The 288,358-nt window shown below is 40.0% G+C and overlaps 5 protein-coding genes across 8 annotated transcripts; 4 read left to right on the forward strand and 1 right to left on the reverse strand.

The window, feature by feature from the left end:
• The first annotated feature begins 4,978 nt into the window (after positions 1–4,978).
• Positions 4,979–117,722, forward strand: lamc3 (laminin, gamma 3). Its single transcript, XM_056241383.1, has 27 exons — positions 4,979–5,314; positions 61,222–61,352; positions 62,085–62,251; positions 65,977–66,165; positions 67,435–67,552; positions 68,607–68,705; positions 69,110–69,246; positions 69,960–70,076; positions 86,137–86,335; positions 87,399–87,502; positions 91,632–91,865; positions 104,379–104,567; positions 104,767–105,018; positions 105,547–105,700; positions 105,868–106,010; positions 108,047–108,225; positions 108,629–108,821; positions 109,615–109,856; positions 109,968–110,044; positions 110,257–110,391; positions 110,502–110,754; positions 113,324–113,467; positions 113,704–113,806; positions 114,595–114,797; positions 116,249–116,392; positions 116,651–116,750; positions 117,372–117,722. The coding sequence occupies exons 1-27, from the start codon at positions 4,979–4,981 to the stop codon at positions 117,620–117,622; spliced, it is 4,593 nt and encodes a 1,530-aa protein (XP_056097358.1). The 3' UTR covers positions 117,623–117,722.
• A 1,919-nt stretch (positions 117,723–119,641) lies between these two features.
• On the forward strand, positions 119,642–158,036 carry aif1l (allograft inflammatory factor 1-like). Its single transcript, XM_056241388.1, has 6 exons — positions 119,642–119,786; positions 119,980–120,041; positions 132,065–132,131; positions 147,308–147,349; positions 148,687–148,849; positions 157,830–158,036. The coding sequence occupies exons 1-6, from the start codon at positions 119,762–119,764 to the stop codon at positions 157,915–157,917; spliced, it is 447 nt and encodes a 148-aa protein (XP_056097363.1). The 5' UTR covers positions 119,642–119,761; the 3' UTR covers positions 157,918–158,036.
• A 6,160-nt stretch (positions 158,037–164,196) lies between these two features.
• On the forward strand, positions 164,197–175,617 carry gfm2 (GTP dependent ribosome recycling factor mitochondrial 2). Of its 2 annotated transcripts, XM_056241384.1 has the most exons (20): positions 164,331–164,509; positions 164,794–164,875; positions 164,972–165,017; positions 165,351–165,448; positions 167,161–167,286; positions 167,824–167,912; positions 168,097–168,185; positions 168,339–168,399; positions 168,478–168,663; positions 169,092–169,172; positions 169,298–169,446; positions 169,542–169,682; positions 170,050–170,149; positions 170,468–170,657; positions 170,748–170,824; positions 172,481–172,619; positions 173,994–174,176; positions 174,827–174,942; positions 175,020–175,202; positions 175,396–175,617. In XM_056241384.1, the coding sequence occupies exons 1-20, from the start codon at positions 164,474–164,476 to the stop codon at positions 175,522–175,524; spliced, it is 2,301 nt and encodes a 766-aa protein (XP_056097359.1). In that variant the 5' UTR covers positions 164,331–164,473; the 3' UTR covers positions 175,525–175,617. The 2 variants fall into 2 exon arrangements, with proteins under 2 accessions (XP_056097360.1, XP_056097359.1); XM_056241385.1 differs by lacking the exons at positions 172,481–172,619; positions 173,994–174,176; positions 174,827–174,942; positions 175,020–175,202; positions 175,396–175,617 and having other exon boundaries at positions 164,197–164,509; positions 170,731–170,790.
• A 139-nt stretch (positions 175,618–175,756) lies between these two features.
• On the reverse strand, positions 175,757–188,378 carry hexb (hexosaminidase B (beta polypeptide)). Of its 2 annotated transcripts, none has more exons than XM_056241386.1 (14): positions 188,067–188,378; positions 187,776–187,924; positions 187,157–187,222; positions 186,472–186,518; positions 184,767–184,877; positions 184,223–184,324; positions 182,755–182,887; positions 182,476–182,656; positions 182,276–182,362; positions 181,989–182,061; positions 177,706–177,883; positions 176,768–176,858; positions 176,434–176,538; positions 175,757–176,061 (listed from the first exon to the last, which is right to left on the reverse strand). In XM_056241386.1, exons 1-14 carry the CDS (start codon positions 188,306–188,308, stop codon positions 175,998–176,000), a joined length of 1,629 nt encoding a protein of 542 aa, XP_056097361.1. In that variant the 5' UTR covers positions 188,309–188,378; the 3' UTR covers positions 175,757–175,997. The 2 variants fall into 2 exon arrangements, with proteins under 2 accessions (XP_056097361.1, XP_056097362.1); XM_056241387.1 differs by lacking the exon at positions 177,706–177,883 and adding an exon at positions 181,405–181,579 and having other exon boundaries at positions 188,067–188,376.
• Positions 188,379–200,763: 12,385 nt separating this feature from the next.
• Positions 200,764–211,745, forward strand: enc1 (ectodermal-neural cortex 1). 2 transcript variants are annotated; one of them, XM_056241396.1, is made up of 4 exons: positions 200,764–201,101; positions 202,311–202,610; positions 203,177–204,701; positions 210,474–211,742. In XM_056241396.1, the coding sequence occupies exons 2-3, from the start codon at positions 202,317–202,319 to the stop codon at positions 204,656–204,658; spliced, it is 1,776 nt and encodes a 591-aa protein (XP_056097371.1). In that variant the 5' UTR covers positions 200,764–201,101; positions 202,311–202,316; the 3' UTR covers positions 204,659–204,701; positions 210,474–211,742. The 2 variants fall into 2 exon arrangements, with proteins under 2 accessions (XP_056097371.1, XP_056097372.1); XM_056241397.1 differs by lacking the exon at positions 200,764–201,101 and having other exon boundaries at positions 210,474–211,745.
• The last annotated feature ends 76,613 nt before the right edge of the window (positions 211,746–288,358 follow it).

A 288,358-nucleotide genomic window follows, 5' to 3' on the forward strand; every position in this document is an offset into this window, starting at 1 on the left:
CAGAAATCGAGACTCATTAGACCAGGCAACATTTTTCCAGTCTTCAACTGTCCAATTTTGGTGGGCTCTTGCAAATTGTAGCCTCTTTTTCCTATTTGTAGTGGAGATGAGTGGTACCCGGTGGGGTCTTCTGCTGTTGTAGCCCATCTGCCTCAATGTGCGTGTTGTGGCTTCACAAATGCTTTGCTGCATACCTCGGTTGTAACGAGTGGTTATTTCAGTCAAAGTTGCTCTTCTATCAGCTTGAATCAGTCGGCCGATTCTCCTCTGACCTCTGGCATCAACAAGGCATTTTCGCCCACAGGACTGCCGCATACTGGATGTTTTTCCCTTTTCACACCATTCTTTGTAAACCCTAGAAATGGTTGTGCGTGAAAATCCCAGTAACTGAGCAGATTGTGAAATACTCAGACTGGCCCGTCTGGCACCAACAACCATGCCACGCTCAAAATAGCTTAAATCACCTTTCTTTCCCATTCTGACATTCAGTTTGGAGTTCAGGAGATTGTCTTGACCAGGACCACACCCCTAAATGCATTGAAGCAACTGCCATGTGATTGGTTGATTAGTTAATTGCATTAATGAGAAATTGAACAGGTGTTCCTAATTGATTTGATTTGATTTGATTATATTTTATTTCATTCATGGATATTTCCATTAACTTACTTCATCATTCTCATTTATGTAACTTATAAAACCATGATGAAAAGGAGGCAGGATGAAGAATATCTTATATTTCCTGCCCCCTCCACAAAAGGATGAAAATAAAAAATAAACTCAACATATCAAAAAGACTCAACATATCAAGTCCCCGTCAATACATGATAATAACTAATGAAACAAACCAGTCCTAATAATCCTTTAGGTGAGTGTATATATATATAATGTAAATAAATTAATTCTCAATCATTCTTTCAAGAAGAGAAAACAGCCTGTCCATCCTCTTCCTACTCTCCTCGCCTCTGCAGTCCCATGTCTTCTCTAATCAAGTCCAAAAACTCGTCCTCTCTGTCTCGCCTTCTTTGGTGCTGATGCTGGTGCTGGTGCTGGTGCTGATGCTCCTGCTGGTGCTGATGCTGGTGCTGATGCTGGCTCGTCCTCTTCTTGGTCGCACACTGCTGAACTCGGCCCTGGTGTCTCCTCAGGGATGGAGGCAATGAGGACAGGGCGGTTGGTGGAGTGCCTCTGTCCCAACACCTCATCCATGAGGACAAACCAGGGCCAAGTTTCAGCAGTGGGTTTCCCACTCACACACCCTCACCTGTCCCAGGACACTTGCAGTCATAAGGCAGAGCAAATAAAGCATGCCTGTTAACAACAACAACAACGAGACAATACATTTAAACAAAGATCTGTCAAACTTTCTTACTTTATATATATTTTGTCCTGCATGGGAGTCACCTTTTTTCTTTTTTTTTTTTTTTTTTAACAGGGACAATACACTAAGCATTGTTACGCATAGACAACCGATGCTGTGTACACAGGGCATATAGCATAAAGCTAGTTTGCGGCCCGCGTCCCTGGTTAGGCTTTTACATAAAATCAAAACATCCAAAAAACAAAACAAAAAAACAAACAAACAATCATCACAAGAAACAAAACAAATACAAATACACACATGTATACATGTCAAGTCAAGTCACCTTTATTTATATAGCGCTTTTTACAATACAGATTGTATCAAAGCGCTTCACAGTGATAACATGAAAACAATATAACAAAGTTTGTTTCTAAAAGAAATTGCGTCAACGTCCACCTTAAGTAAGGCAGATCAATAATATTATTGAATATTAAATGTCCCCAACTAAGCAAGCCAAAAGCCAAGGCAACAGTGGCAAGGAACCAAAACTCCATCAGGTGACAGAATGGAGAAAAAAACCTTGGGAGAAACCAGGCTCAGTCGGGGGGCCAGTTCTCCTCTGGCCAACGAAGGAACAGTGCATGATTCGGGCAGCATTACAAGTCAGACAAACATGTGTGCACATGTTGTACCCAAACAAATCAACAATGACATATTGACATACCTAAACACATCAACTTCATAAAAATAACGTAACTAATCTAAAAAAAATAAAAATAACCTCAATGTTCACATCGCTGTATAGATTTCAGCCATTGTTTCAGCTTTGTACAGAAAACCGTAAGTTCTGGTTGCAACTTTAGATTCACCGGCATGGTGAATCTAAAGTTCACCTTCCCCAGCAGGTCCATTTTCTCCAGAATTATCCTAAAACAAAACAAAAGGGAACCACTTATGAAAAATATTAAGCCAGGAGTGCAATCTTAACATTAGTGCAACCTTAACATTACAAAATATAACACATCAGGATATGAATACAAAATACTTGAGAGAAATCATATTTCTGGATACTCAAATTTGGTTAAAACCTTGAACCCTGCATGACAGCACTACAAAAACACATAAAAGTGAAACCCCATTGCCATTTATATATTTTTTTATAATAGGCTACACAAGTGAGACAGACAAGTGCAAATATTACAAATAGGTCGTTGTCTTACGTTGGTCATTTTCAGACCGCAATTGAATAAATTGAGCTGTCTGCTCCTTGTTCCCTGAAACAATTATTAAACTAATATTAGCACAAGTTTTGCCTCAAACCACATGACAAATGAAGCCACGCAATGGTGACGAATGAGTTAAGATGAATAAGAAAGAAAAACTTGTGGCTTTTAACTCTGGTTTCTCTAGCTATTTGAGTAAATGAAAATATAATACTTACATTTAAATGTGAACTTGCCGTCCACCACCGAACTCTCGGCCGCCCTTTTTTTAAAATAAAAATACTGTCGTCACCAGCGCAATGACTTATGGGGTAGGATAGGCCGCTTAGGATCCATTTATGTATCCTCTTTCACGGGGAAACGAAGGGTGCATTTGGCGTCGCTTTTGAATCAGGGTAGCCTTCGTCGTGCCGCGGTGAGGCAACCGGCCTTCGAATACGGGCTTCGGAGGATGCAGAACTGAATTGGGACAGCCTTCATCGCGCCGCGGTGACGCAATAGGCCTTCAAATGCGACCTTCGGAGGGTGCAGCCTTTGAATTGGGACGTCCTTCGTCGCACCGCTGTGACGCAATCGGCCTTCAAATACGGCCTTCGGCGGATGCAGCCTTCACATTGGGACACAGCTACTATCTTGGCACATACTATTTGTTGGGGCCATTGGAAGGTGCGCTGATGGAAGGTCAACAAACTTTTTGACCGTGCCGTGTTGAGCGTTGGATTGTGCAAGACTGTGCTCATGCCCAACAGTATGTTTTGAATCAGATATTTTGGTTTAGTGTTTATTTTCGTTTTATTTGTTGTTTGCAATGCCAAATGGACAATAAATGGATTTGCCTTATCCGAAATTATTCTGAACGTATGGACAATAAATTTATTTTATTCAAGATAAAAGCATGCATCAGAAACAGACTAATGAAACCATCTGCATCCCTACACTATTTTTCGACTACTATAGTGGGGAAGTATGCTATTTTGGATGGATGTCTTTATGAGTGAATCCTTTAATCATTCAATCAACTGATTTGTTCAAAAATACTGATTCAGACACCACTGTGCTCAAAGATGCACAAATGTTGAGACTGCATTGACTTTATCTGGACACATTTTCACTGGCGGGGCAAAAAAAGGAGAAAATAACTGGTAGTATTGTGCCTGAAACATAAGTTACTTAATATTAAATTCATGTTTATTGAATTGTTGTGGACAATATCACACTGCAATCAAGTTGTTCGTCTGTATCAGTACGGTCATGTGATTATTGCTTATATAGACCTCATACAGGCATTTGCCAGCTGTGGGAATTATTAGTGGATGACGACTCAGTGATCTTTTGGCAGCAACACTGGTAATATATTAGTTTTACAGAGATGGTAGCAAACCTCAAAACACCGCAGAACAACAATAATCTGACTAGATTTAAAAATGTTTAAATAGGCTCTATGCACGAACGCTGCTGACGTATTTCCGGTAGAATCTCAGCCAATGTCTTTACCTCCGCATAGCGCGTTCTATAGCGAAGTGTACTAGCGGCCAAACTTTAATAAAATTCATTTTCTTAGAAACGACACAACAATTTTAGAAACTGATTCGCTAGTCGGATTTCGCATGATATGAGAGATTACTCAAGTTGTCGATCTAGCTCGAAATATGTAATTTAATGCCCTTCTCTTTTTTACTCTTATGTGTGACAGCTAACTGCCTCACAATATTGTTAACATCATTCACGTTAACCGCTGGAAGTTCTTGTAAACAGCGAGTGTAATTTGCCATTATCTCCACCTAATGCAAAAACGGCTTGCGACGCAGCACCGGATGTAACTGGGCGGGCTGAGACAAAACACGGAAGCGATCGTGCATAGAGGCTATTAAATAGCTATGTGTTAATATTATCAGTCAGTTATCTCTTCCAGTGCACTGGCTGCAGGAACAGTCCCTCTGGAGCAGCCCAGGGTTAAAGAACTCTCCAGTTCATTTGGACAATTAGATTTGAGTAGCAATTAAACTGACAAAGTACCACCAAGTATGCCATTTTCTCAAGGCACAAACTCCACGTGTTCTCTACAGACACAAGAAAGCTGCCTTCCACTCTAAATTGGATAAAGTGTCCTCATCCTTTTTTCCTTTTTCATCCTTGATTTTCTTTTGGCTTGATCTAACACCTGCGCATTCTTGATTTGGCTCGATGTAGATTAAGGACGTACAAGTGGTAAACTTCAAATATCACCTAAAGAGCTATTTCTACCTTATTATTTTCAAATACATTTTGTTGCATTAAATAACTATTTGAATATGGATAAAACCAGTTAATTTAGATGTTAAAAAAAAATTCAGTGTAGATGCAAATCTTACATTAACTCAGTTTACAGGTCACTTTAATTATGTCCTGGGCTTTAATTATCAGGCTACATTAACTAAGGAAGGTACTGCATTTTGTGGGATCTGTCCAGATTAACATGACATTAATGTTGTTGTTGTTTTTCCAAGGCAAGGCCTTTGAGATAACATATGTCCGTTTGAAGTTCTACACCAGCCGACCAGAGAGCTTCGCCATCTACAAGCGTACGGAGGAGAATGGACCATGGCAGCCATACCAATATTACAGTGCTTCTTGTCGCAAGACGTACGAGAGGCACAATAAGGGCTTCATACGTCCAGGCGAGAAGGAAAGGACGGCACTCTGCACGGATGAGTTTAGTGACATCTCTCCACTTACCGGCGGAAATGTTGCCTTCTCCACATTGGAAGGACGACCCAGTGCCTACAACTTCGACCAGAGTGCTGTGTTACAGGTATGTCATGTTATTTTACAATATGAGAGTTTGGCAGTCATGTAATGCAATAGTATGATTTTATATTCAGCCCATCTGGATACATATTTAGAATGCCAAATATAAACATGAATAATTTCTAATGTAATCCCAAGGGATTTACAGTGTATATGCGTAAATATTTACCTTCATGGCTTGTTGACAATAACTTGCTGTTTTAGTTAGCAGCTCATCTCCTCGGCCTATAGATATGTAGATGGTTGTGCTTTATTGTTCCAGAGGAAAGCTTTGAGGGAAATATACCTCACTGTCAAGCTTCTCTAACTTTCAGACTTTCAGAGCAGAATCTCGCAGCTACACATGAGTGTGCTCAGCATGCCTTGCTACTAAATACAGCCTGCAACCTTTTCCAAAGATTTCTAGGGAGCTTCTTTCACACAGAGATGCTGTCACAGCCATCAGATGAAGTTCAGAAAATCAAAGGTGACAGGCAGCTGCCAGAGCTCACCTAACTGTATACAGTAGATTAATACACACATACAGTATATGGGTGTTTCTGACTGCAAATATGGACATTTTGGTCCTGTAGACCTTTAGAAAATAAACACTTGATTCACACTCTCACTAGTTTATTTGCTTACTAACAACTTCCAATTGTGTATATACATACATGACAGAAAAATGATTTTATTTGTATCAGTCATGAACATTTCCACTGCAGTGTCACTTCCAAAACAGATGTTTTGTGATTAATGACAATTTAAAACATTTTGGAATAGAATGACCGACTCATTTATCATGCTAAGCGTAATTTTATGGCTATAATTTTATGTGTCTGACTCCTACATACACACAATAAAATAATATTTTCACAATGTTTGCATATTTTGACATTATGATCACACAAAGTATTTTTAATAAAAATTGTTTTCACACATTATATATTTAAATGGTTTATTTTTCACCCTTTGTAATGGATTTTCATAGTCTAGTTAAAACAATAAAATGGCTACATAAAGGCATTTGAAAATCATGATGAGGAAGGAATGCTTAAAATGCCAGACAGTTTGAATGTGACCTTCACAAAAAAAAATTTTAATTAAAAAACAAAAACTGTCTGGAACATCAAAGTGTGCAAAGTTGAAGAATGTCCATATATTAAAATAGGTACAGCCTAAATCAAACCAGATTTGACAGGGTATTAGATGAGTACCTGCAAAAGGAGGATGCAGAATCTGAGCTCACTGCCTCCACATCTATGTTTGTAACAAGATGGAAGGAAAAGTGTTATAACAGAAAGGTCATACTTTACCTATTCAAACTGATGTGCAAATGCCTCTCAGGTTTGTGAGGCAAGTGGATTTTGAATGCAGCTTCCCAAAAAAGTAACTTTAATAATTAAAATGCATGATTGTTGTAGGTACGATTAAAATATACACTCTCAGGTAAAAAGTACAAATGCTGTCACTGGGAAGGTACCCTTTAAAAAGGTTCTAATATGTACCATTTAGGTACTAGTATGTACACATTTGGTACCAATATGCACCTTTGAGGTACTTATGCACTCTTTTGGCACAAAGGTGTACCACAAAGGTGTGGCTTTTGAAAGGGTACTGCCCCAAAGACAACTTTTGTAAAAAAAAATTCTGAGAGTGTAGAGGTTACTAGAGAGCAGGAAAGAATAAAGAGGGCAAGTGTGATTTTGACAGAGTGCTTTAAGTGTGGCACGTATTTTTTGCTTTTCACAGTACCGGGAGTGATTCTAGTGTACCGGCAGTACTTTTTATTAACTGCCAGTACTTTCTTTTGTTCTTACTGGAGAGATAAACTGAAACTGCTAATTCACTTGCAATCTTGCACACCAGATCACTCTTTCATGCACAGTTGTATGTATTTAGACATACAGAGCAATAGTCCAGTGTTATTACATTTCTAGACAGTCATCATTTTTCCATCCCCCATCTTCGTTTCAGACCAGCAAGTTTTTAGGGCTGGTGTTACATTGAATGCTGTGACGGTAGGAGTTAGGGTTGGGATTAAGTTTAGGATGACAACAGCACCTACAAAGGTGATATGACTACAACAGGAGCTTTTACAGTAGTTGCTCCTAAATTGTGGAACAGTCTTCCACTCTGTATTCCACTCTATAGCAGGCTCCATCTATAGAGGTTTTTAGGTCTCAGTTGAAAACTTATCTATTTAACCTTGCTTTTAATTGTCTCTGTGTGCGTAGGTCGATAGTGCTATTGGCTATTTGTGTGTAGGCATGTTAATTGATATTTGGTATTTTTATTATTTTACTCTTTATCTTTTTATTAATTACTTTTTATACACTCTTCTTCTAAAACAAATGTGCTATATAAATAAATATAAGCTGATGTTAAGAGAACGGTCACAGAAATCAATGTGTCAACGGCTAAAATCCAGTCACAAAATGTTTGATTCCCTGTTTGCACCTGTATTTAGCGCTGATCCAATCTCAAATAAATAAATGCTAATGAGGTAAATGGGGTCCTTGACATGCAGTAGTTGAACAGGCATAAAGAAATTTGGACCTACTGAGGTTTGTTGTGGAGGTGTGAAAAGGCCAATTTTAGGTAAAAGCTTTTTCACTTTTAGTCTTTTCATCATCCTTCTTTTCTCTCACTATTTCAAAGAAAAACAGCTATCTGTTTACAAAGATGAAAGCCACTAGAGGACAACCAGAGAGGGAGCAACAGAAAAGAAGGGATGTCATTTTATTTAAGAGCAGAGATAACAGTTTGGCTTTTTGTGATTGAGGCTTGTAGCTGAAAGTGTGAAATAGAATCTCCCTATCACACAGGTGGGAGATGAATTGAATTTTTAAAATGAGGATGTAAGGGGACTCTAGTGGCCCCACAAAAAAAAAGAGAAGGAACTGAAAGAGAGTGCTTTGAGTTGATGTAGTCCAGCTGTTGGGCTGAGAGGTATATAGTAAGCAGCACATGTGTACACACACACTATGGACCTGGAGCCTCAAGGCTAAACAATAACCACTTTATTTAGTGAAACTTGATTTTGTTCGACCTGTTTATAATGACTAATATCTCAGAATGCATTTCTCACACATACATCTGCATTACTCCTCAGTCCTCATAATTGGCTCGCTGCAAGCGGAAATCCTCTGTAGACAGCAGTAGAACTAAGATTCTCCAATTACCCAAATGTCACCTTGTTGCTGGCCTGGTTATTTTAATTAATATACTTGATTTCCTGTGATTGACATGAAAGCATGCAGATAGCAAGAAAGATGAGAATAAATGAGATGAGATCTGAAAATAACAGCATAAGTATTGCTGGTTTCATTAAAACAGGCAGAGAATATTTATTGCACATTCAACATTAAAGCAGTACTATATAGGAAATGTTTTACAAAAATAAAAAATGAAAGCATTGAGCATATACTCAGAGTAAATCACGTATTTAAACAAACACAGTGACAAATGATTTTAACCCTGTTCGTACAAAAAACAACAACGATAATAATAACTGTATTAGCATCCACACTATAACAGATTATTTCATTATGGTCCGCAATTCATGTATGCTCTGTGAATGTAATTGCAGCACATATGTTGAAGTCGGGTGGATTTGGATTGGCCACACTTCAGGAAGTTGAATTTTACAATTCAGAGAAATTCACCAGGCAGTGCTTTCTGGGAAATGTGTTCTTCCAGTCTTGCCCATAAATGTGTGAAATATAAATATGTATAGTGCAAAATTCTGTAGGTGACATTTCTAACAGATACAGTATGACTATGCTTGTAAGGCCTATATTCATTCTATAAGACCCTTAGTTAAAAATTAGTTATTGCATGGATGTCCTTTCTACTTCCTTAATTTCAAATTTGAATTACAACTCGTCACACTATTACGAATTTTAGTTAAATTCAAAACATATAACCATATATAAATTTCAATATATATAAATTGCATATAATCATGGTTGATAAATTACAAATACTAGTATTCTGACATGATTGTGACATGATTTATGCTAATTTGAGATACTGAATGGGGGTTTTGCATACATGATAACTTAACGTTTTACTGTTTCTTTCTCTGCCCCACACAAACACACACTTGAACTCCTGCCTTCATTTATCTCCCTTTGCACTCATTACATGAATCACTAATTCTTTCGCTCTGTAATTAGAGGGTGGAAGTAGTGATTTAGACATTCTGTGAAACAGAGGGGAAGTCAAGTGTCTTTCGTTTTCTTGCCTCGCCTCTTTTCTAATGTCTGGACCCCTGAACTTTCCACTGCCACCAGGTTTTTTTTTACAGTGCTTTATTTATGGTAGCTGCATTCTGACCCGATGTGATCAGATGCGTCTGGGGGAATAATTTCCACCCTGTGTCCACAAGGAACTGCTAACTTGGAGTTTAATTTTTTTTTTGTCTTTTCATGTTTCCTTCAAAAAAAGCTATCAGTCTGGTTAGACTTCCAATATTATGGCTATTCTGAGTGTGGGCCAGTAAGAAAGCTAATTAAGATATTTTGGAAAAATGAGAACGCAACAGGAAATGACAAAAACCGTCTGACAAAAATTGTATCAAAACTCTTGCTCTCTAGTTTTTAATTGATTTTGTTAAACTTTCTTAGCAGGGTATGAATAGTATTTCTTTTGAATGTTGGTATGTTTTTAGTTGTATGCATATGCATGTGAATTTAGTGATACTTGATTTTGTTCGACCTGTTTATAATGACTAATATCTCAGAATGCATTTCTCACACATACATCTGCATTGCTCCTCATAATTGGCTCCCTACAAGCAGAAATCCTCTGTAGACAGCAGTAGAACTAAGATTATCCAATTACCCAAATGTCACCTTGTTGCTGGCCTGGTTATTTTAATTAATATACTTGATTCCCTGTGATTGACATGAAAGCATGCAGATAGCAAGAAAGATGGGAATAAATTAGATGAGAACTGAAAATAACATAAGTATGTTGAATTGCTGGTTTCATTAAAACAGGCAGAGAATATTTATTGCACATTCAACATTAAAGCAGTACTATATAGGAAACGTTTTACAAAAATAAGAAATGAAAGCATTGAGCATATACTCAGAGTAAATCACGTATTTAAACAAACACAGTGACAAATGATTTTAACCCTGTTCGTACAAAAAACAACGACGATAATAATAACTGTATTAGCGTCCACACTATAGCAGATTATTTCATTATAGTCCGCAATTCATGTATGCTCTGTGAATGTAATTGCAGCACATATGTTGAAGTCGGGTGGATTTGGATTGGCCACACTTCAGGAAGTTGAATTTTACAATTCAGAGAAATTCACCAGGCAGTGCTTTCTGGGAAATGTGTTCTTCCAGTCTTGCCCATAAATGTGTGAAATATAAATATGTATAGTGCAAAATTCTGTAGGTGACATTTCTAACAGATAAAGTATGACTATGCTTGTAAGGCCTATATTCATTCTATAAGACCCTTATAGTTAAAAATTAGTTATTGCATGGATGTCCTTTCTACTTCCTTAATTTCAAATTTGAATTACAACTCGTCACACTATTACGAATTTTAGTTAAATTCAAAACATATAACATATATAAATTTCAATATATATAAATTGCATATAATCATGGTTGATAAATTACAAATACTAGTAATGTGACATGATTGTGACATGATTTATGCTAATTTGAGATACTGAATGGGGGTTTTGCATACATGATAACTTAATGTTTTACTGTTTCTTTCTCTGCCCCACACAAACACACACACACTTGAACTCCTGCCTCCATTTATCTCCCTTTGCACTCATTACATGAATCACTAATTCTTTCGCTCTGTAATTAGAGGGTGGAAGTAGTGATTTAGACATTCTGTGAAACAGAGGGGAAGTCAAGTGTCTTTCGTTTTCTTGCCTCGCCTCTTTTCTAATGTCTGGACCCCTGAACTTTCCACTGCCACCAGGTTTCTTTTACAGTCCTGCTTTATTTATGGTAGCTGCATTCTGACCCGATGTGATCAGATGCGTCTGGGGGAATAATTTCCACCCCGTGTCCACAAGGAACTGCTTACTTGGAGTTTACATTTTTTTGTGTCTTTTCATGTTTCCTTCAAAAAAAAGCTATCAGTCTGGTTAGACTTCCAATATTCCAATAATATTATCAAAACTTTTGCTCTCTAGTTTTTAATTGATTTTGTTAAACTTTCTTAGCAGGGTATGAATAGCATTTCTTTTGAATGTTGGTATGTTTTTAGTTGTATGCATATGCATGTGACTGTCCTGCAGGCAGCAACGATAAATCAAAACTCATTTTAGCAGTTACATTTATTAAGGTAATTTGACATTTGTAATTCTTCTGGGAACTGACACTTATGTGCAATCACTTGTTGGAAAGCATCTGAGCAGGAAGTAAATGTATATATGTTGGATTCAGATTCAGCTATTATTTTATGTTACCACCCAAGCTTTCATAACTTGTCTGAAGGTTTTGAGGCAGTGTAGTTCTGCATTTTTGTGACGGTTACCATGAATGATGGCACATCACGCTTCCAATTTCCCCTCTCCATCACTTCTTTGATGATTGATCGTTTTTAGCTTTAAAAACCTCTGTTAGTTCCCTTTCGAGGGAACTCGCACTGCGTCGTGAATCGACACATTGGGGAACGCCTTCAGCGGGATGCATCTGAAGCCTGTATGGAACTAGTTCAATCTTGATTGGTGTTGCGTCATGACGTCACCCGAGACGTCGCATGTGACGGTGATGCGGAAGCTATAAAAGGACGCTGGATCATAACAGCGTCAGCTTCTGTTCTTCAGCAAGCGTTCTGTGTGACTGTGTCTTATTTGGTGTTGTATTGTACGTTTATCCCTTATGTATATTTAATAGCAAGCAAAGAGTAACAATACAGGCAGTGTGCGTCCCCTTGCCTGCGCTTTTTGAGCGAGGGTGATACACACTCACTTTGTGTTGTTTGTCTGGGAGTGGAGCATGCACAGGCAGAGCTCGAGGGTGCTGTCTGTGCTAACTGTGATCTAATGCCCCTGAGAACGCTCCGCTCCTGCCTGAGCCTGTTCAATCAATCAGGCCAGGCACGTGCTCCCCGTGGATCAGGTCCCGCGTCTGTCGAGGCAGCGCTGCGCTTGCATTCATGGGGATCGCAGAGGGAGTTGGCTAATGATGTTGAGACGGCCTCGGACCTTTCTCAACATTCAGCGGCCAGCTCCCTTGGTCCCGCTCACGGACCAGAAGCCCGCCTTGCGGCTTCTTCCGCCCGTGAAGAGGACCCGATGCTCGAACTATCAGGAGTTTGATATTTTGAGTATAGAGGCCACCCCATTTGCCACCCCATTCTCCTGCCTTTGAGGAGTTGCTGGAGGTTGTGACCAGGGCAGTGGCTAAGTTAAATATCGATTGGCCACCATAAAAGCAGGAAGCGACTAAAAAAAGTAAACTTGATGAGCGCTTCCTGCAAGCCCGGTCACAGCCTTCGGCCGGAGCCTCACATTTTTCACTGATCTCCACACCGAGGTGTCGAGATCGTGGGATAAGCCCTTCTCTTCATGATTATCGTGCCCAAATATTCATATTTATTCTTCTATAATGGGGTCGAAAGAGAAGACATTTGTGGCTGAATCTGTCAGGCATTGGGGACAAGGACAGGGTCTTCCTCCTCGATGCCCTGATTTCGTCTTCTGGCCTCTCGTGTCGTCTCTCATGCTCCCCCACAAAAGGCCTGGAGCTAGAGGCAACACCCTCAGCCGAAGTCCTCCAAACCGAAGGCAGATCTGAGGACTGTCATTGAGACGAGGAAGGCTTCGGCGAAGAGGTTCTGACACGTTGCGCAGGCCTCTGAGGGATAGTTTGCTTTGAAGCAGGGGAACCCTTCTTAGGTGACCCAAAGCACACGAGTAGCTGGTCCGACTGCCTCCAGGGCTCTACTGCCTCCAGGGCATAATGAATGAAGCTTAGCTTGCTCATCCGACACATGCGGTGGAGGATGGAACGGCTGAAGAATTATAGACCGTGCCACATTTGTCGGCACCTTAGGCACATAGCCGGGTCTAGGGTGGAGAATGGCCCTTACTCTGCCAGGAGCGAACTCGAGGCAAGAGGGAGCAACAGATAGCACCTGCAGGTCCCCGACTTTTTTTTTTAGGGATGTAATAGCGAGCAGGAAAGGCTACCTTTAAGGATACAAATTTCTCAGACACCTCATCCAAGAGTTCGAAGGGTGCCAGGGATAACCCCCCAAGAACCACTGCCAGGTCCCACGTGGGGAACCTGAACTGGATGACAGCCCATCCTCCTAGCTCCACGAAGGAAACGTACTATAAGTGGCTTAAAGGCGTGTCGAAGGCAGCTACAGGTGCCACATAGACCTTAAAGGGTCACTTCACCCATTTCCGCATTAATCTTTATTGAAAGTGGGTCATATATGTAGTCGAAATGTAAAAGAAATTTTGAATTTGGTGCCCTCTTGACCGAGAAAAGACAGAAAATAACTTTTGGGCGCATTTATATGTAAGACATCAACTCCCACAATGCACCACATTGCACAGCTCCGCAAGCCACTCCCACTAATCCAGAACAGCGCAAACATCAGAGAAAAGAAATCACTCTTCCGTTCCGTCTACAAGGCTAGCTGCAAAAAGAGTTTGAAATTTATTTCACACAAAATGTCTAGTTAGTTGGCTGTGGCGAGCAGGACGAGGGCGAGGGACGTAAGAGGACGGCGCGAGGCCGGTGGCGTGAGTGATAATGAATGACACCTGTGAGACGCAGCGGTCTCATATCTCTCACGGAGGAGCGGAGGCATAAAAGGAACAGGCCTGATTTTATGTTATGTTTTGTTTGTTTCTGTTGTGTGTGGCCAGCTGGCTTATACTTTTGTTTTGTATTTGTTTATTTTACTATTAAAATGTTTAAATGTTCGCCGGTTTCCGCCTCCTTCCCACAACAACGAACCCGTTACATTGGCAAACTCATTAGCGAATTACTCCTCGTTTGTATTTCTTTCTATATGGTGAATTATTGCATGATACCTGGATGTTCCAGTCAGAACATATGCGGTGCGAAACTAGGATGGTTCACATCACAACACAAACGTCCGTGTGCTCGTCTAATTCAGAGATTTCGTCCAGGAGAAATTGCCATCGTTGAAATTCTCTGCAGCAGACGGACTCTATCTGTGTCCGTAGCGCACAGCGAGAGCACAGGCACCAGCAGCCGCCCAGCTCGAGCCAGTCCGGGCTCCTCGTCCACGACAGGCAGGTCTTCTGACTCGGGTGCAGAAGCCGCAGCAGCCGCCTCCTGTTCCTCCATCAGCCTCAGCTGCTCTTCACTATACTGCGGCTCGTAAAAATAGCCACGAACATCGGATTCGAGCAGCAGAATTTCAAAATCCTCTTCTTCCATATCATGTTTAGTTTCTTCCGTCATTGTCATACTTCCTATCTCCACAGCGCTTGTTAGCTTAGCTTATAAACAAGATGGCTGATATTGATTTCAGTATCTACAAGGTAAGTCCCACCCACTGATCTGTGATAGCTCTGTTTAGCGCATTAGGTCCAACCCCCTATGGGAGCAGAGCAATCGAGGTAAATGCGTACAGACGTAGCCTCGACCACGTCTGCACCATGGCATCCAGTCCCAGAGGAGCTGGATGAGTGAGGGAGAACCAGAGCAGACAGTGAGGGTTCTCGTGAGAGGCGAACAGATCCACTTCCGCGTGACCAAACTCCCTCCATATCAACTCCACCGTCTCGGGCTGGAGTCTCCATTCCCCGGGCCTCAGCCCCTGCCTTGACAGGATGTCTTTCCCCACATTCTTGTCCCCAGGAATAAACATTGCTCTGACTGAGAGAAGTTTGCCCTGGGACCACAGAAGAACCTGATGTGCCAATCTGCATAGAGGGCGCGATCTCAGGCCCCCCTGTCGATTTATATATGATACCACCGATGTATGGTCCTCTGAGGTCCGGAAAGAAATGTCTGAGGGCCAGAAATACTGCCAGCATCTCTAGGCAATTGATGTGCCATGAAAGATTATGGTCCTTTGTAAAGTATCCGGCGTCATTCTTGGGGAATATTCAATATTTAATAATTACAAATTAATAACTATTGATACGGGTTTGGCCCAGATAACAATACATGTTAAAAATCACCCGGCAAAGGGGTTTACGTTGCCAATCTGTTATGAACGACTGAATACAATGGATGTATAATCAATTATTCATACAGATCGGCAAGATAGATCAATTTTATTTATCAATAATCAAATCATAACGAATTATAATTCAATATTCATATACAAATTGTCTAGAATATATAGATTCTCAGGATACTCCTCAACGGAATTAATTAGTATCGGATAATCTGTTTGTCCAGCAAACTGATCATGGATTTTCATCAATTTCCACAGAGAAATTACCTTTAAGAGACTCGCAGGAAGAGACGATCTTTACGGCCGTAAAAGATAGCTTTCTTGTTTTGCCACAATACTATTTAAAGTATTCTACAATTTTAAAGCTTGTAGCTGATCGAAACATTTAAGTGATTTGAAGTATGAGCAAATGACAGAGTCAATCAATGAATATATGTATTTAATAAATGCGATTACGTATACGGTTACTAACGTTACAAGGAATAAATGTATTTACAAACACAATAAAACATCAACGAAGGAGAATGCATACAGAAAGAGAGAGAGAGAGAGAGAGAGAAAGAGCTGATCGCGAAAGATCATGTGAGATAGACAGAGAGGGAGGGAGAGAGAGAGAAGATCTGGAAAGATCATGAGTTTGGCAAAATTCATCACAGACACAGAACCTTTGAGACAACAAGAATCAACAGATCTTGAACCTTGAAAGCATGGTAAAACGGGTACTTGCACCGGTAAAGCTCTTTTGTGTGGCTGATGTGAAGAAGGCGTGTGTCTCTCTCGGTCATGTGAACGTCGAGCGCTCACTGGTATGTCCAGCGCGGCGTGTTTGAATGTCCTTTGAGGTGAAGCTTGCCAGCTGAGGTCGGGCTGTGTTCATTTTCCTCGCGAGAAGACATGAACAGAGAGGAGGAAGGAGAGTAGTAAAAGTTTGTATATATATATATGTGTGTGTATGTTTGTGTGTGTGTGCGAGGTTGCGTCTTTGAGAGGTCCTGCCATCTGGCATCCCCTCATCCGCGGAAAGGAAGATGCTGGAGCGATAAGACCCTTTTGAAGCTCGGACCCCTGGATAGAGAATGTGTGTGGGGTGTTTGTGAGTGTGTGCGAGGAGTCCAGCTAGTCGTGTTGCCTGCAGTGGGGGAGAGCGTGGAATGTGTGAGCCTCTTTATGGCACTTGCTTCCAGTCGCGTTGAAGCACTTTAAACACGATTCTCTGGCGCCCTACTAGTGAATTACAAGGCAAAGGTTAGGGGTTAGAAGGTTTCCACGTGTTGGGCCGCATGAGTCATGCTCGCCCAGCCTAAATACCCTACACCTTCCAAAGACCCCTGGTGTAGCGGCCTTCAATGACCGCACCCCAGCCTGTGAGGTATGCATCCGTGGTCAATTTTTTTTCTCTGACACGGTGCCCCCAACACAGGACCTAGGGACAGGTACCACGGTTTCTTCCACATGACCAAAGAACTAAGGCATCTGTGCGTTACTTTGATCGTGCTGCAAAATGGGTTCCCTGTCAGGGAAAACCCTCTGGTCCTGAGCCACCACTGCAGTGCCCTCATATACAGCAGGCCAAAAGGAATCACGTTGGACGCTGCTGCCAGGAGACCCAGAACCCTTTGAAAGTGTTTGACAGTGATGGCCTGGCCTAGCTTGATACTCATTACTGTGGTCAAGATGGTGTTTATACGAGCAGGAGACAACTGTACCCGCATCGTGACTGAGTCCCATACTACCCCCAGGAAAATAGTTCTCTGTAGAGGAATTAATTAACTCTTCTTGACATTGAGTCTCAATCCCAAGCACCTTAGATGATTCAGAACAACATCTCGATGTTGAACCACCATCTCCTCTGACTGTGCCAGAATGAGCCAGTCGTCGATGTAGTTGAGGATGCGAATGCCTTGAAGTCTCAATGGAGCAAGAGCAGCATCCATGCATTTTGTGAAGGTGCGAGGTGACAGTGCTAGGCCGAATGGAAGGACTCTGTATTGATACGCTTTTCCCCCAAAAGTGAACCTTAGAAACTTCCTGTGTTGAGGAAGGATTGATATGTGGAAGTAAGCATCTTTTAGATCTATCGTGACAAACCAGTCCTCTGACTTTATCTGAATCACGATAATAGGTATAGTTACGATTTTTAACCCTGTATCTCCTCAGAGACCGGTTCAGTACCCTGAGATCTATTATAGGACATAACCCCCCATCCTTCTTGGGAACTATGAAGTACCGGCTGTAGAACCCGGCTTCCCTCTCTTGAGGAGGAACCTGCTCTATGGCTTCCTTTACTAAGAGGGACTGAACTTCCTGTTCCATGACCTGACCTTGCTGGGGGCTGACCAGCGTGTGTATAACCCCGCTGAACTTTGGTGGACGATACTCGAACTGAATTCTGTACCCCTTTTCCACTGTGCGCAGGACCAACTGAGATATATTTCGAAGACCTTTCCAGGTGTCTAGATAATCTACTAGGGGGGACCAGTCTCTCGAGACTGACCTCTGGTGTTTTATTTGGGATTTCGGTGACCTGAAGAAGTTGACTGGCAGGAGCTAACCGATTTAATTTTTCTGCAGGCCTCGTGAGAGGAAGCGAACTCGGCAGGGCGCAATATTTTGAGACGGACACTGCGATATGCGTTCGCTGGAAACCGATGCGTCCCGAAACGCACTTAGCGGCGGGAAGCAAACATCAATTTTCTGAGGGCTCCGTGAACGAGCGAGCTGTAGGTGCTCAATCGCAGGGGGGAACAGATGGTTAGTAGAAACTATTTATTCAGCTTACGAGGCGCGCAGCTTGCCTTCGCCTCTTCTGATAAGAGCCCACTCAACCAGATGATTGGCTTCCTCTAAAGCTCTGCTAGCAGGAGTTTCCCTTCAAGAGGTCTGTGATTCCGCAGGCTGGGCCTCCCCACACACCTTCATAAAACAGTACAGTCTGGATCTGCCCTCTACACCGGGTTCACAAGTTCTCTCGTCTTGTGTGCCAGATTGCTTCACACCAGGGCGTATATCTCTCAGTGTGGCGCAGTGGGCATTTCGTTCCCCAATGTGTCGATTCTCGATGCAGCGGGAGTTCCCTCGAAAGGGAACGTCTCGGGTTATGCCGTCCCTCGGCCACACTTCTCGCACTCCTAAGAACGACTTGCTTCGACCAATCAGAAGCTGACGCTGTTATGATCCGGCGTCCTTTTATAGCTTCCGCATCACCGTCACATGTGACGTCAATCAAGATTGGACTAGTTCCATACAGGCTTCAGACGCATCACGCTGAAGGCGTTCCCCAATGTGTCGATTCTCAACGCAGCGTCAGGGAACGAGGGTTACAGTCGTAACCCGAGACGATTTTTTTAATAACTGAGCTTTTCCTAATGGCCCAGTTGCCCATAGATTTCTGCTCAGTGAGGCGTACATCGACATGATTATTATATAGCAAACCCCTGATCAATACCTAAACCAGTTAGCATGGAGGTGGTGACAAATCTTGGTGACAAAATAGAATCTTTTATTTTTTGTTTGCTTTTCTATATCCACTTGGAGCACTCTAAACTTTTTTTCTCATTCTCTTTCTTTGTATTTCTCCATCTTCGCACGCCTCCTTATTTGAACAAGAAAATAAGTGCGCGTTCACTTCTTATCTGAATCAATGAAGTCAAACCCTTTCATTACAACACACACACACACATCTCTAGCTCTCCCTCTTATTTCTCTCACTGACATATTGTTAAATTAAGATGTGAAAGGGGGAAAATTACTCATTGGACTGTCCATTTACAACTCAGTTTTTTTTTTTTTCTTTAGTTGAAGTATAGCCTGAATTTCCATGAGATGAGCTGAAATCTGTGGATGTTATGAAGATGAGCTGACCTTTGTAAATGTGGCAGAAATAACTTTTGAAGCTAGACAGATACCATTTTTAAAACCCTTCAACTCACCTCCTCAGACTTTAGTAAAAAGTTGATTTTGTAAATATTGGTATTATTCAATTGCTATTTTTTAATAGCCTGGCTAACGTCAGACCCAAGTCTCATTGAGACTTGGGTCTGGGAACCACGTTCATTTTCTCGTATTTGAAGTGTGGTTTACGAATGCCCAGAGCCGTTTATTGGGTGCTAAGAATGTCTATCAAATGCGCCTGTACGTTAGCCTGGTTAAAACCAGACCATTCTCAGTTGTAACTGAGTTATGGTCAGGCAAAGCTTCATAGACAAATCATTTCCACAGGGGCGTAGATCAAATGCCTCTGGGCGAAATTAGATAGACCTAAAACCAATCAGAGCGATGAAGGAGATGACGAACAACTTAGTTTGAATAAACAAGCAGACACTGATTAGGTACTTGCTCTACGTGTATTCAAAATGAACAGCAAGACAACTAGAAGTGAATGTGCTTTCCATTAAATAAATCACACACAGTAAACAAAACCTTAACAAAAAAAACTTTGCAATGAACTTTGTAATTTAGACGCGCAAACTGGGTGCCGGTGCGGTGAGACGTACATGCTCGGGCAGATTCGGCTTGAAGTTGGTCATCCTCGGACGCGGCGCCGCGCACGCTGTTACAAAAAAAGCCGTGCACACAGCCAAACGAAATGGGGTCTTGCGCACCGAACGCGTCATTTTTGCCGCGCGCACCTTCGCGTTCATGCGGACGCGTCGAGTATAAACAAGGCTTTACTCTGATCGGTAAAGGGGCACAGACCTCTCCCGAATCATCTCCAGCAGTAGCAGCCTCCGAAGCACCACTAACTCCGCCTCCGTTTCCCTTTGTAAATGTACAAAATCTGCTTCACCGTCGCTGTGCTGTTGTCATCGTGTAAAGCCCGCCCCAACATTTCTGATTGGTGCCACGATTTCGACGGATTAGAAATGGGCTTGAATGAGCTCTTTGCCAGACTAACTTGCAGAGCAAATCTAAATTTGCCGGAAGTTGTCTGGGTTTTCCCAGGCTACCTGTTCGTAGCTCATAGCCAATCGTTTCAATTATACCAGATGACGTATGTAGAGCAACAGAAATTAGACGAGGAAGAAGACGATGGGTCAGAGATTTATGTGTACACGATGGCGTGTATCTAACGGCCGTTTCACACTGCATGCGTGAGCGGCGCGTATTTTTTTCGCCGTGCATGTTAATCAATGAATGCATTCACACCGGGAGTAGGAGCAGCGCTTGAGCATCGAGCAGGAGCGTCGCGTGAGCAGCAGTGAAGCGGGGGTTTCGGCGTCGAATCTGTTTTTGCTCAATTAAAGTGAAAGCACCATTTTGATGGACAAAAATAAATATGATTTCACACAAAAAGTGCCCGAAATGCACAGAATAAGCATGTCTAGTGAGTTCTCTTACGAGAGGTTCTCTCGTATTGAGTAAGTTTAGCTTACGCTACGGTAAAGATTCATCTTCTCGAGATATTGAAGCCAAAAAATTATCCTTAATTTTGTATTCATTGTCAACGGAGTGCAGCAGTTAGCAGACCTAGAGCAGGCAGTCTTGCGTGCTCATTGGCTGCCCTGCGGGCATCTGCTGCAGCCTACCAGTGAGCCCCGCGTGACGTCACGCCCAATGAAGGGCGCCCGCGCCTTCATAGCGTCATAGCCCGCCAGAATGGGCGTGGCTTAGCGTATAAAAGAAGGGGCTGTAGGCTGAATTCCCTGATTTTCGTCTCTTCAACAAGCTCTTCGCATCGCTGGATCTGAGAGAAGCCACCGCCGCCGTCGAACAGCGAACAGCCAGCTTAGGACAGCGCTGAGGAAGCCGGCCGTTTTCGCCACCTTCAGCCATCCGTGCGAGCTACGCTATCCGGCGACCTATCCTTTTTACCTTGCAAAACCTATTCCTAAAAGAGCGCGAGTGCTATCTGACCTCTCTGTTACACGCTCAATAAAACAGGTTATGAATGTAAGTCTCGTGCCCGCTGGAGAGCGTTTACGCTTACTAACACACACCTCCCCCCGGGCGCCGCCCGCGCGTTTAAATGTTATCACAAAACGCAGGGCATTGATAAGACGCTCCCCATCCGTTATGATCGGGGCGTCAAATACACTTGTAAGTCTCGTGCCCGCGCACACGCGCTCACGCTTACAGAAAGCTTTTCCGCCCAAAGCGCTGCTCGCGCGTCAAAAGTGAGGATAAAATGCTCCCCATCCCTTATGATTGGGACACCTCACATAAATCAGACGGTCTCGGCTTTCAGCGAGCAGCCATTGCCCAGAACCGATAGCGTGCGCCGCGACAAGCCCGCAAATGGCAGCGATCTGAACCCGGAGGCCATTCGTCCCCTAGCGGCTTACATAGCTTCGTGGAAACTATCCCAGGGATTTCAGAATGGGTTCTGAGCACAATAAAGCAGGGCTATACACTTCAATTAATTCGCCGTCCCCCGCGCTTTCGAGCCCGGACCGCGACGATAGTGAATGCGGAAGTAGCACAACTACTTCACGCAGAAATAGCAAAACTGCTGTGCAAAGGGGCTATAGAAAAAGTACCGCCTTCTCTGAGCGAGTCAGGCTTTTACAGCCGATATTTTTCTCGTACCCAAGAAGGACGGAGCTTTCAGACCTATCCTAGATCTGAGACATTTGAACAAGGCGCTTGCAAAAAAAACGTTCAATATGCTTACGACCAGAAAAATCCTCGCGCACGTTCGCCCGAGGGACTGGTTTATTTCTCTAGATCTGAAGGATGCCTATTTTCAGATTCAGATATTACCACGTCACAGGCAATTTTTGAGATTCGCCTTCAACGGTCAGGTATATCAATACACCGTCCTGCCGTTCGGCCTGTCTCTAGCACCCCGTACATTTACGAAGTGCATGGACGCGGCGCTCGCCCCCCTGAGAACTCAGGGGCAGCGAATAATGAACTATCTGGACGATTGGCTGATATTGGCACAGTCAGAGACGGAACTGTTATCTCACAGAACAATGCTTCTCAGTCACCTGGAAAGCTTGGGTCTCACGGTCAACTGGACCAAGAGCTCATTAATGCCCAGTCAGTCAATTCCCTTTTTAGGAATAGAACTGAATTCTGTGGCCATGACGGCTCGTTTGTCGACACAGCGCGCGCGCGCCGTGTTCACTGTCTATCCGCGTCTTTCCAGAAGGGCAGCTTTCTCCCTTTGAAAACGTTTCAAAGGATGCTGGGCTGTATGGCCTCAGCGGCAGCGGTGCTCCAGCTGGGCCTACTGCGCATGCGCCCGCTCCAACGCTGGTTGAATGCTCGCGTGTCTCGCCGATCCTGGGTTTCTGGCGGCCAGAAAATCAGAGTGACTCAGACCTGCATAGCGGCTCTGCAGCCCTGGTTAGTAGCCGACCGGTACCAGCAGGGAGTGATGATGGGAACCATCTCTTATCGGAAAGTCATTTCGACAGATGCGTCCAACTCGGGTTGGGGCGCGCTGTTCGAAGGCAGACCGGCCTTTGGCCAGTGGTCAGACCAAGAGAAGTGTTTCACATAAACTGTCTGGAAATGATAGCAGTCGAGAACGCGCTGACGCGCTTCCTCCCGTTCATACAGGACCAACATGTTCTCGTCCGCTCGGACAACATGTCTGTGGTTTCCTATGTAAACCGTCAGGGCGGTGTCAGATCCAGAAACCTCTGCAATCTGACGGAACGCATCCTTATTTGGTCCCAGATGCACCTGCGCTCGCTGAGGGCGGCGCATGTGCCTGGCCATTTGAACGACGGCCCAGACAAACTGTCCAGGGACAACATTCCCCCAGGGGAATGGTCCCTGCACCCCCAAACAGTCCAGAAACTGTGGCGCCTATTCGGCAGAGCGGAAGTCGACCTATTTGCGTCAAAAGACAACGCTCTTTGCCCGATGTTCTTTTCGAAGAACGCGCTGGCCCAGGTCTGGCCCAGCCTCCCACTGTATGCTTTCCCTCCAGTCTCCCTGTTACCACAGGTGATCAAGGGAATCAGGGAAACGCGCCACTCGGTGCTCCTCATAGCTCCGCACTGGGAGAATCAGAATTGGTTCCCGGAACTAGCACGGCTGTCACATGCAGCTCCGTGGCCTATTCCGGTGAGGGCAGATCTCCTCTCTCAGGCTCGCGGCTCGATCTGGCATCCCCATCCAGAGCGCTGGTCTCTGCACGCATGGTTGATCAACGGGTACTCGTTGCCCTGCCAGAAAGAGTGATGAACACGATCACGCAGTCTAGAGCTCCTTCCACGAGAAGGCTCTATGCGTCTAAATGGTCGGTGTTCTCCAAGTGGTGCACCGACAGAGTTCTGGACCCGCGGACGTGCGAGGTTGCGCATCTGCTTACTTTCCTACAAGAGCTGATGGATTAAGGGAGGTCCCCATCCACGCTCAAAGTTTATGTGGCGGCCGTGGCGGCGTTCGCAGAATCGACGCGCGGCCAGTCACTGGGAAGACATGAGCTGGTCATCCGCTTAAGCTAGAAGGATGAATCCACCGCGCCCCCCGTCGGTTCCTATGTGGGATCTTTCCTTGGTCTTCGAGGCCCTGAAAGCCTTCCCATTTGAGCCACTAGACTCCGTGGAGTTAAAATACCTATCACTAAAAACCGCGCTGTCATCAGTCAAACGTGTGGGGGACCTGCACGCGCTGTCAATCAGCGCGACGTGTCTTGAGTTCGGGCCGAATGACTCTAAAGTAATCCTCAAACCTAGACATGGCTATGTTTCAAAAGTGATGGGCACTCCTTTTCAGAGCGCAAGTCATTTCACTGTCGGCTCTGCCAGCGTCAGACAGTGAGACAGACGTGAATCTCCTTTGCCCGGTCAGGGCGCTGAGGTTTTACACTACGCGCTCCGCCTCTTTCAGGCGCACGGAGCAGCTGTTTGTTTCGTTTGGTGGGCGCGCCAAAGGTCTCGCTGCCTCGAAACAGACTCTGTCCAGATGGATAGTGGACGCTATAGCGGCCGCTTACGCGTCAAAAGGTCTGCAATGCCCTCTGGGCATCAGGGCTCATTCCACTAGAGGCATGGCCTCATCGTGGGCGTGGTCCAGCGGGATTTCTATCCACGACATATGTGTAGCGGCCGGCTGGAGCTCCCCGTCTACCTTTGTCAGGTTCTATAACCTAGAAGTTCCCGCCCTGCAGGCTAAACTTCTGTCAGTCTAAGCGAGTTGTGCGTTCTGCCCAGATATATCATGCTCAGACCACTCTCACGTGACTCAGCTCTCCTGGTTGAGCTGCACTAGTAGGGATGTGCTATATGCTTATACAGACCAGTGCTCTGCTCTGTATTCCCTATGTGTGCTTATGTACGAGTGATGGCCCGCGTGGCTGGCCACCTTATTTTTCCACTTCTTGGATTCCCCGAGAAACCTCGGCGACTCATGAGTGGTTGCTTGGCGCGCACGGCGTTGACAAAAAGTTCCCGTAGCGTAAGCTAAACTTACACAATACGAGAGAACCTCTCGTAAGAGAACGTACTCGGTTACTAGCGTAACCTCGGTTCTCTCTAGAGAGGGAACGAGTATTGCGTAACCGCCTGTGCTCGCGCCACGAGCGACTTCGCTTCAGTCGACGAAAACCAGGGAATTCAGCCTACAGCCCCTTCTTTTATACGCTAAGCCACGCCCATTCTGGCGGGCTATGACGCTATGAAGGCGCGGGCGCCTTTCATTGGGCGTGACGTCACGCGGTGCTCACTGGGAGGCTGCCGCAGATGCCCGCAGGGCAGCCAATGAGCACGCAAGACTGCCTGCTCTAGGTCTGCTAGCTGCTGCACTGCGTTGACAATGAATACAAAATTAAGGATAATTTTTTGGCTTCAATATCTTGAGAAGATGGATCTTTCCCGTAGCGTAAGCTAAACTTACGCAATACTCGTTCCCTCTCTAGAGAGAACCGAGGTTACGCTAGTAACCGAGTACGTTTTAACAAGAACTTGAGTAGGCAAATAAAAGAAAATAAAGACTCAAACATATTTATAGAAGATTTAGGCTACCCGCTAAAAACTTGTTTTTAATTATTCAGTTTGGGTGAAAGTTACGGTGGCCGAGAGAGCTCAACACGCTGCAACTGAAGAAAACACATGCAAATAGAAAAAAAAAACGCGTGCAAATAAAAAAAACACCCGCAAATTAAGAAAATATCTTCATCAGTTTCACAACACACGTGTGCTCCAAATACTCACAACACCACCAAATACAGAAACACGCTGAAAATAACACAGACCACAACGGAAATGTTTCCTGGGGAACCAAATAAGTGACGAACCCGGCTGGGACGTGCTGGCATAGATATCCATAAATCTATGAGTGCTGTTGCTTACAGCTTAAAATTATACTTTATTTATTTATTTATTTGTGCAAAACATACAGAGATTACATTTTTTTATGACATACAACTTGTATACAATGTACAAAATGTATTAACAATATGTTCAATGTCATCATAATACAAATGAGAAAAGAACAATGAGCTGGAAACTAAAATAAATAAATAAAAAAGATAAAGAAGAAAAACATGAAGGAAAGATATTTATCTATACATCAGTTACACTGTACAAATTGTTTCATGTTATTACATTTTCATAAAGAAAAGTTTCGTAAGAAATGTTAGGTACTGTAGGGTCCAAAATTTTATAACACACAGATATATGACGCATATTTTAAAAGCTTTTTTGTAAACTAAAAATAAAAATGTATTTGCATCCGTTATGTTAACAGCATTATATTTCTGTCGTAAGACCAGCTGATGGACACCGTGCTGCGATGTCATGGGAACATCCCAGGTGAAAATAATGAGGAAATGACTTTCGTTGCTCCTTCATCAAGTGCGCTCCACACGGCTGCCTAACAGCACACTAGAGCCCTGCTCACTCCACAGTCCCACTTTAAGGGCTCTGCAATCTGCCCTTCGAAGGGAGTGGCATAGGGGAGCTCACGAGCAATAAGCACGTCCCAGCCGGGTTTGTCACTTATTTGGTTCCCCTGGAAACATTTCCGTTGTGGTCTGTGTTATTTGCAGCGTGTTTGTATTTGGTTGTGTTGTGAACTTTTGCAGCGCGTTTCTGTATTTGGAGCACACATGTGTTGTGAAACTGATGAAGATGTTTTTTTTTATTTGCAGGTGTTTTTTTCTATTTGCACGCGTGTTTTTCTATATGCATGTGTTTTTTTTTCTATTTGCATGCGTTTTTTTCTATTTGCATGTGTTTGCTTCAGTTGCAGCGCGTTGAGCTGTCTCGGCCACCGTAGAAAGTTGTGTATTATATAAAAAAAATAACTAAAGTAAACTAGCCAGAAAATATTATATATAAACGTTCTTTTAGTTTATGTAACACACAGACAGCTACATAGGCTAGCACAACCCAAATCAAACCCGAGTGTGTGGTTTATTTGTGTTTTGTTTTTTATCCGCGGAGTTGCAGTCTTGTAAACATATCGAAAGTATGACTGAAACTAATAGATTGGAGCCATTTTCTGGGTTGTTTTGTTGTTTAACATTTATATGCGAATATTGTACACCTCCCCATTACAAACTTTCAAGACTATCAATGTTATAAATGACCAACTTCTAAAAACAAATGTATAGTTGTCTTTGTAAAGAATTGCTCGCTTATGTAGCTTTGGAGCCGCTGCTGTGACACTGTATCAACGCTTCCAGTGTGAATACTCTCGCGCGTCTGGAGCTGCAGTGACGATGTAGTTACGCTGACGCGCTGCTCAAGTGCCGCTCACGCTTGCGGTGTGAAGCGGCCGTAAGGCTGCATCGAAAGGTAACTTCGCGTCTGCTGCCATGTTGGATCCATAGGCATGAACAAACTGCTTCGGTGTGTCGCATAGACGTCATCATCGTCTTGCTGCTCCCTCCCCGTTCTGTGATTGGTTCCCTAGATGAGGCGAAAATTTGGTCCATGGTATCCAGACTACCTAGCAGCGTGAATAAAATCGCGCTGCGGCAAGGCAGTATGGGGAAACCCAGGCTTATTTTTTAATTGGTGTTTTAATTGTGATACAGGGATTTCTAGGGTTAAAAATAAAATTAATATATTAATGTGATAACTGTAAAAAGATATGAGATCAACTGCAAATTGTTGACAATGTGTTCACACTTGGCAGCTGGGGCATATCCAACATTTCAGAAATGAGTGGGACAGAAACGTCAAGTTTATTAACATTTTTTTTTTTCTGAACTTTGTCTAATTGACAGGTTTAAATTTTCTTATCTCTTCCTTTTAATTGGCTATATCACATAGTTATTCCTTCTTTACAGACTGTTTTGGACTATCTGCGAGAAAGCGTCCTCCAGCTTCAAGTATGAATGATACATACATTACATGAGAGTGTTTAGCGCTCCTTAGTGCTTCCATCGCCTCATTTTGGATAAGAATGAAACGTCAGGTCATGCATTGAATATCTTGTCTCATTGAATTTAAATCCAGATTTATTCACAATGGCCCATGAAAACCTCTCTGGGAACACACTTCCCGAAAAAAAGTGCAGGAGACGAATTTACATTTTATTAAAATTCCCCCGCATCCCCTGCGTATTCAACACTCGTGCTTGGCAGATTTCGATTTAATTGAACTCTGGTGCAATTGCTTTGTTAGTGTGGTTCATTTGAATAAGTGTGAACACTGCCATCCAAACCTTGGTGCGCACCAAACAAGCTGACCAAAACCCCTGAAAAGGTTGGTCTCCGTCCACTTCCAAACAAACTTGCAGTTCTACTGAGATATGAACGCAACATGGAAAGACATCTAAACAAACCAAAAACAAGACGTAAGCCTAATGTCACAAGATGCCACCTTTTAAAAGGACAGAATGCTCAATCATACCTGTTTTTCCTTGTCATAGTCATTATGTTGTACATTACTGCTGTTTTGATTCCATTGCACATTTTCTTAACTCTTTGTGAGTTCTCAGCTGGGAAAAATATCATCATATGTATGCACATACGAGCGCATTAAGCCCAGCCCAGCACACAGCACTATTTTGGATGTTTAAGTTTCTGTTGAAAAATATACATCATAAAAGCCTAAATGTATCAATTTCTTTTTTGGTCCGGACCAAAAGAACCGAACTGCAAAGTGTGAACACATCCTAAATTACTGAATCGATTGACAGCACTTGTTTCATCAGTGGCCTGAGTCTATAAAGGTATTGATTTTTTATTTACTTTACCAGAGGCTGATATTGTCAAACGTTTTCTATTGATCCTAAACCTATAGGCCAAGCAGGCATATTAAATAACTACCACTAGCTATATGCTCATTTCTTGTGCTAAGTAGTTGTGTAATTGATAAATGAACATGTTATCAGTATTAACATACTAATATTGTAAGATTAATTACATTTTTAAAAAGAGGCACACCCTGACACATGGTTGACTCATTCTGTCTCCTCTGCAAAACCATATTTCATAAGCTTTGATGCCAGCAGACAGCATCCTGTCTTTAATATAGCATTTAATCCTAGTGTGTCTCCTACTGTGATTTGTGTTGATAGAACTTTTCCACTCTTAAACCTCTCAGAAGAAAAAAATGAGAGAAAAGGAAGGAAGTTTGAACTTCAAATCAGATGACAGAGACAAGAGGCCCCCTGGGTTGTATTTCAATTCTGAGAATAATTTGAGAGAAGAAAAAAACTCAAAGAGGGAAAAATAGCACTCAAATCAACTGCAGTATGCTCTATGCAGTCATGTCTGCTATACTAAACCTTTTTTTTATGAAGGTTGTATAAAATCTTTAAAGTTCAGTGTTCTGTGATCTTATTTGTTTTAAATTTTTAATTTGGGACAATTTGATGACTAGCACTTGTTTTTAAGTAATGGTTTGTTTTGTTTGTTTATTTGTTTATTTATTTATTTTATAAACTACTATTCAGAAGATTTAAAAAAAAAATAGTACTTTTATTTAAAAGGATGCGTTAAATTGATCACTCAATTCAATGTCAAGACTTTTACATTGTTACAAAAATTTTAAATAAATGCTTTCTATTTTTTCAAAGAATACAAAAAAAATGTATCATGGTTTCCAAAGAATATTAGGCAGCACAACTGCTTTCAACATTGATAATAAAAAGAAATGTTTCTTGAGCAGCAAATCAGCATATTAGAATGATTTCTGAAGGATCATGTGACACTGAAGGCAGTAGTAATGCTGCAAATTCAGTTTTGCCATCACAGGTATAAATTACATTTTAAAATATATTAAAATAGACAACACTTTAAAAATATATATACATTTACCATATTAAATGTAATACATTTGTATACCAAATAAATACAGCATTGGTGACCAACAACATTTCTACAATGTAAATTACACTGACCCATACCAAAAAACACCAATTTAAAAAATTTTGAAGCAGTTATGTTTATTTTTGAAAACGTATGTTTCTAGATAATACAGATTGGGGTGTTGTCACATATATGATCAGTTTAGTTCAGTTTAGTTCAGTTTAGTAGTTTAGTTCAGTTTAGTTCATTTAAAAAATTTTGAAGCAGTTATGTTTATTTTTGAAAACGTATGTTTCTAGATAATACAGATTGGGGTGTTGTCACATATATGATCAGTTTAGTTCAGTTTCTGTCTTGTCTGTATTAGTTCTCGTAGTCACTGTGGTTTCTAATTAGTTAAGTCTTGTCAGCTGCTCCTGTTTAGTTACCTCATTTGCCTTGTGTACTTAATACTCCCCGTTATGTTCAGTCCCTCGTCGGTTATTGTTTGTGTGTGTGTATCACACGCTGTTACTGTATATCACTTGTCTGTGGATTAAACCTCGTCTTTGTTGATCTGCCTTCGTCTTTCTTCATCGTGTGACAGGTGTGAGTGTGTGCAGTTTACGTTGTAGAACAAAAAGTCTAAGTATTGTCAAGTTATGTTTACCACATGCTTTATTTTTCTTATAAATTGAAAAACCCTATAAAACCGCATAGGGAAATCTCAAAGGAACCAGTGGAGAATTAGACTTCCGGGTGTCATCCCTGCACTGCACCGCTTTCTGCACTTATTCAGACATTGTTTAACGGTTTAACATCAGACTTCTCCCCCTTATGTATGCAGGCTTTTCCTTTTTCATCATTATTAAACAATTTGGCTGGTTACAAGGTGAAAACACCTTGTAACCGGATACTTGATGGTTTTCTGCAAAGTAATGGATTACTTCAAAGGGGGATATTTGTATGTTCTTTTTAGTCTGAAAGGCATTATTATATATTTTTCCCCACATCAACAAAATCCATGCTGAAGATGAAAGTTGTCTTGCGAATTCAAATTTAATTTGTTCAGTCATCCATTAAATTGGCATGCTCTCTCTCTCTCTCTCTCTCTCTCTCTCTCTCTCTCTCTCTCTCTCTCTCTCTCTCTCTCTCTCTCTCTCTCTCTCTCTCTCTCTCTCTCTCTCTCTCTCTCTCTCTCTCTCTCTCTGGTTGAGAAAATGGAACACCAGCTTTGAATGATAATGAGAGATAGAGCACATAAAACGAGTAGCACAGTGAACTTAAGCAATCAAATTAAAAAATGTTATTCAGTTTGAAATGAGGGGCAAGCCTCTTCCTGATGCATTCTAATCATGAAGACCCTCCTGGCTACAACCCATATAAGAGGGGAGGAGACTTTAGATGGCAGGAGGATGGAGAGAGCATCTAGGGTGATGCAAAACCACAAGATGCAAAAACAGAAAATGCAATTGAGAGTTGAATGGCCAGGGGTGGGGGTGAAAAAATTTAAGAAATGCTGTACAAAAAGTAGAAAGTGTGACTATAAACTCATCAAAGAGGAAAAATAAATTAAAACAGACAAGAGATTGAGAACAGAGACACTATTTCTCAATTTTCACTTAACCCTCTACCGGACGCATTATGATAGACCTATAGAAAAAAATATTTGACTCTTTTTATTTTCTTAGAATGGCTTAATTTGAAGTGCTGTAAAAAGAAAATTAGATTATTTTTTTTATTTTTTATTTTTTTTTAAGGTCCTTTATGATATGTTGCCATTGGCAACAACATACAACAGTGGAATTAAAAAAAAAATTTAAATTAGATTTGTTTCCATAATAGCCTACAAATGCATTGGCAGTATGACAAGCCGTTTTAACTTTTATTAATTTCCAGGATACTAATTCTTAATATCAACAATTATATTTTTACTAGTTAAAATGAGTTATTGATATCAGGAATTAGATTTCTACTATAACAATGGCAATTTTTGATATCAATAATTTAATTTTCACTAGTGACAATGTTAATTTCTGATATCATGAATGTGATTATTACTAGTAAGAATTTTAGACATTTTAGATATCTAAAATAATATTGATATCAGATTTTCAGATATCAAAAATGATTTTTTTTACTGGTAGCAATTCAATTGTTGATATCAAGAATAGACATTTCAACTAGTGACATTTGAATTATTGATATCAGGAATTCACATATTTACTAACAAAGAAATGATTGATATCAAAATTATATTTCTACTAGTAAGAAATCAATTCTTGATGTAAACAATTGATTTTGAATGGCAGCCTATGGTGACATTTTACTAGAGAAAATACAATTATAGATATCAAGAATTCATATCCTGGAAATTAATAAAAGTTCAAACAGCGTTCCATATTGGCAGTCCTTAACCTATGACTAATCAACATTATATCACTAGCATTAATGTTGTTATTGCTACTGCTTAACAGATTGCAGCTGACCTGTCTAGCTAGCTAAACTTTTGCAATAATGTCATTCCACTATTGCACAGTGTTGCCACATGGCAACACAGACATTTGATCGATTTACCAAAAACTGATTTCATAAAAACTTTCTTTTTTTTTTGGTGAATATGTCATCATAACTTAACTGAGGTGATGTTTTGATTTTTTTTTTGTGTATGTGATATGGGATGGTCCTTGTTTATTACTGACGTTTTAGATTGCCTTCAGCAACTACCTGTTATGACAGGTAGTGACCTAGAGGTGTCATTGTACTAGCCGAGGTCAGAGAGTGCCGAAGAAGAGATATACCGGATGTTGCAGTTGTTGTTGTTCAAGCTAACATGTGAATAAACCGGACACAGAGAGAACTCACGTGTTGTTGTCTTCTAAGTATTATTAAATGTCTGTAAAGGATATCAACAGACATTACATGGTGTCAGAATAGCCTGTGTGTCGGTAAAGAAGACATGGCGAAGTTTAGCCCGCCGAGCGAGTTTAAGTTTGAGAGCCCAACCGAATGGCCGGAATGGAAACAGCGATTTCGCCGCTATCGGTTGGCCACGAAGCTGAGCAAAGATGACGGCGAGATTCAAGTAAGTTCGCTGATCTATGCAATGGGCAGTGAAGCTGAAAAGATATTCAGTTCATTTGAGTTTGAAGAGGAAGATGATAAGAAGGAATTTGAAGTGGTCATGAAAAAGTTTGACGACTACTTTATTCCAAGACGCAACATCATACACGAGCGTGCATGTTTCTATCAACGGAGCCAGCAATCCGGGGAAACGGCGGAGATGTACATCAGGACATTATATGAGTGATGAGTCCTAAAATAAAGCTTGAGCCTCCTGTCACACGTTTCGTTAGCCCAGGGGGCGATCTCAATTGCATAGGCATGTTCCAGAGTATCACCAGCTGTAAGGGGAGAAAGTACTCTCTGAAGGTGTATGTGACTGAAGGAAAACTGGGCCGGGAGGAAGCAGTGGAAATGGGTCTAGTAAAGAGGATGAATGAGGTCAGTGGTGTGTTTGGATCAAACGGGTTATTGAAAACTGAGCCAGTCAGAATAGCCCTGCGTGATGATGCCCAGCCATATGCAGTGCCGACAGCCAGGCGGATACCCCTGCCACTGGTACCGCTGGTAAAAAAAGAACTGCAGCGCATGGAGGAGGAGGGCATAATCGAAAAAGTAACACAGCCAACAGAATGGTGCGCCGCGATGGTGCCGGTACTCAAACCCAACAAAAGGGAAGTCCGCCTCTGTGCAGACCTCAGGAAACTGAACAAAGCGGTGAAACGGGAGAAGTATGTCCTGCCGACGGTGGAGGAAATAATGCCAAAGCTCGCCGGATCAAGTGTTCACATCGCTGGACGCAGCAAGTGGATTTTATCAGATTCCCCTGCATGAGGAGAGCAGGATGCTCACCACTTTCATCACTCCGTTTGCGAGATATGCCTTCCGCCGTCTTCCTTTCGGAATAACAAGTGCTCCTGAAATTTTCCAGAGGAAAATGGCGGAGACTCTGGCCGGCTTAGAAGGGACAGAGATCTTTATGGATGACATTTTAATTCACGCAGAGACAGAGGAGCAACATGACCGACGCCTGGCTGAGGTGTTGAGGGTCATCGAAGCAGCAGGGCTCAAGTTGAACCAGGCAAAGTGCAAGTTCAAACAGAGACAGGTTCGCTTCCTGGGTCATCTAATCGACGAGGCAGGCGTCAGGGCCGACCCAAACAAAGTCACAGGAATAGGGAACTTTCCACAGCCACAAAACGCGACAGAACTCAAAAGATTCTTAGGGATGGTTAATTATTTAGCCAAGTTCATTCCAGAGTTATCAACAGTGGCTCACCCACTGTACGAGTTATTGAAAGGAGACAAAGAGTGGATGTGGGGACCTGCACAGTGCGAGGCGTTCAGGAACTTAAAGACTGCACTAGCCACAGCTCCAGTACTTACCTTCTACGATGCCAACAAGCCCACCATAGTGTCAGCAGATGCCAGCAGCTACGGGCTGGGTGGCGTTCTACTCCAGCAGCACGGGGATCACTGGAAGCCCGTGGCCTACTGCTCCAGACGATTAAGTGAACGCGGAGAAAAGATACGCACAGATCGAGAAGGAGTGCCTGGCAAGTGTATGGTCCTATGAACGGTTTGACAAATACCTATATGGACTGGACGGTTTTAGACTGGTTACTGATCACAAACCATTGGTGCCTCTCATGAACAGTAAAGACTTAGACTGTGTCCCAATTAGGTGCCAGAGGCTATTAATGAGACTCATGCGTTTCAATGCCACTGCGGAGCATGCACCTGGCAAAACATTAGCTGTAGCGGATGCGCTCTCTAGGAGCCCAGAGCAATGTTTTGGGGATGGGGTCTGTCATGAGGAGGTGGCGGCTCACATCGAGGCTGTCATGAGTCAGGTCCCGGCCACACCACATCGGATGGCGGAGCTTAGACACCACACTGAATATGATAGACAGCACCAGACAGTCATAGGCTTCATCAGGAATGGGTGGCCTGATTATGTTGGAAAGGTACCTGAGGTAGTCAAGGACTTCTACCAAATGAGAGGAGAACTATCTGAAATAGATGGCTTGGTCATCAGAGGCAACCGCATTGTCATTCCCACAGAAAAGAGGAAGGCCATCTTAGAGAGAATCCATGACGGACATCAAGGCCTGGTAAAGTGCAGAGAAAGAGCTTACCAATCCGTATGGTGGCCTGGAATGTCTGGTGAGATTGAAAAAACAGTACAGCAGTGTGCATTTTGTAGAGAGAACAGAAACACACAGAAGAAGGAGCCATTAATGCCCAGCGAGCTCCCATCTAGGCCATGGCAGAAAGTTGGTATAGATCTGTGTGAGTTTAAGAAGCAAAACTACTTAATAGTATCGGATTATTACTCTAGATATCTGAAGATTTTGAATCTGCCTACAACTACTACCAGCCAGGTTGTAGCTAAGCTGAAAGCCACATTCGCACGTTTCGGCATCCCGGAAGTGATGGTGAGTGACAATGGGCCCCAGCTATCTTCAGCAGAGATGAGGGAGTTTAGTGAGAAATATGATTTTGCTCATGTTACTTCCAGCCCACACTACCCTCAAAGTAATGGACAGGCAGAGAGGGCAGTTCAGGTAGCGAAGTCTATACTGAGACAGGAGGACCCCCTCCTTGCCCTGATGGCGTACAGAGCCACACCCACCTCTTCGACAGGAGTCAGTCCAGCAGAACTGCTGATCGGCAGGAAAATCAGGACCACCTTGCCCACCCTGCAGGACAATCTGAAACCAAACTGGCCAAATGAAGATGTGATCAGACAGGCTGACGCTGCAGCCAAGCAAAGGCAAGCCTATTACTATAACCGCAGGAATGGAGTAAGGGTCCTACCCCCACTGAGCCTGGGGGACCCGGTGCTAACAAAGTTGGATGGACAGAAACAGTGGACAATGCCTGCTGTCGTTCACAGCTCCAGCTCTACTCCAAGGTCCTATATCGTGGAGACAGCACAGGGAGAGCGCTATAGGAGGAACCGACGCCACCTGCAGTCCACACCCAAACCGATCACACCTGTCAGTGAAAGCCCGGACCAGATTGCTCCTGAAGTCAGGAACACTGAGGGCACACACGGTACTGAGACACAAAACACTCCCACACCCACACAAGGGACTGTAACCATCACTCGCTCTGGCAGAGTGAGCAAAGCCCCAGACAAACTGGACTGGTGATTATGGACTCTTGATTGTATAGATCTGAAAAATGGGGGGGGGTGAAAGGTTATTTGAAAAAAAAGGTTAATTTACTGCTGTTTTGTGTTTCAGAAAATGTTGTTTGCAAAAGTATGAACATGTGGAAGGGTTATTTTTATTAGCCACCATTGGGGTTAGAAGTTAACAAGACAGTTGAGTTTACAACAAGAAAGATTGTTAAGAGAGAGAAGTGTTGTTGCTAACAGTATAATACCAGTTCATGTTAACCAAGAAGGGCAATATCTTTGAGGGGGAGATGTAATGACAGGTAGTGACCTAGAGGTGTCATTGTTCTAGCCGAGGTCAGAGAGTGCCGAAGAAGAGATATACCGGATGTTGCAGTTGTTGTTGTTCAAGCTAACATGTGAATAAACCGGACACAGAGAGAACTCACGTGTTGTTGTCTTCTAAGTATTATTAAATGCCTGTAAAGGATATCAACAGACATTACACTACCAACAAGAGAGGACAGTCTGTCAAAAATCGCGCCACAGAAAAAAATTGCATGTCATGTGACTTAACCAAAGCACATCATTGGCTAAACTAATGTCTTCTCATTCCAACAAAAAACACGAGAATGTTTTCTTAAAGAAACATTGGCAATGAAATGAACACAAAGAGTATGTTGCCACACCATGCGGTAGAGCTTTGTCCTTAGTTAGCAGTTTTTTTTATTATTATTATTTTTTCCATCACAATCTGCATTACTTTAAATGTCACTGCCATAGATAACTGGATCATTTGTGTTAGAATAGTAACCCTTTGAGCTCTTTTAATGGAAATTTGAATGCGTGTTCTAAGTTATTTATTTTTTAATCTGTCTCTAAGTTTTTCAAATGAACTTTATTTGTAGGCATATTCTGGTGCCATATTTACAGTTATTAGCAACCCTTTTGATGGTTGCCTCATGGCATTTCATGTGCTTTTAATACTAACCCAGGGGACTTTCTTTCATGGCACAGGGTTTGAGCCTGTAAGCTGAGATGTGAAGTGGCAAAATGATTAATCATGACAAATATGCAGTGAGATGACAAAACAGTTACAATTCTGACTGAGGCACATAAACCGGTTAACCCTTGTGTTATGTTGCGGGTCAATTTGACCCGTTTCGATTTTCAAGTTGTTGGAAATACTGGTTAACCTTTGTTTTTTTTCTTGATATTTTGTGACTTTTTCTCATTTATCATGATGAACATGCATGCAAAGTTTCAACATGCTGATGTGTTTTGACATATACAAACAAAATTACTGTTACGTTCGTGATGTTCGCGGGTCAATTTGACCCTCATAGACAGCCATTCAAAAGCAACTGTACAGACACAAAATAAAAACATTTATTTTCTGTATGTCAGGGCACTTCAACTCCAGTTATAACGTGCAATTGCATCTAAAAGTGCTCTAACCCTAACCAAACACACTTGAAAAAGCTAAAATTACAGTGTGTTCAGAATTATTTGCAAATTACAGATGAAAATCTTTGTCAGACACAGATAGTAAAATAAGCTCTCATTTCAATATTCAAAATATCTATATACCTAGCTTTTAACCAAAACTTTTGTGTAGGATTTTCAAAGGTAGCTTCACAGAGCCAAAAAATAAATAAAAAACATTTATTTGATGTATGTTTTTGTTATGTTTGGTTTCTCACTTCCCAGTGAGTGAATAATGAAACTAGGAAAATAGGTCTTAGGAAACTAGGGAAAGTTAACTTAGGAAAATGAAAAATTTTCATTATACAGGAATTTTTTTTTGTTCAGTTACGATGTTCAAAGCATAAAATGTAAAAAAAAAAAAAGTAAAAAAAAAAATATATGCAAAAAAAATCAGTATACTGTTTATTTTCCAATTTTGTCAAAACAAAACTGTTTAAAAAAACGTTTAAAAAACATTTTCATTAATCATATTTTCAGATATAATGTTTTTGTAATGTTTGACAAATGTTGATATTAAAAGTTTACAGTTTGTATCTAAATCTTTGTTGTTTTTCATAGTGTGATTTTTGAGGAATTGCATTAAATTCAATTAGGGTCAATTTGACCCGGTCCATAAGGGGTGTACACAGAAATCGAACAGAACACAAGGGTTAAAGAAAGCTATGCATCTCTTTGCGTTTCTGTTGGCTCATACAAGCCCACCTTAAAGGCAGGGTAGGTAGAAATCCCCAAAAATACTTTTTTCCAAATTTGTGGAGCAGAGAGGAGCGCAGTGCATGTAGTGACATCATGTCAGAATCACAAGTAATAAAATAACTAACTTTATCAGTATGAATATAAACAATTAACATGGCTGTTAGTTCACACTATCAAGCTCGCATATCGATACTGGTAAAGTTTAAAATATTTTACTAGCTCGTAACCGAATCAAACTCAATATAAGGCAAAGCTATAAATAGCTTCATTGATACACGTTCGCCGTTACTATCAGTTACACTGTGATGAAGGTGAATTTGTAAGATTCATAACATATACAGGTGTTTTGCATGTAAGAGTTTCCACGATGAAAGCACTGTTGGCTCTGATGTATTGTTTACAGATAAACTGAGTAACATACACTCAAACACCTTCTCACAACTGCATTGCAGACACAAGATAATATAACACACACACACAACATATATTGTATAACACATACAGATACAACATAAAGACATAGGTAAACATATGTAGAGCATATAACAACAAACCAAACGTGAAAAAAACGGAGCAGGTAGAGTTCACGGTGAACATAGGAACAAAGTTTTGGCAGAGGGTAAAGCTAGGTATAAAAATAGATCCCCTAAACTTTTTAACCTAAAGTTAGATTTGGCGAAATTAAACAAAACAGCTTTCAACTGCAGATAGGCCTATTGATTATTTATCGTCTCAACCCTGGCTCACTAACAGTAACGTTATAACAGTCGACACCAAAGTTACACTTGTTACACATGCCATCATGGAGTCACTTTTCAGCCCCTTGAGATCCCTCAGTTGTCGCCACCGCTGGAAAGCCACGCCGATATTGACTCTCGTATGATTTCTTGATTTATCCAAAGACTTTTTGTTCATAGCCTTTTCAAATACTGTCTTTTTTTAAGTTGTTTGACTTTGCTGCCTGTATATGCAGGTACTGAGAATTTTGACTGTTCTTTCTCTGCCATAATTGTTATTACTAGCTTCCGTGCCTGTTCAAACGGGTGCGCGCATTTGGGCTGCTCCTGTATCAGCAGAGGTGGTATCCATGGTAGCGAGGGAGAGTGACAGTCGCCCCAGCCAATAAAAAGTAAACAGTCTCTGAACTTCGTGTAGAAATTCCTTCCGTTTCTCAATATACAGCTTGTCATTCTTCTCACTGGTTGTTGTGCAAACAATCATAAGACACAAGTTATACACTGGGTTGTACACTACTAATTCACAAATTAACTCAGAAAATCTCTGTCACGCTCACTCGTTTGCTTCACTTTCTCAGACTGATCTCATGAAATGGCGTATGTATGACACGCCAATTCGTATTTCCATTTTTGGCGTGCTATCAACACACATAATCGCTTTTCAGCGTGTTTATCAACGCCGTTGACTTAACGTTACATTACTTATATATAAATATGACCTACCCCAATCCCGTCCCTAAACCTACCCGTCACTGGGGTTAATACTATTTATGAGTCTTCCCCTACCATCCTAGGAAAAAAAATATTGCTCCACAGATGTAGATATGAATTTTGCTTCGTTTCGCTCGGACATTTAACGGCGTACACATACACGGGGAATCACTCGGACGTTTAACGGCGTAGACATACACGCAAAAGATGACGGTTCGTTTCGGCGTGGACATACACGCGGATAGCTCAAAATGCGTATAGATAACACGCCACTTGACTTGAAAGTGCCGTGTATGTTTACGCAAAGTCATGATGTCATGTTGACTTTCTCGTACTTTTTCTTTTTTCTCCAACTCGTAGCGCTGACTCCACCCACCCGCTCTTAACCCCATAAATGCTGGTTTAGACAGTTTTTTAGAAATACATTATCTCTTACCTAAAACAATAAACATATAACAATTTTAAAACTGCTTTTAACATTTTTATTATAACTTTTCTTTTTGAATGTATTTCAACCTTTTTAATCACACTACTTATTTGCTCTAATTATTAGATGATAGACCTACTACAAACATCACTTATAACCTTATGCATTTTTAACCCAGGTTACACCCTCCCCCCTCTAAAAGTTTTTGATGTCCTCATCAAACATAATGAACTCTACCCTTTTTTTTCCAAATGTACTAGAGGAAAAGGTGCATGACTGGTTTAAATTAACTCTTGCCAAGCTTAATGATAACACCTCTATGCACAATAGTGAGAGGCTGATCTTTTGCCCTACCAGGTTCATCGTAAGTTAACTTGATAACTGGTTTCACTATTCTTTTTGGATGGTTTTCAGGTTTGCTAATCACTTTTGTTTTAGTGACTGTCTCTGGATGCTCATCGTGGCTAGGGTTATCAGTCTCTGGATCACTTTCTTCTTCAGTAACTGAATATTGATCTCCATCCTCTTCTCTCATACCGTGATGTTTCTCTTCCGAACTGTTTCCCTCTGACAAACTATCCTCAGCAGGATTTCCATCTGACTGTTGGGAAGAATCACTATCATCTTGTATGAGATTTGACTGTCCAGCAATATCTCTTTCTTTTGTCAGGAGTTCCTTCAGATAAGTGCTGTAGGGTTTTCCAGGTCCATAATACTCCACATCTGAAGAGGAATCTGTAAACTGCAACTCTTGAAAAGCTTCCTGCACTTCAGGTAAGACTTTCTTTGACCTCTTTTGTGTCTCAGCTTTTGTTCTTGATCTTGTCTTGACAGGTGACTTGTCCTCAGTCTCCACTGTCGGCATTCTCACTAGCTGTCCAATCGGCAAAAGATGATCACGATGGAGAGTTTTGACTCCTCCTCCGTCCTCCGGCTTCACTTTGTATACTGGAAGATTGGGCATTTTTCCCAGTACTACGTAAGGGATAGGACTCCAACGACTCTCCAACTTAGGTTTCCCTTTCAATCCCAAGTTCCTTAGCAACACTCTGTTGCCAATATCCAGTGTCTGGAATCCCACTCTTTTATCATAGGACCTCTTGTTCCTCTGATGTATCTTGTAGGCCGCTTCAGAGGCAAGCTTATAAGCTCTTTGCAAGTCTTCTTTTAGCTTGGCTACATAGCGGGAATGGGCACCATCAGCTTTGCCATCAGGAGAGGTTCCAAAGCACAAGTCTATTGGAAGCCTTGCTTCTCTGCCAAACATTAAAAAATAGGGTGAGTACCCCGTAGCATCACATTTGGTACTGTTGTAGGCGTGAACCAAGTAGCCAATATGTTTGCTCCATTGCCGTTTCCTCTCACAGCCCAGGGTTCCCAGCATGGAAAGAAGAGTTCGGTTAAATCTCTCAGGCTGCGGATCTCCCTGCGGGTGGTAGGGAGTGGTCCGTGATTTCCGAATCCCCATCATCTTCAAGAGCTCTTTGATTAGCTGACTCTTAAAGTCTCTTCCCTGATCTGAGTGAATTCTAGCCGGCAAACCATAATGCAGGAAATACTTATCCACCAGGATCTTTGCCACCGTCTGCGCTTTCTGATTTCGGGATGGGAAAGCCTGAGCATAACTGGTGAAATGATCCGTGACCACTAACACATTGCTGATACCTGCAGAATTGGGCTCCATGGACAGAAAATCGATGCATACCAGATCCATCGGTCCATTGCTTGAAATGTGATGTAAAGGCGCCACCCTATGACAGGGGGTCTTCCGAGTGACACATTCTCCACAGTTCTTTATGTACTGCTCAACATCACATGCCAGTTTCGGCCAAGAGAACCTGCTCCTCAACAAGTCTGTAGTTCTTTTTTTTAATACCAAGGTGTCCGAGATCATCATGGGTGGCCTTCAGCACCACTTCTCTGAACTCGCTTGGCAAGACAAGTTGAGTGAGTTTTTCTCCGGAAAGCCGCTTGCTTAAGCGATGGAGTAGCCCATCTTTCATCATCAGTTTCCCCATCTCTTTTTTGAGACGAAAACGCTCTGAACAGGATCCATTCTCTTCCGGCCATTTGCCATGTTTAACAGCTTGAATGGCAGATCGGATGGCTGCATCACCCTCCTGAGCTTCAATCAGCTCCTCTTTTGACATCTGCCCCAATGATTTCAACTCCAGGTGAGTTGGGAATGCATATATATCAGGCACACAATCAGGCGAAGCTCCCAACTGATATACATACCTCGGTGGACTGCCCGCCGAACCAGGGATGCAGATTCGTTTGCAGATGGATCTCACACCAGACTGTGGTATGGTCTCCCATTCCTCTGAACTCTCATCAGGCATATTCCTTGAGAGCAGGTCAGCATCTATGTTGTGTCTGCCTGGTCGGTACTTGACAACAAAGTCATAGGTGGATAAGGGAGAGAGCCATCTGTGCCCCACAGCACTGAGCTTGGCGGTCGATAACACGTACGTAAGCGGGTTATTGTCCGTACGTACCGTAAATCTGACCCCATACAAATAATCATGGAATTTATCCACAACTGCCCACTTAAGGGCCAGAAACTCCAGCTGGTGAACGGGGTAATTCCTTTCAGATGTCTTTAACTTCCTGCTGGCAAAGGCGAGTGGTCTCAGACCCTCACTTTGTTCCTGATATAAGACGGCACCCAGCCCTCTCAAGCTGGCATCCACATGCAGGACGTATGGCTTGTTGGGATCCGCAAAGGCCAACACAGGCGCATGAGTAAGGCAGTGGATAATCTTGTGGAAAGCCTCGGTGCAGGACTGGTCCCATCTCTCACCAAAAGGCTCTGACTCTTTGATGTAGGTCTTTGTGTTGTCTTTCTCAGGCCTCTTGCCCCGTTGGGTTGGAGCACAGCCTTTTGTGAGCTCAGACAATGGCCTGACTATGGCTGCATAATTGGCGATGAAACGGCGATAATATCCGCAGAATCCCAAGAAGGATTGGAGAGCCTTCAGGTGCGTAGGCTGTGGCCAACTTGTAACTGCCTCTATCTTGGCTGGCTCAGGTGATACTCCATTGGCTGACACAATATGTCCAAGGTATTTTACCTTTGGGAGACAGAATTGGCATTTGTCGAATGAAATTTTCAATCCAACCTCTGCCAGACGATCAAGGACTTTAAGAAGTCTCTCTTCGTGCTCTTCTAAAGTTCGGCCAAATACAATCAAGTCATCGAGGTAGACAAGGACTTCGAGCAGATTCATGTCAGCCACAGCCTTCTCCATTAATCTTTGGAAAGTGGCTGGGGCTCCAGTTATCCCCTGCGGCATCCTCTCGAACTGGAAGAACCCCAGTGGGCAGATGAATGCCGTCTTTTCCTTATCTTCCTCGGCCATGGCGATTTGGTAATAACCGCTCCGCAGATCAAGAACGGAGAACCACTTGCTTCCTGTCATTGAATCCAACACATCATCAATACAAGGTGTTGTGTACTGATCTGGTATTGTTCGGCTGTTTAACAATCGGTAGTCGATACACATTCTCACAGCTCCATTCTTCTTGCGCACAATCACGATTGGGGATGCATAGGGACTACGAGACTCCTTGATGATCCCTGCACGCAACAGTTCTTGGAGGTGCTTTCTCACATCTTCCAGGTCAGCTGGAGCCAGGCGACGAGAGCGCTCCCTGAACGGCCGTGCATCTGACATCCGGATTGTGTGCTCTATTCCCTTTGCCAATCCAACATCCCATTCTTGTAAAGAGAACACCTGCGACCTTGTGGATAGCTTTTGACGGAGTCTCTCTTTCCACTCCTCCGAGACAGGTGAGTCTCCGAAGTTGATCAGGTTCACATCGAACTCAGTGTCAACGGTCTTGGATGGAGAGAGAGGAGTGACTGCATCTGTCGGATACATATGCCCGATAACTGTTCCCACTGGTATGACTGTCTCTGTCAAGGACTCATTTTGGACCAAGATTCTGAAATGGTTTGATGTTCACCTCGTCGCTGGGCACCACCGTGGGCTGCAATAGCACCCCCGCTGGGAGTGGAGCTACAGGTGACGAGTCCACCATCAGGATTTATTTGTCAACTTGGAGCTTGTACTCGACTTTGCAGACTGCCGTACAGTCACCACCAGGGGGCAGAGTCAGTGGGCCAGGGCCTTTCCATAACACACAGCCAATATCACCCTCTTCCTCCAGGGCAGTGCCCGTCCCATAAGCTGTTAGCTCGTTGTCACTGTAACAGGCTTGTATCCCTAGTGTCTGGGTGATGTCGATGCCATTGTCCTTACACTGCTGTACAAGACGTCGGATGTGGCTGGCATTGGTCCCCACAATAATAGGAGTCTGGTCTGCAGTTCGAGGCTGGCGGCAGATAAGAGCGAGAACTGTCACCGTCTGGTCGGCACCTGCAACCTTTGCTGGATATTCAATGTCGACCACTACATACCCACGGTATGGATAACTGATCTCAGATTCACTTAGTCCCCACAGGGCTAAACCAGACACAGGGCGTATTGGGACATCAGACAGGTAAGTTTGATATCAAGACTCAAAGATAATGGTGACCTGAGAGCCACTATCAAGCAAGGCATCACAGCAATGTCCATTTACTTTTACCGGTACTATGCTGGGTGGACCAATCAAGCCTTCAGGGATGTCAGCCGGCTCTGATGAGGTAACAGCACTTTTCTTGACACCGCAGTTAACTTCATTGGTGGTGGCATCCCCATACTGCTGTCTGTCTTTTGTCACCTTCAAAGCATGAATTAGCTTTCTGATAACCTTGGCTTGATTCTCAGGGTTTCGGCACTTTGTGGCAAAATGTCCGCTCTCACCACACCTATAGCAGAAATTCTCTTCTGACCTTTACGGTGCTCCCTTGGGGGAGTTGGGGACCGGTTCAGAAGCCTCCATGGTTGACACAGCAACTGCAGCATCTTGCTCAGGCATCTTGTTGCTAGTTTTCTGTTTTAGTCGTTTCAGTTGTTTTTTCAAGGCAGCCAGCTCGGCATCTTGCCGGTTCTCAGAGCCAGGCAGTGCACTAAGGGTTTTAACCTCCATGTAATCATCTTTGACATGAGTGGATTTGGTCACTACTGATGCAACCATTGACTTTAGCTCTTTTATTTCAGCCTTTAAGTTCTGGATCTCAGCTTGCCTTGCATCAACTTCTGTATTAGCACGCACTTGATGTACTGAGGCACTGAGCTTCTTTCTAGAAGTTTCGTACTCTTCCTCAGCACGAATCTCAGTCAACAGCTGTAGAAAGTTTGGGTGTGCAGCATTCCTTTCTCTCAAGCGCAGCTGGATCAGCATCAGGTCTGAGGCGATAGCACCCCTCAGCAGTTGCTCCAGTCGGGCTTGATCCTTGCCGCTAGCAGGGAGCCCACCTCTTTGAATCACCTTAGCTTTGAGACCTCTCTAGACGTCGAAGGAAATCTGATAGTTTCTCTCCTTTTTGCTGTTGCATCAATCGGAAAGCAAAGTAGAGATCATCACCGGACTCAGCACTTCCAAAAGCACTTTCAAGGGCTTCCAAGCACTCTTTTGGGCTGGCGTCAGGATTAGCGTGCCGCACTGCTTTCACAATTTCTAGTGCGGGCCCCTTTAAACTTCCAATAATTCTGCGTCTTTTTTCTCTATCAGAGCATTCAGTCTCCTCCACCATAAGCAATGCTTGCTCTAGCCAATGATCAAATGGTTCCTCACCTGGCGGCGTTGGTAGGGCTCCCGAGAACATGCGTAGTCGACCATAACTCCCACCATCAGCTGGTTTGGTTGTCTTTTCCAACAAATCTCCGACAGCGCGAAGGATGGATTCAGTGGAGCTAGTGGGCGGGGGTGTACTGGGGAATAATGATTTGAGGTCCTCCATGGTTTTTCCTTCAGCCTGCAGCAACCCTTTTAATTTACTATTAAACTCTTCAGCAGCTGCCTGTGCCCCTCCTAGGATGATAACAGGCCACGCGTCTCCACCATCAATAGGCACAACTTCAGTAGGAACACTCTCCTCTTGCACAGTCTCTCTACTCTCACACAAAACCATCCGTCGGTTTAGTCTTGCACTGAAGTTTCTCCCACGGACACGCACCCGTCCTAAAGACTTAATAGTTTTTAGTGTTCCTTCCACTTCACTGATCTCTACATCTTCTGGGACGATGGTCATAAGTGCATGCGTCTAATCCAAACCCTCACCACGGCACCAGCGTTTTAACTCTGACACTAGTTCAGTTTTTTCCATGTTAATACTGTTTGTAAATTAGCTTAGTAAGTTTAGTTAGTCACTTTACCTTTTGACTATGTTTTTTTTTTTTTTTTTTTACTGAAAAATCCAAGACTATCCCAGCGGTGCATCCATTTTATGTAGCGCTCCCCTCAGTATGTATTGATGAGGGTAGGGCTTTTGGGTTCTTTTAATGTATTTATCAAATGTATGTTAACCCTGATTAACTCAGTTTTAGATGTTATCTTGGATCTCTCTTTTAAAATACTCACCTGAACTATTTTCAAACCTATCTATGAATTTACCCTTTTGAAATTATAGTTTTTAATAAAGATTTTTAACCACAAGGGTCTGTATATATCTCTATCAGAATACAAAGATAACCTCTTTGCAGATAAGTATTAAAATAACACACCACAAGGTTTTAGAAAAATATATCTCAATTATTTACTCAAAGAAATTATTATATCCAACAAAATAAGAAATGAAATAAAATGTGATTGTCCTTTTTTAAACCTTCAACACAAAATGTCCCTAAATGAAAATATAGTCAATACTATATCTTATATAAATTCACAGACACAAGTTAAACTCTAATAACCTGCAAATGCATTAATTCAGAAAAACTCAAATTACCACATCAAAGTCACTTAAACCAATATATTTTGTGGGCCCACACACACCTTAATGCAATCTAAAGCCGCACTGTAAAAAAAATCTGTAGAAATTACAGTATTACTGGCAGCGGCTTGCCAGTAACTTACTGTAGTTTTAAATTGATGTTATTTACTGGCAACAGTTTGTTCAAAGTTAAATGAACATTAAACATTAACAAGTCTTTATCTTTACAGAATAAAACTAAAATAACAGCCTCATGCAAAGCATTCTGGGAAACAAAATCTGAAGGAAAAAAAAAAAAGGAAAAGGTTGATGAAGATTTCTGGTTCCCAGAATGCTTTGCATTAGATTGTTATTTTATAATTGTATTCTGTAAAGACAAAGACTTGTTAATGTTTAATGTTGATTTAACTTTGAACAAACTGTTGCCAGTAAATATACATCAATTTAAATCTACAGTAAGTTACTGGCAAACAGCTGCATAACTACAGCAATTTTTTTTACAGTGCGGCAACCAAAATGATTATAGACTAAAATACCGTAGCAGGCCTGATGCGGTGCTTGTGTCCGTTGTGGCCCAAAACTCAATGGCCGCTTCACTCGTCAGCGAGCAAACAAAATAAAAGATACCTTGAGTTAATGTTTCTGTCCCGCCTTTACCCCAGTAATCACCCGAGCAGGCTAAGCATCCAATCAGCATTTCAACACGAACTCAGTCCGTTGGTTTCTCTTTTCTCCTCCACGTCTCCAGCAAACTCAAGAGAGAAATCCAAGTTGCTCCAAACTCCGTCTGAGTATCTTCCCTGTCTTCAGGTCGAACACACAGCAGATAAACCCCTCGAAATGTTCAACGGTGGGACTCAAACTTTAACTAGAAAATGTCCTTCACTTGTAATGAACGGACTCCAACCTATACTTTAGCATTAGCAGTAGCACAAAAGTAAACAGTCTCTGAACTTCGTGTAGAAATTCCTTCCGTTTCTCAATATACAGCTTACTCTTCTCACTGGTTGTTGTGCAAACAATCATAAGACACAAGTTATACACTGGGTTGTACACTACTAATTCACAAATTAACTCAGAAAATCTCTGTCACGCTCACTCGTTTGCTTCACTTTCTCGTACTTTTTCTTTTTTCTCCAACTGTAGCGCTGACTCCACCCACCCACTCTTAACCCCATAAATGCTGGTTTAGACAGTTTTCAGAAATACATTGGCCCTCATTTATCAAAAGTGCGTACACCCAATTTCCAGCGTACACCTGGCGTACACCCAAAACGTACTCGGTTACTAACGTAACCTCGGTTCTCTCTAGAGAGGGAACGAGTACTGCGTAATAGCTTTACGCCGGGGGAAAAACTCTTTTCCGCGAGATATTGAAGCCAAAAATTATCCTTTAATTTTTTATTAATGCAAAACGCTTTGCAGCAGCAAGCAAACATAGGCGAAACAGCTCGCGCGCCTATTGGTTGCTCTGCAGCAAATGCAGCAGCCTATCGAGAGAGACTCTGCGTGACGTAATGACCAATGGGGGCAATTCGCGCCCATATCGTCACGTCCCGCCAGAAGGGGCGTGGTCTCGCCCTATAAATATGCTCGTTAGGCTGATACAAGCTGGTTTTTATCGCTGAAGCGAACCAGAGCGTATTCCACGCACGGCAAGATACGCAGTACTCGTTCCCTCTCTAGAGAGAACCGAGGTTACGTTAGTAACCGAGTACGTTCTCTTACGAGAGTATCTCTCGTACTGCGTAATAGCTTTACGCTAGGGGAACACAATGCAACACGCCGTGCGTAAAGGGATCCAACACCAAAGTCCCAGGGGCCGAAGCCCAGGGCTCATGTAGTGCATAATCACCATAAACTCACATAGAGTAAAGGAAGAGAGGCTGGAAGCGTCATTCCCTATACAAAAGCACCCAGCGGGGCTATTATATGACCATCAAACGCGCAGCCAGGGTGAAAGCATTCAGCCTGATCTGGGCGGCCATACGTGAGTCAACACTCATGGGGCTGCAGTAAACTCAGCATCTGGGCCGCAGAGCGGGGCAGATAGCACTGAATTTAGACCGCCAAAAGCTTAGCTTGTAAGGCGGGTACCTCCAGGTTATAGTATTTTATAAATGTAGACGGCGAGGCCCAGCCCGCGGCCGTACAGATATCTTGCAGGGAAACCCCGCTAGACCATGCCCACGAAGAGGCCACGCCTCTCGTGGAATGCGCCCTGACACCCAAGGGGCACTGTAAGCCCTTCGCAGAGTAAGCGAGCGCGATGGCATCCACTATCCATCTGGATAGGCTCTGTTTTGAGGCGGCGAGTCCCTTGGAACGCCCGCCGAACAAAACAAAAAGCTGCTCCGTCTGTCTGAAAACAGACGAGCGTGCCACATAAGCTCTCAATGCCCTGACGGGGCAGAGGAGACTTGCATCCTCCTCCTCACTGAGAACCGGAAGGGCAGACAGGGAAATGACCTGGGCCCTGAACGGCGTGTTGAGGGATTTCGGGACATACCCGTGTTTCGGTTTGAGAATGACCTTTGAGTCATTAGGCCCAAACTCCATACACGACGCGCTTACTGAAAGCGCCTGTAGGTCCCCTATGCGCTTCACTGAAGCGAGAGCCATGAGAAACACTGTCTTGAACGACAGGTGTTTCATGTCCACCAGCTGGATTGGCTCGAACGGGGCGCCTTTCATGGCCTCCAAGACCGTGGAAAGGTCCCACGTCGGGACTGAAGGGGGCCTTGGAGGGTTCAGCCTCCGAGCTCCCCTAAGGAAACGCACGACTAAGTCGTTTTTCCCAAGCGACTGGCCAGACACCGGTTTTGCAAACGTTGCTATGGCCGCCACATATACTTTGAGCGTGGATGGGGTCCTGCCCTTATCCAGTAGCTCTTGAAGGAAGGAAAGCACTTCCGCAACCCCGCACTCCACAGGTGAAAGGCTCTGGGCCTGACAGCATGTAGAGAAAACAGACCATTTCGAGGAGTAGAGCCGCCTGGTAGACGGAGCTCTAGCCTGCGCGATCGTGTTTAACACTCCCTCTGGGAGGCTAGCGGGTACCCGTTGATGGCCCATGCGTGCAGGGACCATAACTCCGGGCGAGGGTGCCAGATTGAGCCCTCCGCCTGAGAGAGGAGGTCTCTCCTCAATGGTACAGGCCATGGGGCAGTGCTGGTCAGCTGCATCAGGGCAGGGAACCACGTCTGGTTCGTCCAGAGCGGGGCTACAAGCAGCACTGGGCATCCGTTTTCCCTGATTCGTTCCAACACCTGAGGCAGGAGCGAGACAGGAGGAAAAGCATACAGGGGGCAGCGGGGCCAAACATGAGCCAGCGCGTCCTTGCTTTTCGAGAAAAACTCCGGGCAATGAGCGTTTTCTTGGGACGCGAATAGGTCCACCTGAGCTCTGCCGAACGTTTTCCACAGCAGCTGGACCGTCTGCGGGTGCAGCGACCATTCCCCTGCTGGAACGTTGTTCCTGGACAGTCTGTCTGGTCCCACGTTCAGGTGACCAGGCACGTGCGCCGCTCTCAGTGAGAGCAGGTTGTGCTGAGCCCAAACCAGGAGGCGTTCCGTCAACCTGTGAAGGTTTCGTGACCTGACGCCGCCCTGGCGATTTATGTATGCCACCACCGACATGTTGTCCGACCGGACTAAGACGTGGTGGCCTGTTATCTGGGGACAAAAACGCCGTAGCGCTTTGTCGACTGCTATCATCTCCAAGCAGTTTATGTGAAGGAGCTTTTCCCGTTCTGACCACAGGCCAGCTAGCGGTCTGCCCTCGAGCAGCGCTCCCCACCCCGAGGTGGAGGCGTCCGTAGACACCACCTTCACGCTCGAAGCGGTCCCCAGACTTACACCTGACTGATACCAGGCGGTTTCTCTCCAAGGTTTCAGAGCTGAAACGCACTGAAGGTCGACCCTGAGGCGAAACAGACCCGCTGTCCATGCCCTGGGTGGAACCCGCGTCTTCAGCCACATCTGCAGTGGGCGCATGCGGAGCAGGCCCAACTGGAGTACAGAGGCTGCTGAGGCCATCAGCCCCAGCATTTTCTGAAACCTTTTGAGCGGGACTATCGCGCCGTGGCGGAAGGATTTCACGCCGCGCTGAATATTTAGCACGCGCTCTGGTGACAGGCGTGCTGTCATGGACAGCGAGTCCAACACGGTTCCCAGAAAGGAAATTTTCTGACTGGGAGACAGTGAGCTCTTCGCCCAATTGACTGTGAGGCCCAGCTTCTCGAGGTGCTCGAGCAATGCGGCCCTGTGTTCTATGAGCTCCGATCGTGATCGAGCTAGAATCAGCCAATCGTCCAAGTAGTTCAGAACTCGCATGCCCTGAAGTCTCAGGGGCGCGAGCGCCGCGTCCATGCACTTCGTAAATGTACGAGGCGCTAGGGACAGGCCGAACGGCAGGACTGTGTATTGATATGCCTGGCCCTCGAAGGCGAATCTCAAAAATCGCCTGTGATGGGACGCTATTTGTATTTGGAAATAGGCGTCTTTCAGATCTATCGACATAAACCAGTCCCCGAAGCGCACCTGCGCGAGGATTTTCCTGGTCGTAAGCATTCTGAACTGGCGCTTCACAAGCACTCTGTTCAGCTGCCGCAGATCTAAAATGGGTCTGAGACCCCCATCCTTTTTCGGTACCAGAAAATATCTGCTGTATAGGCCCCCTTCGCTCTGAGCCTGAGATAAAGGTTCTATAGCCCCTTTGCTCAGTAGTTTCGCTATTTCGGCACGAAGTAGATGAGATACTTCGTTTTTCACCGTGGTTTCGACGCGCGCCGTATAACGGCGCGGGCGTCGAGCGAATTGTAGCGAATAGCCTCTCTTTATAGTGTTCAGCACCCATTCTGAAACCCCGGGAAGCTTTGACCACGCATCTGCGTGAATAGCTAGAGGCAGAATGAAATCCGGGCTCTGGCCGCGACAAAACGGCAGCTCGAGAGCCTGGGCATACTGGGAACACAACACCGTGTTTACAGCGTTCGAGGCGGGGGGCGCGCTGATCACAGCGGGCGACCTGGCCGCGCTCAGCTTTTTTATGGCAGATTGTGCAGAAAAAGCGAGCGGGGGAGATCCCGTGGGAATCGGCGTGTCTGTGAGAAAATGTGGGCGCGGGGCTGCGGGCACATTTAATACACTGAAAACACTGTCGTTCATGGCCGACTGAATGTGTGTTGGTTTCGTTTTTACAGAAACCATGGGACACGCAGCATGTAGTGTGAGCGGGCATGATGACATGGGCACTTGCACTACATTGTTTGCACAATCGACCGGAGTCGATTTTATTTGTGCTAGCCCTGCACCGTGGCGGGCTGTGTTTGTGTGTGGGAATGGGCACTGGGTGGGCATTCTTACAACACTCATAACACCTTCGGCCGTGGCCGGAACACCAGAAAATGCACTCTTTATTGGATTTATCTGGGTAGCCGTAACAACGGCTTTTGTGCGCAGGCAAACGGGCTGTGACACCGGCTGACTCTCTGCGAAATACACTGGGACAGTCGCGATGTTTGGAACTGACCGAGCGAGAAGTTTTGGTGAAAAACCGGCCGCAGCGGGATCTGAACACCGTCGTTTTCCTAGAATGGCTAGGAAGATTTTGAGGCCTCGGGCTTGATCTCAATCCTCGGCCGGGGCCCGCGCTGAGGGGGGCGGCGTCCAGCAGAGCGAGAGCGCGGTCTTTGGTCTCGGGCGTGGCGGCGCTGTGAAGCGGCGGCGGCGGGCGGTGCAGGCTGCGGCTGAGAGCTGCGAGCAGGCGGCGGTTTAGAGCGACCTGCAGCGGAGCTCGAGCGCTTCGGGAGGAAGTGCTTCATGGCCTGCGAAGTCTTTTGCACCTCCATGAATCTATCCGCAAAGTCTGTGACGGCAGATCCGAAAAGGCCCGCTTGAGAAATGGGCGCGTCGAGGAACACAGAGCGCTCGGCTTCCGTCATCTTGGACAGCGTCAACCACAAATGTCTCTCAGCCACGGTGAGAGAGGCCATGTTTCGTCCTATGGCCTGTGCAGCGGCTTTAGTAGCGCGAAGAGCGAGGTCTGTAGCGCTTCTCAGGTCCGCGACGCAGATCGCTCCGGGTCCTTCCTCGTCCAGTTTAAGGAGAAGGTCGGCCTGGAAAATCTGCAGGATGGCCATAGTGTGCAGCGCTGAAACTGCTTGCCCGGCGGCGGTGTAAGCGCGACCGTGCATGGATGACGTCACCCGGCAGGCTTTAGATGGAAGCGTCGTGTGCGCGCGCCGTCCAGCGGAGGGCGGGCAGAGATGAGACGCTACAGCTGGTTCCACAGGAGGAACAGAAAGGTATCCTCTTTCCTTCGCGCCATCCACAGAGGAGAAAGCAGCAGAAGCAGAGGTACGAAGCCTGGCGGAGAAGGGGGCGTTCCACGATTTCGTAACTTCGTCGTGAAGTTCCGGGAGGAAGGGCGCGGGCCGCGATTTCGACGGAGCCTCGTCACTTCCGAGAAAGCGTCCGTCCATTCTGTTGCGCGGCGGCTGCGCGGGCGCCTCCCAATCGAGGCCGATGCTTTCAACGGCCTGAGAGAGCAGACGCATCAGCTCAGTCTCAATGCCGGCTCTCTTACCAGTGGTCTGGCGGGAAACGCTAGCGGAGGGGAGATCCACGGAGCTCGCCCAATCCTCACTATCGGACGCCAGAAGAGAACACGCCTCGGAGGGTTCGTCAGGCTCGTGGATGGACGCGGCGGCAGGCGGCGGCAGGCGGCGGCCGTTGTCCGTCAGTGAGCGACTCGAGCGAAGCCGGCGAAGCAGGCGGGCGAACCGGCGAGCTTTGGCGGGCTGGAGATAGCTCGGGAGCGCGCTGGGCGCGGCGCTTTTTACGGCGCGGCGTCACGGCGGGCTGTGGTGAAGGCTCGGAGAATGATGCCAGGCGCGTCCTCAGAGTCACCATGGGCAAAAGCTCGCAATGAGGGCATCCGCCGTCAGCGAGCGCGAGAGCCGCGTGATCCTCACCCAGACAGGAAACACAGATGACGTGTCGATCTCCATCGCTGAGCGGGGCGCGGCACGAGCCACAGGAAGGCATCTTTAAAAAGACGCTGCTCTTTTTGTGAGAGAAGTGTAAGTCGCGTCAAGTAAGCGAACAAACACTTCTCAACCGAGAAATACACACAGAGTATTGAAAGGATATATAACGCCGGAAAGCGCAGCAGGTACGGCAGATGAAGGCGGCGAGGCCAGCGACTCCAGAGCTCGTCCCGCTGAAAGGCTTGCTTCGACGGCGCGGCTTCTCACTCCGGATCCAGCGATGCGTGTGCTTCGCTGAAGAGGTAAAAATCAGCTTGTATCAGCCTAACGAGCATATTTATAGGGCGAGACCACGCCCCTTCTGGCGGGACGTGACGATATGGGCGCGAATTGCCCCCATTGGTCATTACGTCACGCAGAGTCTCTCTCGATAGGCTGCTGCATTTGCTGCAGAGCAACCAATAGGCGCGCGAGCTGTTTCGCCTATGTTTGCTTGCTGCTGCAAAGCGTTTTGCATTAATAAAAAATTAAAGGATAATTTTTGGCTTCAATATCTCGCGGAAAAGAGTTTTTCCCCCGGCGTAAAGCTATTACGCAGTACGAGAGATACTCTCGTAAGAGAACCACGATGACTTTCGCTCAAATCCTACGCCAGCTCAGGAGGTGGTGTACGCACGTTTTGAGTTAGTGCGGAAATGCGCAGAAAAAACATTCCTAACACCACAAAATGCACTGACAAACTAAAAAATATGATATATTATTATGACCAACAACAACAACATAGTAATTATAAACTTCAGTGTTTATTTTTGTGCAACATGGACTTCAATGTTTAATTTGTGTGACTTTACCAAAGCATTTGATTTGTAGCCATATGTATTCCTTCAGTTGCGAGCCTGTGCGCTTAACCCTGACGTTTCAAGGTTAGGCCCGGCAGGTGCGCACGGACTGGGTTCGGTAATGAAAGGCTTTCAATGACCAAAAAATAATTCAGACTGACAAAATAATAAAAAATACATTCTTCTTCTTTTAAATAATAATAATAATACAAATAATACGTTTTTCTATATAACAATAAGCGTCATTAATAATAAAAATCATAATAAGAAGAAGAATATTACAAATTGTCATGCAATTATTAATGTGAATGAATGGTACTCCACATCACATCATCATCATCACTATTGTACACCCCAATACATGTGACGTGATTCGAAATTGAATGCTAATTGTTTCAAAAGACGTGCTGTAAAATAATGCATTGTCATTTCGGCTCAGGGTCGGCGCCACGAGGGGGCCCCAGGGGGCCTGGCCCGGCCACCTCGGTCACTGTGCCCCCTCACCTCTGGTCAGCACATCACCCTGCCTCGGAAAGCGATTTCAGCCGCTGAGACTCAGCAACAGGCACACTACCACTGTGCCCTCTTATGACATATAATTAACTTAACTACACATTTATATATAGAGGCCTATATAGAAAAAACTATTTTGTAAATTAATTTGGTTTTACCTTGATTAAATCAGCTTTGCAACTTTGCATTTGCGACAGGCGATTAACTAAATTACGTCACTAGCAGCTGAAGAAAATACGCAACGAATGAAAAGACCTCGTTCTGAGAAAGTTTAACGCTTCCTCTCGTCGACTGCAGCTTTTCTAAAGGGATGTGTTTTTGCTTTTTTGTCTTTGTTACTAATATGATTGATTATATAGCCAGTCAGGGGTGGCGCCAGAGAATTTTTAACGCAGTTGCTGAGGGGGTGCTAGATCATTGACAAGGGGAGCTGCGCAATTATATATTATATATTTATACTATTAATAAATGAGCAAAACTTGGCCACTCAATATTTAATATTCAATTATTTTAATTTTCACAATTAAAGTTTTCATTTTACTAAATTGAACAAGCACAACATTCAGCATTCAATCAAATATTCTTAAAGATTTATTATTAATAATGTTATTTCAACATAATATCTCCTTATTTCGACATAATATGTGTGCATGCATAAAGCAAGATGGTTGTAAATCCGGTGACAGGTGATTTTTATTAATAAAATATTTTTTTTCTGTGTCAGCTGCAAGATGAGGTTGACGATGAACGCGCCTATTCACTCCGTGAACGCGCCTATTCACATATTGGATTACATAACCAGGGAGTAACCTAGGCTATTTCTTTTCGTTTTGAATTGTTTCGTTTAAAGACACTTCAAGCTTTATATATTTCTCATCTGTGAGGCATATGCTGAGTTTTGGTTAATTTATGATGAGATGCGCTCCAGTTCACGTGCAATGCAAGTGATCGCGCAGGCGCCTCCATGTCATGATTATATTGTCTGCTATATTTGCTATCCAGGCAATTGGTTGATGAAAAATGTATTAAAATTAAGATACAATTTATACAAAACGAAATTCACTTTAAAGAAAGGCTCTCTACAAAACAAAATGTACCCTTACATTGAGTGGGTCAAAATCATTTCTGACCCACTCAATGTCTCCCGATATATACATCCTATCTTACTCATGCTGTTAACTTTTCATAATCAACAAAAATGGAAAAATATTCCATAAAATAAAATATAATAAAATATATATAAATAATATTGTAACAAATATAAAACTAAATGCGCTTATTTAATGGCTACAACACGTATAGTAGGCCTATTTGTACGAATTCCTGCACATTAATTTAATTCTGAATTTTGCACTCGTAAGTTGAAAGGCATTCTTTTGTGTATAGTAACACATATCTGCAACATTTATCAAGTTCACGGATATTGTGCATGCATTTATTAATCATTATGATACTAAAATCATAATAAAGTGCTGTACTATGTGCAAAAAAATCAGATCATAAGCCAAGAATATTGACGCAACGCGTTTAATTAGCCTACACATAAAGCATTTTCCTCCCAGGAAAACCATTATAAGAACGCTTGGTTTAATGCAGATTAGAATGTCCCAGCAGTTGTTATGTCGAAATAACGAGATACGATGTCGAAATAACAGATAGGCCTATTATGCCGAAATAATATTATGTTGAGTGGCTCTGTATCGTCGCGTCGGGTATGGTGGCATGATGGGGTTGTTGTTTTTTAATTAAAAGTGTGTGTATTGTTATTATTATTATTTTTGAGGGTGGGAGAGGTAGGAACACATCGAAGTGTTGTGACACATCGAACACATCCCAGTGACACATCGAAGCCCCCTCGTTCCGTATGTCCTGGCGCCGACCCTGTTTCGGCTCCACGTCGGAGAAGTTTCTCTTCTGTGCCGTCTTCCGTGTGTACATGGCGTAAAATGAGGGCGTGGGGGAAGCGGAGACTTGAATATATAGGGGCGTGTTATTCTAATGACGATCGATTTCAGCCGCGGGATTTATCAAGGGCAGGTATTGCGTACACCTGGATTTCAAAGGTACGCACAGCTTCATAAATCAGGTGGTGAGAGGAGTGTAAGCATAATCTTACGCCAACATATACGCCCGTTTCTACGCAAGAATGATAAATGATGGCCATTATCTCTTACCTAAAACAATAAACATAGGCCTATAACAATTTTAAAACTGCTTTTAAAATTTTTATTATAACTTTTCTTTTTGAATGTATTTCAACCTTTTTAATCACACTACTTATTTGCTCTAATTATTAGATGATAGACCTACTACAAACATCACTTATAACCTTATGCATTTTTAACCCGGGTTACACCTAAAATAGCTTGAATGCAACTACCATTGCTTAATTTAGCGGATCCATGAATATGCTAATTAGCCCCGCCTCCACTCACGCCAGCTCACAGATTCATTCGGCCAACACACAAGTATCACTCTTTACAACGTCGGTAATATGATTAGCCTTTTGCTGGACTGTGTTATCAAACAGCTAAAAAAGTGTTGCTAGCCTACACAAACTATGTCCCATTCGCCTTCTAACTATCATCAGAAACGATTTGAACAAATCAGAACGTCAGTGGAGAAAGGCATATAGTTCATCATATCATCGTAATATACATACACCCGCTATATTGGTAAATTTACCTGATTTTTCATATCAACAAAAATATGTACCGGGATAACCTGGCGTCTCTCGAATCTCGAGTTCGGGTAACGTTAGGTCAGAAACACCAGGGATTTTAAACCGCTTTTAAACCAATTTTTTTTTTTTTCACTGCAGTTTTAAGGAGAAAATACTCCACAATTCGGTGTTGTTGTTGACTTATGAATGTGCACGTGGTTTGTCTTAAAGCACATTGAGTAAGGAATAATTTGCATCGTGATTCGTGACCGCATTACCACCTCGGGTGTGCATCATTTTTCTAATAATTCAACGGCCTGGAGTCAATTATTCCACTTATACTACAGTTACCACACCTCGAAACATTGTTCAGAAGATGTATTTCAAGACGTTTGTCAAGTTTTTGTCATTGTATGCTCTTGTATGCAGGACTAATTTCTTACGCATCTAATCCTATGCCTCCTTTGCTAATTCAAAAACGTAATTTTAGAGTTAGTAACGGAGGTTTGAGCCACTGATAGCAGACTTTATTTATTAAAATTAAACTGCAGGTTTCCATTGATTGTGAAGTTAGACATCGAAAATTGAGCATGGGGCTGCATGTTTTTTCTTGAATTGTATCCTCTTTTAGACTTAGACTTAGACTTAGACTTCCTTTATTGTCATTGTACAAAAAACACACAGTGAAATTTGACAACGAAATGTCGATTACTTGGCTGCCAGTATAACAAAGCTAAATTGTTAATTTTCCGTTATTACAGTCACCTACGCGAAGTGATATGGAACTGTAATGCGGTCAAGACCTGCCTGGAACTATACTTTAGCCGTGCGTTTCCCTGAAAATAATTGCACACCTTAGAACGTTCGTCAACCAATTAGATTCAAGCATTCAACGGCCCTGCAGTATAAAAACATTTAACTAGGCCTACTAAGTCAACATGAACTAAAGATGAACAATAGGCTACTTCTAGCACTTATCTTAATTTTAATTTCACTACTAATACATTATTAAAATAAAATGAGAATAGGATTGAGCAATACGTCTACAGCATTTATTAATGTCAGTTAATGTTAATTAACATTTACTAGTACATATTTAAAAACAACAAATGTATTTGTTAACATTAATGCACTGTGAACTAATGTGAACAAACAATAAACAGCTGGATTTTTATTAGCTAACATTAACAAAGATGAATAAATACTGTAAAAAAAATATGGGTCATTGTTATTTCATGTTAGTTAATACAATGTTAACAAGTGAAACCTTATTGTAAATTGTTACCATTCAATTTTGAATTATTTATTACTTCAGTTTTAATACTTTGATTATGGTTTTAAGTATTGAATGAGTTTATACAGTATGTATATTTGGTAACACTTTACAGTGTCCTTGTTACGTGTTACATGTAGTATGCCCTAACCAAAACCAAACCATAATCCTAACACTATAGTAAGTATGTAGTTAAGTATTATTACTTAGTACTTAAATGTATAATTACACTGCAACAGAGACACCTTAAAATAGTCTAACCATGTATATTAAATTTTATTATATTATATATTTTTTAAAATTTTTATGCATTATATATTTAAATATCTTGTACATCTTGGAGTTTGTGTGTGATAGGATTGCCACCACTGTAAGGGATAAATGCAGTGGTGCCAGTAATTTGCTAAAAGAAGACATCTTAGAAGGCAGCATAATTAAGTTGCCTACTTTTTGGCACAGCTTTCACATTGGCAGCGATCCACGATGACTTAAAATACTGCCTACAGAGGTAACTCATTAGATTGTAGAACACAGCGTGTATCTCTCTCTCTATAGCTTCCTCTCACTCTGTAGTATTGGAGCTGTTATTGTTTATGATTCATTGCACATTGTTTCACCCCCAAAATAAGACCTTTTCTACATGATGCACAAGTACTGCGAAAACAAACACAAGAGAGGCACAGGAGAGAGAGAGAGTTGAAAAAGTAAAGTAGGCATTAAAAAACTGTGCAGAGCTAAGGATGGGAGAGAGAAAAGAGAGACACTCTGAGGGGAAGATAAAAATATTGTGCACAGAGAAGTGGAAGCAGAAGAACAGAGCGACATGTATAATAAACACAGAAGCAGAGTCAGATGAGCATCGTTAGAAAGACAAAGAGGCATGGAGGGGTTATTTGTTTCTTTCTTTTGTTTACTCAACTGCTCTGAATAGGAATGGACTTTACCATCCCTCCGAGAGGCAGGGACGTGCTGGCCTGCTCCGCTCCTTTTTTATCTTGTTCCCCCAGAATGAAAGATGTGTGCTCTCACCTACACGCGCCAGGCTGTCACACTGGGCTCAAAACCCATTAACACGGACAGAACAGGGGTCAACAGGCCAGCCACTGATAAGGATGACCAAACTCTATTGCTTTCACACTAACACACACATGATCATACCAAAACACACACTTGACCAGACACACAGCTGCACACATACACAATAAAAATGAGGAAGGCTCTATTTCTTTCTACCATCTCATTCTTTATGCTTTGGCCTGTATCACATACACATGAATACACAGAGGTGCTAGGTTTGTTTTCCTTGAAGTTCACTTCAACACAAGAATTATGACAAATGTTATGGTATCTAATTGTGCTCTTTCCATGACCTCAGAACAACCTCTCACCTTAACTACATCTGTTTTTGAACTTACTTCTAAACTGTTAATAAAGTGCATTCTGAAATGATTAATGTGTGTATGCATATATTCTAGACATGTACATTCTGCATGTCGGTATTGTCATGCGACTTACTGTTCTCCGCCATTTACGACTCCTGCCCCTTTGACCTTTTGGGAAAGTAAATTAAAATTAAAAATTTGAGAATAAAAGGGTAGTAAAAGTTACTTATCTTAAGATATTAAATATGTTTAACGTAAAATAATTTGTAACACCTTTACAGAATTAAAGCTAAAATATGATTTATGGTTTTAATCTAAAGATTATTCTAAAGATTCTGAGCTCAATCATAATTATTTAGTTTTATACAACCCATTTTATGCAACTTATTTTAAGCAATAAGTTGTCAACCTAATATGAAGTATTCTTCAAATAATATTTTAATTTATTTTAATACATTGATAACATAAAAGCCAATTATTTAATTTTAGAAACAACAATTTTATATCACATTTAATTCATGCAACGTATAATTAGGTATTTATACTTGAAAATACTCTAACTTTCAAAAGTTTGAGGTGGGTTTTTGAAAGTGTATTATGCTCAAAAAGTATCTTATGCTCACAAAAATACTGTAAAAACAGTAATGTGAAATATTATTACAGAGTGATGTAATACCAAGAGGAACTGTGCTTCAGTAAGAGAGAGAGAGAGAGTTTTGCCAGCCATTTGATCTGTGTTCTACATCTTAAGTGTTTTAGTTGTATAAACAGGATGTGGAAGAGACAGTGTTTGTGTATTTGTGTGTTTGTTTGCCATCTGTATATAGTTTGTGCATGTCGGCTTTTGTTTTTTCATAACATGCATTTTCTATTTCATTTTACTTTCCTCTCTGTAGGACTGGGTGACGGCTACAGATATTCTCATCTCTCTGGACAGATTGAACACTTTTGGAGACGAGTTCTTCAAAGATCCCAAAGTGCTTCGCTCATATTTTTATGCCATATCTGATTTCTCCGTAGGGGGCAGGTGAATAAACACAACTATGTAATGTTGCATGTGTTTTAGCTGTCACCGATGTTTCATTGGCAGATACTGACCAATAGAAAAGAGAAAGGGAGCAAATGACAGAAAATGCAAGTGAGTGATGTAATACCAATAGGAACTGTGCTTGAGAGAGAGAGAGAGAGAGAGATTTCCCAGCCATTTGATCTGTGTTCTACATCTTAAGTGTTTTAGTTGTATAAACAGGATGTGGAAGAGACAGTGTCTGTGTATTTGTGTGTTTGTTCGCCATCTGTATATAGTTTGTGCATGTCGGCTTTTGTTTTTTCATCATCAGCTCATATTGTATATCAAAGTGTCTATGCCTTTTCTCTGATTATTTTTTTTTCCATCATAATAAAGTGCACAAATGTTAAGTTATCAGTGCAAGTTGGTGAAAATACACAACACTTGCTAAGCTGTAATTTCTGCCAAATAAATGGCAAACGCTGTGGTCAGAATGTGTTTCTACTTAGTATTTTTGACATATTGATCAACTCTGCCAATATTCTCTGTTAAGGTAGCATATCAAATTTTGCTTTGTGTTTTGATGTAATTTGGTTTTAAATTCAACCATCTGGCTCATTTGTAAATCTTGTCTCTGAATGCCACATCCTGAGCTTATTTTTTTTGGCAAAGTGAATTTTTTTATGAGTGTCCACAGAAAACAATGAGCCTTGAAAGAATGTTAATAATGCGCTCTCAACTGTCTTGCAGATGCAAGTGTAACGGTCATGCCAGTGACTGCATGACCAATGAGGAGGGTGGTTTGGTGTGTGCTTGTGAGCACAACACTGCAGGGGTCGACTGTCAGCACTGTGCTCCCTTCTACCAGGACCGGCCATGGGCACGGGCCACAGCTGATTCAGCCAACCAGTGTGTGAGTGAGTACGGCCTGATTCTTTGTCTATTTGGAGTAGATCCATCACAAACCTGAAAATCCTACACTCAGATGTGATGTATAATGTGTAATATACAGACTCTTATTTTGATATTCCGTTCAGTTTTGGTTACTGATTATCTCCTTGTTTGTTTCTATGGTTACGTATGATTACTGTCAGTCATTTGGTTCGTCTTGTATTTAAATTCCCTGTTTTGTTCAGTCCCTTATCAATTTTTCTCCTGCGTTTATGATTAAAGTATTTTTTTTAATATGTTCCTATTTATATATATATATATATATATATATATATATATATATATATATATATATATATTATATCGAAACATTTATTAGGTCTACACATTGTTTAATGTGTAGACCTAATAAGTTAATCCTATTAAAAAATAAAAGTTAATCCTGCAAGTTTTATCACCTGGTTAATTAATTTAGTGACACTGAGATTTTAATCAAGAAAAGTGCTTATGGCCCTAAGTAAATTTTACATTACAATTTTAACAATGTTTTTCATTTGACTAATTAATAATAAATGGTTTTCATCCATTTTCTCAGTTTCAAACTAACATGTAAATTTAAATCAATCAAGAAACTGAAGTTTTAGCTGAGGGCCCATCTGTGCGTTGTCTTTAAAGTAGCCTATCTGATAAATGTAGCATCTATTTAAGTGTCCACATCTGCATAATTTGTTTTTAACTGTTTTAAAGTTCATTAAACATGAAATTCAGTTAGAGATAGAGTTTTACCTTCTCAAATCAACTTTCAAATGCACATTTCCTTTTACAGTACAGTACTTATGTGTATTACAGTGTACTTACCTAGAAAGTACTGGCTAATATAAGGTAAGTATATGGGTTAGGGGTTGGTTTAGGGGTAGGTTCAGGGTTAGTACCTAGTTATTACCCAGTAATTGTAATTACTATAATAAGTACATAGTATGTACATGGGTAACAGGACTGTAAAAGGAAGCGTTACCAGTTAATTTGTTGCGTCTTGAACATTGGTTGTGATTGAATTTGCTTACTTTATTCAGTGTGTGTTGTTATTGCTGTTAGGGCATGAAAAACAAGATTTGAACTTTTTTTACACATATTTTACAAAGATATTTTCAGATGTCCAATTGAGTGCAGTATTAAACATAATACAGTAATCGCACAGTAATACTGAATACAATTATATAAAATCATTTGAAAACTATAAAATATATACCAACAAAAAAAAACAGCTTCAATCATTGCAAACGCAATTGAGTTTTGTCCTGTTTGACCAGCAGACAGAGAAGAACCTGGTTTGAAGAAAACAAAAAACCCACATACAAAGCTCATTCCTCTGTTAAAAAGCTTGCATACCTCTGTTGAATGTGCGCCACCTTCAAGTCATCAGATGGCATTGCGTGAGAAACTGTTATACTGTGTTAAAAATAGCCACATGGGCTCAGAAGTACTTTGGAAAACCATTGTCACAACATAGTCTGCCGCTCGAATCTCTGTTACACAGGGGAAAAAAGGACAGTTGAGCAGCTGTCTTGTGTATTGCGAGATTAGGCGAAAATTCCACCTGCAAAACTGCAACTATTACTATCCTCAATTCCCAAACAGTTAAAAAGTGTAATTAAAAGCAAAGGTGATGTGACAGAGTGGTAAACATGCCTCTGTCCCAACTTTTCTGGAGTGTGTTGCAGCCATCAAAATACAAATTTGTTTATATTTACAAAATACAATTAAGTTGGACAGTGAAAACATTGGAAAACCTTTCTTTGTGCTTTTGTCCATTGAATAAATTTAAAGAGAGTTAACAAATCACAGATTCTTGATTTTATTGCATTTTACAAAATGTCCTTTTCTGGAAATGGGGTTGTGGATGCTCACATCATTCAGTAATTCAATCAAACAACGCATCGGTTAGCCTTTTAGCACAGTAACTAAGAAAGTTTCACTTGTGTAATGTGTTGTATGTTTGTGTGCTGTCATGCGTCTCTGGTAAATACTTTGGGGGGATGCTGTAATTGGCAATTCTGACAAACCCATAAGCCGAAAAATGCCATGTTAATTATTTTCATTAAGCTCCACGTTCCTTTAATTAACATTCAGTGGTCAACAGATGGGTTTCTGTTGGTAATTGTTGTCCCTTCCCATCAAAGTGGATTTAATGAATAAACAAGTTTTTGGTTTCAAAAGCAGCACTATCTGTTGGTGAGGAGGTGGAATCAACTGCAGATGCATTCCATGCATGGTTGCTTTGCAAAGTTCTTCATCACAGACTGTGCCAAGTTTAGCATTTGCATGGCAGACTCGCAGAGCTGCCACCATATGCCTCTCTCGTAATGCTTCAAACAGACACGTTAATTGACTAAGGACGTCTTTTTTACCCTCTAGTCTGAAAGTGGAAAGAAACCATGAGATAAAAGATAGACCTAGCTTCCAGCAAAAAAATGCTTGTTTGTTCTTAGCCATTTTTGACGGTTTGTTACCACAGCTTTCTTTATATCTGCAATATAAATGGTTTGTTAAATTTCAATATTCTTCTTTGCATGGCTGCATCCATAAAAAAAAAAAAAAGAGTAATTAGGGCAACCTAGAAATATTTATTCATCACATCCACACATATCTTAAACAAGCATACTTACTAAAATATTTATAAACGTGTAATCGGGATCCACTGGAGGCAAGTTCGAATAGAACCCAAGTGCAGTTTATTTAGACATAAGATAAAACATAAAACAAAAACATGGCATAAAAACTCAGAACAAAAGCATAGACGTGGACATGACGCTTACCATCAGTGGTACAGTGAAACAATACAAGACAAAGACACATGGCAAACATGAGGGCTTAAATACACACAAGACTAATAACTAGACAAGGGACACCTGTGAACAATAAAACAATGAACCAATGACAACATGACACAGACAAGGGAACACATGGCAGGATCACATGACTTACAAGGGATCACATGACAGACAAGGAAACATGACATGAACAAACCCAAAACAAAGAAAGACAAGACCAAAACGTGACATGTTGCAATTACATGGAACCCACCACTTTTTAACTAACCAGAAAATATAATTTTTTCTTAGGTTTGTTCCTAGTTCTTTTGTTGAACTAAGAAAGTATTTTAATGTCAAAAAATAAAACTGTACATTTTCTTTAATAAACATTTCTCCCTATCTGTTGTACGTCTCTTCTACCGTATAATGGTGTGTAATCCTTTCTTCAGTGGCAGCTCAAGAAACTGTGTCCCATTAGAGAGTGATAATGTGATGGTTATTGCAGAGTCAATAGACTGACGGAACTGTAATAAAACGAGTAATGTCCCACAATGCCCCCTTAGGTGGCGGGTGCATAAAAAGCTGACTTGTGCGTTCTGGTTGGGTGATGTGTTGAGGAGAAGAAGGGGCCTGTGGCAAGGGAGCTTATTAGGGTGTGTGTGTGTGTGTGTGTGTGTGTGTGTGTGTGTGTGTGTGTGTGTGTGTGTGTGTGTGTGTGTGTGTGTGTGTGTGTGTGTGTGTGTGTGTGTGTGTGTGTGTGTGTGTGTGTGTGTGTGTGTGTGTGTGTGTGTGTGTGTTCTAAGGCCTAATGAAACTGAACAAGCTGGTTTAAATGAATGTCCACTGCTATTTCTAATCAGTTTGATCTTTTTTTTAATCTTTTGTTTTGTTTTGTTTCATTCATATCTTTTCCTCCACTTGTTTCTGTTACTTCTCAGAGTGTAACTGCAGTGGTCTTGCTGATGAATGCATGTTTGATGCTGAGCAGTACCGCAGCACAGGAAGTGGGGGGCGCTGTGTTGGCTGCAGGGAAAACACAGCTGGCCCTCACTGTGAGCGATGCAGAGAGAACTTCTTTAGATCATTACCGCAACAGCCCTGCCAAGACTGCAACTGTAATGCAATGGGTGAGTTACACACACACACACTCAGCAAAGCAATTGTGCATTAGTCACACTCATGCACACATTCACTAGTATCTTATATTAACCCATGTAATCGGACTTAAATGCTCTCTATATCATACTCTCATCATGCAAATGCACATACATACAGTATACATACAAATGCACACATACAAATATAGCCTACAGCTCTGAAGTAACTAGAGTGGAAAAAATAAGTCACACAAACACCCAGTGGCCTCTGTCCATCACGGCCTCCTAATCATCCCCATATATATATATATACACTGATTGGCTTCATCACTCTGTCTCCTCTCCACCAGTAAGCTGGTGTGTGGTGGGCGTTCTGGCGCAATATGGCTGCCGTCGCATCATCCAAGTGGATGCTGCACATTGGTGGTGGTTGAGGAGATTCCCCCTTCCATGTGAAGCGCTTTTGAGTGCCTAGAAAAGCGCTATATATAAATGTAATGAATTATTATTATTGCTATTATTAATAGTTATGTTTCCATCCAAAGTTGCGCAAAATTATTCTGATGGCATACTTTGGCTCAGGCATTTCAGAATGATCTAACCAACATTTGAGGTGCTGTGCAATGAAACTGGTCTGCTTGTTAGTCCAGTTATCCAGTCACATCCACAGTTGAGGCAAAGTCACGTGAGTTTTTTGTTGCGCATGGAGGGACTTATTTGGTAAATGTGTTTCCATCATAGTTTAACTTCTTATCGGATAAAAAATGTATCCGCCTCAATTGAGCGCATCCGTTTTGTATACATATTTTTAGAATTTATGCGCATCTTGGCATTTCAATCCAGCTTTTTTTATGCGATATCCCAAAATGCACATAAAAAAGGTGGATCTTGGAAACAGCTAATGTGCAAGACTACAGGTGATAAATATGGGGGGAAATGTTTTATTTATTTAAACAACTTCAGATATGATTTTAAATATGAATTTACATTTAGATATTGCAATATTAATGATTTTAAATTCCCAGAATGCAAGGGGGAAAAAATTTGCACTTTTAAAACTATTTGTCACTGTTTAATTACATGTTAATCGTGTTCGTCTTGTATCTGAAATATCTTATTTTGCTTCAGGTGGCAAAATGTGTGTATAAAATATGTTAAAATTCGCATTTATTAACTTTATTGGAAGAATTTGTAGACGAGGAAATTATTTTTAAATGCAACTGAAACTATCCATGTACTCATTAAAAGACCCAAAGGCTAATGTCTGTCAAAACCTGTCTTCTCTCTGTCTCTCTCCAGGCTCTGTGAGTTTGCAGTGTGATGCAGAGGGAGTGTGTGTGTGTCGGCCAGGTGTGGCTGGTGTAAAGTGTGACATTTGCAAGTCCGGCTTCCATTCTCTCGGCCCTGATGGATGCAGGTATTGGTAATGAGAGCGAGAGTATCTCTACCAAGAATTAGTCAAATGAGGAAAAACATTTGATTCTTGGATGCAGAATTCTGCAAACATGTCTCACTAGTACATGGGAAGCCCTCAAATAAGTAATGCAGTGCATAATTCGGCCAATATACATTAATTATAAAGGTACTACAAACAAACCAGAAGGTCCATTTACATCACACTAATCTTTGGAACAGAACAATACTGTAAAATTAATTTTATTTAATTCAAATTACACCACAAATGAAACATAATTATATCACATTTTCAAAAACCTTTTTAGCGATAAAACACTACACCTTTGCAGACTATTTGTGTATCAAAAATGGAGAACAACCTTGACAAGATGTATAACCAGAAGACGCAGTAAAACATGGCTTCCACAAGAGGAAAGACTGTGTCTGAATAATAATCTTAATAAAATTGTACTATAATACCATATTAACATAGATTAAAAGAAAGAAAGAAAGAAAGAAAGAAAGAAAGAAAGAAAGAAAGAAAGAAAGAAAGAAAGAAAGAAAGAAAGAAAGAAAGAAAGAAAGAAAGAAAGAAAGAAAGAAAGAAAGAAAGAAAGAAAGAAAGATTATATCCACCTGAGGAGATTTGCACATTGCATATGCGCACTCAATGATGCAAATAATGGTGTAATGCAAAAGAAAACACAGGAGAAAGGCAAACGTCAAACAAAAATTGTATACCCCACTGCACTTTCATGTGGCCCATTTGGGTCAGTGTGTTTTTGGGTAAAAATTAGTTGGTTCATTGGAGCGAAAAGTGAAAGAAAAGAGACAAAGAGAGGAGAGAGGTTACTTGTGAAGTAGGAGAATTATGGGTAATGGCAAGTCAGGTAAAACTGTGGTTTTAGGCCATGTAACAGATCATGGAGAGATATATATATATTAAAAAAAAATGTACACCCGACAGAGCAACTCTGACCTGAGGCCGTCAGGCAACTGAGCCGCACACTACAGGCACATCAGTGGTGGATCATTCATCTGTTTATATCTGTGTTTGTGCATTTGTGTTCAAACAGGTTGTGCAAGTGTGATGACAGGGGCAGTGAAGGAGTGTGTTCAGCTGAAGATGGGCACTGCTATTGCAAGAATAATGTTGAGGGCCAGTCCTGCAACAGGTGACCTTCTATTCCTCACACTGGCACACCATCTCTCTCTCTCTGTCTTAAAATTACATGTCTTTTCTCTTTATTTCTCATCTGCAACCTTTTGCATGCATTTCACCATTGGTATATGCGCAATTAGAGCAAGAGTCATTAATATTATTATATTTAGCACAGAGCAGATCAGTGACAGAAATCAATTTGTGGCCTCCTAGTATGTCCACATCATACACGCATACCTCCAGTTACCATAAATCAGTGGAGAAATGCTCATATCCTCTCCTCTCTGCGCATAAATCAATAAATAAGCACCACATTTTCCAAATCTTTACATAAATTATTTTTATAAATTTGAGGAAAACTGAATTATCTCTAACAGTACTTTATATCTGCTTGATGTGTATTTGTGTGTATTATAGGTGTAAACCAGGCTCCTTCAACCTCCAGCTGGATAACCCAGATGGCTGTAAGAAATGTTTTTGCTTTGGACACTCCCTCGCCTGTTCATCCTCCAATCAGTACATGGCTATGAATATTACTTCAGACTTCCTAGAAGGTAATTTATCAATTACACTTTTTTTTTTACATGATTTTCATACTGAATATCAGTGTTCACAATTCTGGCTTCCCACTGCAATCACACACATTTCACTTTTCAAGCAATCAAGCACTATTTGTAAAATATATTTTAAAAATAATAAAAATAACTACAAATACCTTTTATGTGATTTTTATGTAACTAACATGTTTTAAATGTCCTTAAGTGAATATATAGTAGGGTCCAAGCATAGACCACGCTGAAAATGTATTTAAAATCCCATTTCAACAAAGGTTTGGAATTTTCAACATTTTAAATCAAATATACAACTGTGATGTCAGATTGATTACAACCATTTCAGATTTCACACATATTTCATATCATTCAAATTGAGTTATCAAATTTGTGACATTAATCATGCGACTTTGCACAGTCGATCAGATGGTCTTGCTTCCATTGAAACACAAGACACTCTTTGGATCATCTAAAATCATTTAGGAGAACATGACCATCAGACTTTACATAAACATTTGGAGTTCATGCAGCTCAAGTGCTGCTGCCATTAAAGCAAATGAGAGACAAATCAACTTACACATTCTGAAATGTATATACATTTTTACAATTTGTAAAAATTGCTGATCGTTCAACATTTTTGTATTAAATAAAAGAATGGGAAATGGAAGCATTTTCACCAGGAATCTCAGACGTTGTTGTGTGTGCTCTGTGTTCAGATCCAGATGGCTGGAAGGGTGTGTTCTCAGAAGGGCACGAACAATCCCTCATCTGGAAGGAGGGGGAAGTCTATCTATTGCCCTACAGAGAGGAGAATGGCTTTTACAAAGCACCTGGTAGGACAGCAACTAGGCTATACACTTCACCTTAGAACAAGTGTTGGTTGGAATTGGCCTGCCTTGAAACTACATAGGCTAATTCAAGTCCCCCTGTTGTGAAAATCAAGATTTTAATCTTGTTTATATGTCTGTGTGGTGTTTTTAATATGCTTTAAGAAAAACCATGTGCAAATTTATTGCGGAGTATTTTCTCTTTAAAACTGTTGTGATCTATAGACAATCTTAAAAATGCAGTTTGAAATCGCTGGTGTTTCTTACGTCACAAACTACCTTGTAGGTACTACCTGAGGTGGGAACATGGTTTGTGTAACATTAGCAATACATTATTAGCTGTTTGATAACATATTCAAGCAAAAGGCTAATCATATTTATTACCTTTATGTGTCCGACGATACCATTGTGCAGCATTTACCTCAGTAAGTTCATAGACTGGATATCTGAGCTGGCGTGAGTGGAGGTGGGGCTAATTAGCATATCCATGGATCCACATACACTAAATGAAGCAAGGGTGTAGAGTTACATTCAAGCTATTTTAAGGCATGATGAATCTGTCACGGTGGTTTAGTTGTTATATAGTTATGCTACCAATTAGATAAATTTTAGGACAGTTAATATCCTAATATCCTATCCAAAATCTACAAGTTAGACCAACACAATTGATTTATATGATTTACATTGTTTAAGTATGTTCTCTTCTGAGCAACTGTACAAAGCAGAAATGTAGCTTAGTTTGACTTTGTATGGTAGTGTCATATAATATAAGCTTTCTTTACAAACAAATGATAAACAGTGGGCTAGAATTAGCATGCTTGGCCATAAATAGTATTTCATAGAGTATCCTCTGAAAATAAACCAGCTGTACAGGCCAGTCCAGAGGCTAGATTTAGTCCAGTTCCCCTGTGTAGTTGACAGGCTGAGGGCTTTTACTCTTGTCTACACAGCAATTTACTGCCACGGGAGACACTTAGCCAGACCAACTTGGCCGCTCACTCTGGGAAAAATCCTGTTAACATCACGTCTTCGTGTCTCACACATTTTCTCATTGGCTGCATGTAGACAAATATACACCAACACAATGTCTTGGGACTGAATACCCTTAAAATACATGAATGTGTCTTTTTTTTTTTTGTGATGCATTGTGATTTAATAGTAAGGATCTTATGTATTCATAATGCCCTAATGTGCGTGTTCAGTCTCATCCTTCTTTGTTTTCCTACCATTGACTGGCTGCAGAGATGCAGCAGTGCCCTTTTTGCTGCTCTTTGGAGCACTTGGTGCCGTTTCTCTTATCGCTGCAGCGCAGGGCTTGTTTGTGCCGTTCTGGCCGCTCGGCTGAAATGCGCCGAGATCTATTGCTCCCGCGAAGCTTTTAACGATCTTATTTGATTTCCTTCCCTCCCTGTTTCCCCGTTCGCTCGCGTCTCCTCATCCACGTGCATTTAGAGTACACCCACCCTGACAACTCCAATAGCACCCAAGGACTTTTTAGATTATCCTTTTTATAAACTTCGTTCTCTGATTTGCGCTGTGCGCTTTATTTTGATCTTTAATGCTTTTCACACATCACCAGGAAATTGCTATGTGAAGGAGGAATGTTTCCCTGATTAAGTCTGTATTGACTATTGAAAGGAGTTAAATAGATACTAAGAGTGTGTGTGTGTTTGTGTGCGAATAATTCTTCACTTGAATAGCTCATCTAGCTGGGCGCAGCTTTGGGCTTTTGACACCACTGAAGCTGCCATGTCAACAGAGGGGTGACAAGATACCATAGCCAAGCAGCCAAGCCAAGAGTTTAGCTGGCTGACTGAGCCAGACTGTGTGTGTGTTTGTTGTGTGATCTCCCCAGAGGTACATCTGCTCCATGGTGAGAGGACAGAGTGGAACATTTATCATAGCTTTGAGGAGAAAACAACATGTCACATACACACACACACACACACACATACACACCTCCCAAAAGCTGGTTGCAAGCTGTCTCAGAGTCACAAACACAGATGGAGAGAAACGGAGGTCGCCGAGAGATTAGAGTTTTAGATGGATGGGGGTTGGAGGGAGATCTAAACGTCCCCGTCCTCAGAGAGTCGCATCCAGGTACCACATTGTGTCCATGAGCAACTTGGCCAGTGCACCCTGACAGCCAACCATATGCCTGGAATAAATCTCTCCGGCAATCATGGCTCCTGGCGAGACGTATCAGATGTGATCAACTGAGACAAGTGGCACAAATTATGCTCAATCCTTTAATCACTGAGATTGATGTTTAAAGCTGAGGTTTAATCGTAATGTCTCTCCCAACTTCTCCTCCCGTATGTAAGATTGTGCTGATTGTAAAGCGCAGAAATGTCAATAGAACTGCAGCAATAAGGCCAATTACATTCATGAACAGACACCACTATTAAAATGCCTGATATATGCCGCATTGATGATGCTACAGGGTTTTTTAGTACAGTGGGTGGTGTGGATGACACCGGGAAAAAGTGCAAGCACACCTCACTGTGGTTGCAATGAGAAGCTCAGAGGTAAATGCTGAATAAATTCCTGATATATAATCCTGTCCCCCCTTTACTGACTGATCTGCCTCGCTTCTGTTTAACAGAACAGGATCTTTGTCGTTGCTTTAAGTTCACCTAAAAATGAAAATTCTGTCATTGTTTACTCATCGTTTCAAACCTGTATGACTTTCTTTCTTCAATCTGTGGAACAAAAAAAAAGAAGATATTTTGAAGAATGCTGGTAACCAAACAATTTTGGTGACTTCCATTTTATGGCCCAAAAAAAACAACAACATGAGGGTGAGTTAATAATGACAGAATTTATATTTTTGGGAGAACTGTCCATTTAATAAAGCTTTCGGAAAGACAAATCAAGACTTAGTATTTACAGATGTTAATACAGAAACCTATTTATCAGTTTATTTCTCCTCTCAGTCACAATCCTATCCTAGCATTAGACCGCACTAAAATATAAATAAATAAACTGACATAAATGTACATATACAAATACAATTGGACATGACTTAAGCCCTTAAAGTAGCCATAAAATCAAAATTTTTGGCTTTTAGTATGAATATGTTAGTCTTGCTGTTATCCATAAGTTAGCGTGCTCCAAAACAATGGCAAAATTCGTATTTAGAAGATATAAGAATTCAAAACTTACAGTCTCTCACTTCTGCACTTCAGCTTCTCATCAGATTCTCTAGAATCGAAAGCGTCCCGCCCCCTAGATTATAAATAGATGCTGAAGCTGCGGCTGCAGTCTGAAACTGCGCCTTTACTGAGCTCAAAGGCTCTGGCCGAGCTGTGATATAAACTAAACGCTATTGGCTATTTTTAAAAAGGGGAGGAGCTGTTTGATATGTCCCGCCCTGTCTTCCTGTTTCAGTGGAAATTACGTCAACACATTTAATAATGCTGTGTGTTTCAATACACTTCAGTAGGCCTTTTATGTTTCCCCCTTTGGAACATAAAAGAGGTTATTTTGATAAATGTGAAGCTGAGGAAATTTAATTGTGGCTCAGTGGGTTTAATTGAGTCAGGGAAAAGTTAAAGGCTGGATTGATTGTTAAGTTTGATGGTGGCTCAATAAATGTCACCAGGCTTTTCCGTCGTGGTGACAATTCATTTGTTTGACGATTCAGAGGGTTAACACCTCCATTTGATCAAATCTGATCTTGAAGAGATAGGAGTTAAACAGCAAGTGCTGGAAGCTACAAGGGATACTGTATTATTTTGCACCGCTTGACTATATTTTCTCATTTACAGCTTCAATTTTTCCACCAGATACAGATTGTCAAGTGTCTCTGGAGAGTCTGTGTCGGGTGTTGGAAGAAAAACACCCGCTGTAGATATTTTATTTTATTTTTTCGCCTCAGCATCAATTTGTGAATAAGCTCTCATAGGGAAGGTTTCAGCATGCTGTCAGACCTGAAAACAACAGGAATCCAACAGTTACAGAACATTTTAGCCTCCTTTTGTTGAAGTTGACTCATACTTGTCTCTGCATGTGGAACGGCAGGTGGGCAGAGAAGAAAACACACTCCCGCTAAGTATCTAACAAGCTTTCAGGTTGTCGGGCTTAGAATGTTTTACAGCTCTTTGTTTCAGGTGAAGCATGTGGCGCTGTGCATGTATTTCATGGCTCAGTTCTATGGTGAAGAGATGATGGGAACAAGAAACTTATAGGGGTGCCAGCCAGGTAATGGTCCAATCAGAGATTTTAACCCACAGAGTGGTCAATGCTTTAGATAACAGGAAAAACTGTAATTTTGCTATGATTTGTTTGTGGACTTGCCACAGTATACCAAGAATTTGAGCCACCACACATTCCATTACAGCTACAAAACTAGATAAATGGTTTGAATGCCTGCATTTGAAATGCTGTAACCTCTAATATTTGCTACAACTTTACACATATTAAATCACATATGTTTTGTATAGATCATGACCTAATGTTTAGGTTATCAAATGAGCTCGTAGATGGGTAACTAATGAGAAAGGGGCAATTCAAATGAATGCATTTTTGAGTTTAAAAAATGATGGGAAGTGGAATGAAAAAAAAACTTGAGTTTGAACTTGCGAGATACTGCAAAAGATACAATTGGGAAGCGCAGTGGTCAAGCACGTCTGTCTAGCTCATGTTTACATTGAAAAACCTTGGAGAAGTAGTGCTGTGGAATGCAAAAATGAGTTCTGTGTGAGGTGCCCTTAATTTAGAAGTATTGAGAGACAAAGAAAAGGAAGGGTTGACATCATTGAACCACTATAGAAAGCAGAGCATCTAATCACCGCCAGCAGGTGTAGGCATTTCTCTCAAATCCCCAATACAATAAAACAATTTTACTGTAACCACTGGCTATTCTATGTCTGGACACATTTTGTTACAGTCTGTCTTTCCCTTAGCTCACCCTCTCCATCCTATTCTATCACACTTTTCACAGGTATTACTTTCACATTATGTCCTCAGTGTAACTCATCTCTGGAAAATGTTCTGAAGCCAGCATTACCTTCTGTGGGGAGTTAAATCTATCTAACCCCCTACATATACAGTGGCCCCAAGGATGAATTATGGTCCTGTGAGGCCCCGGGGCACCAGCTACTTGAGGCGCCCCATCAAAAACAAATAATTACACCCACACCTTGTAAGGAATAGGTGTGCAAACTTTGTTTAAAAGGGTGTACGTATGATAACTTACAAACTACAAGAATTTATTTGCCCATTGTCGCATAAGAGTTAAATAGAATAAAACACGAAGTTATGGTATGTTTTAAGGACGGATTTCAATTCTGCGGTTGAGACTTGGAATTTTGCCTCTTTGTAACTTTATATATCAGAATTTCTTTTCATAATTGCAGTTTTACTACTTCCCCCCGCCCTTACTACCTTCCCCCTTTATTAGGTACACCTGTCCAACTGCTCGTTAACACTTAATTTCTAAGCAGCCAATCACATGGCGGCAACTCAGTGCATTTAGGCATGTAGACATGGTCAAGACAATCTCCTGCAGTTCAAACCGAGCATCAGTATGGGGAAGAAAGTTGATTTGAGTGACTTTGAACGTGGCATGATTGTTGGTGCCAGAAGGGCTGGTCTGAGTATTTCAGAAACTGCTAATCTACTGGGATTTTCACGCACAACCATCTCTAGGGTTTACAGAGAATGGTCCGAAAAAGAAAAAACATCCAGTGAGCGGCAGTTCTGTGGGCGGAAATGCCTTGTTGATGCCAGAGGTCAGAGGAGAATGGCCAGACTGGTTCGAGCTGATAGAAGGGCAACAGTGACTGAAATAACCACTCGTTACAACCGAGGTATGCAGCAAAGCATTTGTGAAGCCACAACACGCACAACCTTGAGGCGGATGGGCTAAAACAGCAGAAGACTCCACCGGGTACCACTCATCTCCACTACAAATAGGAAAAAGAGGCTACAATTTGCAAGAGCTCACCAAAATTGAACAGTTGAAGACTGGAAAAATGTTGCCTGGTCTGATGAGTCTCGATTTCTGTTGAGACATTCAGATGTTAGAGTCAGAATTTGGCGTAAACAGAATGAGAACATGGAACCATCATGCCTTGTTACCACTGTGCAGGCTGGTGGTGGTGGTGTAATGGTGTGGGGGATGTTTTCCTGGCACACTTTAGGCCCCTTAGTGCCAATTGGGCATCGTTTAAATGCCACGGCCTACCTGAGCATTGTTTCTGACCATGTCCATCCCTTTATGGCCACCATGTACCCATCCTCTGATGGCTACTTCCACCATGTCACAAAGCTCTAATCATTTCAAATTGGTTTCTTGAACATGACAATGAGTTCACTGTACTAAAATGGCCTCCACAGTCACCAGATCTCAACCCAATAGAGCATCTTTGGGATGTGGTGGAACGGGAGATTCGCATCATGGATGTGCAGCCGACAAATCTGCGGCAACTGTGTGATGCCATCATGTCAATATGGACCAAACTCCCTGAGGAATGCTTCCAGCACCTTGTTGAATCTATGCCACGAAGAATTGAGGCAGTTCTGAAGGCAAAAGGGGGTCCAACCCGTTACTAGCATGGGGTACCTAATAAAGTGGCCGGTGAGTGTATATGGGCCATTCTACAGAATTGGTTCAAAGTTAGAGTTGTAAACGTCTTGAAAAAAAGGTGTCTTTTTCCACAAATTTTGTATGTATGCAAATTGCATAATATCCAAGGTACACATTTCTAGTAATTGTGCAGTTAATTATCATATTGTATTTTCAGAAAGTTTTGGAATATTTTTCCTCTCCCCAAATTTGTCACTACCGAAACACAATAATAAATAATTTAATAAGAAGGCTTATAGCCAGAGTTGGGAAAGTTCACTTTCTACATAACTCGTTCAAAGTTCAGTTCACAAATTTTAAAATGAACTAGTTCAGTTCATAGTTCATACTTCAAAATTTTGAAGTAAGTTCACAGTTCCAAAAAATGAACTAGTTCAAAGTTCTTTTTTTCCATATATTGCTACGAGCTATTTTTTTTTTTTTATTATTATTGCCACAGACAGCAATTATTTTATCGGCGGGCAAAGTTTGCACAGAAATGTAAGATTTTTCTCATCCTCACCGACCTTGTCATAAAACTCGTCTAAATGATCATACGACGCCTCCTCGATGCTTTGTCGAGCTCATGCTGCATTTTGTTTTGATGACGCATGCGGCGGTGCGACACTGCTGTCTGGTGTTGCCAGATTGGGTGTTTTTTCGCTACATATTAAAGGGCATATTGCAGGTTAGAGGACCCAACGAGTCAATGTATAGAAAAATAATGTAGGAACTAGATTTTCTTTGAAATATTCGGTAACACTTTACTTGAAGGGGTGTGCATAAGACTAACATGACACCTTCATAATCATGACATGACACATGTTATGAATATGAAGGAAGTTTTATGCATGTTTGTGACAACTGTCATTAAGTGTCATTCGTTCAATTATGGCATTTTTAATGCAAATATGACATTGTTTGAGATGTCTTTGTTATGACACCTTGACATAAACCAATACTTCATAACCTGTCAGTGTCTTTATCATGACAACTTGACATTACTAAGACAACACAATCTGTCATAAACATGACATAGCAGATTAATTATCAAACTTAAGAAACCACTTAGCTTTATTGTTTAACATTACATTAAACTGTCAGGTGGTTGGTTTTGACATTGGCTGTCGTGAGGCCATTATAACTGTTTAATGACAAATTCAATTTGTACCACTGTAGTTGAGGTCACGAAAAATATTCATGACACAGTTATAATGGACTGATGACAGCCAATGTCAAAACCAACCACATGACAGTTTAACTTAATTTAATGTCAAGTTGTCATGACAAAGACACTGACAGGTTATGATGTTATGGTTTATATGTCAAGATGTCATAACAAAGACATCTTAAACAATGTCATATTTGCATTCAAAATGTCATTATTGAGCGAAAGACACTTAATGACAGTTGTCATAAACATGCATAAACCCTACTTCATATTCATGGTATATGTCATGTCATGGTCATGAAGGTGTCATGTCAGTCTTATGTACACCCCTTCAAGTAAAGTGTTACCAAACATTCTTATAAATACGCTACAGAAGCTTCTGGAGTCGTTTTTGTGAGAAAATTTTACTTCCGCGTCTGAAAATGGACGTGGCGGGCGTGACGTAACGGGCGGGAGACTCCATCATATCGCCGGGATGATAATCCTCCGATCTGAAGTGAAAGCTACACACGACTGCGTTTCTCGAAGCCGATGCGGAAGAGAAATCCCGTCTCTTCACCTGCACAAACCGCACCAGGCACGAAAGATATACAGCACCGTCCTTTTTCTTGTTATGGAAACCTGTGGACTCGATGTCCTGACAGGCCGGAGTTTTTGCAACCTCCACAAACACAATAATTTACCATGACGATGATAAATTGAAATACAAAAACTACCTAAAACACACTGACTCTCGGCCGCTCTGACTGAATACCAGCCTACTGCACTGAGCCGAGGCTGAGGCTCCCTGGCGTGACGTAAAATGACGCGATGTTGAAAAAAAAGCCGTTTTTACGAGCAGTCCAAGAAACGCTCACTTTATCTACTAAATTAGTGCCCTTATGTCGTTTTAAAACATTTTAAATCCTGCATTAACTTTTCATATGGTATTTTCATACAAGGTTATATGTAAATTTAGATTTTTTTTTTACCTGCAATATGCTCTTTAAGGCCTGTTTACGGTGTGTTTTAGCCGGGTTTTCGTCTGAAGGCTCTATAGAAATCTGGCACCCTATTGAACGAAGTTAAACTGAGCGAGCGTGCGTTCACAGACACCAGAATGAACGAGTTCACAGTATCGTTCATCAGGCAGTAATACAGTATGTTCAGTTCACTTTCGCTCAAATTATGAACCCGTTCAGGCACAACACTGCTTATAGCAAATTTACCTTGTAGACAAATTAGCTCTATGAAATATTAATAATCAATCATAACTTGTTATAATTGATTATGAATATTTGGATCAGTTAATCGGGTTAACTTGATGTAGCTACATTAACATTACAACCAATTACTCGGTTCATCCCGTGAACACTCAATATTGGTTATTAATTGATTAATAGAAATGTACATTTCCGGGGTATGGGAAATGTCTTTCTTACTAAGTACTACTAAGAGCAAGTAGTCAAGATCTATGATTAGTGACTCCAGATATGAGCTTGAGACACGGACAGCTTTACGTGTGATATGAACAAGACTTTATTAACTAGACTAAAGATTTAAACTACTCTAACATACACATACATACATGCATACAGTTAACCAAGGGAAAGAGAGCTGAAGCAGAATACAGGAAAGCAAGAAGTTATAGCATTGTTTCAAGTTCAGCAGATCAACAGCCTGAGCAAACCATCAGTTTAGTTCTAACACGCCCTTCTTAAAAAGGGGTAAGGATACTTAATGTATTAAATAATGAGACTAAGTTTGATACTTGCATGTTTCGCCCATTTGAATTAAACTGTCCTGATGCAATTTGTTGAGGCTCCAGTTGATCTTTGCTGATGTGGTCTTGATGAGAGAGAACCAGTGGGAGTCAGAGGATCTATGGTGGATGGAAAGACAAGGCCGCAGCCTGGCGCAAGCTTGGGGGTCCTTGGGGAACTTAAGTTCAGCATCATCTCCACATTAGGACTTCTCAGGAAGGACCAAGAGAGTAAGAGAGCTAAAAGGACAAGAGAGCTAATCTTGTGATCAGTGATTTTTAAAGCGTGAAGATGTCACACCCTCTGGAGGTGCGTGAGCCAATACGAAGCGGTCCCTTTGGAGATAGTTTTTACGACCCATTGTGTTCTAGCAGGGCATTTGAATGTGTAATTTCATTGGGTGTTTAAAGCTGCAGTCGGCAAGTCTGTCAGATTGAGTGGACGTAGGCAAAATTTTGAATGTTTACAACTCTCATGCCCCTCCCCCACTATCAACGGATACCCTCCCACCGAGTTCGTGCTCGTCAGTGCGTGTGCACCAGGTTATCTGTGAACGTGCCCGTCTCATCAGCATCCATCAACACCATGGAGTATTTGGAGGTATGCTGCCCTGGCTAATCTACCGATAGATTGCAATTGCTAACGTCATTTATACTCTAAATGAGCTTACTTGATTTGTTAGTGTTTTGAAACCGAGATACATCCGCCATCACTCTTCGTTACTGCGCGAACTTCAGGCGTGTGCATGTGATTGTAACATGCGTGAGGGCTGGCGTGTGCCCGATCTGTGATTGACAGTCAGATCTCACACCCCCCTGCGCTGATTGGACCCGATGATCCGGGAGCTGTGGATTTTTGCAAAACAAATAACACGCTCCAGGTGGAGTTAGAAGCTCTGGTTTTTTTTCTAAAACCACTTTATTTATGTTGTTCTGTCGGATTATAGTGTCGATTTCACTGAATGTGATCAAAAAAAATTTGCCGACGGCAGCTTTAAGAAAAGAATCTTCAAGATTCTTATAATACTAATGCGTCATAAAGTTAGCAAAATATAATGTAAATTAACAAATGGGGGACGAAGATGGGAGTTTATAGAGACCAAACATGCCACACATGATTTTGGTTAACCATAGTCTGAAACATTAACCCATTAGAGTTTACAAGAAAACATACGCCAACATAAACAACATAAAGGAAAATCATGAGATGGGAAAATTAGATACATGTTTATGCATTTCTCAAGTCACAACTCTCTGGAAATTCCTTTGGGGTCGTAAAACTTGTTATCAGTCTTAATGTGTCCTGCAACAGGACACCAGGTTCTGCCAGTGGGTAGGCTTCATTTGTGATGTTAGTTTTGGGGAAAGTTCAACAGACCTTTGTTGGGAGAGTGAGTTTGCTGGATAATTCATTAAATATAATGAATAATTTGTGTGTGTCTGATTGGTCCAGACGCTACAACCTATTAATATTTTGTTTACATCTACCTTGTAAATATATTTTTTGCTATTTTTAAAAAAAGTTTTCACAGGTAAATCAATAACAATTACAATTTTAACAATATTTCAAGTGTAATTTATAAGATTTGTTGTATTTTGAACCCAATCTTTCTTTGTAAAAGGCATTAAGTTAATCATATGGATTTCAAAGTTAAGGATTCATTAGTTTGAATATACATTGAACCAAACACTATAATAACATCTTCAGTTGATAATTCAGTATACTTTATTTTAGACAAAACAGTGACAGTAATGTTTTGGTAGCGACCACATCACATTACAGAATTTTAACTCGCATACTAAAACATGCTAAGATACTAATGATTTGCATAACTGTACAAAAATGTTGTTTATTTCCCCCAAATAAATGATTATTTGTTCCCTTTTGTCACTACCAAAACAATGATGGCATGTTTCGGTCATGACTGTTTCGGTAGTGACAATTTAAGATACTTTTGAGCCTAGTTCAAAGATAACCATCACATGGTTAACTAGCACAGTTCTGGATAGTTGTACACACACAAAAACTAAATTTTATCGAATAACACTCAAAACAACATGATGTCACAACCGAAACTTCACTACATGTTTCGGTAGTGACTGTTTCGGTAGTGACAATTTAAGATACTTTTGAGCCTAGTTCAAAGATGATAACCAGCACATGGTTACCTAGCATTGTTCTGAACAGTTCTACACACATACAAACAAAATGTTATGGAATTACACCCAACAAAGTTTGCTTAATTGCAGAAAAAAGGTGTTTGGTAGTGACCTCCCTTAAAGTTACACACAGATTTTCAGACTTTTGAATATTTCCCTCAAAATGATGGTACCTATCTATAATGAAAGAGAGGCTATGAAAGAGAGGCACACAATAATATTTCTGATCAAAAATGTAGGGGTGTGGTTAAAATCAGTCTCAGCCTATGGACTAAAACACACACTGTTTTGGTAGTGACATGAAAATGCGGGACACATTTTTTTACATAAAGTTTCATGATTTAAAAATAAAATATAAAATAAATGTTTTTTTTTTACTTTACTTTTTAAAAGAAATCAAAAAGATATTTTTAAAAACAACAATGGAAAAAATGTAAAAAAAAATATTTCAATATTTTTGAAATTTAGGGGTGAGGGTTCGGGATAGCCACCTCCCAATTGAAAGTACCCAATAAATGATGATCTTATATAAATTAAGCTTACTTATATTTTAAATATTATTGTAGGATTCAATAGATAATAGAAGGATCTTAGTAAACATCTAAAATTTGAATACTTAAATGCTTTTTAAATGTGTTTTTTGGTTGCTGGTGTCACGATTTCAATGTGTTTTAGTTCTGTCTTGAGATCTTGTTTCCCCCGTCTTTTGTGACTTTTGGTTCAGTCCTGTTAGTTTTCCCGCCATGTCTGATTAGAAATTCCCTGCACCTGTTTTCTGTTAATCATCCCATTAGTCCCTGTTCATTTAAGCCCTGTGTTTTCCCTCAGTGTTTGTTGGTCGTCGTCCGTGTATGGTTGTATGTTTTGAAGTCCTGGAGTTCCTTTCCCTTTGTTTTTGTCTGTTCATGGAAGTTAAGTTTGTAAATAAATACCTATATCGCAAGTTCCGTGTCCTCGTCTTCAGCAGCCTGCTACAACCTGACAGAACGACCAACCCTTACAAAAAGGAAACAGATACCTGACGGTATGGATCCAGCAGTTCTGTTTCTCCTGAACCTGCGCCAAGGAGACCTCACCATAGAGGATTATGTAAGAGAGTTTTGTGAACGCTCTCAGCTGGTGGACTTCAATGATGTGGCTCTAAAGGACTTTTTTAGGATAGGGTTAAATGAACCTATCCGGTCTTGTTTGCCAGGTGGGAAGATTCACTTTTCCCTGGCTCAATACCTAGACCATGCCCTTTGGTTGAGCGGCTCAACTTTGACCGTGGGAGACATCGAGCCTGAGCTTCCCTGCGTAGTTAAGTTTAATTACGAGGTTGATGACTTCACCGATCTTCCTCCTCTCATCGGTCCAGAAGTGCCAGAGTTTCCTTCACCGCTGGTTCCGTCCAGCCCAGCCAAGCCCTCACCGCTGGTTCCGTCCAGCCCAGCCAAGCCCGCACCGCTGGTTCCGTCCAGCCCAGCCAAGCCCTCACCGCTGGTTCCGTCCAGCCCAGTCAAGCCCGCACCGCTGGTTCCGTCCAGTCCAGTCAAGCCCTCACCGCTGGTTCCGTCCAGCCCAGCCAAGCCTGCACCGCTGGTTCCGTCCAGCCAATCCGAGCCTGCCCGCCAGAGCCTGAGCCCGTCGCCTGCCCGCCAGAGCCTGAGCCCGTCGCCTGCCCGCCAGAGCCTGAGCCCGCTGATCCTGCGCCAGAGCCCGCTGATCCTGCGCCAGAGCCCGCTGATCCTGCGCCAGAGCCCGCTGATCCTGCGCCAGAGCCCGCTGATCCTGCGCCAGAGCCCGCTGATCCTGCGCCAGAGCCCGCTGATCCTGCGCCAGTCCTGTCTAGCCCAGAGTTTCCTTTGCCACTGGTCCTGCTTAGTTCAAAGTCCTCGTCACTGCTGGTCCTGCCCAGCCCAAGACTCTCGTTGCTGCCGGTTCCCCCCTGTCCTGTCAAGTTTCCCATTAAAATTTTGGGGGGGCGCCCACCCGAAGGGACTTCACCGCCCTGGCCGCCTGAAGGGCCTTCACCACCGTGGCCGCCTGAAGGGCCTTCACCACCGTGGCCGCCTGAAGGGCCTTCACCACCGTGGCCGCCTGAAGGGCCTTCACCACCGTGGCCGCCTGAAGGGTCTTCACCACCGTGGCCGCCTGAAGGGTCTTCACCACCGTGGCCGTCCGAAGGGTCGTCACCGCCCTGGACGTCCGAGGGTCCGACAGCTCCGCCCTGGACGCCCGAGGGTCCGACAGCTCCGCCCTGGACGCCCGAGGGTCCGACAGCACCGCCCTGGACGTCCGAGGGTTCAACAGGTCAGCCCTGGACGCCCGAGGGTCCGACAGCTCCGCCCTGGACGCCCGAGGGTCCGACAGCTCAGCCCTGGACGCCCGAGGGTCCGACAGCTCCGCCCTGGACGCCCAAGGGTTCGTCTGCTCAGCCCTGGCCACGCCCACGTCCTGCTCCGCCCTGGCCACGCCCACGTCCAGCTCCGCCGTGGCCACGCCCACGTCCAGCTCCGCCGTGGCCACGCCCACATCCAGCTCCGCCATGGCCACGTCCACAGCCGGTTCCACCCCGGTTCCCCAAGCTACCAGCTCCGCCCTGGAGGCTTCCTGTCCCTGCATCACCATGCCCTCGTCAGCCTCCAGGGCGCCCACCCTCCCACCCCTTTGGATGTTGTACGGCGCGAGGTCGCGCCTTCGGAGAGGGGGGGGTACTGTCACGATTTCAATGTGTTTTAGTTCTGTCTTGAGATCTTGTTTCCCCCGTCTTTTGTGACTTTTGGTTCAGTCCTGTTAGTTTTCCCGCCATGTCTGATTAGAAATTCCCTGCACCTGTTTTCTGTTAATCATCCCATTAGTCCCTGTTCATTTAAGCCCTGTGTTTTCCCTCAGTGTTTGTTGGTCGTCGTCCGTGTATGGTTGTATGTTTTGAAGTCCTGGAGTTCCTTTCCCTTTGTTTTTGTCTGTTCATGGAAGTTAAGTTTGTAAATAAATACCTATATCGCAAGTTCCGTGTCCTCGTCTTCAGCAGCCTGCTACAACCTGACAGCTGGACAGTAGTTTGCACCAATTCTGTAGAATGACCCACATCTAACACGGATGGATCTCTAACTGTCGCGATAATTTAAAACTCTCCTGATATTAGAGTAACAATTACAGAAGAATAAAATAAAGCATATTGTTACCTTTTGTAGCTTGGAAGGGTGCAGTTTGAGCAGATGTTTTATACCATCATCACTGTCCCCGTCACCGCTCATTTTCAACATCTTCAAAATCAGTATTCTGATCTTCTTCATCAGATCCACCATCAAGTGACAGTGACACTAATATTTAATTGTGTTCAGTACTTGCTCTGCAGTAAATCACTGAGCCATTTCAAGTTTTGCTGATGATACTTCCCATTCTTTTTGTTTTCTGCCTGCAGTAACTATGAGTGAAACTTCACTTCATTGTGTTTTAGTCATTGCCACCTTGTTGAATTGGACTTATTCAGTCATCAAAGATTAAATTATTGTTGTGCAGAAAAAAATATACCTACACTGTTACACACCTCGAGCCGTTAGTGACCCTATACAACTTTTACAAAAAAAATGAATGGGAAAACAGGCATTATTTTATTAAATTATTGTTTATATTTATAATGAATTGCTTGAAGAATACTAAGAAGGTTGATGTCTAACTTTAAAAAATGATTAAGGAGGAGGGTAGTGAATGACGTCACAGGTCACTATAGACCCGAGGTATGCATTTAAGGATTCGAATGTGCCAGCTACTTAACATCCAGTCTGGCTTTTTTTAGAATACAGATTTATTCAATGGAGATGACTATGAGTTTCAAAAGTTTAGGGATTTAGGCCTAACAGTAGGTTAATAAAAGCAGAAATTTTGTCATTTCTCTCTCTCTCTCTCTCTCTCTCTCTGCGTGTTTGTTTATATACAGTATATATATATATATATATATAGCACAGCATGGGGTTCTTTGAAGTCTTGTTAAAGCTCTTTAATGAGGCAGGAGGATATGAGTGGCAATTAAGATCGTCCTCTTACACTCTCTTGCATATAGAGATGTACAGACACCATGAGATCAGTGAGATCCAACCTTCTTTTTTTCTCTAAACCAGAAGAACAATCCACTTCCTTATGTGAACAGAATTTTTTTTCCACCTATTATATTTTTACAGTTGTCATCCGTCACGGTGTTTATCTTTGGTAATCGGGTTGTTTCAGCTCAGTAGCTGGTGTAATGTGCTGGTAATCTGTAGGTTGTGAGTTTGTGTTCCAGAAAATTCTGTGCTGCCCTTGAGCAAACCACTTAACACAATTCACAGCCCAGCTGTTGCTACCAGATAACTTACACTCATGTTTGCTTAATCACACAATGGTCATATACAAATTGGAATATGCATTGGCATTTTTAAAATGTTTTATCTTTATATTGCAGATAAATATCTGGGGAACATGTTGTTAAGTTACGGACGGACCCTTAGCGTGACATTTACAGCTGAGCTGGAGGAACTCTTGCCCAGAAGTGTGACCGTGTTGCTGGGGGGCTCTGGAATATTGGTTTCTACTGATTTGTACTCTAAACAGGATCCTTATTCCCCACTGGAGAAGACACCCATCAACACCTTCACTCTCAGGTGTGTGTGTGTGTGTGTGTGTGTGTGTGTGTGTGTGTGTGTGTGTGTGTGTGTGTGTGTGTGTGTGTGTGTGTGTGTGTGTGTGTGTGTGTGTGTGTGTGTGTGTGTGTGTGTGTGTGTGTGTGTGTGTGTGTGTGTGTGTGTGTCTGTGTGTGTCCGTGTGTGTGTGTGTGTCCGTGTGTGTCCGTGTGTGTGTGTGTGTCCGTGTGTGTGTGTCCGTGTGTGTGTGTGTCCGTGTGTGTGTGTGTGTGTGTTATTCCCCACTATTCACTTACACGTGGCCAGATTATTAGTATTCAAGCTGCAATGTTTTCAAGTTTTAGCTGTAATTTTAGGCACAAAATGAAGAAACAATGTATTTATCATTGATTTATCACAGGACTGCACTACATGTTTAGATATATAATATATAGAAATATGTATGTGGTTGTTCTAATGGAAGTGTAAGCACCTTCACTGCTAAATGCTAGATATTACAGCAATAGTACATCCTTTTCCACCGTTTCCATTTAGTGCTGACAACTTGTGAATTGGTCACCAACTAAAAGCATCTTAATACCAGGTGGAAACAGGGCTATGCTATAGGGATTGCTAAAAATAGGTGTTCTTTTGTGTTTTCGGAGGAATTTCAGTTTCCATGGCAGACTGAAACATTTGTCCATTGAGACCACATGGCTTATTATCAAGTCTTTTTTTTTAAATTCTAATTGTGTGAATAACATGAATAAAAAATACAAAAAAATTGTGGTTTTACTTGGAAGGCTAACCTGAAGGTTTTTTGTTCATGGCAGCTTTTTCCTTTGCATTTATTGTTTTGACAAGTACTGTCCTACCAGAGTGACAAGAAAATGGATAAAAATGTTCCCATGATTCATTCATTCATACAGAGACATTCCTAATTGCATTGACTTAAATTGACTAGACCTGGTGTGCCTTAATGAAGAGCCTCGGTTTTTACGTAAAATAAAGTCTAAGGGACAATGTTTTCTCTAGATAAACACTAGTTATCGTAGCAGACACAGTCACGTTTCTAACTATTATGTTTCTGCTTTCTGGTTTCCAGGTTAACAGAGAAGGACGTAATTCCATCTATAGCCTCATTTGAGTTTCTCCGAATGCTTTACAATCTAACTGCTCTACACATCAGCAATGCAGGGGGCCAGAACTGTAAGTCATTGTTTATATATGTGTGCACATTTATGCAAATATATAAGGAAAAGACTGGCACTGAAATGCAATCAATTGCAGACTAAAAGAAATTGATTTAAAACAGCGAAAGGAAGTATTATATTGGTAGTATGGACTGTACTGTATTCACAGCGATTGAGAGGAGCCTTTAACTTTGGCCATGCCCCTGCCAATTCTTTCCTGGCCTGTGATTATTTAGTGATGGCATTCATTGTGACATGATTTCTGTGCTGTTTAGATTGAATTGAAAAAAGGGCTTCATTGAGAGATGTGCAGTGATGTGCTTAATCAACGTGCCAAGTAGAAAGCATCACATAGTGGAATACACAGTATAGCTGAGTGAATTATAGGTGTGAATGTTCTTCATTGTGGCATGAATTCATCGTTTTATTTTTCAAAATGTCAATCACCATATATTGTTTTGAACAGATCAAAAGATCGACATAGAAAAAATAATGTAATGATGGGTTTGCTTTTCATTCTGGAAAATTTACAACGGTAGCTAATGAAAAGCAATGTCATGAGTGTATTGCATTTAACATTGCTCCTGTGTAATGATTGTGATAGTGATTTATTAAATATAATTCTAAATGAATGAATAAATGAAATAATTTATATATAAAATAATTCTAAATATCAATATAGTGCCTACATTTTTAACTTCTATAGATTTAATAAATAAATATCACATACAAAATTAAAACAGACACAATAAAACTCCCATTTACATAAGTTAAACATTTTGAAGTCCAATTTTTAGACTGGAGCAGAACAGAAAGCAGCAGACATCTTCCCTCAGCAAAAAGTAAGGAGCTGTAAAAAAAAAGAAGAGAAAATTACTATAAGAGGAACCTAAACTGCATAATATACCTGCCAAGCTGCACTTACAAATACATTAAGAATGAATGCTGCAATATTTGAGTCTGAGACAAACAGTTTGATTTTGTATGATTCTACGGAGGAACACTGTGAATATATTTTCTCTCACTCATACTCTCTGTCTCTCTCTCGTCTGTTTTCTTCATCAAAAGAAGTAAATTACAGCTTACCAAAGAGCATAATTATTCCTCTACCACGTCCTGCACTGGCAGGTCTTCTTATTGATTCTTAGAAACTGGTGTGCTGAAATAAGTGCAGGTGTTTGAACTGCTCTCCCTTTCTTCTACAATGTGCACATGATAATCAGTTTGTCTGTATATGAACACGCAAGTACAACTGCCGGTATCTCTCAAAAAAACATTGTTCTTCCTGGCCATGTCCTGATATGAAAGTTAAGATGATGGGACTCTGAGACCCTGGAGAAGGAGAGAGTTCAGGTAAGAGAATCTTGATCTGTGTACAGCCTCCCTCTATCACTATTTATTAGGCGGCATTGGATCCCTGAGAGAAACAAAGACCCACTCACCTTCACCATATTCCACCTCTCCCCACTCAGCCCTTATTGATTAATTCATTCCTTGTTCATTTATTCATACAGTGATCAAAGATTCTATCTGCTTGCACCCAGTGGTCCTGATGTCAGTCTGTGTGTAAGCAAAGGTGAGAGAGAGGCAGAGGGGAGCTTTAGCAGGCAGGCTATGCAAGCTACATCGTGAGGGCAATTACAAGTGGACGGGACACCGTGATTTCACATTCAGTGTAGCTTCATTGTGCAATGCTCTTCCCAAATCCATCAGAACGGCTAAAACCTTCTTTACCTTCAGAGGGGAAAAAAACACAACTCTTCCACGAGCACTTTACTGATAATGGTTGATGCACTATTCTTATTACTAAAAAAACTCAATACATCTCAATACATTTCTCAATACATTTTACTGTTATGGCACTTCTTTGTGCCCCAAGGATTGGAAGCATGATTATTTCATTTCCTTTTATTTTATTTATTTATTTACACTATAACCATTTGAGGTAAGATTTGTTTATATTTTTTGAAAGACTTCAAAATTACAGCAAAACATATGTCAGGGTTATGTTTGTTTCTAGTTTGGTTACCCTGTTCTGTTCATGTCTGAGTTTGTTTTCTTGTAATCAGTTAATTAGTTGCATGTATATACTGTAAGCCCTCAGTTTCTGTCTATTCTTTGTCATGCTTTAGTTAACCTTACGGGTATGTGGTATGTTTCTCCTTGTTGATTCTCCAGTTTATTGTTTGGATATCTCCTTCGTCGTGCGCTTTAATACAGCCACAGCTTGTGACAGTTATATTGTTCATTTAACCCTTTGATGCACAACATGGGTCTAAATAGACCCGACTGAGTTTTCATTTTCTATATCTTTGCAAGAAATTAATTTCATCATTCAGTATTCCAGGTATTCCTCAATTAACTTGTTTTAGATCATTACAAATCCTTATTTAAATTTTTCCTTTCTTACTTTTCGAATAAAAATCGTTTTTGTTTCACTACCCTTCTAATGCGCAACATGGGTCTAAAAAGACCCGTATTCATGTTTCTTTGCTGAATATTTGAAATAAATATATTTTATCATTTATTAATCCAGGTATTCATTAAATATCTTGTTTTTGATTTCCACAAATCATTATTTTTATTTTCCCTTTCTTACTTTATAAACAAACACGGTTTTTGTATTTCTACATCAATTTTACACACATGGGTCAAAAATGACCCATATAGGAACCTTTGATATTTATAAATAGTATAAATATATTTACTGCAGAAAACTATTCACCTGCCACACATTTCAAAATTCAACACGGCTGCTTTTGTATATTTCATGCATGTAAGTTTTATTTAATACATTTTTTGTCACAGAAAATATTTGATATTTTGTGAAAGACATCTAGATATAGCCTAAAATTTGAACGTTTAGGCTAAGGTTACCTTGACCTTAAAATCCATTACTAGTGCAAAAGAGAAACATGTCCAATACTATTAGCTAGCTTGCGGTCGACATATTTTATTTTATCTAATGTTAGCTAGGTCAACAAAATAAAAGTTGCGATAGAAAGTTATATATACAAGTATTATATTGGTGCTGTTGGGCAGAAACCTTACCTGGGCAGTACCTCCATATTAATTTTTATTTGTGGTCATAAATCAATGCTATCGGTCACATAAGCTGTCGTGTGGTGGCGTTCTGGTGCACTATGGCTGCTGTCGCATCATCCGGGTGGATGCTGCACATTGGTGGCGGGGAGATCCCCCCTACAGTTGCACTACACTACAGTTCAATTTCAGTGTTATCGGTTATATGTGTGTTATGCGTGACAAAGTGGCCAATAAACATATTTCAAGTGTTACAGTAAATGTGTTGATCTAAACAACTGTGACAATGGTTATTTTAACAAAAAGTTTTCTTTATTCTTTTGTTTTATCACGTTTGCATAGATGGGTCATTTTAGACCCATGTGTGTAAACTTGATGTATTTACACAAAACCTAGGAAATATTAAAATATGAATTTGTGATAATTGAAAACAAGATATTTTGAATATTCATAAATCATGAAATTTATAGATCATGAAATAGAAAATGCTCAAATAAAGTGATTTCAAAAGGTGAAACAAAAAAATGCCGAGCCATGCATGAAATAACATAGGAAATGAATACGGGTCTTTTTAGACCCATGTTGTGCATTAGAGGGGGTATCCATAGCTTGCGCATCAAAGGGTTAATATTAATAATGAAATATTTATATTAATAATTAAATATATTATTAAAAATATATATATATTACAATGTAATTTATTCTTGTGATGGAAAAGTTGAATTTTCAGCATCATTACTCCAGTCTTCAGTGTCACATGATCCTTCAGAAATCATTCTGATATGATCTGATTTGGTGCTCAAGAAACAGTTTTATTATTAAAAATGTTGAAAACCATGATACATTACTTCATGGATCTTTGATGAATAGAAAGTTTAAAAAAAAAAAACATTTATTTCAATTTGTTGTTGTTGTTGTTGTTGTTACAATGTAAAGAAAAAATACTGTCACTTTTGATCAATTTAATTCCTTGCTGAATAAATGACTCAATTTCTTTACAAAAATATTTCTGACCCCAAATTTTTTAATGGTAGTGTGTGTATTTATTTGTTAGTAGGTTGTACAAATATTGTAGGTAATGTATATGCTTTTCTTGTTTTCAGACACCTCTCAACTCTCCAGGGTAACCCTTGAATCTGCAGACCAGACAACCTACCAGCCTGATGTGGTTCCACATGCTCCATGGGTGGAGGTGTGTACTTGTCCCACAGGATTCACAGGGCTGTTCTGTGAACTCTGTGCTCCTGGATTCACCAGGGAGACTCCTAATGGTGGACCCTTCTCCCCATGTATACCTTGCAACTGCAATCAACATGGGACCTGCCATCCTGAGACAGGTTGGGAGTGTGTTTGTTTATTAGCATGCAGTCTGTACACAGCTTCCATGCATGATGTCTTCAAATGATACATACCGTTTCCCCATCATAACAATGTTCCTTGAATCCAAGTCAGTTGTGGCAGCCAGCTTGGTATCGCCTCTGAGCAGATATTTTCTATGTAGATACCAGTAGCTCACTTTACGACTTAAAATAGTCTAGAAAATCTGAAAATATTTTGTTGCAGAATGCTGAACACATTTACAATTTATTATTGATTCAATTTATACAAAAGTATGGGTAACACTATAATTTAGGGTCCAATTCTCACTATTAACTAGTCGGTTATTAGCTAGGATATTAGCTGTTTATTAGTACTTATGAAGCACATATTAATGAATTATTCTGCATGAGCATGACCATATTCTACACCCCTTAATCCTACCTAATTCCTACCCAATAGCTAAACTTAACTATCACCTAACTAACTATTAAAAAGCAGTAATTAGGATTTTTCTTTTTAAAGAAACTGGCACTTATTCATCCAGGATACTAATTTCCTATGATTTATCATGCAAGTGTCAGATGTGGCTTTTTCTTGTAGCTCTTCCTAAAGGCCAGCAGCATCTTCTTTTGACTGTGGCAGATAAAGCTGGTGTTAGTGTGTGCTGTTCAATGAAGCTTCAAGCACCAGGGGTCTCTTTCTCAAACTACAAACTCTCATGTACACTTCTGTCACTGTGCTGGTTAGATCGTGTTTGCTTTGTTCTTGTGTACGGAATAGCCTTCATCTCTCATAAAAACAATATAATGACGTGAGAAAAATGTGTTTGTGTTGGGCCATTTATAAACCGAAATTTAATTTGAAAATATACAGTGACTTACAAGAAATGAATGTGTAATTACTACTTTAACAAGTAAAAAAGACATGGTTCTGCTGTTTCCACAGTTCATTAAGCAGAACAACCATTTTAAAATGTGCTAATAATAAGAGAAGACTCTTGAATACCAAATCAGCACATTAGAAGGATTTTAAGGATTATATAACACATGCATCTATATCATATATAACGTATATAACAAGTATCTTTTACTCACCAAGGCTGCTTTTAACTGATCAAAAGTACAGTAATATTTTAATATATTTAAAACTGCAATTTATTGCTGGGATGGCAAGCAGCCATTACTCCATTACATAACATTTCTTATTATCATCAATGTTGAAAAAATGTGCTGCCTAATGTTTTAAAATATTTTTTATTCGAAAATTCAAAAGGAAAGCATTTATTTGAAATAGAAATCTTTTTTAACATTATAAATGCTTTTACTGTCACTTTTAAACAATTGAATGCATCCTTGCTAAATAAAAGTATTAATTTCTTTCTTTCTGTCAAACAAACAAACAAACAAAAACTTACTGACCCAAAACTTTTGAACTGAAGTGACTATAATTTTTAAATATCTAAAAATAGAAAACATTTATTTTAAACAGTAATAATTTTAAACTGTAAACATGTTTTTGATTGTATTTTGATTAATTAAATGCTACATTTGATGAACAGAAGGACGCATTTCAAAAACAATGTCTTAAGTGTTTCAAATTTCAAACTTTTGAATGGTTGTGTAATAGACGTACAAGTACAGCTCATATCTCTTCTAGATAAAAAAAGAGGTAATCCATCTATCAAAAAAATATGATTTGATCTTTTATCTTAAAGATAGAACTTCTATTCCTACAGCCACCATATAGACCGCTACAATTTCTCCCATTCATTTAAGTGGTCTGCTTATACTGTCTCTGACTATAGGCTTCCAAACAAATTTTTATACCTCCAGCACAATCACTCAAATGTTCCTCTTACAATCCTCTTCTTGTTCCTGTCATTTTCTGTATTGCTTCCCCTTGTTCCTCTCTCACTTTTTCATTCCTCCTCTTGTTCTTTCCGTGACCCTATTAGCAGAATGGCAGGCTGTCTTTCTGTACGGGGTAGATAGAGTTCACGCTCGCTACTCTTTCCTCTATTAGACCTGCGAGCCAGCCACCGACTAATTAATTGTAATGTCGATTGCACAACAAAGAGTGTTTATTTGTGTCTGTCTCCTTTCAGCGACGACTCCTGGCATGGATTTGAACGTTTGTCCTCCCATCTTTCTTTCTCTCTCTCTCTTTGTCTGTCTCTCTTTCACACTGATGAGTAATTTCACTCTCTTAATATGCGGCAAATTAAACCTCCATCGTTCTTATTATGAGCGTAATGTGTGATTAGTTTGGTACAAGTCTTTAACATTACAAATTAATGTCAGACATGACTTTATCTACCACTTGAGGTAGGCAAAAGGTTGAAGCAGAGTGAGAGTATGCGAGAAAAAGGGAGGGAATGGAAGGAAGAAGGAACTAGGGAATCAAAGCAATAGGAGATCAAGGGGGGCAAAAGATCGAACGAAAGTATGCACAGGAAATCTCCAACTCCCAGGAGAAAAGGAGGAGCCCACTCCTTTTATTTATTTATGAACCTGTTTAACTTCAAAGCAGATTTTGCCCAAGTCACAGCGGGTGCTGTTCATTGCCATTTAGCTGCTTAAATATTTTCCAGGTTCGTAAATAGAACTAGGCCCGCATGGGGTCCCCGCTGAAAAGCAGCACGCTTATCATTATTAGCATATGCATACGTCACTCTTCACTTTTCTCTGCACCAAAAACTCAGTGTGTTTTAATCTAATTTCCTATTAGTAAGCCTAATTTTGTTTTGTTAGTCCTTTGAGCATTGATTTGATTTCATTCCCGCTTCAGAAATGGTTAGTTCGCTGACAGGCCACGCCCCTTTGATTTATTATTTCCAAGTGAGAGGGTGTTTCTCACGGTAATTGTAATTGGCTGTTAATTGGTTATTAGTCTTGTCACTTAGCACATGTGTTGTTTGTTTGGTCAGAGATAAGAGAGGAGGGAAGCTCGCCTCTTCGGGCTGAAACCAGTGGTGCTTTGTAATTGTGATATATTTAAAGTCTACCCGTTTGTGTCATTTCTATTTTCCTGCGAGCAATACAACAGATTGTAAAATGTTAATATTTGTGGTGGAAAAATGGAACTGTGGCACAGTGTTGTGCTGCAAGGCTAATGAAGTCAAGCATATGTCCTTCGGATGCACATATATTTTGCGTGCGTGTGTTTTCTGGTCTCTTTCTTGAGTGCTTTTCCTGACCGTGTTAATTTAAGGGATCCCATCCATAAAATTAGGCGGAGAGGGCTTGTATTTGTCTTGGGAAAATGAGGGAAAGAACAGAGAGAGCAGCAGAAAAAGAGTAGGTTTCTGAGAACGGGGTTTTCATATAAATGTATATTAACTGTCTGGAACAGTCACAGAGTGTAATAGCATTCATATCTCACCCTAGTCCATTGTGTCTTTTTAATTTTCTTTCTCTCTGCATCCTTTGCGAAGTAGATGTGCATTTGTTTTAGATCAGTAAATATAGCAAAAACAATTAATTACTTTATACTGCATAAAACACCATATAAAAATAACATCCATCTATTTTTCCTAGCAAAGGATGTTTGTCTGAAAATGTACTTAATTAAAACCAGCAAACAAAGAAGAAAAACCACACAGAGTCCCACACGCTTGTACAAAGAGAGTTGAATGGTCACCTCAGACTTAGATATATTCTTAGATCCACATGTTATACGATGTGCAGTGTTCAAATGTGTTTTAAAATGTGTTTTATAATGGTTAGTCATACATTTAAAGGTGCTGTAACTTTTCTTCTAAAATGAATCCTTTTTTTATTGCCTGTGTGTGAAGGGGTTGTAATCAAACATTACAATGATCCACTTGTCGGGTTTTGCTATTACCTCTGAAGGCCAGTATTCCTATTTCTATTTGAAGTCTCCAGGTCGGATTTTCTGCGAAATCCATCGGATGTGACGTGCATGCGCGCTCCCGAGCCTCTCTCCTTTTTATATACAGTCTATGCGACGGCACTGCGGCTGACGACATGGAGTCTGATAACACCCAAAAACGACCTGCCTCCAGCACAACACAAACTCCACATAAACATAAAAAACAAAACAAAAATGTATCTGCTGAAGCTCGTCAGGCCAAACGTGAATCGGATCGACTTGGGACGAAAACACGGATCAACATCGGCAGAGCGTTTGAATTATGGAGAGACCTCCGCTATTTTTATTGTGATAAATTACAAGTTTTCAGATATGCTGAAATAATGGTAAACTGTAATGAAATAGCAAGGTAAACTACAACATACAAGGCTTGGGCGGTATCCAAATTTTGATACCGTCAAACCTCCTCCCTATTTTACCGCGGTATACGGTATTACCGCGTGATAATTCAAAATTATGACATAAGGCTCAGAAGGCATCACCAAACTGTTGGTTTGAGCAGGGATGAGTCACAATTTTCGAATATTTGATTTTATTATAGAATATGGAATAGGTTGTGGGATTATTGTCTAAAAAAAATCCCCATGTTTTCCGTTCTGATGCGGTGGTGACACGTTCAACCAGAGGGTGGCGATGCCAATAATGCATCTAAAAGCTGTCAATCAACTCTCAGACAACAGGAGAAGATGCACATTGTCTCACACCAGAGCATGCGAGCGGAGTGGTAATATTTCCTCCAGAGCAGAGAGCGCATTTCTGAAGATCCCGCGCCGCGTGCTCAGTCCACTCAGCGTCGCGCGCTCAGAACGCCCGCAGTGACATGCTGGTTAGAAAACATGTGAAGTAGGGCTGCCCGTGCACGACTAAAGGTTTTTTTTTCTAGTTGACTAGTAGTAGTTGATTTAAGCCATTAGTCTAATCACATATTTATATTGATTAAATTACTTAAATATATATAGGAGAGAATGCTAAACCATAATGAGCGTTTTCGTAATATATTGCCTATTCTGCATCTCAAAGCACGCATAAAGCTTGCCACAAAGAACCGGCAAAAGTAATTATAATGCATGAAACATTTGAATTGTTTATTAATGAAAAACTTTCTATGTCAGTGGCTGCACAGATAAAGTTTACGATGCAGACTCTCATCTTCGCAGTAGTGAACGCGCATAGAGAGAAATGCACACTTCATATGAATTAGCCTACACAGAGAGCAGCCCATTTCTTTTAGTTTTTAATTGTTTTGTTTAAAAGTAGACATTTCAAGCTTACTATATATATACACTTCTCAGATATTTAAGGCATCTATCTTATACGCTGAGTTTCGTTTTTTTAGGAGACGCGCTCCAGTTCACGCGCCGGTGCCTCCGTGTCCGGCTTATATTGTCTAATATATATGCTTTTATTTATTACTCCAGGCAATTCGTTGATGAAACATTGATTAAAATTAAGATACAATTTATACAAAACGAAATTCACTTTAAAGAAAGGCTTTCTACAAAACGAAAGCCTCTCACGGAGACTTCAGATGCCCCAACACCTGCGATGAGACGACTCGACGCCGGCGAAATGTTATGCCCTAAATTAATACATGATGATTAACTAACTATATTCTTCTATGTACATTTCTGAAATGCACTTTCTGTAAAGCTGCTTTAAAACAATATGTATTGTGAAAAGCGCTATACAAATAAATTTGAATTGAATTGAAAACAAAATGTAATAAGTGGTCAAAAATCATGTCTGACCCATTCCAAATGTTTTCCGATATTGGGCATCTTATCATCCTATCTTATTCATCTCATGCAGTTTCCTTTTCATATAATCAACATAGATGAAATAAAAAAATAACAACATTATATTATTAAACATAAATATGAAAAGAAATACGTTTTTTTTTTTACTTATAGCCTATTTAAGTGTCACACCGCTCCGCTGTATAGCTGTGTAGCCTACATGCATGTGTGTGTGCATATGGTGGAGGGGTGCGATTTTCGAATAATAATCAAATAATACCAGGCGATCTTCAAATATTATTTTTGCTTGAAATGCCCATCCCTGCCAAACTGCAGAAGTCGTGTTCTTCTTCGAGACCAGGTCACTCGGTGCGCAACTTGCCATCTTTCCCCCTCTCTCCCCCACTCTTTCTCCTCCACACTGTCACGTGATGACAACCACACATAAGCATTTTTAGCCATTAAATAAATTATATTTAATATTTAATCCTTGTCTCCTATATAAGTGCATTGGATTTTTTTTATGACGGTATGACGATATTGAAACTGATACCGTTGCTATTTTTAGATCCCGCGGTATACGATATTACCGTATTACCGCCCAAGCCTATACATAAGACATGAAATTAATACAAAAGACTGTTCCAGGATAACAAAAAGTAGGTGCTTTAGGATGTGACTTTTATTTTATGGACTAGATCTACTGTCTAACGTCACTCATCCCACTACTATCATATTGTTTATAATACACATTTCCAGACACGTTCAGTACAGTAATGTTACTTCCTACGATCTTACTGTTACACTGAAATTGTTCAGTCTTCACTAACCGTTTTCGTTATCATATTATACATTCACCTATGTTGACATTGCTGATTGTGAAAGATACACGAATAGTTAGTGAAATGCCTTATGCTAGATAACACCACATGTCGGCTAAATGCAGTCAATGTAACGTTATCATGGTACGAGCATGGAGCATTAGTTCAACGTCAAGCTGATAAAAGTAGCCTATTATTGTAACGTTGCAGTGGGAGTTTACATGAGTTTCCAGCATGTTGTGTGATGCTTTCTCCGGTGTGTTGAAAGTCTCAGTGTGTCCGTGTACCATGAGTGCTCGCTCTTGTGTTCGAGCACGCGCAAGAGCACGAGCGCTCTTGTAAAAATTGGTTGCAATCTGAAACATCACCGATAGGCCGCTAAAAAATACATATAGCACCTTTAAATGGCTGTTTTTTTTAAATGTTCTATTCTGAATTTTTCTCTCTCTGTCCCTACTGTCATTGATCCTATAGTGAAGCATACCTTATAAAAGGAGGTGAAAAAAAGATAATGAAAGGTCAAGGGAAAATAACTGGAAGATATTATGTAGTGAGAAAAGACAACTGTGTTTGTCATAGAAAATGTGCAGTCTATTTTTCAAAATAGTGAGCACACATCTTCAAGTGAAAGATTGAAGGAATAGTTTTCATTTTTTTTAATAGAAAGTTCAGAAGAACCACATTTGCTTGAAATATAATCTTTTGTAACCTTATAAATGTCTTTAATGACTTTTCAATCAATTTAATGTTTCCTTTCTGAATAAAACAATTAATTAAAAATAATTTAAAACAAAAAAAAATTACTGACCCCAAATTTTTGAATGGTGTCTATAAGATTGCTTAAGACAAAACAGTAAATGGTAAAACAAAGCATACATGAAGACATACAAAACTCTTAAATAAATGTTTTTTCTTAATTAAGCAACAAAAAAAGTATCTGGCTAACCATCTGGAGCCTCCTAAATGAAAATGCTACAGTCTTATTAGCTCTATAAAGTATGTAGACCAAACTGTAATAAATATTCTAAAGAGCTCGACCGCGTTATGACTGATGTAGTCCGACAGGTACCGGGGGTCTAGAGCGCCCTTTTCCCAAAGGACAGCCGCAGGGATGGGTCCTTTTCATGCCTCTGTTTTTGGAAAGAGAGGGACGCCTTTATTGTTACTCTCATTCTTTCACCCCTCTCAAAGAGTCAGGAAGGGCCCATGTGGAGGTTCTGACATTTAGCCTCCCTGAAGAAGTGAATAATTCAGAAAGAAGAAAGGTACAAATGTCAGGTGCTGGGAATAAACTTGCCTGAAGAAATGCAAGATTTCAAATAAAGACATTGATATGATAATCCCAGCAGACCTCTGGCCATGATATCATCCTGTTTTGCATAGCAGCACAGATGAGTCTGTGCACATTTAGGATTCTGATTTGAATATAAAATGAACCTGGCCTCTTTTGTGACCATTAATTGAACATAATGTAACATCAACTTGATTAATCTTGATTGATAAGCCAATAAATATGGACTCTCTGTGAGAGAATGTTAAACTGATATCACTGATATATCACTATCAGTCGTGAAGCAGTTTAAGACTTTTGGTTCAAAATGCAAATGAATGCAATTTCCAAGCCAGAAGCTTTTGATCTGTGCACAGGGAAGTGGTTGTTTCTCTCTCTCTCTCTCTCTCTCTCTCTCTCTCTCTCTCTCTCTCTCTCTCTCTCTCTCTCTCTCTCTCTCTCTCTCTCTCTCTCTCTCTCTCTCTCTCTCTCTCTCTCTCTCTCTCTCTCTCTCTCTCTCTCTCTCTCTCTCTCTCTCTCTGTGTGTGTGTGTGTGTGTGTCCTGGTAAACCCTACATTATGGGGACAAACTGTCCCCACAAAGATGCCAATTTCCGAAGTCCTTGTGGGGACATTTTTTGGTCTGCCAGTCAATAGCTGCCACATCTGTCTCATATTACCATAAGGGCAACTTTAACATCCGCCGAGGCCGACAGACAGATGGTAGCAAGCATTTCTTTTACACTCAAACAGAATTAAATGTAACCTCTCTCACCTTCCCGTTCTCCCTCCTGTCTCTCTCTTTATACCTTTGTGACCAGGTGTAACTGGCTCTTTGTGCTGAAAAACATCATGTGATTAATCATTTCAGCTGTATTGCACACATTCTCATCACAGTTGCAATGCTGACAGGAATGTCATGTCATCATCAAGCGCTCAGTTATGATTTGAATGAATCTGGTCCAAAATTTTCCATCAACCTGTTGCCTTTGGATTGCAACATGACTGAGGTGACAACACAACTGAAATGTGAATTTGGTCACACACACACAAAAAAAAATCTTTAATGTTGTCTCAGTTAATGAGTTTGAATATATTGTTTGAAAATCTTACATTTAGTTCACTCAAAAAGAAAGATCATTTCTCATCCTCACATTCTTTCTTCCATAAGACCATAAAAAACACACAATATTTTCCATGCAATTAAAATAAATGGAGAAATAAATAAATAGGAAAAAAAGGATGCTAAATCACCATAAAAGTATCATAAATATGGTCCATGTTGTGTACTGTAATCCAAGTCTTCTGACTTCATAAAAAGACCAAATTTTTCTTGTTTTGGTGCTTTTTGTCCCAGACATAGCAGTGTACAAAAAAAATTGCTCTGCATTGTGTTGTGTTGTTGCTGTGTGTCCTCTGTTTTGTTGTGTAAGAGAGTGGTATTGATCTTTGTGATAGTTCAAGTTTGTCTTGGTGAAGTGATATATGGAGCGGTGGTTCTTTTAGTAAGACCGAGTTCATTTTGTTTCCTCCTGGTCAGACCGACACAGACACATATGCTTACGCACACACACTGTGTTCCCAGACCTCCCAAAGACTGAAAATAAAATGCCTTCTAAATCTAATTCAGCAGAACAAATAAACAGAGGAAGAGGAACATGGCCGAACCCAGCTGCTTATAAAATCAGACAAAAAAACAAAAACCCAGACACCCCTACCGTCTTTCTTTAAAGACTCCAGACTTCCTTATGAACTAAGGTGCTTTTCATTGAAGTTATCACACACTGGTTCCCGTTATTGATCTCTCAGTCCATCTATCTGTTCTTCTCTGCCTCTTGCTCTTTTCTCTTTTTTTCTCTGTCTCTGATTTGGATCTATTAACGGCAGTCAAAATCTCTTATATCACAATGATGGTACACTGGCTTATAAGGCAGTATGTGTTCCAAGATGTGCGTGTGTGTGTGTGTGTGTGTGTGTGTGTGTGTGTGTGTGTGTGTGTGTGTGTGTGTGTGTGTGTGTGTGTGTGTGTGTGTGTGTGTGTGTGTGTGTGTGTGTGTGTGTGTGTGTGTGTGTGTGTGTATAGACTTAAATGTGTGTATATGTGTGTGTGTGTGTGTGTGTGTACATACAGTGTGTACAATTCATATACTTTATTCACAAATATAGCACATTAGCATTATTCTTTTTTATATTGGTCAAAAATATGTTTTCCTTTTACATTTTATTACTGTTATTACAACACACATTGGTCACAGTGTGTGATGTTGTTGAGGTCTCTTCTGAAGCTTTAAAGGAGACAAATGTGAGAGTGTTGGAGTTTTTTGTCTCAAGAGACAGTGTGAGAAGCAGGAGACTCGAGCAGAAGTCTCCATTTGATGTTAAAGTATATTCCTGTCTAGGAGAAATATTTGAGATGTTAAATAGATCTAATTTTTGATTTTTCTTCCTTCTGAGTAGTCTCAATCTCATTCATCCACACAAACACAACATGCATTGCCATTGAAGATACATTTAAACTAGTAACCCTTGACAGCATGCATGAGTTCAAGTCCCAGCTAAAGGTCCTTTCCTGCTCCTGTTCCCTTCTTGCCTTTCCCAATGTCCCCTGCATACTATCCTGTCCATTAAAAGTGAAAAACCCCAAATCTAATCACAAAAAAAGAGAGAGGGAAAGAAAAAGAGAGAAAGAAAGAGAAAGAAAGAAAGAGCAATCTCTAAGCAATAAAACATTTTTATAATGGCGTCTTGAAAGAGATTACAGCATAGAGATCTCCCATGTTTCTCATAGCCCTTTCTCATTTTGGACTCTTTTCTCCCAGAACTTTCTCAGGTCTCATTACTGTTATTTCTCTCAAGGCATTTTAGAAGAAACATCTACGACACTGTTGATATTAAAATGAGAGATATATGAGAATCACAACTGTCTCATGAGCTTAGAAAGAGCAACTTCTGGGCAATAAAATATTCCTATAATGGAGTTTTGAAAGAGATTGCAGCAAGGCAATAAAGAGATCTTCTGTTTCAGATAATTTCTCAGGTCTCTTTTGTCTACTTTTATTTCTCCTAAGGAATTTTAGGAGAAATATCTGAAACACTGTTGATACTAAATAGAGATATATAGAGATATAGAAGAATCACAACTAAGTCTCCTGAGATTAGAAAAAGCAACTGAGCAATACATTTTCCCTCTGGGTTATTTCTATCTTCTCTCGTTGCTCTAAGACACCCAACTATCTCTCTCAGTGAAACCTTATTAAATCTATTAGTGTTAACCTGGCAAAATCTCTCAGTGGCATTTAGTGATTTTGAGGGACAGCAGGAGTCTGAAGTCTTTGTCCTTAAATGATAATGATGTGATTACCCGATTGATAGGTGTAAATTAGCCATCACACAGAGAGCCAGCCCAGTATCTCCACACGACCTCACTGACAGACAGACCGAGTTGTTTTTCACCATCAATTTACACTGCTCAGAATAGTGTGCTTTTATTCAACCATCTGCATGTCTAAATCATTTATTAGCACGTTTCTGAAGGTATCTTTTGCATAGAACTTCTTTAACGCTAACTTTTTATCATTGATTTCTTTCTGTTTTTGTCGTGATTTGTCTCTGAACTGTCTCAATACAATAGAGAACTCCAGCGTTAGGGCTGATATTCAGTTCAGTCGTTTTAGAGGTTTTCCCTGGAATGCATGTTAAGAGTGTTAGAGTCTGTTATTTATGGTGTTATTTTCTTTGATCTTTCTGGGTTTTAGTCCTTCAGGAAGCTGCTTTACTATTCATCTCATGTCCTCTACATATTTCATACACAAAAAGGTCAAGAATGAGGTTCTTTTAACATGAATATACTACATATAAAAGTCGAATAATCTGATAGATAGAAGAACATGTATCTGGAGATTTTGTTTGAACTTTGTTTTTCTTATTGGTAAAAAGAATAAATAATCATAAATGATTTGAATTGAGTTCTTACTACTGAATCATAAATAATCATAAGCTTTTGAAGGCAGATACGTTTGGACAGTCTTATAGCTTCAGTAATGTGGTTTTAGAGCAAATACACTCAAGCTGCATAGTTACAGACTGGTCACATCACTCTCTTTCTCTCTCACACACTCACACACTTTATATGTAATGGTATATTGCCATCTGCTGTTTTAGATGGGTAGTGCACTGTTTTTTCTTAACAGTGGAGGGGTGTGTATAAATAAAATAAATAAAAGATTTAATATAATTTTTAAATATTTATCGTATTTTTTATGATAAAATTATACAAAAAGTATTTATAATTGTATATATTGTTTGTAAAAAAAAAATATATATATATATATATATATATTTATAATACTATTATTTTCTAAGGTGTAGAATTTATTTATTTTTTATGTTTTATATTTATTAATTTGTATTACTTATATCATGTGTATTCTTCTTTATTAAGCATGTGTGTTTAGTAAATCTCCACTTGTGTGTCTCTGTGAAAACTGTCAGGGCATGTGGACAGAATCCAAATGGAGCCGAGTGTTTTGCCCAATGGCATATTTTGGCTTGTTTTTGTGCTGACACTGGCAGCGTTGAACTGCTTGTCTGAGCTGATAAATTGATACGTGATGCTCACACCCTGGTGTTTCTGCGGTGAGCCAGAAAGCCGTTTGAGTTTGTTTGCTTTTGTAGAAACTTATTGTATTCATGCAGTTTCAGTGTGTTCGTGTGCAAGGCTCAGTGAATCTGATGATTGAATATATGCGCTTCTCATCAAAAGAGGACCATATTTTTGTTGTATAAGCTATCTTTGTGTGTATTTTATTGCAGGTGTGTGTGACTGCACAGACTTCACCACCGGCCGTTATTGTGAGCGTTGTGAAGATGGTTACTATGGCAATGCACTGACTGACAGCTCAGGCGACTGCTTACCTTGTCCTTGTCCAGATCGCACCACCTGCGCCCAGGTGACAGAGACGGGGGACGTGGTTTGTACCAACTGTCCGACAGGCCAAAGGGGTCAGTTGCAGTCAGTTTATGTGCTATTTGCATAATTCATCACAAATACTCAGTTCAGCATTAATAAGTAAATACATTCGTTGTTGAAGTACATTATGCACTCACTGTAAATAAATGTACATTTAGTCATTTAGCAGATGCTTCTATCCAAAGCACAAACACAAAGAGCAACAATAAATGGATTTTAATGGATTCCCAGGTGTACGGTGTGAATTGTGTGAAGATGGTTACTATGGAAACCCTCTGGGCTGGGGTGGCACAGTGCAACTGTGTGTGATGTGCGAGTGTAATGGGAACGTGGATCCCAATGCTGTGGGCGTGTGCGATCACATGACTGGACGCTGTCTGAAATGCCTTGGACATACGACTGGGGACCATTGTGAAAAATGCAGATCAGGTTACTACGGCAACGCTTTGGCCAAGGACCTCAATCCAGAGCGAAAGTGCAAACGTGAGTGTCATCTAAAACATGAATGTGGCACACAATGAAGACATTTGATTGTTGATTTCGGGTGTGTATAGTCACTACAGGAAGTATTAATGTGTATCAAGAGCTTTTGCCTACTTTGTCCCATAAGGACAGTGTAATCTGAAATGACCTACAATGTGAAAATCAGCCAATGGCTTAATAAATATACTGCATAGTGCCTTAATGCAAATGTAAAAAAGTAAACTCAAAGGAGTAGGAGACAGAAAGTACCATTAGCTCTGTATAAAAACTATAGAACTCAGTGGTGCTTTGAGACTTCAAAACTGATATTAAATTGTTTTTGAGATGTTCAGCAACATCAAGCATTTTATCCTTCAAAAACTTTGTTGCATGCCTCATTAGAATGAAGACATTAAAAAAACATTTTGTGCATGATCTATACAACATTCATCATTATGTGGGTGAGAATTTTTGTAACTCATAAAACAAATTGGTGGCATAACTTTTTGTGTATCTTGCATCGTAAGGTTGTAAACTTCTGTTTCTCAGCTTGTGCCTGTAACATGGCTGGGACATCAGGTTCCCTGAATGACTGCCATCCGGACACAGGAAATTGTGTTTGCCTGAGTCATGTGACCGGAAGAGACTGTGGACAGTGCGAATCTGGCTACTTCAACCTGCAGCCAGGCTTGGGCTGTGAGATGTAAGTTTTGGGATATGTCTGTCTGGCTGTCTGCCTGTCTGTCTGCATGTCTATCAACCTTTCTGTCTGCATGTCTATCAGCCTGTCTGCATGTATGTCTGTCTGCCTGTTTATCGGCCTATAGACTAAATTGCATAAATTCTGCATTCTCTTTTTCTTTTCTATAGGTGCAACTGCAATCCCATTGGCTCCTCCTCTTCAGCATGTCATCCAGTCACAGGACAGTGCATGTGTCGAACAGGTGTATTGGGGGTGTCATGTGACACTTGTCGAATGGGATTCTTCGGTTTCTCCTCTAGAGGCTGCAGAGGTAAGTGTCACTGAACACACAATTGTCAAGTCAGATTTTCCCTTTTAAAATACTTTATTTCAAATTGAATTATTTATTTTACTTTTGTATATTTTTTAATTGTTAACATGATAAAATATGTAATGATAAACTGTGTAATAATCAATTTATTGTAGTCAACTGTCAATGTTACCTTGCAAACCAATTGTAACAATGATGTCCACTGAAGGCAAGTTTGTAGTGAACCCAAGTGCAGTTTATTTACAAAACGTGATCAAACATAAAACAAAGGCATGACATGAACTCCATGAAAACCATAAACATGGACATGATGCTTACCACAGTGGTTACAGGGAAATAATACTTGAAAAAGTCACAAGGCATACATGAGGGCTTAAATTCACACAAGACTAATGACAAGACAAGGGACACCTGTGTATGGAGGACCAAACCTATAAAAATTAAAAATGATTAAATAAATAAATACGCGAAGCAATGTAAAAAAATAAATAAAAAAAATGACTATTTATACTTTTATTTCCCTATTTATGTATAATTATATATTTTCCCACATTTATTTATTTTTTTATTTATGGATTTATTTATTTCCACTTTTATTTATTTTCACTTTTATTTATGTATATATGCATTTACGTCTACATTTATTTATTTATAAATGTATTTATTCATTTATTTATTTATACATTTATTGCTCTGTATGCTAATGAGGGGGGCGTGTTTTACCTCAGACATCGCAATCGAGCTCAGAGTGGCAGTGCTGAAGCTTTGAGGCCACAGTGACACCTTGTGGTGTGACCAAACACTACGCAAGAGGTTTGTGGACGTGACTTTACAGATGTCACAGGAAATAAATGACTTAGAGATGGGCAATATGGCCAAAATCTTATATCACGGTTTATGTCCATTAACTTTACTTAGCTATTTAGGCCTACCATACATAGGTCTACTATAGTAGTGCCTAATTAACTGAAATTGATCAGTTAAACTTAAGAACTTATAGGCTACATGATGATATAGCCTACTATTTAATAAGGTTTTAAAAAATGCCCCATGAAATCAATTTATAGCGGAAATGTCACCTCTTTATGGAAAGGTTTGTTGCTGTCAACATTGTTTTTGGAAGATACATTAAAAATGCAGTTAGCTTCTGTAAACGGATCTACAATGCATGGCATAAAATGTGGTTAATAGTGGATAATTTGACGCGCTTCCGTGTAAAAGTGTCTGTTATCAGCGGATTCTGTTCATGTGTGCCCAGACATTTTAGAAATCCCGACCAGCTGATGTTTTACGGCCATGTTTGGAATAAAGAGTAGACCTATGTATGGTAGGCCTAAATAGCTAAGTAAAGTTAATGGACATAAACCGTGATATAAGATTTTGGCCATATTGATATCTCTAAGTCATTTATTTCCTGTGACACCTGCAAAGTCACGTCCATAAACCTCTTGCGTAGTGTTTGGTCACACCACAAGGTGTCACTGTGGCCTCAAAGCTTCAGCACTGCCACTCAGAGCTCAGAACTCGATTACTATGTCTGAGGTAAAGCACGCCCCCCTCATTAGCATACAGAGCAATAAATGAATAAATAAATGTATAAATAAATAAATGAATAAATACATTTAGATGTAAATGCATATATACATAAATAAAATTGAAAATAAATAAAAGTGGAAATAAATAAATGCATAAATAAATAAATGTGGGAAAATATATAATAAAAGTAATATATTTTTATAGGTTTGGTCCTCCATACCTGTGAACAATGAAACAATGAACCAATGACAACACATAACACATGACTAGAACAGGGGATAACATGACAGACATGAAACAAAACCAAAACGTATTTTACTGTGAATTCAGCTCAGTAAAATTACAACTATAACACTTTGTTTTGATTAATTCTAGAAGTATTTAAACCAAAAAAAATGTTAAATGATTTTAAAAAATGTATAAAAATGAATGTATATCTAATATTCCATACATTTATCTAATAATATCATAATAACATAATATAAATCTCCTATCTATAGCATGTAATTGTGACCCCATGGGCTCAACCTCAATGCAGTGCCATGACAACGGTACGTGTTCTTGTCGCCATGGGTTTGTCGGTTATAAGTGTGACAAGTGTGAACTGAACTACTACCAGAACCGCCTGACCCACCAATGTGAGGAGTGCCCTGTGTGCTACAGTCTCATCAGAGACCAGGTGGGTGAGAGAGATGATGAAGCATGAGAAATGATCTGTTTATGTAATGGTTGCCTAGCAGATTAAAAGTTCACAATTACTTGTTCTCACCCTCTCATTAAGTTCCTTGGCTCAGATACTGTAGGCTCCCATGACCTACATCTTCCTGGTTGTTCATAATGAGCATGAATGGGTGGCAATGCAAGGATGATTTTAGCTCTGCCCTTTAAATGATTGTGGAAAGCTCAGTGGGGTTTAATAACAAGGTGTGATAATCAAACCTACATACTGCTGTAATTGAGTGGGGGTTTTTTTATTTTTTTTTTATGTATATGACTACTTTTAAACATTGTCTCTAAATTCTCGTTTTGACAAGTTTTGGTAATGTATTATTATTATTTGTTTTACATTGTTATGTGTACAGGCCAGTAAACTGAAAGCCAGACTGCTGGATTTGGAGACGCTGCTCAGTGGTTATGACTGCAATAGATACAGTCGGCAGTATCGTGGGCGCCAGCAGCACAGGCACCAACATAATGGCCTGGACAATCATATACAGAAGGACCAGGTTGAAGACTATCTGCCCAATGCCTTGGAGGACCTCCTTGCTATTCAAGGTGAAAAAAAAAAACCTTTAGACAAAAGTCCTTAAATGGATATTTCACCCAAAAATGAAAAGTCTGTCATCATTTACTCACCCTCAAGTTGTTCCCAACCTGAATAAATGTTTTCTTCTTCTGCTGAACACAAAAGAAGATATTTAGAAGAATATGGGTAACCAAACAGTTGATGAATGATGGGCACCATTACTATGGAAGTCAATGGGGTTCATCAACTGTTTGGTTACCCATATTCTTCAAAATATCTTCTTTTGTGTTCAGCAGAAGAAAGAATTTTTGGGTGAAATATCTTTTTAGCCTCTTTTGTCCTGAGAATTTATCAACATTCAAAATGGCATTAAATGGTAAAATACCGTTATTCTGTTTTTCTGAGGGTTGAACTAATCTAATATTATACTATAACATGCAGTACTGTTTAAAAGGGGTCAGTACGATTTTTAGAAAAGAAATTAAAACCCTTTAAATTGTAACAGCATTTCACAGTTTTAATGTTTTTACTGTATTTCTGATCAAATAGCATAAGAGACTTCTTTGAAAATCTTACGACACCAAACTTTTGAACAGTGTAATGTAAATCTAAAACAAATTTGTCCACTATGGTTTGGACAGTTACAATTTATCATAGTTTATTAAAGACAAATGTGGAACGTATCAACAAAGTGAGATTTTATTGTTGGATGCACATGCAAATTTGTGCCTTGTTTCAGCTTTGTTGCTTCTGCCAGTGACAGTTGTTTTGTTGTGAACTCACTGCTGATGCAACACTGATGTTTCTTCTTCTTTGATGCAGAGGCTCGTGAGGCCTTCATTAAGCAGTTCTCACAGCTGGAAACATCTGCCCAGACCTTACAGCTGCAGCTGCGTAGCATTGCAACAGCGCTAAACTGCAATTTGACACACAGTGGAAGAGAATCAGAGAAAGGAAAGACTATAAAGGGTGAAAATGAGTGTCAAGAGCTTGTTGACACTTTATCCACTGCTCTGAATATGCAGGACCAGCTTCAGAAGATGACTCTTGACCTTAACAGCATGGTGAGTCTGCACGGATCAATTAAATGAGTGTCTAATCCATCTGACCAGAGAACATGTCTTAATGGAGGCTTTTTATGCCTCTGTGATTCTCTTCAAACATCTTATTCTCAGGTCATCCCTTCTGTAATCCCTAAAGAACCAAACAAATGGAATGCCATAGTGAACGAATCTGAGGTGCTAATAACAAGGTTTGCAGAAATATTGACTACAAATCTATCTTAAAGTAGATTCAAGTTTTAAATGTGACTTCTGCAAACATGGTTTATACACTGATGTTATGGAAAAAAAAATTCAACTTAAATTACATTAAAGTGACTTTAAAAAATGTATAACAAAAAAAGTTGCTGTCATAACTTATTGATCATATACATTTTTACAGTGAAATGTTTCCTTTTAAAAGTCACACAGACATGGCAGCTTATATAGAGCAGACAGCAGGAGATGCCTTTAAAATGGCTAACAGAACCTATTCACAGCTGATAATTCTACTAGAAGACAACTCCACAGAGTCTCATGTACAGGATCTCACAGAGAAGTGAGTTACATTATGTTTGTGTCTGTATGCATCAAACTCATTTTGCAGTTCTTTGGGTATTGGCCCTTAATAACTCATTTTAAATGTCACTCTCTATTTTTGTCTGAAAGGCTAGAGGAGATGCAGCAGTTGAAGGAGAATCTGACCCTTGGGGTTAATGAGACTTTAGTGACTCACCTGTCACTTCAGAGGCACAACTCTGAGATAGCCGCCATTTTAGAGAACATCACTGCTTCACTATCAGAACTACGCACAACAGAAGGCGATTTCAGCCTCACAGTGGAGGAGTTCATTATAACATCTTTCTCACAGATGTTTAATCAAACAAATGTCACAGCAACCCAGGATCCAGGACTTACAGAGGTTTGTCCATGTAGTCTCAATGGAGATTGTGGAACTGCTATTGATGCCTTAATACACTGAGGCCGGGTTTCACAGACTGGGCTTAGATTAAGCCAGGATTAGGCTTTAGTTCGATGGCTTTAATAAACATGGCTTAGAAAAAAAAACATTACTGGTGTGCATCTTGAGGCAAAACAGTGGCACTGACATATTTTAAGTTATGTCAGTGCAAATTGCTTTCAGTTAAAACAGCTCAAACATGCGTTTTAGTCTGGGACTAGGCTTAAAGGGTTAGTTTACCCAAAAATGAAAATTCTGTCAGTAATTACTTTCGTTCATCTTCGGAACACAAATTAAGATATTTTTGATGAAATCTGAGAGCTGGCTCACTCCTTCATAGGCTGCTAGGTAATTGCACCTGCCGGCCCAGAGAAGTTAGTAAAAACATCGTTAAAATAGTCCAAGTGACTACAGTGGCTCAACCTTAAGTTTATTTTGTGCCCAAAAAAATTAATAAAAAAAATAACGACTCTATTCAACTATTAATTTTCTGCTGTGTGAGCCTCTGACGTGAGTTCACGAGAGCGCCACGACGCATGCGCAAGAACTGAGAAGATGACGCAGATGGGTCTCGATGTAGTGTTTAAAATGGTTCTAAAATGGATTTCCTGGATGTCCGAATCGTGAGAAACCAACGAGAAAACGTAAAAGTGTCTTACCAATGCCGCAAAGTGAATGGCTTACTTTTCACACTTTCCCATCAATTGATCATGAGCATCATCTTCTCAGTTCTCGTGCATGCGTCGTGACGCTCTATCTTAAAGGCACACTATGCAAGAATTGTACCTTAATATAACAGCTTCAAAGTCATTTCGGTGGTAAACAAACTCATAGTGGGGCGAATCATCCTAGTAATAAAGCTTGGCGGGGTCGCCGCTGGAAAAACCAGCAATGCAAGTTTGAGAGGAGCGCCCCCGACAAATCTCGCGAGAATCACGACTTGCTTTACGGCAACGACGTCACACACATCAACAACCACATATGAAGCACGAAGACACTTGCGCGCATTTCAGACGTGATACTTGACGATGGAAAAAGCAAAGAAAACGCGGTCGGAAGAGACTTGGAAAAGGAAAAGAGAATCTGACCGCGGGAGGAACCGGAAAAGAGTCCCTGATTCGCCCTCGCTATGTGTGTGCGTGTTGTGTTAGTGAGCGCGAGGGCGGGCGCGGCTGATGAGCTGAACAGCGCCAGCTGTTTTGAATGAGGATGTCCGATATATTGTTACCTCGTCCTGTCTTTGTCAGTTGGTTGTTGAGGCTACCAAGGTTCTACTCGCCGTGTTCTCCTGCATTCCACTCCTGTGGTTTCCTGAGATTTTCCCGGAGGAATTTCAACCTGTTCCTGCATCTGTGTCTGCCCACTGCGTCCCTGCGTTGCCGAGCCTGACTCTTCTTCTGTCTGCTTCCATTTTGACCCACACGGATATCTACTATTGTGCTCAATAAATTACTGTTTACTCGCAACTGAATCCTTTGACTATTTCCTTGTGACAGTTCCACTCGGTCGGGCTTTCACTAGTTGGCGCGAGCTAAAAAGCAGCACTGGATTCAACCGCGATGCTGACCTGGCGATCTTGTTGATGGATTAAGTAGCCTAAATCTCTTATTTCTAAACTTGATTGCGTTCTATGTTGTTGCGCTTGCTTGTAGTATGCCATTTTTTTACGATGCTGTTCATTCATCCATTGTTGATAATTAGACCAGTCCAAAAATGTCCACATATGTCTAGATAGCTATTTACGACAGTGTAAGTGTTCCACAGCGACTATAGGGGTCACTGTTTGACTAAAACACAATTTCTGCATAATGTGCCTTTAATTAATATCTTAATTTGTGTTCCGAAGATGAATGAAAGTCTTACGGGGCTGGAACAACATGAGGGTGAGTAATTACTGACAGAATTTTCATTTTTGGGTGAACTAACCTTTTAAGTCTGTGAAACCGGGGGTAATTGTTGGTCAACATGCATGCATTTTTATTAAAGGGATAGTTCACCCAGACTGAAAATTCTGTCATCATTTACTCACCCTCAAGTTGTTCCAAACTACTGAACTATCCCTTTAAATAATTAAAATCTCAAACATCTAGAGTTGGTTTATGGAAAACATAAATTAGTGAACAACAGGACACCACTAGTGCTTTATAATCATTTGAGTCTTCGGAAGCATTCATAAACATTATTTTATGGTCTAATTTTATGGTGTTTTGTAAGGAAAATAAGTGCTCTTTGCATAATCTAAGACACATATTTATGTGGACTGTCTCCTTGTGTCTTTTAATGCTAACAAGCAGTGGTTTTATTCAGAAAGTTCCCTAACGGATGTTTTTAAACAGGTTTCATAAGGAAAAAGTATTGGATTTAAAAAATATATCATAAGATGTCTGTCCATGTTTTGTATCTTTTGTGGTTTTGTATCTTTTGTTGTAAAACACTTTGATTTTGCCATGAAACTAGCTAATGATGCTGATATGACTAAACATTGCAATAATAAAAAAAGGTTTTGAATTCAAATTCATCTGGATTTCAGAGCCAGGACCTGATGAACAGGACAACCGAGTTGGACGCTTCTGTTCAGTCAAAAGAGCATATGATAAATATGACTATAGAGGAAATTCAGCCCCAGGTGGACAGTGCTGAAAAACACCTGAAAACTGTTCAAGAGCTCAAAGAGGTAAAGCTTCACTGCACTATCAAAGAAGAATAAAAAATGTCCTAGTAATTAGAGGTCTAGCAGTTCTTTCATCCTGTGAATTTTAGCACCTCCTGCCAGTCAGTCTGGTGGGAAATGTTAAAGCATGAGAGAAAAAACAACAGGGGTGTGTTCTCAGCTCAAAGCAAATTCAAATGTGACAATTTCCTGCCAAAAGACAGTGTAATGAGATGCATCTTTTGTCTTTTTATCTGAAGCTGACGGCTGTGGCTGAGGGATTTAAGGTGTCAGCCGTCTCCTCTGTGGTGACAGGGAAAGAGGTTGAGGCGGAGTTCCTGTCTCTACAGAAGGTTCTGGAAGGTAACCATTTCTGCTTTATACTTCTTTTATATTTCTATTTTTATGACTCCATTTTTTCTAATTATGACACTAGACAAATTAGATAAATTAAGCATTTATAATGAACAAATTAAAGAAATTTAGAAGTATAAAGACTAATATGGTAGAGTTGAGGACTGAGAAATACACCAGAAAGGTGTACAGTAACACTATAGTTCAAAAGTTTAGGGTCAGTAAGTTTTTTTTTTTTTGAAAGACATTAACTTGAAAGCATGAAATTGACAGGAAAGTGACAGGAAAAGTATTTTAATGTTATAAATAATTTATATTTCGAATAAATGCTGTTCTTTTTAACTTTCTATTCATCAAAGAATCCTAAAAAAAAAAAAAGCTATCATGGTTGGTGCAAAAATATTAAAGCAGCAAACTGTTTTCAACATTGAAAATAATAAGAAATGTTTATTGAGCACCAAATCAGCATTAGAATGATTTCTGAAGGATCATGTGACTGAAGACTGGAGTAATGATGCTGAAAATTCAGCTTTGCCATCACAGGAATAAATTACATTTTAAAATATATTAAAATAGAAAATAGTTATTTTAAATTGTAATAATATTTCACAATATTACTATTTTACTGATCAAAACATTTGATCAAATAAATGCAGCCTTGGTAAAAAAAAAAGGAGACTTGAGACTTCTTTTTTACATAAAAAAAATCTTACCAAACTATATAATGTATAATGGAAGAAAGATCATGTGAAAATGATAAAATGTACTATACATTGTAATAATGTTCTCTGCTGTAGACATGGAACAAGACTGGCCTCGGCTGCCTACACTCAGCAAAGGGTATCTGAAGAGAGAGAAGTTGCTGAAAGAGAAGACCCTGGTGGATGTGAAAAAAAAAGTCAAGCAGACGGAGAAAATGATCAAACCTGCAGTGGAAAACGCTACGGCTGCGAGCAGCACAGCTAAACAAGCAGAGGAGTCTGCAGATGCAGTGGCTAAAGTAGGCTATGCTGAAGCACTTAAAGGGGTCATGATGGTTCTAAAAAGAACATTATTTTGTGTATTTGGTTTATTGCAATGTGTTTACGTGGTTTTAGGTTCAAAAAAGTAATTATTTTACACATACTGTACATTATTGTTGCTCCTCTATGCCCCGCCTTTCTGAAACGCATCGATTTTTACAAAGCTCATCGTTCTGAAAAGTGCGGTGTTCTCTGATTGGCCAGCGATCCAGTGCATTGTGATTGGTCCAAAAACCTTAAGCGTGTGACGGAAATGTCACGCCCCTTACCATATGGAACATCAGCTCCTAAAGCAATAATGACGGGTGATAATGTCGTACTACCTTATCAATTCAAGCCTGAATCTGAACCGGATAATGCAGATGACCAAGCTAAATCGTTCAACTTAGCCAGCGCAACTGGACCAGATCGTATCAGATTGGTAAGGTTGTATTTCATTGGGGGACATAACTACTGATTATAATGACTTATACTGTCTTTTTACGCATCGCGCTACAGGTGTGAGAACACGATGTAAAGATAAAACTATGTCTGCATTTGTGATCGTAGAAACGACAACCAAGCGCTACTCTATACTGCTCAAAACTCGCGTTTGAATAGTCAGTAGCAAGTTCTTAAAATATAAAAACATACTTACAGGCTGTGTCTGTGAGTCAGAAGCGCCAGAATGTACTGCAGAGATGGAATTGCCCCACTTTCTAGAATCAGCCTGTGTGCACAGCCGGCCTTGTACTCTCCCAGGTTCTGGAAACAGTCCTCCGAAAAATGCGCAGCACACAGTCAAAAATGTTAGTTGTACTGTTCTGGAACAGTGTTGTAAATAAAGCCTAAGCAACATTTTCTAATTGTGTCCTCTTTTGGAAGGCCAAACAAAGTAGTTTGGCTTTCGCAACGAAAAACACAGCATCTCCACAACATGGCGGCGCCGGCGGCAACAATACAGGGATAATAAAAGTTACGCCTTCTTTCTTTGTGTATACATTTGGGCGGTGTTATGAAACTCTGCCCCCACACACTGACGTAGATTTGTGGGGACGTGTTTGAACGAAGCGTTTTAGGAAGGCGTGGCTGAGCCTTAACTTTTATAAAGAATCTTTTTAGGTTTGAGACTTTGAGCTTTGTAACTCTGCAGATCTTATACTTGCACTAACAGCTACATAACACACTAAAGAAAAAGGAAAAACAAGAAAGCGCATCATATGGCCCCTTTAAACTCATTTAGTCATGTTTAGCTAAAGTTTCTTAAACTGTCCAAATGACAAGTAATATTAGTTGGTAACATTTTTATGCTATAGTTCATTCTGTTCTTTAATCAAATCAAGTCCCTAAACCCCAATATGTGTATAGACACTGCATTGCCTCGAGGAGCCTAGACTGAAACAGGAACTGATGGGAACTAAAAGACTTGTTATGCTTTTATTCATGACAGGATGCCAAAGCGTCTCTCACACAGGGGAAACGGGCAAAACATGCATCTGGACAGTTGCGTTCAGCTGTGGACATCAGCGTGGAGCAGTTGACTGAGCTGGAAAGCCAAGCTGTGCAAAAACAGGAAACCATGGAGGCAGAGGAGGTAAACAATTTGGCATTAACTTGATAGTGGAATTGCCGATGTTTGACCAGTAGGCTAGAACCTCAATGTCATTATTATTAGAACGCAGACTTCTGCAGGACATCCAGTACCGCCACTCTGTTTAGGGGGCTTGAGACACTACAGAAAAAACTGTATCATAAAATTATTAAACATGATGCTGATCAGCAATGTCCTGATTAGGTGACCGAGGAGGTTGTTTTTGCATTGCCATGATGTTGATGTGCCGTTTCTCCTCAGGACATGCTTTCTTCACGGAGTGTGATAGACAAAATGGAGACAGCCAAGAAACAGCTAGAGTCCTTTACAAACACGCTAACTCTGCTCCTTAAACAACTGGGTAAATTCACAATCCTATTTTATTTAATGTTTTATCCTTGCAACCCTACATAGGACAAGCTGTTTGGAGGATGAACGGATTGATTTATTTTTATTTTATTATTATTATTTTTTATTATATTTTTATTTGTTTTGTTTTTGTTTTGTTCCGTTTGTTTTATACCCGCAACCCTAAATAGGCAAAGCTGTTTGGAGGATGGGTTTTGTTTTGTTCTGCTTTTTGTTTTGTACTGTATGTATTATTTTGTTTAGTTTTTTGCTTTGTTCCGCTTTGTTTTGTTTTATTTTATCCCTGCAATCCTACATAGGTAAAGCTGTTTGGAGGATAAATTTAGTGTGTTTTGTTTTTTTGTTTTGTTCTGCTTTTTGTGTTGTTTTATTTTTTGATTTGTTCTGCTTTGTTTTATTTTATTTTCAATGTGCTTTTTATTTATATATTTTGTTTTTGCTTTGTTTTATTTTATTTTTAGTGTGCTTTTTATTTGAATATTTTGTTTTGCTTTGCTTTGTTTTATATTCATTTTTTGTTTCTTTGTTTTTTTCTCAAAAAGATGAAAAAACATTATTCTTCCAATAAATTAATAATCTCAAAATCATACTCTTCTCCCATTAATGTTGGCAGAAGCTAATGTGGTGCTGGAGAACTATGATCGTATCCTGAATGAGACAGCATCCCGTCTTAATGTTCTCCAGGCTGCTGTGGAGAGTCCGTCTCTCACCGGAAAGATCCAGATGCTTCGCACCGCTGCACACGATCAAGAGAAACAGCTGCAAAATCTTGAACAGAACCTGCAGGACATACGAGAAGAAAGAGACAGTCTGACAGACATCGCCCAGAACTTGCCCAAAACATGCCCACAAAAAGGGCACTGAGCTGGTGGGAGGAAGAAGTCTATCAGTTCTCTAGTCTTTGTTAGTCACCTCAGAAAATCTGAATCAAGGAAAGCTATAGAAAAAAAGGGAACAAACCTCTGAAATCCCCCTCTGTATTCTTTCAGCTGTGTCTGTTATAAAAGCAAACCTGAACATATAAATGACACATTAAAATGTAAATTGATTATAAACATGCATTTATTGTGAAGGCAGAGTGACTTTATTTACTTATTTACTAGTTGTAAGAAGTAACAAATGCAGGCGAATGCATTTATACACTAGCACTTTGAATTGAAATCACCAGTAGTTAAACATAATGTCAACACAGCGTGATCATTATTGTGATTCTATATAGAATAACATTGAAATTAGGCTTGAATATTGATGTTTTGCTGACTTTATTATATATTATGCAACTTTCCCATTCATTTACCTAAAACTAATGGGCATTCCTGTAAATATCTGGTCCTTTTTTGGCCACTTGGGGGTGCCATCTACACAAATTAATCTGGTTGTTTTAATTTACACTGCTTCATAGGAGTTTGAAAACTGAAAATTTGGTTTTAAAGTCAGTAAATCAAGATCAAATAAACATATTGTCATGCTGCTTTCAATAGTGTGATCATACATTGAACATCAGTGTGTTTACTTGTGAGCATGTTGACATGAAACATTACTTATTTAATGTCTAACATGGCATATTAAATATTTATTTTTGTTCTTATTATCCATCTGTTCATAAATTCTCGTTACAAAAGGAATTGGCTATGAATAGCTATAACTTTCCATTATTTGGAATTATCAACATGGATGTCTGTGTGGCTATTGTTTGCTTCTTTTCAGTTTTGATGTATTTTGGCTTATTGCATTATGCTTGCTTCCTGTGAAGACTGAGCTTTTCATCTGTTAAATGACCCATTCACTGAGCTAATACCATTTAACTGTTCTTAACCCCATTAAACCAAAGACTACAGACACTTAGCATATCCTCCATTTTAATACAAAGGAAACACATTATGTCAAAAACAGAAAACCTAACTGATCAGTTCACACTTTAAGTCTATAACACGCATTCATATTGCATCACAAAATTAAACCTGCGTTCATAACAACTGTCTTATGTACAGATACTTATCAGTGATCAGTTACAGAGCTACATGTTTAACGTTGATACACTGACTCCATAAAGATACTATGTTTTAACACAAAATAAGATACTTAAAGCTGTAAAAGGGATAGTTCACCCACAAATGAAAATGTTGTCATTACTTACTGACCCTCAAGTTGTTCCAAACCATTAGTTTCTTTTTCTGTTGAACACAAAAATGTAAAGAATGTTGGGTAACCAGACAGTTGACGACTCCCATTGACTTCCATAGAAGAAGAAACCGTATGGAAGTCAATGGGTGCCGTCAACTGTCTGGTTTCCCAACATTCTTTAAAATATCTTCTTTTGAGGGTTGAAACATGATGAGTGAGTAAATGATGACAGAACTTTCATTTTTGGGTGCACTATCCCTTTAGGAATAGCTGTCGAATCAAATGCTGTAGGTATCTCTATATAGGTAGGCACATTATTGGAAGCAACAGTATTAAAATATCTGTCTCTGATGAAACCCACCATAGTCGAGTAAATGTATTTATCAAATGCACAACGATAAATCATGTAACAGTAATTGCACGAAATGAAATGTTTCTGACTGCAGGTCAGAGCAAAGACAAAATCACAGATATAAACAGAGTTAAAACGTAAACGCTAAGATGGGAAAGATAGCAGAAAAGAAATAAAATACTATAAATATGTATTTTAATCAGAGCGTGAAATTAAAAAAAAAGTGCAATATTTGCAGCAGTGCAAAAACAATATAATACGATATGTGCAAAATTGACTATATATATATAAAAAAAAAAATATTTAGAATTACGGCGCTTCCCTTCGGCCTGCATTACCTGTCTTCACCACACGATGGCGTTTGTGGCTGCATTCCTGGCGCTGGCGGGCAGTGAGCGCATCATAGGGAGACCTGCGCGCCTGCGACTCTAACCAGCGTGAGATTCCTCTCTCTCCTCATAACCGACACGAGTGTTCATCCATCGCCGGTCTCTCCTCCTTCATTACTTCCTCCCGACCGTACCAGCATGCCTTCCAACCAGGATTTACAAGGTATAATAGGTGTCGCTAATCTGTTTTTGGTAAACTGATGCTTTATTTACGCGCGAAGCATGTTTTTGTTCTGTGCGCGTGTGTGTGCGTCGTTAGCGGCCGACTGTCCTTATCTCATGCCTGCAAGTGCACCAGACAACCTGGATAAAACATCCAGACGGGTGTATAACGGTCGCTATGTCTCCTTTTTCAGGCGGGAAAACCTTCGGGTTGCTCAAAGCACAACAGAGGGAGAAGCTGGAAGAAATCAATAAGGTAAATAAGCTAACGTTGATAGGTTATTTTTGTCTCAATCTGGAAGCGAGTTTATTTCATTGGCATTGAACCGCCTCCATTCAAGCTTGTGTTCCCAAACGCTTTGTCTGTAAACATCAGTGAGGTTTTTAATGTGACTTCTCTTCTTCACCGTGGTCACTGTTAAATGTTATTTTGGACAGCAGCGGAATTGTTAAGCTCGGTTTTACAGCAACATGACCTAATTTAGTTAGACAGCTCGACCACATTAAGCCGCAGATCATTTCACAATCCAGAGCAAGGCTGTGTCTCAACCTATTGAGCTGCCTACGAAGTCAGGATTTTCTCCATATTTCTGCTGCATGCACGAGACTGTGAAAATGATCAAAATCGCTGTCTCGGTAAGCACCAAGGCTAACGTTAATTAGGATTTGAGAGAGTCATCCACAACTGGCTTAAAGGGTTAGTTCACCCAAAAATGAAAATGATCCCATTATTAATTCACCCTCAAGCCATTCTAGGTGTATATGACTTTCTTCTTTCAGCCAAACACAATCAGAGTTATAATAAAACATATACTGGCTCTTCCAAGCTTTCTAATGGGAGTAAATGATACCTTGTCTTTTGAAGCCCAAAAAAGTGCACCCATCCATCATAAAAGTAATCCATTTGGCTTCAGTGGGTTAATAAAGGCCTTCTGAAGCGATGCATGTTTTATTAGAAAAATGTCCATATTTATAACTTTATAAACTAGAATCTCTAGCTTCTGTAATCTGGACACAAGACTAGTAGTTCCAGTGGAAGAGTGACCTCTCACCCGACGCATGACGTATTGCCGAACATGGAAACAGAGGATAGAGCAAAACAAAACACCAGCCCCAAATTAGAAGTCTAAAACGAGAATTTTTAAAGAGAAATGTTGAAGGAGCTTGAGTTTGTTGGCCAGCCATATTTGTTTGAAGCGCAAGAGGCATCTACGCTCACCTAAGCTTATGCTACTCCTACATCCTATTCCTATGTCATATGTCGGATATTGACTCTCATGAACGCGAGGATTGACGTTACCGGGAACTGATTACAGTTTAAAAGTTGTAATTATGGGAATTTTTCGTACAAAATCGCACCACTTCGCTTTAGAAGGCCTTTATTAACCCCCTGGAGTCGTATGAATTACTTTTATGATGGTTGGATGCGCTTTTTTGGGGGCTTCAATAAACATATATATATATATATATATATGTATAACTCCGATTCTGTTAGGCTGAAAGAAGAAAGTCATATACACCTAGGATGGCTTGACGGTGAGAAAATTATGGGATAATTTTCCTTTTTGGATGAACTAAACCATTAAATGCTCAAGATTTCCCCTAGTTTGGCTGTCAGCCATTTATGTCAAACAGATAACCCAGTCCAAAACTCACGCCATTGGTTGAGCCAGTGCTGGCCGGGGCCAGGATGTTCAAACAATCGCTACAGTAAGTTTATAGTTTTTTAGGGGAATCAACATACAAATATGTACTCTAAGCATATTAAACTGAAAGTATTTTAAAGTCGCCATGAAATCCTAATTGACAATTCTTTTTTTAATGGAATATTGAATTATCTATTAGAAATGATTTATCCATGAACATCATTATTTTTTTAAAGAAAAAAAAAGAAAATTATTTTTTAATAAAAATAGTGATAGGGCGGGAAGACCTGTCAATCACATCACAACGGAGCAATAGCAAACCCCATTGATCAAGTCCTGCCCTACATTTTCACTTGGAAAATTTTGCCATTTCACTTGGATATATGTATTCTTCCCACAATAGGGAAGAAAAGACTACTGCAACTTCCATTTCATGCCAACTTTAACTTTGTAAAAAAAAAATACATGTACTTACTTATCATTTAAATATTAAGAGGTGAACTGGTCTTGGGCGTTTCAAACAATCCCAGACCTTTACGAAAATCCCAAGAAGCTTATTTTCTTGACCCGTGTTATTTTAAAGCTAATATTTAAAATCACCCCTCTTTGAAGTGATAAGAGGCAGCGTGTCCCCCTGCAGCCGGCTGTCTCTGTGCTCTCAGACGGGAAACAGGTGTCTCTGATCCAGAATGAATAGACCCATTATGTAGGAGAGGGATGGAGGAGTGGGCAGCAGTGGCATTTGAGCTGCAGTCTTAGCGGTCTCTCTCTCTCTCTCTCTCTCTCTCTCTCTCTCTCTCTCTCTCTCTCTCTCTCTCTCTCTCTCTCTCTCTCTCTCTCTCTCTCTCTCTCTCTCTCTCTCTCTCTCTCTCTCTCTCTCTCTCTCTCTCTCTCTCTCTCTCTCTCTCTCTCTCTCTCTCTCTCGTGGACTGCGCGGCTGGTGGGAGTGACAGCTTGTTTGGTCACATGGACATTTAGAAATGATGAGAAAATTAGGTCATGGTCTGGCCTACATCTGGAGCACTTACCTGCACATAGTGTAGAGGGGAATCTCTGGAAACGGGTCAAGAGCATGTTACATTTCACATTAAATGATAAATTATATTTAAAATGCATTTGAAGCCAATTTAGCTCCATTAATGTGTAACTCAACTCCTGGTCAGAGCCTAACTCCACCCACTGGCAATATTTGAAAAATAATTTGAAAAAGTGGTATACTTCTTAGTGCGGATTAGAACCCAGAACCTCTGACACGCTTGGCAAAAGTTCTACCACTGGACAATTATAGTACGCATAGAATAGTCGGATTGATGTATTTATTCACGTGGAAATCCTTCATACAAAATTGTACATACATCTGATTTATGATTTAGCATTGTATTAGCATCTCTTATCAATTCGAGCTGCTGGCTCAAACTGCGGTCTTAACTCCCGAAGCCGACGATGTTAGCGAAGGGCGTGGTGAGCTTGTGCCAGGGGCGTGGGTAGTGAGCCGTTGGCAGAGCCATTATACGTCAATGTCACGCGGGGAAACAACTTCCAATAAGAAAACTGCAGTAGCCACCGTTCAACTCAAAGAGGGCAGCACTCAGACGTTTTTACACCATATATTGTAGAATTGAAACACTTTATACCCAAATGTCAAAACATTTACTCGAATCAATGAACAGCACTAATAAAGCCCCAGTCTTACAGATCATTAACTAAAAAAAGTTGTTTTAGGGTTTAGTTACCCTTTAATTATTTTTTTTAAAATTGTGACATTGTTTTCATGACATTTCAGCATGAAATGGAAATTCACAATCTATTTTCTAAATGCGTTTTTTGATCTTACCGTCCGTAACTGTTAATGATTCATCCATACATGTTTCTTTTTATGTTTTGTTTTTTTGTGGCAGTAAGTCTTTATCAAAATGTCATTACTCGATCTTCTGGTGAAACAACAGTCTTCTCTGTGATGTATGCTAGACTTTTCCAATCATTTGGTCTGCATTAACCCCTCCCTTTTCTTACAATCACCCTCCAGCTCACTTTCAGATCTGCCTCCGTCTTTTTGACAATCTTTTCTCCTCTATTATGTCAATACTTTCACTACTTCTGTTACATTGTGACTTTAAACACATTTCCCATTCAATTATCCTAAATATTATTCTTAATACCGTAATGGGTTATTCTCATTATTTTAGTACAGTAATGAAAATCATCCTGTCAGGACTATCTTTTTTTTAAATTAAATTAATAAATTATGGTACAGTATATTATGTGCTTAATATTAAATAAAATGTTTGCTTTTATTTATACAACAATGAAAATTATCTCTTTGCTTATGGTAATAATAAATTGAGGGATATGTGCTTAATTGTTATGAAAATAATAACGCTAAAATAAGATTCAATTTCTTTCTGTGAAAAAATATAGGCTAATTTCTGTTGATATGTTCTTGACAGAAAGAATACTTATATTTATGTCTGGTATAACCACAAAACATTGGAAAATGAATCTGATGTGTAATTTTTGCATGTTTTGTTTGCCTCAGTCAGAGGTGTTTAGGGCTGTCACGATAACCGCAATATTTTAATATCGTCTGCGATACTGACTAGACAACCACAGAGTACGGCAAGCAACCGCGATGTTCACGTTTTTTCTTTCTTTCATGAGGCTATGCCCTTGTTTTACACTTCATGCATGTGTATTAAATGTTAATAAGTTAATAATGATAAGAGTGAAGGTTTTTTTTTTTTTCTCCTGACAATTTTTTACTTAAGAGTTTGTTTATGTTTACCATTGTGATTTATACAGAGTCTCCATAGATTTGCACTAAACAAGCCTAAACAGACAGAGAGATAGATGGCGTGCAATTACCTGTCTGTCCTTCTTCAGGACAAGCTCCCATGAATGGCGATTATGGCATCAGCACTGGTCAATGCTTGAATCTATGAAGTGAAGCATCAGCTTCAGTGCAACGCATTGCTTGCCGATTGAGTCTTGTAAAGTGGTGCTCAAATATAATTTCAACACCTAGTTTCATTTATGAATGAATGGTTTTAATAACCCATTCAAAGTCAGTCCCTTGCAGTCACCTAGTGGCGTAACCTGCACTGACTGACAGCCTGTCTAGAGCGCACTGAGACTAGCAGTGCTGCTGATACAGGTAAAATATCACCAATCTTAGGAAGCCTCACATCCAGTCAGATTCAAGGATCGTAGCTAATTGTTATACCAATATTCCAACGAGTCTATTGTCAGGTTTATGTTCTGTTACACCATGTCCTAACCAGACGTGTGATAAAAGCTATCTTTTCCATGTGAATCAAATCAACGCAATGATTCTATTTTAGAAATGGTTTCTATTTTTCTGCGACATCGCAGCTGGAACAACAACACAAAGTATGATAATGATAATCTCAGGTACTGTTTATGTGCTTTTATTTAATGTTAAAAGCATTTAATGTGAGTTTGAATATCATTTTTATCATCTTTTTATAGCCGTACTGAAAGCAACAATTGACCATTCACCTCAGATCTTCAAAATAAATAAAAGAAAACCAGAAAGTTCAAACTGTCAACTCAGTGTATTTTATGACAAATATTGTATCAGTAACTCAGTATGTATTTTTAATAATGTTAAAGTGGTGTAGTATTTATGAATTTGATCATTATCCATTTCGTTGCGAGTGCCGGGAGCTTGCCGAGAGAGCTCGCCCACGCGTTCTTTTGATAGGGTGTGACTTTTGATTGACTTTATCCCTTCTCATAATCGCGTCGCACCTAGTGTGGACAGACAAATTGTTTGTCGCTGGAATCTTATTGCATCGCGTCTGGTTAAGACACAGTGTTATGTGGACCCTTATTTTGACATTGTTCTTTCTTTAGTTCCTGTTTCCCACTCCGTTTAGTTTCAGTTCCATTAGTTACTGATGATGTTCTCATTTGTTTCTTTAGTTACTTGTTAGTTTCACCTGTGTCTAGTATAGTCTCCTTTGTTGCACCCCTGCCCTGTATTTTTAGCCCTGTTTCTCAGTTCTTCTTGTCAGTTCTCGTTATGCATGGTGTGGTTTGCGTTATTTTCTTGCCTGTTCATTCGGAGTGTTTGGATTATTAATAAAGCCTGTTTTGTTTTTGAATCACCTTCGTCTTTGTGCTTGCTGACCACAACGTAACCCTTATTTATATGGGGGGGGAAAATGGCTATAATATCAAATATTGCAATATTGAGCCACACAAAATCACCGCAAGGGAAATTCCTTCACTAAAACAGCCCTTGATGCTTACTAATCTGAGGTCTCAGTGATGAAATGCTGCAGACCACTGAAAAGCAAACAGTGCAGGGCCTGAATTTCGTTTTGGAAAATGGGGGGGAAATCCCCCCTTAGATGATTCTCATGGGGGGGATTTTTTTTTTTGAGGGGGGGGGGGGGGGGGGGGGGAAGCTTTTTTTTTTTTTGACATTTTTTCCAAACAAAATTATTACATTTATCTTGCCTAAATGTTTGCGCTCATTGCATTTTTACAATGGAATAATATTGTTGTTAAGAACAAGGAAGCTTGATTTAAATTGTTTAATTAAATTGAAAAAAGTAGCACACATAAATACAATAGAATAAAGATACAAATAAAGAGAAAAGTTTTTGAATAGGTCTAACACTAGTATTCATATACAGAAACTGAATAAAGTAATCAAATGGAAAATAACACTGGGTAGTATTTTAGTCCTGAATAAATTAAATACATAGGCTATTAATCCTGATTCCTTTAACTTAAAGCTATCTTTTGTTGTTTTGACAACAAAATTAATGACACACATATGGCTGCCGTCACTTTAAGAGCTAGTGCACGGACCCTGTGTTCATTATACTGGCATGCGTTTTATGCTTATTAAAGACAAAAGCGACTATGTTTAGAGTATACTCACGAAGACCGAAATTGACAATTTTGCGTGTTAAAGCAATATAATCCGCCAAAAATAACTTTTGTTACTGGCCAGGTGTTTTTGAGGCGGATTTTCTATGAATGTGCGCTTAGAAAATCATCTCAGAGAGCGTGCGTGAATGTTTAAACTGGTAAGACTTAAAAAGACGTGCAAATGGTAAACTTCAGTCACGATGCACTGCTGGCCCGATTGTGCAAGTGAATATTCCGTCATGTCCCGACTCCTAAACGCGAGTGTGTATTATCGCCGCAGCGCTTGATGGACACATTTTGAGAGAAGAGATAGAAGACGCGGCACCGCTGAACACTCACGCTGTTTGTGAAATTGCATCTGGCAGAGAGTTGTTAAAAGAATGATTTGATTTTATAATCTGTGTGGATTACGATTGCGGGAATTTCCCGCATTATAAATGGGAGACCTGCGGGAATGATTAGAATTATGCACAATACCCGCAATCCCGCGCCGAAATTCGAGCCCTGCAGTGTGTGAATCAAATGAAACAAACTCAGTTTCGAGTTTTGGTGTGAAGGAATATTGATGAGTAGTCGTGACTGAGGTAGAAGGCTCTTCATCTCTCAGTGTGACTCAGAGGGCTGATTCTCACAGCATAGTTTTCATCGTGCTGATGAGTAATAATTAAATGTTCTAGGTTGCTTGATGCTCCTTGGGAACATATAGATCCACACACATGCTGTTTGCTTTTAAAGCCTTCACTTAGTCAGCAGCATCTCCCACGGAGGCCGCCGGGTACTACAACGGTGAACATCCAGGGTGTCGACATTGAGATGGTGGAGACTTACAAATACCTGGGTGTGTTCACCTTAACAAGAAACTTGACTGGTCCACAAACACAGACGTCCTGTACAAGAAGGGCCAAAGCCGTCTCCACCTGCTGAGGAGGCTGAGTTCCTTCGGTGTGTGCAGGTCTCTGTTAAAAACTTTTTATGACTCTGTGGTGGCGTCTGCAATTTTTTATGCAGTAGCCTGCTGGGGAGCTGGGACCACAGAAAGGGATTGGAAAAGACTCATCAAACTGGTGATGAAGGCTAGCTCTGTTCTGGTCTGTCCTCTGGACACCATAGAGGAGGTGGGCGAGAGAAGGATGCTAGCCAGGCTGGCATCTATTATGGGCAACACCACTCACCCCCTACATGAGACTGTGAGCTCCCTGAGCAGCTCCTTTAGTAGTAGACTGCTGCACCCTCAGTGCAAGAAGGAGCGCTTCCGTAGGTCCTTCATCCCAGTAGCAGTTAGACTCTTTAATGCAACATCACAAAGCAGCATTGCTAGTTGATGCTGAACTTGAGTAGCACTGGACAATATTTTGCACTACATTTTTTATCCATTTATTAACTTTGTGTCACTTCCAACTGTGCAATATTACCTCTATTTATTCGCATATTTATTTGTATATTTGTGTTTATAGATTGTCTGTTTACAAAAGGTTGGTTATTGTGTAAATACAGTTGGTTTATTATTATTATTATCATTATTATTAATATTGTAATTTTTCTCTATTCTATTCTTATATTTTGTATCTTATTGGAGCTGCTGTAACAATGGAATTTCCCCAGTGTGGGATTAATAAAGTTAATCAAATCAAAATCAATTCAAATCAAACCACCCATAATCAATATCCACTCACACACGCACCCACACACACTGTGTGATCGCCCTTATACTCATACACACATTCTCTTTAATGCTTCACTAATAGTGAAGTCCCATATCACGCATGTGGATCTTTGATTTATGGGCCTCAGTCAGAATCTTGTCATGTCATAGTTCATAAACAGAGATGTTAGAATAAATCGACCAGTGTTGTGTTAGTCTTTTAGTTCTGCTTTGTCCAGATTTCTGATAACAGGAGGTCTTTGAAAGTCCTTTTTGTTTTGTTTTTGCTGCTTACACTAGCTAGCTGCCTGTGTTTATTAAAGAACACAACACCTCCTGGACATCCTGTAGAATTCATCCAATTAGATGACAACTTCGGAAATCCTGAAGTGTTTCCAGTTAAGTGTGCCATATGCATCAGACATTTAGTCAGCGGTCGTGCCGTCTGAGGCTGAGACTACCTAATGAGTGACTTAAAGGTTCCCATACCTTTCCGCCAATTTTTTTTTTTTTTTTTTAACTAAGGATTTTTAAATGTATCATAACAGAACAAGCTGGTTAAATATTTTAAAGCCATTGCCCACATAAATTTATTCAGATTAACTTTTTCAGACAATTCTCTATTTTGTGGGATGCCTTTCCGTTTGTTAGTTTTGCATGGTGTGATATTTCTAACATAATCAAAACAAAGTTCATTTAGGGAGTTCGAAACAGCTTGCCAAAGCCATCATTCCAGAAAGGTTCACTCCAGCTTGTAAACACCTTCGAACTACCACTACTCCATGGCAATTATGTAATAGGTAATAATTTGGCCAAAATGGAAAGCGAATTAGTGTCAGAGGATACACATGCATAATGGCCTGGAAACCAAGCCGTTGTGACACCAAACCCCCTCATGGGGAAAAAAAACCTCAAACTGTGACAATGAGTGCTTACCAGAATCAAAAAATTCTGCATTTTCAAAAGTATGTGAAGTTTGCAGCTCCATTGTTGCAGTAAGCTTGAACAACGTTCTTGACTAAATAATTTATTAAATGCACGCCAATCTGTTATTGAAAGGACATTGACTTTATAAAATAAAAAAGAATAGCAGACATTTAGGCCAAAGTGGAGAAGATAAAAATCTTTGTCATTTTCTTTGTTATAAAAAAATAAGAACAAAGATACACATTGCATATACACAACATAATATGCAAATTAAATAAACAGTGCTTTATTTTTTTCAGCCACAGTAGGTGTATTTAACTAGCATTCAAGAAAGAAATGTAAAAATAACTACATGGACTTTCACTGTATAAATTATACATTGATTCTCATTAAAGCTACTATTAAAGTTCTCAGTCAAGAGCAGCGAGTTTGGATACTGTTTTGGATAGCCACATTCTTCAAAATATCATCTTTTGCATTCACAAGAAAGAAATTAATACAGGTTTGGAACAACTTTAGAGTGAGTAAATAATGACAGAATTTTCATTTTTGGGTGAACTATCCCTTTAAGGACAAGCGGCAGCATATTTACTATGAGGCTACTAACACTTTAAGACCGGCACGCATTGAATATTCATGCATAAGTCACGCACCCGATTTTCTCTCAAATGTTTGCTTTCACTTTAGACTTAACCAACTGTGTTTATGTAAACCTTGTGTGTATTTGACAGTATTAACCCAATAAACTCGAAAGATAACTAAGTCCAGTAACCAGGTGCTGTTTGACAGGATTTTTAGTGTATGTGCTCAGAAAAGCGTATGTTAGAACAGCGCATCAGCACGCAAATGAAATGTTTAACCGGCAAGGCTTTTAAGCACATGGAAATAATGAACTTTTGTGAATTGCAGTGTAACTCTAACTCTGCGTTAACATATGTACGTCGCATTGTACAGTACGTTGAGACGGAGACGCCAGAACTGCAACTGATAGAATGCTGTAGCACGATACTACGATATTTCTTCAAAAGCAGATCGTGGGGACATTTTAATCGTCCACGATCAAAAATCGTGATATCGCACACCACTACATCCATGCAATAAATGCACGTTCTTAAATAAGCAAGGTTTTCTAGCGAATTTCAACTGGTCATTTTAGTGGCAGCCAAACGACACTTTAAAATCAGTCAGAGTAGAAATGTATGTTAATATTTCCCCGTAATTCGCACCTTGATAGCATGCAAATATTTCTGCCAGTTTTGACTCATGGGATTGTCAGCCTCTGCTTTTCCGCTACACACTGTAGCTTGAGTGTATAGAGCTGGTAAGTCCCGCCCCTTCCGCTTACCCCGCTGGACCTCTAGGTTGAAAAATCGTCAATGCAAGTGAATGAGAGAAAATAATTATTTTCTAATCCCGTTTGAATTTTGCAATGAATGTGAACATATGTTGTCTGTGAATTTTTTATATAATGTTTCGTGTAAAGAATGCTACAATTTAGCGGTTAGAATTTTCATACGGTAGACTTTGTGTGAGAGCACTTTGTGGACTACAACTCTTCGCTGCTTTCGACGCGTTTGATATACGTCACCACCACTAGCACACGGATCCCGCTAAACATGCCTTTGTTTGAATGGTGACATTTGGGTACAAAACACACAGGCATCTCGATCTAATTCCTTAGATTATCGCACCGTGATTTGTGGAGGGAAAATGTGTTATGCGGTGACGTCACATATGCGACGTGTAGTCTTTCTCGTTATGTCTATTCCACAACTGCTAGCCAAAGAATCATACAATATACTGTCAAACTCGTTACATGAGAAATTATATAAAAAATTCACAGACAACATATGTTCACATTCATGGCACAATTCAAACGGGATCAGAAAATAATTATTTTCTCTCATTCACTTGCATTGACGCTTTTTCAACCTAGAGGTCCACTTGGAGTTTTACGGATGGGCGGGACTTACCAGCTCTATAACACCCCTCGCCATTACTTTAAGCTAAGAAAAGAAAATTAGCCTTCTGCCATGTTCTGGTGTTATTTTTTTTTGATTGGTTGGATATTCTTCAGCCCTTTATCAAACTTCTTAAAGGGGTCATGAACTGGCTTTTTAAATTGTTTTATATTGTTGTCTGAGGTCAACTTATGACGTTCGCTTGTTTTTTACATTCAAAAACATCAAAATGAATAAGTAATAGGCTATTTTCTACCCTAGTTTTGAGCCTAGCTCAAAAACGCTCGGTTTTTATGGGCGTCTCGCATTAAAGACTTGGAAGTAAACGCCCTCTGCTGTGAGTGGATAACAGTTTTGCATATTATAATGAGTTTCGTGTAATGCGCGAATCGGTGGGCGGGGCTAAACTGGCCGTGTTGAAGTAGGCGTTGATCTTCTTCTGTGGGGGTGGTGTTTTATCCTCTTTGTCGTCATAGTTCCCCACTTTGAAAAACGAGTCATTTGCCGAGCCTGGTGTCAATAAAAGCTTTTATTGGACTAACAAGGACGTTTTCAGTTCTGAAACTTACAGGATATTCTTATAATTTGATGACCTCTTAAATGTCAAAAGCTCAAGGAAAATTTGATTTCTCAGTTCATCACCCCTTTAACACACAGCCCACCTTAGATTGTTTTTAATCAATGCACAAATCAGTAAAAAAAAAACACAATCTGTGCCTAAATTCTGATTGGGTGGGCAAGGCAGACATTTGGGTGGGCTCAGCCCACCCCTGCCCATGCCTAGATCCAGCCCTGTTTCTAGAACTTAAATCATTCCCAGTTCCTGTTGTGTGAACACGCCAAAAAGTGGGTGCTTCTGCTATTAGTTATAAGAACTGTGAGAAGGTTCCTCTGGTGTGAAAGCCCCTTATGAAATGATCAGTTGTTTTCAATGTAGCCACATACTCATATGGGTCTTTATACATGTCGATATACAGCTGTCTTTGGTTTAGGTAGGGAATCATTATATTTGGGTGTCCATCAAAAAGTTTTAAAGGCACTGTTCTAGAGAATAAAACTACATTGTGGAGAATCGGCACTCTGCTCACACTCTGGTCTTCTGCCATGAGGAAGAACAACCATAATCATTTGATAATCATTCATCCACCCCGTCTTTTCCAGTTAGAGATCATGCTCACATTTTCACTCTCTCTATTTGCAGGAGTTTATGGAAGATCAGAAGTACCGGGATGAGGAGGATTTACCAGAGAAGTTGGATTCTTTTAAAAGTAAGAGTTGCAAACTAAAGGATAGTTGAAATATTTTAAAAACACATTTTCTCCAATGTTTATATGTGCACGTTTAATTGTTTGTGGCATGAATGCTAAGAGAGCTTGAGTGGGTGTTTAATCATGTGTGATTGACTTGCTTTCTTCATATGGTCTAGCAGGAATGTGCTGGTCTTGGCCCCTTGTTGTTTTAGCGCTAAGGGTTTTGGACATGTGCTTCTTGTGGGAGAGAAAATGACGGTTTGTGTGTGTGTGGGAAAGGACAACTGGAATGTAAACGAACAGTCCTCTGAGTCTTTTGGTCAAAGCTTAAATGTGGTTTTGCTTTTCTCTGTGCAAATCCCTCATGGGAACTTCAGCCACCTGAATCCTGAAGTCATCTTCCTGCTCTTTGTAATGTTAACCCTTCTCAAAAGATGACCCATTAAGGTTTGAAGTAAATATTTACTTTACTATTTACTTTTTTCCAGGTAGTGTTGTTCCAAGTAAGAAATGTTTTTCTTTGTAATAATTAATAATAACTGGCTCTGTTTTGTTTTTTAAAGGGATGGGATGCTTGGAAAAAATTGTGTGTTTATATATATACTAGGGCTGTCAGTTAAACGCGTTATTAACGGCGTTAACGCAAACCCATTTTAACGGCGTTAATTTTTTTATCGCGCGATTAACGGTCTTTTTGGCCTAGCAAACTTTGTAGTTTTTTTTTCACATGCTTTTGCAACAGGACGGCATGCGGGCCGCTGCGCTATGAAACCCTTTCATTTCAATGGCTTGCGGCGCGCGAGGACGTTTTGAAAGCGCAAGCGGATCTAGCTAGACCGGAAACAAAACAACAGGCACGCCGCACACACTTGTTTGGGCTTGCGAGCCGGATGCGCGAGCGCGAATCTCTCTGCTCGCGCGCGGAATATAATGTGCCGAGCACGAATCTCTCTGCTCGAGTCGCGCGCGCTCTCAGATACACGCTGCTCTTGTAAGAATTTTCTCTGGGCTCACTCAGAGAATATGCCTGCACTTAAAACGTGTTCAGTGCAATCGCGAATCTCTCCTCTTCCCCAGCTAACAATTTTAGGTTATAAGAATGTTTTCATAACGTTCCCATTAAGTTATAAAAACGTTATTTCTGAATGTTATAGGAACGTTCAAAACGTCCAGTTTTGAGTGGATGACGAGCGTGAGACGCCGAAATGGATGCCAATAAGATTCTGAATGGAAAGTTTACTTTTAAAAAGTTGCCAAATGGTTCCATTGACAAGACCAAAGTGATCTGTGTGTTTTGTCGTTGTGAACTGAGCTATCATCATCGCAGCACGTCCAGTCTGAATACCACTTGATGATGGCCAGCACACACACACACACACACACACAGCTGATGCGAATTCTCCGCCCCCTCGTCAATATCAGGACCTCGTCAGTATTTATTTCACCCTTTTATTGATGGACAGTGTTATATTGTGTGAGAGATTATTTGCTCCAAGTGATAATGTTTTAGTGTGAAATTGAACAGTATATGCCAATATTGTTTTCAATAAAAAACATTTGCACAAAGCAAGCCGAACCACTTTTCCATGTTGATAAGAGCATTAAAATGAGAAAAAAATAATGGGACAAAAAGAAATCAAGAGACATTTAGAATAGATAAAAATGTGCGATTAAATGCGATTAATCGCGAGTTAACTATGACATTAATGCGATTAATCGCGATTAAATATTTTAATCGTTTGACAGCACTAATATATACACATTAGAACTCTAAAGCGAGTGTTGAACGAAAACTCACAAAGTTTTCTGAGTGGTTTTGAATGGATTCTGACTAACTTAAACATCTCTGATTGGCCATTGTGTTCACACACGGGTCAACAGATATGTCTGTGATTGGCTACAATGATTAACGCTTCAAAAATACATTGTAAATTGAAACCTTTGACGCGCTTCACAGATCTCTTCCACAGATACACAGGTAGTGTTTGAAAGCAGCCAGCTATCAGCGGGTACCATATCAACCCTCTACAATGCGAGTAAATTTCCCTCTGGGCAACTAAAGAATGTATATTATTAGCCATTGGCTAATAAATTCTTAGATTTTACTCGCGTGTGTGTGTGTGTGTGTGTGTGTTAGATGCCAATGATAAGTTTAGCATAGATATATTTTCACTCGCTGAACACTGACTGAGCGCTTGAGAGTTTCGCTCTCCGTCAAGCGATCTGTACTAGTATTTCAAATTCAGTTCAGCGTACCTGTATTTGACGTTCCGTAAACTCTAGTGTGAAGGTGCACAACTCACCGTCGCGTTTCTCACACACACGCAAAGAGAGAGTCTTGCATACCATTCAAAATCGACGTGCTACATGTAAACGATATTCTTGTTTGTATTTTTCTGTCAAAATAAAGGAGTTCATCTGGAATTATTCAGCTTTTAAGAACAAGCAGAAGACATGCCGGTTTCTCCGGTAGTGGGCGGAACTAATGCGCACACGGCAATCTCATTGGATGGCACTCATCCCTGTTTTAATTTCAGCAAATCAGAGTGAACGCTGACAACTAAATTAACATTCATGAACCCAGCAGCTCATGTGTTGTATATTGTCAATACTGATAGTAATAAGATAGTCCTACTAATAATTCGGTAACACTTTACAATAACAGTACATGAATAATCATGAACTAATACCTGGATTAATAATTACCGGTACTTTACTATGAACTAATGATGAGTTAAGACATGTACTAATGAAGAACTAACCTTAACTACGACATGAGTCATATGAATTCCTGCATGAATATACCATCTTAACTACACGTTAGTAAATGCTTGTTAATTAATGTATTCATTAACATATTCAGCTCTTCTAAATCAGATATCATTTGGTGCTTTTCGGTGGTTTGTAAAGAAGTGGAAGAGCAGAGGTGCTGTGCCCGAAGGAACTGAACGGTAGGAGGAAAATGGACACATTTTGTGGCCCAAGACTAACATCCGACTGCATTATGATATAAAGACAGTAAACCAATCCATAAAACAACCACAGAAATAACCATCATCTGTGCTAACACTGATTTTAATTTAGAAAATTGCATCTGTTAAAGAATATGTTAGTGTAGGTATTTTACTCTTGATGGCAGCAGTGGAATCACTTAAAACAGAATGAGATTAAATTGTTTTAATGATGAATGCATCAATGAGTAAGGTTAAAGGTACAATATGTAGGAATTGTGTAATAAAATATCCAAAAATCACTTGCACAGTGTGATATATTTCCTGCAGTTGTGTACTTACAATATCCCAAAAGTCTCCAAAGATTTTTTATTTCAGAGAAATTCCAATTTTAAAAAGTGGCCGTCCTGGAAAAAAAAATGTCGCCTGTCAATGACGCAATATCCTCGCTTTCCTCGGTTTCCGCTCGTACTGCCATAGCCATGACGTAACCATGGCGACATCCGTGGACAACTGCGTAGAGCGTAACGTTTAGCTGCACGCTGTTGTTGTTTCGTTCAAACATTATGGACCATGGCAAGCAGACTTTGGGACAAAAAAGGAGAACTAAAATGAGGATCAATATCAGCGTGGCGTTTTTGAGATGCCGAGAGCTCCATGTCCGCGACTAATTTGGAGCAACACCGCTCTTGCATATACTTTATTAGACAGGTGAGCAAATGTACATAAAACAAAAGGATGTACCGTATTTTCCGCACTATAAGGCGCACTTAAAAGCCTTTAATTTTCTCAAAAAACGACAGTGCGCCTTATTATCCGGAGCGCCTTATATATGGATGGTGAACACACGTTCACCAAGACGCGGAGACAGCGCCGGGCGACTTACGCCACTATCTGCCAATGGATCGTGGATGCCTGGGCTGATATATCAGTCTCAACTGTGATCCGAGCTTTCACGAATGCAGGAATAATCTCTTTATTCAGCCGGCTCACACACCCATATTTACTTCCTGTTTTCGGCCGAAGTCCACAGTAGTTGATTGTCGAGTTCGCGCGCACGATCAAACCTCCTCCGTGTGTTCAACATCTGATTCGAATGAACTATCCATTTGAGCTGATATTCTCAGAACACCACACAGCACCGTCATCGGCTGACAGCTAACAGTCTGAGTCTCCACTGTTGCTTAGTTACCAATGATCGCGCGTGCGCACTCGACAATCGCCTACTGTGGACTTCGACCGAAAACAGGAAGAAAATACGGGTATGTGCAGTCAGATTCACCGTGTTCACTCACATGGCTGTGCACTTGTAATAACACATTAAGGTTGTTTAGAGGCTAAAAGCAGATTTAAAACTTGTCCCGTTTAAGTCAACAGGGTGCAAATTAAAAAGAGGATAACACGGTGTAGGCAACACCGGTTTTTGTCGTTGTTATCTGTACTGACAGCACTCCAAATTTACAAAAAATGAGCTCAATGTTAAAATTGACCGGAGTTTTCCTTTAACGTTTGAACAACGTTACCATGGGAGTGAACGGAGTTGTCAGAACGCTTAATAAAGTTTGACTTTATCTGACTGTTTTGTTGACATTTGTTGACATCTAGTGGATGCATAACGCAAACCCAGTCAAACGTTTGACTGCAGTATCTTATGCGCCTTATAATCCGGTGCGCCCTATATATGAAAAATGTTCTAAAATAGGTCATTCATTGAAGGTGCGCCTTATAATCCGGTGCGCCGTATAGTGCGGAAAATACGGTATCTGTGTTTCCTTGCAACACTGTCAATAATATCATTTATAAACAATGCGAGATGCATACGCCTATATGACGTGACAGATCAATCATTATGCATATGTTGATTCACCTCAAAAACTATCAAGTGATCGTTATGCTGATGAAAATTCACAGTTATATTGCTCTTTGTACTTTGGTAATGCTTTTTATCACTTGTGTTTTGACCGAGATTATGGCAGTGCAATTAAATACAATCGGATATGTGTTGTTAAAGTAACAACAGGTAACTTTTCAACCTTCATAATATATTTCCAAGTCTCTTGTGATGGTACATCGACTTACAATAGGTTGAATGACACGTCTGCCATAGCCTGACGGGGTCTGTAGCGTTTTTAATCGTACTTTTAAACTTAGGGTTTCGGGTAGTAACCGGCGAACAAAGAGAACTACAAAATTCGACTGCTTTACGGCATATACGTCACTTCCACCACCACCCCCACTTCCTTAAAATCGGACTTGCGAGCCAAATGTTATAGTCATGGCCGAAGCAGCACAGAAAAACAAGAAAGCAAAGGTTTTATCGGAGCAAAGCAAAAAGAGAAAAAGAGAAAGTGATCGCGTTAAAGGAGGATCAACATTGCAGAGCTGCCAACTCTCACGCATTGGCCGTGAGACACCCGCATTTGATTGGTTTCACACGCTCACACGTACGCCACACCCCCGGTTTCTCACGCTAAATTGTCAACCCGGTCGGTCAAATCCCTGAAAGATGAGTTTATCTATAGATCTACCTGTTGAGCCACTCGTGATCGACAAGTTATACCGCAAATTAGTTCAAATCTCCCGGAATCTAGAGCGAGCGCGCACGCGAGACAGAGACTGTGCTCCAACGCGCGCGGATGGCAGAGAGAGAAAGCGAGCGAGAGACCTTGCGTGTGCAGGGAGCATCGAACCCTCCATCGAAAAAAGAATGCCTCTCTCTAACCTCTCTAATTCGCTAGAGTAGTAGTGAATTATCAATCTGGTAGCTAGTAAACGATATTCTAGTTTTTGATGGTTAGCTATCGCTAGTATTCTCGTTCTGATTTGAACTTTGCAATCGATGAAATGCAAATAGCAAATGTTTGACCTAAAAAGTGTAGTCTACTCAACATGTACAAAGAAAGGAGGAAGATTATTAATAAAATCATATTTTAGGATACCTAACATGTCTGTGATATTTGTTTATTTGTCTTGCCTCAAGCTATAATGCAAATCGATTTGTAAAATTTGCAGATTCATTTATGGTAGCTTGATATTATAATATTGACGATATATGGTTAATATCAACCACTCAAACATTGCATTGAAGTATCATATAGATCCAGTAAAACGGTAACCAATAGACTAGGCTACTATAATGACGCTGGCTTGTAAACGTGAGCATCGCGATCATTTGTCGTTAGAAAAAAAATAAAACCCATGAAATTATATTCATATGACATGCTGAAATATATGCCACTGTACCTGGGATGAAGACATTTCACACGCGACGCAAGCAGAACACCTGCATGTGACCTCCTCCTACAGTGTTCAGGGCTATCCTGGTTGTCAACAATTGCACGTGCATGTAGGATGACAGAGTTTACGACAGTAGTAGAGGACAATACTGTTTCCCAACTGTAGGGGGAGCCCGAGAGCAAAAAACTACCTGTTGTTACTTTAAACAATATTTAGCCATTACTTGCAAATGTTCATTCAAATTTACTTTGAGTACGAACACGTAAAACAACACGGCATTAACCATAAACACGTAAAACTGCGCAGCATTAACCCAACAAATCATTTGACAAATAGCTGTAACAGGATAATATAGCATAACATTTCGCGTTCCTTGCAGTTAATTCATTATGGTGACATAAAATATTGCGATCAGACGTACAGGTAATACAAAAACAAATAAATTACCTCATCCGTGATCATGATTCATTAATTCCATAACATCTCTGGATGGTGAAAACGACATCTCCCATCGTTCAACTCTCCCTCATAGCGTCACCAAGCTTCGCCTTTGTTATTGTTGGTAACTGCGCCCTCTTGTGGTGAAAAATTCTTACATATTGTACCTTTAAATGTAAATATTGCAAGACATCTATTGTCATTCACTGATGTTTGTGACAGTTGCTGGTGTCAAATTTATGAACAATTTTACATTGTGCCCTTTTAATACATCTTTCTTCTGATCTAGAGCATGTTTGATTTAGTTTACACCAAAGTGTTAATTAATACATTAATTAACAAGCATGTACTAACGTGTAGTTAAGATGGTATATTCATGCAGGAATTCATGACTCATGTCGTAGTTAAGGTTAGTTCTTCATTAGTACATGTCTTAACTCATCATTAGTTCATAGTAAAGTAATTATTAATTCAGGTATTAGTACATGATTATTCATGTACTGTTATTGTAAAGTGTTACCAATAATTATATTATCTTGGTTTTGTTTTGCAACAAACACTAAATGACCAACAATATCTTAAGCATCACCACCAGTCCTAAGTTCAGTTAAAATGACAAATATGCATGCATAATTATCAAGTTTAAGTTTTAATTACTAAAGTTCTATCATTAAATAATGCGTGATTGACTGATTTTAAGAGTGTACATTTAGATATTTAAAATGTGCCATTTTACAAAGATAAGCTGAATTGGTGGAATGTATATATAGATATATGTAAATAATAGTCTATCAGTCTGGCGAGTAACCAAAAAAATGTACTAGCCAATGGCGATTCTATTGCCAAGGTGTGCATAGAGGGTTGCATATACAGTATACCCTGTACTCTGTACTACCCGGTACTGCAGAAATGTTGGTATCGTCACATTTATTGATTTATTTTTCAGTATACTTTTGACAACCCTAGGCAGATGTCACTACAATAAATACAAATCTCTAAACTATATAATTTCTTCTATTTTGACATTTAGATTACATTTGCCATCATCTAATGCTCACTTGAAGTTTATCTTTAAATAAACTAATACTTAATTGAATATCCATTTTTATACAGTACATTATAATGCTTAAATTCAGTTGATGAATGAATAAATGATTGATTTTAGTTTTTAGTGATTTAATTTATTTAGACAAAATAGTGTACAGTTTTAATATCTATTTTATCAGTCATAATATCTGCTTATCAGAATTGCTCAGCAGTTTTTGTATAGGTGTATCTGACATCATGAATCCTTTCTCTCTCTCTCTCTCTCTCTCTCTCTCTCTCTCTCTCTCTCTCTCTCTCTCTCTCTCTCTCTCTCTCTCTCTCTCTCTGTCATTATGTAATAAAATGGGTGGGTTGCGATTTTCATGTTGACTTTAGACCCAAGGGACTCTAAATTATTTACTACCAGCCATCCAGAGTGTACATTTGGGTTTGTGGGTCATTATCAAGAGGGAGTGATCAGGTTAAAGGGGTCAAGTGGCTCTGAATGTTACAATGATTTCTTGTAGGGCTGCACAATATTTAAGAAGAATGCGATATGCGATACGATAATGCTTGAAGTGTGTAAAATAAACTTAAATTATCTTTAAAATATATTTAAAATTGTATAACCTAAATACGTGTTTCACATTCTTTTTGTGACAAGAAAATATCCCTACAACTTCTGAAAGTGAACAGCAGTGTTTTACTATTAGGTGCCCCTAGGGACATTATTCAGAATTACCTTGCATATACATGTACTTTTCCTCTCACATACACATATAAAACCAAATTCATTCACATACTATAATGAAATGCTCACACACATACAAGTGAAATACTTTGACAACCACAACTGAAACGCTCTCATACATACAACTGAAAATATTACGCTCACACACACAACTGAAACGCTCACACACACAACTGAAATGCTCACACACATACAAGTGAAATGCTTTTACAAACACAACTGAAACGCTCACATACATACAACTGAAAATATTACGCTCACACACACAACTGAAACGCTCACACACACAACTGAAATGCTCACACACATACAAGTGAAATGCTTTTACAAACATAACTGAAACGCTCTCACTCACACAACTGAAAATCATTTCAGTATGTTATATGCAAGCATTTCAGTATGTTGTATGCAAGCATTTCAGTATGTTGTATGAAAGCATTTCAGTTGAAACGGAAGCACATTTCAGTTGAAACGGAAGGTGGTTAGAGTCCCCGCCCACTCCAGCAGGGTTGCCAGATGCCAAGGTTTGCCATCACAAAACCTCGCCAAAAACTGCGAGAATGCACAAAAAAACGCCCAAATTTGTTTTGGCTTGTTTCTCGTTTAAACACAGTGAAATCATTAGCAAGCTTTAAAATTACCCATGGTCCGTGTACTTTTGCGTCCATTCGTTTTCCCCTTTTTAACCCGTAATTGAAAAACGAAAAATGGTTGTTGTAGGCCCTATTTTTAAAACGCAAAGTTGAACACCAAAATTTGAATTTGAACTGTAGCCTATACACCAAATGCTACGCAAAAAAATAAATGTTGAAGTATTTTCCGATTTTTGTATGTGACTTTTTGCCCCTTTATTAAACATTTAAAATATTCACAAATTAATATGCAAAAAAAATTGATTTTACTGGTTTTCTAACTAAGGCCAAACCAGGAAATTATATTTTTCCCGCAGTGCTGAATGAAAAGAGCCATAGCCTACTCTCGAACCATACAGAGAGGTGATTTAGGCTATAGGTGATCTGAAAAAATAACGAGGCTATACCTCCATCTCCGCTGTAAGGATGGGCCTTTACTGTGCGTTCACACCGCCGGCGGCGAGAGCGTCAAAGTGGCCGGAAGTCATTCATTTTCAATGAGAGCCGGCGGCGAGCTCCGGCGAGGGCGGCGCGGTGCGTCTTGGACGGTGAGAGCGGCGAGAAGAAGTTGAAATCAGCTCAACTTTAGGGAAATGAGCTATGACGCGGTTCGGCGGCAACCGGCGGCAACCAATCGGAATGTAGATTTGCTCCGTTTGAGAGGATTCCAGAGAACGCAGTCAAGTAACAAAGGTTCCGACCACATTAGTTCCCAAGCAAAATAGAGGAGAGGTTGATCATTTGAATTTCATAAGAAGGCGCACAACATTATTTATAGGCAAGATATTCGTGCTAGAACGCTTTTTCAGCAGGAATGCAAATTAGAATAGCATTTAACCATGAACACAAAAGCCACACCAAACAAATGGCTTTTAATTTGTTTATTTCGTTAGCAAACATGTCACTATAATTGTTAAGTTCTTTCCATCGATCAATTTTCTGCAAACATAACGATCGACATGCTTGTTTGCTTCGCGGCCCCTTTAAATAAAGTTTAAAAAAAGACCAAGCATTCGATCTACGTCAGAGCATCAGAGCGTCCACGAATCTTTCCACGGCGTCGCTGACAGGGCAGCGAGAGCGAATTTTGCCGCTCTCGCCGGCGGCGGTGTGAACGTACAGTTAGAGAGAAATTCATATGGATTACATTATCAGACGGTATTTGCTTTCGATTCGAATTGGTTCTTTAAAAGTGGACATTTCAAGCTTTAGCCTACATAGGCTATATTTTGTTTCAGTTCATTTTTGAGACGCGATCACGGAGACCATGAAAGCTCGCCTGATTGTTTTATTTTATTTTACAAAAGCACAACGTTTTCTTGTTATTGTGAGTTTACACAAATAAAAGTAGTTGCGAATGATGTATTATTGTTTTCTGTATGACCAGAAATTATAGAGTATTTTAAGTTGTTTCCACTGCTGATAGGAAAACGCAAGTGTTCTCGCCTCCGTGCCATGCAGTGCGCGCTCCACACAAACCTTTGGATAAGCGTCACAATCTTGTGTTTATTTGTAATAATCTTAGCCCTGTATTATTATTGTCTAACCTGTATTATGACTGACATTTGATAATTGGTAATTTCTTGAATTTTCTAAAAAACAACATTTACATCTTTAAAGTCATTTTGGGGGGTGGGAGGAAAAAGCTCAGTATACTATAATAATAATTAAAAGAAAAGACTTCACATAAAAAATAAACATAAAACAAAAACATTTCAAAAACTGTAAAATGTCAGGTTATATAAAAAATAAAACATTAATAAATTATTTTATGAGAAACATAATTACTGTCTTAAGTGAACTCATTTATAGTTATAACCGCAAATAATAATTGCCATTATTATTATTATTATCCTACATTTAGGCTAGAAGACGGTTTTATCCAAAAAAGGAACAAAGCATTCGTCAAATGTCAGTCATAATACAGGTTAGACAATAATAATACAGGGCTAAGATTATTACAAATAAACAAAAGATTGTGACGCTTATCCAAGGGTTTGTGCGAGTGTGGAGCGCGCACTGCATGGCACGGAGGCGCGAACACTTGCGTTTTCCTATCAGCAGTGAAAACAACTTAAAATACTCTATAATTTCTGGTCATACAGAAAACAATAATACATCATTCGCAACTACTTTTATTTGTGTAAACTCACAATAACAAGAAAACGTTGTGCTTTTGTAAAATAAAATAAAACAATCAGGCGAGCTTTCATGGTCTCCGTGATCGCATCTCAAAAATGAACTGAAACAAAATATAGCCTATGTAGGCTAAAGCTTGAAATGTCCACTTTTAAAGAACCAATTCGAATCGAAAGCAAATACCGTCTGATAATGTAATCCATATGAATTTCTCTCTAAAGGCCCATCCTTACAGCGGAGATGGAGGTATAGCCTCGTTATTTTTTCAGATTATAAATCACCTATAGCCTAAATCACCTCTCTGTATGGTTCGAGAGTAGGCTATGGCTCTTTTCATTCAGCACTGCGGGAAAAATATAATTTCCTGGTTTGGCCTTAGTTAGAAAACCAGTAAAATCAATTTTTTGCATATTAATTTGTGAATATTTTAAATTTTTAATAAAGGGGCAAAAAGTCACATACAAAAATCGGAAAATACTTCAACATTTATTTTTTTGCGTAGCATTTGGTGCAGGGCTTGACATTAACTTTTTGAGGCACTTGTCCTTCGGCCAAGTAAATTTATGTTTCTCTTGTCCATGCACAAAAGTCACTTGTCCGGGTAAAGATTTATAATTTTATCTAGGGCTGCACGATTTGGGGAAAATGTCATATTGCGATTATTGAGTTCAATATTGCGGTTGTGATGTGCGATTGCGATATAATAAACAAATGGTTTCATGAGTCAACTTATTTGGTTCTAAACCAAATGCACACACAGATTAGTGATAATTCTGAAATTAGCAATAACAACTAAATGATTGATAACACCTATAATGATCAATAAGCCATTGATGTCTGGATAAAAATTAACTGTCTAACAGGTAGGACATATACAGAAGTTGAATAAAGTTATCAAACAGTCTGGGCTGCATAAATTATAAATTATATATAGACTACTACTTATTGAAGCTACACAAGTTCTTTAGTCAAGAGCAGTGAGTAATTTTCTCTGTTCCCTTTGTTCTTTCAGTAACTTTACTGACAGAACGCTTTATTGGTAGCTGGCCCTTTAAGAGCAGCCGCTGTGGACAGAGACGCGGATATCACACGCGCCTCATTCTCTCACGAGTCACAACTCTTTATGTCCATCATAAGACTGTTCTTATGTTATGAAGATACTCGACAAATGACATTTTGGCTTAATTGTGTGTGTTGTTGATGTTCGTTCAAGCGCGAAAGAGAACTTCTGGCGCGCGGTCTGTGCATGCGCATTATACTGGCGCGCGTCTTTCTGTGAGTCACATTCAGGACATTCACAGGCAGCGCGAAAAAATGTGTTCGTTTCAAATCGGTAAAATTAAATCTGTAAAATAGACGTAACGAGTGGCACATAACGTGAAGTAACATGGCATTTTATTTTGTTTGAAATTTAACTTGTCCGGTCGGACAACTAATTTTCTCTTCTAGGCTACTTGTCATACAAAAAATCCACTTGTCCCGGACAAGCCTTAATGTCGAGCCCTGTGGTGTATACAATTCAAATTCAAATTTTGGTGTTCAACTTTGCGTTTTAAAAATAGGGCCTACAACAACCATTTTTCGTTTTTCAATCACGGGTTAAAAAGGGAAAAACGAATGGACGCAAAAGTACACGGACCATGGGTAATTTTGAAGCTTGTTAATGATTTCACTGTGTTTAAACGAGAAACAAGCCAAAACAAATTTGGGCGGTTTTTTGTGCATTCTCGCAGTTTTTGGCAAGGTTTTGTGATGGAAAACCTTGACATCTGGCAACCCTGCTGGAGTGGGCGGGGACTCTAACCACCTTCCGTTTCAACTGAAATGTGCTTCCGTTTCAACTGAAATGCTTTCATACAACATACTGAAATGTTTGCATATAACATACTGAAATGATTTTCAGTTGTGTGAGTGAGAGCGTTTCAGTTATGTTTGTAAAAGCATTTCACTTGTATGTGTGTGAGCATTTCACTTGTGTGTGTGAGAGCATTTCACTTGTATGTGTGTGAGCATTTCAGTTGTGTGTGTGTGAGCGTTTCAGTTGTGAGTGTGAGCGTAATATTTTCAGTTGTATGTATGTGAGCGTTTCAGTTGTGTTTGTAAAAGCATTTCACTTGTATGTGTGTGAGCATTTCAGTTGTGTGTTTGAGCGTAATATTTTCAGTTGTATGTATGAGAGTGTTTCAGTTGTGTTTGTAAAAGCATTTCACTTGTATGTGTGTGAGCATTTCAGTTGTGTGTGTGTGAGTGTTTCAGTTATGTGTGTGAGCATAATATTTTCAGTTGTATGTATGAGAGCATTTCAGTTGTGTGTGTGTGAGCGTTTCAGTTGTGTGTGTGAGCGTAATATTTTCAGTTGTATGTATGTGAGCGTTTCAGTTGTGTTTGTAAAAGCATTTCACTTGTATGTGTGTGAGCATTTCAGTTGTGTGTTTGAGTGTAATATTTTCAGTTGTATGTATGAGAGTGTTTCAGTTGTGTTTGTAAAAGCATTTCACTTGTATGTGTGTGAGCATTTCAGTTGTGTGTGTGTGAGTGTTTCAGTTATGTGTGTGAGCATAATATTTTCAGTTGTATGTATGAGAGCATTTCAGTTGTGTGTGTGTGTGAGCGTTTCAGTTGTGTGTGTGAGCGTAATATTTTCAGTTGTATGTATGAGAGCGTTTCAGTTGTGGTTGTCAAAGCATTTCACTTGTATGTGTGTGAGCATTTCATTATAGTATGTGAATGAATTTGGTTTTATATGTGTATGTGAGAGGAAAAGTACATGTATATGCAAGGTAATTCTGAATAATGTCCCTAGGGGCACCTCATATTTTACTGTAGCATAAGAAGTCAGTGTAAACCACTGGGTTTAGGGTTTCAGGTAGGCCTACATTAGGTTTATTTAACAACAGAAACTGAATAATCAAATGTAAAAATAAAACTGCTTAGTTTTCACTGTATGAAATAAATATACTGATTCTTATTAAAGCTACAAAAGTTATTCAGCCAAGAGCAGTGAGTGATTTTCTCTTTGTCTTTTGTTCATGACCCCAGTGATTGCAAGCTGTTGCGATATGCATATTGTGATATTTCGATAATTTCGATATATTGTGCACCCCTAATTTCTTGTTAAACAGAGGGAGAAAACCGCTGAAAGGACAGAAGTCAAAGGCACAAGGGACAGGAGTAGAGCTCAACCCTTGAGATTGCTCTTGACACTGTGGAAATGAAGGCTTGTCTCTCTCTCTCTCTCTCTCTCTCTCTCTCTCTCTCTCTCTCTCTCTCTCTCTCTCTCTCTCTCTCTCTCTCTCTCTCGCGCTTTCTCTCTCTCTCACACACACAGTCTGAGCACTTGCCGCAGTGTTTGACCCACTAATGTCAGTATGTGTGTATGCCACTGCCCTAGCTATATCCAGAAACGAAATGTGTTTGGAGGAATAGAATAGGCTACAGTTGAAAATAAGGGGATGCTATCCAAAAAATAAAACCATTTAGAGAGATAGTGATTCAGACAGGGAAAGTTATGAGTTACATTTAGGCAGCGTCAGTGCATTTCGATGGACCAGCTCTGTTTCACACGCACTCATTCAGCTCGGGGCTGAACAGGCTGTGTTTGTGTTCACAGGGGGCCATTGTAACCCTCTCCTTCCCATCAGCCTCCTCTCACGGTGACTCCGTTACACTTTCAATGTGTCCACTCCAACAGAAGCTACATTGTGATATTGAAACAACACAGAATGAGAGAGGAGGAGGAGGAGAGAGAGAGAGAGGAAATACTCTGGAACTAGAATAATCTAGCAAAACCAAATAGGACAATGATTCAGATCTGGTACTAGCTGTCCTCATTTACAGATATAGCTGGCCATCCTTTTGTGAAATAAAGGCCTAATTTCAGTTAAAATAGCTGAGAAATGCAGGGCTTTCCAAAATTCCTCTGATTCCCCCTGTTTTGTGTTTGTGTGTGTTTTTATGCTTTGTACATTTGCATTGTTCTTGCTGAACTATTAAAATGTCGTTTGTTTTTTCAATCCACAGATAAATATGCAGAGTTTGACCTGAACGATCAGGGGGATATCGGTAAGTGTGTGTGTGCATGTGTAGTTAAGTCTGAGTTTTAGTGAGGAAGGGCTCTTTTGTCATGCCCACTGTGTAGGTGATACCATGCTTGATAGATGGGAAACATGAGAACACACCTGTAATCAACTTAATGGTCACTGTCATGTGCTGTAGAAAGAGTAGGAGTGACTCAAGAGATATGGAGAAGTTGCTGTGTGCTGTAAATTTGCATTGTACAACATGTTTCAGTTTCATTGTCAAAACAACATGGAATAAAGATTGAGCAACAGTTTCAAGAAAATCAACACACTGATGAAAAATGCAGATTTTTTTAAAAACAATTTTCACAATGTAAACAATTAAAACATCTAATACAACTCTGTGACTGATGTAACCACAATGTAAAGTAGGTGGGAATAAATAATAATATTACTAATACACTATCTAATTATATATATATATATATATATATATATATATATATATATATATATATATATATATATATATATATATATATATATATATTGTATATATGTGATAAATAAGTAATAACATAGCTCAATTAAATCCTGTCCTATTTTCCACTTCTTTTTCACTCAGAAATGCATTTATATGCAAATGACAGGCTTGCCCATATCAGATGTTGGAGGAAAGTGGCATAGGCCATCATTCCTGATTGTGAATCCAAACAGCTGAAAGTTTGTGCCACAGAAATGAGGGTACTTAAGTGGATGATTCATGGTATACTTGCACAAATGTGTGGTTTCTGATTAGCAAGTATGTTTATATGAGAGAGAGCTGCATACTGTACAATATGGGACACAACAATTTAATACACGAGGATAAAATAAGTATTTGACATCTTTCCATTAATGCAAATGATGTGGGCAGATAAACAGTGACAGTTCTTTGTTTGGTGTTGAAGTGTCAACCCTGTGGCTGTTTCACACACCCAGCACATTGCTAAAGTTTAAATGCATTTCTGTGAGTGTTAGGGTGGTTGTGCAAAACTACATACTAGACTGTTTTAAGTAAACTCTTTATAAATAGGCCGATTTTTTAATTCTGCCAATCTGTTTCTTAGAGGACTCTTTTTTTTTTCTTTTTTTTTTTTTTTATTAAACCATTTTTATCTTGATACCACAAATCCATCTGCATGTGTATAGGCCATGCAGTCCTTCAAAGGGGTTAATGACAGATATTCAACAAATATTTGGGCTAAATAATGATGGACAACTAGTCAGCCATGCCATCTTTATTAGAGATCTATCTGTCAAGCTGTGAGAGTCTGTGTGTAGTAGTTCTCTGTTGGTATGATGGTGTTTGTGTGATGGCTGTATGCGTTTCCTTGCCAGACATGATGGGCATGAAACGAATGATGGAGAAGTTGGGTGTGCCAAAGACTCACCTGGAGATGAAGAAAATGATCTCGGAGGTGACAGGGGGCGTCAGCGACACCATCAACTACAGGGACTTTGTGAAAATGATGCTTGGCAAGCGATCAGCTGTTCTCAAACTGTAAGTGTGTTTCTGCGATTTCTTTGTGCATGTCCATTTTGTTTTTAATATTGGCAAATGCCATTATGCAGAATTGTTGGACTCTCCTGCTTTAACTGAGTCCAGCTATTTTTAGATACGTTTACGTGTGTGTGTTTAATCTTGTCAGCACATCCAGTGCAGGATCAGCATATCTGTGCCATTATCTCTCAGTGGGAGAGGGATCTGCTGTGACAGGTGATGTCATCATCATGAGACACTAGGGGTTGAATCAATACCAGAAATTTGGCTTTGGTACAGTACAGCCTTGGAACCTCAATATCAATACTAAATCGATACCCAAGGCAATAACTAAAGGGCCTTGAGTGACTGATAAATTTAAACTGTGGCTGTCAATTATTAATATTGAAATTATCAAATGAAATGGAAAAAACATACATTGTTTTGGTGGTCTTGTTGACAAATGTAAATATCTTTGTAAAAAATGAGGGATGCTCCGATCAGGATTTTTGCAACGGATACCGACTACCAATTTCTTTTCATCATGATCAGCCAATCTCGATCCTTCAAGCTTTATATAAGTTATATGTAAGCTCTCTGTTGACTGTCACTGTTAACCCCTTACACCCTGAAGGCATTTTTAATTATTTCACGTGTAAGTGGCATTGGCCTACTTAAAAGTAATGGCTTATACCTTTACTAGAAAAAGGGTATCATCAAGTACATGGTCTCATTTGACAGGAAACCTTTAAAATTTTGAAGAAAATATATTTTGATCATGTTTACTGGTTCTTCGTGTTACAAAACTGCGGAGAAACCCCCAGAAAAAGTGAAGCAATTTATTGATTTATATTGTTATTCACACTTGACATGATGATTATTAGAAAGTATGACAGGTCATTAATTAAGTTGTTCACACAACAATTGCATCTGGGCCAAATGTTGTGTTGATATCTTAAAGCAATCAAAAGTTACATGGCATTTGGAACCATGGTAGCCGTTTTATCAAAAGTCCAAAAACCTTTCCAAACAAGTAAAACATAACTGAAGTTACATGTGTAAATGCCATTAAGCATAAAAATATTTATAATTGCATATAAATAACAAGTAATAAGATCCTGGTTGATGAGTGATGATCTTCCAGTGCTGTTTCAGCTGTGTGCTCCTATTCCATGGCATATGGCAAATCAAGACCTGTCAATCTGAGCGATCAAAGCAATCTAAGCGCACTCTAGCTATAAAACAGTGTCTGGTTGGTCTCGACACATCGTCCCGACTCTCTACCCACCAAACCTGAGATCCAGTTTACATTGGTTGAACTTTTAAATTATGTTGGAAAACACTGTGTCATGATCGCAACAAGATCAGATCCTGGAAGTCCTTTAGCTTTAGCCAGCAGCATGTCATGTCACTCTGTGAGGATTTTCTTAAGATCTATGCATCATGTTATGATGTGTGTCGAGACAACCTGCACTAAATAAAGTTGTGCGATTTATTGTGGTTTACTAATGTTTCGCAAAGTTACAAAGCAGAACGTGGCCCAAAAGCCCCATCTGTTTACTGTTTACATGCACGTCAGTGGCAACTTTTTGCTGTTACATCATCAAATAGCGATCGGCTCATGAGGTCGGCCAAATTTAGTGCCTACCAGTCGAGTCATAGAATGTGATTATTGGCCGATATCGAAATGCGGCCAATTGATCAGAGTATCCCTACTTAAAATTAAAATGCAAATGGTGATATGTAATTTTTTGTGATAAATGATTTTTTTTTCACCTGGACACACTTGTATACAGTAACATTTGTGTGCACACACGTGCATCTTGTTGGGTGGGTTAGGAGATACAGCTATCCCTAATTATAGCTGTCAGTGACACAAGTGTAGATGTTGTCCAAGTTGGCACGGGTACCCTTGAACACCTCCCTAGTCTCAGTGGAAGCGATGAACAAAACCTTCAACTTCTTGTTTTAAGTTTCTTTTTTGTGAAAGCCATGGTTGTAGTTTAAAGTTGTCTGCGACAAACACTAGTTTGTAAGGGTGCTCCGATTGATCGGTCGCCGATCATAATCGGCCGATAATTGCTTTGGGATTTGTGATCGGCGGTCTCTATAAAGGCCAATCCAGAAAAGCCGATCAGAATACGCAAAACTCGCGAGACAATTTTTTTACGCCCTGGTAAAAATGGCTTCACCGGTCTGGCAATTCTACAACAGGGCTCTCAAGTGTCAAGCATTGATCGTGACAGTCACTCATTTCGGTCTTTTGTCACGCTCTCCCGCCACACATTGTATTTCTCACGCTGAAAAACTATTTGTAATATATTTAATATGCTGCAGCGGCCAAAACTCTGGCCGCGCCGCTCTTACTGTGGAACCGGCATGAATCAAGCGCGTTTCCTCGGGTGTTGTTCGTCGAGCTACACAATAGCCAATCAGAAAATAGCACTATTGTATCTGCAGTGTTTCCTCTAGGATTTTTTCCAGCCGTGGTGGCAGGGGGAGGGGGCGTGGCCCATGAGTGATATTCCCATTGGCCACGCCCCCTTATCCCAGGTGTTTAAACCTCCCCTAAGCATTATTACATGAAAGGCGCCAATAAGAGCGGCAAAGCGATTATGCCAAGAGGTCCTCGCTGCAGCCTGTAGCACGATGACGTAGCTGGATGGTCCAATACGTATTGGATGGAGGTGTGTTTTGGTGACGTCATAGACGCATGCGCACTAGTCAAGTCAACTTCATTTATAGCGCTTTTAACAATGTAGATTGTTTCAAAGCAGAGATAAACATATAATTTAAGGTAAATGAGATTGTTTTGGCTTTATAGCGGTTCTTAAATAATGTTTAAGAACCTGTGATAAACGCTGATGGCGTTCATATGCGCATTAAGAATGGATTCTATTAGAGTAGGTGTAGAGAGAGTAGAGAGTTGGTGAACGATCGCACGTGCTTTGATCTTCCAAGAAGAATAAAGTAAGTTAAATATAAATGGTCACTTGAGTATGGAAGCTCTTTTCCGCCACAGAATAAAACATTTAAAAATATATAATTGCGACTTTTTCCTCACAATTGCGAGTTTATTTAACGCAGTTCTGACTATATCTCACAATTCTGATAAATAAAGTCAGTTTGCAAGATGTAAAGTCTCAATTGCATGTTATAAAGTCAGAATTGCGTGAAATAAAGTCAGAATTCTGAATTTATAATAGGCCTACATAATTGGGAGTTTACGTCTCCCAATTCTGACATTTTTTCTCATAATTGTGACAAACTCGCAATTGCGAATTATAAAGTCAAATTCTAAGGGAAAAAATGACTTATTTTTTTAACCTCAGAATGGTTTAATATCTCACAATTCTGACTGTAGGCTATAACACGCAATTGCGACTTATCATGCAATTCTGACTTTATATCTCCCAATTGGTATTATAAAGTCGAAATTCTGACTTTTCTCGCAATTCTGAATTTATAACACATAATTAAGATTTTATATCTATCAATTCTGACATATTTTCTTAGAATTGTGAGATATAAACTCGCAATTGCGAGTTATAAAGTCAAATTTTACCTCAGAATAGTTCTCTCACAATTCTGACTTTATAACACACAATTGAGACTTTATATCATGCAATTCTGACTTTAGCCTATATCTCCAATTTGCGTAGGCTATATTATAAAGCCAGAATTTCAAGCCTCGCAATTGCGAGTTTATATCTCATAATTCTGACTTAACACGCAATTGCGACTTTATATCACGCAATTCTGACTTCAATTCTGAGATAAAAAGTCAGAGTAGTGAGATAAAAAGTTACCTTTTTTATTTCTCACTCTGTGGCGAAAACAAGCTTCTATAGCCTACCATATTGCAGACACTGAACAGCAAATTAAGAGGAACCGTAGGCAACAGATCACTGTGGAAAAATGAGTAGGCTATAGCCATTAAAGAAGGAACTCTTACCAGGCAAAATATCAAGCACTTTTTTTCCTTTTTTTTTTTTACATCTGACAAGATTTATTTTCTTGATGCTGTTATTATTTTTGCATTTTCCCTTGAATGTGTACTGGTATCTTAAAATGTTTACAGACTTTATTGTATTGTACCTTTAAAATTACAAAGACAATTAGGCTACTTGATTCATTTTTGCTTCCACTCAACAGCAAATGTGACCTGAATAAAATAAAATGGCTTTAAAAAAAAAAAAAAAAAAAAAAAAAAACTTGCGGTGCTGAGGACATGCTATTAATCTAACAAATTTAGGTTTAAAATCATGTGATTTTAAAATGTTGTAAAATTAACTATTTTGCATAGCCTATGTGTGAAACTCGGATAAGCATCCCATTTATGTAAATAATTACTTATTTATCAATAATTACTATTTAGCAGTACTATACTACACAGGTTAGAACATCATATCAGTACAATATTGAGCATACATGTCACTTAAAACCAGCGCATGCGAATTATAATCCAGAGATCGACACTGCGCATGCGTATATGACGTCAGCAAAACACACCTCCATCCAATACGTATTGGACCATCCAGCTACGTCATCGTGCTACAGGCTGCAGCGAGGGGTGTCTCGATTATGCGCATCCCGTGCGCAGAATGATGCACTTGAAGCAACGCGAAGTCACAGCGCGCAGCGCTTCGCATTGAGAAGTTCAAAGCACAAAGCGAAGAGACTATATCTATCTATGCTTAATGTATTATATCTATGCAACAGTTTATTGAGCCTTTTCTTTTAACAGTTTTAAATTTCAGTTAACTTACAGTGCGCGTGAAGAACAATTCATAGTGCTCTCTACTCTAGTGCTGTAGTAACAGACACCCAGTAGAAAGGAATATGATTTAGAAAGCGCTATAAACTCCAGCAAGATAAAGTAATTTTATGAAAACTATAGACCTTTATCTACAAATAAAGTATAATAATGGGAACATTGATCTTGAAGAGAGTGTCGTCGTGTTACTGTTGTAACCGAAGCGAACCGAACTGTTGTAACCGAACCGCAGCACGTCACGTGCTGTTTGAATGCTGAATGGAGAATGACTGAGGAGAGATGAGTTTCCATTAACTTTAACTTTAACGACTTAAATATACATTTTTACCTCACATTATGCTATTGAATGACTTTAGAAGTCTTGGAATATAGTGCGAAAACTTTATGGTGCTTTACAATGTTTTGTATGCCTTTAGTGGGGCTTAACAATAACACATACAATATCGGACCGAGAAGCTGCAGCCGTGGCGGGATGATTTTAGGTGTGGCGGCTCGCCACGGCAGAATGAATGTAGCGGAAACACTGATCTGGGTAAGATTTAACGCAACAACCAATGACAAAAATGTATGTTGTATGTATGTTCATCAGCGGTTACAGTTATATCAAGCAAGGATACGTTTGTGTTTTATTCATAGACTGTAAAAAAATATTGACGTAGTGTCCGTGACGTCACCCGTAGGTTTCTAAAGAGAGTTTTTGAAGCCTAAAGTGGGCGGGGCCAGCCGTCGCCATCTTGGCAGCGCGTCACCTCTCGTCACTACCGGATAAAATAAAATGGGCAAAGAGGCGGGACGTGGGTGGAGCTGAGGTGCTAATGCTATATGCTACTGGCCTTGCGTTAAAGTGACAGCTGATTGAAGAATAAAAGCCAATAGTTCATGTTTTTGCCCTTCGAAATATTCTAATAGTTAAAAGACGTAACTAAAAGTGAGACTGTGTATGATGTATTGTTATTCTGCTGTAAAAATGTATTATCATGCAGTAACTTACAATATTGCTCTAAACTTGTGGGTGTGACAGTGATTCATGCGCATACATGTCAGTCAGCATGGCATCGCACGTCAAGTTCGTAAAGAGCTTTATTCAGTCCATTTTGGCCGCCTCTCAATTTCTCAAATGGGTTAAACCAAAGATATTACCTCAGTAGTTCAAGTAAATGCACTAGAAACCCGCGCTCATTCAAGTGTGTGCATCTATTGCATGGACGGAGAGAAAGCATGACACCTGCAGGATTTTATCTGACGGTACTTTTTATTTAACACTAAAAAGTTAAACAAGCTTATCTGTTCCGTGAGAGCATTAGTACCGCATAACGAGTGTGGTCTCTATATCTATAGACGTTTTTAGCAAAGAAATTGTCTGACATCCATTAACGTTGGTGCATGCGAGGAAAACAACTGGAAATACAGCGCCTCTCCATACCAGTCTATGCTCCATACTTGACAACAACGGAATCCAACGGCGTGGGCGAAGGTATAATGTGTGTATTAAATTGTATGAAATAATCCCGAAAAACCACAAACACGGCAGAGATGGCAAGTACAGCACCTGCTGGAATTAGCTGAGAGTGACGCTATCAGACAGCAGACAAACGGCCGCAATCCGCCTGTCACTCAAGTGGCCACGCCCTTAATTATGCAGGCCTAATATAATTTAAACGGATGAGTTGTAAAAAAATTCACCCCCCTCACAGTTGTCATGAAGGGCAAAATAAGCTATAAAGACTAAAACCACTTTTTGCTCCAGGCTGTAAACATGTTTTTTTTCTGCTGTAAAGTTGGGCATTTTAACATGGGGGAGGTACAGATTTGACTCACTTCTGCCTCCAGCCTCAAGCGGTCAGTAGATGAATTGCAGTTTAATTCACTTCCGTGTTGGTTTCAAGAGAGAGACAGGGAGGTTGCCGCTTGGTTTTATTTCGTGATTACACCGGAATGAATAGTCCGCAACGGCGATAGATTGAAGCGCGCGTCCGAGTGAAGACTGTGTGAGGCACAGAGCACTGTATCCATGACACTGATCGCCGCGGCAACGAGCGCGCAGCTTGAGTTCAAAAACACATTTTAGCGCTAGATTTCTTATTTAATAGCGAACTAAATGAATGATCTGCTAGTTAACTGAAGATGTTTTATTTATTTATATTAGGTACATGGTGGGACAGACTTCACTGTATCTAAAAAAAATCAATCTAACCATAGATGTGACCAGCAGTGGTGGCTTTCTTAATCTGTTTAAAATAATTTTGCAAGGGTTCTTCACACAAACACACACACACAAAAAAAAAGGTTTCTCTTCCTCTCTAAATGCCCACAAAATCTGACTAAGCATCCCAGAAAAAAGCAAAGTTATAGATACAGATATGGAAGTTGTTAGGGTTTTTTTGTTTTGTTTTTTGTTGCTGTGCACTTTACTACCTGTGGTCCTTTAAGTGTATTAGAAAAACTGATGGCTGACTGACTCAAAACATTATTTTGGCTATAGCCTTTTTTGTTGCTGTTTTTAGTTTAAAGTAGTCTAAAGCTAAATTTAAAGACTTAGATGTTCTGTCTTTTATTAATTTTATTTTATATTCTACAGGAAAGTTGTATGTCAAGCCCTAAGCTGCTCCCAATAACCAAGCTGCTATGTTAATACATGTTGCTTGCAAATAAATACACAGGTGTCAATTCATGATGCATTGTCTTCTCTTAAATGTAATACTTAATGTACATTGTTGTTAAATATAGTTTAATAAGTAATGCTACATGATAAAAAGAAGTCTTCGAATAGACCCTGTAATCGGTGATCGGTATCGGTATCGGGTGATACAGCTTCCAGTAATCGGCGATCGGTGATCGGCCCCAAAAATCCTGATCGGAGCACCCCTACTAGTTTGTGCCAAGTTTCATGATTCATTGAAACCATCTTAAGCCGTTTTCACAAGGCTTTTTAGTGGACACACAGACTGGAGTTTAGAAGTCTCTCACACAAAAGTGCTCAGATTTGAGAATCACAGTACAGAACATGCTGGTGGAACAGCCATTGGAGGTGCCATGCTGTATGTTGAATCACAAGTAAATACCCATAGCAGAGTTAAATGAAACCGATATGATTGTGGTAGACATGGTGGAGAATGCGGGCAACATTTAGCAGATGCTACAGTTAGGATAACACAAAGGAATCCTGTATGATACGTTTTATAGTGCATCTGGCGGAAGTTGGTATGCGTGACATTTTGAAATTAATTGCATACCTCTCTTCAGTAAACTGCACAATTTGTGTTATGGTTTCTGTCCGTAACTCTATCAGGTGAATTATGTGCTGAAGTTGTGTTCAAATCCTATAATCCTACACATTGTGAATGGGTGATTTGTGACTAGCTGTTAGTTGACTTAGGGCTTGTCAAGGGCTTATGAGAGATTTTCAAGGTTTACCTGAAACAGAAAGTCACATGGTCTGAATAGATCGGTCAGCAGTTCTTCACCGTCACGGTCATCCTCTGTTCTCACTTTTATCTCATATCTCCAAAACAGCAGGGTTTTGTCTGATCCAGGCTTTGTGGCTCCTCAAGATGGTCCAATTTCTTTTCTCTTGCAGTGTAATTATGATATCTAGCTTTCTTTACAAATCTACTTGTTTTGCTCAGTGGGAAGCTGCGATTGCTGCGATCTCAATGCATTTTAACTCCCTGTGTGTGGTGTTCTTAAATACCTGTAGTTAGACATAGAACCCTTATGTGCCTAACGTGTATGTACATATTATACATGGTGACCTCTGTGATAGCATGTTTTATTATTATATTATATCTAAATTACAGTTGACTTAATAGTGTTAAGTTATTATGCATATTCAATTGATAATTCAAACAAACGTTTAAAGCTAATTTTGTTTTTAAGGTGCCTTTTTGGGTTTTCTGACAGACCAGAAGTTAATGGACACACTTACATTCCCTTGTAGTGGTTGGGAGATTAAACTTACACATAAAAATACTTGCAAATCTAATGGCTTAAATAGTTTACCATAAATGTTTCTAATATGTTGACATTTGATTTTCCACTTTAAATCAAGGTTCTGATTACTCCTAGGTGCCAAGAGAAGTTAATTTATTTAAATTCATTTTGCAAAGTTTGCATATAATATATATCTACATCCTTGTTCTGGAATATTTTAGATCTGATGGTTGAAATTGAATTACTTTCCTCTTCTCTTGCTTTCCTGAAGAAATTTCCTCTTCTCTTCTACAGGGTTATGATGTTTGAAGACAAAGCTAACGGAAGCAGCTGTAAACCCGATGGACCCCCACCCAAACGTGACATCACCAGCCTACCATAGAGCAGTGAAGCTACATTCGCAAATCCCGCCCATTTACCATTAGGTGCTAGGTTTCTATAGCCTTACCTAGAATCTTTTTGCCAAGATCCAGGGAAATCTTAGTTCATAGATGGACAAAATGAAGGGGAAAAAAGGTGAAAGATGTCTATATATTTGCTGTGAAGAAGTCGAAGCGCGAAGTAGCTTTTTATAAGTAAACAAATGTATATATTTATATCAAAAAGTTTTTGTTTTTTTTTTATAGTGTTTACAAGCACAAATCCTGTGGTTGAAGTACTAGTGAAGTGTAGTGTGTAACACTGCGTACAGTGTACTAAGTATAGTGTGTATGGGATGACAATTTTAGCTTGCAAGACAGATTTTAATTAAGATTGAGAATTAAGATTTTTCGTGTTCCGCTAAATGTGTGCTTGTTTTTTTGTTTTTTCATTTCAATATGTTCATGTTTGCCATTTCAGTCTAATCTGCATTTTGGTAACTCTGCTCACCTTGTCCTATAGTGTGACAGTAGATGTGCGTGAGAATTCAGTTAGTGCTCAGCCAGAAACTTCTTTCCAAGACACAGGGAGTGAGTTTTCAAACTCTGTTTCTTGTCATCCTGTTTGTTCGTCCATTGTACCGTATAAGCAATACACGCATATTGTGCTGACGCTTTGAATCACACTTTTAGGCAAGCTTTTATACATTAATTGGGAATGATGTTGTAGGAAGGAGGTGCCACTGATCACAGCTTTTTAGATCTGTAGGAGGGTTGGTTTTAGTCACTAGCAGATTAGTTTGAAACCACTCTTTCCAAGTGCCTCACTCAGTTTAATGTAGCAGAGGTTTTGAGTGAAGATTGAGTGAAGCAACTTTGAAATGGATTTTGTGTGTGTGTGCGTGTGTGTGTGTGTGTGCTTGGAATTTATTCTGTCGAGTCGTTTTTGAGACATTCCAAGAATGTCGTTGTGTGATGTAGTCCTTTGAAATGTTGTCATGTTTTTAACCCAAGCAAAAATGTTGTGCAGCTCTGATGCAAATATTCCAGTAGTGCTTTTGTCCTCTATTTTATTTTCCACTGGCCTCATCAAGTTTTGTTTGTACACGATGTGCTATATGTAAGGCAAACAAAATGATCTCAAGAGGTTTTTGTTTTTTTATTAAGATGAAGACAAGTCAGCAGTAGCAGGTGTGTCTTTCACTTCCATTTCAGATCTTATCTGCAAACAAAGCAAATTTTATTTGTCTCTGTCACATCGTATTTTGTAGGGTTTTTTGTCTGTGCCTCTGGTCAAGTTTATTTCATTTTCATTTTCCTCTTTAAATCAGTGAAGTGTAAATTGATATCTGCACTGAATTGCTATTTATTAGAAATGGATTTTTAATGAGTTAAGTGTTCTGTCAGCATAGTAAATAGCAGAGGCATTTGTAAACTAGATTTTTTTTTTTTTTTTTTTTTGCAAACACCAAAGGAAGTAAATTCCCTACTGTTACACCTGAACTTATAGTGGATCTCTTTTCTTTCTCTATCTCTCTGACTGTCTGTGTGTGTGTGTGTGTGTGTGTGTGTGTGTGTGTGTGTGTGTGTGTGTGTGTGTGTGTGTGTGTGTGTGTGTGTGTGTGTGTGTGTGTGTGTGTGTGTGTGTGTGTGTGTGTGTGTGTGTGTGTGTGTGTGTGTGTGTGTGTGTGTGTGTGTGTGTGTGTGTGTGTGTGTGTGTGTGTGTGTGTGTGTGTGTGTGTGTGTGTGTGTGTGTGTGTGTGTGTGTGTGTGTGTGCGCGTGCACTTGTGTGCACACAAATTCTCCCCCAAAGTTGTGCAAAATGTGACAAAATCTCCCTTTGTAGACATTCAGGGATGTCTTGATTTAGGGTTTTTCTTTTTAAGGAAGTTTGCTCTTATCTTTCATAATACTAAAATTGTAAGTTTTCGTTTAGGGTTACAGTTTTAGCTGTACTGTTACAATTATGATTACCTTTCTGTTGACACGATAGAAGTCTATGCAAAAAGTCTTACAAAAAATGCAGTGTACCAGAGTAATATTGTGAAATATTATAACAGTTTAAAATAGCACTTCTCTGTTTGAATAATTTATATTCCTGTGATGGCAAAGCTGAATTTTCAGCATCATTACTCCAGTCTTCAGTGTCACATCATCCTTCAGAAATCATTCTAATATACTGATTTGATGCTCAAGAATAATTTAATTAATATCGATGTTGAAAACATTTGTGCTGCTTAATGTGTTTGTGAAAACCGTTACCAATTCAAAAGCTCTTGTTTCAACATTTATTTGAAATAGAAGTCTTTTGAAACATAAATGTCATAACTGTCACTTTTGATCAATTTAAAGCATCCTTGCAGAATAAAACAGGGTTCCTATGCAGTTTAGAAAATTATGGAATTTGATTTGAGTGATTTTCAGTTCTGGAGAAGTATGGATAAATGTGTTTCCAGACTATTCAGTTTTCTAAAATATACAATTAACCCTCTACTGCACGCATTATTTTGCAATCATGGAAAAAAATTTACAGTGTTTTTTTATATATAAAATAGACTCAAATTAACATTTCTTTTTTTTTTTTTTTTTTTTTGGGGGGGGGGGGGGGGGGTACTTTTGGGTACGTTGCCATATGGCAACATTGTGCGACAATGGAACAGCCTGATGCTTTTTCTCCCAAAATGACATGAAATTCATAGATGATTACAGACCTGTCTTTTAGAAATGAAATTGTTTTTATTATTTAAAATGTTTTCAAGAGCTTTGTGTACAAAATATGAAACTAATTTTCAAAGTATTATTTCAACAATATTTACAAAACATCTGACGCAAACTCATAAGAACTGTTCAAGTGAAACTACTCAATGTGAAACGATTATTTCAACAACATTTACAAAACATCTGACGCAAACTCATAAGAACTGTTCAAGTGAAACTACTCGATGTGAAACACCTTAAAGCAGTTGTTCTCTCCGTTAAAGGTGGGGTATGTGATTTTCTTTTTTGACCATTTTTTTAAAATCACTTGAAATCCTATTCCTAACCCACTTACAGCCACTGAATTAGAAGCACTGACATGAAAATTAAAAAATGTAATCATCTGTGGAACGGGCAGGACTCGAAAAACTCCAGCCAATCATTTCCAAGATCACCTAGAATCATTGGACAGTAAGTGCGTCAATCAGACGGTCGTACCATACCCCCCTCCCCCATGCCCCTCTTCGAATGGGTGGAGTGGGTGGAGTCAGGGCCAGCGTTGGAGGAAAGAAGGTAGGACCTTTTGGAGTTGTGTATTTTCAAAATCTGCCGGCCGTTTTGCAAATCACATAACCCCACCTTTAAGGCAGAGGTGCACCTTGCACTTAGAGCAAACCCCTCTGACGATGCCCTTGCAGCCAGGATTCTTGCACCTTCCTTTTGGTGCACCCATCTCTGGCCAGTGATCAAAGCGGTCAAGACGGATATATATTTTACTTTTATACTTTACTTTTACTTTACTTTATAAATATATACAAATATATATAAATATATGAGTAGAATACAACCATCCAACTATATCAGTGCATCCATACATTGTCATTCATACAAAGCTACTCTGCATTAGCATGGGCAAAATATTGTTCCATTACCGCACAATGTTGCCATATGGCAACATACCTATTTTATTAAATAAAAAGGTAATATAAGTATCAAAACAATGTGACAATGATTGAAAAAAGATTAGAACTTATCCCAGATGCTTGATGTATTTTTTTATTCTGAAGAAATATGAAAAAAAATTAGGAAAATCTTCACATATACACGAGCACTTTTTCAGCAGCTGGAGTCATCAAAAGTGTGTGAAAAGAATGACGTTGCAAGGGTGTGTGTAGTGTCGTGATGTCATCAAAGCATATCATTGGTTACCACCAGGTTCTATTATGAATTTAAGATCAGTCAGAGCTCATGTTTATTTTCAAATTTTAAGAAATGTCCAAAGAAAGGGTATGTTGCCATATGGCAACACTGTGCAGTAGAGGGTTAAGAATTTCTAACAAATTATCATACAAACAGAGTTTTCATGTCACAGGTTTAGTGATTGTCGAACACACCTGAATGAATTCAAGGCACACAATTTCATTATGCATTATTGTCTTATAAATTAATCTCTTTTGAAGAGTGTGTGTGTGCCACTCAAACCAGCAACAGATAAAGGAGCAAACAATCATCTCAATCAGACTTTACTGTTTGTTGATCATGCAACTTCAAACAATGACTGCAGTATCAAACCGAAGTGTCCAGAACAAATGCAACAGTAGTCATAACACAAAATGTTTTTTTGTATGTACATAGCTTTCGTACAGCATTTTGTAGAAAAGGGATCCAAACCTGCCCCTGGACAGCCACTGTCCTGCTGAGTTTGGCTCACCCCTGACTTAGATGTATGAACAGACAGAAGCCATGATAAACCACATAGGTTTACACAAACACATCATGCTCATAAATAACTTATGCACTTCAGCTGTAGCCTGTGAAACTAGCATGTCTGATCTCAACCATGTTCAAAAATAGGATATACTTGTGGGTATGGTAATGGTCACAGGATAATATTAGTTCTAGAGTTTGTTTGTTCCACCATACTTTGTTTAAAACAAACATAAAAAAGACCTAACCTACACACACACACACACCAGAATAGTGATAATGAAGAGGACCTTTTCATTAGAGTAAACCCAGTGGTCCAGCTCACTTCCTCATTAGACTTCTGTTTTGCAGATCTAGACAGAAGTGTCCTTGTTCTTACCCACAATCCAGTTCTTTATACAGCTTATCTGTACGTGTGTGAAACAATGTTTAAAAATTAAGACATTTTTATCTCCTCCACTCCACAGTTAAACAGCAGGTCCATATCCTTCTCTTTCTGTATTGAACCTTGTCTTTTTCCACATTCTGCCTGAGACGACATGAATTAAAACAAAAAAAGGAAATTTGCCACACATTTCTTGTAATCTGGCAGAAATTACAACAGCAAGCACAGACAGAAGTTCCGCATTACCAGTAATTTTATATGAAATTATTAGTATTGTGTGTGGCTGTACTGTCCTACTGGTAGTCAGTTGAACAGGCTTGAACAAGTGTCATAATGGACTGTGTTGCTCCCTACTGGGATGAAATGGTAAAGCACAGCAATCGGTGGGGCACTCAGGAAGATTACATTTATTTAATGGTTTCAGGTTTTAATGTATTTAAAGGTATTTTTAAGATATAAAATGCTGCTGTGCTGCAATACAAAATTATTTGTTTATTATTATTACACTTGTATCCAGATTAGGTCACTGAATGTAGACGGAACAGGCAAAGTGAATCCAATCCTATTGTTCCATTAATCTGGACTTTCTCCTGAAGATCGTATACTAATTGTTGCTATTGGATATTAGTCTTATTTCTCGTAAAGACAAAGAATACAATCATACCTAATATTTTCTGTAATTTCACTGTGGGCAAATTCCAAACGGCATTTTTGCACCCTTGAAGGGCCCTTCGGGAAGGGGACGCCATTTGTAGGGGTGTTCCATCCAAACTAAAGTGATCAACTATATAGATCCCTTCACGAAGGGCCCTTCCACAAGGCCGTTAGCGAAGGGAACATGCGATGGTTACTTCAAGGAAGTAATTTTCAGGTCATTTGATAGGTCACGAGAGTACTGACCAAGTAGGCTACTCTCATGATTCATTAAAGCTAGATGGCGGGAGAGTTTAAGTTAACTTACAGAGTAATTCAAGTTATTTTGTTTTGTTTGTGATATTCACACATTTTTGTCATGTTATGTTTAAATAAGTTTAATAGGTAAGAAATGTGTAACGCAGGGTCCAAGTTTTAAAGTCGAGAGCAGAGAAATACACTCACACATATATAACGCATATTTTAAAAACATTTTTGTATAATATGTATTTCATTTGCAACAGTCATGTTAACAGCAATAATTAGACATTTCTGTCGTAAGAACAGCTATTTAGCTGATGGACACCGTGCTGCGTTGTCATGGGAACATCCCAGGTGAAGATAATGAGGAAATTACGTTGTCTTTCGTTGCTTCCTTCACCAAGTGCGTTACAAACGGCTGCATAATGACACACAAGTGCCCCCCAAAGTCCCCACTAAAAAGCTCTGCCCTTCGAAGGGAGTGGGGCATAGGGATGCCCACTTCCGTTTGGAATTTGCCCACAACTTCAACGTTATTCAGCGGGTTAACCCCGGAACATCTTTCCGTTCATTCATGTTTCTAACGGACTTATTTACAGATGCACCAACACGTGTGCGTCCAATAACTGTCACCGACTGGAATGAATCTGAATAAAGAATTTGAAAACTACCAGTTAACAGCGTAACATGCTGCCAATGGGAAACATAAAATATATGTTTGTTTTTTTTGTTTTTACTTTATCGTGTCCTCAGTGATGCCCGACCCATCCGTCCAAGGGCTACGATTAATTAAATGTAAAATCCGATCTCAACGTGACTTTGATAAAGCACAGCAGTCATCTATCGTACTGTACAACCGAAGCTTTATCTCTTCAATCAAACATTCCTCCTCAAAATGCATTTAAGTGTAACGTCACCCATCCTCCGAGGGGTAAGTTTGTGCTGTTGATTGTCTGTCTTGAATGCATTAGATGTTAAGGCATTTGTCATTGACAGAAATTTACCCTGATAACAAAGTTTTCCTCTAAAATACCACCACAGTAAAACCTTGGTAATTTGGTATTAGCCACCTCTGTTTAAAAATAAATGGTTTTAAAGACATCTAATATATTTGTTTCATTGTTTTACACAGTTAACTGTAACTCTGGGTACCATGGTACATTTTATAAGGATTTAAATTAACATGACCGAACAGAACTCATTAATTCCCTTCAGAGCACCAGACACCTGATGAACAGATCCTCACAGACATGCAGATGGAGAGTGGCAATTAATAGAAATTATAGCTTTTTTCAAGGTAAAGGACAGAAATGGGTAATTAGAGTTCTGCAAATTTTGTAATTTTTAAGCAAATTTTAAACTAGTGTGTGTGTCAACTTTTGTTTTTCTGCAGATGAGGTGAAATCACTTAGAGCAATGCTCAGCCCTGACATCTCAAAGTAAGATATGATGAACAAAGTGCTACTGTTTAATTGTTCTTGAGCGGTATTTGTAGTAGGACACATGTAATATCACACACACACACACAAAACATGGGTGATGACTTATGACCATGGTTAAAACAGTCTTAACACATTGTAGACTGTCTGACTCGCTAATAATAGCTTGTATGGTGTAAATCTACATTTTTGCTAAAATACCACAGATACTACAAATATTTTTAATATAGTAAAACTATGGTAACTTTCTTTAAGCATGAGCATGTTTTTACAATTTCCTCTTGAGCATAATGGTCTATTCACACCAAATGGTTGTATTATGTTGCTGATCAGAATTCGTAACATAGGCATCATGGCACATATAGATGCAGGCAAGACCACCACAACAGAGAGAATGCTGTACTACTCTGGCTACACACGGGCTCTCGGAGGTAAGGTGACATTTAGAAAGAAAAAAGTGTTGGAAATGTTGCCATGGCAGCTAACTGAAATAAAAAAAAGTTAAAGTACTAACATTACTAAATCAAAATGAATGAAAGTCAAGTCACATTTATTTATATAGCGCTTTTTACAATACAGATTGTTTCAAAGCTGCTTTATAGAGATAACAGGAAAATAATGCAAAAAAGTATATACAGTCCAGCTTAAGTAAGTTCAGGGATGTTTCATTTTTGTTTTAAAATAGTTATTAATTTAGTTAATTTATATATATATATATATATATATGTATATATATATATATGTGTGTGTGTATATATATATATATATATATATATATATATATATATAGCCTCTCTGGAGTAAACCGTGATGTCATCGTCCAGCTCAGTTCAGTTCTTGTATAATAGTGTCAATGCAGGCAGATCAATATTATTGTTGATTATTAAATTAAATGTTAAATTTAATGTCCCTAACTTAGCAAGCCAAGCCAATGGCGACAAAGGTGGAAAAAGGCTACAGTGGCGAGGTACCAAAACTCCAAGTAGCAGAATGGAGAAAAAAACCTTGGGAGAACCCAGGCTCAGTCGGGGGGCCAGTTCTCCTCTGGCCAATGAATGATAACGAACAGTGTATGATTATGATTCAGGCAGCATTATAGGTCAGAAGTCAGATTGGTTTGGAACAATCAGAATATTATCCAGGTCCATTTGGTTGAAGATCGGAGTCACACCGGTATTGGAGACTGGTTTGTTGAGGATCAGTGTCGATGGCTGTTGTATCGATGAGGCCTTCTCAGGGGAGAGTCTAGTTGACACAATCTCTCCTGACTCTTAAGGGATGCGTTGTGGTCGTGTCTAGGCGCAGGTCCTACATCTGGTCTGGATACTGCCCGGATCCGGCTCATTACAGTAAACCTCGGAATAAGCAGAAAGACTAACATTAACGTAGATGCCATTCTTCTTATGACGTAACAAGTACATCGGGTGTTATAGGAAGTGTTCCCGGTTCCGCCTGACCTAATTTATGCAGCCTAGTAATCATTTAACTGATTTGAATAATAGGAATGTATAATTTTCTATGTGTATGCCAGGTTAAAGAGATGTGTTTTTATTCTAGATTTAAACTGACAGAGTGTGTCTGCTGTCAGTGTGTTCCTAACAATGTTAGGAAGACTGTTCCAGAGTTTTGGTGCTAAATCGGAAAATAATCTACTGCCTGCAGTCGATTTTGATATTCTAGGTATTATCAACTGGCCAGAGCTTTCAGATCGCAATAAACGTGAAGGACTATAATGCGTTAAGAGCTCGCTCAAGTATTGGGGAGCTAAACCATTTAGTGCTTTGTAAGTAATCAGCAATATTTTAAAATGTATACAATGTTTAATAGGGAGCCAATGCAGTGTTGACAGAACCGGCCTAATATGGTCATACTTCCTGGTTCTAGTAAGAACTCTAGCTGCTGCATTTTGGACCAGCTGTAGTTTGTTTATTATGAGTGCAGGGCAACCACCCATAATAGCATTACAATAATCTAGCCTTGCGGTCAAAGCTAAATAGAAATATTAAAAAACGAATAAAAAAGACAAAAGCACTAAAATGAAAACTGCTGTCTGTATTGATTTGATAGTATCATGATCCTTAAATAAATGTTTTTATTTTCTGTGACGTAAGTGTCTTTGTAAATGGTCATATGTTGTGTTTAGATGTTGATGATGGAGACACTGTAACTGATTACATGGCCCAGGAGAGAGAGAGAGGAATCACCATCCAGTCAGCTGCTGTTACCTTTGACTGGAAAGATCATAGGATTAACCTTATAGACACGCCAGGTACACTTGGGCCATCACATGTGTCCACACACTCATTCACACCTACAGAATGGTATTCTATACAGGGCAAGTGACACACACACACCCCCCACCAAATTGAAATAAGATCTGTAGGCATTATTTTATGGATGCATATAGTAACACAGACTAACTAATGTATTGTCACACTCATTTGATACTCATAAATCAATATTCCAAATTTTGGGGTTGATACCATTTTTATTTTTTTAAGTCTCTTATGTTTACCAAGGCTGCATTTATTTGATCAAAAATACAGTACAAAAGTAATAATGCAAAATATTATCCCAATTTAAAATAATTGTTTTGTTTTTTATTATATTTTAAATGTAATTTATTCCTGTGATGGCAAAGCTGAATTGTCAGCAGACATTACTCCAGTCTTCAGTGTCATCAGAAAGTTCAAAAGCAAAAATAGCATTTATTTAAAATATATATTTTTGTAACAATGTAAACATCTTTACTATCAAATTAATGTAGCTTATACACAATCATGATGGATTATCTTTCTTTTCTCAGGTCATGTTGATTTTACTCTGGAGGTTGAGAGAGCTTTACGAGTGTTAGATGGGGCGGTCGCTGTGTTTGATGCTTCTGCCGGAGTGGAGGTTTGGCTGAAATTATTTATTAATATAATGAATCATTAAATTAATAAATTATTAATTATATTGTATAAATTGATTATGAACTGAATTAATTTTAAAAAGTGTTTGGGCAATGTGTTTTCTGTTGAAAAATATAATTTATTTATTTAGAAGGTGGTTTTCTTTGTGGTTTTGACATGAATTTCAGGCTCAAACCATGACTGTGTGGCGGCAGGCAGAAAAACATAAAATTCCTTGTGTGTGCTTCCTGAACAAGATGGACAAGCCTGCAGCTAGGTTATAAACAAACATTTTACTGCTCATTTCTCAGAATCTCACACTTAAATTTAAAGCATCTATTACCACGTTGGCTAAACAATAGCATTTGTTATTGATCTGAATGATTGACTGCAGTTCACTAAGGTTTAATCTCATTCTCATTTCTCCTAGCCTGAGGTACTCAATAGACAGCATAAAGACTAAACTAAAGGCCAACCCTGTTCTCCTTCAGGTAACCTTTTTTAAACATGGTAATCAACTACATTTACAAATGAAAAGATTCAGTCTTGATATTTGGTATCATTTGCAGATTCCCATTGGCTCAGGAAAGAGCTTTACCGGATTGGTGGATTTGATCACTAGGCAGAAAATAACTTGGCAGGGGAGCTCACTGACATATGATGGTCGTGCTTTTGAGATCAGCGCCCTCCAGCCCTCAGATGACCCAGATGTGCTCCAGGCTGTCAGTGAGGCCAGGGAAACTTTGATAGAACAGGTGAAACACACAAAAAAATGTGTCTGAAAGCAACAAGAAATGTATATACATGTAGTGTTATTCTGAGTACACTAGAAAGTACAGTTCTGTCATCATTTACTCTTTTATGTACGACTTACTTTCTGCTGCAGAACACAAAGGATATTCTGAATACTGATTGTGTGCAAACAACAGTGGGCCCCACTGACATTCATTGTATGGAAAAAACAACAACACTAAGACATTTGTCAAAGTATTAAACCGGTTTTCAACGAATTAGAAATAAGAATTTACATTTTTGTCTGATTTACCCCTTTAAATGTATTGTGCTTTTTGATATTCTGTTATCTATGCAATGAATTTCAGATATGTTTAAGTTTTGCTAAAGCTTCCACATTGCTGTAAGTATATAGCTTGATATAGGTGCTCTGTTTGAACTGTGTGGACAGGTAGCGGATCTAGATGATGAGTTTGCTGAGCTGCTGCTGGGAGAGTATAGTGAAAATTTTGATGCAGTGCCTGCAGGGAAGGTAAGAATATACAGTTTGTCTGTACATGCTCCATGTTTTTCTCTTTTTATTGGTTCCTAATCATTGGGCTATGGAGTGTTATTGTGGAGTGTCCTGGATATTCACCATTGAAATTGAATATCCAGTTTCAGGAGGCAGTGAGGAGAGTGACATTAGCTCGTAAGGGGGTGCCAGTATTGTGTGGAAGCTCATTGAAAAATAAAGGGGTTCAACCTCTGCTGGATGCCATCACTGCTTACCTCCCTGCCCCCAACGAGAGGAACCATGAGCTGGTGTGAGTACACCATCCTTCAGCCCCCTCATCAACTCATTCTGCTCAAGGACAAGAAATCATGTTATCATTATGTATATGTGTTCCTGTCTTTCCAGGCGCTGGTATAAGGATGATCTGTGTGCGTTGGCATTCAAAGTGGTCCATGACAAACAGAGGGGTCCACTTGTGTTTGTTAGAATCTATTCAGGAAGCATGAAGGCTCAGTCAGCAGTGTACAACATTAATAGGAATGGGACGTAGGTTCAGTAAACATTTTGATCATGACCATGATTTTTGATGCAGATTTATGTGCAATCTTCAATAAATGAGACTCATTGAGTACAATGCCAAATTACTATCATTCTCTGAAAAAAAAAAAATAGACTGAGCAATGTTACATTAGCATTTCACGTTTGTTATTGTGTTTTGTGCTTGAAAAATACACTTTTGCAAAAAAAAAAAGATAAAAAGACAATTACTGTGGTGTTAACAAACAGACATTTTAACAACAGATTCCTGGATTTCTTTACTTCTTGACCATTATGATATTGTACAATATTTTCCATATATAGTTTATTTAAGCTCTACTCTCAAGAACAATCTTTTGTGCGTTTGTCGCTCCAGGGAGAGAATGAGTCGTCTTCTCGTGCCTTTTGCTGATCAGCACATAGAAATCCCTTCTTTGCCTGCGGGAAACATTGCACTCACAGTAGGACTCAAACAGGTAAACTCAACTTTCATGGGACAAAGAACACTTACATGTTTACTCAAATTGTTTGAACCGCTTTAAGAGGACAAGAATAGTATAACACCCTTGAAATAAGGTGAAATAAGTAATATCAGTTTTACCCTGTTAAAGTGACTTGTATTCTAGTGGTCGTGTGATTAAAAAAAAATAGCAGCCACCATTAGGTGTACAACACTTGCGTAGAATAAAGAATTTTTTTTCCTGCCAGTTTATAAGAATGGAGTCTTCATCTCATGCATTATAAACCTTAAGAAAATAGTATTTTTTTTTATCTTTTTGTGTGTTTTGAGTCAGACCGTGACAGGCGACACCATCGTCTCCTCCAAAGCCTCTGCGGCAGCTGCGGTTCGACGGGCTCAGAAGGAAGCAGAGAGCAAGGGGAGCTCGCACAGGGAGAGCAGCAGTCTGGTACTTGCAGGGGTGGAGGTCCCTGAGCCTGTGTTCTTCTGCTCCATTGAACCTCCTACTTTGGCCAAACAACCAGGTAAATTGTGAAAAGGTCTTCAGAAATTAATTTTCCTATAGGGCTGCTGCGAGTGCCAGGATTGAGATCTCAGTGTGATTTGTGAAACAGATCTGGAGCATGCACTCAACTGCCTACAGAGGGAAGACCCAAGTCTGAAAGTCAGAACAGACCCCGATTCTGGACAGGTAAAGTCATTTGTTTACACTTGTAGTTCGGTCCTCTTGGTTCATAATACATTTAGGCTACGTTCAGACTGTCAGTCCAAATCTGATTTTTGTGCAATATCCGAAAAATCACATAATTCGATTTTTTTAAAATCCTTATCGAGCTACATTCATATGTGGTTTGAAATCCTATTCAAATCGCATTTCTCGAAATCCGTTTCAGTCTGACTGCCCTGATCGGATTTCGCATGGTTTATGTAACTTTCTCTCGCCACATAAAACGTAAATGTCGGACGTTTGTTACAGGAAACATGCTGAAAGTCCCTTCAAAAACAATGGGCATTTCCAAATACCCACACTTGCGGTCTTGGCCACTTGAGAGCACGTGCACAAAGCTGCCCATCATGCATTAGGATCTCATTTTTAAGGCCGAACCTAAAGATGCAAAAAAAAAAAAAATGTGACAGAACTTAACGAACATATAAAACAATGCTGTGTACTGGGCGCTCGTTGTATGTGCACACGACGTATATGATGGTATTTTGGCCAGCTGATAACTCATGAAAAGTTTATAAAATGTATAAAGGGGTCAAAACAGCTACAGCAATTCCTCCATTGCTCACAAACGAAGGAGACTGCGTTTCTGACAACTGTACTGAACTGTAAAGGGCAACGTTGCTCCTATGACGAGAAAAAACTGGTCGCATCTTGTGACATCACGCCCTGTTTTTGGTTCATTTAGATGTCTTTGGTCCGTGTTGCGTTCATATTTCAGTCGAACCGCACTAGAGTTCGTTTAGTAGCTTTCACACTTAATCAAATGAACCGTGCTAACAGAACCTGCTAAGTGTCAACACCCTGAGAGACTACTCTGCTCTGATTGGTCAGATGTCCCAGTCTGTTGTGATTGGTCTACTACTGCTTACAGCGCATGTCGGAAATTAAACACTTATCTGTATTTCAGGTTCTGAGGCTACTTCAGCACTTTTATACACAGTGATATGAACGGTAATGATGGTGTTGGTTTTACTGTCCTTGTCTAAAGTGCATACAAAGTGGATTTGTTTTCGCCCTCAAACACTAGTTGTAGCTGAGCCCTGGAAAAGGAGACTCTATTCGTGGGCAGCCAGTAAAGACCATAGGCTAGCATTATGCTTATTTTTCACAAACCTACGTAGGAAGTGAGTAATTAGAAGTAATTGCTGACAGCTTGTTTCAGGCAGTTCAGAATTGTTTTCTTTTTTTCCGTTTATTGTGCACTTTGATCTTTGAAACTTTGCAGACCTTTTACAATCAAAAACCGCTATTTTACACCCGACATGAAAGGTCATATCTGAAAAACCATAACAGGGACACTTTACATATTTACTGTTGTTCCATCTTAGGATTAGGGCTTCGTGCAAATCACTAAACTTAAGTATTACATTTTGACAAATAACTCATCCTGCATCATTTGTGCTATGGACCTCAAAGGGATATTTCACCCAAACATAAAAATTCTGTCATCATTTACTCACCCTCAAGTTGTTCCAAACCTGTATAAATTCCTGAACACGAAATAAGATATTTAGAAGAATATGGGTAACCAAACAGTTGATGGACCCCATTGACTTTCTTAGTATTTTTTTCTCCTGCTCTACAACTTATTTATTCACTTATTTAACCACACACACACAGACGGTACTGTGTGGCATGGGAGAGCTGCACATTGAGATCATTCATGACCGTATAAAGAGAGAGTACAACATCGAAACACATCTAGGACCCTTGCAGGTGGCCTACAGAGAGACCATCGTCCAGTCAGCAACTGCCACAGGTAAGGCCATGCAAACTGTCACCTCCTCATCATTGCATGCCAGTCTACCTCTGTGATGAATCATTAAAACTATTTCCCAGTGACAGTTCATCTGTTTTGTTTGTCTGCTTCGCTGTTTTATTATTCAGTAAAAATGTTGGTTACAATAGACTTTGTCCATGGTAAAGACTAGGCATAAAACAATAAAAGGAAAAACAAAACAGCATATATGACCAGTCACATGCCCTGTTTCAGTGTACACTGTTCAAAAGTTTGGGGTCAGTAAGTCTCTTATGTTCACCAAGGCTGCATTTATTTAATCAAAAATACAGTAAAAACAGTAGTATTGTGAAACATTATTACAATTTAAAGTAACTCTTTTCTATTTAAACATTTTAAAATGTAATTTATTCATGTGATGGCAGATCGAGTTTACAGCAGGCATTACTCCACATGATCCTTCAGAAATCATTCTAATGTGCTGATTTGCTGCTTGCGAAACATTTCTTAATATTATCAACAGTTGTAGTGCTTAATATTTGTGTGGAAACTGTGATACAATTAGTTTTTTTTTTTTTTTTTTTTTACAAAAAAATCTTACCGACCCCAAACAATTGATATCAGCAGTGCTTATTAATCATTTCTTTTTGGGGTAACACATTCTATTAACTAGAAGTAACTTTGGAACTACATGTCAACTTACCTTTAGAGTATTAGTAGACTGTCAACACTTTATTTTGATGCTCCCCCAACAGACTTTCTACTGACTATAAAAGGGCTTCTAAACTCCACTGTCCTGCAGAGTTTAGCTCCAACCCTAATCAAACACACCTGAAGCAGCTACTCAAGGTCTTCAGGATTACTAGAAAGTTATAGGAAGGTGAAGGTGGAGCTAAACTCTGCAGGGAAGCGGATCTCGAGGGCCAGAGTTTAGTTTGGTTTAGTTTAGTTTACACTTTATTGTCCCCTTAGGGAAATTTGTCTTGGGCTCAGTATATATGCTGCATTTCCAGAATAAAATTAAAAAACAATATTCTAAATCCATCACAGAATTAGTCGATCACATGATATAGCTCACGAAAACAATCTGTACAGATGAGCAAAACATGTAGACCATGCAAACGGTCATCTTACTGCACATCTACAAAGACAACTATTATCACCCAAATACCGGTACATGAACCTAAGACCAGCAGTGAGTACCAACAAAAAAAATAAAAAATAATAATAATATAAAACAGTAAATAATGTTAAATAATCAATCCAAACCAGAGACGTCATAGGCCTTGAGTACCTTTGCAAGTACATGTCAACTTATTCTACTAACCCTAACCTAACAGTCTACAAATATTAAAGTAAGACTAAATTACAGTATGATTTGTATGATCATTTCAGACTCGTTAGATCGTACTCTGGGAGACAAGAGGCATGTTGTTACTGTGGAGCTTGCTGTCCATGCTCTGATGCAGGAGTCTAGCACTTCTTGTGACACGACTTTTGAGGAGGAAGTAAAAGCTCAACTCCCTGCTGATGTCAGAGAGGCTGTTGAAAATGGAGTCGTGAGCGCCTACCTCCAAGGTAATCGAAATAGTTACTTTAAAACTTTTGTAACAGGGTCATTCATTACGTTCATATACACTAACATTCCAAAGTTTGGGGTCAGATTCATATATTGTTCAAATAAATTAATACTTTTTTTTTCAACAAGGACAGGAAAGACATTTATAATGTTTCAGATAAATTATGTTCTTTTAGACTTTCTAAGTGTCATTAAATCTTAAAAGTTATCATGGTTTACATTAATAAGAAATGTTTCTTGAGCACCATATCAGCATATTCAAAGGATTTCTGGAAGGATCACGTGACACCGAAGACTGGAGTAATGATGCTGAAAATTCAGCTTTGGTATCACAGGAATAAATCACAATTTAAAATATATTAAAATAGAATATAGTTATTTTAAAATCGTTCTCAATATTACAGTTTTTACTGTATTTTTGATCAAATAAATGCAGCCTTGGTGAGCATTAGTGACTTCTTTAAAAAACATCTTCCAGTCAATCTTACAATCCTACAGACCCCAAACTCTTTTAAACGGTGGTGTATAACTGATACTTTGGCTGTTCAGCTATAGTTTTGCGGTACACTTGGGCCTGTCTATAGGTATAATGTCCCTGTCAGCCAAATGCTTTATCAGTAACCCATCTCCCTTTTCTTCCTCTGTGCAGGTCCTGTGCTGGGTTTTCCTCTACAGGGAGTACAGACAGTTATCCAGCATGTAGGTTTGGAGCCAGGCACTTCTGCAGCCATGGTGTCAGCCTGTGTGTCCCGCTGCATGCTAAAGGTACTCAAACACTATCCTGTCTCAATCATTTTCAAATAACGTCACATCTGACTTTGTCCTTCTCTGTTTGCATGCAGGCTCTGAAGTTGGCTGGAGGGCAGGTTTTGGAGCCGGTGATGGCTCTGGAAGTGACGGTAGGGGAGGAACATCTGAGTCCTGTGCTTGCAGATCTCGCCCAGCGACGTGGAACTGTATGCGACATCCAAACTCGACAGGAAAATAAGGTTTTGATGGCTACAGTTCCTTTGGCTGAGATAATGGTAAGTGTGCAGTGCTGTCTGTCACTAAAAATATTACCATGACATAATGTGTCAGTAATAGCACAATTTAACTGACATTATATAATCAATATGTATAGTAATAGTTCAAATTTAACTCACCGAATGATTACCATATACTCCATAACTACATTGGGAATACAAATGTTGTATAAATTTTCTTTTTTGCCTCAAGGGCTACTCGACCGCTCTGCGCACTTTGACCTCTGGGAACGCCAACTTTTCTCTGGAGCTGTCCAGCTATGAGCCCATGAACACTCAGGACCAGAACATACTGCTCAACAAGATGGCTGGACTGGCTTGAACCAGTAACTGTCACCAGCTGAACTGACCATATATACAGATACAAATTTTGATTGTTCTGTGATTGGCTGCTTCCATATGGTCCAGAAGGAGTGAGTGAGTGTTTATAAAATATAACAATTTTACAACAACAATGCAGCCATGTTTTATTTAAATATTTATTTAATTTATAAAACACTTATAACATACCTAGCTTTGGAAAGTAATTAAAAAGAAGACCTCATTTCAAAGACTTCAAATTCCATAACATTTATTCACAAGAATATTAATTACCATTTAATACAATTTAATCCTACAGCGATAATCCTGATGCACAGAAGTGTCCATTTCAAATTTATAATCAAGTTCTGTATAACTGGTTCAGTGCATACAACAGCAAATCATGGCATTGGAATGGCTAACATGGTTTGACGTTTTAAAAAGTGTTGTCCTGCGATTCCCTTTAATTGTCTACTGTGAACTGAATCCTGAAGCTCACAGGCCCTTGTACTCATGACGGCAGTGGCCGACAAATAGAGGTTCTGCAGGAATGCCTCTCCTGATTTGGGAAAAAAAGGAAAAAATCACTTTCACCAGTGAAATATACAAAAATATGCCTGTGCAAATCTTTAGAATTTACTTTGTATTGTTGTATGTTAGTGGAAATGGCTAGTAAATAAGAAATGAACTGAACCTGAAAACTGCCTTAGAAGAAATTAATGTTATATAATCACTAAAAATGAATAAAGCAATCAAGAATCTAAAAAATAAATAAAAACAAATAAATCCAAAAATAAACACAGGACTCCTAAGCATCATGATTATTACACATATTAACAATGCAAGAATAAAAAAGATAAATGGAACCATATGTTGTAGTATTAGTTGGGATTGCATGAATGAATTTGCCACTTGTCATAGTTAAACTCACTTGACCATGCGGCAGCGATGCTGGACCAGACGATTATAGGCCTTACTGACGTCCGTCACGCTTTTATCACTCCATAACCTCTCAGCAACAGCACTGGCTCTTGGCCTGCAATGGCACAACCACAAAAGTACACATATTTACATAATTCTTAATATACAAATAAATACTAGGTTTGGTTTCAGTTTTGGTACAAACTCCATAATTTAGCTTTCACTTTTGTTTTACATATTGCACCATTAATTAATCGCTTGTTTGTATATGGTTAGTCTTTGTGTTGTAACTTGTTGGTACGGTTGAGTTATATATTTTTTCTTAGTTAAGGTTGCAGTCATACCAGAGTCGAGGAGTGAGGTTGGTGGCATCTACATACTCTCCCCAGAGACAAGCTTCTCCTCCAATCACCAGCTTCTTCTGTGCATCTGTGCCTGTTGTCAAAATACCATTAAAAAAATCATAATTAAGAGTATATAGATTTTGTTTAATTGTAAGACTGTGATTAGTGCAAGACAATTCAAACAGCTCGAAGCTGTCACAAGACTTCCCTTCATGGGTGGGCAACAAATTCAATTCACTGAATGTTTTACAACACTGAAAGGATTTAAAAAAAAAAGGGTCAGACTAAGAAGCAATGAGTTTGTCCTGTTTGAGACTGAATCTTTAAGCCGTAAGACTCTATATGTGTCTATTGTATCCATATGACAAACACCAGAATACCTGGAGACAAAGAAAACCATTTAACTGGGTTGTGGCCGGATAGACAAATAACTGTCAGTCTGTACAAAGTGCCATAGTCACGTGACAAGCATGTTTGTTTGCATATCTACTAAAGGAAAACAGGTCACTGACAATGCCATTACTATAACAAAGCTTTGGACTGAAAGATCTGATACTCATTGATTTAAGGATATGTGGTGTAAATGATCGTCTAAAATCGCATGCCACCTTTGCTATTCACTGTTGCTTTTGATTCAGTGTGGCTGACCTTCAAAACCTAACCTCAGTTACGTTAAACAAGACAATTCACCAGATTGACCCATTAACAGACTCAACTCTTTTTCTTTTTTTTTTTTAAAAGAGGTAAACTCCAACATAGCTAGCATAATCATGTATTGTGTGAACAGTCATTGTTTGTTTGTTTGTTTGTTTGTTTTTGTTTTGTTTACCCCAAACCTTGAAATGTTGTTTGATTTAACAAATTAGAAACAGAACAGGTCGAATAGAAACAGAGGCCCAAATAAATCCACATAATCTTTATCTGCGAATGACACACACCAGTGAAATTTTGGGGGTCGGCTTTGTAAATGTTCACCCAGTCCTGGCCGTAGCTGATGCGGTTGAGGTACCAGGGTGTGGAGAGAAGAGCACTGAAACCAGCTGCCGTTACCTGCGCCATCTCATCTTGGTACTGCGGCCGTACTTTCCACACATGGATCTGTGTTTCGGCTTTCAGCTACATGTGTACACATACACACGCATGTACAGTATAACACACAAACGTATAACACACAAACATATTTCTCTGGACTACATGTAGTCCAGAGAAATATGCCCATTGAGTTTCATATTGTCAGATGCTCATCTTTGACTGAATCAACATGCATGCTTCCTCATTAGATCATTAGTTAATGGCATTTGAGCCTGACAACAGTAAAAGGGATATTTCACCCAAATGAAAATCCTGTCATCATTTACTTTTACTCACCCTCAGATTGTTCCAAACCTGTATGAATTCCTCTCTTCTGCTGAACATAGAATTTTTTTCCCATACTATTGAAGTCAATGGGGCCCATGAATGGTTTGGTTACCCATTTCCTTCAAAATATCTTCTTTTGTGTTCAGCAGAAGAGAGAAATTCACACAGGTTTGGAACAACTTGAGCGCGAGTAAATGATGACAGAATGTTTATTTCTATCCCTTTAAAACTGTTGTTTCATACAGTAGCATCTAATAAGATGTAGGCATGTTTTTTGCAGTGATATTGGTGTATTGATTTTAACAAGGCTGGAGCAAGGTGGAGGAGGAACTATTCAAATGTAAGGTGAGGTTTTATTTTCAGAAAGAAATTATTTTTGATCAAATAAAGGCTGCCTTTGTGAGCATTAAAAACCTCTTTCAAATACTTTTTTTTTTTTTTTATCTAACCGACCCCAAACATTTGAATGGTAGTGTATAATTGCTAGTGACACTTGCTGTAACGCATTCTTTCCAAAGCGTACGGGAAAACATGTTTGCAATGTCTTCAACAACTGAACTCAAGATGTGGCATGAGTTGATCGGGGTGCTCAAACACTAACATACATACTTAAAACTAAACAAGACAACGTACTAGTGACAAACAAAAACGAGCTATATAGAGAGAGACTGACAGAATCACAATTAAACACTACAATAACTGCGCAGAAATTACAGGAAGTTCTATATATTTAATACATGGTCGATGACAAGAGCGCATGTCCTCCATTAAAAAGGTGGTGTTTCTCAATAGAGTGGTGCAGGTATGATGTCACTTTGTAGGCCAACCAGCAGTTAGCATCACACTGGTTGCCTCGACAAAAACCCAATAGGATTTTCCCATAGGCTTTTGGATTATCGCAAAAAACGAGCTCTGTGATCAGCAAAAGTTTATGATACTTGCTTGTTTTGTCCATCAAGATAATTTTCACAAATGAACACAACTTTTATGAATTTTGAAGCCTAAATGCAGTCGTCAGAAGTAAAAAGCTAAAGGGTAGACTATAAACGAAATACACCACGGTCGCGCGATTTCAACGTCACCAGCACTAAGATTCCGACAACTCCATCATTTTTGTTAGTTTTTATCTAAAAACATTTTCCCAGACAGCTCGAGTTAGAAGAGTTTAGAAAAGCACAATTATAAGCATAACAAGGCATGATGACTTTTACAGTTTTTCTCGATTGCTTAAACACTATAACCAGGCTTTTGAACTAAAATTTCAAAACCATAATGCCATTTATCAAAAAGCACACCCATTTCACTGAACTATGAACACTATTCCCCTGTTTTGACACATTAGTCAGATTTGTTGAACTGTTACAGCAAAACTCTACACACAAATCCCTTCATTTCTCATTGCCTACACCACGTGGTCATTTAGAAAGCACTAGCATTCAATATTGTTCACTCAAGTCAGCACAGCTTCAGCTCAGTTAGCACACAATTACCCAGGTGAAAACACTAAGAGTCAAAATTGAACACACATCAGTCAGACCCTTCAATAGATAGATAAAAGGTTATACAATATTTTATAAAAGATAAAAATTGGTTTACTGAATTTTGGAACAATGGATCCACAGAGAAATTAAGCAATAGGTCGAGGAGGGAGAGGAAGAGGAGGAGGAGGGAGAGGAGGAGGGGGAGGAGGGAGAGGAGGAGGGGGAGGAGGAGGGAGAGGAGGAGGGGGAGGAGGAGGGGGAGGAGGAGGGGGAGGAGGAGGGGGAGGAGAAGGAGGAAGAGGAGGAGGAATAGGAGGAGGAAGAGGCAGAGGAGGAGGAGGAGGAGAAGGAGGAAGAAGGGCAAGGGCAAGAAGACAAGCAGTCTCGGATGAAATTCAAGCCAATTTAGTTGGCCATGTCCTTGTCCATGGTATGACTATGAGGGAGGCTGGGCAACGAGTACAGACAAACTTGAGTCGCTTCACCGTCGCCTCCATCATCAGAACCTTCAGGGAGGTGTGGTGGCAAACAAATTTCTATCACTGAATAAGAGATAAACATTTCCAATTGTCTTTGATGAGGTTTATGTTCTTGCAAGAAAAGGCCAGCAGTCGTACAGTCACACAGAGGCTGCAGAGTGTGACAGTGAAGGGAGGGCATCCTTTCTCCTTTATAGTCTTGACTCCCAGAATGTTATCTTTCTAGGCCAATGATGGTATTTCAACCATATGTGGAACATTCTTAGACTTGTTCATCATATTGTATCCTTGAGTGGAGGCATGTACCAACACTCTTTACCATTCCAATACAATTCCATATTTGAATAAGGTTTGTGTGTGCTCTTTTACTGTCATATGATGCTCACACACATCTTACGTAAGAGTAGGAGAGAGTAAAAAAAAAAAAGGGGGGGGGGGGGGGGGACATGCGCAAGCAACATGACTTACCAGTTGTGGAAATGTTGTTTTGAATTTATAGCACCAGTGTGTAAGACTATGTTGTAGTGTGTGTATTTTTGAGGGCTTGTGTGTGCTGTCTGAGGGCAAAGTTTGGTTTTTCAGCTAGAGTGAATGGTTTTGAGTGTAGAGCTTCATTTTGACCTGAAAATAGGATGTTTGGGGAATTGGGTGAGACGTTATGGATTTGTGTTTACTGTTTTGAGAATACGAGGCATAGTTTCAAGAAATGTGTTTAAGCAATCGAGAAAAACTGTAATCTCCTTGACAGCCTCTGTTGTCCTATTTAGCCACTTGTGAGCAACCGCCTTTTTCAAGACGCTCAACAGCTTTAAAAAAAATCCCGAGTGGGGTAATATTGATGTATTTTATGTCATAGAATAAAACGTGAAAGTGTCTTGACCTTGTGTTCACCACAGACCTTATTTCAGCCATTTAGCCAAAATCCCATTTAAAAAAAACCATTGACTTAGGGACGATGGAACTGGAAGTGCTAAAATGCGTTTCCGTGTTTTTGCCAACAAAATGACGTCATACCTGCACCACTCTATAGACTATCTCTACCCAGACAACATCCTCAACCCCCAAACCTATTTGTGATTTAACACCAGGCCACATTACATGGCTATTTTCAGTGCAAAAACCAGGTTAAAATTTTATTTTTAAAAGTATAGTGCTTGAAAACCTATACAAATCGTTTTAAAATATATTTCATTAAAACTCTAAAACTTAATCTGGACCAACTTTAACTTTAAATTGCAAACGATTACTATAGGATAAATCAATAGTAAACTAATGGTGCTAAAACAAACTAAATGAGACTTTGGCTGAATAAACTGACCAGGGAAACTGAGTGGCTCAACTTTGTAGTAGCGTTGCCAGTCCTGTCCATAGCTAATGTAGTCCAGGTACCAAGGGGCAGAAAGAATGGTTGTAAATCCTGCCCCAGTCACATTCTGTAGCTCCTCCTCCATCTTGTTCCCCTTCCACACTTCCACAACAGTGTCATCCTTCAGCTGGAACATGCATAAAGCACATTATGTGCCCAAATTAAAAAAAAATTCTCTGTTTGGCTGTTAAATTGTTACGAGCAAACAAATACATTTACTTGCAAGCACAGTTAAAAATGCCAATTTAGTGGCATGTTAGCAGTGGCTTGTGAAAAAGCAAGCACGCAAGTCAAGCTATTTGTGATTAAATCAAAGCCTAATCTACTTTAACCTTCTTAAAGTCATTTGAAGTTACAAGGCATTGTGGACCTACTAGAATTTGTCATTTAATAATAACAGCTTAGTCTAACTAAGCTCCCAATAAACAAGATCCCAATAAGACTGTAAAGTCTGAATATGAATTTTATGGATCTACAATACATTACTTTCTAACAGCACAAGCACATCCACACAGATAAGAAGAGATGAGCCTTACCTTCACCCCATTATCGAACACTTCTTGCCACACCATGTAACCTTTCTTGGTAGCAGCCACAATATCAAGTAACCTGATTGTCATTGATGAATAATGTAAGAATAACTTTGCCATATTGTGTTCTGATTTATACTTTAACACAATTGCTAAGGGAGACAATACATATTAAACTATAACTACAATCACATACTAATGGGGGGAAAAATAGGCAAACTATCATAACCATCTTGTTATTTATATTACAAGCCACAAATAAATGGACTTCATGACTTTACTGAAGCTCTGACCTTTGAATGTAAAAGGACTCCAGTTTGCTGTAGTCTGTGCCAAAGCCCTGCTGCTCCATAAACTTCCGAACATCAGGATTGGACTTCCTACAGGAACAAGGAGTAAAATGTAAGTATTGTGTGATATACAATATGATTATTGGCATTGGGTTCATATTCTGGAAAATGATTTGGGTAAGAAGCTCCTCTCTTTGTCGCACCAACAATTGAAGTCAACCTCGTCTCCCCCCAGGTGAATGTAGGCATCAGGGAAGACAGTGCTGATCTCTTTGAAAAACTGGGCCATGAACTCATAAGAGGAGTTTAAGATGGGGTTTACTGGCCCAAATGTTCCAGAAGGAGTAGAACCACTGTAACAGGGTGTTAGCAGATCCTTCATGCCTATGGAAAGGAGCGACAGAGAGAAAACAGTTGTTATATTATTCGGAAACTGAAACATGACTGTATAAAGCCCTAATTTATCTTGTCCACCAACTAACCATTGCCCCATGACTCTGTGTGTCCTGGGGTGTCAAACTCCGGGATGACCCGGATCCCCCTCATACGGGCAAATTCAATGACCATCTTCACGTCAGATGGAGTGTACACATGTGTGAATGGGTGATAGGCTCCCTGTCAGTCACAAAACAAATAGGGAAAACGTGATCAATACACAAAAATAAACACTTCCCCAGTCAATTTTTACAGTGGCAGTTGGATTCTACGCCCAAAGCATGTGAACTGAAGCTAATGCTTTTGATTTAAAGGAACACTCCGACTTTTTGAAACTTTAGCCTATTCACCTTATCCCCCAGAGTTAGATAAGTCCATACATACCTTTTTCATCTCCGTGCGTGCTGTAACTCTATCTGACGCACCCACCGCTAGCCTAGCTTAGCACAAAGACTGGATGTAAATGGTTGCAGCTAGCATACTAATCCAAATAAGTGACAAAATAGCGCAAACATTTTCCTATTTACATGTTGTGATTTGTATAGTCACAGAGTGTACAAAAAACGAAGTCACATGAGACACAGACATATTTTAACCGTATAAATACTGGGAACTATATTCTCTGAAGGCGAAGCACTGCTACTTGGGCGGAGTGATAACCGCAGCACCTGAGACGCGCTCTCTGCTCCTCACCACGGCTCGTCTCAGGTGCTGCGGCTATCACTCCGCCCAAGTAGCAGTGCTTCGCCTTCAGAGAATATAGTCGCCTTCAGAGAATATAGTTCCCAGTATTTATACGGTTAAAATATGTCTGTGTCTCATGTGACTTCGTTTTTTGTACACTCTGTGACTATACAAATCACAACATGTAAATAGGAAAATGTTTGCGCTATTTTGTCACTTATTTGGATTAGTATGCTAGCTGCAACCATTTACATCCAGTCTTTGTGCTAAGCTAGGCTAGCGGTGGGTGCGTCAGATAGAGTTACAGCACGCACGGAGATGAAAAAGGTATGTATGGACTTATCTAACTCTGGGGGATAAGGTGAATAGGCTAAAGTTTCAAAAAGTCGGAGTGTTCCTTTAAGGTGAAATTTCTACTCTAAAGGAAGCTGACACATCCTACGGCAGTATAATAATTTTGTTGTACATTTTTATTCCTTACCTTTCGCTTTCAATGCAGCAAAATACAAAACAAGTATATACATTTAACTATACATTTAAAAACTATTTAAAAAATGTATTTTAAAAGATGCCTTCTCTCTTTTAAGTCTTTAAATAAACCTGGAATGTTTCAGTGTACTTATAGTTTGATAAATTAACTTGTGTTCACCTATTTACATAGGTTAACCACCAACAAAGGTGATAATAGGAGTTGGAGCCACACTTTTATGATTCTAGCGTGGTAATCCACTAACAACCTGTATGAATTAAATCTACAATATATTTTGTGCCCTGAGGCAGTCAAGCTTGAATCCAAAACAGGTCATGTGTGTGTGTGCATCACATACTCACCTTCTGACTTAACTCAGGGAATGTGCGGCTCATATAAGGAAATGACTGATCGTCCACAATGTGCCAGTGGAATACGTTAAACTTGTTCATCGCCATAGCTTCCTGTGAAAATTAGATGTCTCTTTACTGAACACTGTGGAATAAGAATCATTTCAAAACCTGGGAAGGTCATTGCACCAATGTCCATTGATAGGAACCTTTAATTCTAGATCAAATTACAAAGCTACGGTACGGACAAACAAATTCTCACCACTGTGCGCTGGCCACAATTTTTTCTAGACAAACCTTGTATTGAGCGTCATCTTGTCTTGCGATTACTGTCACGTGTGAACGTGAAGAACCTGACTTTGCAGTCTTACAAATAAAATAACATCCATGAGCTATTTAGCTGACACGTCTTCTAATGAGGAAACTACATTAATGAAAAAATGCTGTCACCAATTAATCACAGCCAATTTTGCTGGTAAAAAAGAAAATGCCCCTCTAGACCCATGTATGTTTTTATGTCAAGCCTGTGATTATAAAGAAAATAATTTCAGCTCACCAAATTGGCCAAAATGACTTTGAGTGGCAGGAAGTGGCGAGACGAGTCCAGGAGGATCCCTCGATGGGCAAACCGTGGGAAATCTGAGATTACTGTCTTATTGATGTTGTTCTGTTGAGAAGACAAAAACATGCTTTGATTTGAGAAGAACTTAGACGGATCAATAGTTGACATTAATTCATATATAAAGCCTTAAAGGGGTCATATAATGGTACATGCACTTTTACAAGTTGATTGTACTGAAATGTGTGTTGGCAGTGCCTGTACACAACCATCGTATAATGATAAAAATCCATCCAGTGTTTTTGTTTTAATCTCCTTATATGTTTTCCCCTGCCTCAAATTGAGCCGTTCGACCATGTGACGTCACACAGTCGGACGCCCCTCCCACGATTGTTGATTGACAGCAGTGTTTCAACACAGACCCCCCCTGAGCGAGCTGTCATCATAGTCCGCCATTGTTGATACGCTGGAGCAGAATGGCGTCTAAGCGATTGTGGTGTTCTGTTCTTGGGTGTAATAACGAACACAGCAGTCATTTTGATGCTCCTAAATCTGAACCGCTGAAGACACAGAGGCTGAGTTTTGTTTTCGAAGGGAATATTCCCCACGATCAACGTCAATGCGTTCATGTTTGCGCAAATAATTTCTCACCCGAGGGTCAGTATAAAGCTGGTTTTGCTAAGAAGCTGCTCCTGAAAAAAGAATCGGTACCAACTATTTATGTTCCCTCTGCACCTCCAGAAGAAGTAAGTGTAAAGTTGTATTAACCTTTATATTAATCTTTGCAAAGCGCGAAAAAAAGTTTTTCATGACCATTAGTTGTAACGTCAATCTGTCAATGAACTAACGTATACATCTGTAAACACATAACGTTCGTATCTCACTACTCTACCCTGCCAGTACATACAAAAATAGATCAAAGTGACATTATGTTAACCAACCATTAGAAACTATGCACGATCGCTTCAGTGTTTTGTCTCAGCCCACCCAGTTACATCCGGTGCTGCGTCACAAGCCGTTTTTGCATTAAGTGGAGATAATGGCAAATTACAGGGGGTGAGCCCTTGTTTGAGGGTGAGTAATCGCTCATATCATGCGAAATACAACTAGCGAATCAGTTTCTAAAATTGTTGTCTCGTTTCTGAGAAAATGAATTTTATTAAAGTTTGGTCGCTAGTACACTTACTTCGCTATAGAACGCGCTATGCGGAGGTAAAGACACTGGCTGAGATTCTACCGGAAATACGTCAGCAGCGTTCGTGCATAGAGCCTATTGTCGAACTTCTTTGCGGCCGTCATCTTATTCCGGGTCCGACTCCGGTACAAACTGATACAGTTGCACAGATGTGTCCTCAGAGACACCCGCTGCCATTCTTTCTCCAAAATATACCCTCAACTGTTGTCAAGGCAACACTCCACGTGCGTTGTGTCAAAACGCCCGCAGAGCAGAGGGGCGGGGTGAGCGAAGCTCATTATCATTTAAAGGCATATGCACTGAAACGGCGTGCTGAAAATAGAGCTGTTTTTGACCAGGTAAAATTTGTGTTTTCTTAAAATACTAATGAGAATTTTTAATAAAAGTATATTACAAAGTTTTCATTTAGACCCTAAACATTCATATTAACTTGTACAAAAATGGCATTATATGACCTCTTTAATCAAGTACAAGAATGCAGCAAATAAGGGTTTGCTTTGAACTTACAACTCCATAGTCATCCTCATAGACCAACTGGCTGAATGTTTCCAGTCCTTACAACAACAAGCATATGGAAGTTACACATTGAGGAAACCACACATGATGATAAAACATCTTATATGGACAGGATATGAAGACTGCAGTCTCTTCTTCTCATCATTTATTATGTTGGGATCGCATAGAATTGGCCTGCTATCTTAAAGTATATGGGGTTGTTAAACGAGATAAGCTGTGCCTGTGACCTATTTTAAATTGTCCCTGTCCTACGCATCAAGAAAATACTTTAAAGTTTGTCTGTGTTTGTTAGAGGAGTTTGTAAAATGTACACTACCATTCAAATGTTCAAAAGATTTTCTTTTTGTTTTTGAATCAAAAACATCTCTTATGTTCAAAATGGCTGCATTTATTTGATTAAAAAAAAAAGTAAAAAACAATGACAATTTAACTGGTTTCTATTGCAATATATTGTAAATTTCATTCCTGAAATGGAAAGCTGAATTTTCAGCATTCATTACTCCAGTCTAACTTGATCCTGAAATCATTCGAACAAGCTGATTTGGTGCTCAATAAACATTTCTTATTATTATCAATGTTGAAAACAGTTTTGCTGCTCAATATTTTTGTGGAATATTTTGTCGGGTTCACTGATAAATAGAAAGTTAAAAGAACACCATTGTGGAGTTTTGCTTACCTCGCAAAGCTCCCCATACATTAGCAGCTTTCAGTACAGCAGAGGGTTCATCAACTGACAGCTCATCTACACAAAGAGAGCAAAATTTTACAGTTACAAGGACAACCAAAACATTCCCTGGCTCACGCCCAGCCCAGGCCCAGCCCACACAGGTTGATCACAACACATCTGATTGAAGTAACAATAAGTGATTGACTTTGATGCAGTTTAACACTTTATTTTAATGTGTCTTTGTTACACTGTAATTATACATTTAAGTACTAAGTAATATTAAGTAACTACTTGTATATTAAGTACTTGTTATAGGATTAGGCTTTGGTTTATGGTTAGTTACTTGGATGTAACTGTGCATAATTTACAGTTATTATAGTAACTATGTAACAATGACACAAAAACAAAGTGTTTCTTTTTGGTAACATATTAAAAAGAAAAACGTAACAAAATACTTTGCATTGGTCAAATGTTAATACATCTAAAAAGACCTCGTCGCGTTAATACATTAACCAGATTACAACTCCGACAAACAGGTGTCTATTATTGGATTTTCCCATCTTCTACTGGATTAGAGAGCATTGAGGTTATGTTTTGGATCACAGAGGCGGAAGGGAGAAGAGCTCACATGACTCGTCGGTTTGCAGACTCGGGTAACCGTCGCACTCCGGATCAGCTGCTGTGATCCATACCTTAAGCTCCACAAGATCGGAATCAAACGCTTTCTTTCGGCTCTTCTCGTGCTTCTTCAGTTCGCCAAACATGTATTCAAAATATCTGTAAGGCAAATGGTCAATTCATGAACCCAAATCGATTGCTTACTGTATGTTTGACGTGGTGTACTTCCTGTTAAAACTCAACATTAGCGTCTTTCATAACACAATGTCAGCATAAATATAAATGAGATATGTTACAGTACCTGCGAAATGCATTATCCAGTAGACTGCAGCTCGGTCCGGCGGAGGAGTCTTTCGCGTGGACGATCTGAAATCTGGCGGGGCTGAGTTTAAAAGCGACAGCGGACGACTGGAATTTCTGCGGTAGCGGCCAGAGAGAGATTTCATCCAGCTCTTTCTGTTTTCCAACAAAGTCGCCGAAGAGCCACCCGTGGCAGACGGATACCCCTAAAACCAGCGGCGCAAATTTGAGCAGAAAGTGCATGGCTGTTTGTTGAACGCTGTACGGTCAGCTGACTTATTCTGCTTCCAGTCTGAGGCTCTGAGCTCAACCAGGCTCAACTGACGAGTTTGTGTGGATGTTGTAGTAGGGGCGGTGTTTACCTCAACTAACTCAAATCATGGGACCTAATTCGCCACACCTCCCTCGGTCTTTAAAGAACTGCACATAACCAGATCACTTCTTTTATCTCTGCATTTGTACAGAGCAAAATACTTGTAGCAAACCTGTAAAGTGAAACATGAATGAAAGAGAACACGTGACCGACAGAAAGGAAATGAATAATATTAGCAAATCGTATGATTAACAGAGGTCAGACAGCATCATGATTCTTCAAACATTTCACTTAATAAAAATAATTATTACAATTGAAAGGCTATTGGGTCATTCCTAGTATGCGGTGACATTTTGGCTTCATAAGTGTTGGGAAAAAAGGACATGATTTTCATGTTTTTAGCATTTTACCAGTGACATGTTTAACTATAAGGAATACATATTGGTCAAGCTCAGGGACTCTTTAATAATAATTATGGGTAGATTGTTCAGACACTGTCCATGGAAATATTCCACCCTGTTAGGGACATGTAGGCTACGTAGTCATCACAACATGTTAATAATGTAAATGTTAAACATAATGAGCTTTTCTTGGATAGTATGCCTTATGCCATCTTAGATTTTTTTTTCTTCTTGAAACAAGCAAAACAATTTTTGATGAATAGAATATGTTTCACATTCCACCCTGTTAGGTTTATAGACCTAACAGGGTGGAAAATTCTGAGCTAAGTTAGCCATAGCTCTTTGAGTGATCAACATTTAGCTAGCTAACCTTCTACAGATGAACAGAACTATGTCAGATTTGTTTTTACATTTTTTTGATATGACAAACATTCTCCATAACATAGCCTAACGGGGTGGAACTTTAAGGGTGGGACAAGCAGGATAACATTTAAAAAAAAAAAAAAAAAAGTTAGGAGTGAGAGTTGAAGCTTACCTCAGTTTGTACAGTTGAATTCCAGCAGGTAAAAGAAATTAAGTCACTTCTTGAAAATGGTCTCAATGAAATTGCAGTCGGATATGGAAGGCAAAAAAGTACATACTAATAGGGTGGAAGATGACTTCAGGGACGCAGTAATTGAAGAAAATTTTAAGAAAAAGACCTATATTTTCACATGATTTATATGTATGATTAGAGGCAATTTAGCCTAGTCTATAACACAATTTAAAAATATTTTGAGGTTTTTGTCATTTCATGGTTTATATTTCTTGCAGAAGTAGTTGATTACTGTGCACTGAGGACATGATATAATTTAATGCAAACATCAATTAAAATTGTGTAAAATACAAAATAGTTTTTTTAATGTCTATTATCTCTGTTTAAATGGTAAAGAATACTTAAATCTACAATTTAAGCCATTTATTATAAATATGTGACTCATTTTAGAGAAAATATGAGTAAATAAATCATTGGGACAGGAAAGTCACCGCATACCAGGAATGACCCTATTAGCAAAAGCTATATTCCACGAATATACGCAATTATAATGTAAGATAATAATAGTAGCCTACACGATGCTGTAATCTATAAGAAAGATATAGATATAATAGTGTAACAACCACACGGACTGGAGGGCTCAGATAATAAGTACACCAGAATGACAGTTATCACACAATTCTTTATTAAGGGTTAAAACACAGCACAATCTCATAAAATGTTACCGCCCTTAATCAGCTTGTAGAATCCCACGTAGTAGATGAGCTCACGTCAGCAGGGAAGATACCCCTTTGTCAGCAAAAGCACTCAAAATACTCAGTCCGTCAGCGGGGGAAAATACCCTTTGTCAGCAAAGGCACTCGAAACACTCAGTCCATCAGTGGGGAAAATACCCTTTGTCGAATAGTCGACTCAGTCCATCAGGTGCAGCATAATCTCTCTGCTCGATTCCAGGGTTCTTAGGGCTCTTGCCACTTTTATTTGCGCCGATCAGGAGCTCCCCTAACTTACTATCTAACACATTTACTCCCCACATCACATATGGCAGGAGTATGTCCCAATTCTGCTGGTTACCATCCACAAAGCCAGCATGGAAAGTAAAGTCAGATTAAACCGCTCCACCATTCCATTCGATTGTGGATGATAAGCAGTCTGTAACGGGGTTCGTTGTTATGGGAACCGGTGAACGTTCAACAAGTTTAATAAAATAAATCCACAAATACAAAAATTAAAGTAAGAAACATACAAAACAGAAACAAAACACAACATAAAATCAGGCCTGTTCCTCTCTCGATCTCCACTGTCGTCGCTCCTCCTTTTATGCTTCCGCTCCTCCGTGAGAGATGCGAGACCGGTGCGTCGCGCAAGTGTCGCTCATCAGTAATCACGCCACCGGCCTCGCGCCGTCCTCCCATGGCCCTCGGCCTCGTCCTGCTTGCCACACAGTCGTTCTGGTTTTATTCATCTGCAGCAACCTACACAACTCTGTAAATAGCGCAGATTCAAAGTTGCGACCTTGATCAGAGTGAATACTGCGTGGGACCCCAAATCTGCACACCCACTCCTGCACAAGAACCTTGGCTATAGACGTTGCTTGCTGGTTTGGAATAGCGAACGCTTCGGTCCACTTCGAGAAATAATCCCGATCACCTGAATATACTTATTTTTCTCCCAAATTAAGGGGAGAGGGCCCAAGATATCTACTGCTATGTTCAAAAGGCAGAGACACAACAGAAGGCTGTAAAGGGGCACGAACATTTAGCTTAGATTTACGAGAGGCACATTCCGTACATTCCCTACAACACTTTTTCACATCCTCATACCACCCGGGCCAAAAAAACCTGTCTTTCACTTTCGCCTGCAATTTTTGTACACCTAGGTGTCCACCTGTTGCAGAATTATGCAACATTTTCAACACATTTGGGACCATGACCTTTGGAAGTACCACCTGAATCTTTAACACTGCATCAGTATTAAGGGGCGGCTTACGCACTAACCGACCTCGCTCAAACTCCAATTGGTCCCACACGGGCAAAACATCCCCTCACTTCCGCCCTTGTCTATGCCTCCGCACGCCCCTCCTCCCTCCGCAACCACAGCTGTGCTACAATCTGTAAGACAGCATCCCTCTTCTGTGACCCCACCAACTCATCCTCCATCTCCATCCCCTCAGAAGGAGCCGCTGCACAAACAACGCAAACAGAAGCACTGACATCCAGCTGTGGATCTAACGAATCCTCCCGTTTGGCACCAAATGATGGCAATCGTGAAAGCGCATTCCGCATTAACATGCTTTTTCCCGGGGCGGTGCACAATTTTATATTGAAAACTGGCCAACTGTTCAACCCATTTAGCCAGCTGTCCCTCCAGCCCCTGAAAGTTATGAAGCCACCTTAAAGAGCTATGGTCTGTACGCAACATAAATTCTTTCCCGTGCAAATAATGTTTAAAGTATTTAGTAAATACAACCAAACCAAGCAGTTCCTTTTTCGTGGTGGCATACTTGCGCTCCTGTTTTGTTAAAGCTTGACTCGCATATGCCACAACCCGCTCCAAGCCATTCTCCACCTGTGACAAAACTGCACCGATGCCCACATCACTCGCATCAGTGTCTAGAATGAACGGCTTGTGCGGGTCAGTATGCAAGGACTGGAGTTGTCACAAGAACTGTTTTGAGCTGTACAAACGCCCGCTGGCACTCATCATCCCACTTAAACTTCCGACCTTTCTCTGTGGGACGGTGTAATGACCGCGCAATTTTGGTGAACCCCTTAATAAACCTCCAGTAATAAGATGCTAAACCCACAAAACTTCGCACCTCAGACTGATTCCTCGGTACAGGCCATTGCCTTACTGCATTTATTTTAGCTGGATCCGCTCGCACGCCATCCGCCGATATAACGTGCCCCAAATAATGAACCTGAGTGGCAAACAATGCACATTTATAAATCTAAATCTTAATCATCTAAATAAACAAGGCAAATGGTCCACTGCAAATCCACCAAAACCAAATCCATATGGCGTTAGAATGTGCTAGGTGCATTGCATAATCCGAAACTCAAAACATTAAATTCAAACAGCCCTTGCCCGTGTTATAAAAGCGGTCTTATGTTTATCCTTGGGGTCCATCTTGACCTGCCCCGTTTACCTGCAAATCCTTGATATGCTCAGTCACTTCAGCTTGTAAATGAAGGGGAACACGATGCAGAGGTAATTTAATAGGCTGGGCATCCCTGGTCTCGATCTGCGTTATTACTTGTGTCCTCCCCAAATCTGTATCATTTATACTAAAAACCGACATATTCTTGCACAATAACTCGCGCACCGTGCATTTCAGCATCCCCAAAACCCTTTTCATTTAGATTTAGCCCATCTATAAGTGTGTCAACAGAGAACGTTGCACCCATAGCGAGGCCATCTCCCTCCTCCACCACAATGTCACAAAGTAACGTACCCACTTTCATCCCACGCTTTAAAATATGGGTGTCATCAGTAACATTAATTACACGAACGGGCAGAAGACCCGGCTCAACTCTACACACTACTTAACTAAAAATGTCGCAATGGGTACCAAGAGAGGCAGACGGCTCTAACATGCCCTGCAAACTTTTGTCAGACACCCCTTCCACCGCCCCTGTAATTAAAACCTCACTACAAGGTGGGACAGTTGTATCGACATGTACCATCACATCACAGGATTGCCATTATTAGTGGCAGACAAAAGAGGAATTTGTTTTCCCATTAGCCGGCAGTTCTTTTGATCAAGATTAATAACAGCGCTGAATTTTAACAAAAAGTCAGAGCCCAGCAGAATTTCTTGAGGCTCCAACTCCGCCACAAGAAACTCTGCAATAACAGCCAGGGAATCAAATTGGCAAACAGTTTGCCAGCATCCCAAAATCGGCATGCGTCCCCCGTTAGCCACTCTAACCACGCCATCATGAGGTTCGAGCCGAGCCCAATCCCCCATTCGTAATAGTAAGCAACCTCTGTTTCGGTATTATTGAAACTTTAGCGCCTGTGTCGACTAAAAGTTTAACATCACACCCACCTAATTGAGCAGCAAGATAAATCCCAGGGTTGCCTTGAAACGATGAGGCCAACTGGTAAAAACATTCTTGAGGTGGGGCAGGCATTTGGCCTATTGTGCATGCCCCCTCCAGTTTCCCTGCAACCGCATTCCCAACAACCACCCACTAAAGATTGCATCTGCCTATTCCCAACTCCAGAGCGCTACCAAATTCACGCAACACTTCAGCATTCATCATTCGCTTGCGCGACGAGAAACTAACCCGATTTTATTTTGCGGTTTCACATGGTTCAAAACATTTACCCAAAGCATCTTTCACAAAAACATAACTGCGCTTGGCCTCCAACGGAAGGCCACTATTATCTTGAGCGCCCCCCTATAATAAAAGTGCCATCAATTTCAGTTTCATTCCATCTTTTCAATTATTCACCACAGCTGCCATCTCAAACTGCTCTTTCCAATCTGACCATTGCCGACCCGTGCCAGTAAAGGTCTCCGACATAAATACCGGTGTTACGGTTTAACTGGTGTCCGTGTTAACTGGTGACTTCTTGCGCTTAACCCCAGCTGTAAAACGATCGGCCGCAGATTCGTCAATTCCTCAAACATGTGCAGCAACATGCCCGCGTTATAATTAAACGTTCCCACTACGTGATGTTGGTATGGTTGTAAAAAAAAAAAGTAATAATAACTTAACAGCAAAAGTACGTTTAATAAAAAAAGGTCTGAAAATCCTCGAAATTTCGGGATTCAAACTCGTCCAACAAAAACACCATGATATGCCATCATTGCAACTCTTCACGGTGTCCCTGGGTACAAGTAACGTGAGTTAAGTAATCAGATTACTTTTTTAAGTAAGTAGGTTAGTAAAGTAACATTTCTTTGAAATTTACAACAAAATATCTGTTACTTTTTCAAACAAGTAACGCAAGTTACTTTTTTTTTCTGATTCATTGACTGACAGCTCTCCTGTCCAAATCGGGAGTATGTGCAGAGGTGTTGTGCGCTGTGTGAACATGATGGTTATTGTAGTTAGACTAAATGTGAGCAGCATTTACTCAACTCACTTGCACAAAAACAGATTCAGTTTTAATAAAAACAGTAAAATGCAAACTCAGAATATTACACAAACATATAATTAAATATGTTAAATAACACAAATACATGTAGCCTATTGTCACGGTTCATGAATCCACTGTCTCATTCTGCTGTTTTGTGTGTGTATGCGTGTCTGTGTGGGCGTGGTTTTCCAATCCCATTGATTGTCTGTGCCAGCTGCTGTTCATCACCGTTCCCTTTATATGTCAGTAAGATCCTTCTCATGTTGTCAGATCGTTGTGGCTTCCCCGGTGTCGTGTCCTGTTCCGTGTGGCTCTCTCCTTCTCATCGTGTGTATCTTCTTCGTTGTCTTCGCCTTTTGGATTGTTTATTGTTCCTGGTTCCTGAGCACGCTGATCTTCACCACCACTCACCGGATTGCCCATCAACGTCCCTGTGTCACTTCTCCACCTGAGTGTTTGTTCCCGGACCTGTGTTCTGTGTTAGACCTGACCATCTTTAATAAACATCTTTTTACTTGCAATTGTATCCGAACTGTTTCATCACAGAACGATCTGACCAGCCATGGATGCAGCAAGTGCGGCCAGTCTGAGTGATTTCCTCGCGCACAGCACCACAAGGATGGATCAACAGGGAGAGGAGATCGCGAACACAGGTCGCGCGGTTCAAGCACTCGTGACACAGGTGTCCGAGCTCACCCAACGTCTACAACATCTACATGTTTCCGCTGCGCCGCCCACACCGCCGATTCAGCCCCCCCCCGCCGCCACAAGAGAATCTGCCTGAGCCTCGTCTGCCCACGCCTGAGAGCTATTCAGGTGAGCCTGAGTACTGCCGTGCTTTTCTCACAAGATGTTCTATGCACTTTGCATTGCAGCCACGGACCTTTGCCAACGAACAGTCCAAAGTGGCGTTCGTTTTAACTCTACTATCGGGGAAGGCGGCTCTCTGGGGAACGGCGGTGTGGGAGAACCAGGACATCTGCTGCGCCTCGTTCCAGGCACTCTCCGAGGAGATAAGAAGAGTGTTCGATCGGGCGGTGGCGGGTAAGGAGGCAGCCAGATTACTCGCCGATCTACGCCAAGGTGATGGCTCGGTGTCGGATTACTCCATTCAATTCCGCACCCTGGCTGCAGAGTGCCATTGGAACGAGGAGGCGCAGTGGGACATGTTCCTGCATGGGCTGGCTGACCGCGTCCAGAAAGAGATTTATATCCTGGACCTGCCTAGATCTCTTAATGGTCTAGTGGAGCTGGCGCTGAGGGTCGATTCACGTTTGAATCGCTCGGCGAATCGGGTACGTTCGAGTCCAACCATGGAGGTTCCACGAACCAGCGAGCGGGGCGCGGTCAGCCCAGTTTACGACCATGAGCCCATGCAGGTAGGGAGAGCTCGGCTTTCCCGGGAGGAGAGGGAAAGGCGGAGGTCCCAAGGACTCTGCCTGTACTGCGGCAAGGCTGGCCATTTCCTCTACTCGTGTCCAGTAAAAGAGCAAGCCCGGTAGTAAGTATGAGGCTACTATCGGGTGGGATCTCCGCCGAGAAGTCCTCATCACCATCATCAACCCTCCTCCCGGTAAGACTGAGATGGGCAACCTCAACGCACGCCACTCAAGCACTATTGGATTCGGGAGCAGAGGGTAATTTTATGGATTTCAGTTTTGCATCCAAGCTCCAGATTCCAATCACTTCTCTCACGCACCGCATATCTGTCAACGCACTTAACGGACAAGAACTTCCTAGGATCTCTCACTCTACTGAAACCATCACACTCATCACGTCGGGCAATCACACGGAAAATATCTCATTTCTTCTCATGGACTCACCGTTAGCACCAGTAGTTCTGGGACATCCTTGGCTCACCAAGCATAACCCACGTATCGACTGGCACAACAATTCCATTACCTCCTGGAGTAACCACTGTCATGAGTCATGTCTCTTGTCTGCCTGTTCATCTGTGTCTGGTTCTGTGTTTCAGAAGGAGGCAGTGGATTTGTCTAACGTGCCCGCAGAGTACCTCGACCTGAAGGAAGTGTTCAGTAAGTCTCGTGCTGCTTCTCTTCCTCCGCATCGTCCCTATGACTGTGCTATAGATTTATTACCAGGTAAGTCTCCGTCTAAGGGCAAACTTTACTCTCTTTCTGTTCCTGAGAGGGAGGCCATGGAGAAATATATTTCTGATTCTCTAGCCTCTGGGTTCATCCAACCTTCCTCTTCTCCTGCGGGGGCGGGGTTCTATTTTGTTGGAAAGAAGGATGGTTCTCTGCGACCTTGCATTGATTACCGAGAGCTGAACAACATCACGGTAAAGAATACTTATCCTTTGCCGTTGATGTCTTCAGCTTTCGAGAGGTTGCAGGGAGAGTCCATTTTCACAAAATTGGACTTACGGAACGCTTATCATTTGGTTCGCCTCAGGAAGGGGGATGAATGGAAAACCGCTTTTAATACCCCTAGGGGGCATTTTGAATATTTGGTCATGCCTTTCGGGCTGTCCAACTCCCCAGCGGTTTTCCAAGCACTCGTTAATGACGTGTTGAGAGACATGGTCGATCAGTTCATATATGTTTACCTGGATGACATATTGATTTTTTCTTCGTCTCTCCAGGAACACGTTCAACATGTCAGACGAGTGCTTCAGAGATTGTTAGAGAATGGGCTTTTTGTCAAGGCGGAGAAATGCGACTTTCATGCACAGTCTGTTTCTTTCCTAGGGTACATCGTCTCCTCTGAAGGGAATGCGCATGGATCCTGACAAGGTTAAGGCTGTGATGGATTGGCCAAGTCCAGATTCCCGTAAGGCCCTACAGCGGTTTCTGGGGTTCGCCAATTTCTATCGCCGTTTCATTCGCAATTTCAGCCAACTAGCCGCACCTCTGACCGCCTTGACCTCCCCCAGAACTGCGTTCAGGTGGTCCGATACTGCGGAAGCAGTATTCACCAAACTCAAGAGTCGTTTTATTTCGGCTCCCATTCTTGTCACCCCTGATCCCACACGTCAGTTCGTGGTGGAGGTCGACGCGTCAGAGGTGGGGGTAGGCGCAGTTCTTTCCCAACGCGTTTCCTCAGACGACAAGATGCATCCCTGCGCGTTTTTTTCCCATCGCTTGTCGCCTGCCGAACGTAATTATGACATTGGTAACAGAGAGTTGTTGGCGGTCAAATTAGCGTTGGAAGAATGGCGACATTGGTTAGAAGGGTCAGGGGTACCTTTTATCGTTTGGACCGACCATAAGAACCTTGAATATATTAGATCTGCTAAAAGACTCAACTCCAGGCAGGCTCGGTGGGCACTTTTTTTCGGACGTTTTGATTTTGTTCTCTCGTACCGCCCGGGTTCCAAGAACATCAAACCCGATGCCTTATCTCGTATTTTTGATCCATCCGAACGCCCGGTTACTCCCGAGTGTATTTTACCTGAGAAAGTAGTTATCTCCGCACTCACATGGGAGGTCGAGTCGAAGGTCAAGACAGCCTTAGAAGGGGTAACGCCTCCGCCCGGTTGCCCACCGAGTCGTTTGTTTGTTCCGGAGGGGTTACGGTCCGACGTTATTCGGTGGGGTCATTGTTCCAACGTGGCTTGTCATCCAGGAGTAAGTCGTACCAGCGGTTTGGTCAAGCAACGATTCTGGTGGCCATTAATGACCCGTGATATTCGCGATTTTGTTTTAGCTTGCTCGGTTTGTGCCACTTGCAAGACGTCTAACCGACCTCCTGATGGGTTACTCCGACCGCTGCCTGTCCCTTCGAGACCCTGGTCCCACATCGCGCTAGATTTTGTCACCGCCCTCCCGCCCTCTAATGGCATGACGGTTGTTTTGACCGTAGTGGACCGTTTCTCGAAGGCGGCACATTTCATTCCCTTGCCCAAATTACCTTCAGCCAAGGAGACAGCGGTCACAGTCGTTGATCACGTCTTTCGGTTACATGGCCTCCCGAAAGACGTGGTCTCTGACAGGGGTTCCCAATTCGTGTCCAAATTTTGGCGGGAGTTTTGTAAGTTATTGGGGGCCACGGTCAGTCTGTCTTCGGGTTATCATCCCCAGAGCAATGGTCAATCCGAGCGAGCTAACCATGATTTGGAGAGAATGTTACGGTGTTTGGTAGCCAAGAATCCTTCGTCCTGGAGCCAGCAACTTTCTATGGTTGAGTACGCACATAACTCGTTGCCAGTGTCATCAACGGGCCTCTCTCCGTTTAAGTGTAGTTTAGGTTACCAGCCACCAATATTTCCCAGTCTGGAATCCGAAGTCGCGGTCCCCTCCGCCCACGCCTTCGTCCAGAGGTGCCGCCGCACTTGGACCAGAGCCCGGGAGACTCTGCTCCAGGTGGGGGGGCGCATGAAGGCCAAGGCCGATCGCCACCGGTCAAAGCCTCCCGTATACGTCGTGGGTCAAAAAGTGTGGCTTTCTACCAAGAACATTCCGCTCCGTGCCGTTTCTAATAAGTTAGCTCCTAAATTTATTGGCCCGTTCCCTGTCACCAAGATCATTAGTCCGGTGGCAGTCCGACTCAAACTTCCTCCGGCGTACAGGAGAATTTGTCCCGCCTTTCATGTCTCTAAAATCAAGCCCGTGTTTTATTCTCCTATTAACCCGCAAGTCCCAGTTCCCCCCCCCCCCCCCCCCCCCCGCCGCGACTCGTAGATGGGGAACCTACATATTCGGTACATCGTATTCTGGACTCGAGGCGAAGGGGACGCGGATTTCAGTACTTGGTGGACTGGGAAGGTTACGGTCCGGAGGAGAGAAGTTGGGTGCCTGCTAGAGACATTTTGGATCACTCCCTTATCGATGATTACAATCGACAGGTAAGTGTGGCTGGGAACGTCAGGAGGCGTTCCTAGGGGAGGGGGTACTGTCACGGTTCATGAATCCACTGTCTCATTCTGCTGTTTTGTGTGTGTATGCGTGTCTGTGTGGGCGTGGTTTTCCAATCCCATTGATTGTCTGTGCCAGCTGCTGTTCATCACCGTTCCCTTTATATGTCAGTAAGATCCTTCTCATGTTGTCAGATCGTTGTGGCTTCCCCGGTGTCGTGTCCTGTTCCGTGTGGCTCTCTCCTTCTCATCGTGTGTATCTTCTTCGTTGTCTTCGCCTTTTGGATTGTTTATTGTTCCTGGTTCCTGAGCACGCTGATCTTCACCACCACTCACCGGATTGCCCATCAACGTCCCTGTGTCACTTCTCCACCTGAGTGTTTGTTCCCGGACCTGTGTTCTGTGTTAGACCTGACCATCTTTAATAAACATCTTTTTACTTGCAATTGTATCCGAACTGTTTCATCACACCTATTTAATCTCACTTTATTAACCAATGTCTTTGCTCCTGAATTGTCGATGATCCAATTCAGCCATACAAATAAGCAAAAATGACTTTAGATAAACCACATTTGTGTTTAATTTTTTTTTCTCCCTGTTACTGAAGTAAGAGTAACTTTCTTCCCTTGCGTCCTTTTCTCCTGCAATCAGAATGGCAGCACAGCTGAAAGGTTTGTTTGAGCTGCATCCCTCTACTGTACAGGCGTGAATTTGCATTTCCTTAAACCTGAGGCTTATTCATTTAACTTTTGGTGTGAAAGGGCCTTTACATGTGCCAAAAATATAACTTTTTTTGTAATTAAAAAACAAACAAGCAAGCCCAGGTAAGAAAGTAACGCAAGTAGTTCCTTTTTTAAGGAGTAACGCAATATTGTAACGGATAAAGGTCCACGGGGGCTTTAGTCTACCACACTACTGTAAGACCCAAGACCAATCTTGGAAATGTTCATTCAAAATGTAGACATTTAAATCACCTACATATGGCAAGAGCGTTTACAGGTATGATGCAGACAACGCAAGTGCGCCTTTTGTTCAGCAGGGGGCGACATTGTTCCGTAAATGAAATTTAATAATATCTCTGAAGCAGACAGTCAATGCTCTGAGTCTGAGTCTGAACCTTCTAACCAACGTGTGCATGGTAGTGCATCTCTAACTATTGAGGAACAAAGTTTAGGCTGAACTCCTTGTGCAGTTTAGACTAGATGATTGAACAATAACGCCTTTCACTTGAAAACACAGCATTTCCACTTAAGTTGCTATTAATTTGGATAACTTTCACCTTATGCAGCACGTCTTAAATGGACGCTTTATGACTGTTTGTTACGAAATGTATAGTATTAATTCGTGCAATGATTTTGAACACTTTCATACACACAACCCCCCTGGTGATATGCAGCCTACTAAAATTCCTTAATTATTATATTAATGCACCAACAATCTCTTTATCTCGGCCAGTTTAGCAGTCTATCTCCTCCCACATTCTCCTAAAGAGCAGTAGCGCTCCGCCTCTCTTTCTTCCTCCTCTAAAAGCTCACACCCCGTCAGCTGTTCACTATTGAGAGAGACCTGCACGCGAGAGCTGCTGTATGACGATACGACCAAATCTATTTGTGCACCGCAGTCACAACAAACATAGAAGAAATAGTTTTCTATGTAACTCAGCAACAATATACCAAACTATACTTGTAGGCTAATTTCTTACGTTAAAAGCATCTGGATTAAATTACTCTTCATTTGTTTATTTTGTGGTTTATCCACGCGACATCGGACGCTGTTACCGGAGCGCGCAGCGCCGCCAGTATTGTGACTGTCCCTGTCGCGTTGTGGCATGTTCGAGGGCCAAGGCAGACGGAACTGAAGTCTTCATTGCTCCTGAGCAGGTAAGCATTATTATTTTTTTAATTAAAAAATAAAACAAAAGTCTGTATTTTCATAAATGTAAATGCACGTGCATTCTTTAGTCACCATAGGTTGGCTGAACATTTCTTCTATGATACTAGGCTATGTTTTGGTGAGGATTTGTTTATATTAACGTGAAATAAAAAAATTGTTTGAATAAATAAAACAAGTAATTATTCTTGTTCTTATGCATTATTATAATAATAATACTTTAAGTTGTAATGTATAATAATAAATAAAACAAATAGTGATGTGTCTGAGTGATGGCATCTGTCTGTCATCATTCAAAATTAGATTTCTGTAACATCTGTTGGCACAGACATAAATGTTGATTTAAACGCAGTTTTTCACAGTTTACTTGTTATAACATTTTATTTTATTGTAAGTTATTTACTGGTTGTTTATGCTTTATGTATACAGTCATTCACATTGCTATTTTTCAGTGCTGTGTTGCAAAATAATTAATGGCCAATGTCAGCACAGGGTTTCTGGCTCTTGTACTTCACAGCTGTGGCCAATTTAAATGGATTATTGGACTGTATCAGGTGTGATACATCACCATTGCTTTTGTGTCCTTAATGTATTTAGCTCAGTTCGGAACTACATTTTGCCTCTGCACAACATTAGCAGAAACACAATTAAATTCTCCCCAGAGGGATGTTGACAGCCGGCAGGGACCAGGGGGAATGTATCGGTTACATGGAAATTCAGACTGATTGGATTTGAATGTGCACCATATAGGCGACCAGATGGCAGTCGGTGACATTGACACACTTAGTGTTGACTCTGTGCCTGGTGTTCAACTCTTTGTTCGCTTTTCCACAGTAAATTTCAGGCAACGGTGTTTACTTCTGAAAGTTTTTTTTCCCCCCCTTCAGTTTCCCCTCCTTATCCATCCGCCTTTGAACACCTGGTAATGATTAGACTCCATTGCATTTGTTCACATTCCAGTCGGCTAGACATCAGAGAGGCTTCCAGTTGTTTTTTATGTTGTTTGCAGAATTACATCATCTTTCTCTTCCTTCATATTGAGGCTTGACATGCTCTTTGAGTACTTTGCTGATATTGATCATATCACTGTTCAAAACAATGTCAGTCAACTTCTGAAACGGTTTAAATACCGCTGTTTAAAGCCCAGCAGTATGCTAGTTTTGTCAATGGAACAATTTGTCTTTCTTTTTTTGTTTCAGGATTCAATGAAAATGTCTGTCTGTGTCCACGAGAACCGCAAGTCTCGTGCCAGCACGGGCTCTATGAACATCTACCTGTTCCACAAGTCCTCGTACGCAGACAGCGTGCTAATGCACCTGAATGCTCTTCGTCAGCAGAGACTCTTCACGGATGTTCTGCTCCACGCTGGAAACCGTTCTTTCCCATGCCACAGGGCTGTGCTGGCCGCCTGCAGCCGCTACTTTGAAGCAATGTTTAGCGGAGGGCTGAGAGAAAGTCAGGACAGTGAAGTGGACTTCAGGGACTCCATTCATCCAGAGGTATTGTTGTAGTGTTTAAATTTGTATTGCTAGTCCAAGTGTGTTGAAGTGATAGTTCACCCAAAAATGAAAATACTATCATCATTTACTCAACCCTTATGTGGTTCCAAACCTGTATGGCTTTCTTCTGTGGAACACAAAAGAAGATCATTTGAAAAAATGTTGATGAATGAAGGTGATCTTTTCTTTTTTTCTTTAAGTCAGCGGGGTCCAATGTTTTCTGGTGACTTTCATTGTAGGACAAAGCCATTAAAACACTGTTCAAAATATCATCTTTTGTGTTTTATAAAGGTTTGGAATGCATGAGAGTGAGTAAATAACAAAAATATTTGAGGAGTGTCTCTTTAAATTGTATGCTAATTGTATGCTTCTCAAAGGTACAACATATGATTGATTGAAGAGTTCTTAAACCTTGGAGAACCTCTGGGTTTGAACATCAGACTTGCTTTTGCAAAACAATAGCTTCATGGGTTTCAAGTAGCAGCCTAATTCATATTGCAGTTAGACTGCAAAAATTAGAGGTTATCACTTTTAGGTTAACTTTGTTTTCACTCCGCATTGTCAAGGTATTGGAGCTCCTACTGGACTACGCCTACTCGTCAAGAGTAATAATAAACGAGGAGAATGCAGAATCTCTCCTTGAGGCCGGTGACATGCTGGAGTTTCAGGACATTCGTGATGCCTGTGCCGAGTTCCTGGAGAAGAACCTCCATCCATCCAATTGCCTGGGCATGCTGCTGCTTTCGGATGCTCACCAGTGCACCCAGCTGTTTCAGCTGTCCTGGAGCATGTGTCTCAGTAACTTCCCGGCTATCTGCAAGACTGAGGAGTTTCTCCAGCTGCCCAAGGACATGCTGGTCCAACTGCTGGCACACGAAGAGCTCGAAACTGAGGACGAGCGTCTGGTCTACGAGTCAGCTCTCAACTGGGTGAACTACGACCTTGAGAGCAGGCACTGTCATCTTCCGGAGCTGCTCCGTACCGTGCGTCTGGCTCTCCTGCCTGCCATCTTCCTTATGGAGAACGTCTCTACGGAGGAGCTCATCATCGCACAGGCTAAAAGCAAAGAGCTGGTAGACGAGGCCATCCGCTGCAAACTGCGCATCTTGCAAAACGACGGCGTCGTCAACAGTCCTTGCGCCCGGCCCCGCAAGACCAGTCATGCCCTTTTCTTGCTGGGCGGCCCCACGTTTATGTGCGACAAGCTCTACCTGGTGGACCAGAAGGCCAAAGAGATCATTCCAAAGGCGGACATCCCCAGCCCACGAAAGGAGTTCAGCGCCTGTGCCATTGGCTGCAAAGTGTACGTGACAGGTGGCCGGGGCTCTGAGAACGGTGTGTCTAAGGACGTTTGGGTCTACGATACATTACAGGAGGAATGGTCTAAAGCGGCTCCAATGCTGATAGCACGTTTCGGTCACGGTTCCGCTGAGTTACGCCACTGCCTGTATGTTGTCGGAGGTCACACAGCTGCCACTGGCTGTCTGCCTGCATCACCATCTGTGTCCTTGAAGCAGGTAGAGCAGTTTGACCCAGTTGCTAATAAGTGGAGCATGGTGGCACCACTGCGAGAAGGAGTTAGTAATGCAGCTGTGGTCAGCGTAAAGCTTAAGTTGTTCGCCTTCGGAGGGACGAGTGTGGCCCATGACAAGCTGCCCAAAGTTCAGTGCTACGATCCCTCAGAAAATCGCTGGACAGTCCCGGCATCCTGCCCGCAGCCGTGGCGCTACACTGCAGCTGCTGTTCTCGGCAACCAGATCTTTGTAATGGGGGGCGACACAGAATTCTCTGCTTGCTCTGCCTACAAATTCAGCAGTGAGACTTATCAGTGGACTAAAGTTGGAGATGTTACAGCGAAACGAATGAGCTGCCAGGCGGTGGCATCTGGAAACAAACTTTATGTGGTGGGTGGCTACTTTGGTACACAGCGCTGTAAAACCCTGGACTGCTATGACCCTACGCTCGATGCCTGGAACAGCATCACTACCGTACCTTATTCCTTAATCCCCACTGCCTTCGTCAGCACCTGGAAACACCTCCCAGCCTAAAGCACTCCTGTACTTCCTTCTGTGACCCTACTGTTCCTATGAGGTAGGTTGTGCAATCTAAAAACAGAATTACCAGACTTGTAAAAAAAATGATATCCAATTAGAGAAAGGGATGCAATATGTAGCGGTACAATACCAGTAATCTGCCAATATTAGATTTGTTATCACTATTGTTAATTAATCTTTTAAAACAAATAATTTAATAACACCGTCCAATGCTATATTAATCAAATGTAAAAATCCATTCAGAACATCCAGTTTTATACTGTACATCATAAAGTTGTGATACCTAAATTAATTTAAAATTAGTTAATTATTAAAAATTAATTATTATTTTATAGTAGACTAAAATAACTATGTAAAACAGTATATCATTTTAATATGTGCTATTTATGTTTGCATGGTCACAGTAGTTTGTAAGGACTGAAATGCATTTAAGAGAAGTTTTCCTTAACTCTAGAGAATTTCAGAGGAAGTGTTAATGTCCTTAATTAACAATGGGCTGGATGAATTTCATTAAACATATTAAAATAATATTTGTTAATTTTCCCAAAATTCATTTTCAACTGAATTAACGTCCCAGTGTTGTGGTTGGCATGCACATTACCCTCTTTGTAAGCATACTGACACAGGAAAAATCCTGTGTACAAGGTTACATGGCTCTTTGTTTGTTCATATGCACACTACATTTGGATATAGTGATTTAATTTATCCCTCATGATCTGCATTGTGAATACTTTGACAAAGAACCTTATTAAAATCAGTGGCAATTTGAGTATTGACAGAGCAATTAGACTTTGTTAGGAGTCAGAGAGGAAAGGAATGGCAAGGCAGCATGCTTTTAATATCAACCTGGTCAACTCTGCTTATGTGCAATCGGATATATTTATTTCTATCTATCAGCTCCCCTGTGTTTTCTGAATTATTTCTCATTTCTTGTCTGATGGTCTTTTCACAGTTTTCCTTTTTTTCTGTGAAGAGATTCTTCTGTTATATATATATATATATATATATATATATATATAGCTGTGCTAATCTTTAATTGCTAAGTGCTAATGTTTCACTTTAATCGAGAACTTTCAAAGCTGGTGCATTAATGGATGTTTTATAATAGGTTGCTACAGATGTCACATCTCCTGAGAGTCCATAAAAATTCTAGCTGTTAAGCATTGGGCCTTGCTCAGTCTCCAGGAAAACAGGCTTTGGTCACAGCAGGACTGCATCAGAAAAGGGCATCAGGCTTTCCAGTATCTACCTCTCAGCAGTGATATGCCCACTGATGCAGTGTTTGTGTGCTCTGTCTGGTCTGGCTGATACGGAGGCTCTGCTGCATCTGATCAGTTTCCAGTCTGGGAGAGAGAGAGAGGGAGATAAAAAAAAAAAGAGATCCTTGCTTGAGAGAATTCAGAGCCTTCATCTTTGAGCTGGAGATTCAAGCTTCACGCACCTATCATAGATAGATGCTAGACTACACCTGAATTTTAATGTCCGTTTGGGCACATGCAAATCTTCATGTAAAATTTAGATCCAAAGTAAAACTCTGTGTTTGTGTGCCTCTGTTGTGAGGAGGCAGCTTGCGGTAGGGCTGAATGAGTTATGAGCGTGCAGTGAGGGGCGTTGCACCGAGGGTAATTGAAGCAGAATAGAAGACTTTTATTGTTCCTGAGGGGGAAATTTGTCTAAGGGTGGAGGAAGTAGGGAAGAAAGGTAGGGTGAATGGAGAAGGAGGGAGGGCTTTGAGAAAAGGCAGAGAAAGTAATGGTGAGGTGTTGTGTATTTGGATGAGCAGTGTGTTGACAACATGGAGCATGCTTGCATTAAGTCTGAGCAACAGTTCAGTAACTATGCAGTTCGTTTACAATGGACTGTTATATTGTTGAGCTAGAGTCTTTATCTTTGTTTGAGTATACATGCCACAATGCATAATCAAATATATGAATGATTAAATGCAGATTGTTCATCACCGCGCTCTCTCTGATTAAAGGTGGTGTCACATTTACCATTGTTTGGTGAATTTATCCAGGAAATCCAGTCATTTCAATAGGAATCCACACAATCAGGAATTTTGCATAAGGGTAAAAGATTTCCCCACGCAGATTTCGCCGGATTGACCAAAAGAAATGTATGTCTATCGCAATTTTGCTAATGTGACCACACCTTAATGTGTGTACATGCTGGAAGAAGCAGAGCTACAATCGCATTGTCTTGGTACGTTAGTTCAATGACACCAAAAAATGTAAGTCGGACTGAGGTGTGTATGTGACTAAAACAAATTAATTGGTGTAATCCGATGGATATGCATGTAAGCATACTTGTACCTACTGTGCCGGTTTAATCAGGTTTAATTTAAATGAATTTAGTCAATGTACACTGCTAAAAGTGTGTGGCAAAACAAAAATGAATTCAATAGATTCATAACTGTAGATCAGCTTAATCCCACGCTGTTGTTGATTCAAATGATTTTTGTATTTGGAAATCTTTTTGGCTTGACTCATGCATGTTTTACTCTGAAGCTAAGCAATCTATACAAGTGAGTGAGATGAGGTAATTCAGATGAGTCATAGCTGTTGTTTTCCATAAATGGTTTCGGTTCTGTTAATCGTCATGTTTTACATTGTGCTGAAATCCTTGTAATTCACATTGTGATGTGAGTTGGGGGGCAAAACTGAAATCAAGCTGGATGCATTTATATGTTGTGAGTATTTCATTGGAAACAAAAGACAAAGTATAGACAATTTTTGTTCTTATTTTATGAGAACATTTTCAAAAAGAGCCAAAGACATTGTGGAAAAAAGGAAGAGACAAAACAATTTTCTTTACTCTCTGAATGAAAGCACCTAACAAAAGAAAGATGTATCTCTGCCTGGTAGAATGAAATTAATATTTTATACAGTCATTTCTTCTCTGCCATGGAAGGTGGAGTGAGAACAGAATAACCCCTAAATAGACCAATTTCGAGCCGACATCACAGTTACGTCACGGCGCTAGCTGGAGGCAAAAGGAAGGGAAAACTGCAGGCGGCCAATACAAACCAGCACAGATTCGGCTACATAATAAGGAGCTTAAATTGTTATTATTTTTATTAAATGTCATCTTGTGTTGTTGGGTGCTAGAATCAATGAAAAATGAATATGCTGTATCTGGAATTTTTATTCCTAGAAAATATTCACATCATTAAAATTGCACCGTAATGTCACTCTTTACATTGTCGTCTTCTTGGCGCTGGCTGGGCAGAACCGCGGATCGTACCACACAAGTCTTGTACGTGACCATTCATCACATTGTTATAGGCATTTAAAGATGTATATGCCCTTAGTTTCTCTTACGCTCGATTTCTCTATAAGGTAGCAGCTAGGTGTAGAAGTTAGGCCACTCAACCGAGGTAACGTTAATCCTGTCAGATCGTCCATTGAGTGAGCGTGTAGCGGCTACGGATCAGCCAATCTAGTTCCGTCCGTTAAAATTAACTTTTGCAAATAACAATCGCGGTCCTGGACAGTGACTGACCTTACACATTAAGATAACATCGGATTTTCTCCAGTCATTGTTAAAAAACAAGCTAACGAAACTTGCATACTACAGTAGGGAAGCGTCCAGAGGGATCGTTCTGCCTCCACCTAAGCTCCGCCCACAGAAAAACGTCACCATGTTTACCAACTGAAAATTGGTCTATACTGACAGTCAACCAAACAGGACAGTAGACTAAACAAGCTCTACACTAACTTAACTTCCTCCCCAATGAAAAACACTCATTCCAGTCCTGACCCTTTGGTGCTGGTCATTTAGCTTTGCTTTTAAAGTCTCTGTGACTTTGTGTGCCTGTGAAATGCTGCCCACCTCGGCAGGGCAGTTAATTTCAAAGTGGTGGTCCTTCCTTTTGTTCACTGAGCCATTCCAATGCATTTAAAAGACCATGAAGTGTTCTAAGCAAGCTTCCTCCCTATTAACAATGAGGAGCCTCACTGCTGGCCAGAGGAGTGGGAGGAGAGAGAAGACAGAGATGAGGGGAGAGGGGGAGGACTGGATAAGGGAGGGTAAACAAAGATTTTCAGTCTTGCTCTTTCGTTCTCTCCGACTGGCTGTTTTCTCACACTCAACTCCTGCTATCTCTCTCCCATGGGAATGCATCTGGTTACAAAGATCCTCCCTTTTCCTACATACATAGACACACTGCTCTCTGTATCCCTTATCTTTTCCCTCTCTCTGTATCCCCCCCCCCCCCCAATTCAAACTCAATCTTCAGCACTTTGGATAGAGGATCAATGATATGGGATTATTTTTGTCAAACTTTCAAAATTTAAGTCATGATTTCAAAAAATAAGAAGCCTGAAGTATGTCAATATTTGACACATGTATGTATGTACACTACTGTTGGGGGGGTCAGTAAGGGTCATGTTTTTGAAAGAAGTCTCACCAAGGCTGCATACATTTGATAAAATTCTGTAAAAGGTAATATTTTAAATACTATTACAATTTAAAATAACTTTTGTATTTGAATGTTTTCCGATGTATTTTTATTCCTGTGATGGCAAAGTTGAATTTTCAGCATCATTACTCCCCTCTTCAGTGTCACGTGATTCCTCAGAAATCATTCTAAAATGCTGATTAGGTGCTCAACAAACATTTCTAATTATTATCAATGTTGAAAACGGTTGTGCTGCTAAATATTTTTTGTGGAGACAGCAAAGAAAGATTGAAAGGACAGGTACAGGCTAGAGACAGCAAATGTCATTAGCTCAGTATAAAAACAACAGACATCAATGGAAAACATTCACCATGGTAAAAAGCTGTATGTTCATGCGCGTGTGCACAAGTGTGATCTGCACATACTCGTGTGTGTGTGTTTATGCCAGGCTTGAGTTGGTCTGGTGTGGGAGTGGAGGGAGGTCATTAGTCTAAGCTGTGTTCATTCACCGTCAGCTCCATGCTGCTTAGATGAAGTGCCATGGTTCATTGAACATTTTGTCTTCAAAAACAGCTCTGTAGAATCTACACCCAGCCGGCCCCGGGATCGATGGAGGGATGGATTTGAATTTGCCCCTTCCAGTCTCTTTGGGCTTCTGTTTGAGTGTGTTTTAATTGGCTAGCGTTTCTTCTGTAACTGCAGGGCTCTGTTGCCCTTTACTGTCGTTTATATGAACTATGCAAAACTTAAAAGAAGAAAGTGGGATTTGGGAAGGAAAAGAGAGGGAGAATGCATGCTAACGACTTGATTTGGATGCTCTGGGGGACTTTTGCTTTCAAATGATCACCTTCACTCCATTTTTCTCTTATTTCGAGCTAGAGACCCTGAGAGAGAAAGAGAATACGTGACTCAAGAATAGATATTGGCCTTTGCAGAAGCTTAAGGCTGTAAAACGATAGCGGAGTCAAAGCCAAAGAGGAAAAACGCACTTGGTGCAACAATAGACAGAAGAGGAAGCTTTTGTTGCACTACATTTAGTTGTGATTTAGGTTCCTAAATGCTTCTTTGTTAACTTAATACCACCAATGATCTGACTGAATGCAGAAAGTTTTTAAAGAGTACAGGGCTCTGTGTGTGTAATTTCTTTTGGCTTGTATCTGCTGCTGAACAGGTGTGAGGGTCTGACCTGTCCTCTCCTTTTGTTTTTTCCTTGAGGGGGAAAAAGAAATGATCAGAAACAAATGGTCAGGGTCAATGTCTGAATTATATGAGATGTTATTCTTTTCTGAAATGCGTGAATGTGTGCTGTATTCTTTTAGCCTAGCTTTCAAAAGTAGCATAATGAGAGAGAGAAAAAACCTCAATAGAAATTTACATTTCTAATGTTTTTGTTGTCTTTTCTTTCCACAGAGTTCCTTGTGTCCACTTGTCGTTATTGTCTACTGGATTCCAACTGTGAAGAAACGCTATAACCCTCCTGTGCAATTTTACAAAAAGACTTTCTCCCATAAGAGCTAAGTATTGTGCACGAAGTCCAGTCACAAAGCTTTTTTCTGCTGCAAGTTTGCTCAAATCTTTTAACTTCCTGCTTGGAAGTTTCAAGAACGTTGTGATGTCGTATCCAACATTTTGTGAAGTATCAGAACGTGGGCTTCACAGTGAAAACCAAAAGAACTGCAATGCATCCTGAAAGCCCAGTCTGCTTCCATCATAACCAGCATAATCATCACTTTCGTCCCCCCACGTTTGTGTACTCTGACCGTTTTTTTTTTTGTTTTGTTTTTTACAATGCTGATGCCATGCAAGCTAAAATAGACCTGTATGCCTGTCTTAATTTCTTTACTGCATGAAGGATGAGTGGAAGCTTTTGATTGGGAAGATCAACAGGAGTCTCAACGCATGATTGGAGATCCAGGAAAAGTACCTCACATCCTGATATGTATATACCTTTTCTTCTCCCATGGTGATGTTAAAAAATAGACCTTGCTCAAAAGGAGAGGGACTGAGGCGGGCTTGTAATGGACTGATAAACGTAATATTTTGCTGGTTTAAAGAATAAAAAGGACAGAAGGAAACATGAGAGCCTTTTTTACGTATTTGTCCTTCACACATCTGTACAAGGAGGACAGACTGATGCTGAACTGTTCCTGTTGAACAAACCTTAGCAGCTTGGTGTGAAAATAGACATGGGCACAGTGTGTCCCAAGGTACACGCGTCAGCTGTGCGTATGTGACTGAGCACGGAAAAGGCATGTCCCAGCATGTTAGTCTGAACGACAGTCCATCTGACCCCACTCAACACCCGATCATACCCCCACCCCCTCCAAAATAAACACCCGACAAACAGCGTGAGCATGCCCTCTGAGAAACCGACAACAAACACTATCCTTCCAGCTTCTGATCACTGACCGACTCGAATTTCAAGATTCTCCTGCACAAAACTCGAATTGTGCGAGACACTTCTGCTTCACTGTTTTTGCCTGTACTATTCTAAGCACATACAGTCACGGTAAACGTGAACGACAGAAGGAGAGAGAGAAGATGTGAGAGCCATTTCGTCACCCTGTGAGGGAATGCAGTCTCTATGGCAACAACAACTAAACTGTTAAAAAAAAGGACCATAACGAGAAAAGTGCAAGAAACTGGCTGTCTGGCTTAAAAATATTTCAGTGTCTATTAATAGTCTTAATTTATGAGGGTTTTCTAAGCTTTTTGTTTAACATTGTGTATTAATAATTGTATTTTTTATTTATTGTTATTATTTTTTTTTTGGCTTGCGTTCATGTTTGGATGTATAGAAGTTAACAGGTTTTTGTCCCACGCATGGCCCAAAACGCTCTGTGTTCCTGCTGCTTTTTTGCACATATACGTAAGGTAATTTTGACTGAGCAGTTGGAATTTGTAGTGGTCAGCGAATGCTTGAGCCTCTTGCTCATCTGATCAAAAACAGGGAGGCTTGGGGGTCAAAGGTCTTTGACAGGATAAGAATGGGCCGAATGATGTCACAGCCTCAGATTATCCTGGGTGCAAGTGGGCAGGTCAGCAGATGGGGGAGTGGGAAAGTGGGTAGGCAGTTCACCCAAAAATGAAAATTGTCATGTACTCGCCCTCAGATTCAGAATTGTCTTTTTTGGGTGAACTATCCAGATTCTTTAAATTATTTAATTGAAGTTGTAATGGTGCACAGACCTGCATCAACTTCTGTTTTATACAGAATAATTGGACTTCAAACCACCATTTAAAAAGCATTTAAGTTTCATCTACTAGAACATCAGCATAGTTTATCAAGTGCTTTTGACCAGTGCCTAGTGACCCCATGCCAAACTCGTTCCAGTATGCAGCCTCTGTTCCCCTGCCTCTCTCAGGACTGGAGCTCAGGCTGACCCAGGGTCTCTGTGGGCTGCAAGGTTCATGTAGAGTTATCTGGGGAATGTGACGTATGCAGCTGCTTTCAGAACAGCTGGAACTGTCACAAGAACGTCGTAACTTTGACTGATCCGTACAGTTCAGCTGTGCTGTGAACATTATGATTGGATTAGGAATATGTCACAGACACCTTGCTGGATCACTCTTAAAAGTAAAGGTAATGCTAGAAGAACCGGTTTGGGTTCCCCTAAGAACTTTTCAAAGATTTTTTTTTTTCTTACACCATGTCTACACTGGACGTGAGTGGCGCAACTCGACAAAAGCAAATATAGCCCATTGTAAAAAGAGATACTGTCTACACTGGACATGAAGTGACACAGACAGTAAACCAATCTTTTGTGCATTGAAACGGTTCAATTGGTGTTAAAATGGTCACAAAATCCTAGTTGTCAATAAATAATTTTATTTTAAGAGTGGTTGTTAGTTGCTACAGTTTGTGGCATAAAAAAGTGATTATTTTTAATCTGCCAAATTTAATGATGATGACCACAATGGTGTAATGATAAAGCTAGATCCCAAATGTCTCAAAATGAGTAAAAGCAATGTCTACATAAGGGCACAGACCATAGTGCTTTCACGTCGATGCCAAACGCACTGCCTGTAGAGATGATCTGTTTCAATCTTCACTGTGGTGCTACACGGTGACTTTTGGGTTGAATAACAACACTGGCAGTTTGCTATGCTATAGCTGTTCTACATGCTTCAAACTAATTAAATAGCTTTATATTCATAGAATATATATATTTTTTGTTCAATTGCTCAGCTTCACAATTGAATTGAAATCCCTGAGAGAGAGAAAATGGTAGCAAGGGATTCATGTTCCTCCCATAAACCCTCTCATCTCCTCCAGGAAATTCTTGCTTAAAGTTCCCTTTGGCCTTTAGGGTCTTTACACCCCCCACCTCCCCCTTCCAAAATACCTTTTCACAGAACACTGCACACTCTGACCTCCAGCCAATCAGAAAACCCCGTTCTGCCCCCCTCACATAGCACAGTTGCCACAGCAATGGTCAACAATCATTGCTCCCCTCTCCATTTGAACTGGTAATAGTCAAGTGTTTTGTTTTTTTCTCCTTTCTCTCCCTCTTACCTCTTTGCCCTCCCTTCTTCCCCCTGTCCGCCTGCTTAAGTGAAAGATTGATTCGGAAGTGACTCATAAGCCTGTGTGCATTGAGAACTCTTAAACGCTGTATGCCTTCACAAACAGACACATTGCTAAAACATTGTCAATGTTGGCCTGTACTCTTGTTTTTGTGGGCGTCATTTTTCTTTTCATTTCTATATGTAGTGTTATATAATTGTATTATTTTATCTCAACCACTGCGGTTAACATTATTTTGTACAAGTGATTTTTTCACAATGTGAAATTCATGGCTAAATAAAGATAAGAGTTTTTCCTCTTGATGGAATAAAAGCGTATTGCATTATTCAGGTTTTCATAACTGGCAAAAAAAACTTTAGTATATGCTTTCTGAAGTAAGTTTTCCTTTCTTTTATGCAGAGAAATAAAGCTTTTAATTCCAGCATGGCTTATTTGGAGCTTATTAAAAACATTTCTCACATATCTGGCCAGCTCTTTATGGCAAGCAACACCTTTCTGTACGAAGTGTTAAATGGGTGTGTGTTTATTAAGGGCCCCTATAAATGTACAGAAAAGGCTGAGATCATCGTGTGTGTCTACAAGACAGGAAGTAACAGCCATACGTGACCCATAAGATACTTTCCCTTTTATCCCAGGGTTGCTATGACAACCCTGACCATTATCTGCAACTCTGGCAGTTGATGTGAAGCATGAAAATTTAAGAAGACCTCCTCCACCACAGACCTCCTTTTCCTGTCCTCTTGCCATTTTTTGTGAAGTTCCTCCTACGTTTATTTATCATCCTTTTACCTTGTTTCTTTTATTCCGTAATGAATATCAAATAATACCAGTCTATTTTTAACCATAACGATAATATTCTGCATCCTGCCTTGCGTAAGGTCTACCGTGAGTAAGCAGACACACACGGTGACACGCGTTACAAACCTGCTCTTCCTGAGGACAAGAGTGTTTACATTCCTGTGATAAAGTGACTCCCTTTCAGCAGGTTAAAGTAAGACCAGTTTTACAGGCTCCTGACACATACCTAAGCACACTATGGCAAGATGATAAGGATGTGCTTAATCACACCCTTAGAAAGACATAAAATTCACACTTCTCACAGGCTCATTTAACCCAAGTGATTACAATATATCTCTATGATAATAACATGTCGACTTAAGATAATAAATATTAATACTTATATTGGAGATATGGATTGTGTAATGTCATGGTAATTTCCTCCAATCAATATAATCAGGGCTCTCAAGTTTTGAAGACAGGCAGGAGTGACACCAAGGCTTTCCTCTCAGGGCGAATGAGAGGATGCTTAAAGGAACTGTATGTAAGATTGTGGCCAAAACTAGTACTGCAATCACTTTCAAATTACTGTAGAGTGGTGTATCCCCTCCCCCTCCTCCCTGACTCGAGGTTGCCAGATCGGCTGCAGGATCCAGCAGGAACGTGACGAGCTGCAGCTGTGGTAACTAGAGCAGAGCTGGCAACCCGGATGCCGCAACACTACTGACTTCGTGATTGGTAGATAGGTGGAGGGTGGAGCATCAGACCAAAACACAACATGACAACATCAACATCAGTTGAGGGCTGCAACTGCACTTTTTAAATGACAATATCCTGGCCAGACTACTGTTGTCAGTGATATAAGTATTTGAAATGTACATGATTTCTTAATGTCTAGTGACATTTCAGGGCCATTTTATGATTAATTGAAATAAATTTCTTACATACAGCTCCTTTAATTGCTTTTTACCTGACATCTTTGAAAGACAGATGCAATGATTAATGCATCCATGGCCAGGATATAATTATAAAATATGACATGATTTTAAAAGTGACCTATGACATCGATTATGCAATACACTTTAATTTATTTAGTGCTAATACAATTATTAAGCCTATTTGGAGAGAGAGATGTTTATAATGTGACAATATGTCAGTCATCGTGTGATAACGAAAATATGACTAGGCCTAGACTATTGTTCTAAGCAGGTGTTGTCAGTGAACAGGCTGTAAAACTGTTGGCTAAGTTACAGACACTCATGAAAAACTGATGCTAATTATCTGGGAAACATTCTCTAACAGCAGTCAAGTTGTCATTGTGTCAAACAAGTTGTGAATTTGTTGTAACATTAAAGCTGCAGTCTGTAGTTTTTCCTCTTTGTCGCCATCTCTGTTCGAAATCTGCAATTGCAGTTATTCGCGGAATTATCAACTTTACGTGGGTTGTGCCTCAGCACGGCACAGCGCAGATGAATCCAATGTTTTGAGGAGAATGTGCGGCTGTCAGTCACCGTGCCGGTGTGGATACTGTCATTCGGAATCACAGGTACTTTTTGGAAGTATGACCAACATAAGAATTTTCACCAGAAAATGTCATCTGAATAAGTAAGTAACAACCACTTTTTGTTACGTTACGTGGTGGTAGGAAGGATGAGAAGACGAGGATGATCAGGGAAACAGGATTTAATAAACAAAACTCAGGAACCACAACACACACTATACATTAACGAGAACGGACAAAGACTGAATGAACTGAGGGAAACTAAATACAGAGACTGATGACAATAATGAATAGGAGACAGGTGACATGGATGAAGATAATTAACTAAACACAGGTGAATAAACTGAGGACAAACGAGGAGCGGGAAAACTGAATAGGACTAAACCAAAACACTAAGAAAAAGGGGGAAACAAAGAGTCAAACTGTAACACTTTTGTTCTGACCAACTAAGGGAAAAAAGCATTGCAGTAAATCGCGCTGTATAAATCTAACGATCGTTTATCATATCACGTCAAAACGTGCAAATTATACTTTGTTCTCAAATTGTTAATGCTAACAACATCAGCATTGCGTGACTACTCTACATTTAATGCCCTTCAGATATGTATTCTTGTTTTCGCATGGGTCCGGTTGCAGTCTCTTTTTTTCTGTAGCCACTCCGAAGTCCAAAAGTCTTTTGCATTTTACAATGGGTGAATCTCTAGATGTCACTGGTGATTGTTGTTTGAACCTTTCTGGATCCGCCATCAAATTAATAAGTTTAATTATATCAAGTGCTGTGAGAAAAGGCTATAAATCTCCATAATCTCCGCTATAAATAGTGGAACCTCGGATTCAGGAGGAACAGTGCGGTTTTCGTCCAGGCCGTGGAACACTGGACCAGCTCTATACTCTCTACAGGGTGCTGGAGGGTTCATGGGAGTTTGCCCAACCAGTCCACATGTGCTTTGTGGATTTGGAGAAGGCATTCAACTGTGTCCCTCGCGGCGGCCTGTGGAGGGTGCTCCGGGAGTATGGGGTCCGGGGTCCTTTGCTACAGAAGCAGGAGCTTGGTTCGCATTGCCGGTAGTAAGTCAGACTTCTTCCCGGTGCATGTTGGACTCCGGCAGGGCTGCCCTTTGTCGCCGGTTCTGTTCATAGTTTTTATGGACAGAATTTCTAGGCGCAGCCAGGGGCCGGAGGGTGTCAGGTTTGGGGACCACGCGATTTCGTCGCTGCTTTTTGCGGATGATGTTGTCGTGTTGGCCCCTTCACACCAGGACCTTCAGCATGCACTGGGACGGTTTGCAGCCGAGTGTGAACCGGCTGGGATGAAAATCAGCACCTCCAAATCCGAGGCCATGGTCCTCAGTCGGAAAAGGGTGGCTAGCTCACTTCAGGTTGGTGGAGAGATCCTTCCTCAAGTGGAGGAGTCTAAGTATCTTGGGGTTTTGTTCACGAGTGAGGGAAGGATGGAACGGGAGATTGACAGACGGATCGGTGCAGCTTCTGCAGTAATGCGGTCGATGTACCGGTCTGTTGTGGTGAAGAAGGAGCTGAGCCGTAAGGCAAAGCTCTCGATTTACCGGTCAATCTACGTTCCTACTCTCACCTATGGTCATGAGCTTTGGGTCATGACCGAAAGGACAAGATCCCGGATACAGGCGGCCGAAATGAGCTTTCTCCGCAGGGTGGCTGGGCGATCCCTTAGAGATAGGGTGAGAAGCTCGGTCACTCGGGAGGAGCTCAGAGTAGAGCCGCTGCTCCTCCACATCGAGAGGGGTCAGCTGAGGTGGCTCGGGCATCTGTTCGGGATGCCTCCTGGACACCTTCCCGGGGAGGTGTTCCGGGCACGTCCCACTGGGAGGAGACCCCGGGGAAGACCTAGGACACACTGGAGAGACTATGGCTGGCCTGGGAACGCCTCGGTGTCCCCCCGGAAGAGCTGGAGGAAGTGTCCGGGGAGAGGGAAGTCTGGGCATCCCTGCTCAGACTGCTGCCCCCGCGACCCGGCCCCGGATAAGCGGAAGAAGATGGATGGATGGATGGATGGATGGATGGAATAATTATATCAAGTGCTGTGAGAAAAGGCTATAAATCTTCACCTCCAACATCCTCACACGCAATATAGCCTACTAGCCGAGACTCTTCTTTATGTGTACAGATGTGACGTAATGACGCAAAGACATGCTCGAATTTCCCGTGGAAATCCACCAGTACCACTGGAATTAAAAACATTATTACAAGCTAACCGTTTTGAATCGAGCTAAGGCAAGCAGATAGTTTTTGAACACTGGCTGGTTATGTACTTGCCCAAAAATTTATTTTGGATAATTTTGAACCCCAAAAAGTTACGAATTGGAGCTTTAAAACAGGAGATCATGTCTTATTCTGTGCTCAAAGTGATGCTCAGAGCTCCAGTGGTTTCCTCTGTGGGTGAACGAAACTTTCGGAAAATGTTGTAGCAGAATCACGTGAACAATTCCAGGATATGCTTTTTTTTCATTGGTTGTTGTGTTAAATCTTACCCAGATAAAATAGTGTTATTTTCTGATTGGCTATTGGGTAGCCCCTTTCTTTTTTTTTTGATTGGCTGATAAGTGGCAGGCTCGACAAAACTCCAGGGGAGACGCGCCTGATTCCTGCCGCTGGTTCCATAGTGAGAGCGGCGTGGCCTGAGAAATTTTGGGCGCTGCAGCATATTCAATATATTATAAATAGTTTTTCTGCGTGAGAAATAAAATGTGTGAAGGGAGTGCGTGACAAAAGACCGTAATGAATGACACTTGAGAGCCCCAATTACATATCTGCATACATATATACACACAATCAACACAGTCATGTGATATGATGTCCCTCAAGTTCCTGTTGCCAGGCAACATGTCAGTCAGTTCCAGTGAGCTGGCACATGCTCTGTGTTTTCTACCATAGTAGGAGCCTCCTTGAGATGTCACTGTCTCTTGGCCAATAATAGGCCGCTCTATGTGAAATCAGATCCAATCATCAATCAGGTGCAGAGCACCCTGTTATTCAGCCAATGGCTATAATAAAAGTAGCAAAATAATGGCAAAACAAGCATCTCTTTCTCTCGTGGCATTCTATAATTACCAACGCTCGTGGCATTGTCTTACACCCTTTATCATTTTACGAGTAATAATCAGAAAAATCAGTAAAAGTATGCGTATTTGGCGTGCTGTCCAAGGAGAGGGCTCCGAGCTCGAACCCAGAGCCCCCCCGTATCTCTGGTTAGGATAGTACCAGGAGAGTGTGAGGAGAAGGGGTGGTGGAGTCATTCTGAAAACTGTCGAGGAACATATGGTGAGTCGGCTGCGTATATACAGTAGGCTATAGGCCTCCTCTTGTGCTGATTGGATAGATCATTTGAACGTGTTCCTCCTGAACTTTGTTAATAAAACATCCTTCCATGTGGTTTCGGTAGTTTTATGAGCTGAACACAACTGAACACGTATGAGCTGAAAGCTTCATACTTTCTAAACAAAACAAATCAATCATAACTTCAATATATTTTTATAATCGTTTTCATTTTCATAACCTTCCTTCCTAACCTCCATATTTATTTATAACCCGAAAAGCACCTCCATAATGGACCTTTTTTACAGACTATTTGAGCAAATTGGTACACAATATATATATATATATATTTAATGTATTATCTCATTCACCCAACTAGAAGTTTACCCAACTATGACGACTTCTGGAAATGTGAAAAGGGTCTAACAGCATTAACTTGTTGCTTTTCGTTTCTTCACCAAAACAATGCTTTTATCAGCTGTCTAGTCACAATGAAATCAAAATGGACAATTCTTTTTTTTGGAATATGAAATATTGCAGCATTTAATTTAAATGATTTATCTGTGTTCATCCTTATTATTTTTTAATCAAAATAAATTCCTCTCCCACTTGCATTTTTCTCTGAAGACGTCTTGGCCCGAGGTCTGGACAACCTCTTAACTCATTATGCTATTTAAATGTCATAATAGAGTTTTGACAAGTTCTGAAATATCTCTCCCTGACCCGACTGACTCGTATATAGGAAGATTATGCTTTAAATCATCCACATCAAAAAATAATATAAATATATGTCTCATATGTTTTAATGATGTTGTCTCCACTCCTCATGTCGTTTCAGGATAGAAGAAGACTCTTACAAACAAGTATCTATTGTTAAAGACATGTATTTTAAACGTATTCATCTGTATTATCCTGTTAAAACCTTTATTGTGTCAAAATTTAAATTGAGGAGCCTATATGTGAATTGTACTTTCTGCAATTCACAACCAGAAACTCTATTGCATCTCTTTTTTTGGCATTGTGATCATTCAAAAGAACTCCGGCAAGATATTTGCCAGCTCATTGTAGATTTCATAAATAAAGACTTTGAGATTTTTTTTAAGGTTGGGTTTTTCACTTTTGAGAGGCAATATGAAAATGTTTATTTTCTCTATAATTTAATTATTAATTGCTTAAACATAAGATTATAAATGTTTCCCCCATTTTTCTCACTTTCAAGGAGATATTAAGATTTATATTAACCCTTTGATGCACAAGCTATGGATACCCCCTCTAATGCACAACATGGGTCTAAAAAGACCCGTATTCATTTCCTATGTTATTTCATGCATGGCTCGGCATTTTTTTGTTTCACCTTTTGATATCACTTTATTTGAGCATTTTATATTTCATGATCTATAAATTTCATGATTTATGAATATTCAAAATATCTTGTTTTCAATTATCACAAATTCATATTCTAATATTTCCTAGGTTTTGTGTAAATACATCAAGTTTACACACATGGGTCTAAAATGACCCATCTATGCAAGCGTGATAAAACAAAAGAATAAAGAAAACTTTTTGTAAAAATAACCATTGTCACAGTTGTTTAGATCAACACATTTACTGTAAACACTTGAAATATGTTTATTGGCCACTTTGTCACGCATAACACACATATAACCGATAACACTGAAATTGAACTGTAGTGTAGTGGGATCGGTAGGGGGATCTCCCCACCACCAATGTGCAGCATCCCCCCGGATGATGCGACAGCAGCCATAGTGCACCAGAACGCCACCACACGACGGCTTATGTGACCGATAGCATTGATTTATGACCACAAATAAAAATTAATATGGAGGTACTGCCCAGGTAAGGTTTCTGCCCAATAGCGCCAATATATACTTGTATATATAACTTTCTATTGCAACTTTTATTTTGTTGACCTAGCTAACATTAGATAAAATAAAATATGTCGACCGCAATAGTATTGGACATGTTTCTCTTTTGCACTAGTAATGGATTTCAAGGTCAAGGTAAGCTTAGCCTAAACGTTCAAATTTTAGGCTATATCTAGATGTCTTTCACAAAATATCAAATATTTTCTGTGACAAAAAATGTATTAAATAATACTTACATGCATGAAATATACAAAAGCAGTCGTGTTGAATTGTGAAATGTGTGGCAGGTGAATAGTTTTCTGCAGTAAATATATTTATACTATTTATAAATATCAAAGGTTCCTATATGGGTCATTTTTGACCCATGTGGGCAAAATTGATGTAGAAATACAAAAAACGTGTTTGTTTATAAAGTAATAAAGGATAAATAAAAATAATGATTTGTGGAAATCAAAAACAAGATATTTAATGAATACCTGGATTAATAAATGATAAAATACATTTCAAATATTCAGCAAAGAAACATGAATACGGGTCTTTTTAGACCCATGTTGCGCATTAGAAGGGTAGTGAAACAAAAACGATTTTTATTCGAAAAGTAAGAAAGGAAAAATTTAAATAAGGATCTGTAATGATCTAAAACAAGTTAATTGAAGAATACCTGTAATACTGAATGATGAAATTAATTTCTTGCAAAGATATAGAAAATGAAAACTCAGTCGGGTCTATTTAGACCCATGTTGTGCATCAAAGGGTTAAATCTGTATCTACTTCCTGTTACAAAAAAACTACTAAAACTCTGCTCACACTTTGTATTTTTTGTGAGGACTATATGTAAGCATTCTAAGCTAATTTTTATTTCCTCTTTATCATTCGTTCATTCATTCATTCATTCACTTATTTACTTTAGTTATAGGCCTATCCTTTTCTGGATTCAAATGTTAGCCTGTAATGGCCATCCGTAAACATGTGTTCTGTACATTTATCTTGTTCGAAAAGCCATTTCACTCGGATATGTCACAATATAAAAGAAAAGACAATCGCAAAACTCTTTAATAATAAGACTTTTATTTATTTTTTCTAAATATGGCGTCACGACAGGTAGCCCCGCCCACACCGAAGTGGACAGATACACCGCTTTACGTATTTAAACATCAAACATGGACTGGGATTTTCTGTGGATTCTGGAAGTTTATGATATTCTAAATAATATTTTCGGATAAGTTACACAAAGATGATCAAAACATGTCCACTGAAGAATCACGGCAGGCATGAAGAGGTAGGCCTATGTTTTTAGTTGTATCTGCTGCAGTGAGCTGTGACAGAGATCTGTTCTGATTGGCTGTCTTTGGTAGGCTAGTTGATTGTATTACGCTCCATTTTCGCGATTTTTGTTGAAGTCTTGTCATATCGTTGTTGGTCACTGTGTATGTGTTAGCTAACAGTGCTAATATTTGACCATTTTCCTTGAGCATAAAATTGTTGTAAGGAAACGAAAATTGTGTCATCATTCATCCGTCTCGTGACGTGAGTGTAGAAGTATCAGTTACTTTGTAAAGTAACATGTTTCTTTTAAATTTACAACAAAATAAGTATGTTTATATTGCTGAAGAGTGCTGATCTTTCTTCTCCTGCACCTTCCTCATAAGTAGAACATTTGTGTGCTTTTTATTAAAAAACAAACAGGAAAAAGTAATGCTAAAGTAATGTAACATTACTTTCCATAAAAAGTACTTTTTAGGGAGTAACACAATATTGTAACACATTACTTTTAAAAGTAACTTTCTGAAAATAAATACATAATAGCCTACATGATTCAAAAACAAGAAGGTGAGTATGTGACTCATTATCGGGTGAACTAATCCTTAATCCAGTTTCAATACCAAAATCAAAACTTCCTATGATGTGACATATTGTCCATCATGTTTTTGGTTTCAGTCAGGGTTAAAAGCAAAATATATTCCCAAATGACCAACATAAACTCTTGAGACCACACACAAAAATAAACACACACATAATGGCCCATATATTGACCTCCAAGAAGGTTAGCTGCCCTCAGTAGTGCCTGTTTGTGATCAGGCCCACCTGTAGCACATTAAATAAGAAGAGGAAGAGAGGGAAAAGAAAGTGACCGTGTAAACAGAGCGCTGGATGGAGAGAGAAGGCAGCAGAGGAGTGGTGGGTCTCAAGGGGCTTGTGATTGAGACCACACACAAAAGACTGGAATCGTCCAAGCCTGTTCCCTCTCTCCTCTTCTCCTCCAAATCCTGGCTGCACTCTTTGGATCAGTATTACGATGCCTGGCAGAGTTGAATAACATCTCAATAGCTTTACCCCCCTCTCTTTTGCATATCTCCATCATTCGGCATAGATGACCAGCCGCTGTCATAATTATCCTGCGACTCTTGCAAAAAAATTGTACTGTTGGGGATGAATTTTAAATGCATTATTGAGTGATGTAGCTAGCACATACAATTTGAATGCAATTTAATTCAAATTACATTTTAATTCTATAATACCATTGTATAATAACCTTGCTTCTGGAATTCAACTCTTTGTAAGTGCACATTTTTCTTTTTACACCCTGTTATTGCCATCTCATTTTAACCTCTATCATGAACTAGAAACAGCTCATTACATATCAAAACACACTGTCACCCTCTCCATTAACTCCAGCACCTGCATAAAGGTCGGCTGTGATTCTTTGATTGTAATAAACACGGGTAAAACATTGTTTAAATGTCGATTATTTCGTACTTGGGTACAGTTTGCTATTCATCAGCTTTGAAAACACAGCCATGCCCAAAACCACAGCGACACATGCAGATTTGATGCTGTTTTTCAGTGCCAAAGAAGCTGTTAATCTCTCTTTTTTTTTTTTAGGGGGTGGGGGAGTTAGTGCAGTCTCTCTAAACCCTTCTTCTCTCATTAATCCCAGAGCTGTTGAAAATGCTGGAGAAACTCTGAGACAGACGGGCTGTCATAACAAGAAAACCTCATTTAAAACAACAGACTTGAGGAGTGTGCTTCACTGATCAGTCTGAATCGGTGATGGACACCCTGCAGCAGCATGGACTAGTGAATCTCCACTCAGGCTCAAACTGAAATAAAGAAAAGAGAAATATATCAGGTTTATTGACCTTTAATTAAAGGACAGAATGCTCTTGCTTCAGCTGCCACGAGTGGCTCCACTCTTATCAGTCTCTGCCATTCTCGTTAAAGACGCTCGTCTTTAACGAACTGGAAAAGTAATTACTGAGGGAGGGATGTTGTCAATATCAACCTGCCCTGACCCGGACATATATTGACTGTTTGCTCTGTTGCTTTGATTAATTAAACATTAAATACTCGCCTAATGCTTAGTTAAGAAAGGGCTGTGCACTTGACGTACATGACATAATCTGGTAAAACTGTTAATTTATGACTTCAATGTACCACAGTCATTGATTTTTATCTACTTTTTATATTTTTAATCACTACCTTTAATTTTCACTCTGATCCGTTTTTGCAGTAAAGAATTTATGAAGAGATATAGCAAAAATGAGAAAACAAAATGATGAAAGTACAGTAAAACAGTAAAAAATATTATAGGATTCTTTAAAAAAAATTCCAAAAGAACAGCATTTATGTGAAATAGAAATCTTTTTCAACATTATTGTCTTTACTGTTACTTTTGATACATTTAATAAATCCTTGGTAAATAAATGTATTATTATATATATATGTGTTTGTATAAATTATTAGGGGGCCAAGCACTGAAAGTGCGGAGGCACCTCTTGAAATCGTTGGCGTTCTTATTATTCTTCTTCTTCCTTTTCTTCTTCTTCTTCTTCTTGTTCGTCTTCTTCTTCTTCTTCCTTATGGAAGTCTATGGCAGCCCATAGAACCGCTTGCGGGAAAGTTATGAAATTTGGCACACTGATAGAGGACAGTCTGAGCAGTCACCATAGCAAATTTGGAGTCTCTAACTCAATCCCTTTAGCGCCACCAACTGTCCAAAGTTTCACTTATGTTCAAGCTAATAACTTTTGAACCATAAAGGCTAGAAACAAAAATCATGTTTCCTCTGATTCCTTGGCTCAGGCTGATTCGATTGCACCCTATGACGTAATTTTCTGTCATCTTTCTGTCAAACTGTTCTCGAATACTGCGCAAACTAATTTTATGTAGCGCTTGCGAAAACAGACGTAAGGCTGTATCTCCGCAACACTTTGTTGTATTCAGACCAAACTTGGTACATGTCATCACAAGCATGACCTGAGGCTACATGCTGTGTTTGGGCGCAGCACCACCTACTGGTCGAGAGATAGGAAAAATGGCTATTTTTGGTTATAACTTCTGAACAGTTTGTCCAAAAATAATCAATGGCGTCGGCCATTTTTGAATTTTGTACTGAAATGCTGTATTTTATGAACGTATCATTACAAAACTTGGTATGGGTCATCGCCACGATGCTCTGAAAGAGTCTGAGAAGTTTCGGACCAGCGGAAAAAAAAATATTTTCATGCTTATAACTTTGGATTTGGTTGACTTATTTTCACGGGAGTCATCTCCTTACATTCCTGAATCCTTTCTGAGTCCAACGATACCAAACATTCTAGGTTTTGCCTTATGGTTAGCGCAATGTTGTAAATTAGCGCTTTAAACATTTACCAAACTGTTATCTGAAACTGTTAGACCGATCGAGACGAAACCACCGTAGGAAGTTTGGAAACATAGGTCGTTGGCTTTATGCTAATACCCAAATGTCAAAATTTTGATAGTAAGTGGCAAAAAAATCCAATCAAAGTCACCCATGGGTTTCACGCCCATTATGCTCTCATACATATAAATGTCTATAACTCCAAAACAAAATGAGATATTTTCACCAAATTTGATACACACATGTATGGGTTCACTTTGAGAACACATAAAAAAAGCGGTGGAACTGCACCACTCAGTGGCGCTATAATAGAACAAAACAAGGACATTGCCATTAATTACAATATAATATCATGATATTAAATGCAACCCTTTACGAATGCATTGGTGTACCGTTACAATACTCGGTATGTGTCCTGATAATCCATTAAATCATACTTTTAGTTACTGTATATATGATTTTCAGCCATTTTGCCTAAAATCATCTTAAATGTCTTTAATTTCTCATTGTTGCAGTTGGTCTGACACTCCCAGCCATGTTGGGATGTCTTATTGTCTTCTTTGCGCTTGGCCCTGATAATTGCTGCTTGCAGCTATATTTATTATTATTAATATTTATTTTTATTATTACTATCTTTTTTTAAAATCTATTTCTATTTTTTTTTCTGTAGTACAAGGGGGAATTTTAGAACGCAGTGGCAAATTGATTTACCATATCTCACGCTTGGATAATATGAACCAGTGAACTTGTGAAATAGATGTTGCACTATATAGAACAGAGGAATTTTTGTCATGTCTTTAAGAAAACACTAATTAGCCATTTTAATTTTACATTATATTTGACAAAGAAAATAATCCTCTTTGCATATAGGCATACTGTATGAGGTTCACTAAAAGTTACAATTTCCATGTCATTATGTGGCTAGAACAAGATGCAAATATGAAACATTTGCAATACGCAACCATTAAGTGTGTGTGTGTGTGTGTGTGCATGATGTAGGATGAACAGAGAAAGAGACCAAATCAACAGTTTCTTTTAACACCCCTCAATAAAAAAAAACACTAATAAGAGACCGTGTCATTAATCATAAGGGGTTGAATCGGTCAATGACGTATGAAGTTAGGATAGCCACCATTAACGAGGCTGCATAGAAGCACACAAATACCCAAAGGCAGCCTCTGAGGCACCAGTTTGTGTTGTTAATAGGGTAAAACACCAGAGGCATTGGATTCTTCACTGGGATTGCGGTCTGCCGTTTGGGGTCCGCCTTCCCTTTCATCAGTTAAATGAGCTGCTCCCAAATTAGACAGCACGCGAGCAGATGGAGTGTGTGCGAGCGTGTGTTTGGGTGAGAGGAGGAACCTGGAGAGTTTGTAATTAGTAAAGTATCGTAGGAATTCCAATAGCTGTTTGGAATTGTAACATTGTTTGGAAAATTTCCTCTCTGTGACACTTTGTTGCCTTTCTATACAGCACACTTTCTATTCTCCTCCACAGTGCTCAAGAAACAGTACTGGCTGGGGATCTTTTTTATTATGGTTTGTCCTCTTAATTGTTGTGTATGCGAGTATGTATGTGTGTGTGAGTGAGTGCATGAGTCCTGTATCTCCCACAGTGGCTTATTAACTGTAGGCTGTCGAGACAGTCTGCCAAGACTCTCCAGTGAATGTTTCTTTGGATGTCTCCCTCTTCCCTTCTCTCTTTCAGTTTGTTTCTCTATTTCCCCCATCTCTTTTAAGGTATCAATGTCTTTTTCTTCTTTATTCTCCCTTCATTTTTCCTGCCTGGTCTCGCTATGTGTGTGGCTAAATAAGATCCAGAATCTTTTTCTTTTTTTTGTGTACAGCGAGCAAGCCTACCTTGCAAGTTTTAAAATAGGAATTTAGAGGTGTGAGCAGGGAACACAAACATACATTCTGAGTGAAAAACTATGTTCTGAACAAATTTGATCTTTTTTTTAGGGACCACACAAACATACTGTACAATCGGCAAAAGTCAAATGGCAAACATATTGGCATGCTCTCAAACAGCCATGTCTGCATTAGTTTATTGTGTACGTGCATGTGTGGACACTGCTGTGACCTGCTGGACACATTTTTCCACAACTATGGACTGAGTAAGGGATTTTTCACCCAAAAATAAAAATTCTGTCATCATTTACTCACCCCCATGTTGTTCCAAATGTGTGTGACATTATTTTTTTCTGTGGAACACAAAAGATATTTCTACACTGTAAACAGTGATCTGTTGACTTAACTTAAAAAAAGTGAGGAAGCCCGTTGCCTTAAAATTATTAATTAAATAAACTTCATGCATAATTGAAAAAAAAAAAGTTATGTGGAATTGTCAAGTTGCATGCATGAAGTTTATTTACTTAATAATTTGAGGCAACAGGGTTCCTCACTTTTTAAAGTTAAGTCAACTGATCAATTGTTACAGTACTTATGCCGGGCGTACACCAAAGGATTTTCACAGTCCCAGACTAAAGACCGGCCGTTTTTAGGAATCTTACTGGAGTCTCGGAGTGCTCCCGTCGTCTCGATCGTTAAATGTGAGGTGATAATCTGCAGTCGGCGACCCGATTTATGCCAGTCTTTCTCTAGTCTTTCATATCAAACATGTTTGATATTATCGCAAGTCCTAGCATAGTCATAGTGACGTAAAACAATCAACAACCTAAAAAATCGTTCTCAGAAAACCGGAAACAGGAAACAGGAAGCCATCAGTCACAACAAAGAAACATGTCGACAGACGCGGAAACACAACGAGCGCCAAGTAGGCGAAAATGGACTGTGGATAAAGAGGAGCGCCTTGTCGAGCTTGTCATCCCATTAAATAGTCAACTTATTAAGAAAAGTTCACATAACAATGTCTAATTTGATTTTTTTTTTTCATTCCTGGAAAAGAAAGTGATTTATTGTAAGTAAACAATATAAATGAACATTTTTTTACTCATCAAACAAAAAATATGCATAAAAATGCCTATTTTAATGGAGGAAAAAATTAGGACCCCTAATAACTAGTGAAACCCCCCTTTGTTGAAATTAATTCAGTGAGAGAAAATGGTGGAATGGCTGATGTCAAAGTCCTTTGAAATATGCATCTTTTTAAAACCTTTTCCACACTCATAAGCAGTGTGGGGGGAATATATGGGGGGTGTCCTAATTTATTCCTCCTCAAAAATTGCATTCTTTTAAAATTACATTTCACAGAGAGTCTTAAAAAGGCCTTCCTTATTTTTAAATAGTTTAGTTAAATCACTGGGTCCTTCAGTATTGTTAAAATTGTTATTACATGCCCGTATGTTGAAAAATAGACAGGCTTTCATGGTGTCCTATTTTTTTCACATGACTGTATGGTTGCCTTTATATAATTTAATAATAATGATAATTTATTATTATTATTATTATTATTTAATGATGATAATCACATAATTTGGACAGTGACTCCCAGCCCCTGCAGAACACCATCACTGCACTGTTTATTTATTGTATATATTGTTTACATTATTATATATATATATATATATATATATATATATATATATATATATATATATATATATATATATATATATGTATATATATATATATATGTATATATATATATATATATTTTTTTTTACTATCCACTGTGCTGCTGCAACACTGAGAAATTCCCCATTGTGGGAATGTCAGGTCTATCTTATCTTATATACCACCACCACTGTAGGCCTACCTTCAGACATATTTTGGATCATATAACATAATGTGATACAGTAGCTAACTGTAGCTGCTTCTCCTCCATTTTTGTTAAATCACTGCTGAGCATGATGGGAGGAATTTGGTGGGAATAAAAAGCTAAAATCTAGTTGTAGTCCTGTAAATAGTGTCACTACAAAATTCGTTGTTTTTAAAATCTTTAGTCTGAGACTAAAAACTGTGAACCCAAGTCTTTAGATGTGAGCTGATAATCTTATAAAGTCTTTTCTAAATCTTTTCAAAGTCTTTAGGTGTACAGAAAGCATTATGGGGTCCATTACAACATTGACTTTCTGTTAATGGACAAAAACAGTTGAAAAACATTCTTCAGAACATCTTTTGTGTTCCTCAGAAGCAAATTCATATTTTGAATTAGCTTTTTTTCCATTTTTTAATTTTGAGTCATTTTGTTTTGTGCTTTTGACTTTTTTATTATTATTTTTATATATTTTTAAATCGTTTTGATTTAATTTTTATTGCAGTTTTTAATTTATTTCAGTTTTAGTTTTATTTATTTACTTCATCTTAGACTTATTTCAGTTAACTGCCAAAGCATTTAGAGTTTTTCATATTCATGTTTTATTTTATTTCAGGTTTATTTCAATTAAAAAAAAAGTTTTTAATACTTTTAGTTTACGGTAACAACATGATGGTAAAGGATGACAGAATTTTCATTTTGGTGTATATTAAAGTGTATTTTCATCTAATATTGCTTTTCATTAATGCCTGGTCTGATTTTACCTTTAAAGTCCACACTAATATGCAGAATGTGTGTGTGTGTGTGTGTGTGTGTGTGTGTGTGTGTGTGTGTGTGTGTGTGTGTGTGTGTGTGTGTGTGTGTGTGTGTGTGTGTGTGTGTGTGTGTGTGTGTGTGTGTGTGTGTGTGTGTGTGTGTGTCTGGGTGGAGCCTGTGGACTCACTGACAGCCCTTTCCATTTAAGGACTTGAAGATCTCAAAGTTTACTAACACAACTTGACAAATAGGTGGACAGCTGCAGAAGAACAACACGTCTCTGTATAGACGCTGGATGGACATCACTGACTTATTTGCTTAGTAAACACCAGTTTTTTTTTTACAAGGGTTAACGATGATTTGTGTTTGCACAAACAAATGTCTGCTGGATGAGTCACATCATTGAGTGAGACGAAAAACAAAGTGTACCGACAGTACACGCGCTCCAATCTGACACTATGTCTGGACTGTCAGGACGCCATGTAAACAGGCCACACTCTTGGAAAACATTAAAATACTCAAGTGCCACATGGACAAACTAGCAACCAAGCGAATGCGTTTTCTCCGTGAATGGATGAATTGATTGAAAGGATCTATGTAGCATGGTTGAGTTGCTGAAGTGATTGTGTTTATGTTAGATTGTAATTAGCAGAAAACAATTACTCCACAGATGGTTTTATCCAAATCTTAGGCTAATCCCTTTGTGTTCTGATATTAGCTTAGCAAGCGGCCTAATCTAGGTCAACGTTTCTGACGCATGTGTGAAATGTGTTTGGACACAAGATGTGGGGAAGGAAGGATGGGAATAGGAAAAAGATTTTGTGCGTGTGTGTTTGTACTTTCTCTTCCTTTACTCTGTACTATTTTATGTAGTATTTGCAAGTTTAATCAATGAAAAATAATTATTATTTGAAAAAAGAGTTTAATGTTGCACCACCACTCATAATTGTACATACATACTTGTAGCAATGCTATGACTGAAAAGATGAAAACACAAGGGAAGCTTTAAAATTGACATTTGATTATAATGTACAAATGAACAACTGAAATCTGAGAATTGTTTGGGGTCAGTAAGATTTTAATATTTTTGAAGTCTCTTCTGCTCACCAAGGCTGCATTTTATTTGATCAAAATAAAGTAAAACAACAATATTGTGAAATAATATTATAAATACAATTTAAAATAACTGTTTTCAATTGCATTAAAACAAATGTTTTTTTTTTTTTTTTTTTACTGTGATGCAAAACTGAATTTTCAGCATCATTACTCCATTCTTCAGTGTCACATGATCCTTCAGAAATCATTCTAATATACTGATTTGCTGCTCAAGATTTTTGGATCAACTAAACATTTGATGAATGCTTGTTCAAAGGAACAGCATTTATTTGAAATAATATTTAGTCTTAATGTAAAAGTCTTTACTGTCACTTTTCAATTTAATGCATAAAGTATATATTTATTTTTTATTTTTTAAATCTGACCCCCAAATTTTTAACTGGAGTGTATATTTTGATACACGTCGATTTACAAAAATGAGTTTATATGGATAAAAAGAGACCATACTCTTCATATTCGTAAAAGCATACATATTCATTGTATGATTAAATCTGATTAAATGAGAATATGGTTTAAGCTTATGAGCATTAAATATTAAAATATAAAGATTAATTCTTGCATATTGAATCATACTTAATCACATGAAGAAGTGACTAGGGAGGGTTTCCTCAAGCTCTACTCCAAAGCACACTTCAACTTCCTTTGCTAAAAGCTTCTCATTTTGAGACTAATTCCTTTTAAATTACAAGTGAACTCACTTTGTCAGTTTGCAGTGTTTGAGTTTCTCTTTTTTCAAGAAGTAATATAATAAATGAGGAGTTTCTCAGATGTAATATAATTGATTATGTTTGTTTACTTTCCAGACTGATGTGAATCTGTCACAGAAATGACTCAAGTCTGAAATGGATGTGATGATTCTACATTATTGTGTAGTTTGAGTGATGAGAGTGTCGCTGTGAGTGTCCTCCCACACCTCACTTCCTCCCATTCACTCTCTCATACACACCAACACTGTGCGCTTCAATACTACGATATTGACTAAACTTTAACTTCGCGTAATCAGCTGCACTCTGATTTATGAGTTGTATCAGTTAACTGGTCTTAATAACTGCTTTGTACTAGTAATCTCAAAAATTATGAACAAAGAGTTTTGTGTTTTTATATGAGCCTTATCATACAGCATGGTATCAGTGTACTGATGGAAAGAGTGTCAGTGACCGATAGCAGTGTGTGCGTTGCAATACTACACTCTAAAAAATTGCTGGGTTAAAACAACCCAATTTGGGTTATTTTGGCAGCCCAACGCTGGGTCAAATATGGACTAACCCAGCGGTGGGTTATTTTATTTTTGGGTTAAATCTTTGACCCAACATGCTGGGTTGTTTAATTGAACTCAACTATTGATTAAAAATTACTACATTAGTGGTTAAAAACAAACCTTAAATAGGTTTGAAAATACTGAGTGCAGAGAATTACCAGAGGAAACAGTAATCAAAAGGAGAAGATTTATTAATAAGAAAGAACATCCAAATGTAATATAAAAAGAAATTCATAGAAAAAAGGCAATTTTTCATGCTCAATGAACAATAAAACAGCATATAAAACATTTAATTCCAATTTGTTTAGAAATAAATAAAAAATATTTAAAAAATAAATAACAAAAATAAATTACATTAGCTTCACTTTTAACATTAAATTACATTAGCTTCACTTTTAACATTAAATTACATAACAATAACCTAATAAAATGACCCAACAGTCTCAACCCAGCAGTTGGGTTGAAAAAATAACCCAGCATTTTTTTACTTTTTATTATACTTCCATTATAAAAATTAATGAATCAAAATGATCAAAATAGAATCTCTCTCTTTCTCTTGCTCACTTTATTTTCATAATTGTGTCATTGAACGAAGCAATAACCAAAGGTCAATGGCGTGAACATCTATTATTCCAGTGCTGATATTTTTATATGGTAATTTTTGCTTTATCCAGTGTCTGGAACACAAATTTTATGGCTTTTGACATTTATAATCAAAGTGATCTGAGTGGAAAAACAGACATTGAACTGAGTTAATTGAGAGAGAGAGAGAGAGAGAGAGAGAGAGAGAGAGAGAGAGAGAGAGAGAGAGAGAGAGAGAGAGAGAGAGAGAGAGAGAGAGAGAGAGAGAGAGAGAGAGAGAGAGAGAGAGAGAATATCAATGGAGCTTTTGTCTCCAGTACACTAATGTATAAAGTAAATACACTCTTAAGAAAACTGGTTCTTAACAGTGTATGGTTCTTTGGCTTATACAATAGCAATAGCAGAACAATAGCAGAATCCTTTTTGGAGCTAGAACACGTTTTATAATATTCCATAAATTGAAAGTGATATAAAGAACCTCCACATTATGTTCTTTAACCGTTGCTGTCAGCTTATTCAGTGTGCACATGTCTGTTTACATTTCACCATTCAGACTGAAGAAGAACAGGCTGGTTGCATTGTCTGGTTTTTATAATCTGCTGGGGTTTTTTTTTTGTTGTTTTTATTTAGGCTACCATCTCTCAAATTTAAGCACCTTGTGAACAAGTTCCTTTTTGTCGCTAATCAATTTTTGTATATATATATATTTTTTTGGAAAAGCCAAGTTCAATAAATAAAATACAACAATTAATCCCCCAATCAATCCCCCCCAAACAAACAAACAACCAACAACCACAAAAAAGGATCTTCATGATGTGGAGGTTTGTATTCAAATACGCATGATTTTAGTCTCTTTATCTTTTTTAGTCTTGTATTTTAATGGCTGTTAAATGTTTTTGTTTTGTTTGTGTTTTTGAAACGCTCTTTGCTTCATTTATAGAGAATGAGGGCCGACAATCACAAAGACTGACTCACACACTGTCTTGCCTATGAAGCTGCTTTTGACTCCTCCACGCAAACATTTTATCATTTCCTAGCCCATTACCAGACACGAGGGCCATTTTTCCCAGATAAGGTTCTTCCTCAGAGGAATTCCTCCTGATCAGGTCTAGTCTGATAGGGAAGCTGCTTTATCTGTTAGCCCGAAGCTTCTCCCCTGCCACACAGATTACTCATATCCCTCAGACAGTCAATCAGACTCATCGTCACTTTGTTTATCCCTCCTTCTTTTTTGTCCCAGTATTTTTTTTCACCCATTCTTTTGTTGTTGTGTACCTTTGTCATACATTTTCTCTCTCTCTCCGTCTGCATCCTACTGGGAGTTCAGGTTGAGTCTCTCTATCAGGAAGGTTATCCAAAGGGCAGCTCTTCATCTCCACATTTCCTGTAGCCGCAGGAGGACCATGTGTGTCAGCTCTCATGACTCTTGTAATTTTAGTGTGTATCACTCCTTGTTCTACTACAAGGGTCCATTTGTTTAACTTGTAGTACTCTCAGTACAGAGGTCAAAAGTCAGAGGTTACAACAAGGGCCTTTATAACCTCCACTGCTATCCTGTGTCATTCAATGGATTTCCATGTGACCATATGGATTTTGGATTGCTAATTGTATTTCATTATGCCATGTTTTGTTTGGGTTTTTGTATTCCAGCAAATCTAATTTGTAAATGACCAAAACAGATTAACAGTTTGATTCTTTGTTTTTCAAGTGAGACGGATTGAAACGTTGCATGGTAGTAGTATGTTTACAAAGCAGGGTTACTTATTATTTATTAACCGTGTTTATACTCCCACATTCCTCGTGCTATTAAAAGACAACGAATCAACCAACTATTGATTTAGTTTACATACTTTTGAGAACAATGTTTTTAAGGGTTTGATGAATGTTGTTCAGATCTCTTCCTCTCATACCTTGTTTATTTTCTGTCTGTCTGTCTACCTTTTTTTCCTTTCTTTAAAAAAAAATCAAATAATAATAATTAATGTCATAACCTGATGTTTGCCAGGCCTGTCTGGCTGAGAGGCTGATAGATGAGTGTTATGATGTAGAGATGAAGGAAATTTAAATTGTGGATGAAGATGTATTGCATATCTGGTTAAAGTGCTTAAAGTAATTGTTTGCTATTATGGGTGGGTAAATTTGTATGTTTGTTTGAATGTGAACACACTGGCTGTGCATTCATTCAAAACGTGATGGGATTTTTCATAAATAAACATCTTGTCACCTTGTTTCTAAGCACCTTTTTTTAATGAACCCATAGCCAGTGTGTTCATGTTCACACAAAGATGCAAATTTACCCACCCATTCGTTCGCAGTTCACACTCCCCTTTTCCTCTTTAAATCAATAACATGTGTTTTGGAAAAGGGCCCCAGGCCAGACATTGTAAAGGCACCCAGACAAACCAGCTTCAGAGAGTCATCGACCACAGACTGGAAACCTTTAGCCCAGCATCCTTCTGATGTGACAACAGCTGATTCCATAAACCTTCACATACAGAAGACCTCCAGACCAGACTATGTTTGAACTCTGTGAATCATGATGCTGTACATACGCTGGGACAGACTGAAACTCTGCAGGAGCTTCATGTTCTCAACATCATCTTAATCCAGGAACATTGAGCTTGCAGTGAGCAATCACCACACATTACCGGACTGGGTATAGTCGGGAAACTGTTGTGAATTAGTGGACAAACCATACAGCAAGTTCACCACAAACAGAACCAGCGAGTCTATTGTCCAAACTGCTCACAGACACAAGATCCCATTTACACTTGATGTTAAGAGCTATCATTATAAGTATGAAGTTTTAAATGGAAAGCAACCACTTAAATAAAGGTGTAAACGGGGTCCAATGCCGGGTTTGAGTTGTTTAAACTGAAAGCATCTTGAACTGACATATACGGTAGCCCAGTAGTGCACAACACAACGAAATTTAAAAAGCAAACATAAGTTCACAACACAACGAAATGAAGCCACAACACAACGAAATGAATCCACAACACAACGAAATGAATCCACAACACAACGGAAATAAGCCACAACACAACGGAAAATGTACAACACAACGAAATAAAGCCGCAACACAACGGAAATGCTCCTCACCAGAGGGCTCTCGGAGCGCGATAAAGTTAGTTTTCTTTGCCATTGTTATAGAGTTAGCAGTCTTAATATATCAATACCGTGATTAGTTTTAACAGTATGTAACCATTGTAAATCGACATAAAATATACTTTAAATCACATGATCCCTAAGGGAACGTCTGGCAATTCCACCAAGTGGTTAAAACGTATAATTTATTATAATAAAATTTGATGAATAAAAATATAAAACATTTGGTGAATTGCAGAATTACAGGAAGGCATTGGCACAATTTCACCAGTAATAAGTCAGTCAGGTCACTAGGAACCTAACACAAGCTTTGGGACATTACAGTAGGCCTAATGTTTCTATAAAAAACAAATTGTGTACTGTGCATGCAGGGAGCTATTGACAAAATTTCACCTGTTTTAAGGTTAATAGGAACTACAACCTTTGAAACCTGATAAAAGAAAAAAAAAACTTTTACAGAAATTTCCTAAAAAAAATATTTGTTTACTGTAGGCTATATACATGAAGGGAGGTATTGGACAAACAGTCAGCTGTAGTAAGTTAGTCTACTACCAATACAATCAAGCTTTGGATTTTGAACATGTATGTTTTTGAATGTTAAAAGTAATTTTAATTCATACAAATTATACGTTTAAACAACTTGAAGGAATTCGCAGATGTTCCCTTATGGGTTACGCTGTGGTAGCGCGTCAAAGCATTAGATTGTAAATATGCAGCTATAATGCACGTAGGTGATTTTGAATTAATAAATGTAGTTACAATGTTTAGCTATACTGTTAAAACTAATCGTGGTGTTGATATTTTTTAGACTGCTGAATGAGTGCTGACTCTATAGAACAGTGGCAAGGAAAACTAACTTTATCGCGCTCCGAGAACCCAGTGGTTGGGAGCATTTCCGTTGTGTTGCGGCTTTATTTCGTTGTGTTGTACATTTTCCGTTGTGTTGTGGCTTATTTCCGTTGTGTTGTACATTTTCCGTTGTGTTGTGGCTTAATTTCGTTGTGTTGTGGCTTAATTTCGTTGTGTTGTGGCTTAATTTCGTTGTGTTGTGAACTTATGTTTGCTTTTTAAATTTCGTTGTGTTGTGCACTACTGGTCCACCGTAGTACGTATCTTAAAATATATCAGTGCCATTGTTTGACTCAACATGCACACCAGTAATGTTTTTTTCTAAAGCCGGGTACACACTGTGTACAATTTATAATAGTCCTTCAAGACTGTACGGCTGCATTTACATGCAGGATAGAAATAGTGGCTAGCAAATAAAAACATCTGTTGCATTCATTTTTGTTGTGGGTTTTCTTGAAAAGAAAACTGGAAAAAAATGAAGACGTGTGTGGTTTGTTGTTGTCTCACTAATTTCGTCATCAAGTTCTGCGCTCCTATTAGGGTTGCCACCTATGTCTGATAAAAAACCGGGACATATCGATTACCCGCCCAACGGGTTGAAGACCAAAAATGAACGGTTGAACACCAAAATTTGAATTTGAACTGTAGGCCTATACACCGAATGCTGCGCAAAAATATAGCCTATATTCGCGTATTTTCAGATTTTTGTTTATGACTTTTTGCCCCTTTATTAAATAAACATTTAAAATATTCACAAATTATATGGACAAAATGGTTTTCTAAGGCTATAGATGATTTATAGGCTATTATAGATGTTTCTGAAAAAGTACGAGGCATTTTAATTGTTTAAAATAGTATTTTCTAAATCGGCTGGAAACATATCTCCATCTCCACTGTAAAGCAGATGTGCCTTTAGATAAGAAATTCATATGGATTACATAATCAGACTGTATTTTCTTTCGATTCGAATTTGTTCGTTTAAAAGTGGACATTTCAAGCTTTAGCCTACATGGGCTTGTTTATTTTTGAGACGCGATCCAGTTCACGGAGACCATAAAAGAGCGCGACTGATTGTTTTATTTTATTTTACAAAAGCACAACGTTTTCTTGTTATTGTGAGTTTACACAAATAAAAGTAGTTGCGAATGATTTATTGTTGCGAATGATGTTTATTTTCTATGACCAGAAATGATAGAGTAGGCCAGCTGTTTTAAGTTGTTTCCACTGTTGATAGAAAAACGGAAGTGCTCGCGCCCGCGCCTCGTGCAGCAAGCGCGATCCACACTCCGATTACATGCGCTTCTTGTGCGCTTCTTGAGGCACAGACTCACAGAGGCACACTAGCACACACACGCAAGGTCTCTCCGGGTCTCTCGCTCTCTCCCTCTCTCCCGTTGCGCGCGCTACACAGTTTGAACATATATATTCACGTAGCCTTTCGAAAACCGGGACATTCAGTGTCCCGGGAGAGTGCATACATTTCCCGGGACAGGTTATTAAAAGGAAGGACAATCCCGGTAAAACCGGGACAGGTGGCAACCCTAGCTCCTATTGGTTTTTGATTTGACTGTTGTCGAATCTGCGAAACGCGAGTCTGAGGGGATAGAGAAGTAGCCTGGCATGCCAGACCTACATCAAGATGTTAGGTCTGGGAACTCTCCATTGACATGCCTCAATCCGAGGGGCGGGATAAACGGTTACCTTTCAAAATCCCTCTGCACGCAATAGGATAACGCTACAACCAACCAGAGCAACGGAACGGTTGTGGATGAGTGAGTCCCATGCGTTTTTCCACCAGCGGAGCTAATGGGCTATATGCACGCATAAGTTCCGCGTTTGACGCAAGGATGCTCTTGCGTTTCCGGTTGGGGAGATTTAAAGCGGAGGAAAACCGAGGGAAATGGGATTATGGCAGAGTCTTCAAAATTTACTGTCCTCTCGTCTTTGAAACGAAACTTTAATACGTTTAGAAGTAATTTTATATATAGGTATGTTTATTTAATATAATAAACAAAGAAGCATAAACAAAATGAGGGGTGTCTGTTTTGTCTGTTTTTGTGACTAACGTTTCTTTAGTATAGCAATAGAGTATAAAAACCAATATAAATTCTCGGAATAGCATTGCACTCTACGATCGGCGGAAGTAATCCAGCATCCTTAGACCTTCACCGGAAATACCGCCGTGCATAGAGCCCATTGATATATTAAACTTTTGCCGTATCAGGACGGCAAAAATCCGAACACATCTTCCTTTTTTAAGAATGACTTATGTGGCGTTCTCTTAACTCCAAGTCCTCCAGAGTCGCGGCCAAAGCCGATTCGAAAGACCGCTGCATCTTCATTGTTTTCAAGTAGCAGGGAAATCACCTATGGAAATCACGCGGAACGTCATGAACTGTGCCGTCATTGTGTTAAGCCCGCCCGCCGACTCTATACACGATGTGATTGGCCTGACCAGTTTTTGGTTTTTCCAGCTCAAAAGCCTATGGAGAGTTGCTAGACCACACTGGCTGCGAAATAATTTTCGCTGCCGCTAGGGTGCGTCTAGATTTCTAGGCTAATAGAGAAGGAGAGGGGGAGGCAAATCCATAGCTGGAGACTTGTTTCTCCGTTGGTAAAAAAAAAAAAAAAGTCCAATCACCATTGAGTATTTCGCTTTCAGCGATTCGGAGTGTTGAGAAAGGAAACATGACAGAGGAGGCTGGACTCCCTTGGTATATTAACCAATCATTGAAGAGACGTGATATTAGTTTGAACTGCTACCGCTGATGCACCAACTACTTATGCAGAGTAGAGATACTATTGAATATTTAATCGCAAACAAATTTATCAAACTAACATTTGATTAAAATTATTATAATTTAAAATTTAAAATGAAGCAAGACCTCACGCGCTATTAGGCTAAGCTAAGATAGGCTACAGCAGTCGGCCAAAGGTGCTCTGTTAATGGACATTTAAAGGACAGAAGGGTGGATTTTTGCTTCATGTAGGCTAGGTGAGTGTAATTATATATTGTCTTGCTGTATCGTTTTATGTAAATGTTCTGTCTAAAAGTGACCAAAAAAAGCAGTTTACCTTGGGAGGGAATCCGACCGCTAAAATTTAGTGTGCCTCCTCTATTTTAAAACCCAGCAGCCGCCACTGGTCGTAGGAGAAGCCACACTGCAGGACTGTGCCTCAACTTCTGACACTGTCATCATTTCATTGGAGGTAAAATTTTAACGCAATGATCATTAATCAGCTATCTGTGAACATGTCAAACTAGCGATAAAATACTTATGATTTTGACCTATAGTATCAGATTAATCTTTTAGGATTCACAAAATTTGTCTCAGACGGTCAAATCATGGCCAAAATCATACAGTGTGAATCCAGCTTAAGGCACGTTATAAAAGCTAAATGTCCTAATTTAAATAAGGCCCACTCCTGGCTTAATCTAAGCCCTGTCTCTGAAACCAGGCCACTGTGATCCGAACTTTCAACATCCTCTACAGCAAAAGCCCATCTTCTCAGTTGTCAATCAACCACTGCGAACAAAAGTAAAAAAAATTGCTGGAAATGTGTGGTTAAAATAATCAAAACTTTGGGGTCAGTAAGCACTGCACTACAGCTTTTTTCTACAATGATAATAATAAGAAAGGTTGTTTGAGCACCAAATCGTCTTAGAATGATTTCTGAAGAATCATGTGACACTGGAGTAATGGCTGTCCAAAATTCAGCTTTGCCATCAATATTACATTTTAAAATCTATTGGACTCGAAAATAGTTATTTGATCAAATAAGTGCATCCTTAGTGAGCATAAGAGACTTCTTTCAAAAACATAAAAGTTGTTGAGGTTGCTTAAGTTGATGTTTTTAGGGTTGCTTAGGGGTCTGAAGTGATCGGTTTGGCTCTAGAGGGGGCAGTTAGTGATTCGGAGGGATTGCTGCAGAAAGGGAGTGGGGGCGGTGATTTTCATTCTTGAATTCAGTGGGGTGCGTGCCTGAAGGCCTCTCTGTTGGAAGTTATCCTTTTAGGCAGAGGTAGATATGAATGGCAAGCGTCCTCTGCCATTATGCTGCTAATAGGAAAGGTCAGAGGGCACATTTAACCCCCATTTCTTTTATCCTATGGAGCCGCTAGCTGATCCACACTGTCATCTGCACGTTAGCATCCAACTGAGAGACTTGCTTTTTCATACTGACACACACATGAAACAAACAGCTACACATTGTTTGGTAACAGTACTTAAAGCTTTTCCCTAATGTTCAGTCTATTGTTCAAATTGTTCAAGATAACCACAAACCAGTACCACCAGCAACAATCAATTCAACTACTATCACTTCCAGCTGTACTTGTTGAGTAAACTGAATATTGCAACACAAATTGCAACGGTAACTGTACGTCCTATTTTGACCTGATAAACAAGAGAAACTAATAACTATGTTTCTTTGAACAAACTGAAAATATGATGATGCCACTTATTAGTGCATTTTATTATTTGAATTTTATAAATTGTAATATTTGAATATTAATTTATTATCTAAATTTGATTAAAAATGGCACTTTCACAGCAAATAAAGCACAGTTTATGGAAGAATAATTTCTTTGATTCAATTGTTTTTATAGATTATAACACTTTACAATAAGGTTCATTACATTAGTTAATGTATTAACTAACAATAACTAACAATGAACAATACATTTGTTACAGTATTTATTCATCTTTGTTAATGTTAGTTAATAAAAAAGCTGTTCATTGTTTGTTTGTGTTAGTTCACAGTGCATTAACTAATGTTAACAAATACAACCGTTGATTTTAATAATGTATTAGTAAATGTTGAAATTAATATTAACTTAGATTAATAAATGCTGTAGAAGTGTTGTTCATTCTCAGTTCATGTTAACTAATAAACCTTATTGTAAAGTATACCATTATAACTTCATGCATTGTGCTGTTTGTGTACCTTTTATGTTTTGTGTTACTTGCGCTTTACTGGTACATGGCCTTACTCAATTGCTATCTGCTACACTGTCTTTAACTTGTCTGACTCTGTTCTCCTGATTTATGTCAGATGGAAATGTCCTATTTAGTAGAGCAAGAGAGCGAAAATTTGAATATGACTGAGTCACTCATGTGTCTCTTGCTCTTTTTGTGTTTGTACGAGACTCTGACTGACCTGTCTTTTAACTTAATTCACTTCTTGAGAGAAGAGAACACAGTCAGCGGAATTGTGAAGCTACTTTTTTTGAGGCGGCACTAGTGGCAGTTTCTGGCTCATTTGGTGCCCTGGGCGAGATGATGACAAAATGCTTAGTATTTATGTAAGTGCAAGATGTATTAGTCTATACTGGTACTGTTTTTAATTAGTGTGCATGGGGACCTGGATTTTTAAGAAACAAAAAATACTCAGCAAGGATGCATTAAGGTTGATCTTTAAATTGATTTAAATAAACTTGATTGGACATTTACATGTGAATAGTGATTTCTGTCACAAAGCCATTTAGATCATTTTATCTTACACTGATTGTTCAACTTGATTTTCAAAAGTGCAAAGTGTCAAAACTCTCAGGGGGTTGATGTTTTCAAACACATTTACAGTACATACATAGTGCACGCAGTAAGATATTAGTTATATTTTAATTAATGTCTTATGTGTATTTCACAATGAAGACACCATGTCAACGACACAATGTGACACAATAAAAGGCATTCCTTCCATTTCAACGTAAAATGTGGGCAGTCAAACTACCTGTCACTGGAACCTTGTCAAGTTGCATCAAGTGTGGTTAGTCAGACTCTATTAGAACATTTATAAGACATGTGCCAGGGAAGTTCCCATAGTATGAACAAGGATATATAAACAAGATGTTGTGTATGCACTAGACTTATGTATGCACACTCATATGGAAATTTGATGGGATATATTTGATGTAAAAGCCTTCCGTGTTATGTCAAACCACACGAGTATCTCAACGCATATTTATTGAAATTAGACACCTATAGTTATCCTTAGTAAGTAAGGATAGTAATGAGCACTATTTTTTTTACCACCAGACTTCGCTTTCTCACCCATTTAAATCTTTTCTTTTGAAAATTGAACCGTGACGCCAAAGAAAAAGCAGCACATAGCAGATTCTGACTTTTGTAAAACAACTTTAGCATCTCCTGGTTTTAGTTTGAATGAGCCACATCAAGTGCAGCAGTTTCGCCGCCCGGCACAACATCACACAAATTAAGTTTAGATTTGCATGCAACTTCAAAATAATAGATAATAATACGTAGTACGTTTATCCATTTTGTGTGGGATTGTGTTGTGTGTGTGTGCCAGTTATATGCACATGTGGAGGAGTATTATTTGAGCTATAAATTAAAGGGGAAGAGTTTTTGTGTATACGAGTGTGTGAGAGATGAATGAACATTGAGGTCAGTGTGTCGTGGGATATACGGTACCTACTAAACGGTAGTGGGTGGTCTCTACAGTCTCTTTAACTCAGCACGTTTCTCTTAAGCACTCTAAGCCTGTTCAACAGCCACGCTAATTAACCAGAATAATTCTAATCTCTCTTACAGTTAGGCTTTTTATGTGTTTACCTTCTTACTCTTCATCTTGGCGTCACTAGAAATTGGGGTCAGTGGAATACAACCAGGGTCCACTAAGCTAAGTGCTCAGCGCTATGTTATGTGTCAAAAACACTCGCCCCATATGACACGGTCCAGTCTGAGCCGGGCTCGATGCTAACGTCCTGATCCGGGATTGGGTTCCCGCTAAGCTGGGGGTCTTGTTTTGACAGATGATAAGATTGCATTTCTCATGGTCTTTTAAAAACACATTTGTACAGCCGCCATGAGAGCCGTGTTAGCCAAGCAGAAGTGAAAGGGAAAATAAACAGAGCAATAACAATGAGTGATAGGCTTGAGGGGAAAAAACAAGAATAGAGAAAGAGAGGCTGGGGTGAAAAGGAAAAACACTTACTTAGAAAATACTCATTGTTTGTTGAGTAAGCACTGCAGCTACTGCTTAATTATAGTAATCCTCAGATAACTTTGCAAAGTAGCATCTCACAACCTTCAGCATTAGATTCAATCACATTCATTTCAGTCACATTCAGATTCAGTCACATTGGAAAACACTGCATTGTATTTTAAACATTATGTTCGTCCACAAATATCAGACACACATCTTAAAAAATGCGGGAAAAAATGCAAAAGCATCCAGGTGAGAAGTCCACGAGAAGACTTTGAAACAGTGCATTTCTTTTTATCCTGTTTTTTTTCTTCTTCATCCTGTTATTAAAGAGGTCCTATTATGCCCTTTTACGGAGTCTTGGTTTTGTTTTTGGTGTGTACTAGAATATGTTTTTGTGCTTGATTGTTCACAAAACACATTATTTTTCACATATTTTACATTATTACAGCACCTCTCTCTCCCCAGTCTGGCTCGAACACGCCTATTTCGATGAAGCCCCTCCTTCTGAAATACGAAATGTGCTGTGATTGGTTAGCTGGCCCAGTGTGTTGTGATTAGCAGTGCTTAGCGCGTTGTTGGAAATTTCAGAAGCGAAGCCCCGGAGACTTGGTTTTATATTCAGCAGGATTCTTTACTGAGAACACCGTAGCCGCAGTCCATCAAGTCTAACTATGGAGGCTATTCACTGTAGTTGTATACACATTTAAGGGGGCAGTACTTACAAGTGAAGACAAAGCACTTAGGTGACGGCCTTAAAAAAAATGCATGAAAATGAAGTATTCGGGTATAGGAACCCAACCCAGTTTCTATGGTGTCACCTGTCCTAATCCAATCAGCATAATTATTCAAAGAATGGGACAGGGGCTCCAAGAGCCATTAAAGACAAAAGGTGAGTGTCTCAGTAATCATTCTGGCTAATTTGACTTACAATAAAGAGAACATGACTGGTAGGAAGATCTTGCTGGAAACTTTGCTTAACTGAATTATTCATCTGATATCATCATCATAACATTAAATGCTAAATTAATGCCCCTCCATAACTGTGAGATATTCTCTAGTGTAAATATTAATGATGGCGTCAATTTCAAACCACTTCAAGCCCGATTCAGACCCTGACAATGTTAACGAACAAGAGGTTGGTGCAGAATGGATTTCATGCACGGATTTAGCAAGCACAGATTTCACAGGAAGTTTCAGAGTGGTATGTTTTTTGTAATTTTCTTATACATTATAGATATGATGTTATCCACCATTTATTGTGATATTTGTCGGAAAACTAAGATAATACAAACAATAATCGATCACTAAACCATGGTTCATTTTCCTAAGGAGTGGTGAACTGTCTTACAAAAGCGAGAGCTTACAAAAGCAACAGAAAACAAGCTGTTCTTCATAAAATGTGCAGCACACAGATCAACTTTTAGGTTTTAATGTCCAGGAACAGTGTTTAAAATAGATTTTAACCACTCTAAGTTCATCAGCCTTAGGAAGGTAAAAAAAAAAGTGTCTCTTTGACATGCCAACAACACTGTCTTCTCTAATGCTCAACCAGGCCTTGCAACTTTTTTTGCATATTCCTGCAGGCTGGGATTATTTAAATGAGGAACAATATGACTTCATAAGATCCGTAAAAATCGCATTGAGTCCAAACGAGCCGTTTGTTGTAGTTATTGAACTGTTAAAATATCTCCTTTTGGAGTGGACTTTGAGCTTTGTAACCTTGCAGATCATTTTTATGCTCAAACAGCAACATTACACATTACTAAATTTGATAAAGTAGAAATCATAATAGGACCCCTTTTAAAAAAAACAATTAATAGGATATATTATTTAAATGTCTTATCTATTTAATATGAATTTATATCAATTTGCAAACCTTTGGATAGATATTTATTTGCTTGTCCTTCATCTTTTTGTAAACTTATACAGTATTTGGCTTTATGAGAGATGAAAGACTAGCAGCATTGAGGCTTCTTAGGTTCAGACCAGCTATTATCCATTTCAAATATTTGTTTTGTTTTATTCTTGGTGTGAACCTTTAGTATTAGTAACTCTTTCTGCCTTAAGTAATAAAAATAAGGTAATTAAAAAAGGTTATTGAGTTATATAGAAACAATGTGATACATAAAGTTGCAATTCTGAAATCTAAAGTTACAATTAGGAGATGTATAGTGGCATTTACGAGAAATAGCTATGGTTTAAAGATAGCGTAATTCACTTTCTTTCTTCTTTTTTTTTGAGGCAGAAACTACTTCAGCAATATTTTCCAGATAAGCAAACACTCTAAATATGACATTTTCCAGATGACAACACATACACATTGAACCATCAGGGAAGAAACTCATGAGAACATTTACCATTTCGTAAGATCCTGTTTTGTTATGAATTGATTAATCAGTTGAGAAGACGGTATATGCAGAGAGCTAGAAGCTGGCCAGACTGATGTTCAACAATGGCCTGAGTTGGTTTTGAACATTCACTGTATGTCTGAAAAAAAAAAAAAAAAAAAAAGACAAGGTCGCATTCCTCAGAGGTGTGTGTTGTCTCTTTTGGACAGCTGGAAACTACAGTCTCTGCCATTTAAAAACACAGGCCAAATGGCTGCCAAAAGGAAAGTTTTGAAAATGACAAATAATGATAGGAGCAGGAACTGAGAGAGAGAGAGAGAGAGAGAGAGAGAGAGAGAGAGAGAGAGAGAGAGAGAGAGAGAGAGAGAGAGAGAGAGAGAGAGAGAGAGAGAGAGAGAGAGAGAGAGAGAGAGAGAGAGAGAGAGGGAGAGGGAGAGGGAGAGGGAGAGGGTAGAATTAAGTGGACTCCCCTAAAAGGGAGTCTTAAGCCTTTTGTGAGGGAGTAGTCAGTGTGAAATACTAAAGGCAGCATTAGTAAGCCTTGGTTGCCTCTCTGGCTTAAGTTTGAGCATTACCTTCTCTGTTTATTGTTTGCTGGGCTTAAGCCCCTTTCGCCATGGTAGATATAACAATGTTTCCCAAACATTTCATTACAATTTATATCAAGGCATTTCCATATTTTTCACTTAAAACATAAAATTAAAACTAGGGATGGGCATTTTTCAAAAATATTGCATTCTAATATTTAGGCTCATAAAAATCGAATATTCGAATATTTAAATGACGTTTAACGAAAAAGACGTTATTTTTTAAGTTTAAGGTATTTTTACGTTTTTGTCACCATTTCTGAACAAGCTTATGATTAGGCAATATACACAACAAGCTTAAATTATATCTTAAGGTTTTCTTTTAGTTGAAAACATTAAACAATATGAGTAAACAACAAATATAAAGAACAAAAGCATTTAAGCTCAAGCAGGCTAACGGAGAGAGAAAAAAAACGCTAATAAAGCAGACTACGCCAGTTAGCCTATTGTACAGGCCGAGTCAGAATATGGTTATTGTGTTTATATTGTTTCACGTTCATGTTGATAAAACGCTCTCGGTTACTAACTATAACCTCGGTTCTCTGTAGATGAGGGAACGAGTGTTGCGTAAGCTAGCTTACGCTACGGGAAAATCCCTTTTCTCGAGAATACTGAAGCCAAAAAATGATCCTTAATTTTGCATTAATTTAAAATGCATTGCTGCACAGAGCAGACCTAGGCAAGGCGGCTCACGCACCTATTGGTTGCTCTGCAGCAACTGCTGCAACCTATCGAGGGACTGTTCGTGGCGTAAGCACCAATGAGGGCGCCCGTGCACGTCACGTCCCGCTAGAATGGGCGTGGCTTATGTCTATATAAGCTGAGTACAGATAGGGTGTTCTTTGGTTTTTCTCGTTCCCTCATCTAGAGAGAACCGAGGTTACGTTAGTAACCGAGTGCATTCTCTTACGAGAGTACTCTCGTGTTGTGTAAGCTAGCTTACGGTACCTATAACCCAATGTAAAACGCTGTGCGTGCTAGGGTCGTCCACACATGGCCCCAAGGGCATGTGCCCAGGGTTCACATGATAGTGGGTAATATCTAGGCCAACGAGGAGTGGGCCTAAGAATATAACATAGCCATATACACTCACCGGCCACTTTATTAGGTACCCCATGCTAGTAACGGGTTGGACCCCCTTTTGCCTTCAGAACTGCCTCAATTCTTCGTGGCATAGATTCAACAAGGTGCTGGAAGCATTCCTCAGGGAGTTTGGTCCATATTGACATGATGGCATCACACAGTTGCCGCAGATTTGTCGGCTGCACATCCATGATGCGAATCTCCCGTTCCACCACATCCCAAAGATGCTCTATTGGGTTGAGATCTGGTGACTGTGGAGGCCATTTTAGTACAGTGAACTCATTGTCATGTTCAAGAAACCAATTTGAAATGATTAGAGCTTTGTGACATGGTGGAAGTAGCCATCAGAGGATGGGTACATGGTGGCCATAAAGGGATGGACATGGTCAGAAACAATGCTCAGGTAGGCCGTGGCATTTAAACGATGCCCAATTGGCACTAAGGGCCCTAAAGTGTGCCAGGAAAACATCCCCCACACCATTACACCACCACCACCAGCCTGCACAGTGGTAACAAGGCATGATGGTTCCATGTTCTCATTCTGTTTACGCCAAATTCTGACTCTAACATCTGAATGTCTCAACAGAAATCGAGACTCATCAGACCAGGCAACATTTTTCCAGTCTTCAACTGTTCAATTTTGGTGAGCTCTTGCAAATTGTAGCCTCTTTTTCCTATTTGTAGTGGAGATGAGTGGTACCCGGTGGAGTCTTCTGCTGTTGTAGCCCATCCGCCTCAAGGTTGTGCGTGTTGTGGCTTCACAAATGCTTTGCTGCATACTTCGGTTGTAACGAGTGGTTATTTCAGTCACTGTTGCCCTTCTATCAGCTCGAACCAGTCTGGCCATTCTCCTCTGACCTCTGGCATCAACAAGGCATTTCCGCCCACAGAACTGCCGCTCACTGGATGTTTTTTCTTTTTCGGACCATTCTCTGTAAACCCTAGAGATGGTTGTGCGTGAAAATCCCAGTAGATTAGCAGTTTCTGAAATACTCAGACCAGCCCTTCTGGCACCAACAATCATGCCACGTTCAAAGTCACTCAAATAAACTTTCTTCCCCATACTGATGCTTGGTTTGAACTGCAGGAGATTGTCTTGACCATGTCTACATGTCTAAATGCACTGAGTTACCGCCATGTGATTGGCTGCTTAGAAATTAAGTGTTAACGAGCAGTTGGACAGGTGTACCTAATAAAGTGGCCGGTGAGTGTATATGTTTTAATAAAATGGGTGCTTAGAACAGTATAACAGTCAGGATGGACGAAAGTCAGCCTGAGCTGCGTGACAAAATAATTAATACAGTCTGTCAGTCAGATACGTTTTTAGACTGAAAACAGCTTAGCCTGTAGGACAGGAACTTCCAGGTTGTAAAACCTTATAAATGTAGACGGAGAGGCCCAGCCTGCCGCCATACAAATATCCTGGAGTGAAACCCCACTGGACCAGGCCCATGAAGAGACCATGCCTCTGGTGGAATGGGCTCTAATGCCCAAAGGGCACCGAAGGCCTTTAGACTTATAAGCCAGAGCTATAGCGTTGACTATCCATCTGGAAAGGCTCTGTTTCGAGGTGGCTAGCCCTTTTGTGCGGCCACCGAACGAAACAAAGAGCTGTTCTGACAGCCTGAAAGCAGCCGACCGTTCAACGTATATTCTTAGCGCCCTGACCGGGCAAAGAATATTTACGTCATTCTCACTATCAGATCCTGGGAGGGCTGACAGGGAAATGACTTGCACTCTGAATGGAGTGGAGAGCACTTTGGGGACATAGCCGTGTCTTGGTTTGAGAATGACTTTAGAGTCGTTAGGCCCAAACTCAATGCACGTAGTGCTCACAGAGAGTGCGTGCAGGTCACCCACTCGCTTGACTGAAGTGAGAGCCGTGAGGAAAGCGGTTTTGAACGAGAGACACCGCAGATCCACAGACTGTAGTGGTTCGAAGGGGTCGCTCTTCATAGCGTTTAGGACCATGGAAAGGTCCCAGACCGGAACCAGAGGGGGTCGAGGAGGGTTTAGTCTCCTAGCCCCTCTAAGGAAGCGGATGATGAGATCGTTCCTTCCCAATGACTGGCCATGCAAGGGTTTTGTAAACGCTGCTATGGCTGCGACATACACTTTGAGCGTGGAGGGGGACCTGCCCTCGTCCAGAAGCTCTTGTAGGAAGGAGAGAATCTCCGTAACGCCACAGCGTTGTGGATCTAGGTTTTGAGCCGAGCACCAGCCAGAAAACACTGACCAATTAGAAGCGTAGAGCCGTATAGTAGAGGGTGCTCTAGCCTGTGTAATCGTATTCAGCACTCCTACAGGGAGATCAGCGGGTACCCGTTGATGGCCCATACATGCAGGGCCCATAAGTTGGGGCGCGCCCTTGGCCTGAGAAAGGAGATCCTTCCTCACTGGTATAAACCACGGGGCCGTGCTCACTAACTGCATCAACTCCGGGAACCAACCTTGGTTCCTCCAGAGCGGCGCCACAAGGAGCACAGAGCATTTGTTCTCCCTGATTCGCTTGATCACCTGTGGTAACAGCGCGATCGGGGGAAACGCATAGAGCGGGCGGCTGGGCCAGTTGTGGGCCAGCGTGTCCCTGTCCTTTGCGAAAAATATTGGGCAGTGCGCGTTCTCTGATGATGCAAAGAGATCGATTTCCGCTCTGCCGAAAGTGTCCCATAGTAACTGGACTACCTGAGGGTGCAGGGATCATTCCCCTGGGGGAACGTTGTCTCTGGACAGCATGTCCAGACCCACATTCCGACAGCCCGGCACGTGCACCGCCATTAGCGAGCGCAGGTTATGCTGAGACCACACGAGGAGGCGTTCTGCCAGTGTGTGGAGGCTGCGAGATCTGAGACCGCCCTGGCGGTTTATGTAGGACACCACCGCCATGTTGTCTGTGCGGACTAGGACATTCCCTGATAGCACACGTACATCACAGAGACGTCTATTTGATGTGTGTGTTTACATCTGGAAGACGTATTTTTTAGAGTGTTTGCTCATCTGCAATACGTTTATAGGACGTTTCCTGTCAGATGTCAAATAGACGTTTAGAAGATGTCTTTAAGCTGTAATGATTTAGAATGTCTGTTAAACTGACATCTTAAAGATGTCTATCAGATGTTAGTAAACAGCAGATGCTTTCCAGATGAAGTGATCTGCCGAGGCCGAAGCCATAAGGCCTAGCATCCTCTGAAAGCTTTTGAGAGGGAGAATACTGCCGACCTTAAAAAAGACGCTGCTGAGCGTTGTATCCGCAGCGCGCGCTGTGACGTCAGCCGCGCTGTCATTGATACAGAGTCTAAGTCTGTTCCCAGAAAGGAAATTTTCTGACTGGGAGACAGCGAGCTCTTGGTCCTGTTGACTTGGAGACCCAAAACTTGCAAATGGCTGAGTAATAAAGCCCTGTGTGCTATCAGCTCTGTCTCTGACTGGCCTAGAATTAGCCAGTCGTCCAAATAGTTCAGTATTCAGGGGGGCGAGCGCCGCGTCCATGCACTTTGTGAATGTACGGGGTGCTAAAGATAGACCGAACGGCAGGACGGTGTACTGATAGCTCTGGCCCTCGAAGGCGAATCACAATAAAGGCCTGTGATGGGGCGTTATTTGAATCTGAAAATAGGCATCCTTCAGATCCACTGAGATAAACCAGTCCCTCGGGTGAATTTGCGCAAGGATTTTTCTGGTCGTGTGCATTTTGAACGATCTCTGCATGAGGGCTTTGTTCAAGCGCCTGAGATTTAGGATGGGTCTGAGACCGCCATCTTTTTTGGGGACAAGGAAATACCTGCTGTAGAAACCTGATTCGCTCTGTATCAGAGGGACGGTTTCTATAGCCCCTTTTTTCAGCAGTTTCGCTATCTCGGCACGAAGTAGATGTGCTACTTCGTCTTTCACCGTAGTTTCGACCCTGGCTCGAAAGCGTGGGGGTCTGCGAGCAAACTGCAGCGAATAGCCTCGCTTTATAGCGTTCAGTACCCATTCTGACACGCCCGGGATCATTTCCCATGCTTTCCTACTTAAAGCTAGAGGGAGAATGGTTTCTGGGCTCTGGCAGCTGCGTGTGTGTGACACCAGGGGCGCAACTACCCAGTGTCAGAGGGGTATGCAGCAACAATTTTTGCGCCCCCCCCCCCCCCCCCCAAAAAAGAGAAAAATAAATAAGTGTGCCATGTAATAAGTGAGTAGGAACGAGTGAGAGCTAACAGATAAAATAAGTGCAAAATTGTCATTTATTAATACAATTAAACTATAGCTACTCCACTGTGATGAACCCCCCTTAAAAAACTATAAGCTCCATTGGAACAGCAATACCAGTGTTTCTCAGAGGATTTTGGGTAAAACTGTGGTAGTTGGACCCACAACACCCCCCCCCCCCCGTAAGAAAATTTTGTGTTTTTTAATGTTAAATTCAGCAGTCTGGTGCACTTTGAGAGTTCAAAATTAAAAGCTCCAACCCATATTCAGGGTGCAAATTAAACAAAGAAAAATTCAAACCTCTTTTAGTTAGTGTCTGTCTACATTACACTACTACATAATAATAGTTATAATATTAATCCCATGATAGTAATAGCCATATATTGTAAAACAAATGCACTGAAAAATAAAGGAAACTTGCATTTCTATACTTGAAAGATATAAGCACATGATGACATGTTGGCCGGTGTGTCAGAAAAAAAACTAACGCTGACTTTTTTTGACCAATGCATTACACCGGCACTAACCCGGCAGCTCCGCCAATTAAGCAAAAAACAACAACAACAAAAAAAACGAATGGGCCGCCGATGTACAAGTTTATGGGCCGTTAAGACAAAAAAAAAAAGTATGAGATGTAGGCCTATCGGCCGAAAAAGCACGTCGACCCACCGGGAATCTCCCGGTAGTCCCGATGGCCACAGAGATATAGATAGCCTACATGCCTGGATGTCACACTTTAAATCCTACCTGTTGGCTTTCAGCATGCACTTATTTAGCTGCTGTCGCATCAATTGACATGCCATCTCCTTTTCCCTCTTTCTTTTTCTATTTTTAGCCCCCCAGCATTTTGTTTTATCCATCTTTTTTGACGTCAACTCACTACTCCTGCCTGCTCGCTCAGCGCTCACGGCGCCCCCGCCCGCTCGCGATATTACCCCGCCCCCCTTCTCCATGAGGGCGCCTACTCTAGCCTGTTAGTCCTCTAAAATTTTATATAACATTGAAGAAATGCAGAAATGATTTAGAAACGCACAACAGCAGCTACATATAGAAAATACAATATATATATATATTTTTTTTTTTAAATTAAACTTTAATTAAATTTTTTTTACCATCGCTTTGGCGCCCCCCATGGTGCTGCGCCCTTATGCGCCGCATATAGCGCATACCCACTTTTTGCGCCACTGTGTGACACACAGCATGCAGTGTTTGCCAGCAGGCGCGTGTTCTGAGAAGTGCGCGTGCTCTCTACACACAGAACACATTTCGTTTTAATAATTAACACATTTACAGCTCTGAGTGAGTGTGTGTCACAGGGCAACCAGTGTTTGTGAGTAGGGGTGAGCACTTCCAGCCCGTTCTCATCTTAAGGCGTCATACATGTGACGCTTTGGACATTTCGTTGAAATCTTACGCACATGGCATCCTTTAGCATCAATATGAGACGCAGAACCCAAGGCGTCATACAGTTGACACTCGTCTAAATTCGACGCACATGGCATCGTTTAGCGTCAATATGAGACGCAGATCCCAAGGCGTCATAACCGTAACCCTACCCCAGACCTAAAACTACCCATAACAGTCGTGTTATATTGACGCTAAAGGATGCCATGTGCGTACGATTTCGACGAAATGTCATATGGCGTCACCTATATGACGCCAAAGGATGAGAATGCGTTGGCACTGCACAGTGGGCACATTTCCTACGTTTAGAACACACACGGCGTGAGCCGGTTTTATTGATGTGGGCCATGAATGAGAGTGTGTCATTGAACGGGCCATGCTTATGTGTAGGGGTGAACACCGGGAAGTGGGCACATTTCCTACATTAATAACACCTTCGGCGTGAGCCGGACAAACAGACATAATGCTCTTTTTGAGATTTATCTGGGTGGCCGTGAGAACGGCCTTTGGGTACAGGCTAGCGGGTCGTGTAACGGGGTCGTTGGCTGTAAAATACACTTCTCCAGCCGCCTCTGTTGAGGGAACTCAGCGAGCGAAGCGTGCTGTCTTTGAGGGCGGTCCAGCCGCGGCGGGACTCAACCATCTTTGTCATCTCTGGTTGGTCAGGAAGACTTTGAGGGCTCAGGCTTCAGCGCTATCTTGGGCCTGGGTCCCCGGGGGGGAGGCGGCATCTGGCGGCTTGAAGAGCGCGAGCGCTGCTGAGGATCCCTCGGATGACGGCGCTGTGAAGCTGGCGGCGGAGGTGGCAGAGGCGCTGTGTTCCGGTTAGGCGGCTGCTGTTTCGAGCGACCTGTCGCGGAACTGGAGCGCCTGGGGATGAAATGTCACATGGCTTGCGACGTTTTATGCACCTCTGAGTAGCGCTCAGTAAAGCCTTTAACCGCCGGGTCGAAGAGACCGGATGGAGACACAGGCGTGTCGAGGAAAGTGGCTCTGTCGGACTCTTTCATGTCGGACAAGGTTAACCACAACTGTCTCTTGGTGATAGTGAGAGACGCCATGTTTCTCCCGATAGCCTGTGCAGCGGACTTGGTGGCTCATAAAGCTATGTCCGTGGCGCTTCTGAGGTCCGTGAAATTCTCAGGATTCGGGCCCGCCTCATCCATAGTGCGGAGAAGGTTGGCCTGATAAATTTGAAGCACAGCCATAGAGTGAAGCGCTGAAGCGGCCTGACCGGCGGCGGCATAGGCGTGACCGATGAGAGCCGAAGTAGTCCTGCAGGCTTTCGAGGGTAGAGCGGGCTTGGACTGCCATCCAGCAGAAGGCGGGCATTTGTGTGTGGCTACCGCTTCCTCGACCGGAGGAATGGAGGGGTAGCCCTTGTCCTTCGCGCCGTCAACAATAGAGAGCGTCGAAGAGACAGTAGTCCGCAGCCTGGCAGAAAAATGGCGCAGAAAATGGCTGTTCTCTTCCGCGTTGTCCCCGTCGAACTCGCGATGCACGGCGGGAGCGGTAGGGCGCTGGCCGGCCGTGATCGAAGTGGGGGAATCAGAAAGGGATGCACACGGGGAGTTAGCCGGCATGGATTCGCTCACAGGGATGACCTCCGGAGTTCTCTGTGAACAGCGCTTCTCACGGCGCGGCCCAGACGAGAGAAGCGGAGGGTTGGGGTCCACTTTGAAGGTGGCTAGTCGAGCCCGCAGAGTCGACACAGCCATGGCGTCGCACTCCGGGCAGCCGCCCTTGGAAAGCGCGTGGTCCGCGTGGTTCTGTCCCAGGCAGGAAACACATAGGATGTGGCGGTCCCCGTCGCTGAGGGAGGCTCGGCAGGAGCCACACTTAGAAAATCGAGGCATTTGCAACAACGCCTCAGCTCTTTTAGGAGAAGTGTGTCGCGGGGCGAACACGCAATGCAAAGAGGAAAGGATATGGGCGCCGGAACAGCGGTTGAAGCGGCGAGGAGATGGCCGGCTTCTGGTCTGCGAAGCAGATGGCTCGTCCCGCTGTAGAGCTCGTCGACGGCGCAGGTTTCTCCGGAGAACCAGCGATGTGTACACTTCGCTGAAGAGATGAAAAATCAAAGAACACCCTATCTGGACTCAGCTTATATAGACATAAGTCACGCCCATTCCCGCGCCCTCATTGGTGCTTACGTCACGAACAGTCCCTCGATAGGTTGCAGCAGTTGCTGCAGAGCAACCAATAGGCGCGCGAGCCGCCTTGCGCTGAAGCGGCCTGTCTGCTCTGTGCAGCAATGTGTTTTAAATTAATGCAAAATTAAGGATAATTTTTTGGCTTCAGTATTCTCGAGAAAAGGGATTTTCCCGTAGCGTAAGCTAGCTTACGCAACACGAGAGTACTCTCGTAAGAGAACAATAATATCCACATGCTCGAGAGAGAAAACATGCTGCGCTGACAGACGTTGCAGAGACATAACGTCAAAGATAACAGTGTTCTAAGCGAAGTTTCTAACAGCACTCTGTGTTTTCTGTTCTTAAACCTGTCTCCCTCAATGAAATTTAAAGGAAGCATGTCTCAAAATCATTAAGCTATAAGATAAGTTATCATCTCTGATCACTCGGGGTATACAGCTGCGCTTTACCTGCAGTCGTGATGCAGAGATGGACAGCTGTCTTTCCTCAGTCGACTGGTGTTTGGATTTCATGTGATTTCTCATGGTGGTGATATTATGATAACTCAGATTCATTAATTAATTTGATCAAAAGTAATTCCATTTTGTAAGATCATTTAGTAAGATAATTTTCATTTGAGTAGCCTAATTCCAAACTTCGCGAGGCAGACGACAACATTATGTGATCAAATACAAACAACTTGTTAAACACGCTCCACGTACAGCGCCACCCAGTGCATTTAATTATAATTGCGAGTTAGTGCTTGGGATTTATCATGGATTCACTGCATTTACGGCCAGTAAAGCAATTTAGTAAAATTCGAGATTGAATTAAAATTACAGATTGAATATTCGAAAATTTGAATATTCGTGCACACCCCTAATTAAAACATAAAAATGTCTCAACATTACAGCAAGATTGTTTATTAAAATGGTTTATTTCTTGTTTTAAGCATATTTAACAAAATGTTGTGAGGTCTACGCTTAAAAAAACAAAAACAAAAAAAAAACAGTTTGCCAATGAGGTAATAAATGTATTTAAATATATATTATAAATATTTTCTGAATTCTCTGAAAAAGTATCTTAAGCAATTTCATCTTGTTTGTAGATATTTTAAAAAGAAGCACAGTACTCGTTAAGTACTCATTATTTTATTTGTATTTTATTTAATATTGGGGTAACACTTTACAATAATGTCTCATTTGTTAATATTAGTTAGTGCATTAACTAACATGAACTGACAATGAGCAATATATTTTACAGTATTTATTAAAGGTGACCTATAATTCAAAATTGAATTTACCTTGGTATAGTCAAATAACAAGAGTTCAGTGCATGGACATGACATAGAGTGAATCTCAAACTGGACTGTTTTCGCGTTCTCATTTAATTCACGTTTATGAAAAACACCCCTGAAAAACGGTCGGTTCTCCACACAATACCGACTGTGACGCAATAGTCGGGATCATTAATATGTACGCCTCCAAATATTTGCATAATGCCAGCCCTCAATGCCAGGCGGAACTGCGCAGCCGAAGCATGGCAGTTGCTCAGTGTGGATGTACACATGAACACAAAAGTATTTTTTAGTTCCTTCATCTGAGCCTTTGAAGAAACAATGGGTTAATTTTATTTTCTCTGGAAATTTCCAAACATTTCACCGAGTGTTTCCTCAACTTGGGCCAATACAGAGCTGGCCTCGGATCGAGCTACCAAGCAACACTTTCTGATGTGTAATTGCTCAAGTTCAGACAGGTAATCTTTCTCTCAAAATCTTTCAATACTGTTTATGCATCAGTAAGTCAAACCAGTGACTAAAATATCAGCTTCACATCGTTTCTTTTAGTAGGATGAAAATAATCGTATTTAAATTGTGAACAAATTATATACAGAAAGCGATCAGAGAACAATCTTTCCACACAGCGCGAGTTTATCTGGACACTTGCCAAACTCGTTATGAAATCAATGACGCACGTTACTGCACAACGAAGCTCTTACTGTATTTACATCATCGTGTTTGCATTGGTGAAAGCAGAGAGAGTGCAGAAACTGCTTTGCAATGATAAGATCTTCATTCTCGCGATCAACACACTGTCATCTGCTCAATGCTCATCACGGCAACATTTTATGTGATGGGAATAGATCTAAATACTTTAAAAACATCTCACGATTCGTTAATCTCGATAGCTGTTATAGTAAAAACGTATAATAGCAGTAGTAAAAGTATTCGGGAGAGAGTTTCACATGTAATGCGTTGCTATTTCATATGCAAGCATGTCAGCCAATCACAGCAGTGGCCGCGGTTACACTGAATCCCACAGCAGACACGCCCCTTCAAACAGAGTGTTCAAATCAGAGGCTAATAGCAGGCTAGGAAAAATGCCATTTATTTCTAAATTATGATTATTTTTTATCTAAAAAACATACTAACATTATAAGGGTAACCCAGGAAACATTATAAAATAAAATAAAAAACCATTCTAGGGCACCTTTAACCTTTCACAGTGCAGTAACTAACGTTAACATACAATTTTGGATTTTAATAATGTATTAGTAAATGTTGAGATTAACATTAACTAAGATGAATAAATGTCATAAAAGTATTGTTCATTGTTATTGATGTTAACTAATGTTAACAAATTAAAACCTTATTGTAATGTGTTACCTTTTTTGCAGTAGTATATATATGTATTACATTTGAAATCATCAGTTTCTTTGGTCATTGTGTATATGGGTTTGTGTTCATATGCGCATGTGATGAGTCTGTGTATTTGTGAAAACCATTTAGCAGTGTAATGTGTCTCATCTATCAAACGCTAATGTACGCAGCACAACAGTACACAAGCAGCGATCAGCTTCCTTTGTCAACGTCACTTTAGCGAGCCTGCATATCTCTTGAAATGATAGCAAAGTAGTCACTTGTTGATCTTCTCATTTACATCAACAAGAATTGGCCTATCTTTGACAAAAACATAAATAGAAAGCTTTCTTCAAGCATTAGTGGTTCTGGCTGTCTATTTGTGTACATGTAATTCTGCACGTCCTTTGTTTAAAAATGAAATAATCATGTCTTCGAGAGATTGTGTCTGGAAGTTGTCTTTTATCTTTGTGTAACCCCCCCCCTGAAACTTGTGAAAACAGCATCAAATCCTGTTCCAGAGATGAGGCTTTCTCAGGGTCAGTGAGGATTCCAGCAGAGTGTTACAGCCACTCAGATGTAAACCGACCTCACATCAGTCTGACATTGAGAGAGACTGTAACTGGATCAGTCCTGCATTTAAACATTTGTGAAGCCAAAACACACACATTGGGGTTTCAATGCTGATTTGGTGCTCAAGAAACATTTCTTATTATTTACTTATTATGGAAACAGTGTGCTGTTTAATATTTTTTATGGAATCCATGATACATTTTTTTCAGGATTATTTGATGAATAGTAAGTTCGAAAGAATAGCATTTATTTGAAATAGAAAACTTTTACTTTATTTATAAAACATTATAAATGTCGGTAACACTTTACAATAAGGTTTCATTAGTCAGCATTTAGTTAACTACATTAGTTAACACGAACTAATAATGAACTGCACTTCTACAGAATTTATTCATCGTTCATGATAATTTCAACATTTACTATTACATTATTAAAATCAAATGTTGTATTTGTTAACATTAGTTAACGCACTGTGAAGTATGAGCAAACAGAGGACAGCTGGATTTTTGTTAACTCATTTTAACAAAGATTAATAAATACTGTTACAAATGTATACTGATCATTTGTTCATGTTAGTTCATGTTCATACAATAAAGTAACTAATATTAACAAATTAAACATTATTGTAAAGTGTTACCTAAATGTCTTGATCAGTTTAAAAGGTAGGCCTACAGTAAGAATTTTGTAATAAAATATCCAAAAATCACTTGCACAGTGTGATATATTTCCTGCAGTTGTGTACTTACAATATCCCAAAAGTTCCCAAAGATTTTTAATTGTCCTGAAATTTTCACTTGTCACCTGTCACTGACGTATCCGCGTTATCCCTGGTTTCCGCTCGTGCAGTATGAGCATAGTAACCATTGCGAGAGACGTGGACAACTGCGTTAGCCTACGTCTATTGGCACGCTGTTGTTTCGTTCAACATTATGGACCATGACAAGCAGACTTTGGGGAAAAAAAGCAGTAGCACCTCATTGCAGTACACGAGATCCAGGGGGCGGAGTTGGATCCAGATCTAAGGGGTGGAGATGGGTAGGATTAGGGGTGGGGTTAGGGATCAGGGGGCGGAGATGGATAGGATTAGGGGTGGGGTTAGGGATCAGGGGGTGGAGATGAGTAGGATTAGGGGTGGGGTTAGGGATCAGGGGGTGGAGATGGGTAGGATTAGGGATGGGGTTAGGGATCAGGGGGCGGAGATGGGTAGGTTTAGGTATATGTAAGGTGGGAGGAGTTGGATCTGGATCCAACTCCTCCCCTGGATTTCATGTTCTGCAGTGAGGACCATCTCAAAAAAAGGAGAACTAAAACGAGGATCAATATCAGCGTGGCGTTTTCGAGATGCCGAGAGCTCCACATCCGCGACAAACTTCGACTTGACAGAGCTCTTACATGTACTTTATTAGACAGGTGAGCAAAATGTACATAAAACTAACGTTAATCAATGTTATATAGTTCAACATGATGAAATGTTAGAATATGATCAGTATTCTAATGTTGATCTAACTTAGCTTACTGCTAGTCTCATATAGCCAACAAACTAACACATAAAATAATATTATAACTTTAACACTCAAATGTAGTTTAGTGTGATAGTGTAGACCAAGTGAAACAGCGCTGCATTACCTCGCAAGCTTCATTCGTCAAATAAACTGATCTGTGTGAGTAATTCTGCACTTACGGGTAGTTTGGTAGAATTAAATGTCCTTATTCCTTTATATCCGCGGGACTCGCGTGTGGCGCTGATATCTGTCTCTCATTAGCAATCGTGCCCTGCTTCATACCACAGTCATGATAAAAACATCAATGTATTCACTCATCCATAAGCATTATTAGATCCATAAGCTTGACGACAAATTCCTTAAAGGGTTAGTTCACCCCAAAATGAAAATTCTGTCAGTAATTACTCAACCTCATGTTGTTCCAACTCCGTAAGACTTTCGTTCATCTTCGGAACACAAATTAAGATATTTTTGATTAAATCTGAGAGCTGGATCACTCCTCCATAGGCTTCTTAAGGGATCGAAACTGGCCGGCCCAAAAGTTATTAAAGACATTGTTAAAATAGTCAGAGTGACTAGAGTGGCTCAATCTTAAGTTTATCAAGCGACGAGAATACTTTTTGTGCGCAAAAAACAAACAAAAATAACGACTTTATTCAACTATTAATTTCCTTCTCTATTGGCTTTGAGATTTCGGAACTGCGCAACGGTTCTGTGTTGTACGTCACATGCAGGCTCACTATTGGCCGACGTTGGTCATGTGTGTGATGCGTGTGACGTACAACCTAGAAGCTTTGCGCAGTTTCACTACGTGAAATCTCGAGGCCAACAGGAAATGAGTAGTTGAATAAAGTCGTTATTTTTGTTTGTTTTTTAATGCATTTAATGCTTTAATGCATGGTGAATAAAAGTAGCCTAAGCCTATATAAAAATAAATTTATTGACACCAAACTTTTGAATTTTACATTACATACACATAATGAGGTATAAATATGTACACCACATATACAAAGGCACTACTAGTATATCTTCATCTTCATCATCCCTGTCAGGTCCAGGGGCCAGAACTCAATCGCAGACCAGAGTCTCAGTTCAATTAAAGGTGAATTTATAAACAACAAGTGCAAACAGAGATGTGAACTGAGCAGTAAATGTTCTGGTTGGACAGATGGCTTGTGGTCCGGGTTCCAGCGCTCTGTGTTCCGTGGTGCTGGTGAATGATCTCAGTCCGAGGTTCAGGCTGGAACTTGAGTGGTACAACGATTCGGCAGGGGCCGGAAAGTTGATCTGGCTTTTATAAGAGAGTAGATTGCATGATGTGGAACAGGTGTGCTTGATTGACGTGATGAGCCTCGGCTGAGTAGACACAAAGTCCTTTTAGGCAAGTCATGCCACTCGGCCGCCATCTTGGCAACGCCTTCGGGCAGCTATTTCGGACTAACAAGACCAGGCTCCTATCTAAATGAATGGGCAGAGACCCAGAACTGCACTTTCACTGGTCACCGGGACATAAAAACTGCATGTATACAAACACTAATAAAATATGACAAAAATCGCTGAAAAAGTGTGATGACTTTGCCCCAAAATAAGGTTTAAAACGCCTTTTTCCCCACAGGTTATACTTTTACTGCGCATGCGCAAGGGTTCTCTCGCTCTCTGTCGTGCGCGCGCTACTGCTTGCTCGCTCTAGATTCCGGGAGATTTGAACTAATTTGCGGTCATCAGGGAGCCGCTATCAAACTGCGGGAGACTCCCGGAACTTCCGGGAGACTTGGGATGTCTGATATTTACACAACTAACACATCAAATCTGCCGCCTTTTCAAACAGTAACATATTTTCCGCTGTCGCAAACCTCAACTGTGCGCATGCGTCAGTGGAACCAGACGATAGGCTTAAATGTTTTCCGGCTTGACTGTTAAAAGCAGACGATTGGCTTTCCAGCGGGAGGGGCGGGGCATGTGCATACAACTGCCATCTTTGGCGTTACGGGTTTTCCCTATATAGTTGTATTAAGGATTGGGGAAGTGGCATGTCTCTATATAAATAGTCTCTGGTAGACAGGAGCATTGGAGACCACGCCCACCAGCAATCTCACAGCAGAAAGAAAGCCAGGATCACGACTGGGGGTTCGTGACAATCCCCCTGTCTCTGCAACAAAAATGAGGAGGTGATATTGCTAAACTTATGCAATGACACCTCCAGCCAAAGCAGAATAGCAAATGATATCAGAGCTTATGCAATATGCTGGACAGACACTGTGGTAAAAACTGAACACCTGAAATGCAGCTGAGTTTTGGCAAAAGAACAGAGAGTTTGTATGTTCGTCAGGTGAATGATTGGCTCTGAGGCTTTGTCTGTTTGTAAGTGTTTGCAAACTTAGAGAGTGTAACATATTTCAGATTAGCTCAGCTTTGTCATCACATAGCATAGGAGAGAAATGATTTATTGAACAACCTGGAGAAAAAGGCATGAAAATCTTTTGGCATGTGCCATGGCTGACTCGAGGCTGTTATTTTATAGAAACAGTGAGGAAATATATGAGAAGATTCATTAGCTAAATTTGTGTGTGTGTGTGTGTGTGTGTGTGAGAGAGAGAGAGTGTGGCAGATTTTCATGTAGGCCTATGGTTGACATGCACTCTCAAACAGTATCTGAACACGTAAAGACGCATCACCTCAATGATATTTATTTTTATTTTTTATTTATTCATTTATTTGACATGGACATTGCAATTAAACATAGTACAAAACAAGTCTGTGACTGATGCTATGCAAAAAGAGTTTATAGCTATTGCTAATTCTCAACTCCAGTCCATGGTTGGGCCTTTACACTACAACAATTACTATTTCATCTTAAAAACATATCTATAAACACACTATATAAATCACTTACATACACAAACCAGCTATCTACAAATGGGTACATTCCTGTTTCGATTTCATCCAAGACGTAACTCGAGAAGTAAACATTCTAAGCTCAGTCATGGTTTTAAATTCAGCGGGTAATGAATTCCACAACTTTGCACTTTTATATGAAAAAGCAGACTGACCAAATGAAGTCTTACGGTATGGAACTATACAGTTGTTATTGATAGAGCCTCTGGTGACTCTATTGATGCTTTGTCTCTGCACAAATGAACTGAGTGGCTCAGGTGCTATATTATTGAGACATTTGAAAGTTAGTTTGAGAAAACATAAATCACTAAAGCTTTCAAAGCTTAGCAATCTATACTTCTGGAGAATATTGCAGTGATGGTATCGAATTGGCTTCTTATCCATAGTCTTTATTGTTTGATTATATAATGACCTGATATGTTTAGTTGCTGCAAGCGTGGCCTGTCCCCATGCTGTCATGCAGTATGATATATGAGAGAATATCATAGCATGCATGTACAGGAGGGCGGCCTGGTTTGGAATATGTTGTCTAATTAGTTTGAAACAGTTTAGATTACTTTGTATAGTTTTTAAAATTTTCTTAAGATGTTTGTCAAATTTTAATTGGGGGTCAAGGATCAATCCAAGGTATTTAAAATCTGTTACCAATTTTATCGTTGTATCTTGCAAATGAATCTGAAAATTTTGTTCCACATCTTGTCTTTTAATAGAAAAACACATTGCTACAGTTTTAGTTGAATTTAGCACCAACTGATTTTGAATGAGCCATTTACTGACCTCATCCATACAAGTGGTCAACACCTCCGCTGACTGTTCCGGTGACTTAGCGGGTGCATAGAAAACAGCATCATCCGCATAAAGTTGGCAATTTACATCTGAGCAGATTTTCGGCAGATCATTTATAAAAAGACTAAACATCAAAGGTCCCAGCATAGAGCCCTGTGGTATACCCCTTTGAATGCGTAAGAGTGGTGACTTATCCTGACCAACTTTAACACACTGATGTCTATCCTGAAGATAAGATGTAAACCAGCTAACTGTCTCAACAGAAAACTTAAAGGATGTCATCTTGGATAGCAGTAGGTTGTGATTGACCGTTTCGAAAGCCTTTTTTAGATCTAAAAACACCGCTCCTACCACCTGAGTCCTATCCATGGATTGTTTTAGATTTTCAATCAAACAGCAGTTTGCAATTTCGGTTGAATAACCTGGTCTAAAACCAAACTGCTGTGGGTGGAGGAGCTGATTGGTTTCCAAATGGTCAATCAATTGTGCAGCTACTACTTTCTCAAGTACCTTTGATAAAATAGGCAAAATGGATATAGGCCGATAATTACACATACTGTCCAAACTTCCTGCTTTGAATATTGGTATGATGACGGACTTTTTCCAATCTGAGGGAAATTTACACGTTCTAATTGACAGATTGACTAAATGTGTCAATGGTCTTATCAGGACACTGCTGTATTTTTTAAGAAAGCAACAATCAATATTAAAAATAGCTACAAGGTTAAGTTTGTCAAACACATAATGAATAAAATAGGATGTTTGAGGTTAATTTAACATCACCCCTTCATTTGTGGCTCACGTATTACATATTCATATTTGTACACATTTTCATATTCTTCAACTATGTCTGCAGTGACTCCATGGAAACCACATCAGAGTGGGAAGCGCTGTAGACGGCTGCTATAATGAGTGAGAGAAATCTGTGACTTGCTCTGTAATAATAATGAAAGTTGATTTGAGGATTATTTAGCTATTCATCCATTCAGCCTTGGTAATGAGACATTGCCAAGAAGAGCGAATGAATCGTGCAGATGAGAATAAAAGAATGAGTATCAGACACGAGTTGAATGAGAAGAGAAGCAGAGGAGAGAAACTAATCTAATCTGTTAATTCTTTATTTACTTCTATAGATCACTGATGAAATATTGGCCTGTGATCTGAAGTTCCTTTGAAGATCTGGGTTTAGAAATGCATAATACTTAATGCTCCATATACATAATGCAAAATGAATCCATATGCACTTACGCATTTAAGGGATATTAAGGGAGTTATTATCACAAAACAAACCCAGACAGGGTTTAAACGAAGCTCAATTGGTACTAATGGGCCCACAGTGTGCCAAAAAAATATTCCCCACTCCATTACATCACCAGCAGCCTGAACTGTTGAAACAAGACAGTATGGATCCATGCTTTCATGTTGTTTATGTTAAATTCCGACTGTCACAGCAGAAATCAACACTCATCAGACCCGGCAAAGTTTACCAATTTTCTATTGTCCAATTTTTTGGAGCCTGTGTGAACTGTAGCCTCATTTTCCTGTTTTTAGCATTCGGCCCGACCAATCACAATTAAGTATTCCTGAGAGCTGTAATAAATGCACAGTGTATACATGGATAGTGCTGTATCGTTTAATAATACTGAGCAGAACAGACCGACAGACAGAAGAAGATACCTTTGTATTTGTAGGTGTCTCTGATTTATTTCTGTTAATTTATTATGTATTATTAAATATTATTAACTTTAATTAAGTCATGGACTCCATCACGGACAGCAAGCCAAATCAGTCTAACTTCATTTGACTCAAGGTTATGAATGTGAACTCATGAATAATGAATATTCCATGATAACATTTCACTCCCTCTGTCTTTTCTCTCATATTCACTGAATGATGACGACAATATAATCAGAACAAGTAAAAATGAGTAGGCTGTGCTACTCCCAGGGTCAGATAGAGTTACAACACACACTGAAACACATGTGCAGCTGCAGAGATGAATATCTCATAATTCTGTAAAATGCAGAACAAAATGTATTTTTCCACTGGGGCTAACTGAGGCTCTCTGGAGAGACAGAAAGAGAGGACCATCGAAAGTCAGGGTGGAGATGTTAATCCGTTGAGTTAAAACTGTCACACAAACCAAATGTCTTTTAATACATCCATGATGAAGACACACACATGAAGGAACTCTTACGTGGACTGACTCTGTCTCTCTACAGACAGACTCATACTCTGACTCATTTCCACACACACAGGACGCTTGTCACATTACATCAAGGCAGATGTGCTTTAGCTCCCCACTTCAGTGTCTAAATATTATGTCTTTTTCTCTTACACACACACACACACCTTAGTTATGTATGGACATACAGTTTGGTCCAAAAGTCTGAGAGCACACTGAAAATGTAACAATTTAATGGAATGGTAAAAATATATATGTATGATTCTGGACCTATTTCTAGATCAGTATTCATCAAATATTTGTGACCTTGAGCACATGAACTGTCAGAACAGATGCAAAATCAGTGCATTATCAGTTTTCAGATCATATTAGACATTTTTCATATTGACTGATATTGGATATTTAATTATGCATGTTAATTTCTATTTTTACATTTAGATTATCTTTGCTATCATCTAACATGTGTTTAAAATAATGTATCTTTAATACAATAATTGAATAACCTCTAAGTAATATTTAGCCCATTTCATAATTAATATCTGGGGGGTTTTTATACTGTAGGCTATGTTATAATGTTGTGATGCTTAAGTTCATTTGTAGAATTTTATGTATTTAAAATTATTTATTTTACCATTGTAAAAAGAGACAAACGATAAATCACTCAAAAGCATTATTTCTATCTGAAGGTGTGTTGATATTTTCTTTTTGGGAAGTGAATTATTTATTATTCTGAAGTTTACCATGAGAGATTGCTTTCAGCACATTTCTTTTCAAATGTACAGTCTATATTCAGCAACCGTGTGCGAAATCATCTCCCCAAATAGAGAGGCACACATAACATTGTCAATTTATATTACCCCCTGCATAGCGGTTTGTGCCGGAGAGAAGTTGGGAGAGCAAGCGAGAGAGAGAGAATTAAGGAGAGAGAAGATAAAAAAGGCACATCTTCCTCTTCTCTTTTTTTATGGGATGTGCTGTTGTTTGGCTGAAAATTGTGCAGCGGTGATGGCCATAGCTACATAAATCATAGCTCCATAACTTCAGTAATGAAGAAACTGCCGGGAAGGGTAGAGAAAAAATCCATTTAATGTCAAGGACGCAGTCGCAGAGGGTGTGTAGGTGTGTGTGTGTGTGTGTGTGTGTGTGTAAAGGGAGTCTGTTTGATTTATGGGCCCAATCTTGAGCAGTCCTTGGCAGTGTAATGCATAAAACTCTTATCTGCAGTGTGTGTGTGTGTGTGCGTGTGTGTGTGTGTGTGTGTGTGTGTGTGCTCGTTTGTGTGGGTCTTTGTCAACTCATCCTTAGAATATTTAGTGTGTTTGTTGCCTATAAAATACAACTTCCATGAGAGATTCATTACAGTCACTGAATCTTTCCTGGCTATAGGTGTAAACAACAATAATATACAAAACAAAACTGCACAGCTCAAACTTTTTGATTATCCTAACACAAACCACAATAAAAACCCACAATGTACGATGACAGAAATCGGCTGTATGGGAAAAGGAAAAGATGAACAATAGATAGAGAAAGAGCACATTTAGCAGAGATGGGGTTATGATTATGAACAAAAGATGCATGTAGGCATGCATCGCAGCTGTTTCTCCTTTAAGGACGTTTAATTACTAGTTATTTAGTTAAATCTGCCCTGTGTCTTTTTGGAAACAATGCCCCTGACCAATAACAAGTAGCTATTTCAACACATTTTTGAAAACAAACTGTTTATGTTTTTAAAATGTTGGTGTGTTAGCCCAGTGTTTCCCAACCCTGTTCCTGGAGGCAAACCAACACTACACATTTTCCAACTCTTTCTAATCGATCACACCTAAATCAACTCATCCGCTCGTTAGTAGAGACTCCAAGACCAGAAATATATGGGTCAGAAAAGGGAGACATCCAAAATGTGCACTGTTGGTGTGCCTCAAAGAGCAGGGTTGGGAAACACTGTGTTAGCCTATATCACTATGTAATATTATTGGCCCTATTTGTTATATCTTTTTTTCTGAGAAGTATAGCAAGGAAAAAGATGGAAAGAGAGAAAACAGACATCTAGAACACTACAGTTAAGCTAACTGTGACATTTTTTAAAGTTGCCCTATTAAATGGTCTTTGGATGTAAAAAATAAATTTGAGGCTGAAAAGAGAGAGAGAAAGTATATATCTGTCATTTCACAGAAATGCTTTAAAACTACTATATGTGTTTGTCAAAACCACAGAAACCCTTGGAGGACATATATTATTTTATATTCTGCCTTGTTTTGTTGTGATTCCAAGTTTCTTGAGCACAGTATATAAACTTCAAAAGTTTTTTAAAAGAAATCTTACTGATCCCAAACGTTTGAATGGTATAGAGTAAATATGTATTTGTAACAGAGGCCATCTAGTAGTCGCTGTGCCTCCTAGTTAGAGTGCCTGACTCCCATGCCGGAGACCCGTGTTCGAGGCCTTCTCTGAGCGGGGCTAGTAGGACCTGGGTGAGGGGTTACATTGTTGCCATGACCTGGATGGGAGTGAGGTTTAGGGGGTGAGTGTAATGGAGGCCAGCTAGTAGTCATTGTGCGAGTAAAACCTCACTTCCCTGATCTCAAGAGGTGCTCTAGCGACTGATGCTAGAGGCTGCAGTCCTTAGCCTCCTTGTTAGAGTGCCTGACTCCCACATCAGAGACCCGGGTTCGAGGCCCGCACAGTGCGCGACGAGTAGGACCTGGGTGAGGGTTTACGTATAATATTTTGCCAGTGCTCTAAGTAGAAGTTGCATACATCTGAGGTGGTAACCTTAACAACAGCATTATTAATCATTTTTTTTATTTATTACAGATTGTTTACATATCACAAAGAAATTAAAACAAAAGTTTAAAATGTCTTAATGATGGTTGATGGTTATCAAACTGTCTCTGGTGCCAGAGATTCCTTTAAACAGTCTGCATGATTGTATAATGTGTGACAGATGCCAATTCAATAGTTTGCGGCTGACCAGAGAAATGGTGAGTGCTTTCTTGTGACAACTTTTGTTATGTTATGATCACAAGAAAAATATGTTGTGATCACACAAAAAAAAAAATGCATGGTCTCTTAAGACTTCTATACAAAATGGCAATCCAGAAGGCAATCTAGACAGAAATCAAACTGAATGAGGAAAGATTTCAGGAAGGAAGGAAATGTGTATTTTAGGAAAGATACTATATATGAAGAGATGTTTAGTTCTGAAAGGACTGAGCCTGTCTTTGCCCTCCATCCATGATGCTGGGTAGCTCGGTGTAATTCAGTTCCTCTTGACCTGGTTGTGTCGGTTGAAATCGGGCTGTTGTGTGACTCACAGTCTTAAATACACAGGACACAGACACACAGCCCACTTTAGAGTCAGATTAACCGTTCCTAACCTCCACCATGGTAATTCAATACTATTAATCAGTCACATAAAAATGTAATAATCATAAAACTACCAAGAAAAAGATCAAAAGGTGTATAATCAGCTCATAAACAAGGCATGATTTCAGCATTTTCATATAGCGACAAGACATTCTGCCTGGCGTGAAGCTATTTCTGCCTTTCTCTGAAATTATGCCAATGCTAATTAATAGATTCATTTCACAAGGGTTCACATGAGTTAACCTGCATGTGACTCTATGTCATCAAGCTGCTATGTGCGGTATGCAGGCTTTACCGTTCTGTTGACTTCTCAGTAAAAAGCTCTGTCATCTGGTATGTGGACCTTTTCTCCAGATTCTCTCTTTACACACTGGTCTGACAGCCGTGGCAAAGAACAGCCCGAGGCTTACAACAAAACAATTACCTTTTTATGTTTTTATAGGCATAATGTTAATGACTCACCTGCTCACAAGTATGTGTGTGTGAGTTTCAGGGGAAGTAAGTGAGATAAAGGTATATATACTTGCATTTGTGGAGGTAAAAAGATGTATTCATAGGAAAGCATGAAAAAATTAATGAATTTTAATTACTCTTCTGTGGTTCACACCAACACACCCTCAGTGTGATTCAGAGGATCTGGAAAACCTGCTTGACTGCTAACAATAAGTGAAATCACCTGAGTGCAAGTTCTTGTCAATAGATCCACTGTAGATTTTCATTAAAGCAGAAGAACAGGCATGAAAAAACAGTTCATTGGCTCTCAAATGACACTGAGAGATAAGAATTGAGAGAGCAAAGATACAGAGAGAAGATGTGTTCTCAATGCAGGTTTCCTCTCTATTATGTGGTTAAGTTAGCAGTACAAATATAAAATGCAGAAAAAGCTAGGATGGCCTGTCCAAACACAAATTCACCGACGCACAATACAATACCGTTTACAAATAGTTCATTGTCCCATGAACAGCAGGAAGATGGTTAACCTCATCTGATAAAATAAACATCAGGGTCTCTGAGAGTTAGTTACAGAGAACAACATCTGCAGTACACATGCACAGTTTGACTAATTATTAATGAAAACAATACATGATCGTACAATAATCATTATACTGTGCTTAATTTTGCTTGGCCGCAGTGTGATGAAATATGTAGCAATATATATATAACCATGCACTTGAAAGGGACAGTTCACCCAAAACTAAAAATGTTGTAATCTTTGTTTTACCAAAACCTGTATGATTAGTTGTCATGATAAAATATCCTTATTAGAATACATTAGAATATGACAGAATGTTGTCATAAAGGGATGAACATGGTCAGCAATAATAATCAGGTAGGTGGCGGCATTTAAATGATGCTAAATTGGAATAGCTGGGTTTCAGTCACGTGATTATGATGACGCGCGGAATTCAGATGGAGGGCAGGGGAGTGAAGAGCGCAATGGACGAGATGGAGGAAAGTCCGTACTGTACTACTTTACACGCTATTACAAGAGAAAGATGTAAACAAAAAATCAAACATATGTTGGACGTGATCCTTACGTTATGAAGAGGTGCGATTTTCAACTGAATTGAAAGATTTTCCTGCCATCGAGGCGGTTGATATCAGCAACTACCTCGTCTTACAGACATACTTTGACTTTACAAAGTTCGTAAATGTTACACGTTACACAAACATAGCCACTTAAGTTGTATTAACTCACCATTGACGAAGTGATCACTGCACAAACGAGCATTTTCCCATTCGGCTCCTCCCGACCGCAGACGTAGGTTTGCAAGCCGTTTTTCCGGAGTTTTTCGGTCAATTTCTTTAATTTTCCCCCTTTATGAACAACAACTTTTGGTACACGATAAAAACTCCTCGTGGTTTGATCGATTTAAGTAACCATAAACGACGCAAAACATAGGCATTTTGAGTTTGTTATAGTGCTTTCTAAATACAGCAAATCACTTCCTGCCCTCCATTTGCATTTCGCGCCATGGCAACGCAGTGGCGTGACGTCATATGAAAACAAGCTATACACAAGTTTACGCGCCAAATCATGGGCGCCGCCATAACTCTACTTAAATGCACTTCATTTCCGCCGGAAGAGGTTTGCACACAGCGTCTGCCGGTGTACACAGCGACGGTTCCACGACTGGAGATGGCGTTACTATCCCCCACCCGAATTCAGTGCAGAACACTAACATGACGACGTGGCCCAGCATAACGTACAGCGAGATTTGCTCCTACTTCGTGCAATCCATGGCAATAGATGGAAAAGCAATTGGACAATCTGAAAGCCGTCGAGGCATATCAATATCTGCACAGCAACAAAGTCGGTTGTGTCATGTCATACACAGCTAGATAAAACAGACATAACGTGCAAATAACTATCAGTTTATGTCCGTGGTAATAGCAAATGTATCTGTGTGTTACTTTAATGTTTCTTTTAACATAATAACAACAATTGTGGCTAAATAAGTGTTTGCAGTTTATAGCTTAATCAGGGAAGACATTTACATGATTATAGGAAATAAAAGAAGCATGTTGTTGCGGATGGAATACGTGTTTGTATTTGGAAAACGGACTGTAACCTATAACATGACTTACTGCTGAGCTATAAATAAAGACATGATCTCTTTTGCAATTATCCTTATGACTCTGCATTGTTTTACCTGCTGTGTACCAACCAACCATTTTACCGGTTAAAATACCTTTAAATGTCGAAACTAACCCCTTAAAATGCAGTAGCCTATTCTACTTACAACAAAACGATTGAAGCCTCTACTTATTGCAATAAATAATGCAATCACTTTTCGCCACCGTGCCGGATCTCCGGCGTGCGGCCGTGAGAAAAATATTTTCCCGATTCATTTTTGTCCAGCTTTAACGTGTTAAAATATTTAATGCAAACGCAACATCTGTTCTTTCTGTCATCCTTTTGCTAGGGTTATGACCATTCTCTTATTCACGCAAATGCTTTAACCACTCATGCGCGACTAGACAAAAGAGAACGCGCTGTCAGTGAATGTCCTCCTGACGATCCGAACTATATCATAGGCTTCTTAGCTAGAGTGCAAAGTGTGTGTGTGTGTGTGTGTGTGTGTGAGCCATGATGATAATAATTAGGCGATCGAACTGTGTGTGAGAGAGAGGCGCGGGCGCGATACTGTGTGAGTGTGTTTGTGTGTAAACAATGGAGCGCATGGACCTCTTCGTAGCTGGTTTGCGGTCGTAGAACTCTCTATCTAACCACTCGTTCAGGTGCTTTCTCGAGTGTTTACAACCAACTATCACACACATCGTTCCCGAACCACCTTTCTTCATGTTGTAATTGTTATGTCACTGCGATATCAGCGCTTTGTCGAAGCTAGCTAGCAAAACAAACCCAGACCGCCAGAACGGAAGTGGGTTGCATCGACGGGAGGAGTTTAGGATGTAGAGCGGAAACGGCTCATAAACTTGTGTATTGAGAGTTCTAATATGCGCAAAGATCATATTTCCCCCAACATTACATCACTAGCAGCATGAACCGTGTTCTAGTATTACATTTTGTCAGCTATTTTTAATTTAGTCTTAGTCCTGTGTTAATGTACTTTTAGTTTTTATCATATTTAGTCTATTGTTTAGTCAATGTTTTATTCGACTACATGTCTGAGCATTTTAGTCTTGTTTTAGTCACATTTTCGTCATGCTGCAATGGTTAAACTGATAATCCAGAATATTTTGCTCAAGATTATAATCACAACGATTGTTGTCATTTGAGAATTGTATTTTAGATTTCATCAGAGTTATTGCACTTTCATAGCCTGACTTCGTCATACTCATATTCTAGTCAGAATGTGAGTCTGATACTGCTCCATAGAGCTTTGATTATGAGGCGTGTCTTAACCGAACCAGGAAAAAAAAATCTCCACTCAATTGGATAGACCTACAACCAATCAGAGCAACGCAGTAAGTGTTTTTTTTCTGAGCTACGGAAAGTTGTCAACAGAACTCAACTACACGCATGCTGGAAGGAGTAGTAAAATAATGAGTGTTGCTTCTTTTACTTGGTCCTCCATGAGTGCGACCAAAGGAGAAACCACAACGACCACAGGGTTTTCATTCCATCCCATCTTCTTAGTGACCATCGGAGCCAGCTGATAAAATAAATTTTTGCCGAATCCCGTAGGAAGGACGGCAAACACATCTTTCCGATCGACAAATGCCTTGATTGCAGTTCTCTGTTCGTCTTTTAAAATGAATGCGCTGTCGATTTCTTTTGCAACAGACGCAACAGCGGAATCTATACAACTCAATTCTCCAGCTGCAGTCACCTTTGAGGGAAACCAGTTCAACCCAAGCGCTCTTTGATAACGTGATGATTACGTAACTGCAGATCATCTGTCCATCATCGTATAAAGCCCGCCCTGGCAATTTGATTGGCCCGAATAATTCTGAACCGATCATAATTACTCCTCAATGGATCGAGTCCAGACCGAACTTCCCGACCAAAAAATGTTGTGGGCGGGGTTCGGGCTGGCATCCAGGCTAGCACTTTCACCTATAAACACAAATAAAGAGAATGTCAACCCATATGCATGGTTTATTTGACCTCATCTAGTTTCTTGATTTATATGATTCATAGCTAAATTATTTGTCTACATTATGAAAACTGGTAAAACAAGAAACTTCTCTCAAAAATGAAAACCGTGAAATTCCTAATCCAATAATTCCAAATGACATTATTGTTTTTCTATTAAAACAACAGCAAGAAGACTTAATGTCACACTGAGGTTGCATAAGTGCATTTCCCTATCAGTCAGTCACGTTCAACGTCACGTGAGAACAGAACTGACAAATTGGGATCCCAATCACCTTTGAGTGGTAGCAGAACAAGCCAATGGACATTGGTGAGTGAGATTTGCATCGTGAAACACTCCCCGTGCCACGTATATAAGGAAGCATGCAGCCCTCACTCATTAAGCTTTCGTTCCGGAGCTGAGCATTTCTGATGAAGATTCTGCTCTGCATTCATCTTTCATTTGGTAAAGAGAACCAGGAAGAAGTTCAGCACGAATGTTGGTGTGACGGTGCATCAGCGGTGGTCACCTTCTTGGGAGAGGGTCTCAGGTTACAACTGTAACCCTTGTTCCCTGAGAAGGGAACGAGACACTGCGTCGTATGACGACACTTTGGGGACCGCCCTCGGCGTGCAAGCATCTGAAGCATGTGAAACTAGTCCAATGTTGATTGGTGCTGCGTCATGGCGTAACACGTGACGTGGCATGTGACGGCGTACATGGAAGCTACAAAGGGACACCAGCACACAATAGCGTCAGCTTCTGATAGGTCAAAGCAAGTCGCTCTCAGGCATACAAAGGAGTGGCAAAGGGATGCAGCATATCGTTCCCTTCTCAGGGCAAAATGGTTACATTCGTTACCCTTTCGAGGGAACTCACACTGCGTCGTATGACGACACTTTGGGGATTGAAATGCCCACTGCGCCACACAGACTAATGCCTGTCCTAGTGTAAAACTGTCCAGGCCAAGCCTGCACCATCACATATCTCTTGCAGGGAGACCCCAGAGAGCAAGGCTTTAGAAGATGGCATGCTTCTAGTAGAATGAACCCTTACGTCCAGGTCCAGTTGCTAATTGTTTGCTTGGAGGCAGGGGATCCCTTTCTGGGTGACCCAAAGCACACTAATAATTGGTCTGACCTCCTCCATTGAGAAAACCTCTGAACATAAATCTCTAAGGCCTGCCCAGGGCAGAGTAAAGCCTCTCTTGTTCCTCTGACACATGCGGGTGGAGGATGGAAGCCCTGTAAAATTGTAGACCGCGCCACATTGGAAGGCACTTTAGGCACGTAGTCTGGTCTAGAGTGCAAGATATGTAAGGGATGTAATAGCCAAAAGGAAAACAATCTTAAGCATGAGAAGTGGCTCGAAGGGGGCCAGAGATAACCCCTCCAGAGAACCACCGCCAGATCCCAGGCCGGGACTCTGGCATGAGCCACATGCAGGCCTCATTCTCCTTGCTTCACGGAGGAACCGTACGACCAACTGGTGCCTCACCAGGGGTCCATCACTGAACGGAGTGTGGAATGCCGCTATTGCTGCCACATACACCTTAAGTGTGGACAGGATAAGACCAGCAGAGAAGCGATCTTGGAGGAACCTCGGCACTGAAGCCACTGGGCAGTTAACTGGGTCCAACGCCCATGCTCTCTATATCAAGAGGTAAAAACATTCCATTTTAGGCCGTACAGTCTCCTTGTGGAGCAAGCATGAAAGCTTGTAGTGGCTTGTTAAAAACAGTCTGTAATATTTTGTTTCCTTTTTGTTCTCGACATAATGTGTGGTTTTAGTCAAGTTTTTTTTTTAACTAGTAGTTAATAATTTTCCATTAAGTCAACGTTATTTCATGTTGATAGTCACAGTTATTGTTTAATGACATTGGTGTTGTCTCGTCATCGTCTGGTCGAGGTTGGACGTGGGAATATCCCAAATGAAATGTCTCGCATTAGACCTTAGTGAATTATTGGGTGCTTTTCATTTCTTATTTGTGCATCCTCGTTTCCTTTCCTTGGCTTCTTTTCCTCACATTTTAGCTCCACCCCCTTAGGATGCGAGAGAAGGGCTATGTTCAAAATTGCCCCCTATACCTCATTCACTATTCCCTACATTACGACACTAATATAGACCCCTTAAAGGAGTGAATGAAAACAAGCAAGTCAATTCAGACACTGAGGGCCCTATTTTAACGATCTAAGCGCATGGTCTAAAGCGCACGGGGCAAGTGCACTTCCTTTTGGAACAGAAATATATGGGAATATACTACAAAATATAATATATGATATTTTACATAATACATTTCCATATATGGGAAACTAGTGCTTTTATTTTTCAATATACTGCAATACATTAACCATGTATGGCTATATATTAATACATAATATATTTATAAATGAAGACAAAAATAGCATTACACGTGATATTCACAAAGTTTTATTCTTTATTGTGAAGGCTACATTTATTGCACATACATGTTCCCATATAAATGTGAATGTATGTTCACACACACACACACACACACACACACACACACACACACACACACACATATATATATATATATATATATACACACACACATTCACAAAATGAGTTACAACAGATTTTTAGTTCCCAGCATGCTTTGCTTCTGCTGTTAAAGGAGAGCAAATGTTAAAATGAAGTGTTATTTAATGTGTTTTGCTCAATATTAATATAGGGGGAGATCTGTTAGTGTTTAATGTTCTATTATTTTGGAATTTAAAAGGTTTTCTGGTATGTCTGAGTTTTTGGGGTTACCATTATGCTGAAGAGTAGAGCCTGTAGTAATAAGTGTATTGTTATTACTATACTTTTTTTAGTAATTTCGTGTATTCCTCAACACAGTGATATTGTCTTGGCTATATACTTTAATATTTGCAGGTGTGCTTGTGCTTTTGTTATTAGTTTGAAAATATGTAACATTTACAATATAAATAATAAAAAAATATAAGAAATATATTACATTATATATTTCTCTTTATAGCCTATATGTGTTTATAATGCATTAGTGAATATATCTGCAATTTCTTACACATGCAATAAACCAATCATAGTGTCATTTCCCATTCCCTTTAAAAGCCAGTTTCGCTCACGCCATGGCAGATTGCTTTTTACATGGTGGAATTTGCAAGCGGAAAGACTGAACAGAGTCTTCCTCCAGAGAGGAAACGGATCTGCTCCTGCGCGAGGTTAAAGTGCGCAAGCAGACCATCTACGGGACAAGCTGGATTCCACCATATCTTTATGTACACGATAATAATCTTTTACATTGTAATCCTTTTATTTTTAATATTTGGCATGTTTGTGTGCTGCTGCGCATCCCTGTGTAGAGTGTACGCGCGTTGTGCACCCGCCAGGCTCATATAACTAATGCACCCTTTATATAACTAAAAAAAAGTTTTTTTGTTGGTCAATGGCACAGTCTATTTCAGTTGCCTTAAAATAGCAACGCACCAACAATGTGCCTGAACACACCTCGTTTTCAGACCAGCACGCCCATGGGCGCACAAATAGGCACAAATGCATTTGCTATTTAAACAACGTGGCGCAGGACATGAAAAAGATAATTGCGTCGAGCTGACACTAGCAAAAAACAGTTGCGTCGCGCCTTGCGCCAGGTGTATGATAGGGCCCTGAGTGTGCCGGAAGGGCTGCTGCTTTTGCATAATTTGTGATCGCTGTTTAATAATCATTTGAAACTTTGCAAACTGGCTGCTCTAGTAGTAAGATGAAAAGATTTATCTTGAACTCTGTCATGGACACTAGTGGTTTGTAAAATGGATGAATGGATCATTCATGTGTTGGTGCCATCTTCTGGTCAGACGTGGGAATTCATTTGGCGCGACCGTCACAGTGCATTATGAATCTCTAGCTGTCGAGCGTACATCGCTTGTACACTTGTTATTGCAGTGCATCAGGGCCGGCCCGAGGCATAAGCGAACTAAGCGGCTGCTTGGGGCCCCTTGGCCACCAGGGGGCCCCCCAATCGAGTCGAAAAATCTAAATAATTAAAGACAAGAAAATTCAGATTTCATGATCAATATACCTCCCTACAACTGCTGCTGTGTCTGCCAGCATTTAAGTCATGCGCATAATCTAGACACCTTGCGCGTGCATAGACAATTCGTGCGCAACTGCGCATAGTCGCGGACTCGCGGTAATGTTAAGCCATGTCACAAAAAAGTTTCCCTCTGGTGCCGAAAATAGAACGAAGAAAATGACAGAGGAGGAGAAAAAAGAGCAAGATAAAAGTATGTTTGCATGATTATTTACGGTATGTTTTGAGCAGCATTGAACCATTCCTTTCTACGGCAAGCCCAGAGGGGAAAAATACATTGCATACACACACAGATACAACGAGCGCCCGTACCGGTGTTATAGTAACAGACTTTGTTGGATTCTGTCATGTACAATCCAACAAAGTCTGTTACAATAATAATAATAATAATAATAATAAAAAGATTTTGTGGACAGTTACACTGTATTGAGACAGTTGAGAAATAATAATATTTTTACAGTTTTCAACAATAATTGTCATTGTTGAACCCTTGCTCTTATTATGTTTTTAATTTCTCAGTTGTCATTTTTTTTAGCAAATAATTTATTTGATATGTTTTGAGACAGTTTGTTTTAAGAAGTTTCAAAGAGTTAGTAAAAGAGTAAAGTAAAAGTAAAAAAAATTTTAAGTAGGCTATCTATTTTTTATTAAGTATTTATTTTGTATTTATACATAACCTCATTGTATTAATTTATAATGTATCATTATTGCGTGATATTTGTGTCAATAATCGTCAAGCACATGTGACTCCGCGTAGTGGGAGGGGGCCCCAAATCAAATTCTGCTTAGGGCCCCGAAAAGGCTCGGGCCGGCTCTGCAGTGCATTGTGGGATTGAAAGGGTATAGGCCGGTTGTGATTTCGGACACAGCCAAGGATACGCCTGTGTATTCTCGCTCATGACTCCTAAGGAAGCTTCCTCGCCTCTGCACAGCGCAATAGACCTTATTTACAGCAGGGATTTTTTTACGCGAATGAAAGCGAAGCTGTGAGGGATAGACATACATCTCTTCAGTCGCTTGTACTGTTATTTAATGTGTTTTTGGATTGTTCTGCTGAAGAAACACTGTAAAAATATCTTTCCAATAAATATCAGTTGACAAAAAACTCCAGACAACATGAGCTGTGGAAAATAAGTGATCTTAGGAGCCTTTTACAGCTTTTTACAGCAGGTGCCATTGAAAACATGGTTTTCGCTGCAACAGCTTGAGGCTGTCTACCCTAGGCGTGACAATGCGAACTTTGCAAATCCATTTGTCCTTTGTTTCAGAAGTAGCGCAAGCACTTGGAGTACATCAGAAATGGAATGGGGCATCAGTTTACAGTCAGGGATTTGTCGTGTTGCATCAAGCCACTCCATTACGCATAGTGTACTGAATCAGTGATTAAATGGGTTCTATTAGCTTTTGAAATAGCTACAATATATGTGTACAATAAAAAATTTCATTTTCAATAAAAACATTACGATGTCCAGAAATAAATTTCAATAGTACATTGAGTTTAATTTGTCGTTTAATGAGATTTACTAATATATATTGTTAGTGCCGAGAATTTTCACATGAATACATCTATAGATCCGCATAAGTTCCTTGTGCATTTTAATGGTCTTGTGGTAGAACTTTTGCCAAGCGTGTCAGAGGTTTGTCATGGTTCTGCCTTCGTATTCTTTCTTTTCCCTGGTCGTAGGGCAGGATCATGACAGAATCATGTTTTGTGTGCAAGCGCATGGCCAGCTGTTTGGCCATGTGCTTGTGTTGTTTCGTTATGTAACTCCGCACCCTTGTTATCCTCGTCTCGTCTTGATTGTCTAGTCAGTTTCACCTGTCCTTGTCATTAGTGTTCCCTTTATAATCCCCTTGTGTTTGCTGTCCTGTGTCGGTTCATTGTTATATCTTGTTATACATCGTAGATGTTGTACTACTGTGCTACATAGTTTGTTTCTTGTGACTAAAGTCTACAGTGTTTTATTTGTAGAAGTATTTTGTGCTTTAGTTCTGCCATCGGTCCTGTCTGTCTTGTCTTCTGTGTCTCTAGTTCCAGTCCTGCTAGCAGAGTGTTCCTGACTGTTTACACTCTTGGCTTTGGAGGAAGCCTGGTGCTGAGCCTGAGATCCCTGAGAGCCTTGTTGGAGTACTTACAAGTTCCTGTCTGGCTACTGCTAGTATTCTGAGGTCTCATTCTGCTCTGCCAATTCTACTCTCCAGCTTCCAGTCATCTTGCTAGTTACAAGTGCTGCTCGGCTAGTTACTACGGCTGTCATTGTGTCTCATCCCTGCCTATTGTCTGGACTGTTCACCTCTCCCACCACATCCTGTCATCTGTCTGCTGTTTGTCAATAAACCTGTTAACACTCGTTCTGCATTTGAGTCCTCCTTCATAGACCCTTGACAAGGTTATGCGTTCTAATCCGCACTCATATAGGTTTTTTTTATTTTTCATCAAAACCGAATTTGTTCATCAGTGGTTTTATATCAAGCAGGGACACGTTTGTGTGCAGTTTGTTTTGTGATTTCACCAGAATGAATAGTCAAGCAACAGTGTCAAGCAATAGATTGAAGCGCGCGTCGGTGTGAAGACTGTGCGCGAGCCACAAGAGAAGCAACGAGCGCTCAGGTTGATTTAAAAAACAAAACATTTCAGCACTAGATCGCCTCTTATTAATGCTCTTCTGCTAGTTAACTGGAGATGTTTTATTCATTTGTTGGTACACCTGTGCCGTGAGATGTTTCAAAAAGTGGTGGGTACAATATCGACCCTGGCAAAAAGTGGTGGGGACATGTCCCACCCGTCAAGTACGCCTATGTGTAGACACAGTGTAACTCTGCCATCTACACTTATGCCCACTATAACCTCCTTTACCTTTTCCCCTTAGTTGATAGGAGGAACCCAGTTTTGTCTTCTGTACAGCATTAACAGTTGATTGTCAGTTACTGTCACCTTCCTTACAGTGTGAATGAGTCTGGCTATTCTCATCTGACCTTTCTCATTAACAAGCTGTTCTCGCACAGAGCCATTGGTCTCTGAATGTTCATTGTTTTTCACACATTCTCTGTAGAAACTGTGCATGAACATTCCAAGAGATCAGCGGTCATTGAGATATACAAACTACTCCGTCTGGCACCAACAATCATTCCACTGTCCGAAGTCACTTGGATCACATTTTTTAGCCATTCTAATGTTTGGTTTGAACAGCAATAACTAAACCATTTCTGCATGGTTTTATGAACTGAGTTTCTGGCACATGATATTATTATTGGACATCTCATCGCATCTCAAATACCTAACTTTATTCATGAATTTGTGTCTATAAAGTGGCCCCTCAAAGTGTTTGGACACTTAGGGTTCACACCTGCCTCATTTAGTTCGGTTGAATCGCACTAGAGTTCGTTGTCCCCCTTGGTGCGGTTCGTTTGAGCAGGTGTGAATGCAGCAATCGCACTCGGGTGCGCATCAAAAGCGGACCAAACAAGCGTACGAGGAGGTCTCGGTACACTTTCAAACAAACTCTGGAGCGGTTTGTTTGTGGTGAGAACGTGATCCAACCTCGAACAGACCCAACTGCCAAAGATCTGCGCAATTTTGGACTAAACCAGCTGCCGTAGTGGGATGAATGGGATGAGGACTAATGTTTGTTGACAGTTTGCACTTTTAGCATGGCAGCTCGCGGACAAACTTGGGGTTGTGAGGAGGTGCTGAGCCTCGTAGAAATTTGGTCTGATGACCATATTAGGTCCCAACTTTCAAAAACTCGAAAAATATTCACTTTTGTTTAGCAAACAGCTCAGGGAAAGGGGGTTTAATAGATCTGTGGAATTTTCCCGCATATTAATTCTGACCAATCGAAGTGCAGTTATGGAAATACATTCAAGACACATCTGGCCAATGAGTGATGTGGATGTTGTCACATGACTGCATTTTGGTTCGTTTCATCAACTCATCAACTGATTCGGACCAGAGCAATCAGTGTGGTGTGAAAAGGAACCAAAACGCCTGAAAAATGCTACAAAGTATAATTTTTCGCCCTGGTCCGGACCAAATGAACCGAACTACAGATGTGAAAGCAAATTATTGTAATAGCAAAATACAAAACTAGTGGCAGTTATTTTAAAACTACATTATATAGCACAAACACACTTTTTTCAATCAGAACATTTCACAAAGTGAAATCTGTTAGGCTTCAGAGTATGAAGCCAAAAATTTATTGAATGGAATGAATGTAAAAAGTGTTGAACACTTTCTGGTTGTCAAATTTTGTGAAGCAATTTTATTGTCAATATGAAGAACAACACCATGGCCATACCACACCTGTGTGAACTTAATAAATTCACAAAAAAAAAAAAAAAGATTATTGCAATTTGATATTACAATATGCACACAATACATCTATGCACACATCCCAACATCGAAAGCATCCACGTGCTCCATTTAGTGTTTTATTTTACGGCACATCTCGCTAAAATCACGGCTGAGTGCCTGGATTTGTTGGCGCCATTGACACAAATGACTTGACAGTGTAATGACAGGGAAAACCGTTAGCCTGAGGTCAGTGGACTTCAGATGGACCGGCTCATCCCATGCTAATGAAGCATTAGTCTGGCAGTTAGAGAAATGGCCCAGCACCGATCTGATCAGTGGTTTGATCTCCAGTGGTGGACATGTCAGCTGATACTATCCAGCTTAGCCCACCTCTGTTGTAATGTGTTTAACCTCTTGATGCACTGCATTACAGCTGACCCTAAGCTCTGACCCTCAGCTCTGTCAGGATATTGAGATGGGAATCCTTTTCCACAGAGGAGAAGAGGTGTGGAGAGTCATGAATTCATATATTGACTTTTGAGGTTTGTGTTTGTTCAGTCCTTCTCAATAAGACAGACTATTTTGCATGAATAGGTTTTTGTCAAGGAAGTATCATGGTTATGCTAATGACTTGCTATGGGTGAGTACATTAGATGTACAACATTGCAGTTAGTTTATGAGGCTAGCAACTCACTTTTTTTAAGTCCTAATGAAAAAGAAGTGTGCTTAATTATAGGAATCTGGAATCTGCTTTTCTAGTGTACTGCAAATCTTAAAAGTATATTTTTTAAAAACGTCTTGCAGATAATATAATTTAAATAAAATAAAAAGTCACTTAAGTTTACTTATACACTTCCATGACTGTTTCTTAACACACTAAAGTAGACAAAAGAGCCCTTTGTAATGTAAAATGAATTAAAGCACTTTTTAAATCATTATGTTTTAATAATCTTTTTTTGAAGTCAGCAAAATTGGGACACATTTTGGTAAACTGTGTAAATGCAAATAAATATATTCTACCTACACTATTAATGTTTTAAACAAATGCTCAAGGTCTCTTGTATCTCCAACTATGTTTTTTTAAAAACATACAGAGATTCAAAAATGATAAGAACCCATTTTTATTCTACGGCCGTTTTCAGGTAAATTGGGACAGTGCAACTGGTAAAGTGGGACATACATTTTCATCTAGTGTGTGCTTGGATAATACAATTGCTTACAACAGATATTGTACAGATTCTTTTAGAAATTTTTAACTTTATTCAAACATACACACATGCGGATTGTGTTGACGATGCTGTTGATGTTTAATGCACAGCTCTGGGTTCCTTTTTTAAAACGTTTTGGAATCAGTAATAACCTGCTTTGTTTTTGTTTTTAGAAAACCATTTAAATCCATTAGCTTTTGCATATTCAAAAGCTATTTTTTGCACATTTCTGCAAAAGAAGCTTAAACATGTTTGCAAGTTCCTTCTCAGACGACACTGACAAAAATGGTTTTTTGCCAGAGGCATGACTTCATCCACTCATAACACCTTTCACTCTTTTTTTTAATGGTGGATTTTAGAACACACCATGCCCTGGCCAAATAAAAAGAAATCTATAGGTTCCTGGCCTGCCTCCACTCTTACCATGTACTCATTGTTTGCCCCTTTCATTCTTTCTTCACTCCACTGATACCTCTCTTCTGTTTGGCTGACATGTTTTTCCATTTCTCCTTTCTGCATAGCTTTGTGACATTTTCTGTAAAACAAAACAACTTTTTAAGCAATGTATTATTTTTATTTTATATGATGTCCCACTTTAGCTGAATGCTACTGTCCCATTTCATCTAACACGTTAAGGTCAATTGGGACAGTCACAAAACTTGATGTTTTTTTTTAAACTCGAACAAAGAAACTTGCGCATCATTGTATAAAATGTAATTATCACATAAACAGATGTAATAAAAATGTATATTATATTGAAATACTGTTTGAATGTTTGTATTAGAATATAAACCTTAACAATTGGGCACTTAACATGTGCTTTCTCAGACATTCCAGCACTTGAGTTGTAGCCACATCCTGCATGTTTATATTTGACCAATCAAATGTTGATATTTAAATTAAGTACTGTTGTGACAACATTTCAATACCACCCACTATCAATACTACAATCAATACAAAACTACCATTTTAAATCATTATGTTTCAACAATCTTTTAGTTTGCTTTAAATATTTACCCCTTTTTAACTTATGTTTATGTTGACTAATATAATAAAGCACATGTAAAGTACTTGATTATAATTTAACTGTATTGTGCTATTCGATATTACATTTAGAGTTAATAGATTTTAAATGTATAAATTGCAACTTCATCGTTACAAGTGTGTGATATCCAAATATATTTAAATACATGACATGCATGCTTCAGTAGAAATAACAATAAAGGGTATGTAAAATAATGCCAAATGTTTTTGAAACAAAAAAGCCTGTTGAATTGCACTACTTGAAAAAAATAGGCATTGCATTAACAATGCTTCCATTTTAATGCATTGTATTTTTAGGGCTTGCATTTGTATGGGCTGAAATTCAACATGGTTGCATATTTAAGCTGTGAATATTTCAATAAAAAAAAATTCAAACACATTTTCATTATTAAAAATTCAATAATCCATATTCACTTTTCATATTTCACTTCCAAAATATTCAAACTGTTTAAAAATATAATATTCAACAGTCAATTTTCTGTCCATTTTATTTCGCTTTGCAAATTCGCTTCCACAAATTCAGTGGTTCAAATTCGACAGTAAATTCAACGTAGACATCCAGGAACTGCAGGAAAAGCAGTAGATTACCGAGCATACTCTCCATCTGCTGTTAGTCGACCTCACCAGCAGGAGGTGCAAAAGCGCGTGTTGTTGACGAAGACCAGAGCAACAGTTAGAGTAAGCCATTCATTCATAAAAACTCATTTACAGCAAATGAGCATGCATTAAGTTTTTGCGATGATTATCTGGGTCAGAATACACTCACCTAAAGGATTATTAGGAACACCATACTAATACTGTGTTTGACCCCCTTTCGCCTTCAGAACTGCCTTAATTCTACGTGGCATTGATTCAACAAGGTGCTGAAAGCATTCTTTAGAAATGTTGGCCCATATTGATAGGATAGCATCTTGCAGTTGATGGAGATCCCAAAGATGCTCTATTGGGTTGAGATCTGTGACTGTGGGGGCCATTTTAGTACAGTGAACTCATTGTCATGTTCAAGAAACCAATTTGAAATGATTCGAGCTTTGTGACATGGTGCATTATCCTGCTGGAAGTAGCCATCAGAGGATGGGTACATGGTGGCCATAAAGGGATGGACATGGTCAGAAACAATGCTCAGGTAGGCCGTGGCATTTAAACGATACCCAATTGGCACTAAGGGGCCTAAAGTGTGCCAAGAAAACATCCCCCACACCATTACACCACCACCACCAGCCTACACAGTGGTAACAAGGCATGATGGATCCATGTTCTCATTCTGTTTACGCCAAATTCTGACTCTACCATCTGAATGTCTCAACAGAAATCGAGACTCATCAGACCAGGCAATTTTTTTTTTGTCAAGGGATTTCAAGGGATTTTTTTTTTTGCGTGAAAATCCCAGTAACTGAGCAAATTGTGAAATACTCAGACCGGCCCGTCTGGCACCAACAACCATGCCACGCTCAAAATTGCTTAAATCACCTTTCTTTCCCATTCTGACATTCAGTTTGGAGTTCAGGAGATTGTCTTGACCAGGACCACACCCTTAAATGCATTGAAGCAACTGCCATGTGATTGTTTGATTAGATAATGGTGCCGCCCATACCCCTCATAAACGGCCTAAAAACCGTTATTCAGCAATTCTATGGGTGACGTCACAGACGCTTTGTCCATTTTTTTTACAGTCTATGGTTTTGGCCCAAGGGGTTTATCCACCAGCCGGAAACTGAAGTCTCCCCGGGGGCCGCCATTGGCTAGCAAGCCTTCACCTGCTGTTAGCATTCCATTGACTCCCATTCATTTTGGCGTCACTTTGACAGCGAATAACTTTACATCTGAGGCGTTTAAAGACTCCATTTGTCCATTGTTTATTTCTAAAGAAACATGGCAATGTATAAAAGGCTCCATTACCTTGTATCTTACGTTATGGCCCCGTAGAACAGTTTTTGTAAAAATAGGCTAACGATTGCTTCATAACAGGTGACTCTCTGTTGCACAGTAGAGAAATTACCGTATAGACAGAAGTAGAAGCTTGCGCACAATCGGGGGGACGTGGAGGCATAAAGTCAATGGAGAAGCCCATAGAGAGTTGTAAAGTTGATCCTGCTGCTAGCTCATGGACAGCTAATACTCATGATCCCCGGCTCTGCAAGATTCGGAAGGGAATGATCCAGATTCCTCTTGGCACAGCTACTAGAAGACGTACAACTGTCAGTCAGGTTGCTCACGTCACATCTACGTCGTCAAGCTCAGTGTGAGCCTGGGCAGTACGCTTGGCAATCAGGAAGTGAGTACTTCTAATTGACTTCACTTTTCTCCGTTGAAGTCTATGGGGTCGCTGTGTCCATTTCTTTTTCTGTCTATGGTTTTGGCAGCATAATACAAAATCTAGCAGCAGGAGCTAAAGTTTTGATGCTAACCATGCTAATGCCTGCCTCTCTAGTGTGAACCATTCAGCTATGGCACACAACTCGGGATTGAGAATGTACCATATCAATTAAAAACTAGATGAAACGGCCATGGTTTCTGTTTAAGCTATTGAGAATTGTAGAAACTGTGTAAGAAAAATAGAGATAAAGTAGTCAATTTTGTTAATAGGATTGTATCCGTCAACGTATTTTGAGTGCAGTGCATTTTATTACCCACGCAACCCTGCTCATCATGCGCCTGTCGTCATTTTCTGCAGGATGAGACAAAGCTTTGAAGATCAAAGTAAGTGTGTGTGTGTGTGTGTGTGTGTGTCACAGCAGGAGGTTTATTACTAGGGAGGATGTTTCACGTCTCATTTGGAATCAGTCTCTTACAACACCAAATGGAGCGTTTGTGTCCGTTTTGAGTCTCATTTTCCCAGTGCAGAATTTAGCCTTGGCCTTGGATTAGACCACAGTTATGAGAATGCAGGAAATCTTTGTATTTTTTTCATGCTACACAAGTTTTACTTAAATTCACTTAAATATTTTGACTGTCCCAGCTGTTTTTTTCTCTTTCATTTGTTCTTTCTTTTGCTGCATTTACTCTTATCCTCTTCTGTTTGTTCTCTCTTCAATTGTAAATTGTTAAAGGGGTCATATAATGGTACATGCACTTTTACAAGTTGATTGTACTGAAATGTGTGTTGGCAGTGCCTGTACACAAACATCATATAATGATAAAAATCCATCCAGTGGTTTTGTTTTAATCTCCTTATATGTTTTCCCCTGCCTCAAATCAAGCCGTTCGTTTTTGTGACGTCAATAAAACGGACGCCCCTCCCACGACTGTTGATTGACGGGAGCGTTTCAACACAGACCCGCCCTCGCACATGAGGTAGCTGTCAATCATAGTCTGCGCGGCGCGGACCGGACCGGACCGGCGCGGTCATTGTTGATATGCTGGAGCACTGTCTATGAGCAGAATGGCGTCTAAGCGATTGTGGTGTTCTGTTCTTGGGTGTAATAACGAACACAGTCATTTTAATGTTCCTGAATCCGAACCGCTGAAGACGCAG

The sequence above is a fragment of the Rhinichthys klamathensis genome, unplaced genomic scaffold, assembly GCF_029890125.1.
Source record: "Rhinichthys klamathensis goyatoka isolate OS25496 unplaced genomic scaffold, OSU_Roscu_1.1 h1tg000639l_1, whole genome shotgun sequence".
In the NCBI taxonomy this organism is placed as follows: domain Eukaryota; kingdom Metazoa; phylum Chordata; class Actinopteri; order Cypriniformes; family Leuciscidae; genus Rhinichthys; species Rhinichthys klamathensis.

Excerpts from the sequence above, each read along its gene's own strand:
- lamc3 (XM_056241383.1), top strand. The coding sequence starts at position 4,979 with ATGACATTAATGTTGTTGTTGTTTTTCCAAGGCAAGGCCTTTGAGATA. Across the intron at positions 91,866-104,378 it reads GACCTGCCATCCTGAGACAG|GTGTGTGTGACTGCACAGAC; the intron begins GTTGGGAGTGTG and ends ATTTTATTGCAG. Across the intron at positions 108,226-108,628 it reads ACAGTCTCATCAGAGACCAG|GCCAGTAAACTGAAAGCCAG; the intron begins GTGGGTGAGAGA and ends TTATGTGTACAG.
- aif1l (XM_056241388.1), top strand. The coding sequence starts at position 119,762 with ATGCCTTCCAACCAGGATTTACAAG. Across the intron at positions 120,042-132,064 it reads AGCTGGAAGAAATCAATAAG|GAGTTTATGGAAGATCAGAA; the intron begins GTAAATAAGCTA and ends CTCTATTTGCAG. Across the intron at positions 147,350-148,686 it reads GAACGATCAGGGGGATATCG|ACATGATGGGCATGAAACGA; the intron begins GTAAGTGTGTGT and ends TTTCCTTGCCAG.
- gfm2 (XM_056241384.1), top strand. The coding sequence starts at position 164,474 with ATGCATTTAAGTGTAACGTCACCCATCCTCCGAGGG. Across the intron at positions 169,173-169,297 it reads ATGCAGTGCCTGCAGGGAAG|TTTCAGGAGGCAGTGAGGAG; the intron begins GTAAGAATATAC and ends TTGAATATCCAG. Across the intron at positions 170,150-170,467 it reads TCACAGTAGGACTCAAACAG|ACCGTGACAGGCGACACCAT; the intron begins GTAAACTCAACT and ends GTTTTGAGTCAG.
- hexb (XM_056241386.1), bottom strand. The coding sequence starts at position 188,308 with ATGCACTTTCTGCTCAAATTTGCGCCGCTGGTTTTAGGGGTATCCGTC. Across the intron at positions 184,325-184,766 it reads AAGTCATTTTGGCCAATTTG|GAAGCTATGGCGATGAACAA; the intron begins GTGAGCTGAAAT and ends TAATTTTCACAG. Across the intron at positions 177,884-181,988 it reads TGTTCGATAATGGGGTGAAG|CTGAAAGCCGAAACACAGAT; the intron begins GTAAGGCTCATC and ends GTACACATGTAG.
- enc1 (XM_056241396.1), top strand. The coding sequence starts at position 202,317 with ATGAAAATGTCTGTCTGTGTCCACGAGAACCGCAAGTCTCGTGCCAGC. Across the intron at positions 202,611-203,176 it reads GGGACTCCATTCATCCAGAG|GTATTGGAGCTCCTACTGGA; the intron begins GTATTGTTGTAG and ends CGCATTGTCAAG.